At 42.2% G+C, this 288,358-nt stretch overlaps 1 protein-coding gene across 2 annotated transcripts; it reads right to left on the bottom strand.

Moving 5' to 3' along the window:
- Nucleotides 1-59,241: 59,241 nt before the first annotated feature.
- On the bottom strand, nucleotides 59,242-285,489 carry FAM107B (family with sequence similarity 107 member B). Of its 2 annotated transcripts, XM_064592036.1 has the most exons (5): nucleotides 285,061-285,489; nucleotides 188,595-188,655; nucleotides 72,031-72,214; nucleotides 63,016-63,166; nucleotides 59,242-62,012 (listed from the first exon to the last, which is right to left on the bottom strand). In XM_064592036.1, exons 1-5 carry the CDS (start codon nucleotides 285,472-285,474, stop codon nucleotides 61,896-61,898), a joined length of 927 nt encoding a protein of 308 aa, XP_064448106.1. In that variant the 5' UTR covers nucleotides 285,475-285,489; the 3' UTR covers nucleotides 59,242-61,895. The 2 variants fall into 2 exon arrangements, with proteins under 2 accessions (XP_064448106.1, XP_064448107.1); XM_064592037.1 differs by lacking the exons at nucleotides 188,595-188,655; nucleotides 285,061-285,489 and adding an exon at nucleotides 136,860-137,019 and having other exon boundaries at nucleotides 59,444-62,012.
- Between the last annotated feature and the right edge of the window lie 2,869 nt (nucleotides 285,490-288,358).

Genomic DNA, 288,358 nt, shown 5'->3' with positions numbered 1-288,358 from the left:
AAGAATCCAATCAAGAAATGGGCAGAAGACATGAGCAGACATTTTTCCAAAGAAGACATCCAAATGGCCAACAGACACATGAAAAAGTGCTCAATATCGCTCAGCATCAGGGAAATCCAAATCAAAACCTCAATGAGATACCACCTCACACCAGTGAGAATGGCTAAAATTAACAAGTCAGGAAACGACAGATGTTGGCGGGGATGCGGAGAAAGGGGAACCCTCCTACACTGTTGGTGGGAATGCAAGCTGGTGCAGCCACTCTGGAAAACTGTATGGAGGTTCCTTAAAAAGTTGAAAATAGAGCTACCATATGATCCAGCAATTGCACTACTGGGTATTTACCCCAAAGATACAAAAGTAGGGATCTGAAAGGGTACGTGCACCCTGATGTTTATAGCAGCAATGTCCACAATAGCCAAACTGTGGAAAGAGCCAAGATGTCCATCAACAGATGAATGGATAAAGAAGATGTGGTATATATATACAATGGAATATTATGCAGCCATCAAAAGGAATGAGATCTTGCCATTTGCAACGACGTGGATGGAACTGGAGGGTATTATGTTGAGCAAAATAAGTCAAACAGAGAAAGACATGTATCATATGACCTCACTGATATGAGGAATTCTTGATCTCGGGAAACAAACTGAGGGTTGCTGGAGTGGGGGGTGGGGGGGAGGGATGGGGTGACTAGATGATGGACACTGGGGAGGGTATGTGCTCTGGTAAGCGCTGTGAATTGTGCAAGACTGTTGAATCTCAGATCTGTACCTCTGAAACAAATAATGCAATATATGTTAAGAAAGAAAAAAAAGAAGAAAAGAAGAAGAATGAAGCAGGAGGGGAAGAATGAAGGAGGGGAAATCGGAGGGGTAGACGAACCATGAGAGACAATGGACTCTGAAAAACAAACTGAGGGTTCTAGAGGGGAGGGGGGTGGGAGGATGGGTTAGCCTGGTGATGGGTATTGAGGAGGGCACGTTCTGCATGGAGCACTGGGTGTTATGCACAAACAATGAATCATGGAACACTACATCTAAAACTAATGATGGAATGTATGGGGATTAACATAACAATAAAAAATTAAAGATACAAAATATCAAGTGTTGGCAGGTTTGCAGAGCAATGGGAACTTTTATATACTGATAGGGTGTAAATTGTTACATTTTGGAAAGCAATTTCACATTATCTGGTAAAGTTGAAGACGTACAATGCTGCATGAGCCTGCAATTCTACTCTTAGGAAATCTACTCTAGAGAAACTCTTAAGCCGGAGTCCAGGGAGCAGGCTCAGGAATATTCATAATAGCATTATCTGTAATGCAAAAAACAAAGAAACTAGAATCAGTGTCCTTCCATAAGAAAATGGATAAATATAATGGTGGCCCTTCATTCTATGGAATATAGATCAGTTAAAATTAATTACAATTACATACATGAATAGATTTTTTTTAAGGAATTCAACTATGCAACATGAAAGGCAAAAAAGTCACAGAAGAATAAAAGCAGTAGGATACTATTCATATAATGGTCAAAAAGACAAAAACAAAGCCATCTAGTCTAAGGATTCATACTTAGGTAATAAAACTATAATAAAAGGCAAGGGCATGATGAACACAAACATTAAAACAGTGTTTCTTGCTGGGGGCTAACAGAGAGGAATGTGGTCATATAGTTCTCATAATATTCTTAAGCTAGGTGATTAGTATTTGGTTATTAATCATGCTTCATATCTTAAACATAGATACATAAAATCTCTTTTTATGTCTAAACTATATCATACTAATTTTTAAATTAGTAAACAAAAATGTTTTTTAAATGAAGGAGGAAATAAATAGCTTTGGAACTTAGATGCATCAGAAAAGTTTTGCTTCTGTACAAAGTACACCTTCAGAATATTTTGCTACAAAGTGCTCTGGGGTTGGGGCTTTTTCTGTAGATTACTTTTAATTTCTCATGGTCTCAACCTTTGCTTCAGGGCTACTGGTTGCAGTCAGGAGAAAAGCCCAGTATTTCCCCTTGTTGACATATTCTTTTAATCAAAATATATATTTTACATCTCCTTATAAGAGCAGACACTGTTGGGGTGTCCCTTTGGGTTGGAAAAGCAGTTTATGTGTCAATGGTAAACAGATTTGTCCGCCATTCCGACAGCACAAAATGTCAGGGTGCCCGTGTGGAAAAGGAAGAGGGGACAGGGGAGATGGCTGCAATATTTATTTGATGATCCTGTTTAATTATTGATATGTTGAAGGCCCAAATGTATACAGACTTCTTTTTCAATAATGAGGGCTACAGGAAAAAATATGTCCTGCTAGCCTACTCTAGTCATTTCACAGAAACCATCCATTTAGACCTGCTCTGCACTCTTTCTTCCAGAAACAGCAACCACTGTTTTGTCCACTGTTGCTACAATCATGAGAAAAAGGAAATGTATACCTAGTGACATATTGTATATAAATTATTTTGAATATATAAAGGGATAGCTATGTAAGCGATTACCAATTGTTAACTATCCTTGGCCCCTCCGGGGAAAATAAATGAGGCGGAACCAAGGCAAGTAAGTTGCCATAGGTTAGACATTGCCTCGGGGTTAGAAAGTCTCCTTCCAAATCTGAAGCTGAGTAAGTAATCTTTCAAAAGAAAATAAAACAAACCCCAGAACTCTTTGTGCAATGCAGTCTGGCAAACTGTTAACAAATCCAATAGAAGTTGAGTGACACTGGCTGGAACATGGACTATTTGGGGACACTTAGCTCAGCCCCTGCCCTGACAGGGGGACTGATCATCTCGCCTAAAGCCCTGGCAGCCTGGAGATCCCGACCGTGCAGGTTGCTGACAGTGAGGGGGGGCCTGTGTCGGGGGATTTCCTCGCCGTCAGATCCCAAATGTTACGACGTTTTGCTGTTCCCAAACATGCAGTCCCTTTCTCCAAGGCCGAGTGGCTGAGTCAGGGTCCTGATCACCAAGAACAGTGCCAAGCACACAGTAGGCATGCAGTGATCATCTCTCACAAATAACTAAGCAAATGAACAAGTCCCGAAGGAGCAGTAGGACCTAATCCGCTCCCCAGTGTGGCACCCAGACCCTCTCATAGCCAATCTGCAGTGTTAAAAATGGATCAGAGCAGGACTCCCTCTATGTCCTTTCACACTGTGGTGTCAACGCAGGTGTGCTCTCATTTGAGGATGCGTTCCTTTGAGGATGCTGAATGTGTGCATTTTCTCGAGTTACCTTAGGGCCAGCCACTTTCTCCTGTGGAGTCAGCTTTGAGTGATGGCCCCAAGAGCCCCGGGAAGGAAGCGGGGAGACCAGTGCCACTGGCCCACGACCCCCGTTGGCTTGCTGGGGATAAGTGCAGGTCCTCCTGCTCTACAAATGGAAAAGGTCAGCAAGGCTGGGCATGGGGACAGGGATGTGTGGCGGGAGCTGGCTTTAAAACCACAGTTACTGACAAAGAACTCTAGTCACGACCTGGGTGGGAGAGGGAACTGTGGAGGAAGCAGTGCCGGAGGGGGAGAGAGGTTCAGGAGCATGAGACGAGAGGGACGATGAAAGGGAGGGGAGGGCGTCTGTCTCCTTTTGATCATGCTGGGGACACCATCTGGGCAGGGGTTCAAACGCAGAGATAGGAAAGGATGTTGGCATCTTTTAAGTTAGTTCCGGCCCCGGAAGCTGCCTCACTGCAGAAATTCATGTCTCTCTGCTGCCTTTAAATTCACTACTTGTGCTGGTTGCCTTCCCCCACCTTGAATCGTTATTAACACTCTACCTCCAGTAACACACATGCACGTACACACACACGTAAGCGCACACACACACCCATGCACACACATTCACACATACACACACAAAGAGACATAATGCAAACACACATAAACATACATACACACATCACACACACAAATATACATGCATGCACACATGCACAGAGAGAAACACATATACACACATGAATGCATGTACACACAAACATGTACACACACATACACATAAATACACATAGACAAATGTACAAATACACATGCATAAACACACAAGCACATGCATGGACACACATGTACCCACACACAACGACACATAAATATGCACATACACACATGCTGCAATATTTAATGCTCAATCTCACTTCATTCCAGTAAAGGAAAAAGAAAAGAAAGCCAAATGCAGAGGAGTTTCTGGATCTGATATCCCAACCACATGAATAGACATGGGTCCCTTTGATTCAGCTGAGACCTCCCTGGAAGAACTGTGTGGGAAATCTTTTTCAGGAAGGAACAACTCTCCAAGTGGAGCCGTCCACCTGCCTGGCTTGACCAGGGGAGTCTCCCCCTCAGACCAGGAGGGTCCAGGCCCCCCAGCATAACAATCACAAAGGGGCTCCTTAGAGTCACACGCCCAGGGCTTGTCACATTCGCTTCCTTGCACCCCTCTTCCAGGTTGAGAGAGGTCGGCTGACAGATCTCCGGGTCAGCTCAGCATTTTGGTTTATAGTCAGTTCTGGTTTTTCCTAGTAGTTATGTTCTATAAAGTTGCCTGACCTCTGAATTAGTGAATACTAATTCATTGCTTCTAGGAGAAGTATGTGTGTGTGTGTGTATACACATACGTCACGCAGTTTGTAATCTTACATCCTAGAAAAAATTCATCCGGTAGATTCTACTGTCTCGGCTTTACAAAAGAGAAAATGAAGTTCAGAGTGTTAACTGAGTTGCCTGAGGCAGCCCCACTAACAGGAACCAGAGTTGGGATTCAAATCCTATTGACTGGCCTCAGGAGCCCTTGGCCCGCCCTGCCCCCCACCATCTGTGTCCATCGTCCAGTCATCTCTGGATGAGGCTGAAACAAGAGCCTTGTGTGACCTGAGCTGGGAACATACGCATAGGGCAATTCAAATATCTCACCACTCCGTGAGTATCTGTGAACAACCAATTGATTTTAGGATTACAAATACATTTTTAGCGGGGCACCTGGGTGGCTCAGGTGGTCAAGCATCTGCCTTCGGCTCAGGTCACGGTCCCAGGGTCCTGGGATCGAGGCCCGCATCAGGCTCCCTGCTCGGCGGGAAGCCTGCTTCTCCCTCTCCCACCCCCCTGCTTGTGTTCCCTCTCTCGCTGTGTCTCTCTCTGTCAAATAAATAAATAAAATCTTTAAAAAAAATACATTTTTAGCAAGTCGACAAATCCGCAAATACAGAATCCATGAATAATGAGGAAGACTGTACTTGTATGTAGGGTTTTCACAACTGATATCAACTGAAGAAAGAATTCTGCTGTAAAAATTGTTGGAAAACCAGTGATGTACAGCATGCCTCGTTTTATATGAGGAGAGGCAGGACAGATAGGATTCAGTTAAGTGAGCAAATCCAGTCACTGGTACAGCTTTCTGAAGGATTCTACATCCAGCGGGAAAGGGGCTTGGGTGGCAAAGAACAGGAATGTGCATGCCCCCGTGGACCACGGCAGTTCAAAATGGAGACACGGCCCAAGAACCCACGGCCCATTAGTGGCCAAGCTAGGACAGGCAGTCAGAACTTTCGGGCACTAGCCTAGTGTATTGCCCGCTATTCTGAGCTACTTCTATGTCATGAGGCGAAAGAGAAGTGAACTTAAAATCAAGGCACTGAGTACCTCAGATATTAAAGGCTAAGGCGTCAGCCTGGGGCACGGGAGACACTTGACACAGTGGTGAGGACCACAGGTGTCCATGCCAAGTCCTCCAGCTACCGACTCTCCTCGTGCCAGGGAGGGCCTGAGAGGTAACCTGAACAGAACGCAATCGTGTGCAAAGTGAACCACACAGGGATGCAGGCCAACAGCAGGAGCTCCCCTTCTAGTGTTCCTCACTCACAACAGAGATGCTCTTTGGAAGCCTCTGGGAATGGAGCAAGCAGGACAGCTGCTGAAAGCAAGGATCCCAGTGTTCTGTTAAAAAGGGTGCCAGTCACGTGGGCTGTGGCCTCATTCAGATTTAGGAAGTCGAAACAAAGAAGCTGAGGGGCACGTCTAGGAGACAGGCATCGGGAAGGACAGTGCTGAGGTCAGCGCTTGCCCAGGGAGGGGCATGGAGTTGTGCCATTTCTGCAAGGGCTTCTTCCTTCTAACAGATAACAGAGTAACTCCTTCCTTTTGGAAATATAGCTGAAGGAGAAAGAGAAGTAAAAAGATTTATGAGCAAAGAAGTGGTCAGCTGGGATTGAGTGGAGGTGTGGGGAAATTAGTGTGTAGCTGACATGTCACCTCAGAGCACAGAGTGGCCCAATGTACTTCAACTAAATGAGGGAAGAGAAAACTCTAGCCATCAGTAAGCCTGGGCCTGGGAGCATGCCCCTGACTAAATCTCCTCCCTTTGGGGATTGAAGTTGTCAACAGCCCTGCTCGGGGTGGGGGGTGGGGGATAATCTGAGGGGCAGAGGGAGGAAGGGATTTGCCCACAGAACAATTCTACCTCCATTCCTCGGGCTCCTCTGAGCTCAGGCAGGGATCAAACGTAGCTTGCTTCACGCAGCACTTTCTGAGCTGGTTCCTTCTCCAAGGGAACTGTGATGAACTGAAGGTTTGTGTCCCCACAAATTCATATGCTGAAGACCAAACTCCCATGGTGAAGATATTTGGAAATGGGGTCTTTGAGAGAAAATAAGTTTACATGTGGTCATGAGGGTGGGGCCCTCATGATGGGATTAATGCCCTTATAAGAAGAGGATTTCCCTCTCTCTTCACACACAGAGAAGAGGTCATGTGAGCACATAGCAAGACGGCAACCATCCACAAGCCAAGAAGCAGGTCCTCACCAAGTACCAAGTCTGCCCACACATTGGTCTTGGATGTCGAGCCTCCAGCACCAGGAAATAACTCTGTTGTTTAAGCCTCCCAGTCTGTGGTATTTTGTTATAACAGCCTGAGCTGACTAAGATGGCGATCTCTCTGCCATTTGGAAGCCAAGGATTCTCCCTACAAGGCACAGTCTAATAGACCCACTCAAAACATATACCCTAAGGTTTTAAATCCACAGGTGTCTAATAAAACACCCCTTTAAGTATTTTACACCTTCAGTTCTAGCACCACACAGGGCACATGTGGGCACATGACAAATACTTGTTGAACGAACGTAATAAAGAGGCGTTTAAAGTCACCAGTTCTAAGACACGATACTTAGGGTATTTATGGTCATGAGCTCCAAAACTAGTCCTAAGTGAGTGTAGAAAAATCAAATAATGTGGTCACTGTCAATTTGATAACTACCGTTATGACCCCCAAATGTGACACCCTCTCAAGATTCTACACACATCCCATACCAATACATAGCAGCTCAGAGAGAAGGAAACCCAGCAGCTCTGCCTCACCTGTGATGGAAAGATAAAGTACCCAAAGGACCCCTGCTAGGAAAATTACATTTTAATCTTCATTGCATAATTAATTCAGAGTCAATTATTTCTCTGTCCAGAAGAGTGAGTGCATTCTTTGAAACCCTACGGTGGAAAAGCATTCATGACATGCCCTTTTATTTCTAACAAAAGATAATTTGCACATGCTCTTTCCTTGGGAGCATATCGTTTAAATGAGAATAAGCTACCTTGAAAAAAAATTTAAAAGGAAATGAAAGAAAGAAAATTAATGAGACATTCAGAAAAAAAAAAAAAACATCACCAGAAAATTTCCCAATCCATGCCAGAACGATCCTATCCCTGGGAACTACTCTCAAAGTATCATCATTGTATCATCCTTGTATCTCCCTCACCTGTCACTATTGAAAACTTAGAGAAGACTTAATAAAAATCACTCATCAGATGCTCGTAGCAATCACCACGAGTTGCCATCCACGTCTGTGAGTCTCAGACGGGAGACGAGCCAGTATGGACACAGAAGTCACGTCGGTTTATTCCTGGCCCGGGTCTCTTAAAGGAAGGTACTATTTCCTTTATGTGATGATGGTCAGCTGCCTTCGGTGCCATATTTATTCCGTCTGCAGCACCCGGCTAGGAAAGAGAATTGCCTACAGAATATATTTCCTTCCAATTCCCATGTCCAAAATGTTAAAAGAAAATGGCTGGCTTTGTGGGTGTGAACACTGGCCCAACGTGAAAAACGACTATGTAATTGTTGAAATTCGGCTTTTGCAAAACTACCCCACTAAGGCAAAACTACATCTTGACGCCACATTGCCAGGGAAGACAAAGAGTAAGGAGCAGCAAATGATTATCCTCATAGCAACAAGGAACCATAATACTACGCTCCAAGTGGTTATACTCATTCATACTTTCCAGACTGTTTTCCCTTTCCACCTCCACCACCCGGCCCCAGTGAGCACACCCTTCCCTGGGCTGTCACAGTAGGCTCTCACTGACCACCCCACTTCCCAGCAGGGTCCAAATTAGGTGCGGCCAGTGTTCCCCTGCCAAGTGCAAAGGTGCAAAATATACTGAAAAATGCAGGAATCGGGATAAATTCTCGTTCAGTGCAACGGTTTTTAAAAATCTAATTTAATGCAGATGTATTTGTGATGAACAAAATACCAAAATTATAAATAAAGACATGATGCAACAGTGCCACACGAAAGTCACACTGGAGCCTGGGGTGGAAGGAAAAATGTGCACCTCTAGCCACAGGTTTTTAGGGAACGTGTTAATAGTAATGTTTCTCAGAACTTTAAAGTAGTTGAAAATACTGAAAAATTGAAAAGTAGATGAATTAAAACTTACAATGTTATTTTAAGTATTTTACTTATACCCCAAACAGAATTTATTATAATTTTAAAAAATATTTTATTTATTTATTTGACAGAGAGAGAGAGTGAGAGAGAACAAACAGGGAGAGTGGCAGAGGGAGAGGGAGAAGCAGACTCCCCACTGAGCAGAGAGCCGGATGTGGGGTTTGATCCCAGGACCCCGAGATCATGACCTGGGCCAAAGGCAGACACTTAACCGACTGAGTCACACAGGTGCCCCAAGAATTTATTATAATTAAAAAAATAATAATTTATTATGATTTTGCTTTCCTGGATATAATGGAAGGAATCAGTAGTATTTTCAAAATCTACTTCTTTGTCCCTCTTCTTTTCAGCTGGGAGTTCTAAGTGACAACCAATGGGAGAAAGTAACTTTTAAAGTATGTTTAGTAAATGTTAAATTTTACAAAAGGTATCAATAAATTTTCCCAATATTTCAATCAAAAATAATCACGGGAGTTTTAACATACCTACTTCGCCATTTCTCAATATTTTTCAACTATTACAATGTCCTGGAAAATTAATTATTTAAAAAATATAAAAACATATATAACAGAGCAATGTTTTCTCTTTTGCCTCAGGCCTCCGTATGGCTCAGCACGGCACTGTTGGATCCTGTCTTTATTTAAAATTGGGACACATTGCTCATCATGGATTTTTTTTTTGCATTAATATTGAATTTTGAAACTAGTGCATCAAAATATCATTTATCCTAATGACTGAGCTTTTTTGTGTCTCAAGTTTTTGGTTTTTTTTAAGATTTTATTTATTTATTTATTAGAGAGAGAGCGAGAGAGAAACAGCATGAGAGAGGAGAGGGTCAGAGGGAGAAGCAGGCTCCCCGCTGAGCCGGGAGCCCGATGTGGGACTCGATCCCAACACCCCGGGATCATGACCTGAGCCGAAGGCAGTCGCCTAACCAACTGAGCCACCCAGGCGCCCTGTCTCCTTAAGTTTTGCACCTGAGGCAAGTCCCTCACTCACGTCACCCAAATCCCAGCCTTCCCCACGCAATCCATTCCTCGAAGAGCAGAAAGATGGCTTCTCTCAAAATTAAGTAAGATCACAGCACTCCAATGCCTAACACCTCACAATAGGTTCCCATTGTACTTTGAATGAAATTCAGACTCCGTACCTGGGACTACAGGGGCCCGCATTAAGTGAGGCTCTGAGTAACCTGGCTCTCATCCCTTTCTCCAGCCATACTTCTGTTCTCCCATTGTGTCCAGATACACTCCCACTGCTCTGCATACATCAGGTTCTCTGCCTCAAGACCTGTGCTCATGACTTCCCCTCCCTGGAAGTTTCCCTCCCTTCCTTCACATGGTTACATCTTTCTCATTCTTTTAATCCACATATAAATGTCCCCTCCTCCCAGACAGCTTCCACACCCACCTTGTCTAAAGGAAGCCCACTTTACTAAAGTAAACTCCCCCATATAAGTTCATTTTATGTATCAACTTGGCTAGGCTATGGTGCCCAGTTGTTTGGTCCAACACCAGTCTAGATGTTGCTGTGAAGGTGTTTTTTTAGATAAGATTAACATTAACAATCAATTAACTTTAAGTAAAGCTAATTTCTCTCCATGGTGTGGCAGGCCTCACCCAATCAGTTGAAGGCCTGAAGAGCAAAGACAGATGTTCTCCAGAAAAGAAAGAATTCTGCCTCAAGACTGTAACATAGGAATCCTGCCTGAGTTTCCAGCTTCCTGACCTGCTCTGTGGATTCTGGATTTGCTAGCCTCTATAATCCCATGACCCAATTCCTTAAAATCTCTCTCTCAATAGTATATACATTATACATCCATATCTAACATATATATGGAAGATGTATATGTTCTCTCCCTCTCCCCTTCCTCCATATAACATATATATAAATATATATATAATAACATATATAAATATATATAATAACATATATATAAATATATATTATAACATATATATAAAATATTCTCTATACATACACATAAAATATATATATTTATATATTAAATGTATTTATATACATTTTTATGTTTAATATATATTATATATTATATATATATGTATATATTCTGTTTCTCTGGACAACCCTGACTAATACACCCACCCTCTCATGTTTCTTTGGTTTTTTCCCAGGACTTAGATAGCTCATAAAAATGTCATTAAGGTATTCATTGGCTTCAGCTGTGTATTTGTTCATTTCCTTGATGTTTCCATGTTATCTCTGCCCTGTGGGACTGTAAGCTCCCTTAGAACGGGAACTGTGTCTGTCCTGTCCAGCTCTGAGTTCCCGGCTCCCTGCACAGTGCCTGGCACAGAGGAGCAGGAAGAATGCTGGCACCATGGGCCTGGGCTCCAGAGACAGGCTTTTCCCGTAGGGTGGGGAGGAGAGACAAGTAAGAAAAGGAAGCCCTGTAGCTCCAGGAAATTTATAAAAATAGTGTTCGGGCACAGGACCCTAGAAAGGGCCAGTTCCTAGAACCCAGAGAATCAAGGAGAGGCAGGATTTGAACAAGAAAAGAATGCAATCATTGGGACTAGCAGGCAAAGTCACTGGATGCTGATTCCCAGAAAGCTGGAGCTCCCAAACTACCAGAACGATCTCCCAACTGGTGTCCCTGCCACTGCTCTTGCCCACTGGTGCCTTCTCCAGCCACCAGCCATGATGAGCTGGTTTAACACACTGCATCCTGTCCTTCCCTATCTAAGGCCCTCCCCAGGCTTGCCATCTTACATGGTAAAATTCAGATTCTTTACTGGGGCCCTCAGCGCACTGTGCCATTGGACCCCATAAGCCTGCCTCTCAGCCCACCACTCGCATCCTGCTCTGGCCCCACCAGCTCCCAGCAGAGCCTCTCCTCTCTCCAGACATGGTCCTGCCTCAGGTCCTCACCTAGAACACTCTCCCTGCAGATATGTCCATGGCTGCCTCCCTCCTTCCCCTCGGGTCTCTGCTCCCATGTGGCCTTATCAGAGAGCCCTGCCTGACCTCCCTGTAGAAATGCCAGCCTTCCATGACTCCTCCTCCCATGAGGACTCCGTGTGTCCTAAGAGCACTTCCTATATCCTTCCTATTCACTTGCTGTCAGTCTCTCCCACTAGAATGTACAAGCCGGGAGCATCTTGCCCACTTACGCGCCCCCGGTGTGGAGCACGGGCCTGCCACATGCTAGAGGCTATATGGTTGCACCTGCCTACGGGCAAACCGCAGAAGCTGGGCGCTAGACAGAGATGACAGTCATAACATATCTGTTCCACAGAGATTCCACTCAAGTTAACTAACAATTAGTTAGGGACTAACGGAGAACGAGATGGAGACCAGGACACGGGCAAGGTTCCTGGGTCTAGAAGCAGAGGAATGAAGAGCACCGTTGGAAAACCTCCGCCATGACCTCTGTCTCCAACCCCCCATGATTAGGACGGGCTCCACCCTACACAGTGCACCCCACACCGCAAACTACCCTCCTGTCAGGCACTTGCCACAGGGCTGGGAACCAAGCCAGGCGGCATGGGAAGGAAAGTTCTGGTTGGAGCAACGTAGCTCCTCAGACATCATCACGCCCGCCTTCCCCCACGGGGCCGAGCCTCTCCAGCCAGCCCTGTGTGCTCTCGGCTTCCACTTGGTCCTTTCTAGCTGCATAAATGTTGTTAAAGAGAAGAAAGCAGAGTAAAAAAAAAAAAAAAAAAATGCAATTGCTCTAACTTTTACTTTCTTCCTTTCATTCTCATTGACAGCCTGATATTTCATCAAGCATAAGTGAGAGAAGGAGTCAGGTTGTGTACCCTAAGATGGCGGGCAGCTCTGTACTCTGGGGCCCTAGCATTTGTAAAGCTTGGGAAGCCAGTGTGGTTTTCTGGGAAATGTGCTGTGCTTTGCCTGCCCCCCCCACCAGGGATGAAAAGCAACAAAGAGACCTGAGCTGACATCATTCCTTTCTGGAGAGTATGCTTATTTTCTCTGTCCCTCTGAAGGTCAGACTTGGCTGTTGGGCATGGTGGAAAATAAAGCCGTGGTATTTTCAGGATCTGGAACACATCAGAACTGAGATCAACCATGGAGATGGCTGGCTTTGATAACAGGAGCTGTGGCTTTGGCCTCACACTTTCTGTTTTAGCTATCCTGGGTTCTTATCTGGTGCTCTTTCCTAAATAAATATGAGGATGAAAAAGGACCCAAGCCCCACCAGAAATTTCCCCCACCGCTCAAAGCAGATCTGACGAAGACATAAGCATCATGATATTGCCATCAAGAACAGCATTTCACTGGGTTTCATTTTAAGGCAGGAAAAGAAAAGCAACAATAAAACTTGAAATTCAAAAGGAAAGAAGATAAGTTATTTCGGGTAGATAATGAAACGGGTTTTCTGTCTCGGTGCTGGGTCAATGGTGGTGACATCGGCTTGTCACAGTGGCCTCCCGGGGTGCTCTCCTGGGACTCAAAGGAGACAGAGGGACCCATCTGCACCCGGGCCCTGTGAGCTCTCCTCCTGGCCTTGTAGGAGGAAAGGGAAGTGATGAGACAGGGAAGAATTACTGGGCTGGGACCTGGGAGAGGACAGAGGTACAGGGACATCAGCTGTCATTTAGCACTGATTTCCCCTAGAAGTATTTGCCAATTTCTCCAGCCATTGCTGAAAGACTGAGTACTGCTCTGACAGAGAAAAAGGTCTAGGATCTAGACTCCAACAATGGGGACGTCCTGGTGAATGCCCTTTCTTCAGGGAGGGCTGTAAAGAGCTCCATCCTAGGAGTAGGATAAGGTGGAAATACCTGAGGCCCTTGGAGGCATCTGAATGATAAATCAACCCCTGAAACTGTATCAAGGAAATCTCAGATGGTTCATGCCCTCCACCCTACTGGCAAAGGAAGATACAATCAATCGCTCTTGAGCTCCTAAGTATTTCTGCAAACAATTTTGTAAATTCACGACCAAAAATAACGCAGCACATGAATTGATAAGGCAATTTTAATAAAAATAAGCAGATATAACAAACAAGAGAAGCAGACCTATAGGATTCTAGAAATTATAGTTACTAGACATAGATTTTATAAAAACCATCTTCAAGGGAATAAACAAGACTGAGAATTCCAACAGGGTATGTGAAAATATTTGAAAGGAAATTAAAATTACAGAATTAAAAACTGTAATAACTGAAATTAAAAACTCAAAGAGTGGGATTAACAGTAGATTAGATAAGTGGAGGAAGAATTAACAAATAACATGTAGCTAACAATAAAAGATCCAGAATGAACCACAGACACAGAAGGATTAAAAAATACAGTAAAAAAAAGGGTAAGAAACATATAGGGTGATGGGAGAAGGTCTAGTGGTGTAACTGGAGTCTCAGAATGAGACTGAAAAAAAGCTAGAGAGAAGAAATATTTGGGTAAAATTGTCTAAAACTAAGAAAAGATATGAAGCTAAAAATTCAAGCCCTACAAATTCCAAATGAGAGGAAGGAAGGGAGGGAGGGACGGAGGGAGGGAGGGAGGGAGGAAGGAAGGAAGGAAGGAAGGAAGGAAGGAAGGAAGGAAGGAAGGAAGGAAGAGGAAGGGAGGGAGGAAGGGAGGAAGAGGGGAAGAGAGGAAGGGGGAAGGGGGGAACGGGGAAGGGGGAAGGGAGGAAGAAAAAAGAAAAAAATGCTTATCTGAGTACAGATTAGTAAAACTTTTTTTTTTTTTAAGATTTTATTTATTTATTTTGAGAGAGAGAGAATGAGAGAGAACACATGAGAGGGGATAGGGTCAGAGGGCAAAGCAGACTCCCTGCCGAGCAGGGAGCCCGATGCGGGACTCGATCCCGGGACTCCAGGATCATGACCTGAGCCGAAGGCAGTCGCTTAACCAACTGAGCCACCCAGGCGCCCCAGATTAGTAAAACTTTTAAAAAATATATAAAAATTAAAATCTTAAAATCAGCCTGAAAAGAAAGACAAATTATCTTTAAAGGAGCAACACTTAGACTGGTATGAAAAAGAAAAGGAAGACAGAAAGCAAATGAATGAAAGAAGTGCCAACTATGTCTACTGGAAGGATCCTTCCAGAAGGCGAGATAAAGACATTTCGTGCAAACAGAAGCAGAGATCTGATCACACACAGTACAAGAAACACTAAGTGAGTTCTCCAGGCAGAAGAAAAATGATCCCAGATAAAGTTCACTGTTTCTGGAAGAAATGAAGCACACTGAAAAGGGTAAATCAGTGGGTACATATGAGTAACTTTTGATTATTTATGAACCCAAAAAAGTTTTGTGGGATAGAAAATAGAAAATTAAAGTAGACAGCAATGATCACCTGTGAGATGGAAAGTGTTATAAGGACCCTGTCTTATCCAAAGAGAGCTAAAAGCACCAAATATTAATTAAGCTCTGAGAAGTCAAGGATTATGCTGTAAAACCTAAGATAACCACCAAAATGATAAGAAAAAGAATGAAACAAACAAAGAATGTCACTGTTCATGCTTTAATAATAGCAGGATGTTTTCTGAGCATCTTCCCTAAAGACTTTTTCTAAAACCCAAGCAAAGGTCAATGTACAAACTTGTTCACTGAAGTGATTATGATAAATGTTGGAATCAAACGTTCAGTGATATAAGAATCTCTGTGATGGATGATGATACAGCCATTTAATGTGATGCCCTCAAATAATATTTAATGGCATTGAGGAGATGCTGTGCACATAAGAAGTGAAAAGAGCAGAAATAAACATTGTCAGTAGAGCATGACTAAATTTAGTTTTTAAAGTACACATACATGCAGAGAAGACACCATAAAAATATAAACAAAGTAGAGCATCCCTGGTGGTGAAATTACAAGAGATTTTTATTTTCTTCTTATTTTTTTAAAAAGATTTTATTTATTTATTTTATTTGAGAGAGAGAGAATCTCAAGCAGACTCAGGGTGGAGCATGAGCCCGATGCGGGGCTTGATCTCATGACCCTGAGATCATGACCTGAGCCGAAATCAAGAGTTGGTTACTTAACCGACTGAGTCACCCAGGCGCACCTACTTTCTTCTTATTTTTTTTTGCTGATTTTCTACCATAAGTGTATGTTACTTTTATAAGTGTATGTACACTTTATTACTGTAAGTTCCTAACAAGTGATAAACTGATAGTTTTCTTTTAAAAATAAAAGGTGTGGGGCACCTGGGTGGCTCAGTCAGTTAAGCGTCTGCCTTCACTGGGGTCATGGTCCAGGGTCCTGGATTCAAGCCCCGTGTCAGGCTCCCTTCTCTGTGGGGAGCCTGCTTCTCCCTTTCCCTCTGCTGCCCCCCTGCTTGTGCTCTCTCTCTCTCTCTCTTTCTCTCTGTGTCAAATAAATAAATAAAATCTTTTTTAAAAAATAAAAATAAAAGGCATTAAGACACGTCCTCCTCTTAGACAAAAGGGAACTCAGTCAGGATGTATGAAAATAATATAGCTTTCTCATTTCTTTTTTTTTTTTATCCTTTTGAATAAATTAGGAGTATCCAGTATCAACTATAGCTTTTACCCAAGTAGGTCCATTTATATGTATATTTAATCAATTTTGTACATTCACTCAAAGCCTCAATCACCCTTTATACAATTTTTTTTTTTTTTTTTGCTTCTTATACTATAGGTGAACACAGAAAAAATAAAATCATTATTTATTGGTATATTGGGATTCTGGGTGCTTATTTGTCCAAATCTCTGTTACTGCTATTATAACCTTGTTAAAAAAACCTTGAGTTTTCTGTTTTTGTTTTTTTTTAATCTCAGCTGAGTTTAGCTGGTTCCATGGTAACCTCTGGAAAGGTGAAGTGCAGTCTTCCCCAAGCTCCCATCAATCACGCTCACAGGGAGAGATCTTGGAACTGCGAGTATGACTCACTGGGACCAGCCATCTGTGACCTGGACTGGTGTCCTTCATGGCTTGTGAAAACCAACAGTATGACATGAAGTCATTCTGGAAGAAGACAGACCGCATGTGCTGAAATCCTGGAATGGGGCCCAAACTGTAGAAGGGAACAGGTATCAGTCTGCTTTGGTGCTAATGTGTTCTCCCTTTTCCATCTCTGTTTCAAGTTCATGTCCAGGGCAGGTCACTGACGATTGTTAAGAAAGATGCCCTGGCAGGGCTCAGAATTTTTTTGAACTTCCTGGATTTTACCCCCCCTCAATTTCCCTATGCATAATTAAAAAAAAAAAAAAAAAGACCATTATCTGAAGTTAGATATGCAAATAAAATTGATCTAAAAGCAATAAAAATGAGAATAGGCCAAGAAGGCCTTCTTCTGTCCTCACAGTTCCACGTCTTGAACCCGTAATTGCTCACAGTGGCTTTCTTAGGATATAGCACTTCTAACGGAACCAGCGGGAGATCAGAGAATGGGTGTTGTCAGCTACCTATCGGACAGACAGAGCAATACAGCCAGGGTCAAGGTCTCACACAAATGATCAAGCACATCCAGGGAGCCAGCCAGGAAACATGCTCCGATATCCCCAATTTTCACACGGCTCATTTCTCCACCTTCCAAGAAGGGATTCATGGGTAACCATGAAAACCTTTGCAAAAGAACTACAAATATTTCATTAAAAAGAAAATGCAATACAGGTCCCAGCCTGAGCTTCAGCTGGGATTCATGGGTGTTGAACTTGTAAGGCAAACCAGCAGGACAGACTCACTATTTGCACGGGGAACCGAGGTGTTTCTGGGAGAGAGTCCATTCTAGGCAGGGGAGAAGGAGCCAGGCATGGAGAGCAAGGGTTGGAGGACGGGCACACTGCCTCTTACTTGCTTCTGAGGGAGGAAGAAGGCAACATGTAAAACCAGATAGGCTTTTTCATTCATGTATTTGTAAAACTTTACGGTGCAAGCGTTATGGATTACAAGCACCCATGCCTATGCACATGCATGCACAACATAGAGTAACAGGAGAGAGGTGTTGGTTCTACCCTGTCTTGCCACAGACCACCACACAACTCTGGCACCAGGAGGGTCCCAGGAATTAGGGCCAGAAAAAGACATGGTGGTAAAAGAGGAAGACCATAAGGCCCAGCAAAAATAGTATGATATCAGATGCGCCCAGGGGGACATCACGTGCCCAGAACAGGGACAGTATCCGAGGAGCAGACTTACCCAAGGGCAAGTGAGGCATGCCCCAGGGAGAGCCTGAGATGTGAGGGGAGAACCTCGCACTGAAATGGAGGTCAGTGGAGGAGCAGAGGGGCAAGGGGGCATTGGTAGGAGACAATAAAGTTTGAGTTATGACTCATAATGTGACCCCATTAGACACACAGGCTGGTGAAGCCCAGGGAAACACAGGCTGTGAGACTGTATCTGAGGCTGTAATTATCAGCCCATTTATTTTCACTGGTGACAGGGACAGAAGTACAGTAATTGGAGGAGAGTCGTGCAAAGACTCAGACAAATTGTGTCCCACTCTCTTCCGTATTTTATAGGGAACACTTACAACCAGATGAACTTTGGAACAGACTACGGCTCGTTACTTCTGACAGGTTATGCCAGAAAACATGTATTGCCAAGTGATTCATCACCATTTATATCCAGATCATAAATTTTTATTTTCCAAAAGCTGTGCTTTGGATTCGGGGCTGGCCATAGTGTTTATTCTTTTTTTGTTGGCAGCTGGAAGACAGCCTCTTGATGTCCTTCCCTGTGGATTTTATTGTTTCTCTGGGAACAGCTTTGCACACTTTCTTGGGACTTGTTTTCCACCTAACTTAAAAAAAAAAATACAGTTGCTGTAATCATGGAAAGATTTGTCACAAATTAGTTTCAAATACCTTTGGGGTGATTGTGTTGGCTTGACCCCCGCTAAACTATAGTGTACTGGTTCATCTATTATACAGAGTTAGAAACTGTGCCTAAGCCTGAAATAAACTTTCTGAAATTGCTAGGGAAATGGAATTACTATTTTTAAAATCTTATTTTTTAAAGAAATTATTTTAAGGCCATAAATTATCATAAGACCATAAAGGAAAAGAAAGAAACTTTGGCTTATCACTTACCAGCTACCAGGCCCTTCATAGAAATGAAATAAGCCTCACTTAATGCTCATGAAAGCCTTGCCCAGTGGTCATTGTCACAGCACTGGGGTTCTTTTTTCCATAGCTGGAGACCTCTGGGGTCTTAGCGTAATTTCAATATCGAAACCAATCTGGCCCCAAGTGTTCCATGTAGATTTTGTTGATATGATGTCAACTGGACATCATGGAGACCGTGCCATGGATATCTACAACCATTTAGATGTCTGACCAAGACTTGTCCATGAAAAAGCATTCTAGAACCATGCCCCAAAACACACACACACACACCACCACCACCACCACCACCACCACAACTCACCCCCAAACCAGTGGCAAAGCCCTGTCATTTTTAATTCTAAAACATTGCTCAAATCTCTCCCTTCTCTCTGTTGCCACAACCAGACTCATGATTACCTCAACTTTCCCAAGAATCTACCCTCCTTTCAGCAATGTACGTTAGGCCCATCTTCTCTCCCGTGGGAGCCAGCCTCCAAGATGGCGCCCCAGTGATCCAGACCTCCCACGATTCACATGTTTGCAGACCCTTCCCATGCTGATTTGGAGCTGGCCCTGTGTGACCCATTGACTAAAGGAGGACTAACAATGACCTCTAAGTCAGGGCTGTAAAAGGCCTTGTAGCTTCTTCTGCCTCATTTTCTTGGATCCCAGACCCAGCACATAAGTAAGAAGTCGGCCACCCTGAAGCAGCCAGTGATGGAGAGGGCACTTAGGGAGAGAGCCACTGAAGAGAGAGAGGGCCACAGCTGCCCCAGTCATCCCTACTGATGCCCCAGATATTGGGGAGCACAAATGAGTTGTCTCTGTTGACCTCTGTCCAAATGGTAGATGCACAAGTGTCCCCCCAAATTCACAGGTTGAAGTCCAAAATCCCAGGACCTCAGAATGTGCCTGTATTTGGAGGTAGGGCCTTTAAAGAGGTAAGTAAGTTAACAAAAGGACTTTAGGGTGGGCCCTAATCCAGCCTTACTGGTGTCCTTATAAGAAGAGGAGATTAGGACACAGACAAGAAGGAGAAGACCACGTGAGGACACGGGAAGAAGATGGCCATTGAAGAGCCATGGAGAGGGGCCTCAGAAGAAACCAACCCTCCCTACACCTTGATCTCTGAACCTCAAAAAAAATAAATTTCTTTGTTTAAGCCGCCAGTCTGCGGTACTTTGTTATGGTCACTTAGCACACCTATACGGTGGCGATAAATGAGTATTTTTGCCTTAAGCTACTAAAGTTTTTGGTGTAATTTGCAACACAGCAATTTATAACCAGAATACCCCAATCTCTCAGAAATACTTATTTTTAAATTACTGGCCCAGTAGAGGCTCTACATCTCCCAAAGAAACGCATTCCATATAGAAAGAGATTGTAATGTTTTGAAACTGACATTCTTCTTACTGAAGCTTAATTGTTGTTCTGCTGTAATCCCACGGAGGGGAGAGTACATGGAGGGGCGCTTTTCTGGCACCTGCCAAATACACAAACAGCACAGCTCAGAAGCAAGGGAAGCTGTGAGGGAGAATCCTGCCTTGGGATTTCAGCCTTCCCGGCTGCAGTAAAATGAAGAAGTTAATTGCCAGGCTATAAAAACACAATGACTATTAGGTCCCTCAATGTGCTATCATCGATTAGCATCATGACGATGGCAGAATTAGGGAAACAAATGTGCTGTACAGCCTCCCAGCTGAAACTCTGCAAAAGGTTAATTGGATTCCATTTCAGAATCTGTGCACCTCATAGGAGGTTGGACGTGTTCATAACCAAACAAGGGACAAGATGCTGGGAAAATGCAGCTTGCTCTGGATCCAAGGTTGCACACTGCCTCTCCCTCAATTAATCAGAAGGCCACTGTCAGGTTTTGAGCTTTGTTTCCCCAAAGTTTCAAGCCATTAGTGATTCACAGGTGTTCCTGCTCATTGATTTGGAAATCAGAGAGGCCCCTGAGTTGTGTTTCTGTGGGGAAAATGAAAACAGTAAGGAGTCAGCAAAAGAATTTCCTGAGTTATTTCACTACCGGAGGAGGGCCCAGAGTTGCCAATAACATGCAAAACACATTAACTTCCTCCCATTTTGTGGCCAGGTCACAGCCAGCTAAGAGGCTCTGCCAAAACCCCAAGCAGAATTCCAGGGTGGCAAACTAACATGTCTATAATCTGACACATGGCCTTTGAAAGTGAGATGTCAGAAACATCTGTAGAGTCTTTCCCAATGGGAGGCCGTGTCCGTGACATCACCCCCACCTCCACCCTTTGTAAACTCCCAGCAAAGGGGGTTTGGCCTTCTGGTTTAAAACCCTCAGCATTCTCTGGGGGTAGCCCATTCTGAAAGTAGTCAAGAATCACTTTGGAGCAAGTGGGGACACTGGTAACGTACAGGCACATAATGGAGATGCCGCGGGTTTGGTTCCAGACCCCCGCAATAAAGCAAGTGTTGCAATAAAGGAAGTTAAGGGAAGTTTTTGGTTTCCCAGTGCATATAGAAGTTATGTTGACACTATACTGTAGTTTATTAATTGTGCAATAGCATTGTGTCTAAAAGAACAACGTATGTACCTTAATTTTAAAAATACTTTATTGTTAAAAAATGTTAACCATCACTGAAGCTTCTAGCGAGTGATGGGTAATCACTAATCATAGATCACCATAACAAAGGTAATAGCAAAAAGGTTGAAACACTGTGAGAATTACTAAAATGTGACCTACAGACATAAATTGAGCAAATGCTATTGGAAAAATGGCACCAATAGACTTGCTCAATGCAGGGCTGCCACCAACCTTCAACTTGTAAAAGCAAACAAACAAATAAAACCAAAAAACCAGTATCTGTGTCGGGGAGCAAGAATTCCTGTCCTCTTCAAGGTCCTTCTAGCTGAACTAAGAATCACATTGACATGAGACAGATTAGCAGGAGAAAATCAAACTTCATAGCATACATACAAGGGAATCCACACAGATATGGAAATTCCAAAGACAATCAGGCAAAATGAAGTGTATGTGTCATCCTGAACTAAGGAGAAGAGGTTAGGGGTCTGGGACTTTAGAGGAGGGGTGTGCAATTCACAGCAAGATGAAAAAGAATAAATGGTAGGGGTGCCTGGGTGGCTCAGTCGTTAAGCGCCTGCCTTCGGCTCAGGTCATGATCCCAGGGTCCTGGGATTGAGCCCCGCATCGGGCTCCCTGCTCAGCAGGAAGCCTGCTTCTCCCTCTCCCACTCCCCCTGCTTGTGTTCCCTCTCGCACTGTGTCTCTCTCTGTCAAATAATAAAAATAAAATCTTTAAAAAAAAAAAAGAATAAATGGTAAACAAAGGCTTGCTGGGCCACTCAGAAACTATGGGACAAAGAGAGGATTTTGATTGAGCAGGTTCCTCCCTGTCCACCATACCTGCTCCATATCATAATGTGGTGATCTGGGGTGATAGCCCTCTTCCCGGAGGAGGTCCTCTATCTAAATTATTTTTAGGCAGTTGTAGGGGAGGCAAAGAGCTTTCCCTGAATCTGTTTGATTTTGATTACTTTGTAACTCCAAATAATGTTCCTGCCAAGGTGACCTGTCTTCCAATGGCCTGCCCTTGCCCCTACCTCCATCTGCAAAGTGCAATAAAATGAGTTACGCCTGGATGTAGAAGTGCATAGATAAGTTGTATCATTTTCTACCACTTCCAACCCCATCTCAACTCTCCAGAAGAAAGCTTGCCTTGACCAAGTATTTGCTGGTTTAAATTTCCTTTGCTATATACATTTTGTGCCAAGTCCAAAGCCATTGGATTTGGCAAAATCTTTAAGAACTTCGCCACAGGATGTGGTTAGTCATAGGATATTCCCTGGTCCTGAGTTGGGAAGGCGTTAGCTCAGGGAGCGCTGAACATAGAACCAGAAAACAAAGGAACAAGAATGGAGACCTTGAGATCACCCTTATGTCTGGACAACCAGGGTCCTAGGCCTTGAGCTGGTCATTCTCTAGCTAGAGGCAGGAGTTCGCAACGCCGAGAGGATATCCCCCCACAACCCCGAATAACCAGAGCTTACCCACCACTTCTTGACCCCAGAATTCCACAATCAGATTGCCCAGAGCCTCCATCCAGGGCGACCACTAACCTCCCCCCAAGTTCTGTGCCATGTAGGGTGGCCCATGCTGCCTGTGTGCATCGCTGGGGAACAAAGTGCCAAGGGGCAGGTGCTCACAGGGGAAGGGATGGAGGCTCCTCGTGATACAGATAGAGAAGGGGGCGGCGGGTTCTTGCCTGGGTCTGCAGTGTTGTAGTTGGGAGATCATACAAAATTGGTCCTGAAAAAGCTATATTTGCTTTAGCGACAAGGAGGTTACAGGGAACCCTCCACCTTTCGCCTCCTCTTCTTCACAACTGTCAGCACCGTGACAAAAAGCTGAAACTTAATTTTCTTAAGTGTCTTGAAAGTGTCCTCCTATTATTTAGTAACATAAGTTAAACTTAGTAACACAAGTGAAAATTTGTCTCTCATTTCAAAGCAGTGTTTACCCCAGCTCCTCTACTGATTTGTTATGAGTTATTGATCCTTGGTGGAAAGAATAACGTACCCACCTAGAGCCTCCTCTGCAGCATTTCAGGCTGCTTGTGAATAATGAAGGTGCTCCATGGCTGAGAGGAGCCCTGACCCTTGAGGTGTGAAGCCAGCCCTGGAAAAGGCACAGCCTGAGCTGCGAGACCCTGGTACTTGAGTTCATTCTCATATCCTTCATGTGTGAGAAAGCTAACTTGGATATCAGGACCCACAAATGGGAGCCCTCCGCTCTCGCCCTGCCAGTGGCCTGGCCCACATCACAAACCTAAACCTAAGTCAACTTGCACTTATGGGAAACACCTGTCAAGGAAGGCTAACGTATTCCAATCACAACCCTCTGACTCAGCTTTAGCTAGCTCACCTTACTGTAGAAAATAGGATGACTAGCCAGTCATGCCCTATTTCCATGCTGCCTCCTCTAACACTTTATAAAACTTGTTCTTGCCCAGAATCCTTCAGGAAGCATGTTCCTCTGTTTATGAGACACTGTACTCCCCAATCCATGGATTGTTTTCCCTTGAATAAAGGACATCAAACTCATTACTAATTGTTTTAGTTTTGTCATTGAACAGTTTGGGTGGGCAAGATGGGACAGCTGCCAAAGATCCTGGAGACCTCTCCTGGATCCAGGTGAAGGTACCTTGTGATTCTCTGCCTTTTAGGCTGCTCTCGAGGATCTCTAAAAGCTTCTCTCAGATCAAACTCTGTATTCTCAGCCCCTTGAGCTTGTCTTAATCCTTCCGACTCCAGATTTTCCAGGTGAGACTTTGTGAACCACAACATTTGGGTTTGTGTCGAACCTCATCTACAAGGTCAATGCCTTCAGGGGGTCCTGACAGATCTCAGAAACTGTGCACAGGCAGCCAGAAACAGTAAATCTAGTTGAATGAGGGAGGACTATTTCAACAAGGAAGATAATGGGTACACCCCTCAGTTTAAGAAAACAAGATGGCAGCCATCAGAAGACTCACAGGGCCTTGAGGTAAGTCCATAGTATAAACTGCTGGGGACTTGGAGATATAAATTTAGAGGAGAAATTTGGATTTTTTGACCACATCAAAATCTAAGTAGGCCTAAGTCAAGACTATTAATAGCCATTAGAACATCTACCACTATAAAGAAATCTCATGAAAGACATAATAGATCTGTTACTCATGGGACTCTGAGAGCCAAAGCTGCAAAGTTGGTGGTCATGGGTCAACCACTTAAAAGCTGTTAGAGTGCTCACCATCCAACTCTTTAAAGCTCCTGTGCTAGGATAAATTGCTCATGAAATGGGTTAGATTGACAGTAGGTCACCTACCAATCTCAAGAAAAATCTCTGTACAAGGTATACTGTAAAACACCCCAAAATCCCTAACTCAGGGACACATCCCTTACATATTAATTTGGTCCAAGATACCCAAGGCTTGGCTAAAGAAATGTGATTCCCAAGTTTCGAAGAATTAAACGTGCCACTTTTGAACACAACTGCTTATTTTATGTCTAAAACTACGGTCCTGGAAGCTTAGATGTCTACAAAAATGGCAAAAATCTTACTAAGACAACCTGGAATTAAAATGGCTATTATGGGGAATATTCCAATTAGACAAGATTATTCATTTAAGAAGTGCATTTGAAACCTACTGAATGGGAGAAAATATTTGCAAATCATATATTTGACAAGGGTTAATATTCAAATATATAAAGAACTCATGCAACTCAATATTTAAAAAACCAAATAATCCCATTAAAAAATAGGCAGAGGATCTGAATAGACATTATTCCAAAAAAGGCATACAGATGGCCAGCAGGCACTTGAATAGATGCTCAACATCACTCATCATCAAGGAAATGCAAATAAAAACCACAATGAGATATCACCTCACACCTATTAGAATGGATATTATCAAAAAGACAAGAAAGAGTGTTGGTAAGGATGTAGAGAAAAGGAAACCCTTGTGCACTGTTGGTGGGACTGTAAACTGGTGCAGCCACATGGAAAACAGTATGGAGGTTCCTCAACAAATTTAAAATTACCATGTGATCCAGCATTTTCACATCTGGGTATTTATCCAAAGAAAACAAAAACATTAAGTCAAAAAGATATATGTACCCCCATGTTCATTGCAGCATTATTCACAATAGACAAGACATGGAAATAACTTAAGTGTCCATCAATGGGTAAATGGGTATAGAAAATGTGGCATATACACACAATATTTTTAATATTATATATCAATAATATATTATTCAATATATATTGAATATTATTTAACCATAAAAAGAGAATGAAATTTTACCATTTGCAATAACATGAATAGACCTTGAAGGCATTATGCTAAGTGAAATAAGTCAGACAAAGACAAATCCCATACGATCTCACCTATATGTAGAATCTTAAAAAAAAAAAAAAAAAAACAAGCTCATAAATACTGAGAATGGATCAGTGGTTGCCAGACCAGGATCAGGGGTGAAATGGGTGAAGGGAGTGAAAAGGTACAAACTTCCCAGTTATAAAATAAGCGAGTGATGAGATGTAATGTACAGCAGGGCAACTATAGTTAATAATACTTCACTGCATATTTGAAAACCCCTAAGAGAGTAGATCTTAAAAGTTCTCATTACAAAAACAAAATGCTGTAACTATGTGTGGTGATAGATGTTAACTAGACCTATTGTGGTGATCATTTTGCAGTATATACAAATATTGAATCACTATGTTGTATATCCAAAATTAAATCAATATTATATGTCAATTATACCCCAATTTAAAAAAGGGGCGGTGGTTATACTCAGACACCAGCTGTCTTATGGCAACTGCTGGTCTGAGTGGGTTGCAGTCAAAATACTGCTCATTTTTTATTTCCTATTTTATAGATTGATTCATTTCATGATAGTTTCTTACAATTTTCCTCCTACCATTTTTCAAACAAAGATGAGAGATAAAATACTCTGTGAGACTTCTATTCTGCTTTTTCTGGCCTTTCTTCTCTTTACATTTGTCAAGTGAATTTGTATATTCGTCTTCTGTTTTGACATTGACATTGTTCAGGTCCTCACCAGTTTACATATTCACTTTCTTCACTAAAAGGTTTTTCTACAGGGCGCCTGGGTGGCTCAGTCGGTTAAGCGGCTGCCTTCGGCTCAGGTCATGATCCTGGAGTCCCGGGATAGAGTCCCGCATTGGGCTCCCTGCTCAGCAGGGAGTCTGCTTCTCCCTCTGACCCTCCTCCCTCTCATGCTCTCTGTCTCTCATTCTCTCTCTCGCAAATAAATAAAATCTTAAAAAAAAAAAATTAAAAAAAAAAAAAGGTTTTTCTACATTTTTTCCAATAACACCACTTAAATTACCCTAATTTATTCTCTTAAATAATTCTACTTAGCTTAGGGATGCTTTAAAATTAAGATAAAAAATTTCTTTATAGTGGACTGAGAGAGAGAGAGAAAATGAATCAGAAAGTGGCCAGTGACTTAAAAAAATATCCATCTTTTGCTGAAAGTAGTAGAAACATAACAAAGCAGAAAGAGTCTTGGTTCCACAATGAATCTATAAGCCAACCCACACAAATAGCTCTCAAGTCATTTTTGCTCAGTGTAGAGCAATTTCCTAGGGATCAGGAGACCCAGTTCTTAATTCTAACTTTATTTCTAAACTCTTAAGCCTTCTAACCCAGTTGACTGTATGGACTTAGGGAACCCATTGAACTGTCCTGGGCCTCAATTTCCCTATCTATAAGAGGAGATATTGGATAGAGACTAAAATCCTTTTCAGCTGCAAAATGCTAAATTAGGTCTTTACCTTATTTTTGATGGCCCGAAACATGACCTTGATTACCTTTTTAATTTGCTGGAAGAATGTAAAATTTTGGTGTTACTGGTTTTGTATAGGGGGAAGATGGCCCCTTAAGTATTGTGAAAAAATAAATTGTTCCCAAATCCACAAACAGAACAGGGTATCTATTTTAACTGGCACTCAGAAGCCTCCAAAGGGTTCAAAATTCCGAAAGAGCTTCATTGAAACACTCATTGCAAAAAGCTAATGAAAAATTAGACACAGAGGTACCTAAAAGACCATAAGGCTGATGTGGACCCCACCACTCCCCTTTATCCTCCTTTACCTGAATACTTAGGGATTACTAATCTCTATCTGAACTGCCTTTCTACTCTGAAGAGACTACGTGACTATAAACAAAAGTCTGCCAAGTTAGCGGTCTTACAGACACCCAACATCTACCCTCAGTGGAAGGCCTCCATATGGGCCCCTCTCAGACTGACAGGATCCAAAGGATTCTCCTGTAACTACTACCAGCTATTCCCTTAAACAGCCACGGGGAAACTAAAATTAAAATTAATGGAAAACTTTGCCAAATTCTGGTAGATACCAGAACTACACTCTCCACCTTAAACCCCACTTGCTTGGGACCCTGTAGGTGAGATCCTAGGAAAACTGGCAGAAGCGGACAAAGGGTGAGAATCCTTACCAGACTCAGCTCTCCCAAACCTCTGCTGCGCCCAATCAAGAGGAAGGTAAAGCTTCATGGCCCTTCCTTTCCAAATCCAGACCCCTTGATTACTGATCCTTTCTCTCCCAGAGACAACTGTTAACTTCTTTTTTTAAAAAAAAGATTTTATTTATTCATTTGAGAGAGAGAGAGAATGAGCAGGGGGGAGAGGAAGAGCCAGAGGGAGAAGCAGACTCCCCACTGAGCTGAGAGCCTGACTGGGGGGCTCTATCCCAGGACCTGGCGATCACGACCTGAGCTGAAGGCGGACGCCCAACTATCTGAGCCACCCACACGCCCAACAACTGTTGTCTTCTTGTTTGTCTCATGTGGCGTCCTGAGAACTTGGCTTGGCAAACTTCCCGTTGGGGGGGCTCTAAAAATATGGCCACACAGAAATGCAGATCACAGCCCATTTGCAGCTAGATATGGCCAAACAGAAATGTGGGTTGCACTCCATTTGTGGCTGGGGTCCTTTCAACTTTCGCCAGTTCTAAGAGAAACTGTCTAAATCTTTCCTTCTTCAGGTGATCGTTGGCAGTGGCTCTGGATCTTGAGAGGGTACTCTCTTTTGCACCCTCTGTGGGGCACCTGTGCATCCAGGGGGCTGTTCAATACTGCCAGGAAAATTGACTGTTTGTCTTGGGTGAAACCTGACAAGATATTTGAAGGGATTTTTTAAGCAGCTCTGTGGTCAGAGATTGGCCAAATTGAAAGCTGATATTCAGAGCCTGATAGGAACTTTTTTTAATGTCTTCCTCCCCTAAGCGAAATGAAACTATGTACCCAGAAGGAAAGAAAAACATTCCAAAGACAAAGAGCTCTAAATCTAGAACATAGGGAATGTTTTGATTTCCATCTTACTTGAAGATCTTCTCCCTGGTATAAGGATATAAAGCAGCAACCTGGAAAGAAAAAAAAAGGAGGAGGAAACCAAAGATAATGTGGTTGAATGGGCAGGCCAGCCTGTGAGGTCACTTAGGTTAAAACCCAATTCTGAGAAATTAAAAACAACTGTCCTTATCTTATAAAATGAGCCTTTACAAGAACATTCAGCTCAAAAAGCAATTCAAAGCCCACCTATCCTCTTTACCAATCCTAAAACCTCCCCAATTCATCTATAAAGGCCTGGAGGTATTGTAAAATTCTGAATTTAGGAAACAAAATCCTTCTCAGAGGGACTTGCATTCTTTCCCTGTGCCTTTGAGATGTAAATGTTCTACCTAGTCTTCTCCAGGAACTGAGGGCCATCTCTTTGAAATGCAAACTTCAAAGAGGTAATTCTTATGGGAAGGAAAAAAGAGAAGAAAAAAGGAAAAGGCAATTTGGAAACTAGGAAAATGAAAAATCTTCACAAAAATGAAGCCATCTGAGCAGGTAAGCTTAATTTATTCCTTCTGCTAGAAACACACTTTGGATCCAGCTGTTCTTTTATAAATTAGTGAGTTTTGCATTATCGTACCCATCTAAATGGCTAAAATTTTATTTTTATTTTAGATTTTATTTATTTATTTGACACAGAGAGAGACAGACAGACACAGAGAAAGAGAGCACAAGCAGGGGCAGAGGGAGAGGGAGAAGCAGGCTCCCCACTGAGCAGGGAGCCCAATGCAGGGCTCGATCCCAGGACCCTGAGATCATGACCTGAGCCAAAGGCAAACGCTTAACGACTGAGCCACCCAGGCACCCCTAAATGGCTAAAATTTTAAAACAAAGGCTATCGGATCTGTTTTTTATCTGTCTGTATACTATGTACGTCTATGTGTGTGTGTTATGTGATTTTTCTTCTACCTTGGTACTGTCAAAATTATTTTGTAAAGAATTCTATTTGATTAGCTTAAAGAAAATTAAGCATTTATATAAATCAAGTATACTCTCAGAAATTTAGAAACTAACACAAATGTTGTTTAAGTTTTCATGATCTAGGGTAATATTCAGTAAATAAAAACTAGTTTGTTAGTTAGTTTAATTAAAACAGGCATGTCTTGGGGTAACTGGGTGGCTCCGTGAAGCCTCTGACTCTTGATCTCAAGACCTGAGCTGGGTCCTGAGTTCAAGCCCTGCATTGGACTACACGCTGGGCATGGAGCCTACTTAAAAACAAAACGAAAACAAAAACTCTTGACAGCTCTTTAGAGCTATCAATACTAAATACAATCCTGCACAAAACTTTTATTCTACTTAGGTCTACTAACAGTCAAATAAGCTCATGTTATCTCTGTTACAAAATTTGTTGGCAAGAAGGATGACGTAAAATATTTAGCTGTTTAATGTCTCACGAGTAAACATAATTATTAAGAACAAGTAAATAGATGTAAGTAAGATACAAGTTTATAAACTTTTCAACAATAATTACATTCATGGCATGTCTACTTAAAAAATAAGGTAACCTGGGGCACCTGGGTGGCTCAGTCGTTAAGCATCTGCCTTTGGCTCAGGTCGTGATCCCAGGGTACTGGGATCAAGCACCACATCAGGTTCCCTGCTCGGTGGGAAGCCTGCTTCTCCCTCTCCTACTCCCCCTGCTTGTGTTCCTTCTCAAGCTGTCTATCTTTCTGTCAAATAAATAAAATCTTTAAAAAAAAAATATGGTAACTTGAAACCTTAAAGTCATACTAAAATAAGTCAAATGATGAATATTCATTGAATACTGATAAAATATTGAAATAAAATACTGAACCATTAATTACTGAACATAGGTTTGTCCACTTTTGGCTTTCTTTTACAGAGGGACTAAAAGATATTTGAGTCTATTCATAAACATGTTTCATGCCACATTGAAAAATTCACTACAAGGAAGAATATACTTCTAGAAATTATATATATATAGTTCGGCCAATCCACAGAATTGTAGTTTGACAGTCCACAAATGCTTACTTCTTGGTTTTCACTAGAAATTAATGATTCTTTTTTTTTTTTTTTTTTTCATGAGAGACAGAGAGAGAGAGAGGCAGAGGGAGAAGCAGGCTCCCAAGGAGCAGAGAGCCCGATGCGGGACTCGATCCCAGGACCCCGGGATCATGACCTGAGCCGAAGGCAGACGCCTAACCATCTGAGCCACCCAGGCGGCCAGAAATTAATGATTCTAAGGGTTAAGAATTCTAATCAATATATGTAATTAAAACTACTAGAAATAATAAAGCTAACAACTTTATGAAAAGTAAGTAGGATGTGTTTTTGTAAGAAAAAGTATGAGGTTTGGGTGTGTGTTTTTTATTAAGGGAAAAGGAGAGTAATTTTGTGCTAAAGTAAAATTATTGATCCAGAATGAAAAGGGGGGATTAAGACAAATTTGAATGGATATAAAAAATATTGTAACGTATTTATGAGAAAAAATCTTGGGAAAGGAATTTTAGGTGTGGTGAAACTGGCCAAGATTGGAATGGATTTAAGTTTTTAAAAAATGAGTTTTAATATAAAAAGTACACTGGAACCAAATTAGAATTTGGTTTTCTCTCTGTTAAAAGGACAAAGTTTTTTTGGACTGTTGGTCTGTTCTTCATAAGAAATTGTGAAAGCTTTTTTTTTCTTTTTTAACTTTTGAGTAATCTACTTGGACAGCAAAAATTTTGTGTCTTACCAAAATAATTCACTGTGCTTCCTGTTGTCTTTATCAGGTAGGATTAGTTAAGAAAACCCAGTCTTCTCAATATTCAATGAGGTAAGTTTTGTTCATCACTATGTAACCTTCTGTATTTGCCTTTAACATCTTCCATTGTCACTTTGGTGAAATAAGATAATTAAGTATTATTTCCTAATTATTTGTGATTCTATTTAGTCAAATGTTCAAAACTTTTGCCATTTTGACAAGTCCTCCAAACCAAATTCTAAATGGAGTCTTATGACCTCAAAGTAACTTTGAGATTTCCCAGAGAATTCCTGGAAAATTTCAAAGGATTTGTCTCTCACCTTGTAAAGGAGAAAGGTTAAATTAGGTTTATTTGGTATGCTGAATTATGTGGGTAGCATTGTCAAATAAGAAGTGATGATAAACCTTAGGTTATATGTGTTTGGATATATGTTACTAATACAGGTATTCCAAAAATTAATTTAAGTCTAGAAATTTGTCAACATTCTCATTGTTCAATTATTACCCTAAATTTTTGTATGCCACAGAAATAACAACATTTCCTTATCAACTGAACTCTCCGCAGATTTTTAACCACGGGCATTTTTAAGTCTTTTGTCATTTACAGACAATTATTATTTTAATGTGATGCTTTTGCAAAAGTGAGATTCACGGAAGGAACCCTCCCAAGAACTCCTGGGCACAGACACCACTGCCAAATTACAAGATGTTGAAACTTAGGTGCATATTTCACAACTGAAGAAGGCGCCACATGACTCTGCACCCTGTTCAAACACTGGAGTCCTCAAAATCAAGCTTACTGGGACAAGAATCTACTGAAATCACAAAGTAGACTGCTTCCACCCAAGACATTAGAACAAGAATCCTGATCCTTTACCCTCTCATCACAAAACCCCTTCTCGAGACCCTTGGTATCTGCTTTGCCATTCTTTCTCTTACTGCCACTTGGAAAAATCATGCTATCATCCATATTTCTGGAGTTCATGGAAAGGGAGAAACCTATCTGATTGATGGGTTTGCCATCAAACACCCCGGTCAGTCCATGAGGCTGGGGATCCTGTAGTTCTCCCAGTTACAAACTTTTCTCTGCTTCTTTCCACTGCCTGATTGCCTTGTCCACACTAAGCCCCCTCTCTATAGCGTCAGACTCCCCAACCCTGAGCCTGCAAGGCAATGCCCAACAGAAAAAGAAATTAGTATAATATCCTCTTGTTGTCTCTAGATTCTTCAGTCTGACTTGCCTCCAGGGCTATCATCTTTCCAGGTCAGAGCCTCGGCTGGTCACCATGCACTCCACTGTTCCAACAGCCTCCACACGGGACATCACTTTTAGCAAGGCCAATGTGCTCCTCCTGGGCTTTTCTTTATCTGCGGAGGACTCGTACCCCCTCACTGATGGGCGGTTCGATGTTTAAATAGATGGGAAATGGTTGGGAGCCATGGTCTGGGCTACATCAGCACATCTGGCTGTCCACAACCAAACCTTCATGGCGGGCTGCCCCTCTCAACCGACATCCCAGGCTCAAATGGGAATTGTCGGGAGGCATTCAGGATTCAAAATTCGCTTCCTTTGGCAGATCCCTACTACCCTGGCTCCAAGTAAGCACACATGAGGCTATGATGAGGAACCTCTCCTTAACTCTTGAAAGTGTTGCAGAATCTCCTGCTACTGCAATAGGTGGCCAACAAAAATCCCTACTCTCTGGCCAGGGTTGCTCTTGATAATAGCATAGCCTTTGACTCTCTTTGCAGCTGACTTGCTGCACTTAAATGAACACTTCTGGGAAAGTTGAGAGCCAGCTAAATGAAATCACTGGACAAGCCACTTGGCTTACAAAAAGTGACTCCTTCAACGGGGCCTTTCTTTGATCTATTTGATCTAAGTTAGTTTGGGTCATGGGGACCCAACCATCCTCCAAACGTTGGATATTGTCCTGCTTATAGTCATTCATTTTAATAGTCTCCCTGGTACACTGTGTTCTCTCAAAAGCTTTAAATGCATATGGCAGCCGCTGGTGACCAGACAAATCATCTCCCTTCACTCAGAATGCCAAAAACAAGATGAAAAAAAAAAAAAAAAGGCCAACTAAGGGACCGAGACCTTGATATCCTAACCTATGATTTCCAGTTGGAGATCCAACCTGACTCCAGCATCAACAAAAAGCGATAGCTCAGAATGGCACCAATATCTTAAATTTTGATCAATACTCTCAAAGTGGGGGAACTGATAAAGTTAATTCCTATATTGGAGCCCACGAAATGGAGGCTGCCCCAGTGGCCTGGCCCACACCACAGATCTAAACCTAAGTCAGCCTGGCTTACAGGCCACAGCAGTCAAGGAAAGCTAACATAACGCCAATCACCATACTCCCTCAGAGCTCGAGCTAGCTCCCCCTACCCTAGAAAGCAGGACCTGCAAGTCTGAAAAGGAATCCCTGACCTGTTTCCACGTTGCCTCTTCCAACACTATAAAACTTGCTCTTGCCCAGAATCCCTCGGGAAGAGCGCTCTGCAGCTTGTGAGGTACCCTACTCCCCCAACCATGTTTTCCCCTGAGTAAAGACATCCATCTCATTACCGAACTATTTCAGCTTTGCCATTTGCCATGCCACTATGAGGGACAGGGGAACACCATTCCTTGCAGATATTCCACAGTGAGAATTCAGTATAAAACTAGCAATCAAACCCAGATTGCCTTCCAGATGGGGATGAGATAAAAAGAGCTAAATAAAGTCCCATGGCTAATTCAAGAGCCAGATATAAATAGAATAAAATTAAACCAGGGCTAGAATTTGGGGGCAGAAAATAGTACTCTTCTTGTGGTTCTGCCAGAGCCTCGGCGATGCAGGCCTGATGTATAAGATCTAATTTGCAATGCCACAGAGAATTCACTGGTTCAAATTTCCTTTGCTCCTTACTTTTTGTTCCAAGCCAAAGCTGGTGAGGGACCTGCGAAGGGCCATTGGATGATATGGAGAGAGGGACCTCTAGTGTTGAGCTACTTTTCTGCCACCCAGCAGCAAGCACTCTATTTACTTACATATTTATCTATTTATTTAGGATTACCACAATACTGCTTCTCTGAGAAAGCCTAGACTTAAAGTTTAAAGTAAGTGTTTGTTTTCGCTTCTGGGATAACGTTACGAAATTTAATAATGACAGAATATAAGTGGTGACACACAGTATTAGGGAAAGCCTTGAGAAACCAAACAATATTTGTTAAAGGCCTAGTAAATCTTCAGGCCTGGGATAGGTACTGAAGGTAATTGCGAGAAGTCTAAGATATAAAAAGGCAACTAAAATACCAGGAGTAAGTAAGTCCCAAATGAATAATGAGAACATTAAGTGTATATCTTTCATTTACACACACACACACACACACACAAAACCCATTTATGGAATAAATCCCATGTTCCATGCACTCAACCAGGCTCCAAACTATAGTGATGAAAGATAAAGTGTCCATAGATAATCAGGGGTCCATAGATAATCAGGGGAAGCAGACACATTACAACTAGGACTGAACAGACACATTATAACTTCTAGCTAGGGCTTCAAGATGGGTGGGAGCTGGAAGGGCCAGGGAAAGGGGAAGGATACTCCAGGCCTGGGGAAGTGAAAGTCCTGAGCACACTGGAGTGAGCAAGGCATGGGCCGTGCTCAGGTCTGGCTGACATCAGCTTTCCCACAGGGCACGGTGGGAAGGAAGGTTGGTCCTGAGAGGTGCGTCCCGCATCTCCGATGTGATAATGATTGTCATCTGTTGATTTATTCAACTACCTTGCTGAGCATCTTCTGTGATTAGGCACTGGGGCCTGCACAGAGGCCCCCAAGATGAGTAAGACGTGGTCTGAACGCCTCAGAAACTCACAATCTAGTGGGAAAGGGTACAGGAAACCCACTACCCACTATCCCATGAAATGAATGCAACCAGAGAGCGACGCCCAGGGCTGGGCACAACAGAGGGAGTGACCGGCTGAGCCTGAGCCAAGGATTCAGAGGAGGTGGCGTTTGGGTTGTTCCTTAAAGATGAACGGCAGTGCCTGAAGTGGACAAAGGCAGGGAGGGAGGTGGAGGGGGCGGCTCTGGGGATGCCCAGAGTCTGCAAGCGCCACGAAAGATGCTTCCATCTGATCAGAATCCAGCTCAGGAGCCTGGGGTCTCTCCTGAAGGCCAGTGAGAACTATGGATTTACAGGGGACCAAGACAGAGGTCCCCATGTGGACATCTAGAGACCTTTTTTCAGAACTCTGGAGGAGGGGGCAGGAGGTAACATGGTAAGATTTTCACTGTTTAAATAAAAGCTGGAGATTGTATGACCGATGGATTGGAGGTGCGCACAACAGTCCACTTTGTTTTGATCCCAATTACACACTGTCCACTGCTCCCTCCTTCCTCACAACAACTATTGTTCCTGGCTTATGTCTCTCTCCTGGAGGACTAGCTGATCCTGGCCACGGCCTGACCGCCGCTCTGGAAGCCAGCCGGCTGTGCACACGATGCTCGGTCCTCCTAGGAACGTTCTTTCCTACGTTAACACTTCTTGGTACTTAAATTCTACATCTAGCAAATTACTTTCCTCTTTGAGCAGTTGGTTTCCACTTGAACAGGCAGCTGGAGGTAGTCAAAGCATGACTTAAGTAATCGTTTACTATTGTAAAGCTCCTTTCATCCATAGGCTTACCATTAATCACCCAGGAAAATAATAGAATGGTGAAGAGTGACTGCTGGTATTAATAAAATCATGGCAGCCGAAGACAGACCCAAGCAAACACAGCCATTGGGAACTGCTATACCGCCTTATTATCTGAGTGATGGTCCAGCTGGCAGATCCGAGCTACGTGCTCATAAACAAAAGGTTATACTCGGAGGGACACCACCAACACCAAGCAGACTGGCAGCCGGGGTAGACTTCTGACATGGTGACATCTCTAGGCTCCATAACTCAACATCACAGAGGGCTGCTTTGTTAACCAGAATGTCGATGTATTACTATGCAATGAAATGCGAGGTATTTTTTTGGGGTGCCTGGGTGGCTCAGTTGGTTAGGCGACTGCCTTCAGCTCAGGTCATGATCCTGGAGTCCCGGGATCGAGTCCCGCATCGGGCTCCCTGCTCGGCAGGGAGTCTGCTTCTCCCTCTGACCCTCCTCCCTCTCATGCTCTCTGTCTCTCATTCTCTTGCTCTCAAATAAATAAATAAAATCTTAAAAAAAAAAAAAAAAAAGAAATGCGAGGTATTTTTTTTTAATCCAGATATGAAAAACAACTAAAACTATAAGGCAAGCTGTTGTGTGAATCTGACATTACAGAAAGGGAAGTGAAGACTGGGGTTCAGCCAACCCAGCTGGACCGGTCGCCCTTCTCCACGACCACAGAGCCTTATATTCACAAATACCGATAGAGTAGGTCTGTGTGTCAGGCACGGTTCTAGGTGCTAGGGAGAGATGTTGGCAAAGGCCCTGTCCTTTTGGAATGTTTACCTATTGAGAGGAAAGGCAAAAAGCAAACAGATGAATACATAATACAAAGTCAAGGAGTGACAAGTGCTAAGAAATAAAGCAAGGAAGGAGAGAGAAGGTAAAGGTACTCAGGAACTGTCTCTCTGAGGAGGGGACATCTGAGTAGAGAACTGAGTGAAGAGGATAAACGCTACATGAGCATCCGGGGGAAGGGCCAGCCCAGCAGTGAGAAGAGTCACGCAAAGGCCCTAGGGAAGCACATTTGTGCTTGAAAGAATGGGCTTTGTTTCTTAAACATTGTAACTGATTTGGTACCCCCAAGTGAGTGTTTTGACCCTCAAAGTAAGCAGAGTACACTCGTTGTAACAAGGTTGCCATTTTGCAACAGCAACTTGCATCTTCAGGTTGCCCTTCATATCCCCTTCCTCTCAAACTTCCACTGAAATAACACAGAACATAAAAACGTGCAAAGGAAAGAATGCTGGGAAATAGCAAAGAGGATCATCAACAGGCCAGAAACAGAGAGAGCACTGCGGACGGCGTGCAGTGGCTGGGGCAGGACAGAAAGACGGCCTCGTGGAGGAGCAGAAGCACTTTCCCAACACGGTCCTGCCAAGTCCTCGAGCTCCCAGCTGCCTGAAGACAAGGCTGGGCCAAAGGGACATTGAGCGGACGAGAAACAGAAACAACGACCGAGACTGCACAGGCGCTGTGTCCACACCCTCAGCTTCCTGCAGGGCGCACAGCTGGCCGGGGAGGAGAGGAATTGCCCGATGGTCTCCCAACATCGATGGGGGGCCAGTGAGCCAGACAGTGTGAGCCTTGAGGAGCCGCATGCCCCAAAGCTTGCAGAAGAGGGAAAGGTGACGGATGAAGTCTTTGCTTCTGTGTTAACGCCTTCCTGATTTCCCGCCATCGAAACATCTGGAGACCCCCAAGCAGACAGGTGGCTGGGAAGGAATGAACCAGGTTTTGCAAACTCCCTTCCTTTTCTGCAAGAGTCCTCGGATGAAGGGGGCTGGCCCCCAGAGCATCCCCTGCCAGTACCTACCCCACTCCAGGAGGCCCGAAAGTACGTCCCGTGCAGCCTCCTCCTCTCTCCCCACACCCAGAACTAGGCAGCCCCTGATCAGGGGAATCCACCTTTGCTCTGCTAGGTGTCATGCTCTTCTTTCCAGCTCCGTTTATGTTTTTTTGGGTTTTTTTAAGATTTTCTATTTATTTATTTGAGAGAGACAGTGAGAGAGAGAGAGTGCGTGCGTGTGGAGGGGGGTGGGCAGAGGGAGAAGCAGGCTTCCCACTGAACAGGGAGCCTGATGCAAGACTCGATCCCAGGATCCTGAGATCATGACCTGAGCTGAAGGCAGACGCTTCACCAACTGAGCCACCCAGGCGCCCCCATTTATTTTTCTATTTCTATTTTCCCAGTGTTTTTCTTTTCCTTTCCTAACATATACTGGATTCATTAGGGGGTTTTTTTGTTGTTGTTGTTCTTTTCTGTACTCTTTTGAAGTTCTACATTCTATTTCTATTCTACTAGTTTTACTTCAACCTTTAACTAACTCAAACTACATTTTCCTAGCAACATCAATAATTAAATACTATTTATACCTTCTCCGAGTCAAACCAGATGAGATTTCACAACTTCTTATAACCCCTCCTCTTCTTAATGGCCCCTGGCCCTTAGGGTTTGTTGGAATAATGTAGATTTTTAGTTTTAAAATTGTAATTATTATTGGTAGGGCCTTTATCATACTGCTTTTTTCTTTTCCTTCTAATAGACTTTATTGTTTAGAGCAGTTTTAGGTTCACAGCAAAATTGAGGGGTAAGTACAGAGATTTCCCATCTGCCTCCTAACCTCCCCCCCACGCACAGCCTCCCACACTACCAACACCCCCCACCAGAGTGGGACACATCATTAGTTGACCTCAAGGGCCCTCTTGGTGTTTCGTACTCTATGGATTTGGACAAATGTCTAACAACATGGATCCACCATTGAGTGTCCTATAGAATAATTTCACTGCCTTAAAAATCCTCTCTGCTCTGCGTGTTCACCCCTCCTGACCCCTGCCAACCTCTGGCAAATACTGATCCTTTACTGTCTCCATAGTTTGCCTTTTCCAGAATGTGCTATAGTTGGAATGATCAAGTAGGTGGCCTTCTCAGACAGCTTCCTTCACTTAGTGATATGCATGTTAAGTTTCCTCCATGGCTTTTCATGGTTTGATAGCTCATTTCCTTTCAGCATTACATAATATTCCACTGTGGGGATGTACCACAGATAATGTATCCATTCACCTACTGAAAGTCTGAGATGAGGGTGGCAGCACGGCCAAGTGAGGGCCCTCTTCCAGGTCGCAGACGTCTTATTGTATCCCCCCATGGCAGAAGAGCATAGAGAGCTCCTGGGGTTTCTTTGTGAGGGCACTAACCACACCCATGAGTACTCCTGACGGCCCCACCTGCTAATCCCACCACCTCGGGCATTTCGATTCCACTATACGAATCTGGGGGGATGCAAATATTCAGACCACAACAGTATTAAACTTCACAACTACACTGACAGCAATCATTTAAATGTAACTTCAAGTATTAATAGTTTCACTGCTCACTGTATTTCTTTCCCTTTGTTGAGTTTATTCACTTAACTGACAAACACAGAGCGAGTGCCTAGTATGTGCCCTGCATGGCGATCTAGCAGTAACAAGGAGACAAAGTCTCTGTCTTCAGTGGAGCTTACATCCCAGTGACGGCTTTAAATTATTTTGAGGTTGGCTGCAGGACAGCCTTAAGTAAATATTCTTTTCCAGTTGCTCTTCCCAGAACAGTCCTCCCCACAGCACACACCCACCCACACCACCAAAAACTGCACCCCCCCCCCACCTCATCCCTGTTGCATTCTCCTGCACGACACAAATGACACTCAAAATACCTGATTTCAGCTAAGGCAGCATGAATTTTAAGGCACGCCATGATGTCGTGTGTCACTGAGACTTGCCAGTGACTCATGGCCTTCCCGTGAGGTCAAGCCTCTCAAGTTTCCTTTAGCAATTCAGAGGTTTTAAGAGACTTTTCTTGCTTTTCGTTGCATTCCTTGGCATGTGATAGTCAATCCTTCTGCCAATATAGCCGATAAGACATGACACAGCTTCTCCTCACTTGGGGGTACCACCCTCCCTTCCTATGGTGTGGAAGTACTGCTGCTTGTTTGTTAGGAAATACGGAATTGTGGTCCTTCTTTCAGGAATGAATATTTGCTGCTTGGCTTCCGCACTTTTCTGGGGACATGCTAACTTTTCATTTTAGTGCCAAGTCATCATGGACTCTTTTGTGAAGACATGCTAAATGGGGAATTAAGTCCTACACATACCAACACCGTGCGTAACTGAACTAAAGTCGCAACGATATGAACAGCTCTGCGCAGGCTTGAGACTGATGGACAATGACAAAGAGTTCGAGGCAGCTGCCCAGCCAACAGAAATTCGAGCACTCCAGTGATTGTGGAAGGCATCTCCACTTCAGAGTGTCTAAAGTGAAACGCGGTACTTCCCAGAATCAACAAACACAAAATCCGGGAAGTTACTCGCTTTGTCTAGAACATGCTCCCTCCGCTTGTTTGCAAGCTCTGCAAAGGCAAGGAATTATCTGTCTACAGATATAGCATGAATGCCTAGAACAGAACCTGGCCCATGGTAGGCACTCAGATGTTTGTTGAGTGGATGCATAAATGAAGCAGGGTTAAGTCTAGATCTGCTTACCTGGAACAGCATGACCTCCCACAGCCTGCAGGTCCCAAGCCTCTTCCCTCGGGCGTGGGATGCACTCTCGTGTTCGCATTCCCTGCCGCGTACCCCAGGAGCCGCTAGCTAGCTAGAAGCCATTTTTCTGATAAAAAGATTCATAAGATTCAGCCACAATACTCTTGTCTTTATGAATCGAAGCAGGAGCATGCGATGGGGCACTGGGCTGGCTTAGTCGGTGGAGTGTGAGACTCCTGATCACAGGGTCGTGAGTTCAAGCCCCACACTGGGCGCTGAGCCTACTTAAAAAAGAAAAAAAGAGAGCGAGAAGGAGCGCAGGGAAGCAGCCTCACTTGCTAGATTCTCTATGAGGTTTACTCACGGATGCGACGGGGTCTTGGTCCCACGGGTGCCGTGGAGCAGCACAGGTATTGCTTCTCGGGCAGCTGGATGTCGGGGGGCCAAGGAGGTTCTCAAGCAGCCCAGGAGAACTACAACCCTCAGCAGGAGGCGGGAGCCAGGCCCTTCACCTGTGCTTCTGAGGAGAGAACCTGTGCTGGGCTGCGCCAGATCCGTGGGCCTGGGAGGCTGGCAGACTCATTTCAGAAAAGAAACTGAACAAAAAGACCAAAAAAAAAATCACACTGACTACACATTGCCTTAAATTCTGCTTCTCCTGTTTTTATCTTATGGAACTCTGTGGTGAAAAATATGAGGAGCGACCGCTACAGACAGCTTGTTTGTCTGTTTGTTTTTAACTCATGACACAGGAATTTGCTCTTACAACCATCAAGGGGAAGTTTTGTGGTTTTAATACCCCCTTCAGGCCTAACACAAGGTTCTGGAGCCTAATAATACAGGCTATCTCTTTTAATTAGCGTGATGGGCCATCCATGTCACCCCGTGTATCTACATTTCATTTAATAAACTCATTTTATGGGAAAAGATATGTGCTGTGCTATTCCACATCGACTAGCACAACTCAACTTTTCATTTCTGATACAAACAGAATCTTGAGTCTTTAAGATCTTAATACCATAAACTGAAGCCTTGGGGCTTTATGGCCTTCCGGCTTGGTGCAATAGACAACTGCGGGTTACAGAAGGGCAGGAGTGGGGGGACGGGGTAACCAGGTGATGGATATTAAGGAGGGCACGTGTTGTGATGTGCACTGGGTGTTATACGCAACTAATGAATCATTGAACACTACATCAAAAACTAATGATGTACTACTATATGTTGGCTAATCAAACATAATAAAAAAAATTGTTACTTTTCTTCATTCAAAATTCACAAAATAACACGCCGGAAAACAAGTCTCTTGATCCAGTGATCCTGAAAGTGTGGTCTGGACAAAGCACTAACCAAAGCCTGGATCCTTGGCCTAATGCTCAACTCCCTCGCCGTGACCCAACGAGTCCCTGCTAGCTGCTGGGTCAGGCACTGGGGCGCCACACTGCTGTGTGATAAAGTCTGTTACTAGAATGAATTTAGATTTACTTACTCGATAGTTACTCGATAGTTATTCATTTCCTCACATGGCGCTCTTTTCAAAGCAACACGTTCATTCCATAAAATAACGGCGAAACCCTTGATACAAGGAAATGACTGAATTAAGACATCGTTGCATGGATTTTATCTCCCCAAATGGTATACACTGAGCGACCTTTGCCAAATTTCCAGTAGGAGCATCCAAAGTGCACCCTCAGAGAACAAAGGAGGTTCCAACTTTGAATGGCCACAAGGTCCAGTGCCTCAGAGACATCGTAGGCAGAAAAGTCTCCTGGGCACTTACCTGAGACATGGAAATAGAGGTTACGGCCAAAAGAAATGACAACGGATAAAGTGAACATAATGAGCAACAGTTAGGCATGGCCCTCCTCCCCTTCACTTCTGGTTGTTTCATTTTTAGAGGGATCTGGTGTTTCAAGGAAAATACAAATGAAGTTTCCTATAAGGAGGGGCACCTGGGTGGCTCAGTTGTTAAGCGTCTGCCTTCAGCTCAGGTCGTGATCCCAGTGTCCTGGGATCGAGACCCCCACCCCCCACCCCCGGTCAGGCTCCCTGCTCAGCAGGAAGCCTGCTTCTCCCTCTGTCCCTCCTCCTGCTCGTTCTCTGTCAGTTTCTCTCTCTCAAATGAATAAATAAAATATTCAAAAAAAAAGAAATTTCCTATAAGGAGATGCTTGCACTCTCTCTCAGCCTCATGATAGGGGGCCAGTAAAAAGAGATGAAGAGGAGGGGGTCTTAGGTTTGCAATGACAAAGAGGGAAGGCCAGTATACTTCCTTCAGATTTATTACAGTTGTTGCCAGTGGGACTGATTTTAAAAAACGAATAGGTAAAGCAAATCTAATCTAAAACCCTTTGCTGCCATATTAGGGCACCCTCACTGTCTCCCCTTTTCTCCTGGAACAGTAAAACTGTATTTCAGCCACTATGTACGGGCAGTTGCCAGAGCCCACTGGGAGCATTGGTGGATAGGCCAGATACGATCGCCGAGCAGGGGAGAGTGCCCGGCTCTGAGGTGAAACTGGAGATCCTTTCCTTTGGGACCACTGTGTTGTGAAAGCCTACTGGTTTCGTAACATTTCATTGAAAATTCACCCTTTAGGGGCACCTGGGTGACTCAGCTGGTTAAGCATCCAACTCTTGATTTTGGCTCAGGTCATGACATTGAGCCCCGCGTCAGGTTCTGCACTGAGCATGGACCCTCTCTCTCCCTCTCCCTCTGTCCCTCCCCCACCTCTAAAAAAAAGAGGAAAAAAAGAAAATTTGCCCTTTAAAAAAATTTAATATGAAATATTTTCATACTATAGAAGAGTGTATAAAACATATGCCTACACTATAAATAATTATAAAGCAAACACATACAGCCATGACCCAGGTTATGAAGTAGAACATCAGAAAACTTAGAAACTTCTTTCATTCTTCACCCTGACGCATCCTCCTTCCCAAACCGAGAGGTATGTGAAGTAACTGCATCCTGCTTTTTCTAAGAATACTTTCATTCCCTTTTTAATAGTTTTACCACATTTTAGGTAATCACTATTCACTAGATTTTGCCACAAAATAGTCTCCTTTTGCCTCTATCTGTCCTTTATGTGAAAGGAGCCAAACTATACGCATTCTTTTGCAAACAATTTCTTTTGCTTAACATTGTTTGTGAGGTTCATCCCTGTTGATGAATGTGGTTGCAGTTTCCTTATTTCTACTGCTCTACAGAATTTTATCTTCTGATGATATCATTAGTTTTTCATCTAATGGCAATAAACATTGGTGAGTATTCATTTGGGGGTTATTATGAACATTCTTATGTTTGGCTCTTCATACACATGTGGAATAGTTTCTCATAGATACATATGGGGCAGGGGAAACTCTAAAATAGCTCCCAGATTTCCCACCCTTTTCCCTGGGACTGTGACAGTCAGGAGGTCATACACCCATGATTATGTTAAGTTACACAGCAAAAGAGATTCAGCATATGTAATTAAGATTACTAATCAATTGTCTCTGAGTTAATCAAAAAGGCAGATCATCCCAGGGTGCCTAATCTAATCAAAGGAACCTTTACAGGGCTTAAAGCCAAGTTTTCTCTGACTGCTTGCTGAAGAGGTCAGAGAAATGCAAAGTAGGAGAGGACATGGTGTGGTCTTGCTGGCCAAAGAGAGGGCTCCAGGTCCTGTGAGTGGTCCCCCACACCACTGACGACAAACAGGAAACAAGACCTCAGTGTTACAACCACAGGGAACTGACTCCTGTCAACAACCTGAATGAGCTTGAAGACAAGAGCCCAGCCCAGTTGACACCTTGACTTTGGCCTTGGGCAAGCTTAAAGCAGAGAACCCAGTCCAGCCCATCAGACTTCTAACCTATAGAGCTCTGAACTAAGAAGTGTGTGATATTTTCAGCTGCTGTATTTGTGGTGGTTTTTGTTACGCAGTGCTAGAAAACGAATATAGCATCCATACCAGTGAAATGCTAAGGTCCTAGAGTGCGCGCACATGCTCGGTGTTACAAAGGAATTCTGGCTGCTTTCCAAAAAGTTGCAGCAATATTCACTCTCACCCCAGGGTACAGTAGTTCTAGTTGCTCCATATTCCTGCCAAAACACGGTATTGCCAGTCCTTTAAAATTCCAAATCTAGTGTGCGTGTAATGGCATCACGCTACGGTCTTAATTTGCATTTGACAATCACTAATGAGGCTGGCCATGCTTCATATGCTTTCTGGCCATTGAATGACCCTTCTTTTGTGCGATATTTGTTCACATCTTTAATGCAATTCTCTGTTGAGTTCTTTGTCTCTTCTTATTAATTGTTAAGATTTCCTTATAGATTCTGGATGGGAGCCCTTTGTTGATTATTATATTGCTAATACCTTCCTTATGATTTTTGTCTTAAGAAATGTGTCACTAGGGCGCCTGGGTGGCTCAGTTGGTTAAGCTACTGCCTTCGGCTCAGGTCATGATCCCAGGGTCCTGGGATCGAGTCCCACATCCGGCTCCCGGCTCAGTGGGGAGCCTGCTTCTCCCTCTGACCCTCTCCTCTCTCATGCTGTTTCTCTCTCGCTCGCTCTCCAATAAATAAATAAATAAAATCTTTAAAAAAAAAAAAAAAGAAATGTGTCACTATTCCAAAGCCTGGAAAATATTCCTTTCTAAATGCTTTCAACTTTTGCTTTCATATTTAGGTTCTTTAATCCACCTGGAATTGATTTTTGTGTATGGTATGATATAGAATCCAATTTCATTTTTCCCGCCTGGATAAATGATTGTTTCAGCAACATTTATTAAAATGTCAATCCTCCTCCCTCCAGATCTGTAATATCAGCTATGTTGTATAACCAACAACAATATCTGTGCAGATTTGTTTTTTGGACACTATTGTGTTCTCTTGTTCTATTTTTTTTTTTTTATTTCTATATCCATACCACACAATCTTACTACATTTGACTTTTGAACAATGCAGGGATTAGGGGCATGGTCAAAAATCCACGTATAGCTTTTTCCCCCCAAAACGTAACTATTAATAGCCTACTGTTGGCTGGAAGCCTTACTGATCACATAATCAGTCAATTAACACATATTTTGCATGAAATGTATTGTGTACTGTGTACTTATAATAAAGCCAACTAGAGGAAAGAAAATGCCATTAAGAAAATCATTAGGAAGAGAAAATACATTTATAGCTCTGCCCTGTATTTACCGAAAAAAAAATCCACATATAAGTGAACCTGCACAGTTCAAACCCGTGTTTGAAGGGGCAATTGTCTAGTTTATACTATGTCTTGATATCTGGTAGGGCTAGCCTTCTTAGGCTGATCTCTTCTCCTTCGTTATACTTGGCCCTTTATACTTCCATATAAATTTAGAATCTGCTTATATTGAATTATACAAACACACCCGTGTGCCTGCGCACACACACAAAAACCTACTGAAATTGCTTTGAGAATATAAATCAGTTTGGAAAGAGTATCTTCTAATCCATGAGCATAGTATTTTCTCCATTGATTTAACTTCTTTAATATTTTTCAATAAATACTTAGAATTTTTTAAATGTTTCTGCTATTCTAGGGGTGCCTGACTCTTGATCTCAGGGTTGTGAGTTCGAGCCCCAGGTTGGGTGTAGAGATTACCATATATATATATATAACTATTCTAAATAGCAACTTTTTATATGTACAAAATATCTATATATTGCTATATACATGTAGCAATATATATATAGTGCTATTCTAAAGAGCAACTTTACATATATATAAAAATGTATATATAGCAATATATACATAGTGCTATTCTAAATAGCAACTTCTAAAAATTAACAAATTTTATTTTTACTTTTTTTAAGATTTTATTTATTTATTTGACAGAGAGAGACACAGCGAGAGAGGGAACACAAGCAGGGGAAGTAGGAGAGGGAGAAGCAGGCTTCCCGCAGAGCAGGGAGCCCTATGCGGGGCTCGATCCCAGGACCCTGGGATCATGACCCGAGCAGAAGGCAGACGCCTAACGACTGAGCCACCCAGGCGCCCCGACAAATTTTATTTTTTAGAGCAGCTTTAGGTTCACAGCAAAAATAAATAACATCTCTTTCATTTTGTTTTCTAAATTTTTCTTGCCAGTATATAAAAATATAATGTTTTTGTATATTAATATTACATCTACAATTTTGACAACTTTTTATTAAATCTAGTAAACTTTTCATACTCTTTCGGATTCCCCATATATACAATCACAATTTCTGTAAATAACCATTTCAATTCTTCCTTTATTATCCTTATACTTCTGTTTATTTTTCTTGCCTTACTGTACTTTCTAAGACCTCCAGTACAAAGATGACTAGAGGTTGTGACAGCCCTTTGATCGTTACTTATCTCAAAAGCAATATTTTCACCATTAATAATGATTTCTGTGGCCAGATTTTTGTTTGGTTTGGTTTCAGGTTTTCTAATATAGATTTTTTTTTTAACTTTTTTTTTATTCTTATGTTAATCCCCATACATTACATCATTAGTTTTAGATGAAGTGTTCCATGATTCATTGTTTGTGCATAACACCCAGTGCTCCATGCAGAATGTGCCCTCCTCAATACCCACCACCAGGCTAACCCATCCTCCCACCCCCCTCCCCTCTAGAACCCTCAGTTTGTTTTTCAGAGTCCATCGTCTCTCATGGTTCGTCTACCCCTCCGATTTCCCCCGCTTCTTTCTTCCCCTCCTGCTACCTTCTTCTTCTTCTTTTTTTTTTCTTTCTTAACATATATTGCATTATTTGTTTCAGAGGTACAGATCTGAGATTCAACAGTCTTATCCTTTGCTGTGCTCAGGCATAGTTTCTGTAAAATTGGAATTATTTTTTAACTATCTGATAAAACTTGCCATTGAAGCTATCAGGGACTTTTAAGATTTTGTGATCACTGTTCAGTGTTTTTTAAGCATGTAGTATTATTTAAGAGTATTTTGGTCTTTTAATGTAATATTTTCCCACCACTTGCAAATTATTTCATATAAAGCAATTTTTATTAGCAACCAAAAGCACAGGCAGAAGAAGGCCTTGAGCTTGACTACCTTTGAGTCTGGGACTGTTGCATAGGAAGGGCAGAAGAGTCTGATAGGAGACAACAGAAGGAGGAAGACATTCTTTCTTAGAGAACAAGAGACACGGTTTCTGATGTCGTAGATTATGTATATCTGTTTATCATTCCAAAGAAAAAAGGTTTCAGGTATCATCTACCTAATTCATCTTCCCGAAAGAGAAAACAGCCACTGTTAGGGAGCCATCCCTTTTGACTTTCCTCTGGCAACACTGTGCTCCTCCATTCTTCCCTGCATTTATTAGATTTTAAATTGCATGGGCAATTCACATTCATATTTCTCTGCACTGCCCACAATTTTCCAATGAGTTAGACCAGCTCTAATTTATAGGCAAGGAAATTGATTTCCCAAATCAATTAAGAAACTCTGACTAATGAGGCTACAGAGCCAAGATCTGAATCTAAGAACCTGAGGACCAGAAGGGACTTCAGAAATGATTTTGAGGCTCCTTTGTTCTGCTGAGAAGGTTAATGAAATTCTGCCTCAGTGAGAGGCAGAGCCCCAGGCAGAACCAAGTATCTGAGCCAAGGCCAGGTCCCTTCCATTTCCTGGCAAGGTTTTCCCCCAGTTGGAGTCACTTCACTGAAGCCTCTTGAAGCTCTACAGGGAAGGTCAGGCTCGCTTTTTTTTTTTTTTTTTTTTTAAGATTTTATTTACTTATTTTATTTGAGAGAGAGAGAGAGCGCGCGCGAGCGTGGAGGAGGGGCAGAGGGAGGGGGAGAGAGAATCTCCAGCAGACTCCCTGCTGAGTGCTGAGCCCAACACAGGGCTCCATCTCACGGCCCTGAGATCAAGACCTGAGCCAAAACCAAGAGTCCCACCTTTAACCGACTGAGCCACCCAGGCGCCCCCAGGCTTGCTTTTGTGTAAAGTCTCTATAGGGACCGGTTCAAATCTCTTTCTCAGTAAGGAGACTATTTCGGTACTACTACTACTTCAGACTACTCAGTAAGGACTATTTCCCCATGTAGTAACCCCTGGTTAAAAGGGTAGAAGTAATCCTTTGTTGGTATAGAAAGTGGGCTAAAATCAAAAAGAGCGTGCAGGGAAACAAACGAATATTTTATATTCTAAATCCATTTGCATTTTACAAAGACATTTTCAAATCGTCCACTGACTTAGGTTTCTATGGCATTTTACCGTTTACAGAGCGCTTTCTCCCGTGCTGTTCACTTACTCCAAATCAGCAAAACTGCCTTTAGTTCAGACTGCTGCCGATGTCTTCAAGACGTTTGCCCTGTGTCAAGGGACGCAGACACACGTACCACCTCTTCGTGCATGACAGAGCATGACACACGTGGGACCCCTCTGCTTAGAGCAGGAGCGGAGCGTGGCTGTGACGAGCGGCCTGGTAGGCAGGGTAATTGAGCGGGGTCATGAGCAGTCAGGAGATTCCCGCAGGTGGCAGCCGGAAGGCACGCGCACGGCCCTGCGGGGAGACAGCGGGTCTCTCTCTCTCTCTCTCTCTCTGTTTATATCTACATATGCCCGGCTCCGTAGCTGCAGCGCCCCCACTTCCTCACTCACCTGGGGATCCGGAGCTCGAAGGCAGCCGCTTGCTCTGCGGACTGCTGGCTGGCTGAACGAATGGGTGGAGCTGTGAGCCTCACAAAACAGGCGGCGTAGGGTTTGCCCATTTCCCGGAGGAGGAAAACTGATGGTCAGGCGGCTCAGTGACCTGCTGCGCCACAGGAAGAGGCGGCCCTGGAGCCCGAGAAGCCGGCATATCAAATGGGGGGTGGGATGGGGTGGGAGTGGGGGGATGGGGTGGGGGGGTGGGTTTACACTGGTTCACCTGAGACCAAGAACAGAAGATTAGGGTACTGAAAAAAAATTCTTAAGTCCAACAGAGGAAATGATAATAATAATAATATAATTAATGAATTACAATTCTAATTAAAAAGTTTTAAAAGTCCTGCTAATGCACACTAGGTGGCAGCATCTCGCATCGTTTCCAGGACAGAAAGGGCAGCAACTGCACGCTCCCTGGAGGGGCTGTGTAGACAGAGGCAAGGGCTTGAATGTAGTTTATTTAAGCTGCTCGACCACTCAATACTAAAGATTAAAATATCTTAGCAAAAAGGAGCTAATCCGAGTTGCAAAAGCCTAATGTCACCAATCTTCTTACTGCGAACCCCGTGCATGGAAAGGGGTTAAGGGGTTAAGCGGCTGCCTTTGGCTCAGGTCACGATCCTAGAGTCCTGGGATGGAGCCCCGAATCAGGTTCCCTGCTCCTCAGGGAGCCTGCCTCTCCCCCTGCCCCTCCCCACTCCTTGGCACGCGCACTCTCAAATAAAATCTTTTTTTTAAGATTTTATTTTATTTATTTGACACAGAGAGAGAGACAGCTAGAGAGGGAACCCAAGCAGGGGTAGTGGGAGAGGGAGAAGCAGGCTCCTGGCCCAGCAGGGAGCCCGATGTGGGGCTCAATCCCAGGACCCTGGGATCATGACCTGAGCTGAAGGCAGACGCTTAACGACTGAGCCACCCAGGCGCCCCTAAATAAAATCTTTAAAATATAGTGTGTGGGAGCCTATAATTGTGTTCATATGGGGACACAGACAAGACCATGGTGCTTCCTTGTGACACCTGAATTTGAACTTGCTTCAGACATAGAAAAAAATATATTTTTTTTCATAGCTCCTACACTTTCCATATCCACCTTTGTCAAGGTCAATATATGGGAGGCTTCTTGCGTGTGGGGGATGCTTGTTTACTGGCAGAGTCTTCCCAAGAGTATAAGCTCAAGAATGGGGACCCTGTTCTAGTCCCGTTTTATCTTCTTCATGCTGACTAGCACACACAGTGGGAGCTCAGTAAATGTTAGTGGACACAAAGTGTGAGCACACAGTAGGGAGAGGAGGGAGGGCTCAGGAAAATATGAGTCTTCTCTGGATTCTGGCCACTCCCACTGCCTGGGCTGGCTGCCCTCCAACCTGGCCATTCCCTCACCCGCCATTCCCTTACCCGGCATCTCTGCAGCTCCGCGGGAGGCCCTTCTCACTGCTCTGGCACAGAATAGGGGGTGGGGGTGTGAGGACGCATACCACAGCCAAAAGCCAACATGTATAAAGTAAGATAGGAGGAAAATTAAACAGCACTGCAGAAAAAGCCAACACAGCTTGGATAAATAGGACATTGGCAAGATGCCTCCAGATCTGTGTGTAAGAAACATAGGCCATTATAGAAAATCAGGTAAAGAAATGTTGATTCATTAGAGCCTTGAGGTTCCAGGTTCGCAAAAAAGAACTCACCTGCCTAGTAATTTATGATCAGCAGTTATCTCTTAAGATTGAAGGGACAATCAGGAAAGAGAGTGGGAAAGACAATGACTTGTATTGAGAAACAGGAGAGGAGACTGATTTTTGAAGACTCATAGTGTATCAGTAAAGGTAAACAAAAAGCTTCTAATTGAATTTATCCAGGTCTTGATTATAGATTCAATCCCCTTGTCTGAAAAATACAATGTGGGAGAGCAAGGGCGCCTATTGCCTTCCATCTTGTACTGGTTAGACCTGTCCGTGGCCTTCCTGACTGTCCTGGGTTTCTAGTTGGCTCCATCTGTTAGCATAGACCCATCCTGTGAGTTCACTCGCATTTTCAGGGCTCCTTTTTTGGGGGCGGGGCGCTTCGGAGCACTCACCACGGCTGTCATTTCTATTCGTTTGTGTGGTTCTTTGAGAAATAGTTGCCTCCTCACTAGATTTTAAGCTCCAAAAAGGCAGGGACCGAGTATGATTGTGCTCAGCATTGTATCCCCAGCACTGAGCACTGTGATAAAGTGTGGACCAACAGCCCGGGCAGGAAACGCCCACTTTGCCAGAAGCCCATTCACGCCTGTGTGCCCGCCCACTCCAGGAAGGGGGGACAGCCTGCCACAGGATACCAAACCTCAACTCGCCCACAGCCTAACCTTAAGCACCGCAGGAGGGTCTGTAGAAATCAGCAAGGACAGATGTCACCTGGGACACCACCATCATGGGGGGGAGGCTATGGGCTGATTGCCACCCCCCAGCTGCCCCCCCAACATACAATCTCTCTCCCACTGCTGGTATTCACAAGAAACGGGTTTCAAACTGTCCGGTCTTAGTTTTAGAAGAAAGAGTCCGTGAAGCAGAGAGGAAGATCAAGGACAAATAAGATTCACATTTAATTCCAAACATCCCAACTGTTAATTTCCACATCCTCCCTCAGAGAACATTTATGTGACCATCTAATGCAGCACTGGAACCACTGGATTTAGTGTGTTTATTTTCTTTTCTTAATTTGCTCCTGTGGTTTGTATCTTGTAGGTGTTGATGTGGCATTTTATTTAGTGTTTGTTATTATTTATTACATCTTATGCATGCCTTATCTCTGAACAAGATTATAAACACCTCCAGGGCTGGAACCAGCTCCTCTGCGAGGTAGCTGGTATGCGTATTCGGTAAGTAATTTTAGTTGATTGATCTGGCTGCTTATCCTTGGGAAACACGGAAATTAAGGAAGGAAAGGGGAATGAAAAGAAAGAGCACACACAGGAACAGCCCTCTGCAGATAACAAGGGCACCAACTCATCAAATTAAAGCTAATTTACAGTAGCCAGAAAATCACCTTCGCTCATTTGAGTTTACACAGGGAATGTTCTCCTTGTTAAGGCCCTGGGATGGCTGTTAACTCCGGAGAGTCTACCTCTGAAGCCTGGTACTGGCTCACAGTTTCTCGTGCAAGATTCTGGTCTCTTGGTTAGCAGCAGATGTTTTAATCATGCTGCTTCCCTCCCCGTTGGCACTTGGCTAACACAGGTGCAGGGGTTTCCTGGGATCTCTCGAATGAATAGCCATCTGCAGATGACCAAGGAGGTACCCAGGGGAGTGCACCCCAAGCCTCAATGGTGACGTCAGAGCGGGTAACACTGCCACTTATGTTCTCCGTGCTGAGGTCCATCCTCAGCCCACCTCTATCCCAGCTTCTCCTAGGTCTTCATAAAAGGCCAAGAGTCATCATTCCTTGGTCCTTGGCTAGATTCCTTTCCAAGCTTAAATCTTAAGCATCATCCAGGAGCAGAAGGAGAAATGAAAGTATTCTTAGCAATATGATGAAGGCCCCATCTGAAATCAGGGAAGAAGGTGAACACAAGTTTCACTATCATCCAGGAGAGAATGTGTGCCAGGAGAACCTTGATTGGTTAACCGGGAGTTCCCCCAAGGTCCTGTGTGCACAGGGTGCCAAAAGTTCATTGCCAAACTGCATTTCCTCACACTGCCAGGCACCTTGGCCTTGGCCAATAAAAATAACGGAAAAATGTAGTTAGTCCTGTAACCACATCACCTGAAATTCCGGTGGCAGAGCAGAAATTTAAAGGGCGGAGTTGTTTTCATGGTGAAGCCTATAGCTGGATCCCTTCCAAGGAGCCCTGGCTTAAGACTCTGTTCCGTCATTACGGGGCCGACAAAGAGCTGAAACCTTCCTTGTCTGTCATTCTGGAGCCCAAGCTTCTCATTATGACTTCCCTGGACCCTTTTTCTCTTTGACTGTACATCAATTATAAGTCTGTGTGCTTAAAATAATTGGATTCTTGACAGTTTCTTACAATGGATTCACTTTTACTCTGCAATTTTGGAATACTGAAATCATTGTTGTGATTTCTCACCATACCTGTGCTCTACATGCAAATAATCACGAAATGAATAGCGTTTAAATTCTAAGAGATAATCTTGTATAAAGCAGACATATTTTCCAACTTCTTTGCTTCTTATGCCCTTCTATTTTTTTAAAGATTTATTTATTTATATTAGAGAGAGAGAGAGAGAGAGCACAAGCAGGAGGGGCAGAGGGAGAGGGAGAGAGAATCTCAAGCAGACTCTGGGCTGAGCACGGAACCCAATGTGGGGCTTGATCTCATGACCTGAGATCACGCACGGCATGAGCCGAAACCAAGAGTCGGGCACTTAACTGACTGCAACACCCAGGTGCCCCTGCTTCTTATGCCCTTTTAAACTAGGGATTCATGAACACATTCTTTTTGTACAAAAATTTTTAAATACAAAAATATACAGATAAAACATGGCTCCCTTTTATTTCTGACCCCAATTCCCTTCCCTTTCCCACTGTTGACATGATCAATAAATTTCCAGTCCTATTTGTAAGCATTAAATACACTTATGGCTATATATACATGTACTTTTAATTTTTTTCACGTCAATGAGATTATACTATGTATTGTTCTACAAGCTTGCTTTTCTTATATAACAGGTAATATAATAGTCCATAATAGCAAATAGGGATGTATTCTACTTAATCTAGTAAGCTACTATTATACAATTGGGTTGTTCTCCTGAGAAATGCTGCAGCTGTATCTTTGACCCTTGCATACATGGATATCCCTGAAGGCCAAATTCCTAGACACATAATGGTATGTCACAGGATACGCATATATTAAAAAGCTTTACTGATGTATTACTCACACGCCATAAAAGTTTTAGGTGGGTATTAGTATATTTATATTAACATGATTATTAGTATAAAGAATTGTGCCACCATCACCATGATTTTATTTTAAATAATTTCCATCACCACAAAACACCTTATGTGCATTTGCAGTCACTCCCCATTCCCACCATACCCGCCCCCTGCCCTAGGCAATCATTACGGTACTTCCTGTATCTATTATGGACATTGCATATAAATGTAACCATACAGTGTACGGTCCTTAGTGTTTGCCTTTTTTCACTTAGCGTGATGTTTTTGAGGTTTATCCATGTATCAGTACTTTGTTCCTTTTTATTGCTCAGTAATATTCCACTATAGGGATACACCAACCAGTTGCTTATCCACCAACCAGCTGCTAGACATTTGGGTCATTTCTACTTTTTAGCCACTATGAATAATGCTGCTATGAACATTTGTGGGCAAGACTTTGTTTTTTTGGGTATATACTTAGAAGCAGAATTGCTGAGTCATGATAGATCTATGTTTGACATTCTCGGAAACTCCCAGACTTCTCCAAAGTGGCTGCACAGTGTTATGTTCTCACCAGTATCCTAGTCAACACCTGTCTGTCTTTTTGATTATCTTCATTCTAGAGGGTGTGAAGGCACGTATGTCTTTAAGTTGGCTTTACCAATTTGCGCTCCCACCAAAGGTGTCTACTTAATAGCACCTATTTCTCCACACCCTCACCAATAATAAATATTATTAATCTATTTGAGTTTTGCTTTATATTTATATAAAACTGTCTCATGTTAATTTGCCTTTTGCTGCTTCTGGTGACACTAGAGCATCTCTCCATATGTTGATGGGCCTTTCGTATTTCTCTTGTGAACTGCCTGTTACCTATTTGTTCATTTTTTATTGGATTGACATTTGCAGACACCTATGTAATGTAGGTATTATTCATTTGCTGCTGTACATGTAGTATATCTGAGTTACTTGCCTTTTGACCCTTAAAAATATTTTTTTGTACAAAAATGTTTCATTTTCACTAGCTGTATTTGCCAGTTTTCTTGATTATAGATTTTGGGTTAGTTGTCTTTCTTAGGAAAGCCCCTCCTATTCTCAGAATTATAGTTTTATTTTTATGTGAACACTTTAATAAATTTGGCAATCAGTCTTACATATGGTGTTAGAGGAATACATATTTGTTTGGTTCCAATGGCCCCAAAACTTTTCACTGAATTGTTTATCTTTTCCTAACTGATTTGAAATAAAATTCTGCCTCAATCATAAAGTAAATTTCAGTATGTAAATGAGTGTCCTTTTAGGCTTTCTATTCTGTTCCAGTGATCTATTTATCTGCTCTGGGGCAGTATCTGCCCAAATTACTGTTGCTTAAAATTGTTTTGATATTTAGACAGGCAAGTCCCCTTTCATAATTCTTTTTTTAAAATGATTTTATTTTTTAAAAGATTTTATTTGAGAGAGAGCGCACGAGAGCACGAGCAGGTGGGGGGAGGGACAGAGGGAGAAGCTGGCTCCCTGCTCAGCAGGGAGCCAGATGCGGGGCTCGATCCCAGGACCCCGGGATCATGACCTGAGCCGAAGGCAGACACTTAACCAACTGAGCCACCCAGGCCCCCCACTTTCATAATTCTTAAATTAAAGGAAAATATCTCTGTAAGTCTAAGTGTAATGGAAAGGTTTTTGGTTCAAGGAGACTCATACTGTAAGAAAAATGATAGAACTACCTAAAGGGTTAAAATGGAAAACCCAGGGTGACTTCACATCCTCTAGATCTATCAATACTAAAAGTGCAATAGCACTTTTGTCCACTAACTCTCCTGTGCACCCCTCATGCCAGACAGTGATCCCCATGTTCCATTCTGTATCAAGAGGAACCAGGACTCCTTGAAAGGCACATATATGCCCCATGTCAGGAAAAAAAAAAATTAAGATGGTCTGAAACATCCTACTGTTGCAACAAAGTAAGGTTGTTTTCCTATCTGAAGCAATATTTTATAAAACTCAGAAAACATAGGAATAACCTTGAGGGGCTGCCACTAGCCAAGTTATAAAATTCTGAGCATTCAAAAAAAAAAAAAAGGAGATAAAAATTCTAAGAAGCTGAATCTACAAAAGGCCAGATTCATGATACCCAAAAGAGAAAAATGAATCTTAATATAAACTAAGGAAGGATATGTTTAAAGAATTATTCTATATGAGAGTATTTTGTTCTAAGAATACATATTTTCATAAAGCACAGGCATGTGCTTATTTCTAGCTATACAGGAAAGAATAGAGGAAACTCGAAAAAGTACAAGAAGAAGGAAGACTGATTGTCATCAGTGGTCACATGTCACATATAATAACCAAGAAGAAAAGGAGTCACTGACAAGACACAGTAACAAATTTAAATAGAACAGTATGCCCAAGATAATAGCCAGATGTCTCAAAGAATTCACCACACATACCTGATGATTCTTTACAGACAAAAATCTCAACATGATCCTACTAATTAACCTCAATATAATCCTACTGATCCTACAGGATATCGATAAGGCATATCTAATTTTCAATAATGCTAATAGACAAGATCAATGTAGCGTAAAGGCAGGACGAGTTAGGCAATGCCGATCGCGCAAAATTAAAGAATACTTCATTTCTGGGAAAAGACACCAAGTTCCAAAAAATTAAAGTAATATATATAGTAGGATATTAAAAATCCCATGACGAAGTAAGTAAGAAGTAATTATAAAAAAACTTAATCCAAGGCCTGTGGCTCATGGTTCAATCGGCTTTGCACTGTGGGGCCAGGCTCCCTGTCCTTCGATGGTGCTCTCATTCTGAGGAATTCCTTTTCTTTTAGGCTTGGTAGAAGATTACTACAAGCCCAGGAAATAGAGTAAGATATGACTGAACCCCTCGGATGATATGAAAATAAATACAGCCATAATAGTAGGAAAGTATTTTTAAAGTAAAAAATTTGGGGACATAAAGCTCAAAAGTTGACTTGTAAAATAGGTTTATGTAAGTTATTTTTAATACTGTGTTAACCATTGTATTCGAGTACAATGGCTAATTTTATGTGTCGACCTGACTGGGCCACAGGGTACCCAGATTAAACATTATTTCCGCGTGTGTCCATGCGAGTATTTCCAGAGGAGACTGGCATTTGGATCAGTGGGCTCAGTAGGCTGCCCTCCCCAGGGTGGGGGGGCTTAACTAATTCACAGAGGGCCTGCGTGAACAGAACAAAAGGGGAAGGAAAGGAGGTTTCGCTCCGCTTCTCTTTCTCTGCCTGACTTCTGAGCTGGCACAGGGGTCTCCTGCTTTCAGACTTACACCTTCAGACTCAAGCTTAATCACACCACTGGCTGGTTCTCCTGGGTCTCCAGGATGCAGACAGCAGATGGTGGGACTTCTCAGCCTCCATAACTGCATGAGCCAATTCCTCCTAAGTCTGTCTGTCTACTTATCAATCAATCATATATTTCACTAAACCTTTCTTATTTCTTCTTGGCTCTGTTTTTCCAGAGAACCCGAACTGACACATCCAGCATGGTTCACGTACTGTTTGAGTTTTGAAAGGTACAAAATAGGCAGGCATACTAAATCTGCAGTTTAAGAGGTTTGAGACAATTTAATTAGTTTAAATTCACAATAAATGCTCAAATGTCCAAGAAAAACATGTTTGCTTCTTTCCTTCCTTGATAATTCAGCCACAAAGCCACTAGACGGGACCAGAGTGGGGATGGTGCTAAGTGAAGGCAGGAGGTGGGTTAGGTATGGGGGGGGGGGGGTTGTGGAAATTAATAAGTACATGGAGAAGGAGTTTGCTGCTAGAGAAAGGAGCTACAAATATGGAAACAGGAAAGCCAGAAGGTACTATTAGGTTAGATTTGAGAGTATTAATATGAACTCATGATTTTCAGTAACTAGAGATATAAAAATAAATACCAATGCAGGTGTGTAAATATATATTTACATGGACACACACAATATCTGTGTAATCCATGTAAACCTTGAGGGGCCTGGGGGCAACAACTCCCAAGCAGCAATCAGCATACTCTCAATAAGTAACCAAGCGTCCTTTTTACCGAACTCTGGTTGGCAATTATCATCTTGCTAGGATATCTAGGAACAAGTGGGAAGATGTTGAAAACATCCCCAGTTGATAATCAGACTGCATCTTCTCAAGAGGAAACAAAAAGGAAGAAATTGTAATTGTGAGGCTTCCTCATAAAGATTTTATTTACCCTAAGACCATAGAAAGAAAACATTCCATTTCTCATTATACTAGTAAATGTAAGCCTGGCAGTTTTATTCTAATACTTTTTAGGTGCACTTGGCATTTCAAATGTTATCAAACACTTTAATTGCCCTGTCTTTTTTCAAATCTATTACTATTACTCTAAGAAACAAACAAGCATAGAGTGGCTCCAGGAAACAGAGTAACAGCCTCGGAATTGCGCCCTTGGGAAGCTGCCTGCTTGCATTCCAAGAAGGAAGCTACCACACAAATCATGTTGGAGCCCATCTTCTGCACTGGCCCTTCGAACTCACAGTATACCCTTAGAGGCAGGAGATCTGCACTGCCCTGAGGAGATCTGATTTTCAAAATAGAGTCCAAGGACACTAGCAGTTGGGTCATCAAGCTGAGTAATAACTGGAGGCTCGAAAATAAAGGCACAAAGAGACCAGAATCTCCGTAACTATTTTAAATAATAGTACAACGTCATCACGTGTAGAGTTTCCCAAGGTAACTTTTTGAGGGTTACATTAATTTAGCAGAATAAATAGAATAATTTCATGGTCACACTTCAGATATGTCATATGTACTAGCTCACAGCATTAAAAAGTGGCCCTTACCAAAATATACTTCCCACTGTCCTACCAAGCGACCTAAAATTCAGAATACTTTGATCTGAAGGACTGACCGCGACTGCTAACATACCACATTATACAAAAAGTAGCGTGATCTCTTGGCATGAATTTGCTTGACACAGTGAATTGTCAGCCTGACTGACACAAGGCAGAGGACATAACTAATTCGGGGTGGGGGGGCTGTCAAAGAGGACAGTCACCAAAGGAGACCCTAAAACCACCTTCTATTCCTTGAGCTGAACACAGCGCCCCCACCTTCAGTGCCAGACATCCATCTCCAACAGATCAGACAGACACAGCTTCATGGTCCAAGCGTGTGGTGATTTTTATTAAGAATAACTTTGGTTCTAAGAATTCCACCCTCAATTCTGTAATACTTTCCATTAAAAACAATTGTACAAGAGCAAATACAAAAAATATTAAATTATGAAAACAAATCCATTAAGGCTCCCTTTATATATACTATATACACTCAAACAAGTCAAGATTTTTCAGAGTAGAAGAATAAAGTCAACCGTTTGTTGTAGCTTAGAAAGCAACACTACTTTACTACCAGGAGACTATAAAACACTGAACTAGTTTAAGAAAACCACAGAGTGGAAAAATGGAGCCATTTTCGTCAAAAAGTGGCTCAAAGCACAAAACTGCTCGGATGTTCGTTGAGTCCTAGGAGTTTGGACTGTACGGTATTAATGTGTGGAGGGGAGACGGGCGCCCTTTGAAACTCAGGCTTGTGAGCCGAGCTAATCTGACAACTTCAGAGAGCTTCTCTACCTGTACATTCCACCATTTGGTCATAAGACATCACTTCACACTATTTACAAGTCTTTTGGCCAGACTTTGTACTACTCACTACACGTCATTGTGCAGACTGGTGAGTGCGATCAGGAAGGAAATGCTTTTGTAATTTTTCTTCCCAATGAAGAATGAATTCTAGGTAAGTTCTAGGAACAGAATCAGTCCTGCTAACAGGGCCTGTCAGGGCCCCTGAGAATTTTATCAAGTGACAGAATTGCTTCAAGGGCACAGGACTTAAGATCCAACATCCAGTTAGGTGAGAAGCTATGAGCCAGTCATGAATCTTCATTTTGCAAATTTCATCATCAGCCCATAGACACAAAAAAAGCACTCCAATCAATGTGTGATCAGAAAGGTACCTTCAAGATGATCATTTAACATATTTTCTTCTCTCAAAAGCTAGAAGGATGGGAAAAAAAGTTACCACTCCATCCTTCAAAAGCAAACTATTATAGAGCAACACTTTATCTTAAGCATCTCATATTTTATTAATACTTACTGATGAGAAACCACCCATTTTAGGTGTAACTGACATGTCCTCTGACTAGCAGTATATTGTCATCGTGTTTACCTTTATCTTGTACACATGAGGATTGAATATGAGCCTGTCAACTATGAAAACATAAAGCATTCCCATAGAAAGCTAATTTCTACTATGCTTATTAGGATTAAAAGCTTGGGATCCAATTTTCTATGAGCCTTTAAAGGAAGTTTAAGAAGACTCTTCACTGAAGAAATGACTGGCTGAATCATCTTGATGGAGAACATACTGAATCCACATAAATTCTTCCAGATCTCCCCAAGTAGAATATACCCCTGCCCATACCAGCAGTAATCAAATGCATTTTGCATCAGGATTTTGCTGCTTGACTGGGACTTCACTTTGGGGAGCAAGCTGGCTAGCGTGCGGAAGCTGGGCAGTCTCTCCCTTCACCTTGGTGCTTCCTGAGATGCTGTACAGTAGTCATCACCTCCAACAGAGCGGGGGAACAATCTTTCTTCACAAGAAAAAAAAGCGAAGCAGTATATGATCCTTCATCTGAAATTTTCAAAACTTGGATTCTAATGATACTCAAAATGCACAAATGCTACCCACCTTCCAGCTAGGCCTCCTGGAGACCAACCTACGTTTGTTTCACGTTAAATTACCCAAAGAACTCCTCCTTGATCTTTGGAGGAGTTTGGGAGCGTTCCCCAGACTGCTCTCAAAGATTTGCACCCTATATTTTTGACACTGAAGTTGGGTAATATGGACTAGTTTTTCTTCTCTGAAGGACTGGGAGACTGTTTCATATAAAAGGATTAACTCAGCAAGAAATTCAAAAACCAAACCAAACAAAATTCTAACAGTTATCAAAGCAATAGGTGGATTTGTATGATGTGCCTTCTCCGAACTGGAATGTCACCATAGCACATTCTAATATCAGAGAACCAAAAGGAATTAAAATAAGATCAAGATGAACATTTATGTGTTTTTCTGTATCTTTTACATGTATTTTTTTCCATATTTTTAAACCTTTCCACCCTATTTCTGAATCTTAATGTCAAAAAAGGTAACAGCTGTGTTCAACATTAACGCTCTTGGGTGTCGATATAACACAGGTGAAAGTAAAATGAAACAAGAAAATTCTAGATTCTCAAAAAGGACTTTACAAATATTGGATTTAACAGGTCAAACATCATCCTATGTGATCTAAATTATCTAACAGATAACTAAAGGAAGAACCAAAACACATTTTCTTTAGATTTTAGAAGAAAAAAGGCTCTGTGCCCCATTAAACTTGGACTGGAAGAAAAACCAAGTAGTGCAACTCTCTAGAATTTATTCCAGTGTCCTCTTTTTTGCTGTTGTGGGGTTTTTTTTGTTTATTTTTGTTTTTGTTTTTTTTAAAGTCTTGAACACAGGTTCAACTTATCCCAACTTAAGTGCTGGTCAACGTCCTTCATTTGGCGAATAGGAATTGCAACTGTCACAGATCATTTATCCACCCAGATTGTAGGAAAACCAAAACCAAATCCTTTTTAAAGTAACAATTCTCTGCTGGCTGGGGTTCTCTCCAGGGGCTTTGGCCCTGAGATTAAGCGTTGGTTGAGGAGGCGCCTGCTCACAGCTTCCCCGCGTGGTGGGCTGGGCACGCGGTCTCTGTCACCGGGGCCTACGACTCCTGCGCTTGGGCCACTTCTTGGCCTGTTCTCCTGAGATTGCCTTTAACCTTCACAAACTCTGGGGCATTTTCTTGTTCTTCTTGCAATTTCTGTTTCTCAAGTTCAAGCTAAATGAAATTCAGAAACAGGAAAATTATTTACATACTGAGAGGCTTTCCAAAACATTCCTTCACTTTCCAAAGTCCCTAATACCTTCTATCCCCCAGGGGAAGACATTCACTCCTGGTCTCCATCTTACGTGTACACATGTGCGTATGTGTATGGGCCCTGCAGCCGTCCTGCACAGGGGCAGCAACCCCCTGGTTAGTACTGCCAGCAACAGCACAGACGATGAGAGCCCAAAATCAAGGCTAAGGAAAAAAGATCCTGAGACCAATGCACAGTCTGCTCTGCATGCAGTTTCAGTGAAGTTGAATTTCACTCAATTGCTTGTGCTCCCAACACTCTGCTGTGAGTTCAGGGATATTCCCCAGTTTGGGTTTTGCCTCCTGAATCTCTTCTGAGTCCTCAGTAGAATCCTTGTCTTTACCTTGAATGTATTTTAGCCCATTTGCTAACATTCTGTCTCATATTTTCCTTTTGTACAATAAACATTTACATCTGATAGGTCTGGCAATTTCTGCTTGTTACAACATCCTTATTTCTCAGGACAGAAAAGATAACTTTTGAGTTGAGTCAAAGAAAGAAAGACAAATACTGCATGATCTCTCTTATATGTGGAATCTAAAAAAGCCCCAAAATTGTAAAAGCAGAGAGTAAAATGGTGGCTCCCAGGGTCTGGGGAAATGGGAGAGACGCTGTTTAAGGGTATGTACTTGTAGCCAGTAGATACAGAAGTCCTGGAGACCTAATACACAGGACAGTTGTTACAGTCAACAAAACTACACTATGGACATTCAACTTGCTAAGTGACTAGATCTTCACTGTTCCTAGAACCAGAAGAAATGTAACTCTGTGATGTGACAGAGGTGCTAGCTAAGCCTCAGGGCCACACATACCTCAGTAAAAATGTACCAAGTCAACACGCTGTGCGCCTTCAACTTACACAATACTGAATGTCAAATATATCTCACTAAAGGAAATGAAAACTTTCATCCCCATCACTCTTACCTGCTCCAGCTTCTGCTGCCGTTTTAATAGTTCTATTTCCAAGTCAGATTTCTTCTTTTGTGCTTCTTCTTCTTTCTGCTTTATTACTTGATCTCGTTTTCTCTTTTCCATCACTTTTTGCAATTCTGGCTTGTTCTGAGGGGCAAGACCCCTGCAAAAAATAAATAAATAAGAACAAAATTAGAATGTCTTAATCTAAAAAAAAAAAAGAAAAGAGAAGAAAACAAAGTTTTAATCTAATGGACACATCCTTCATAAACAGAAATTTAAGGTATCAGCCACAGAAAATGAGACTACTAAATTAGCATTACTATGATGCATACTACCAGTTAGTCAACACAGGTGGTATCAGAAATGCACGAGCATGAAAGAAAGGGCAAGAACAACGTCCAAGAGTAAGCAAAATCCACTATTCAATAAAAATGTATTGAGCACCTACTATGTGCCAGATACTAGCCTATACAAAGGTTAGTAAAAATGGTTTGGGTGGGGAAGGTCGGAACAGCATGCTCATTCAATGGGTATTATGATCACTCATGATGATGATGATGGAGATGGAGAAGAAGATGGCGGAGATGGAGATGATGGAGAAGATGAGATGACAGAGATGGAGAGGACAGAGATGGTGGAGATGGTGATGATGGAGATGAGCAGAATATGAGGTGCTTCCACTTGAAGTTTTAGGGGAAGCTTCCCAAGATGGAGCCCCTGATCCCATGTATAAAAGTAGCCAGAGATAGGCTAGTACAGAAATTTAAACAGCATAATGGCCATGGACTCCTCTTCTAAAATTCTCAGATTTGTCAGAGGGCTCTTGAATATGTACAGGTACGTCTCAGATGTCATCAGCTCCTGGGGGTGCATGGCCCACGGGGCACTCTGCTCCAGAGACTCCCAGTGCTCCTCGCAGTGGAACTACTTCAGATGTGCTGTTTACTACTGACGATGCACGGACATCAGGCTGCAGGGAAGTTCTACATTTCTGAGAGAGAAATTACGCTGCCATCTCTTGAGATGGGGAGAAACAAAACCAAAGCTTAGACCATTCGCTAGCAACCCTCCACCCAAAATCTCTGAAGTAAGTCAAGGGCATCTCCTTAGATGGAATGTCATATTTAACTCTTAGCTAGGACTCTCCTTGTCTCTAGTTTTCTACCATTTCCTGAAGATTTCTCCAGTCCAGGCTTTCAAGTTGCTGGCTTTGCCAACCTATCTCCTCCTGTCTTCCCTTTCTCTGTAGCAAGTCTCTCCCAGCTCTTAAGTCATCTCAATTTGGTATTGACATTTACTAAGAGCATTTAAAAAAAATATGAAACCACAAAACAGGAAGAACACTGTCAGTTTCAGGCAACACAGGGCATTAAGTGATGGTGGGCATATTCACTCTCGTGCATCCACACGTGCACACTTGACCCCACAGGACCAGGCTTTTCTGGGCAGCAGGAAGGGCCCTGCTGAATCCACCCAGAACTGAGACTGGCCCAGGCACCTTCCCATGCACCGTCTGGTCCTGCTGATGGTGACTGCTAGTCTATAAATCACACGTTCCTGATAAGTGGTTGTTCCTAAACTATGTCAATCAACCAATGTGTCTCAGCATCTAGGCGTCATCTGAGTAACTGTTAAATCTAACAACAATTTCCAAAGTGTGTGCTCTGGTTGTACGAAACTCAACAACACACTCATCTCAATGTTCTTTCAAGCTCACACTATGACATCTGTGAATGAATCCTCAATTTCATACTTCTTCATTTATCTAACTATAATTTTTAAAAATTCTGGCATCTCTTCTATCTACATTTTTTTTAATCACAAATTTTTCAAAGTTGTTGTTTACAGACTAAAGATCAGTATATTCCATCACTACAGATAAAGGATAGTCAAAATAACATATATGTCTCCACTTTCCCAATTTTCATTAGAACTTTTGATAAAAAAGAAAGAAAAATATTAAAATTCAGCCAAAATAAAAGAAGCAAAAGACAAGTGTAACTTTTATAATTTAGTTAGTTTGTTTTGCAGTTACTAAGCTCTTACGATGTCGACAGAAGCATGGACAGACGATTCTGGAAATTAAATATTACGTGCAATAAAAACTGCTTATGGTACTTTGCTCACAACAAATGTAGGAAAATTTGTTTGTAAATAATCTGAGTAAAGACCTGCTCTGTTTCATGATTATTAAAATGCCTCAGTACGACAGCACAGACAGAATTAAGGGATTTAAATTTTAGGATTAAGAATTCAGCTATCTGCATAATTTAAACTTCAAACATTTTCTTTTCCCTTTATTTCATTGACAAAATTAACCTCAACGGTTATTAAATTCTTCTGGGTTATGCAAAGGCTGTTGAACAAACTTTAATGTATGAACACTAAGATGACATTCTGTTGCAGCCTATGAATGGGTTTAACTAATATCCAGTATTCATTTTCTAGTCAAAGATTTTACACAATGGTGGCAGTAAGATAAAATATTTAGTCACAGAAGGCTCAGGAAAATGGTGCTTATCTGATAAATGTTCTGCACTTAACAGCAGTCAAAAAGTCATACAAATTTAGTTAATATTTTATCACAACAGATCACTTCACTTTCTGTGCTGAATGGAAAAAGTCAAGCACCACCCATATGATTCTGAGTCAAAAACTGGATCAGATTACAGACAGGCTCAGAAATGAGCCTCTCCAAATCTCATAAAGACTACAGTGTCATTCTGTGTGTGGTTAACAGCTGATTCGCTTTAATCAATTGTGACATATATAATTAACAAGTACTTTCAACTCCTTTATGACTGACAGGTGCTCAAGTCCTGGTGGCTTTGAACCACTCAACACCAACAGTTATTTCCGCTTCCTGTGGTTGTGGCCTGATGAGTGGTTGTTCCCTAAATTATGTCAATCAACCAACGTGTCTCAGCATCTAGGAGTCATCTGAGTAACTGTTAAATCAGAAGGCCAAGACAATTTTAAAAATTAATATGTGCTCCAGAGGCACCTGGGTGGAGCAGTTGGTCAAGTGTCCGACTCTTGGTTTTGGCTCAGATCGCTGGGGTCATGGGATCGAGCCCCACGTCAGGATCCCCGCTCAGCATGGAGTCTGCTTAAGTTTCTCCTTCCCTCTCCCTCTGTCCCTCCCCCCTTCTCTAAAATAAATTTTAAAATTAGTGCGTGCTCTTTACAAAATAACAGGTTAGGTGACATATACGTATATGTAAAATAAAAAGTAAAGCACACCCAAACTCCTCCTGTTAAACAAATCCTGGGAGCACCACTTACACTGTATTCTATGTGGACAGAATCGTACAAGGTAGAGGCCCTGGCCCCATGACGCTTCCCATTCTCACACCCAGAGATAACTAAGAGTTCGGTCTGTGCTCTTCCATACCTTCTATAGCCTTGCAGAGCTCGTCCTCATTCTTCCCAACATCTGCCCAAGACCTCACAGTACAGAAGTGCCATAATTTTCCCACTCCCCTGACAGACATTTAGGTTGTTTCCAATCGTTCCTTATTAAAAGCAATGAGGCAATGAACTTCCTTGTACATGTAAACTTACACTCTTATGTAAGTATTTCTGTTGGCTAGATTCATAGAAGTAGAACTGCTGGCTAAGCTTCTACACATTTTATATTTTGATGGGTATTGCCAAAGTGCCCTCCAAAAAAGCCTGCAACAATTTATATTTCCACCACCAGTGACAGAAATGTACAGACAACTTTTAAAGTTACATTTTACCTTTCACATAAATCACTGAATACACCCAGGGGCCGCCTGGAGGGGTCTACATTCACTCCTCCTCCACCCCAGATGCATCAGGCTCACAAAGGTGAAAGAAGGGTCTACATTCCCTCCACCTCCACCCCAAGAACAGCTCCCCACACACCCAGCCAAACATCTCCTGGTCCAATTTTTTTCTTAGGGTGGAGAGGGAGGGTTGCCTTTGGATTTCCAGCCCTTTCTTTAATCTTGGAATCTTCTGCTATGGCCTGTCTTTTTTTTTTTTTTTTTTTTTTTGTAGTTTTTAATTTTATTATGCGTTAGTCACCATATCATACATCATTAGTTTTTGATGTAGTGATCCACGATCCATTGTTTTCGTATAACACCCAGTGCTCCATGTAGTACGCGCCCTCCTTAATACCCATCACAGGGCTAACCAATCCCCCCCTCCCCCCTCCCCTCTAAAACCCTGTTTGTTTCTCAGGTCCATAGTCTCTCATGGTTCATCTCTCCCTCCAATTCCCCCCACCCATTTTTCCCTTCCTTCTCCTAATGTCCTCCATGTTATTCCTTATGTTCCACAAATAAATGAAACCATATGATAATTGACTTTCTCTGCTTGACTTATTTCACTTAGCCTAATCTCCTCCAGTCCCATCCATGTTGATGTAAAAGTTGGGTATTCATCTTTTCTGATGGCTGAGTAATATTCCATTGTATATATGGACCACATCTTCTTTATCCATTCATCTGTTGAAGGGCATCTCGGCTCTTTCCACAGTTGGGCTATTGCGGACATTGCTGCTATGAACATTGGGGTGCATATGGCCCTTCTTTTCACTACATCTGTGTCTTTGGGGTAAATACCCAGTAGTGCAATCGCTGGGTCATAGGGTAGCTCTATTTTTAAATTTTTGAGGAACCTCCACACTGTTTTTCCAAAGTGGCTGTACCAGCTTGCATTCCCACCAACAGTGTAAGAGGGTTCCCCTTTCTCCACAACCTCTCCAACATTTGTTGTTTCTTTCCCTGTCCATTTTTGCCATTCTAACTGGTGTAAGGTGGTATCTCAGTGTGGTTTTGATTTGGATATCCCTGATGGCTAATGATGATGAACATTTTTTCATGTGTCTGTTAGCCATTTGTATGTCTTCTTCAGAGAAGTGTCTGTTCATCTCTTCTGCCCACTTTTTGACTTGATTATTTGTTTTTTGGGTGTTGAGTTTGAGAAGTTCTTTATAGATCTTGGATACCAGCCCTTTATCTGTAGTGTCATTTGCAAATATCTTCTCCCATTCTGTGGGTTGCCTCTTTGTTTTGTTGACTGTTTCCTTTGCTGTGCAGAAGCTTTTTATCTTGATGAAGTCCCAAAAGTTCATTTTTGCTTTTGTTTCACTAGCTTTTGGAGATGTATCTTGAAAGAAGTTGCTGTGGCCGATGTCAAAGAGGTTACTGTGCTATGGCCTGTCTTATCTACATTTTTGGCTTGAGCCATTTCTACCTGAGTGGATTCTAAATGCAAATACTTCTAACTCAGCTTCCCGTATTTTTTCCCACATGGTAGAGCAACAAGTACATATTGAAGAACTCTATGTCTAGCAAAGCATATACAATGAAGAGCAACTAAAAACACAGGGAAGTGGAAACCACTGACTGGAAGGTATAAGCCAAAGAACTAATTTTAGGGATGTGTTTAAGTGACTGGGTATTCTCTATTTGTGGCCAAAAGAACTCTTTGTAGAGAAGACAGAATCTCTCTAAGTTATATTAGAAATATCCCTATCTTTTTAAGACCTCTTGAACGCTCATCTTGCAGCTACAAAAAATAATGCCTCTTGAAATAATGCCCCTGGGAGCACCTACAGCACTGGAGAACCTGACCAATGGTCCTCATAATCACACCTAATGGCGACTGTAACCAGCTCAAAATGTAAAGACTTTTAATCTGAAACATGGCTAGGTCCAAAAGATGCTAAGTAGAGGAGCAGAGTTATATCCTTCAAAGTATGTAGGTTTCAGAGTTAAAATACCTATGAGTATTTGTTCTCCTAATAGGTCTAAAAAGCAGAGTGACTCTGCTCTTATCTTATGATCTCTAAAAAGCAGGGACGACCACAGGGGCAGGAAGGGAGGGAAAACTGAACGGGAAGAAATCAGAGAGGGAGACAAACCATGAGAAACTCTGGACTCCGGGAACCAAACTGTGGTTACAGAAGGGAGGGGGGTGGGGGGACGGGGTAACCGGGTGACGGGCATTAAGGAGGGCATGTGTTGTGATGAGCACTGGGTGTTATACACAACTAATGAATCATTGAACACGACATCAAAAACTAATGATGTACTATATGCTGGCTAGTTGAATGTAATAAAAAAAATAAAATAATAAAATAATTGAAAAAAAATAAAATGTAACCTGAAAAGCTCTGTGAACCAACTGCTCCAGGGCTTTGAGCCAAATTAGTGCCTCTGTAGAGCAAAGGTACAGGGCTCCACAGAACACTTGCTTCAGGCAGATCTCGCTGCTGTCTCCCTCTCTCTGCTTTGCTTTGTTTCTGACTGATATTATTACTCTACTTGATTTATCTGTATGAACTACCTTGAATTTTATGTTTATTCTCTGAGTTTTTCCTTATTTACATGTCAAATAAGGGTGATCTCAAGATAACACACACTGGATTACTGGAAAGATCACTGGATAAGATAAAATACGGGAAGGCCCTTTACGAATTGTAGAAAAGCAAGCAGACTTTTGTTAACGATACAAACCAGTAATCAAGTACAATTATCCCTTAACCAAACATACATATTATCCATGTGAAACTTCCTGTCATTTGGCACGAAAATTTAGAAATAAAAACCCCACAGTCTCTAGCAAGTAAAAAAAAAACTGCTTGAGAGGTTTCACTCCACAAACCAGTTGTATTTCTAATGAGAGGACCCCACTAAACTAAGATCTTATCTTGAAAACCCCAAAACATAGGATGAGATATATTCATTTGATTTTGAAACCTGCCTTCTTCCTGCCTTTTCTTTCTTTTTTTTTTTTCTCTTCTTGATGTACTTCAAAAGCCAGGCCAGCACCCTTCAGGGAAAAATGGGGGAAAGCAATGAGAATTTTCTGATGATGCTCCATGGGAAATGGAACATGGATGGGACTGAGCATTTATTATACACCAGTCATTTTAGTAGGTATTCATTCATACATGTTATTATTTAAGTTTTAGAAGAAGGGTATTTTTACCTCCCACTTTATAGATGAAGACACGTATCTCAGGAAGGGGGACCTTGTCCAAGGTCATAAAGGTAGGTCAAGATAAATGGCAAGCCAGGATTTAGATGATTTCCCTCTAAGCTCAAAGGACATCCTCTTTACACTATGGTACTCGAGGGAACACAGCATTCTCCCAAATTACTTGAGCTAGGCCTGACTAAAGAGTCAGCTGTATAATAAACAAGGAAAAGAAATCATAGGCCAGAGAAAATCAGACAGAAGGGAGGTCCATTTTCACAGAAAGTGCCTATTCTAGAAAATCTGGCAACAGATTCAATTATACAAACCTATATGTTTTAGAGAGATATAACCCAGGGTGCTAAATATATTTTTGTGGAATAATTTGTACCCTATAATTCAGAGTACAGTTTTCTGCCCATTTTGGTTTTACCTTTGCCTCTATTCTGACTTGGAGCCTTTTCATAGATATAACAGAAAGACAAACAAAACCCAGTTTGAGCTAGAATGTCCCTCAGAGATGTCCCCTACTCCCATTTTACAGATAAGGGAATGGAGGTCCAAGAAGGAAGACAATCAGAAAACTAGTTAGTGGCGACTGCTACTCTTTTGGAGTATAAACTTTTTTTTAAGATTTTGTTTACTTATTTGTCAAAGGGGGAGAGAGAGCACAAGCAGGGGGAGATGCAGGCAGAGGGAGAAGCAGGCTCCCTGCTGAGCAGGGAGCCTGATGCAGGGCTCGATCCCAGGACCCTGAGCCGAAGGCAGACACTTAACTGAGTGAGCCACCCAGGCGCCCCTACATCAAACTTCTGATCTTCCTATCAAAATGCAGGCATCATTTCCTAGGCAAGACTGCCTCCAAATTCTGTGGCCCTATTTAGGAACATACATGTTTCTGTTTTGCTTTGGGCATGATGATACCAAATCTATGTATTTTTTTTCTTTTATGTGACAAAGACAGAAGCTAAGCACTTATTCAGAAGGGATCAAACTTGCATTCAATTTAATCAGCATGAATCCAACAGCATACCAGTGCATGCTGGTAACAAAAAGGCAGTAAGGCACATTCCCGGCCTGGAGGAAGGGTGGATTCACACTGAATTCCTCAACAGGAGTTATGAGTTCTGGCAGGGGTGCACTAGGGAAGGAGGACTGCTCCCTCATCACCTCTTTAAATGTTTTTATTTTTATATTTAAATTAGGCCTTCCCTCTAAAACATGACCCTACTGCTTAACTTGGTCTATATACCTTTCAGTTCAATGAGAGCTAACGAGGGCTTGGCAAAGAGTGGGGGTATGATGGACCTGTGGTCCAACAATTCAGATCAATAGCTTCATTCTGAAGAAATGGGAAGAGCTCTCAGGGAAGTTTAATAGGTCTCAAATAATATAAGTAACTCTGTGTCCTAATAAATAAAAGTAACTTTGTATCCTGAGCTGTCCTAGTCAACTGGCCCTGCCCAAAATCACTTAAAAAGCAGACTACATCAACCCAACAATCAAACATGTTTATGGTACACATGGCACTAACAAATGGTCTACAAAGAAGATAAAAAGGTAAATGTTTTCTCCCCTCCAAAAAAATTAATAATAAAAATGATCATAGTAATAATTTTAAATGTTACTTAAAATAAAAAAAGAGGGCTCTTGTCTATTATTAAGTTGAGGTAGTTCTAGAGACTTCTCCCTGCCACTCACAAATGCCAAAGCCGGCAGTATTTACCTCGGATTCCCACACTTCCCCAAATATAAGGGGTAAATTCAGAATTTTTACAAATCCAAGAAATAATGTATTTCTTTTTGACTTAGGATACTCTCTTGCATCCTTAATCGACACCCTTCCCCCCAAAGTCTACAACACGTGTCCACTTGAGAAGGGGACAGAGTTCTGTAGCCCATGGAGTAAGAGCAGCAGTGTGGCTGTGCCTGCAGATGACCTGACTTCATGGAGGGATGCCCTGGCTCACACTAGAAGGAATAAGGCAGTCTTAAATACAGTCAAGAAAAGAAAATCTCTTAAGTCAAAGTCCCCAAAGGAAAACTTTGCTCAAGAAATCACTGTACCTTTTTTGATTCATGAGAAGTTCTCTGTGAAGATCCTGATGGTTGCGGGACGTTTTGACAGGATTGACTAGTTTCTGAGGCCTAATTAGTTCAGGATTGTCATCTTCTATGTAGTCTGGCTCAGCCATGATGTTTCTTGGGATGAGATACGTGTCCTTAAGGTCAGTATCCTCAGATGGGCTGTCTGAAATGGAAAGGTGAGATCATCTATAGGCTTTTCCGCTGAGACGTCTCACACCGTACGGCGCGTTACAACATGGGATCCTCCTGGGCCGACTTCACTACTTCGCTGGAAAGTATCTGAAGTTTTGTGAAAGCAACAGGGAGAGTCCAAGAGGGAGAAGAACGGCCTTGCTGTCCTGGGTGGCCTGTGACTAAAGCAAAGGGGCCCCATAACCGGACTCTGGTCACTACTCCTCACACCTTGAGTTTCAGGTCACACAGGATGCTTCTCACCAACATGTCTAAAGACCAACTTAGGCCCATAACAAGCACCTCGGGCACCAGATTGAGGTCCTTCACTGCTTCTTTCAGCCTCCCCAAATGAATACACACTGGCAATGTGCAGACCCTTGACCTCCATCAATGTCAAGAGGTTTCTGGAAGACAGAGCACTGTTCCTTATGCTGCCGCTGGCCGGGTCTCCCTCCCCTTACGTGAGGACCCTGTTCACATCTCCTCAGCTCCCTCTTCAAATGCCACCTCCTCAAGAGAGGTTTGACCTCTCACCACCGTGCTTATACCCGCAATCCCATCTCCAGCCCTTCCCTGCTTTGTCTAGACTGCAGATGTTGTTTATTTGCTACCGGCTCTCTAAAGCAAATGCTCCTGAGGGCAAGACTTTTGTCTTACCCCCTCTCCAGCTGCCCTAGAAGAGTGCCAGGAAGGAAGGAAGTTCCAGGGAGGGAAGAAAGAGGGAGGAGGGTGGGGGGATCCTTCTTTTTTTTTTTTTTTAAGATTTTATTTATTTATTTGAGAGAGAGAGAATGAGAGACAGAGAGCAGGAGAGGGAGGAGGGTCAGAGGGAGAAGGAGACTCCCTGCTGAGCGGGGAGCCCGATGCGGGACTCGATCCCGGGACTCCAGGATCATGACCTGAGCCGAAGGCAGTCGCTTAACCAACTGAGCCACCCAGGCGTCCTCTTGTGGGGGGATCCTTCTAACAAGAGCCTATCTGCACGGGATTTTAGCAGGGAGGAACAGGCAGTCACTGGAGTACAGCAGAAGGAAAACTTGATGTAATGCCTGAGCAGAGTCACATAGCCTTTTGGGCCCAGACTCCAGATCAGTAAAGTGAGACAAACAGATGACAACCCCTAGGGTCCCTTCCCCCATGTTCAATTCTAGTTGTTGATCCTATGATTCAAATCTGTGTGTCCTCCCCAATAAGAGACATGCCTGGACAGCAGGGCATACACTCCTGTAACTATCGGGGGGCAGTGTGTGGCACACAGTGGGCACTCCATGAATATATGTGATATTTAATGAGACAGAAGAACACAGTCAGTGAGGGCAAGAGCTGGGAGGAAGCAGGCTGACTAAGCATCATGCTGGCAACTGCCCGCTGGTCCATTTGGCCGGCACCCAATTGCCGTACACCCCACCCCTCAGCTCTACTCTTGCTGATGACCTCCATCCTGTTCCCCTGCCTCCAAAACAAATCTGGCCAATATTTCAAGATAATTAACATGCCATTTTATGCTTCCCTGTCCCTGTATATTGACTTTGTTTCCCAAACCAAAAATGAGATGCAGAGCCTGACTACGGCAGAGTATTTGACATTGGGCTTTCTCCTCAAAGTCCAGAGAACACACTTACTAATCCTCTGGCCAGTTTTATACCCCTAAATGGAACAGTGATCACAGAACAGGGCAAGGTTGGGAGGGAGATCCATGTGTCAGTGGGCTCACACCCAGCACTGCCACCTTCCCCCACTTCCCCAAGGACATCAAGATAATAATCACCGCCCAGCAGTAGCATACATGTACTTCTGTCAGGAAATGCATCCTGACACAGAGTAACCCTAGGTTTCTGTCTGTTCTCCCCAAGAGCTAGACCCACTTCTTTTACAGTTTCAAATCCCCAAGTCCAGCAAAGTGCCTGGCACATGGTAGAAGCTGAATAAAAGTTGTACTCAATCGAATCTGGTCTAAACTGAAAAAGTGGTGAGATCCTCCAGGGATAAGCTCCTCAATGGAAGACAAGTTCCATCTTTATTTCTGCCCATGACATCAACGCACCGAGCAAATATCTAAGTAAATGTGTGCGTATTTACACGTGGGGGCTGGACGAAGGGAGGAGAGAACAAACTGTGTGTTTCCATGGACATGGGGGTGTGGGGTGGACAGTGGAAAGAATAAAGATGTGTTTTCAACTAAAATTTTTAAAACAGAAACAAAAAATGGGTCCTGTAGCAGTCAGCTACAAGCAGTAGTTTTGCTTTCAAAGCCATTAAAGATGTTTTCCTGAACCCTGAACGATCCCAAAACACTGGTGTACTCTTCCGCGTCCAATGGGAAATGATATTCCAAATGGCAGCCAACAATTACCCAGAGCCAATACGTGATCACATCTGATCCTAGCAACAACCCGATGAGCAGAAGAACTAGAATTTTCGTTTTGCAGAGAATAAAATGGAGAGACAAACATTAAATAACTTCTCCATACTAATAATCACCGGTAAGGTAAAGCTCAAATAAAATGAATGTCCTCTGGTCTCAAAACCCATGTTCTGTCTACCAAATCTGCTCTTTTTATAGCAAAATCTTTTGAAGATTAATGTGAAAATAAAGGGGTTAAAAACCCAAAAAATGAATAAATCAGCTAAAACAGAAAAACTATAGATGTGTTATTCATTTATATATTTTAGGTTTAACGGCATAATTGAGGCTCAAAATTACTGAACTTTGAGACATGTATAACAAATTATTCCTTGAACAAAATGTGCATTGATCTTTTAAATAAGAATGCCTGCAACCATCACTGAATGGAGAATTACAAACCTTGTATATGGCGAATCAGTGAACCTATCAGAGCCAGCCTGACCTTCATGCGCTGCCCCACACAAAAATGTGCTCCTTGGTTGAAATGTGAAAGGCACCACACACACTTCTGTGCAGTCCCAGTTGTCTTTAAAAGCCAACAGCAGTTTCATTCTCGTTAATCAGTAGACAAGAAGGCCTATAGGATTCCATAAAAGGATCTGTTTCTCTGCTCTAAGCCGCGGATAATCTCCATGACACCAAAATCAAAACAGATTACAGCCTCCTAAGGTCAGTATTACATGGGGGAGGGTGAGCCCTGTGGACATGTAGAAGAGCACTCCAGACGGACGGAGGAGCTCGTGGAAAGGCCACAAGGCAGGAGTGTTCCTGAGAGGCATGAGGAGTAACTAACGTGTGGCTGGAGGCGAGTGTTGGTGAGGACAAGGACGTAGCAGCTGAGGGAGGGGCTGGGGGTGAAAGGGCCAGATATTGTGGGCACATGAGGGCCACTGTAAGGACTTGGCCTTCACTCTGGAGATAGCACAAAAGCCACTCGCGGTTGAAGCGGAGAAGTGACAAGATTGGACTCCTATTGTTAAAGGACCATTCTAGTTACTCAGTTTAGAACAGCAGTGGCAGGCAGGGAAAGACCTGGGCAGGGAGCTCTGGCTGTGATGCGGGTGACAGATGGTTTAGACCAGGATGGTTGCAGCGCAGGTGGGAGGACAGACGCGTCAGGCTAGATTGACTAGAAAGCCTCTGGGGTTTCCTGAAGGACTGGATCTGAGGTGTGAAAGGCACAGGAGAATCAAGGGTGACTCCAAGGTTCCTGGCCTGAGCAATGAGAAGGTCAGCACTGTCGGGCAGGGAGGCTGTGAGGAGAGCTGGCTGGACAGGAGATGAGACCAGGAGTTCTGCTTGGGACATGAAGAGGAGGTACTTGCCGGACAAACATCTAAGTAGTGACAACAAGAAGGCGAGGGCGGTCAGGGCTCAAACCCTGGGTGACTCTTTCCTTTGTCTCACTGATTTGACCTCCACGGTTTCTCACGTCAGCCACTCCCGTCCTCTGCCCCTCCGATCCCACCATTCTCACAAGCAAAGGCAACACAGGCACCATCTTAGGCCTTGGTGCCAAGACTTGGGTAGAGCTTTCAGTATGCAGAATGAAAAAGCTTCAGTTCTAAATCTAGAAAACAAGTTCTAGCTTGGCATTTTTTCCTGATTTCTCTTTAGACGTAGTATCTGGGAAGTTCATCTGCTCCCAGAGGACCAGTGCAGTAAGGTGGTAGTGTGTCTCCTGCTGGATTGAGGCAGACACCCGAGCAGGTGGGTGGGGGCTGGACGAGTTCTGCCGCAGAGGAAGGTGCAAACCCTTCCCTTCAGTTCTGTCTCACTGGTTTGCGCTTCTTCACAACTGGGGCTGGGAGAGGGAACATGGAAGGCCCTAAGCCTGAATCAAGTATAGCTCTGATGCTTGCCTGTGGACCAGACTACAGGAGTCCTGTAGCCCCTCATGAAGTAGACCATGCCAGAGCCTGGGAAAACGTCACTTAGGAAGAAGGGGGTGGACTGGCAGGGAGCAACCTCTGTGAATCTCCAGTCCTCGTGGCAGTGGCTGCTGAAAGATCTGTAATCTGGATACTGGCCACCTCTCAGCAACTTTCCACCCTGGAGCCATGACCAACACATGGAATCTAAATGATCTTCTTATTCAACTTTCTTCCCTCTCCCAACCGTCTTCCTCATTGCTACCAAGGCTGGAAAATGCCATCCTGATCCTAAGGGAACTCTTCCATTTCACAGATCCTGTCCTCCTCCAATTAAACTGAAATGAACCCCCCAATTTTTCACATTTCCCTGCCTTCCTTGCCAGCATGCCTTTGCCAGCACCATTCCCTCCAGCAGAGATGCTGATCCTCTTCCTACCCTATCTCTGAATTGCCACAAAGCCAGATCTCACTCATCCTTTCAGATCCAGATAAATGTCAAATCTTCCATACCACCTTTCCTAATTCCCCAGTTGTGATTAAACTCTGACTTCTCAACAACAAAAGAATTTTCTCTGTTCCCTTTTCCTAGTACTCACCAATCCCCACCTTGTATTCCAGCAATATGTATAGAAATCATCATCTCTTCACTGCAAAGACCGTATCTGTTCTATATTCACATTCCTCAGACTCCCTGGACTGGGTCAATAAATAGTACTCAGATTAAGTAACAGAGTCACTTGGTTAACTACCAGTAGAGGGAACCCCTGAGCTGTCTGAAGTCCTAGTAACAAGGTGTGTGTACCAGCTGAAAGTGGAGTGGGAGGGCAGGGTTTCCTCCCTGAGCATCAGGTAATCCAGAAGCCTGACAGACAGAGAAGATGAGACAGAACTGCTGGAAGGAAAAGTACTTTGTACTTGAACTTGTTTTCTAGATTTAGAACATCATAAGTCATATTACTGAAACATTCTTCCAGAAATAAACATGAAGACATTTTTGTCATATTCACTACCTAAATAAACTGACGTATAATTTTTTTTTTTTTAAGTTTCAAGTCGATAAAGGAGAAATAAAACTGGCTTGACATCCTGCATAAAGCTCAACTTCCCTGACCCTCCGTTCTCCCCTCTGTTAAATTGAGTGTTGTAAGAACTGGTTGAAATGTAGATTTCAGTACTCCGTACAATCTCTGGCATGTCTATGGGAACTCAATAAATCGAAGCTATTATTAGATGAACTATATGACCAACACCATTACAGAGCTTACTTAGAGGTCTGAGAAACCTGACATATGAAACTTCACCTCTCTAAGCCTTGATTTCTTCAAAACATAGGAGTACAACTAAATGACCCACAGCCCTTCTCACTGATGACATGCAATGATTCTAAGACCCATTCATGCTACCAATATTAAGAACCTTCTGAAAAGTGTAAAAACGTCTAGCACAGCTGCAAGGCGCTACGTGGCGTTCTGAATGGCTTAGTCAGAGTGCAGGGCACAGCAAGAAATAGGCCTGACAGCAAGGACCTTTCAGGATGCTCTGAGATGAAGGGGACGTGCTGCAATACTCTAAGAAGTTGAGTAATGGGGAGCCTGGGTGGCTCAGTCATTAAGTGTCTGCCTTTGGCTCAGGTCATGATCCTGGGGCCCTGGGATCGAGCCCTGCATCGGGCTCCCTGCTCCACGCAAAGCCTGCTTCTCCCTCTCCCATTCCCCCAGCTTGTGTTCCCTCTCTCACTGTCTCTCTCTGTCAAATAAATAAAATCTAAAAAAAAAAATTCTTAAAAAAAAAAAAAAGGAGTTGAATAATAACAGAATTGCATCTTAGATATCTGAGGCAAGCCTAAAAACGTGGTCTTGGGCCAGGAGGAGACAGTGACACCACGTGGTACCCAAAGGCGTTAGACAAGAGCCTGGAGGACCACAAGCCCAAACAGCAAGCACTGAAAACCACCACCTGATGAGGTTCTGCCTTTAAGGTCTGCAAATCAATAGAAGTCATTATGAAACTCTATTATCCCAGAGGACAAGAAATCCCAACACTATAGATGGATTTTGAGTCCTTGCCTTTCATTGTTTTCCCTATGGAAGGTTGATTCTGGGCCCACTCCATGCCTATTCCAGGCATCCTATGCTGATTGCTTTCCAGAGGTAAATAACCATTCCCACAGAAAAATCTCACAACAAGACTAATAAAACAAATATTCCTTGCATCATATTGCAGTTTCCTCATCATACTATTTTGGGCACTAGTAGTTCATCTGCACGTTTCTACATCAGAAAGATAAAATTTAAAACCTAATCCTATGAGATTTAAAAATCAAATTTAGAGATTATGCTAAGTTTTATGTTTACCTAAATATTTAAAATCAAATTCTACCTAGAAGCACTAATAATCAAAGCTTTTTTTAAGTATTTTTTTATGTTACGTTAATCACCATACATTACGTCATTAGTTTTTGATGTAGTGTTCCATGATTCATTGTTTGTGTATAACACCCAGTGCTCCATGCAGAATGTGCCCTCCTCAATACCCACCACCAGGCTAACCCATCCTCCCGCCCCCCTCCCCTCTAGAACCCTCAGTTTGTTTTTCAGAGTCCATCGTCTCTCATGGTTCATCTCTCCCTCTGATTCCCCCCCCCCTTCATTCTTCCCCTCCTGCTATCTTCTTCTTCTTTTTTTTTAAAACATATAATGTATTATTTGTTTCAGAGGTACAGGTCTGTGATTCAACAGTCTTTTTTTTTTTTTCATTTTTTTTTATTCTTATGTTAATCCCCATACATTACATCATTAGTTTTAGATGAAGTGTTCCATGATTCATTGTTTGTGCACAACACCCAGTGCTCCATGCAGAATGTGCCCTCCTCAATACCCACCACCAGGCTAACCCATCCTCCCACCCCCCTCCCCTCTAGAACCCTGTTTGTTTTTCAGAGTCCATTGTCTCTCATGGTTCTGTGATTCAACAGTCTTACACAATTCACAGCGCTCACCATAGCACATATCCTCCCCAATGTCTATCACCCAGCCGCCCCATCTCTCCCACCCCCTCCCACTCCAGCAACCCTCAGTTTGTTTCCTGAGATTAAGAGTTCCTCATATCAGTGAGGTCATATGATACATGTCTTTCTCTGATTGACTTAATATAATCAAAGCCTTTTAAACAATACTGGACACATGGCAACGCATGCACGTGTCCTATAGGTTACAGGTGTACTATAACCAATCAAAGCGAAACAATGAAACTTGTGAATTGCTACAAACACTTCTGGCAAGTTAAAAGTAATTCCAAAGCATTCTTTAGGAGCTCTCTCCAAGAGATTCCAGCAGCCCTCTGACAATATTCTCAAAGAGCAAAATCACTTGAGATTGTAGGCAGGCCAACTCCAGGCCTGGGTCAGCTGAAGATGGGAAGCCCACCCTCGGCACCCACCATTCCCAGATGGGCAGCAGGCTGTGAGGAGAAAGTTGAGAGACTGGAGAGGGAGTTAAGGCAAGAATTGTTTCCCAACAGCCGAGGGTTTCACTGACAAACTCCTGATTCGCCTGGCCCTGAGGCGAACCTACAAATTCATCAGGGACAGTGGGGCCATCTGGTACCGGAAGGCGTTAGACAAGAGCCCAGGGACGTCCTCTGTAGCCACAAAGCTAACGAAGGCTTAGAAATGGCGGCCAACCAGAACCATGTGCACAGGCACAGAGACACTGCTTTTTCAGCTCTGCCCGCCCCACTACTGCCGCCACAGCGAACTCAATAAACTGGCTGCAAATACGCTGCTGTACAAACGCCAGACGGTGACGCCCTTGGGAAAAATACCAAACTCATTTTCTCATCGGTTTTTTCACTCCCTAAAAATGTATTCTTATAAAAAAGGCCCATATTTTATATTTAGAACATGGGAAAGGAGGCAAGAAACATCAGGAAGACAGAACACAGGCCGTTATCAGAGCTAAGCAGGTCTGGCTGAGGCGCGACCAACCAGAAGGTGGCGACAGCTCCACAAATAACTAGGTGTCCGTTTTTCCTAATGACAACCAGCAGAAGAGCAGGAACGCCTCCCCCGGCCCTCAGCACAGTTAGCAGAAGTATACACTGAAAGCACAGAGATACGCCACAAAGAAATCTGTTTCGGAGTCCCTATGTATATGCCCTGGAAGATGTACCTAAGTTTCTCCCCATCATTTAATACTCGATGAGGCCCTAGGAGGTGGGGGGTTACTATTCTCTATGACCTACAAAGGAGGCTCAGACAGCTTCAAGAACATGGAGTCTAGATCGCATGGACTGAGTCGAAATTCCAGACTTCTCATTTACTCTAAGTCTGTCTTTGAGCAAGTTACCTCACTAGTTTAAAAAAAAAAAAAGAACGGCAGATTATCTCCTAGGGTTGTTAGGAAGAATAAATGTGAAATGTATACCAAAGGCAGTAACTAGAAATCATAAACCTTCAGTAGATGTCATCTGTTATTAGCACTGTCACTGGCAATAAAAAACAATTAGTAACAATAACACTGTTATTGCTGCACTGGGTCACACAGCTACTAAAGAATGGAACTAGGGTTTGAACTTGGGTCTGATTCCAAAGGGAGGCTCTTTGAGCATTCCATTCTTCTGGACTGAGATAATGGGGGGAAGAATTCCGTTTCACTTTAACAGGATGATTTTCTCTATCTCTTGAAAAGATTTTAGAAGCTTTCTAACATCATAGCTTTATAAACACCAAACCGAAAACATCTTGCAGAAGATCACATTAAAGTGAGGATAGAAGGCGGGAAAGACACATTTTCTTGAAAACACACAAAGATTTTTATAAGCATGTTCACAGCAGTGCTAGTCTTAAACAGCTCCACGCTGGAAGTGACCCAAATGTCCGTTATCAGTAGGATGGATAAATACATTGCGGTACACTGACACAGTGAAATACTACACAGCAATGCGAATGAACAGACAGCAACTGCAAGGCTGAATCTCACAAATACAGTATTGAGCAAAGAAAGCCAGACATAAAAGAGTCCATACTGGATGATTCCACATATATAATGTTCAAAAACAGGCAAAACCAATCTTTGTGTTAGATGTCAGGATAAAGAGCATCTCAGGAGTGGGCTGGGAGTGGAAGGGGATAAAGGGGACTTTTGGGTGCTAATAATGTTCTGTTTCCTGATAAAGGTCCTGGTTATACAGGTTTGTTCACTCTGAAAATTCACTAATCGGTACAGCTTTTTGGCTTATGCCCTTCTCTGTATATACACTAGGTTAAATACGGTACCTATTAAATAGCTATTAAAATTACTATCTAGAGATCATTTGGTTGCTGCTATGTTATTAGAATTTTGTTATTTTATCCATTTTAAACCTTGTTCAGGCCATAAGAAGTAATACAGTATAATGGAAAAGAAGACCAGGTTTGAAGACCATTTATCCTGAATTAGAATCCTGGTTATGTCACTCAGCAGTTAGGTGATTTTGTATAAATTACTTTATCTGGGTCTTAATTTCCTCAACTATGAATCAGAGCTCACATACCTACACTTGCTGAGTGGTTGTAAACATGAAAGAAAACTTACCGAAAACATCCACCATACACCATACCTGCCCCTGCAGCAGCCACTCAATAAATTAGACAGTTAAATAGTTCCAATAAATTAGTTCATTAATCTACTCTCCATTAACTAACATTCTCTCGAAGTGAAAATGGATAGCCATGCACTGCAAGTTTACTAGTTTAGACAAAGTTTAATGGATAAACCCAATCATGGTCTCTGCTCTGCTCATCTTTCCAATTTGGACTTAGGTGACAGAGAGGGACTTGGGAGGCGGGAGATGGTGGAGGGGGGCGATGAAAATCCCTGATAGACAAAGCGAAAGCAAGAGCGGAGCTTGCAGCCTGAGCCTGCCACGGCGTTGAAAATCCAGGTAATTTCCCAATCTCTATGCTTCAGTCTTCTTATCTACAAAACTGGGTGGCCATTGCTCCCCGATTTCTCAGTAATCTGTTGCAAATAACTATTCTGAGCACAGAGCAATTATATAAAAATAAGGGATTTACGAAAACAAAACACCTTCTAGTTTGGCCCGATATAAAGTATTAAAGAGGGCACGTTCTGCATGGAGCACTGGGTGTTATGCACAAACAATGAATCATGGAACACTACATCTAAAACTAAAAAAAAAATTTAAAAAAATAATTAAAATAAATAAATAAATAAATAAGTGTTACTCTTCAAACATCAAGACAACCTTACTGACGTTCTCAGTTTGCTTAACCTCCCGTGGCCCTTCAGGTAAGACCTGAATTCTGCACATTCCCTCCCTGTACCTCCAGGGCAGATTCTAGAATTCTGGTGGCCTGCAGTACTACCCTACTTCTGTGAGTAGTGAATGATGGATGGGGGGAGGGGAATGCTCCTCTGCCCTGGCCAAGGGCAGCACGCACCTGAAAGGAGAGGGACAACCAAGTGACTGGCGTCACCCGCCAAGGGTAGTGACCCGCAGCACAGCCGCATGACGACAGCCCATACCACAGGGCATGTCAGAGCCTGCTCTGCTTCTGGGCTCTGCATGTCCCAGCTGCTTAGTCCTACCTGAAGCACAAAAGCACAGAATGGTTTCTCAACCCAACAAGTACAAGAAAATGGCTGGGCTCGAGTTCGAATCCAGAGATATTTCAACCTGAGAAGTGGGCCTCCTTCTCAGCGGCTATCCACCAGGCTGACTGTGCCACAGGTTCAGTCCGATGTTCTCTCAGATAGGAGGTCCTGTGCTCCAGCTCTCAGGTCTGTCCACAAGGACGGTGATCTGTGAGGCAGCCAAGGACAAAAAGCCACCACTAGATCACTAACAGATCACAGAAAACAAATTCTGTGCAGTGATCATCTACCACCTCTCCAGTAGGTTCCCATCTGCACTGCAGTCCACGTACAGGGGTGCTCCTCAGGGTTCCTAGGGCTCCGGGCTTCTCCTCAGCCTCTCCCTGGCATTCAAAGCCGTTGTCCATCTCCTCCTCAATGTGAGAGCCAGCCCCTGGACAACGCTCTCCTGGTTCTCCCTTACCTGTCTGCCCGGGCATCCTCTTCCCTCCACTCTCGGCCGCTGTTCTCCAGGAACAGGTCCCTAGCCCTATTCTCTTGCCTTTGGTGACCCACATGCCCTTGGCCTTTTTGCTATGTGAGCCATTTCTGAGGTGTATGTGAAGATTGTTCCCTTCTTCCCAAGCTCCGGGTCAAAAACTCCAAAGTGCCAACTGAATACTTCACATCTGAAGCAACATGTTTAAAGTTGAGCTCAACCTCACTGGTTTGTTCACTGAGTGCCCCCTATGGGCCAGATAAGAACACTAAACAGGAGAGAGCAAACCCCTTATATTCTAGTGGAAACCATCCCAGGCAAATTTAAGTTGAAATTATTGTTTTTCAATAGCAATAGAGAGGACACCACACACACCATTCTTCCACTGTCAGAAATAATCCCATCACCTTCCCTTAACTTCCTATTTTGCCATCAGCCAGGCAGCTTTCAAACTGATGTTATCTCTGCAATGTGCTAGGCCTCAGCCATGATGCGTAACTGAACAGTCAGCGTTTCTTTCTCATGATAAATGTCCTTGAGACCATCATCCACTGCCACTGCTATAATCCTAGTCCATGCTTTCATCCCATAGTCTCAGGATCGAGCAGCTGGCTCTTCACCGGCCTCCACCCCTCCCCGTCACTCTTCTCTCTAATCTAGCTGCACCCCAGTCAAATCTGATGATGCACTGACTATTTAATCAGATCAAGAACTGCCAGGCCAAGTATCACTGCCACACCAGGATAAAATTTTAACTTTCTGCCCGGTTCTTAAGGTTCTCTACGATCTGGCCCTCAAGTACCTTTGCAAATTTCTGGCTCCCACTCTCCAGCATAAACCATCTACTCTGACAAACCCGTCCACACAAAACCCATACACATTCCTAACTCCACCTCTGTTCCTGATTTCTTCCCAGGTGGAATTCCGTCATCAAAGCCAGTGAAAAGTCCAGGCACCTCGCAAAGATCCAATTCAAAGCGGACCTCACCACGAATCTTCCCACAGCCACTTCTCAAGAGCCATCTTCCTCTCGTCTGGACTGATGCAGACAATTCTGCTCGCTCTCCCCCTTTACCCACGAATTTGACACTTACCATGAGTTAATTTTTCCTATATATCCATGTTGTCTCCCTTCAAGAACAGATGTTCATCCCTTCAGCAGGGAAGAGACCTCTGACTGACTTAAACCAACCCACAGCTCTAGCACAATGCCTCAAAAATAAGCCATAAGGAGAGGAAGCCACACAGTGACTACATAATGCAAAAGGACCAGTAGAAAGCCGGGGCCACCAATTCCTTGTGCCTTTGCTGCAGACCATGGGGTCAGCAACAGATCGGGGTTCACTCCCTGCTGTGTGCCCAGCACCATGCTTGTGTCACACCACGGCCACTCAATAAAATGTACGGAATGATGGGGGCAAACACTGAAGGATTAGACATGCTCCTTTCACAACGCTTTTCCTGACTCCTCATGAGGGATCCCTCACCTCCAGCCCAACAGGACATTGTTAATGCTCTTCTTAGGCTACTGAAGTCTACTTCTTTTTTTTTTTTTTTTTTTTAAGATTTTATTTATTTGACAGAGAAAGACACAGCGAGAGAGGGAACACAAACGGGAAGTGGGAGAGGGAGAAGCAGACTCCCTGCCGAGCAGGGAGCCCGATGCAGGACTCGATCCAGGGACTCCAGGATCATGACCTGAGCCAAAGGCAGTCGCTTAACCAACTGAGCCACCCAGGCGCCCTGAAGTCTACTTCTATTAAAACTATTTGGGGGCGCCTGGGTGACTCAGTCGGTTGAGTGTCCAACTCTTGGTTTCGGCTCCAGGTCAGGATTTCAGGGTCATGAGATCGAGCCCCACATCAGGCTCGGTGCTCAGCAGAGAGTCTGCTTGGGATTCTCCCTCTCCCTCTCCATCTGCCCCTACCCCTGACTTGCATTCATGCACACACACACTCTCTCCCTCTCTTTCTCAAATAATTAAATCTTTAAAAAAACCCTATATTTGAAGTTTTCTTATCCATCACATTAAGCTCACAAAGGAAAAGCCTCATTCTTACTTACTTCTCATCCCCAGAAACATCTCAGTGTGCTTTCCACATATTGTTCAACTAAAACTGGCCAGGTGATATGCAGGTCAAGTGAAGTATAGAGCTCAGATTTACAAAAGGGGGCAAACAGGGGAGGGGTGGGAGAGGAGGTCAACCCTTGCTTTGAACACATTCTCCACCTTCATTTGATTTTGAAGGAGCCCAGAATGAGTTCTAGGCAAGTCTATTCTCTTGATACAGATCAGTACAGGGAACCAAATGTCCATTTTTCTAACCCAGCAGATTATGCTCACTCTTGAACAAAATGATCCAATAAAACATTCACTAAAAGTCTGTAACATTAAATGCTGTGTGTAAGCAGTGAGTCTTTTGCCACAAAAAGATAACTCAAATTGTTGTCTGGTGAGAAATAAATATTAGTATGTTGACTTACATTAAAATTCCCATAAAGTAATTAGTATTTCATTAATATGCAGCCCATTAATCTGCACAAACCTCTAAGCAACTGAAATGCTGTCAATTAACAGATTTCTTTAATAATTGATTACCTTAAAGTCACTGGCCTCAAAATTGCCTTAGACAGATAAATTACACTCATCAAATAACATTTGATACATGACCATTAAGTGACTCTGAGCTTCTCTCTCTCCTACATAAAGCAGCTTGATAAGATCTGAAGTTCAAGGACCCTTGCTTTTCCCAGAGAAGACTGTTCTGTGGTCTAACAGTGTCACCCAGTGGTAGCAGACACAGTTTGTGTTCAGAGCAGCTGTTGTTTTTAAAAAGAAGCACTTGTCACACGTGTTTACTAAAAGGGAAAAAAGAAAACCACTCTTCTGAATTGCACAAAGAAAACTATTATGTGTAAATTCTGGAAAACATGGGGCTGGTACAAGAAGAGAGCCACCCTATAGCCAAAGGTTACTCTGAAGCCCTTGGGGACCGTACAAGAGTGTACAGATCTGAAGAGAGGCACAAGTGAAGCTCCTGCAACTCAGGGGTAGTGCTGGTTTGACTTTCAATCAGTTCAGTGTCCCAGGACTGAGCCACAGGACCAGAGTCACCCCTGCCATCGGCTTTATTGTATACCATTCGGCGGCTTCAGTTCTCAAAAGCTTAGATCTTCCAGAACAAGGGAAGAATAACCAGCCAATTCTATTCCAGGGTTGACTATCTGATTTTAAAAACTTATCAGGTAAAGTTTAACTGAAAATAATAAATTATTTAACTTCCTTATCTGCAAAAAGAGAAGGCTGGACCAGATGACCCTTGAGATCCCTTACCAGTTCTAACATTCTGATAATACAGAAGAGTCCAGCTTATCGGTTGCTCCCAACCACAGGGGCTTAGAGCCAAGGGCTGCAGAGCTTGGCCCCATCATTAGAGCCAGATGGACCAGGAGGTGTTCCTCTGATATTTCACACATACCCCCACCTTGGCCTTCACTCCAACTCAGCCCTGTTCCCAAGAACACCATGGACTTCTCCACATGAAATCTACAGTGAGTAGGTTTTCTGGTAGTGATACTGAATTTCCCCAGATGCAGCCACCTTCACTCCAAGTCCCCCTAAAAGAGTCTCAACTGCTTGGCCCAGAGCTAGAGACATGCACCTAGGAAAGGAGCATGGACCAGATTTTATTAAACCAAAACTTCAAATCCAGGGGAGCTCCTAGATATCATAGTGAAAAAACACACATGTATCATAGAGGGTAAATAAATAACTATTTATTCCTCTTGGCATAAAGTCTCCTACACCAAGTATATATTGCACCATAATTGAATAAATTCGTATGAATCCGAAAAACTACTCAGAATCATGCCACAGTTCACCCTGTTACTCCCCACCTAGTTTCTCTTTATGCATCTTTGTTTTCTTTACAAATCCATAGATATTCTTCTTGCTTATTTCCACCAAATCCCAAATCCTGTGAATTTTATGAAGTTAATGACAGTTTTTTCTCCTCATTCCCTTACATTTAGAAAATCAGTATCTACTCTCATGGAGCATTTGTCAGAAGATAAATTTTCGCCACATCCTTTCTGAAGAACTTGCTAGCAGTCCGTGGCAAAAGGCTTTAACATGTACACACCCTGGAACATGGTAATTTCACTTCTGGGAATTTACTCCAAGATGATAATCAGAGATGCAGACAAGAATGTATTGCATAAGAACATCTCTACAATCTACGATAGTGGAAAAAAAAATGGAAACCACTTAAATATCTAATATTGGGTTACAATGTGACTTAAACATTATATTTTTAAACAATAAAAGGGAAAATATTCACCATGTATCAAATAGGAGAAAAATACCAGGTTCCAAAACAGTATGTCCCCTACCTTCTAGTATGTGCATCTGCGTGTACAAAAGCTATTCAAAACGTCATGCAAGGCGCAGCAGCATCAGCACCAGGAACTTGCTAAAAGCAAATGCCCAGTCTGAGAGCTACTGAATCAGAACTGCTAGGGGCAGGCCCAGCAGTCTATGTTTTCATGCTCACTGTGTGCCACACAACCTCTGAGGTAAGATACTGAAATTTGCCCTGTTGGAGGCACAGAGACACTGAGGCCCAGAGAAGCTGGGTAATTCACCTGGGGCTAAAAGGTTAGTAAGTGGGCAGCAGCACCCAGGTAGCTCCAGAGTCCACGCTCTTAACCACTTTGCTCTAGAGCCTCTTCCAGATGAACTCATGTTTGGAAGTATGCTCCATGCTCTCTCCCCTAAATGAACAGCATGATGCATCCCACCTATTGGTCTGTCTTCTTCATTGTGTTTTAGCACTTCTGTTACAAAGCTACCTACTGGGGTGGGGGTGTTTGGGCACTATCACTGGCACCACCACGGACACACCTCTTGGTGAGCACCTGCTTGACATCTTTGAAGGCTATAGAACGATCTTTAGATTTCAGTGCACATTAAACACCAGCCCACATGGGCAGAAACTTCAGTGCCCACCAGCGACAGACACCATGGGCCGTGACAACTAAATACAGAAGGCCTGTCTCCTGGCAGCTAAAATGCAGCTGTCACGTGGCAATGCCAGACACACATTCTACAAACCACCTGGCTTACCATTTTTGAAATGATGCAACTTTTGATCAATTTCTTTTGCTCTTCCGGTTTCTATTATTATTTCAAAATCTGCAGGTAACACATTTTTATATTACACTATTTCATATTCACAAAATTCAGGTTTGAAAAATAAGGCTACCAGAGTTTATTCCCAAACTGCAAGTTCCTAAGTGAAGAGGCCTCCCTCAGCACTTTCATTGTATGTTATTTTCTAGGAAGAAACACCTCAGTCATTCATGTCAGGAAACCACAAAGGCGGTGCACTGGGAAGATGACTGATTTAGGCCTCATCAGTCTTCAGAGGAAGGAAACTACACAGACTACAAAAAACATCCAGCTGGACTAGCTGTCAAATTCCTCAAATATTCCTGTCTTCAAGAGCTGAATAATAATTTCATAAAATTTGGGGCACCTGGGTGGCTCAGTCGTTAAGCGTCTGCCTTCGGCTCAGGTCATGATCCCAGGGTCCTGGGATTGAGCCCCGCATCGGGCTCCCTGCTCAGCGGGAAGCCTGCTTCTCCCTCTCCCACTCCCCCTGCTTGTGTTCCCTCTCTCGCTGTTTCTCTCTCTGTCAAAAAATAAATAAAATCTTTAAAAAAAAAAGAAAAAAATGCTTTACCATCGACATTCTTTAAAAAAAAAAAAAATTTCATAAAATTTATGACTTGGCCCAACCAACCAACCAAATATTTTCAAAAGAGAAGGTTATCTTTAAAAGGACTTAGGGACAGAAACTTTAAAGGAGCACAGAGGCCATTTATACAACTTCCTCGTTATTTCAGATGAGGAAACTGAGGCCCAGGAGATGGCTTGGCTAAGTTCACAGAGAAAGGGACAAGGCCTGAACTAGAACCAATATCTGACTGGTCCCCACTGCGGTGTTCCACACTGGCTCTCTCACTTCTGATGACTATACTGAATTTTCTCAGTTGATTTTCTACATTTTCTACACATTTGGCGCAATCTCTAGCACCGCTATTAACATTACTACTTGATCAATAACTGGATAGCATCTTTAAAGATGCTAATATGTTTAAATCTTAAGTATACTTTAATAGCTGCACCACACTCTATCTCCTTCTATATCCTGCCAAATTCCAGAAGAGTACAAATTCATTTTGAGGATTTAAAAAAAAAAAAAAGGCCTCTCAAGGTAGGAGAAAACTACTGATTTGACCTCTCTAAAAAAAAGTTTTAGTTATTTAAGTAATCTCTACACCCAACATGGGGCTCAAACTCACAACCCTTGGGATCAAAAATCACACGCTCTTCTGAATGAGCCAGCCAGGCGCCCCTGCCCTCCGCCCTTTTTTAAACCGGAGATATTAGCACTGATCAACTACAATGTTAAAAAACAAACAAAAACATCAAAAGCCAGTGACTGCACAGACACAGTAACTTCAGACACCCCCTTTAGATTCCTCATTTACCATCTCATCCCTCTGTTAAATCCTATCCCTCCTCAAGCATCAGGATTCAGGATAAAATTAAGTAGAAAACTACTGGAAAAGTGAAAATCAGCCCTACTGACAACTAGAGAAGTAAAGACCAACCTTCCAAGCCGTCCCCAATACTGCCACCAGAGCGTAAAGAATGCTCAGAATGGGACACAGTCGAGCCCACAATGCCACCATGAAAACAGTAAGACATCCTTCTGATCTCACTAACAGGTGCGATTGCTAACTTTTTACTAAGCTCTAACAACACATTCATCTCCTGCCTCCTAGATAAATACTGTTAATAGACCCCATCACTGAACTGTGCCTGCTTCCTGACAACAACATCCAACCCAGGTCTGGCCCTATTCCCCCAGTCCCGGCTTCAAAACACCCAGCCCAAGCACAATCCGAACTCTGCTTTCCAAGAGAATTTCAACGTTCCTCTGGGCTGTGTTCACCTACGACAGCAAGCTAAATGAACCACACTTGGGTATGACTACACCTGTTCCTGGTGGTTGCTGGCTGATGACATGCAACACACTTTTGTCTTAATAAGTTACCAGTAACATGTGACAGAGGCAGCAAGAATCTCAAATAAAAAGCCCGCAAACTGACACTCACTTTTCTGGGTCTGTTTCCTTACTGATAAAATGACAGCCAGTAATCCTATCATTTTCATCTCAGATCTGCTAAATTTCAGCCATATTGTGTGTCAAACAGATTTGTTTCTAGGAAAGAACGTGCTCTGGCTTCCACTCACTCAACTTACCCTTTCACTGATGCAGCCTGTCTGGAAATTTTTTCCATTTTTCATTCTCAAAAAAAAAAGAGGGGGGGGGGGAGAACGTCATGCCAAAAACAATGGTTACAATTATGTGTATTTTCTGGATGGTTAAAATATCTCATAATTATAAGAATATAAGTTGACTTTTATTTGATTTCTGCTTCCACAATAAAAATGGAGCTAGGTCTCCGTCTGGCTCCTCAGAGGACTGTCTGGCTCTAACTAAACCCCAGAGAGCAGCTATTTACACAAGCCAGGTACTTTTAATTAAAGTCTGTTTTCCCACTTACTTCTCTTCAGGTTACCTCATGGGCTTTCTGTGAACAACAGCGTTAGCCGGTCTTGTTTTGGGAGACACCAAGACGGGAATATTAAATCCACGGTGGCCAGCAAGACCAGAGCCAAGCGTTTTGTCCCGTGTCCTTAAACACTGGCCCCGTCCCCCCTACGGATGAGCCTCGGCTTGGGCCCCAAAGACCCAGAGAGGAACGAGACGCGGTCCCTGACGCCCGAGCTCACAGCTAGCGGGGGAGACAAGCACACACACTAAATACAGTGTGGTCCCAACGCCTTGAGGGAAGTCTCAGAGGTGGGTGCTTCTCAAGACTACCTCCCTCCGACTCCAGGTTCTCTTTGTAGACTCCACACACCAGTGAGGACGCTCTGGGACACATGTGACCGCACCTGACTAGACGCAGCTAAAGCCGCAGGCGCTCGTTTTAACTCACACAAGAACCTGACGTCAGATCGTCCAGGGCTGCTTCAGAGCTTCGTGGTCTTACTAGCGACCTCGGCTCTTGCGGCTGTGCCCTGCCTTAGCAGCCCCAAAGGAAGGACAGCTGGGAAGGCCTCCCCGCTCTAAGAAGTCTCTCCCTCTGTCTGAGGGCAGTCACTCCCAGAAGCCCCCAGGGCGGCCTGCTTGCATGTGATTGGCCAGAACTATGTCATGTGATCACCAGACACGCAAAGGAAGCTGGGAAAATGGGAACAGGCACTTCAGCAGCGAAGGGCCGAGAGCAGGGACTGTCCGGTAGTCGATTCTGTCACTTCTGTCACACACAGACTGTTAGGGGCTGAATGTGCCCCCCCCCATTCATATGGTAAAGCCCTATCTCCCGGTGTAATGACACCCCGAGGTAGGGCGTTGTGAGGTGATTAGATGAGGCCCTAAGGGTGAGACCCCATGATGAGATTAGTGTCCTTGCAAGAGGAAGAGACACCAAAGCTCGCTCTTTCCCCCACCACGTGAGGGCAGTGAGAAAGAAGGCAGCCATTTGCAAGCCGCGAAGAGAGTTCTCAGCAGGAACCAAATCAGCCAGTACCCTGATGTTGGACTGCCAGCCTCTAGAACTGTGAGAGAGAAATGTCTATTGTTTAAGGCCCCCAGACTGTGGGGGTCCCTGTGGCTCAGGGTGTTGGGCATCAGACGCTTGATTTTGGCTCAGGTCATGATCTCAGGGTCGTGGTCAATGATTGAGCCCCATGTGGAGCCTGCTTGGGGTTCTCTCCATCCTCTCCCTCCTCTCCCTCTGCCCCTCCCCCTGCTCACACACTCGGTCTCAAAAAAAAAAAAAAAAAGGACACCCAAACTATGGTATTTTGTTACGGCAGCCCGAGCTGACGAAGACATATCCTCAATTCAACTGTCTTCAAAGGCACTCCAACCTCCTGACAAGAGGCTCGCTGGGCCCCTCTGGGTGAGGTCATTTAGCTACTTTGGACCTCAGCTCCAAAGCTGAAAGGGAAACCCCAGCAACAATCATTTCTCTAAAGTGTGTAGCCCTCACAGCATCGGTAGTAAAAGCCACAACAAGCAACAAAGACAGGAGACTTTTTAATGAAACGCTTTTATCCTTAGCTTTTCCATCTACACAAAATGTCCCTTATCAAACTGGGGGGGCGGGGAGGCAGTTTGGCAAGAGTTCAAATATAAACACATTTGTAGTGGGTGTGGGCCCTGGAACAAGGGAGTCCGCTCCTCTGACTGGTAACTTTCTCTGCTTGAACTCTGCACATTAATTCAGATCCCTCCGGACGCCTGTCATTCTAAGACACCAGACCTTGCTATTTCCCACAGCTGCCCCGCAGAGTCACAGGAAAACAAAACACGGTGTCCCCAGCTTCAGAAAGCATCTTCCTTCCCACAAGCCATTACTTCAGTCACCCACCAGGGCTACACCTAAGCCTTGACTATCTCTATGTACAGCAATAGGCCGAGGGAAACTTTCAAAATGAGAATGGGGAAAAAACAACAGCTACCTACTTGGCAAACCAGGAACACAGGAAAATGAAAGCCTAAAAACAAGGAGCCCACATTTAAATGAGCAGACCTCAGGTGCCACAATGTCTAAAAAGTGTAACGGCCTTTATTCTTACTGGAATAGGAAGGAGGATCACTGTTTTAGAAAATATTCAAGATTTCAAAAATGCATATATTTCTGGAGTAGAGGCCTTAAAGAAATAATCCCTTAATTTTAGTAGTGAGGAAGAGATAAGTAAGTCATAATCCAGATCCTATAGAAATTGAAAGATTTCATTCATTTTCATTCAAACAGGATGCTTTTAAGACCAATTTATAACGACTGCAACAGTCTCCTATTTACTTTGTAGCTTTCACCTGTAAGTAAGTTCTCTCCCAAAGTGAATCACTCCTTCCCCCTAGGCAAGTATGCAAAACTCAAACCACTTACCACTTTGTCTATAACCCTCATGGCCTCAGCCACCAGGGATGAGGACTTGGGCCCCAAGTCCCAACATATCCTCCATCAGGCTACTCATTCTGGCATTTCAATCCAATCTATTACTACCTAATAATACTAGTCAAATGATGTTTTCCCCAATCTTGCCATACCATCAAGCCACTTAAATCCTACAGCAGCAATAGTGATTAAGTAAAAGAACAGGGCAGGTTGGTAACAGTAAGTACTCTGCCCAACACTAGTTCCATATAAAATGGAGAACCCTGCTTCTCTCTCCCTGCAGTTACCCAAGTTTTAAATGTTTTCATTTCTCTTGTTGCAAGAGGATTCATTGCTCAAGAACTCAACATCCTGAAACTTCCCATCAGCTTTGACTTCTCTCACAGCTCCTGTCAGAAAGTTCAGAACTTTAACAGTATCTGTTTTAAAATCCACACAAATAGTAGCTACTGTAATTTAATTAAATGAAAAGGGTAAGGACAAATGACATGTCAACACATTCATAATGAAAAGTTGTCTTTTACTTACAGCTGGTTATAAAGGAAATCATTAATTGCTTCCAGAAGAACAATTATAAAATCACTCTCTAACAAGAAACTACAGATGTACCATGTACTATTTCCCTTATGACTTAAAAAAAAAACTAATCTGAAAAGCTTAATAAGGATAGGACAGTTTTACCTACTTAGATTAAGTCTTCAAAGTTAAATGCAGCCAAAGGGCCATGAAAAATGAGATAATTCTTTAAATAAATTTTCAAGGCAATTCAGGGCTCAAAGAACAAAATATAGAAATAAATACTCTTTAGTATGTAATCTTACAAATGTCAAATTGAACAAGATTCCAAGTATTTGAGAGTGAAATTTATCTCATTTAAAAATTGAGTTTATGGTACAAAATCTACAAACACAATGGTGCAGGTGACAGTAATTAGGAAGGCCACTAACAACTTTATTTTCCTAATTTCATCTGTGTATCTTCAGAATGAAGTCCCAAACTTTCTTTCCACTTTATAAAATATATTAGTTCTAGAAAAGATCTGTTACCATTCCTAAATTTCCTTATATCCGATAGCAATATACAAAAATCAATGTTAAAGATGATTATAAGCACTTTCCTTCTATGCACCATCAGACTTGCTCTAAAGTTGATAAACTTTCTAAAATACCTCAGATCAATGGCTTTCAAACTTCTGGCTGTAATCCTCTTTACACTCAGTGACCCGCTAAACACCTGCACTAAAATTAGCTGAAGCAGAAGTTTCCAGAAGCAATAAGCCATCTTTACTATATGCTGTACACTCTGATATTTGCATTGTCTCATTTTTTTGTAATGCTGGCTGTGACCCACTAAATTGATTTCATGACCCACCAATGGACACAGCTTGAGAAATCCTGCCCTGATTCATTTATTTAAACTTGCCACAATAACTTAGCAGCACTCTGAAGAGGAGAGAAGGCACGTGAAAACTTCCAACAGAAAGAAATGTAAATTGGATAAGCTGTTGCATGCCAACTGTCATCATCCCTTCCAAAGAGAAAACACTTAAAATCCATTACCTTTTAAAAGTTTTATTTGGGCTAGTATTGCTGATACTAAAGTCATCAACTCTCTTCCACCTAATCTTTAAACTATCCTTACTCCAGTCACTAAAGAATACCCTCAAATCCTTCTAGCTGTGTGTGAATAAGTAAAGGAATACAAATTAAAGATTACCTAGAGAATTCTGTTGATAAGTCTTTTTCCCTACTTAAGACAACGTGGGGAACAGAGATGACCTAGGAAGTATTGTATTTTCTCCCCTTAAAAATATTTTTATAGACTTTATTATTTTTTTAAGGTTTTATTTATTTGAGGGGGGAGCACATGAGTGGGGGGAGGGGCAGAGAGGGAGAAGCAGACTTCCAGTTGAGCACAGAGCCTGACATGGGGCTCGATCCCAAGACCCTGAGATTATGACCTGAGCCAAAGGCAGATGCCTAACCGACTGAGCCACCCAGGCACCCCTCTTCTTAAAATATTTTTAAAAAGCAGTTTCCATAATTTCTCTATCCACAAATAAAATTATAGATATAGTACATCAATATTTAAAACTAACTTGAATGGCATTTGCCTATTTAAAAAAAATGACAGAATAACTCAGATAATGTTTTTTAATACCAAAATAATAATTCTATTTGCATAATCTTTTAAGAAGCAGAACAAAAATTCCACCCAGGGAACTAAAGTCAACAATGAGTAAGAGGAAGGGTTCTGTCCCAAACAAAGGCCATTTAGCCCCACCATACAGGAAACTGGGCAGAAAAATGTATGGGAGAAATTAAAATTGATCTATTTTTCTTCCTGGTCAACAGTGATAAGGTAACAGTGAGGGTAGGATGGAACAGTAGAAGAGCTTAAGCTTTAGCGTCTGAGAAACTCAAACCCAGCTCTACCACACATTAGCTGTCTGACCTTAGTTCAACAATAAAAGCACTTAAAATAATCACTCAATAAATACTAGCTGTGGGCGGGCATAGTCCTAAATGCGCACACCCACCAACTCAATGAATTTTCACAACACTCTGAGGTAGGTTCTGAGGACCAGCACTGGGCACAGAGTGTCTCAGGTAAGCGGAATTCACCTGTCGGGAGTCACAAACTTTATCTTTTTGTTTCTTCTACCCTCTCACTAACCCCACCCCCTCAAACACACCTCCCCCACACATACCTTTCACTGACCTAAGGAAATAGGTACTGGAAGGGGAGCAACATAAGCCCTATCATGAGTATATTTACTCAAGGAAGGAAGGGAGGTATCTAATGTTTGCAAGACAGGGCAAAGTTGTCAGGCTTAATTCAAAGCCAAGACAATGACAGGCAGAGAGCTACAGAGGCTGGGACTCAGCGCAGCAGGAGTGTGCCAGAACAATCATCAGGGTTATGCAAGGAAGGTCTCTCCCCGCAACAGAATGAAGGCAGGCGGGGAGCCTAGGCGGGTAGTGCTGGAGTGGGAAGGACTGGGCCAGTTGCGGCTCGGGGATCTGGCAGAAATTAAGAGGGCAGGGCCTCAAATATGCCAGGAATTCTGCTGAGGGCAATAAACCACCTCACAATGCAAAGCAGGATTGCATTAACATCAGTTTTAGAAACAGGAAGTACCAGTACCAAGTCGCTAATAAGTGTCAACAGAATTTTTCAAAATAGGGTTACATTCTCCCTTTCTTCCCTGTCCACATTAGTTGGCAAATGCCATCCCCCCCCCCCATTTCCTCACACACAAAAAAGTGGGTAAACAGAGGCACACACAGGCTGTTCAATGGACCTAACCAAAATACAGCAATCAAGTTAATTGAACCACGTTGTTGAAACACATGCCAGTAATACACCATCACCCAATTACTGAATCAGGCCATTTTTTACAACAAATAGAGAGTAACTGCGTGAGTATATATGCTCCTCTGGTATAACAAGTTAGCTACGAATACCAGACTCGACTGGTAGTTGTTATAGCCACAGCAGACAGCAAGTCCTGCTCAGATTGGTGGTTAGCAATTTACCTCTTTGTTTCACATTATACATCTATCACTACTTCTTATAAAAACCACCTTCCAAGTATTAAGCTATCACTAGCTTGCCAAACCAAAGGGGAATACAACCAGTAAGACTGACTTGGAAAAAAAGCACTGAGAAGCGTAAATCACATCACACTTAAAATAAAAAATTTAAAAAAAAATAATAAAAATTTATGAATGTTCAGAAAACAAGACATTGTTACTATAAAGCTATTTAATAATCCCAAGAGATACAATGTTTTTAGACTGGAAAAAAAATTAACTATGAAACTAACTGCCAGATTAAATATATTATCTAACAAAAGTAGTTTACAAATACATCTACTATTTTATTTAAATGAAGTACCGAATGACACTGTTAGCTTAGAATCAATGTCACTCCTACTGAAGTTATAATACCTGATTATAAAACAAACACACAAAGTATCCTAGACTTTATTTCTGTCTTTAGTTTTTATTTTGCCTTTCATGCTTGTTTTAAAATAAATTTTATTTCCACCTCATTAGTAAGAAACAAATTTTGTTTTCTCTTAAAATGGTTCACTGCAGAGATAAAAAGATTTAACTCTGTGACTTGGGATAACCGGACACTATTTCCTCCTTACATCTGTTACTGACCCTTTCCTTTACAATTAACTAAATATGATTTGTCAGAGGGCACAGGCCCAAGCCTCAGAAATGCCAGGTCCTATTCCCAAATCTGCCACCCCACAGGCTCTGTGCATTCAGAAAATGACCATGCCCCTTGGGATCAGTGAGCCCTGAACCAGGAGATCAGAGGTTCTCAATAGTCAGGACAGTCTGATCTAAACCTGAGACTTCCGTGGGTGTGCGCCTGAGCGCGCACACTCTCTCTCTCTCTCTCTCTCTCTGCACTGGGCAACCCAGTCAGGCTCCATGACACAGGTCTTTCAAAGCCACACACATTCTCCCATCCCCCCAAAAATGGCAAACGTGAGAAATCGGCTCTTTACCTATCTGCAACTATTATACAATTAATAGGGTGACCCCTAAAATATCCATGACCCATAAGGAATGCATATTAAAGCTTGAGTATGAAATGCAGCCCCTCATTGCCACCTTGGGGCTTTCGACAGAGGTGATCAGGCAGCAACAGAAAGCAACCTGCAGTACCGGAGCATTACGTTCCTTTCTCAATACTCAGTGTAAACAAACAACAACAAAACACTATTTGATTAATAGCAATGACTTAAAATGGCCTTCCTAAAGAGTCCTTCAGTGTCATCAGAACTGACTGACTTGAAGGTTGGTAATTTGGTATCAGAGATCTACAATCAAGGAGTCCCTCATTACTCCTCCCCAAGCACAGATCTCCAAGCGCTGATCACAGAGTTTCTGCATTGTTCCTGGCTCAGCCAAGACACTGGGACTGAAGAGGGAAATACCCCAGTCAGCGCTCAGCATACCGGATACCAGCCCGGTCACATATTCCCCTCTGTCACAGCCCTGACTCAGAGAGTTCTGCTGTTGACACAACAAAGCCGTACAGAACCTCCAGCTTGATTAGCAACCCACTGTGTGTCCTCGGTGGGACTCTGTAGGCTGTGTCCGGGCCACAGCCACCAGCCTGGATGCCCTGGCTGCAATGCCATTTCAGGGTAAAATCTGAGGAGGCCACTCTGGCCCTGCCACTTCGCAGACATACCCAGATACCAACAGTTCCCTGGCTAAAAAAGGCAGTACGGACGCTTTCGTTATTAAAAAGACAAACATCAAAGCAGGACACTAAGAATGGACGTTCTTCCCAGGTGATTATCTTAAAATGTAAATCAGGTCAGGTGCCTGGCACAATAGCTTCTCTGAACCCCTGGAGCGGCCCTCACTCCCTACCTGACTGGACCTGGGCCTACTCCCCACACACCAGTCTCTCCCCTGCCCTTGCTCCCCGCACTCTAGCCACACTGGCCATCCTGCATTTCTCACCTGGCTGGTCTTCGCACTGGCCATTCCCCCTACCCCAGAGCACTCCCTCCCAACCCATCCCCAACCTCTCCCTACACTGGCTCATCCTCGCCCTTTTCATCTCTACCCTGACGTCACCTTTCCAGAGCACCCCATCGAACACGGGCCCCTCACCGTCAGTCTCTGTCCTGAGCTTGCGTCCTGCTCTCACAATCTGGAACTCTTTCTTTATTGCTGGATACATGTTATTCGATCATCTCCCTTCTAGATACGGAGCTACCTGAGGGCCTGGGCCCTTTCTCTTGTATACCACCCTATCTCCACGGCTTAGAATATCCTAAATGCTCCATTATCATTTGTTAAAGTGATTCAATATCTCAATAAATTTTGCATGGAGAAGAGATGCAGCCCATAAACATTTTTATTTGTCCTAAATTGGTCGTGGTGCAAAACAAACAAACAAAAAAATGTATTCACTGGTAATGGGCTAAATTAATTTCTCCTCTATTTCTCCCTACTGAATACCCACCCTTGGTTGGGTCTGCACTCCACTGCAATCTCCTGATTAAAATGGGATTAAAAAAAATCATTTGAAATTTCTAATAGAAACTATGTTATCAGTGATGGCTGGGTCTCAGGTAATCCACAGAAATACTACTCCTACTAGCAAACATTTATTCAGTATGCACTTACTGAGTAAATGTTCCAGGCACTGATCAAACACTGTGTATTTCATCTCTTGTAACCTCCAAGACCGTTCCATGAGAGAGGTCTTCCCATGCCTACTGACAGAGCAGGAGCTGATGCACAGCGACTTAGCAACTAGCTCAAGGTCATGCAGCAGGGAGAGGTGGGTCAGCTGGGTGGGGTGGGGCCGGAGCTTGGGCCCCTCACTACTGCCCCATCTTCTGTCCCTCCTAGAGCAATCTACTCCTCGGGGAAAGAGAGACAAGGTGGAGCTGTCTCTCCTCATTTTGGAACCAGGCCATTATTTTTTTAAGTTTTTAAGGGAAAAAATAATTCATCTTTTGACCCACCCGGCCTCAGTCCAGCTAATTCCTTCCTAATTCCTCCAGCTTGCCTTCCCTGTTCCCAGTGCCTCCTACTTCCCTGAACCTCCCCTTTATGCATCTCTACGCTTTGGACTTCATCACACAGTCCATAAGTACTTTCTGCCCCAGCCTGTGCACGCGTGTGAGTGTTAAGCACACAATCACATGCATACATGCAAATCCCTGTCCAAACTCCAATTTGCTCTCTCTAGCTCTTACAATTCAGAAGGTAAACTATTTCATCCTGAGGTATAAGAAGAGGTAAATAACTCCTTGACCTTCCTAGAGATGCTAAAATGCATAACATAAAAGGTTACTTGTTCATAAAGTACAGTTTGAATTATTACACAGCCTGAAAACGACCAAAATTAGGTGGAACTTTCAAGTGTCCAGGATGATAATGAAATCAAGCTGGCCAACCGGCAACCGCTCACCTGATGGCGATTTTCCTATCTATCGCCCTCCGTTTCTGAACCCAGAGTCCACCCTGCTCACAGCTGTACTTCTGGGGAGGACACAGGGAGGACTAGAAAACTGGGCTATGGGAGGGGCACTGAGCAGGGAGATGCTAAATCCAGTGTTTGCAGCTGGAGACCACCTACACTTTGCTGCTGAATTTTTAAAAAACACTTCAACACCTTAATAATATGTTCTGCCAGGTATAATAAAAGTGTGCCCACGGAGCTTGAATTCTTAAGCTGCCAAGAGCTAAATGTCAAAAGAAGCCCAAAGTAGCAGATGAAGATGTAGGGGGGAAAAAAACCCCTTCAACTACTGAATTGTATGACTCCAACTAAAGAGCAGCAAAAGAACACATCCCCCAACAGGACATGCTGATGTTGCTTATTTACACGTGAACCATGTGGACTGCGTGAACCTCCATTTTTCCTTCAAACGCTCCACAGTTGTGGTTTATGACCCTGGCTTGCACACCAGAACCACCTGTGGAACTTCAAAACACAATACCAGTGTCTAGCTCCAGGAGAGAACCATGGAAGAAGAATCAATCACGGTCAGCCACACCTACAAAGGGTCTGGGCCACAACATAACCACGTTAAGAGGGAAGGCTGGTCAGGACTGCGAGAACCAATGAGTCCACATGTCTCCTCTCCTTTCAACTCCAAGACCAACCACCTGAACCAACCACCCATCCATCTACCCTTCCCTGAGTACCCCTTGTACCAGCACTGAGTGCCAGAGACACATGGCAGACCACACTGGCAGACCTGCCCTCAAGGAGCTTCCATTCTGGTGAAATCACACTGGGGAGATTTAAGTTACCCTATTTTTAAAAAGGGGGGGGGTGCAGCTAGAAAGGTTCCCCCAAGCAATTTCCATCAGTCTTACTGAACTGAAGTCCTTTTAGCCCCCAGCTTCTCATTCAGTCCTCAGAAGTGTCTGTTGCGTTGTGCCGAGCTTCAGCTGGCCGACCAGGCACCACCCACCACATTGCTCTACTCAATGGCTGGATCCAGACAATCAAACACTATGTCCTCAGTGCCCCTGATGCACCCCACATCCTCAGACAGGGTGACTGGAACCATACAAAGTCAAGTTTGTCCTTCAACATCCTGGGTCTCATAGTTTCTCTTTTTTTCATTGCCTATCCTAGGCTTGGGGGATATAAAAGATCTACAGGAGTCCCTTTTAAGAGTGTTTAGTCTCTTCTGTAAAAACTAAACCAAGATATATAACATATTAATATCACATACTGATTCAGAACTAAACTGTATAGGAGGAGGGAACACAGATTAGTCAGAGTGTGAGCACTCCACTGAAGCGAGCCCTCAAAGAAGGGTTTGGCCAGGCAGAGTCAGCAATGACCAAGCGGGATATTTTAAGGAGCACCAAGAGCCAGACAGGAGAGAAATAATGGGGACACACCAGACTGACTGAATCAAGGAGGACTCATCAGGTGAGTGGCAGGAAAGAAGGTAGGAGGGACAGCTTAACACGGGGCTCTGCATCCAGATGGGGTTTCCCTAGGACACTGTAAGACAGGTGTGGCAGGACCCCGAGGAGGAGGAGGAGTATGGCTGAGATGGCAACTGTTTTAGGCTCACAGAGAAAACAGCGGTCTTTAACTCTAACTCAGCCTATAATAAATATCTGACACACCAGTTATTTTCAACAAGAACCTCATCAAAGTGGTTCATAACACTCCCATTCTTACCATTAAAAAATCAAGTCGAAGAATGCCAAAGTCCAAATATTTACACAATAGAAAATCAAAAATGCTTCCCACCAACCTCCTGGGCTTTTTCATGCTTCATCCTCACCATCTGCAGGGCACACTGGTGTCTGCGAGCCACGGGCAGACATGAGCATAAACAACTATCTGGCCGTCCATGTGGAATTTTGTTCCATAACATGTGGAACAAAGGTATAACCAAGGTATAACACAGCAAGCCTTTCATTCCCTGTCTTTCAAAGAAGTTATGACCTCTGGAAAGCACATACAATCTGTTTTCAGCAGCCCACAACAGAGAAGCTGGTGAGTTCATTCCTCTGTTAATTCATCAAGTATTTATTTCGTGTCTATTAAGCGCCAGACACTATTCCAAACAGTGTGGAAGTAGCAGCAAAGGAAACAAAGCCCCTGCCCTGATGAAGCCAACACCGGGTGGGGGGGGGGGGTGCAGGCAGTGGGCAAGCAAATAGAAAGGTACGTATTTATCAGGCAGAAAGTAAGTACTATAGGACACACACACAGGTAAGGAAACAGGCCCCGTGCTATTGTGGGTATTTGGGGAAGACTGCATCAAGGAGAGAGCGGACACCTGAGTGGTATTTGAGCAAAGAGCTGAATGAAGTGAGGGAGCCAGCCAGGCTGCTATGTGGGGAAAGAGTTCCACTCCAGGCAGAGCCACGGGCAGGTGCAGAAGCTGAGAGCAGACAGCCAGAGGCCTGGGGAGCTTCTGCACTGGGAGCGGGCGCGAGGCGAGATGGGAAAGCGGTCAGGAACGAGAGAAGGGCAACCTACCACAGGTAGGCAGGGGTAAAGCGCCCCTGCAGTTTAGGAAGTTTATGGTTATGGTAATACGGTGATAATAACAGTCCTCCTTCCTTCCTTAGAATCTGCAGATCCTTCCAAGTCTGGTCTATTACACAAAAGATCAGGACAGATCCGAAAAAAATAAATTCAGTGCAGAGTGGCTTCAATGATAAAGTGAAGAAAGCGCTCCATATATTTGGAGAATATTCCCTAGCCTCCAAAATGTTCAACTCGTAAAATCCGATGGAAATCAGAATAGTTCCAAACTTAGTGATGGCTTTAACCCTCAGGGATGCCCCCAAGTAGAATATTCTCCACTGTTTTAGGCAGAGGATAGAATGGTCTTTTAGGGGCGCCTGGGTGGCTCAGTTGGTTAAGCGACTGCCTTCGGCTCAGGTCATGATCCTGGAGTCCCGGGATCGAGTCCCGCATCGGGCTCCCTGCTCGGCGGGGAGTCTGCTTCTCCCTCTGACCCTCCCCCCTCTCATGTGCTCTCTCTCTCTCTCTCTCATTCTCTCTCTCTCAAATAAATAAATAAAATCTTTAAAAAAAAAAAAAAAGAATGGTATTTTAATGTAAAACAGTATTAGAATAGGCAATTAGGTAGTTCCCCATCACAGTTTACACTTCAAAGCGAGCTGTGCCTTAGTAAACAGTGTTGGGAGAGACTGCAAACACTGCACGTCACTAACATATTAACTAAAGCCACAGAACTGTAGGCTCAGCTGGAAATATCAAAGGGATGTTCTCATCTTTAAGATGATAAGTGGAGGATGCAAAACTGTAATTTCCTGCTTTGTGGATGCATGGTAGCTTCTGGAGACATCTTAATAATCACTTAATTATAAGGAACATAAAACAAAAAAAATGCCAACAGGATGAGGTCCTCCATTTTCAGAAAAACAGACCATCAGCAGATTTGGATTGCTGTCCACAGACTGAGGACAAAAAGCCTTAAAGCAGCAATATTTTAGGACAATACAATGTCAGGGACATAATAGTGAGCAAACATCCTTTCTAAATCCAGGCACAAGCAGGGAACTAATCCCCAGATGTGGGCTGCCCTCCGTATTTCTCTGGAGTCCCTTCAACTTCTAGCCATAAAACCATAAAGACAAAAATGCGATAAACACAACACTGACAAATTACTCAGAGGCAGCAAATGAGAGGTTAATTACATGCTGATTTCCAGGGTATTTCTCAACTGTGAGAGAAGCTCCATCACCTAGACAAGATCCTTTTGCCATTCTACTTAGATAAGAAATAGCGTTTGCCTGAGGTGTAACAGAAATGAGAAAAAGCAAATTATGTCCCTGCTATAAAGTTCAACAACTAATACTTTTCTTGAATAATTCCTGAATAAAGTTTCTCTAATAAACCAATTAACTGCCATTGAAATAAAGAGGAAAAGTTCTTAGGCTTAAAACAGCCAAAGAAAGGTTACATTAGTCTGTTAAACAAAAGTTTAAGGGGGAAAAAATGGATCTTGCTACCACTCCAACTGGAAATATTGGGGCTCTTCTTGTAAAAGGTGGCTTTGGGATGAGGGAAATAGTTTGACATATTTATTCTCTATTAAAAAATAAAAACAACTTATTTTTCCCTGGTTTTAGAAGCAATGTGCGGATTGTAGAAAATTTGGAAAATATAGAAAAGTATAAAGAAAATGAAATATCATCCATGAATGCATCACTAAACATATCCATATTTTGCTATATTTTCCTTTCAATTAATACACACACCTCTTCATTCTTTAGCAAAATTAGGATCATTAGACAATTTATTACAATGGTAAGCATTTCATCCGTGATAAAATACTGTTTAGATATGGTCGCATAATATTCCATTACACAGATGTCTGGTAACTGATTTAACCATCCCTCTTCTGTCCTATTCAGAATGCAAGATAAATTAATGAATTTTAAAGTAACAGACTCAGTAAAGATCTATGTTATGGTTTCAGAATCTACATTGTGCCTAACCTTTAAAAAACTATGACTAGTCATCTTTTTATGTAGTATCAAAGAAAAATACCCGTAATTATCTGAAAAGGTTATTTCAATGCTTCTACCTTTCACAATTACACATCTGTGCAAGGCTAGATTTTCTGCACACTTTGACCCAACCTGTCAACACACTGCAGCGCAAAGAAGACAAGAGAACCCAGCTATTTTCTATTAAAGCTGGTTATGAAACAGAATGCAGACAATGTGAAACAGTGCCATTCTTCTCACTAAATTTTTTAGGGGGTTTGGAAAATAGTTATTTTTCATTAAAAATAATCATTAAAGAGACTTACACAAATGTAAAACAATGTAATTCATGTCACTACTTTTTTTGTTTCAGGAAAGTTATTTTCGTTACAAATGGTCTTTTTGTTAAATGTAATGAGTACATTGTTCTTTGTCATTTTTAAGTACATTTTTTTTTTGAGTTTTAAGTCCTAACAGTAAATATCAATACAAATTACAACAGAAAAAGTTCTTTAGGCATCCTCAAACACCTTTTAACAGTGCAAAAGGGTCCTGAGATCAAAAAGTTTAAGAATCCTGGGCTGCAGAATAAAGGATCTCTTTAACAAATAAGCCCATGTTTTATTTTGTTTGCTTGTGACTGATTTCTGCTTAAAATGAGATCGCTCCAAGACCGTTGAGAGATTCATCGTGTCTGAGTTGGGTGGAATTCTTCCTCTCCTGGCCCACACTGAGTATCTAAAAAACTAGGCTCCCAAATACTTAATCTATTTCAGCATTTTATTGCCAAACACTTTCTTAAAGCAGACAGTGCAAAGAAAACAAGACCCCAGAGAATCAGAGACGTAGATCTCTAACAACAATTACCTTCCACTTGCTGGTTAAACACAATAAAACAAACAAAAAAAATTATCAAAATACATCTGGGGTAAGAAGAGTGATTCACATGATGGTACCTGATAAAACACTGTTATCATCTGTTTTTACTTCCTCTTACCAAAATTACAAAGGCAATTCTGTGAATTCTAGAGACTAAATTATACACACCTACACCCTTCCAACCAACAGCGCCCAGAACTCCATGGAAATAAGAAAACATCCACTTAATTCCTGTTACAGTGTTATTTTCTAATCAACAACAATCTAAAGCCCCAAAACTATTATAGCATTATAGATATTCCTAGCACCCCGAGAACCGCAATACTACTATGTTGTCCCAGTCTTCTATAACATTCAGGTTCTACAAAGAAATAAAGTGACCGCACTTTAAAAAATCAGGTTGGATATAAAAAAGTCTTTCATTAGAATATTTACTTATCGAGTGTGTAGCAGATGCCCAGCACATTTCAACACCAAGGATAAAGCAAGGACAAAACAAAGCTCTGACTCTCATGAGGTTACTATGCTAACTAACGAACCAGCAGCAATGAAGTGCATTGGGTTTTAAGAGAAGCGGCCCAGGAAACCCTGAGACCAGGCTGCAGACATCCATCGGGATGATCATCGGGATGAAATATAGGCCCAGCAGCCAGCCCTCTGTGGGCATGTGGCAGTACAGATCTTGAGCATAAGTTTAAGATTAATCAGAAAAAGGAAGAAGGGGATCGAGAGCAAGGGTGTATATATATATAGAGAGAGAGAGAGAATTCAAAACTCACCTGGGCAGTGAGACATGTGGTGTGTGATGGACAGACTAACCTTGTCTCCCACCTCTCATCCCTTCTAATAATCCCCTACCTCTGAGTGGGAACAGGACCTGTAACTCACCTCTAACCAACAGAACAGGGCAAAGGTGATGGGATATCATTAGATTACATCTTGCTGGCGTCTCTCTCTTGCCAGCTGTGGGGAGCTGCCATGAAGTCAGGGGAACCCCATGTAACATGCAAGGGCAAGAAACCTCTAGAAACACAGGGCAACTTAAGTCCCACAAACGCAAGGAAATGAATTCTGCCAACAACCTCAGGGAGCTTAGAAGCAATCTTCCCCAGTTGAGCCTCTGATGAGACCACAGCCCTATGCACACATGGACCTCAGTCTGGTGAGAGCCTGAAGCACAGAACCCAGATCAGCTGTGCCTGGATTCCTGACCCACAGAAATGGTGAGATGATAAATGCATGTTATTTTAAGCAACTAAAGTTTATGATAATTTGTTATGCAGCAGTAGATAACTAGTACAAACCAGAAAGGAGAATATCCTCTCAAGAAGTTTAATCAAAGGGAAGGAGATAGAAAGAAGTAGCCAAAAGAGGAGGACACCAGGGAAGGCATGGGTTTCATGGTGTTTGTTCTGTTTCTGTTTTTGTTTTTAAGATTTTATTTATTTATTTGAGAGAGAGAGCATAAGTGGGGGTAGGGGCAGAGGGAGTGGGAGAAGCAGACTCTCTGTTGATCGGGGAGCATGACGCAGGGCTCGATCCCAGGATTCTGGGATCATAACCTGAGCCGAAGGCAGACACTTAACCAACTGAGCCACCCAGGAGCCTCTCTGTTTTACTTTTAAGATGGAAGAGATTTGAGTATTCAAAAATCCTTATGAGAAAGGAACACAAGGATGGAGGTTGAAACAGAAGGTGGGAGAGAGTGGTGGTGGAGAAACTGACTTCCAGAAAGTGAGGGGGATACTTCTTACACTATAAACGGAAAAAAAAAAGAAAAGGATCCAGAAATGAGCAGATGTGCAGAGGGGCAGTGGGAAGAAGAGAGCATGGCCTTCACATGACTATTTTCTTAGTGGTGGGAAGATGATCTGCTGAGAGAGAAGGATAAGTAGGAGGGATGTGGCTGACTTTACAACTGGAGATTTACATGTTGAGAAGGTTCGATATAGTCACTGTGGAGAGCGAGATCTTAACTTCCGGGCAGTGCTGAGTCCCTGGTGAAGGTGGGGGACCAGCATCTTATAGTGGCATTTGTGACTTGTTCTGGAAGAATCTGGCAGTCCAGACAGTCCAGCGGGCTGCCTGATCCTCCAGGGTTGGGATGTGCCAACAGAGCAGGTGGAAGGGAATTCGGTGTATAGAGAAGTGTGCAGTAAAACGCTGGTCACGGAATCAGACAGTAGAGGCACCACGATGAACTCTCAGGGTGGAAACAGGGGCAAAGGGCTGGAACTAGACCTGGAAGGGCGAATCTCTGATGTTACCTGGGACAGTCTGTCAGATGAACTAGATAGGAAGTTCTAGCCAGCAAGTGGAACCTGCGAATTTCAGATCAGAAGCAGCTCCCGGTATTAGCAAGATCTAGGACAGTGACTCTTCGAGGGCGAACCACTTGCTCCAGTTTGAGCACTGAGAGTCCCGTGTCTGGGGAAACCGGCATGGTTCTAAAACTGAGAGTCTGCCACTGAAGAAAGCCCCAGCCCCCGGTCCCAGGCAAAGCAGGTCTGCTGGTCACCCACTGTGGCTGCCACTGAGATCACCTGGTGAGCTCTAACAACTCCTGAAGCCTGGAGCAGAAGATTGCCACCCAGGGGTCAAAATCTTCCGTGGATGAGTAGCTATAACTAGCAAATGACAGCACTGAGAGCAGGGGACAATGACTGTCAGGAGCCTAAAAGGACAGGGAGGAAAAGAGCAAGGATGGGAGCGTAGCCCCGAAGAGCCAAGGCCCTACCCCGGGGTGTGCAAGAAAGTGCCATCTCCACCCGCAAGGGCATGAGAGATGGCAGCAAACTTGAAGAGCCGGGTTCAATGAGGACCAGGAGTAAAGACTTCTGGGGGAGAAATGGGCTGGTCATGAATCAAGAGTCACAGTATGTGGAAAGTGTAGAAATCTAGGGTCAGAAGGGGAAGGACAGAGCAGTCCTCAGAGGAAAGTCCCCAGAGGCCCAGGGCTGCAGGAGCCCACAGACGTAACTGCAGGGAGAAAGGGAAGGGGGTGGGAGGTAACCTCACGTGGCCTGTGGGGTGGCTGGCTGGTGACATCCTGAATGGCACTCGAAAGAAGCTGGTGCCCCAGAGTCTGTGGGACATAAGCACAGATGTACTTTAACACAGTGAGGCTGCTATTTGGTATAAAGATACACATTTATCCTGAAGAAAAGAGATTAGGAATTTTCGAAGCTCCAGAATGGGTTCCTCTGGTCCTCGTCTGAAAGTCCTTTCCTCTTGGGACTCAATTCTCTGATGTCTGTTTCACAAACAACCATCTTTGTTCTGATATTCAAACCTTCACCCAACCCTGAGATTCTCCTTAAATCTCTCCCATTTCACTAATAACTTGTGTGTTACCTGAATCCAGAAAATCGTCACGGATTTAACCGATGTAGCTGCCAATAATTAATACAGAAATAGAGTACAGAATAGATTTCTTGACAAATGCCAAAGTTATCACATCAGCACGGAATGAAGGAGAGGGTATGTGCTGCGTGGTGTTGTGTTGTATCATGGGGAGTTGTGTTTTTCAGTGAGCGTGTGTGTGTGTGTATGCACACATCCATGCACACATCAGTGTTAAGAGTATACCACCTGGAGATCTAAGTCCTATGCAAGTTTAGAAAGACTCAACAATAAAACACCGTTTCAGCAAAAACTTTCTAGCATTGTTTATAAAAATATATATGCAGAAAAATTCTCTCAACTCAGGAACAACTCAAGTACTTCTGTTCAGTCTAACCCTGCTTTCAAGTTTTGGACAAGACAGAGTTCATCCAGGCCTTGAGGGGAGGGTGCTAACCAAACAAAACAGTACAGTGAGCTCACAGGTGCCAGGAGATACGATGGTTACTCAACAGGTAGGGCCCGGGAAGGAAACCAAGGGCCCTTTGCCTCCTCCCTCACATAGTCCACAAACAAGCTCACTCGCTCTCTCAATTCAAGGCCAGGCTTCATGAAGGAAAGCAGGACTTTACTCTCATCTTCACAAGGGTACAGCTACAGTTTCCCAAGACAGCCTCGGCCCAGCCCCAACCACAGGCCAGAGCTCATCAAAAACCAGAGCACAGACAACTGGAGCAAAAACCGCCACCAACTAGATCCACTGCCTACAAATGCAGTTACCAATAAATAAGTACTTCTAAATCATTTTCGTTAGCTACAGAAAGAGAATTCTTTTATAAATTAAAGTTTTCAAAAGTTAAGTCAGTATTACTTAAGCTGTCATTTATCTCTGCTATTCAAAATTTGATTTATATATAAATAAATATGAATGTGCCCAAGGCAGATGACAATCCTATGTTAATTAGGGTCTCCCATATTGTTTCTCAAATGAAAAGACATTGCAAATGCACCTACCCAAAAAAACAAAAACAGAAAAACCATGTGTGTGGGGGGGTGGTGGGAGAGAGATCTGTGAGTCTCTACCAACATTATGTTGTCACCAAATGTGCACACCCATGGCAGGCAGGAATGTGGCGAAAGACACAAGGTAGCAAGACAAGTCAAAGCCACTGTTAAAATTACACCACGATGAAGGAGAGTATTTACATCCCTTTTCTTGTAATACGGTTTCATAATGGACACCCAAGAAACCATCTTTCCTGATCCCAACTAGGGAATAAGAAGCAAATGAAACTCAGAGCATATCAGCGTGTTTTGTTGTTGCGCACTTGTGTTTTTTATATCCATAACTACTAGGGAGAGGGTGAAGGCAATGAGCAAAACAATTTCAAATCAAGTGCTATTTTGCTAAAATGAAATACTTCAAAATGCTTATCAGTCCTATAATTTTCATTGGATAGTCCCATTTTTACCAGAAGTGTGTATCTTCAAAGAAATTGTACAATTTAAGCCTCAGGATCCCAAATGTAGAACAGAGGATGGATAAATACATGAAGATAAAACTTACTGGACACAAAAAAGGTATTCTGAAAAGGCAAGCAAAGTACAACTCATCCAGAGTATGACAGAGATGGCTGGACATTTGAAGAAATCTTAGGGGAAAAAGTTTATAACTATAAGAGAGAGAGACAGCCGCTTATGGAGCTCTCCCCCTGACAAAGACATGATGTCCAAAACTCTAACAAGATGTGTTTTTTTATTTAACCTTGTATCATACAGGTCTGCTGTTGTGTTAAACTCACAAGTTCAAGTTCATACAGTTGAAGGACTAGATTGTTCAGTGGCCCATGGAGAGATCTCAAGGTTTATTATTACCTCAGATATACATTTTCTTGTTTATGCTTTACTTATGATCATTCAAAGCTTTGAAAAATCAACCTTTAGTAAGACAAAGTTGCCCAGGAAATTGCCCCACAAAATCAAGGCATAAGCGACAAAAGGTTATTGAGAATGAATGCTAAACTCGACAGCAGCAGTGCCTTGGCCCTCTCTGGAACTCAAAAAAGACAAAGTTCAGCTTCAAAGGGAGATGCTGCAGTAAATCCAGAAAGCAGGAAAGTTGGCATATCCATCTGTGTGCAAATGAGTGACCTCACGAGGCATAGAAACAAGAGTAAACAATGCAAAACAATGCAAAACTGTTCCAAGTCTGGTACCAGTTACTGACCTTCCAGACCAATGGAACAGGCTGTCTCCGGCAGCACAAGCAGAAAGGGCATAAAAGATCAGCTCCTCTGCTTGAAGGCAAATACCCTCTATTCCCGTTCCCTGAAATCGAGTAACAAAAGCCAACGCTTCCACCTATGAATCAGCGCCCTCTCTGAGTGCTGCAAAAATACACATATATAAACAAGTCAACGCCTGTGCACCTTCCCCAGCCCAACACTCACACACCTTGAATCAGGCTCAAGTCACCTTTCCAAAGGCTTATAAATACCCTCTCCAACTACAAGAGGTTGGGCTTTAATATCAACGTGACGTCATCGCCATACTTACAGCATAGATGCTTTAAGACAACTAAAACGTGCACTCCTAAGGATCATAATTCAGGACATTATGGTCCACTTATGAAATATGTTGGGAACTTTCTATTTGGCAAGGAAGTGTTTCATATAATGGGAAAACCACAACCAGGGGAAGAAGGGCCTTGAGCTCTGGTCCCAATTCTGTCCAACTACCTGCATGAAACTCTGTTCTGGGAAGGGTCCACCTCTCTAAACCAAGGGAAGTTTCCTTCTAGGTCTAGGTTGCTGTTCAGTTATTCAGAAATATCAAATCTAGACCAAGGCACAGGGTGTGAGATTATAATTGCAGAGGCGCCCACAAGACATATGTAGTGAGCTAACTTCAGCACCTGCCCACGGTACCCTTGCTCCTGCACTGAGCCCAACACACAGCAGTGAAACAGAAAGAACCCGAGAGGCAGGACAGAGAGAGGCTCCATGGACGACCCTGAAAACTGTTTACAAATCACGCTGCTTGGCTCATATCTGACTCGCTAGAATTCCTTCCAAGTGTATCACTGTGGACATGAGTCAGTTTGCTCTTCCTGATCCTTCTTTCTATCTGCCCCTGCCCATAACGCAGGAAACACTGCACACCTCCCCATGTCATAAGACCTGGTAGATGCTTAAGAGTTCAGCTCCACCCCACCCATGAAAAACATGGAAAACCAACAAGGTTTAGTGTAACACACACACACACACTCTCACACACACACACGTTTCACAAAATGGTAATGATACCTAATATGGCACACATTTCCTATTGTGTTTTATGTTATAAAAGTACTAATTGTGACCCACAGTATAAAGATTTTATTTATTTATTTGACAGAGAGAGACAGTGAGAGAGGGAACACAAGCAGGGGGAGTGGGAGAGAGAGAAGCCGGCTTCCCACAGAGCAGGGAGCCTGACACGGGGCTCAATCCCAGGACCCTGGGATCATGACCTGAGCTGAAGGCAGACGCTTAACGACTGAGCCACCCAGGCGCCCCTGTGACCCACAGTATAAAACAGAGTTAGATCCATCAAAGGATGGATGTGTATGCAAAATGTGGTATAAACATACGGTGGAATATTATTCAGCCTTTAAAAGGAAGGAAACTCTGACACCTGCTACAACAGGGATGAACCCTGATGACGTTATGCTGAGTGCAATCAGCCAGACACAAAAAGATGAATACTGTATCATTCCACTTACATGAGGTATCTACGATACTCGAATTTATAGAGAGAGAGTAGAATGGGGGCAGCCAGGGTTGGGGGGTAGGAAAGAACGGGGAATTAAGTGTTTTATGAAGACAGAGTTTCCATTTGGGAAGATGAGAAAGTTCTGGAGATGGACGGTAGTGACGGTGGCACAACATTGTGATGTACCTGATGCCACTGACCTGTAGCTTAAAAATGGTTAAAATTGTAGTGTGTCAACTATACTCAAAATTAAAAAACGATAGGGCGCCTGGGTGGCTCAGTTGGTTAAGCGACTGCCTTCGGCTCAGGTCATGATCCTGGAGTCCCGGGATCGAGTCCCGCATTGGGCTCCCTGCTCGGCAGGGAGCCTGCTTCTCCCTCTGACCCTCCTCCCTCTCATGCTCTCTGTCTCTCATTCTCTCTCTCTCAAATAAATAAATAAAATCTTTAAAAAAAAGGGGGGGGGCACCTGGGTGGCTCAGTTGGTTAAGCGACTGCCTTCAGCTCAGGTCATGATCCTGGAGTCCCGGGATCGAGTCCCGCATCGGGCTCCCTGCTCGGCGGGGAGTCTGCTTCTCCCTCTGACCCTCCCCCCTCTCATGCTCTCTCTCTCATTCTCTCTCTCAAATAAATAAATAAAATCTTAAAAAAAAAATTAAAAAACAATATTAAAAATGGCAAATTTTATGTAATGTATAATTTACCACAATAAAAAAAAACAAAAAATAACCACTGAGTTAGAAAGCAGTCAACAACTGAGAAACTCCTCTAAAGAATGAAAGCCTCCTATGCTATGTGGTATTAATGAAATTGGCACATTTGGGAAATAATACTTCCAGTAGAATTCTGTAGCATTTAGTGTGAGATAATATATATATATATATATTGGTCTCTGCCCCTGGTTCCTGACACAGCATTCCTAAAAAAGAACACTAGGAGCATCTCTCGTTCTAATAGTTGGCCTTTGACCCCATCCTGAACAGGGCTCCTGAAACCCTTGTAAATTCCTAAAGTGGTAAGAGCATCAGGCTTTCGTTCTAACCTGGCGACTCTGGGGTGGGCTCCTGGATGGGGACTGGTCACCAGAAAGACCAAGCCATGATTAGAAGCCTGGAATTTTCAGCCCCACCCCTCAGTTCTTAGAAAGTTAATAATTGATCATGTCTCTATGAGGAAGCCTCCATAAAAATCCCCAGCACACACGGTTCAGGGAGCTTCTGGGCTGGCGAACACATCCATATACCAGGGGGGTAATGCACCCCAAATCCCCGGGGACAGAAGCTCCTGCACTCAGGACCCTCCCAGACCTTGCCCTATGTATTTCTTCATCTGGGTTTTCAACTGTATCCTTCATCATATCCTTCAATCAACTGGCAAAAAGTGTTTCCCCGAGTTCTGTGAGCCATTCTAACAAGTAATCAGCTCCAAGGATGAGGAGGTCAAGGGCACCTCCAATGTGTAGCCAAACAGGACAGAAGGTGAGGGCAACCTGAGAACCTACTGGGGTCTAGAGTGGGGGGCTGGCAGTCACGTGAGACTACATCCAGGCAGAAAGTGTCAGAACTGAGTTAAATTGCAGGGCACCCAGCTGGTGTCACAGAGAAATGCTTGGTAGGGACAAACTCCCACACACATGGTATCAAAAGTATTGAGTGCGCCAGCAGTGTGTCAGAATAAAAGACAACCATAGGAGGAGAAGCTGGGTTGGGTTTTGTTTTTTTGTTTTTTTCCCTAAAACAGCTAGAATCCTAAAACTGTATTCCACTTACACTATTGAGGAGCCTTAGTTTCTTCTAACTATAAAAGAGGAATAAGGATGTTTACTACTAAATTAAAGAGAGCTGCAATGCTCAAAAAAAAAAAAAGTTTGTTGATGAAAAGTTGAGAACACTATGAAAATTTAAATTTTTTTTTTTTTAAGATTTTATTTATTTGCGAGAGAGAGAATGAGAGACAGAGAGCATGAGAGGGGGGAGGGTCAGAGGGAGAAGCAGACTCCCTGCCGAGCAGGGAGCCCGATGCCGGACTCGATCCCGGGACTCTGGGATCATGACCTGAGCTGAAGGCAGTCGCTTAACCAACTGAGCCACCCAGGCGCCCCCCACTATGAAAATTTAGTTAAGAAAAATAGAAATTATCGTATCACTGAATAGAGAAAGGGTATTTTATTAGACTAAATCTTCCCAAAGTATTTTGGGATCAATAATGTGTCACTTCTATTAAAAAGCAGGAAAAAGAATAAACACCGATTTCAAGCAGTTCAAAAGGATTATAATCATTGCAAGGCCTTTTTCGATCAAAAGATTGTTTCTTTTTAAAAAGTCCTTTTATTTCAAAGACACGCTGATTACTATCACAGTGTTTGCCCTTGCTAAGTTGAGAGCTGAGGATTGCAGTTCTCAAAAATCGTAGAAGGCACCTTGTTCTCTTACCCTAATTTCACATCCAGTGTCCTCAAACACCAAGCCCTTTAAACTCAGATCTATAAAACTACATTTATAACACGACAACACATGTCCACAGAGGTTCGGAACCCTGGATAAGGGGGCCCCCCATTTTTTCCACAAATGTAAATAAACATATGTACCTATAATCCAAAGTTTTCTATTCACATATGACTCCAAGATTAAAGCCTTTTTTCTCCCCCTCTAAATAAGCATTTTCGGGTGATTAATATTTTGATAGCTGCAGTGGGCCAGGAGATACAATGAGTTAAACAAGTTTTATTAAAGGTACTATCATTAACCATACCTAAGAATGGTGGCTCCTTTCCTCAGTTCTTCCCAAATGAACTCTGTCCTACTTTTATGTTTAAAAAGGGCTTCACAGGGCTCTCCGTCTGTAGGCCAAGTAGGCCAAGTGCATGTACTTTGTACAAAGCCTTCTAATCAGGAAAGTTCAATAAGGAACACAGTACCAACTTCACTTCCAATGAGCAACTACTTTGTATAACGTATTTGTTAACCTTAAGTACAGGCCCAAACTAGATGCAAACTCCCCAAGGGTAAATATCCTACATACTTATCTGTGCACAGGACACTGGGTCTTCCACTAGGAGTTTAATAAACATAAGTTTAATTAATACACTCCACAAACAATCCATTTTTATTCATCTCTCCTTACTCTGCCAAATCTGAGTGATTTTTCTCAAGATTAGAAATATACAGAAAAAAAATCTAAAACAAACAAGTTCCTTCACTAACATGGCTACACATTTCCTTTGAAGATTCTGAAAGAATACCACCAGCTTATAAATATGACCAGTCTTTACTTGGGGGAAAAAGAATCCATCTCAAACATGGTAAGAGATGGGATCTTGCCAAATTGTTCACTTTTTGGTCCATGCTATAAATAATAGGATTCTTCATTTCAGATCTGTATCCCATTGTCAGGGAGCAACTAAGGGCCATTGATAAGGCAAGAAAACCCAAACTGCACCTCAGTCACCAGAACAAAGTATTGGGAATTCCTGTTAAGCGCAAGACAAACATGACTATCTTAGAAGAGATTCGAATGAGGGAGGGGCAGAAGAGAAAAATGCACATCATGCCTGACAAATCAGGGATGATAACTAACACTGGCAGAACCACACGTTAACTCCAAGAATGCAGGGATTTAAGTCACCCATGATTTACCACCATCCTAAGTGCCTTTTCCAATCACACTCTCCACAAAGGTGAAAATGTTTTTGTTCAGATGGGGGCTAAAAAGGACAGCCTTGTTCACAAATTTTAAGACTTTACCAAAATTATAACAAAGCAAACAAAACAAAACAAAACAAAAATGCATTCACTTTCTCTTAATTTCTGTAAGCGTCTCAGAAAAACTCTGGTACCAAACACCAGGCAGAGACTCACTCTTTATAATGCATAAAGCTCAAGGCAGTAAATTAACTGATTTTCTAAGAGGGAAGGTATTTCCTTAATTGCTTATGAAATGGTTACCGATTTGACACACCAACTTTGAAAACTAACTTATTAGAATGTATGCTTCTCAGAAGTAGCTTCTGCTATTAAGCACCACCTGTAAACAGCCACCGTGATTAGTGTAAACCTCTGAACACAGAAGACACAAAGTTACTGAATAAAAGGACTCAAATCCTCTGGAAACAGCAATGCCTAAGGAATTGTATTTTAATATTCACAAGCCAGTTATCTGTTTTCCCTATTACAGTGCATACTCCTTTTAAAGCCTTCTAACTGCAAAGTAACCAAAATCTTGCAACTGGAATAAACCAGATAAAACCAGTGAGAGATTCACCTCAAAACCCTACTCTGACTATTTACAAGTTCCTACCCCCCTACCCGGCTGGCCACCACCCTAAAATTGCTTCGGCGAGCTTATCAGCCAAAGAAATGGAAACTACCTAAGCAAACAGGAATTTCTGTTAGCAGCATTGCCCGTGTAAAAACACACAGAGGTAACAGAATCTCCAAAACCAAGTTGGCTACTCAATACCTCTCAGTAGGAGATAAAGACAGGGATAAAACTGTTTTGTCATCCCCTAGTTCCTTCCAGAGATATGGGGTACCTCAAAACAAGTCCTACGTGCAACTAAATACATAGAATTTAAAAGTCAAGGCCACACTACAGAAGAAACAGCAAAAGTGGGGCGCCTGGGTGGCTCAGTCGTTAAGCGTCTGCCTTCGGCTCGGGTCATGATCCCAGGGTCCTGGGATCGAGCCCCACATCGGGCTCCCTGCTCGGCGGGAAGCCTGCTTCTCCCTCTCCCACTCCCCCTGCTTGTGTTCCCTCTCTCGCTGTGTCTCTCTCTGTCAAATAAATAAATAAAAATTTAAAAAAAGAAAGCAAAAGTATGAACAATGAACAACAGTGTGAACAATATCCCTCATTCATTTACCCACAAAAAAAAAAAAAAAGCACACGGAACACATGGCTATTTTCTATTTAAAAATTAAAAAAAAACTGTTAAAGGCCAAAGGCATAGGATTATGCCTGTCCTTTAATTCACTGGCCTTTAATTCATCTTAATTTACCAAAGGAAATGCTAACGTGATCCTCATACTTGGCCTCTCAAGATCCTGACTTCATACCAAGATGGAACCTAAAGTAATGGATTCTGCAGAATTTTCTTCCCAAATATTTCCTTCCTTGCTGAGAAGACAAATGACTTAGTTATACTCAGTGATTAAAACCTAAGGACCTCTTATCCTGTGTTCCTCGGACAGCATGAGAAGGCGTCGCATCCAGTGGAAGGACACCTGGGGTTAGAGCAAACCAAGAACAAAGCAGAGTCCCTGTCGCCGGAAACACTCGTTTCACAGACTTTATGTTCCACTGGTGGCGCAAGTGGAGGGGAAGACAGGCAAGAAACAAACGAGCCTACGAGGCATCTGCAATGTTTATTTGATGGACAAATAAACCAGGGCAAGAGGGTGCAGAAGGTCAGGGGGCTGATTTCATAAGGGGTGATGGAGAGGCCTCTGAATATCTAAGATGAGCTTTCCAGAGAGCGGATCTGGAGAGCCCCACAGGCCCTGGGCAAGTGTGTGCTTGGCTTGTTTAGGAAAAACAGAAAAGAGGCCAATGTGGCTGGAGCAAGGGAAAGAGGAAAGTGGTTGGAAACTAGGCCAGGGAGGTGGCAGGGGCCAGACCAGCTTCTGATTCACTCCAACACTTGGAGAAATGGTTGATTCAGGAATCAGAGTCCTACGCCACCGAATGCAAGGGAAATCAACTGGCCGAGGCTTAAAGTGATGCGCTGCCCCAGCCTTATAAAGCCATCGGGAGGGTTCCAGGCACTGTCTCACTGCGGCTTCACCTGCGGGTGTCCACACCAGCAGTAGCTGTGCAACCAAGGCCCAGTTCCCATAAGCAGACACACAGTAGGGCGCTCAGGATTAATGCTGGAGACTGTGTAGGCTCCCCGCCCTGGTGGAGAGTTTCAGAGCTGGCTCTCTGCGACAGCAGCTGAAACTCCAGCTGATGGTGCGTTAGAATAAAAACCTGTCTTCGGTCATAAAGTACGTCATTGTCATCCCACCTGCCACAGGTTACCAAAAAGATGGGATTTTCTGGGACACTCCCAACCTCAAATACTCTCCCCTGTCGTCCCCAGAAAGGCATGCCTTGTTCTCAAAACAGTTTACTCTGGTCATGATGAGAGAACAGATAGTGGCCCTACCTCGAGGACACCCGAATGGTGAAGGATGCATTATTAAGAACACAGCCATGTTTTCTCACATGTGCCTGAGTGTTTACTACATGCAGGCATGCAGCTCGTGCACTGCTGGTATTTCTGTGAAACTCTCTCGAGTGTACACGATTATTAGCCCCACTTTACGAGAAAGCTGGCAAACTAAAGACCCAGAGGGTGGGCCCAAGCAGTCTGATCCCGGAGGGTGCCAAATCACACTGCCTCTCTTTGAAGAAACGGTGAAAAAGGACTCATTGGGCGAGAGCTACCCAGGGAGGGAGGGGAGGACATGTCCTTTTCAATTCCGCTAAAAAGACGGTCTGTGTCTTATTTAAGATCCAGGGTCAGGACTCTTTGGGGAGATCTACGTAACCCAGAACTAAACAAACTACAGAGAAAGAAGAGAAAGAATCTCCTGCTCATTAGTGACAAGTGACATGAAATGCAGAACCGCGGTATGGACCACAGACCTCCCAAAACAGGATGCAAGCTCACCTTCCTGGGCATGCAGCCACCCACCCACAAGCTTGCTGTGTAGCTCTCCGTTTATTTTATTTTTTCCACAAGGGGTCACGGAAGTTGTGGCGTGACGCGCCAACCCACCCGAAGTCACGAAGATAGGGTAAGTGGGGAGAGAGTTCGAAGAAGTAGAGGCTCAGCCCCACCAACCGGCACCTTCAGTTGCCAACACCAGCTGCCACGAAGGATGGGGAAGAGTTCATAATGGAAGCAAGCAACCGAAGCAAAGGGAAGGCGAACACACAGACACACATCGTCCACTCACTAGGAGGATCAACCATATGTGTTTCGATGTGGTTGGGACATTGCAGTGTATCACAAGGCCACTTCTTGAGATCCGGGGCCTGGGGACACGGCCTCAAGTACAGGACCGCGCTTTCCCCTAAAAGGATCTGTTGGAGGTGGTGGTGGTGTTGGGGGGACGGGGGTGGGTTTCGAGGCAAGTCCTTAGAAGGAGGGGGTTTTTTTGTTTTTTTTAAACATTTTATTTATTTATTTGACAGAGAGAGACACAGCGAGAGAGGGAACACAAGCAGGGGGAGTGGGAGAGGGAGAAGCAGGCTCCCCGCAGAGCAGGGAGCCCGATGCGGGGCTCGATCCCAGGAGCCTGGGATCATGACCTGAGCCGAAGGCAGATGCTTAATGACTGAGCCACCCAGGCGCCCCTAGAAGGAGGGCTTTAAGCTCAGCAATATGGGACTAAAATGATACAAAACCAGATGTAAACGGATCCCTATGAAAAGGAACTCCTCGGACTTGTGCAGATCTCGATGCTGACACACAGGGAGTCTGAAACAGAGGCCGAAGAAAGAGGCCGCACACTCTTCATGCGCTTTTTGAATGGCAGGACCGGAGCCAGCCCGGCTTCCTCACAGTCTGAACCCCATCCATCGGAGTCCGACCCGAGCGGCAGCAGAACTTAGGAAGAAGCACTCTGGAGGTCAAGATCTCCATCCTCCAAGTTTTGGATCAGAGATGGAAAAATGCAATCCGTGATCAAGTGACCACGGAGAAACCCAAACGAGGAGAGGCACTTCTCGGCGGGGGACGATGTGCAGGTGAGTTCCGCGCTCTCATCCCAGGGGGCAGGAGCCTTTCACCCCACTTCATCACCAACCGAGCAGTCTCAAAACAGGACAGTATGCTGTGTGTTCTAGGAGTGTTCATGGAACCTCAAGGAAGAACATCAACTCTTCTTCTGGGGAATGAAGCTCTCACCAGAAGGGACAGAGAGCCCATGTCAAGGGGAACAAGAAACACAGGGCGCATTATCAACAGACCAAGATGACCACTTACCCCACCCCCTCCTGCCGCTCCCTCGCGCCCCAACCGCCAGGCAGCCAAGACTTCCCAAAGCCCTTCTAATCAGGCTGACCAGTAAGAGAAGGCCAAGCATCTTCTCGCTCCTCTCTTCCTCCTCTCTGCCTCTCCCTAGTCCTGCCACTGAGGCATTAGGGGGAGCTTATGCCCTGAGGAGGTCCAGGCGAGGAGGCGCAATTAGGGATCTGCTAGGTGACTGTATTATAGGGTGCAGCACTAGAGAATCACGGCCGAAACCGAGAGTCACCGAAAGCATACACCCAGAGGGAAAAGAACACGGAAAAATGCCATGCCGAATGTTCTTCAGAATGCAGATAATAAGCAGGCAGAGAGATGGTAGCCAAGCTCCCCACAATGAGGCAGGAAGCCTGGGGCTCCCCAGAGAACCTCACGTCAGTCAAACCTCTGATCAAGGATCTTTATTCAAACACACAAGAAACAGGTATCTGCAACCAAGGATATGTACCGAGGAAAGCTAAATTATCTGTCAGTGATACCAGGTCACTGTGGAGACTGGACGAAGGCTCTACTAATAATTACTCACGACATAAAAGACACACACCAAGCTTATCCCAAAGGAAACAGAAAGTACACCATCCCCGTCTATGAGGTACCCGGTGGGCTGCTCTCCTACCATTAACCACTGACCCTGGACCACTCACCTAACAAGTCAGTCCCTGCGTTTACAGGAGCCCATGACCCACAAGTGAACCAGGCAAGAACCCTAACTTGCCATCACTGCAACTCCCAGGTACTGGTGACCTACTGACCTGATTTCCTCCTCTGGCTGAGATTCCTGACTCACTCATCATAACCTCCTTACTTCCATTTCCACGCCTGACCACCGAAATCCGACCTTCTCTGCAGAACATGTCTTTGTTTCTAAGAACCTTGCCTATCCACAGATTTTAAACCTCTGTCCACACTGGCCACTGGTAGGGGCTGCCTGTTTACACCTCCCCAACATTCTTATGTTGAAGCCCTAATGCCCAATGTGATGGTATCTGGAGGTGGGGCCTTTGGGAGGTGATCAGGTCACGAGTGTAGAGCCCTCGTGAATGGGATTAGTGCCCTTAGAAGAAGAGACACAGGGCGCCTGGGTGGCTCAGTTGGTTGGGCAACTGCCTTCGGCTCAAGTCGTGATCCTGGAGTCCTGGGATCGAGTGCCGCATCGGGTTCCCTGCTCGGCGGGGGGTCTGCTTCTCCCTCTGACCCTCTTCCCTCTCGTGCTCTCTGTCTCTCATTCTCTCTCTCTCAAATAAATAAAATCTTTAAAAAAAAAAAAAAAGAAGAAGAAGAGACACAAGACAGATGACCTCTCTCTCTGTGATGTGAGGATACCATGCGAGCAAGACTGCCATCTGCAAACCAGGAAGAGGGCCCTCACCAGACACCAAATCTGTCAGCACCTGATCTTGGACTTCTAGCCTCCAGAACTATGAGAAATACTATATCCATACTGGGTCCATTGTTCTCTCTTCCACTCTCTCATAAGGCCCCAGAGTCCCAGGTTTGACCCCTCACTCAGAGCTTCCTAACGCATCCCTCTATTCTACCACTATTTATAAAACTGGCTCAGCACTTCAAGTATAGAAGGCCCACCAGGATGGGACAGGTGAAGTGGGCACTCATCCCAAACCTTGGGCAGACTCTAATTGAGTCCAGTGGAGCTGAACAGTTTTATTCCACTGGGTGAGTGAAAACAATCACGTTTATCTCATATGCAGACACCAGCTTGGGGGGGAGCATGCAAAGGAAGAACCCTAACATTTGTTACCACCTACATGCAGGCACGGTGCCTGGGGCTTAACCTGCATTACCTGCCTAATATTCACATCACAGAGATGAGAAACTGGAGCTCACAGAGTTTAAAAGAATTTACTACACACCACCAAGCCTACCTAAAATAAGGCGCACGTTTTTTCTAGCATGCCAGTTTCTGGAATAAATGATAACCAACACTTTAAAAAGCCCTGCAGGGACTGGTAAGGTGAAGAGCATCCTTCCACAATCACGGGAAGAACTCAACACTTGTTCTTAGATAACTGTATTCTCATATATTTCTTTACCAAAATATATTCTTACATATTTATTTAGAAAGAAATCACATATGTATTCACTCATAGGAAGCTGCTTGCACTAAAAGTCAAAATGTGAACAGACGAGAGTCAGCAAAGACAGTTCCCACACATTCAAATGAATCCCTAGGCTTTCGTTGGTGTTATGAGTAACTACTTTTAAGGTTTTTAAGACCTTCTATTAGTATGAACAAGAACAAAGGACCCGCACATCCAAAAAAAAAGGCAGTCTTTTACGATGACAGAATGGTGTGAGTGGCTTTTTTCCTAACATTATTCCTTTTCTGCAATGAAAGTGTCACCATCATCCCTGTGACTTGGAAGTTTTGAATCTGGTTTTTGTTCACATCCCGCTGGGGCGGCCGCTGCCAGGACACTCAGTAGGCAGGGTGAGAGCAAAGGAACCGGTACCGAATTAGGGATAGAGGGAAGAGAATTCTTGTCCTGCACATGCACGAAGAAGCTGGGAGATGCTGGTCTAGTCAGCACTGCCAAGCAAGAGTTCCACACTGTGAGGCCTCATCCCCACTGTCCCCCCCCACCACACGTCACTCCTGTTGACAGTTCGGGCTCGTGACTGGAGCAACCCGCTCCCGAGAAACAGCGGGTGTGCATTTAAAGGAGATTATCAAGTGACTCATCCGTGAGTAAAAATTCATTTATTTCCATTTAAAGAGTCGTGTTAATCGACATGAGGTTCGTAGAGGGAACATCTAACGTTTTACACTTACTCTGAAGAGGCTATAAATAGGAGTATATGAAGTTAGTCAGCTATGTGCTCGGGCGCACGGAGACGCACATGGATGCGGCATGTTCCAGACTCTATTTGTAAGCTGTTTTGTTTCTAGCGCAAATGGAGAAACGGAAAAAAAAAAAAAAAAAAAACAGTCTTGGTAGATCCAATCATTACAGATTTCAGCTGTACAAATCAAACAGGAAGCTCATGAAAAATGCAATTTAGAAGCATTTAGATTAAACAAAACCAAAAAAAAAAAAAAAAAGACCTAGTCTGGGCATATATATATGGACAGCTGCAAAGCCGACTGTGTTTTTGTTTTATCACAAATTGTTTAAAGTCCCCAACAGAGCAGAGTACAAGAAACATCCAAGTGGACATCTCCCTGGACATTCCCAGGGTCTCCACATTTCCCCTCCCTGTGTACTCACGTGACACAGACCAACTGGTCTAATAAATGCCCCCGCTGCACCCACACCACACTCTTGTGGAGACAGCGTGGACAGAGAAAAAGCTGAGTCTTCCAGTCCTAAGAAGCAAGAAGCTAATGCTCAGAAAACCAACACCAAACACCATCTCCCGCTTCCAGAAGCCTGACGACTCACCTCCACTGCCCTCCGCGCACCACCCCTCGGCCCACTGGCTCCCACAAGACTTGCTCTTGATGAAATCTGCGCCATAGGACTCCCAGGGTGTGACTAAAGGAGAAGAGAAACAGGAGGAGGAGCAGAAGAGGACAAGGCGCTCATCCCAGAAACTTCTGCTTCCCAGACCCCACCACCAGCCAGGGCCTCGGGCATGTTTCCCAGTAATTAAAGGATGAGGGGCAATTTGTTTTCAGTAATGCTCAAAGGAATTATGTCTTTCAAGCTTTGGCTGGGTACAGGGTATTTATCAAAAGAAAAAGGCCATCCGCTCAAACCTACCTAGACCTCTTTTAAGAGTCCTGAACCATCTATCACCTAAGAGCTCAACATGCTAAGAAGCCAAGTAGAACTACTTGTTAAATAAGCAAATTAATTATTTAAATACTTCTTATGGTGAGTGCTTCATTTTCCATTGACCATATTTACAATAAATTAGAGCTTACAGATTTTTAATATAGATTTTTAGAGTATATGGAGGTCCTAGAATGGCCATGTTCATGGGGCATAAGGAAGAGTGCAACCCTTTAGTAAAAAATAACAAAGTTTAAAAAATAATAAAAAGGAAGGAAGGAGGAAAAGAAAGAAGGGGTGAAGAGAAAGACAGTGCCCCAAGGTGGACAAGCACACGTTCTCTGTAGCGAGTGTATATGAGTTCTGTGTGATCTTGGATTAGTTATTGAAGGTCTCTATATACCAGTGTCCTCTTTGGTAAAATATAGTCATGGGATTGGATGAGGATCAAAAAAATGACACACATAAAGCATTCAGCATGTGCACAAGAAACACACTAATTATTAGTGACCCTCCTTCTGGACCAAGTTCAGTTCCAACTCCACCAGTGATTAGCTGTGGTGGTCTGAGGCCAGCTAGTTACCAGGTCTGAGCACTGGATTATTCACTAAAAAATGAGGAGTCTGGGTTAGATCATCTCTTGATCTCTATGGCTTGTCCAAGCTCAAAACCTCTCTGACAACGTCATGTGGCTTACAATTTCAAACTCCTTTAGGCCTCTAGTACCCACACCTTTCTTTTAGGATTTACTGGTCACAGCCATGATTTGATACCAAGTGTGTGGTCACAAACAACTCCTCATCGTGAGACTGTGCTTATGGGAATCCTAGAACCTGCTTTGTGATGATCCCTCTCACAAGTGGTTTCTAGGAACACACGGTGGCAAAAGGAAGGCCTGCCTGTGATAGGAGGACTCAATATATTTCCCTTCCAGTGGCTTTCAAAGGTTGAGGCTGTCCCCAAATCAGGATGCTGGTGTAGTAGGTCCAGGTGAGGCTTAGCAGGGAAGGAGCATATGTAAATTAAATTCATTTGCTGTAACCACCCTCCTTTATAAAAGGAGCTCTCAATTACTTCCTGCTGAAAACAAGGCAAGAATCTATCCTTTCCAGCTTAACAATGAAGTCGAAAAGATGTCACTCAAGGTCCACTGCTCTTAAATCCGGGCGGAACAGAAACTTTTTCAGATTTATCATTCTCACTCCCATTGTTTTAAACTCATCAGCGACACCTTTTCTAAGGAAAGACAGGGCTTTAACGTCCTTACTAGTCATATTTAAAATGATTATTGAAAAAGATAATCTGTCATGGTGCGCACCATCACACCGGATTCAATCTCATAAACCCACGTCATAATCTCCTAATTTAGGTGGTGGCCAGGCACCTGAGTTACGTAAACAACAGGAGAGAATTTAACGCTGCTGCTAAGCCAGGCTTACAATAAAATTAACCTGACGCAGTTAACAGTCATAAAAAACTGTGCAAGTGGTAATTAGCTCTAATGATAGGAAGCATTCACGATATCTGGAGAGAGCCAGACCAGTCTTTACTTCTCTATTAACACTCTAGATGTCCCTCAGCTGCACCAGCATCGCTGGTTTTCCCGGACCCCTGGCCAGTCTAAACTCCACCTCACTCTCATTAACCATGTTCCTGAAGAAAGAAGAATCAACAACCTCTCCGGAGACCCTAGTTTGGGTAACAGTCCTCAGGGGACACCAACAGACATCAGGGGAAGGAATGAGGAAATTCACAATGAAAGGATCAAGCGGCCACCCCGTGAACTCAGTGAGCCACCTCAGCATCACCGCAAGGGAGACACCCAGACACTTTCCTCAGATGACCCAACGTGAAGTACACACCACCACCGACAGACTGATCTTACCCAAACAACTGGACTGGGATCTAATCGAGCTTTAGGGCTAACTTCCAGTTTACAGACCTACAGAGACTAGTGGAACAGGTTTAAACGATCTGCCAAGTTCAGAATGTGGGCCACTCTCCAAGACAACTGACCTGATTCTTCCACAAATCAACAGCTCTGGAGAAAAGGGTTGGGAAGAAGAAGAGCTGCTCCAGAGTTAAAAAGCTTCAGGAAGCGTAACAATCAGACAGTTAAGTGTGGGCTTTGTTCCGATGCCAGTCTGAAGAAACGTAATGGGAGCGAAGTTAACGCTGGATTGATGGGAGTTCTACAGACCCCTGCCCTCCCCCAGACCTTGCCATCTGAGGTTCTGGAACCTTGCGTTCAGCCACCTCACAATGAAAGGGCAGGGCCCATCAGCATAAATGGGGGTCCGGGCGGCGGGGCCCCACGCAGCCCCGCACAGAAAGGGGAAACTCAGGTAAGAAGATTTCAGAAGATTCACTGCTGGTAGAACACAAGGCAGTTAGTTTCTGAGGTGACCTAGAGAGGAAATGTATAGGATCCTCTGCTAACAAATTTGCCAATAGGTTTCCAGCAGGCCCCAGCTTCATCTGAAACCCATTCACGTAAAGAGCATAAAATCACTGCTCTGAGCAGGAAAACCAGCATCTGAAGCAAGCAAGTTACCTGTGCAACGGGAGAAAAGAGGTGAGCAACACCCAAGTGGCAACTTTGCTTTTGCCTTCTTGAGCGATGCTCCTACCGCCCACCTGTATTCCCCGGAGAGTTTGGCTGAGTTTCTTTTTGTTTCCTGTCTTGCTTTTTTTAAAAACATATCTAACGGAGGTAATAACGTACATAATGGAAAGGGCACACATCTCACATGTACAGCATCCATTCCTCTTCACTCCCTACGATTTTAATTGTATTTGATTTGTCTTTCCAATCTAACAGCCCCTCTCCTCAAGGTGAGTGGGGCCAGTCAGAAGCACGCCTGGAATGGGAAAAGAAACAGGTTGGGGCCTGTTTCCAACGTCCATGTCCGCATGCTGGTGGCCTCTGCAGCTGAAACGTGCTGTCCAGCCAGGATGCACACCGTCAACGTGAACAGAGGGCGATGGTGACTGAAGATACGGCTCTTTTACTGCCCCCTGCGGGGCTTGAACTCTGTCCCCTAATCGGACTTGCCCACAGCTTCTAGCTCAAGTCCTAGGGCTTTTCACCCGCCGCTCCCCAAACTGCCCCAATGGCTGTGGAACGGTGTTTGTCTCCTTTTACCAGTTTCGAAGACCTGCCATGTCACTGGTTAATCTTCTTTTAAAACACAGCAGACTCCCCTGCGGCTCTAACCGTATAGAGACTTTTTAAAGATCTGAAGGAGATCTTTGTAGATCATAATGCAAAACTGTTAATTTTTTGACTCTTCAAACCAGGTATTCTAAAATAAAGAGCAGCTTTTTCTTTTCGTTTGCTATTTTGAACTAGTAAACTGGGACCGTAATTAAAAATCCCTAAAAAATGAAAGATGTACCCCACTTACAGAGTTAGTTTAACGATGCCATAATTCTGTTCCAGAAAGTCCGGAAGCTGTGAGGCCAGTACAGTGTCTCACGAGAAACCAGGGGCAGCATCCTGGTGTAAAGTTAGTCCTGATTCCAAAGGGGCTATCACTCAAGATGGCTCAAATTATATAACCAGCTCTTACCAAGCTATTTGATAATCTTTAAAAAAAAAAATAAATAAAAAAAATAAAAAAAAAAAAAAGGTAGGGGCGCCTGGGTGGCTCAGTCGTTAGGCGTCTGCCTTCGGCTCAGGTCGTGATCCCAGGGTCCTGGGATCGAGCCCCGCATCAGGCTCCCTGCTCTGCGGGAGGCCTGCTTCTCCCTCTCCCACTCCCCCTGCTTGTGTTCCCTCTCTCGCTGTGTCTCTCTCTGTCAAATAAATAAATAAAATTAAAAAAAAAAAAAATAAAAATAAAAATAAAAATAAAAAAGGTAAACAGAAGAACACAGAGGTGTTTAAAACGTTTTGAAAGTTTTCAGAATATTGGGGATACGCAAAGAATTCCTCTTCAATAGGGAATATGAAATCTTCCAATATGGATTATATGTGAATAGGAAAAAATACTGCTTGAATACAGAATTGTTACAGAGGAAAAAATGTATTAATGTATAATTATATAAACACTGAAAAATGCATCATGCCTAATTAAATTCCATCCATTAATAAGGCAATAGCCTGGGGATAGTTGGTACAAAAATGGCATTTCTGGTAAACATAATAATTAAAACTACTCAAATACACAAGCTCTGCCTCATGACATAATTATGTGATTTTAATTTGGCACCATCTTTATGTGATGCCTAAAAGAAAGCTACTTCACAAATGAATCACTTTAAGACGCTATAATTTCCATAGGGTAATGCCAAAGATAAAAACGCAGTACGAATATTCTCCTGAAAACTGTAATTTTGGATTTACCTGGCAAGTGCATTACTCCCAAACCTCTTCTGAAGTTAAGAAGCCAAACGCGTTATCGACACAGGGAACACAGACACGGTTCTGAGGGAGAAGGCCCAAGTGTGATCCCGGCTTTCATCGTAACCTTGGGCAAGCTTTTTAATCTCTCTGTGCTTTAGTGTCTCATTTATCCAACACTAATAATGCTACCTGCCTCAAAGAGTCCCTTGGAAGATCAGAGAAGACAATGAACACTGCCACGCCCCGCATAATAGTAAATGCTCAGTAAACGCCAGGCAATACTACTGACCCATCTCATGGAAATCATTCTCAGCACAGAGCACCTCTTCCTGACAAAAAGAAAAACACATTCCTCAAAAGCAGATGCATGGCACAACAGTGGATGAACTATAAACACGTTCTGTTAAAACGAACACAGCCGGACACAAAAGGCCAAATCTTGTATGATTCTCTGAGGGTGAAATTTCTAGAAAAAGCAAAATTCTAGAGACAGAAGATGAGTAGTTGCCTAAGAATGGGGATAGGAACAGGAACCAACTGCAAAATCTCCAACAGGACTGGGGTGATGGTTGTTCGACTGCATAAATCTACTAAAGACTATAGAACCGCACAATGCCAATGGGTGAATTGTGGGAATGGAATTATACCTCAATAAAGCCACACTGACATATAAAAGAGATGTGTTTCCAGAGTGTTCACACAGGCATTTTCATACCACTCCGTGATACTAGCGAATTCAGGTATTTTATAGAGTACAGCAGAAATGGTAGAGAATTCGAGCTTGGGCGAGGATCAGACTTGGATCCCAATCCTGACCCAGCTTCATTCGCTTCAGGGCAAACTCTTCACTTCTCTAAGTGTCAGTTTCCATATCTGTGAAAGGGGAATCGTAACAGTATTACTCTCAGAGGCTGCTGTGAGCGTTACATCACCCTCCCCTGGCCCCTCCTGGTTTCCCGTATCAATAAATGGCGCCACCTTTCATGCAGCTGCTGAGGCTAAAAGTGTGGATGTCCCTCATGACTCCTCTCCCTCTCGAATATTAGCTCCAATCCATTAGTGAGTCCCGATGGCTCCATCTTCCAACTGCATCAGGTACCCAACCACTTCTCACCAGTCCCATCCCAGTCATCACAACATCCCTGGGGACTCACAAAAGCCTCCCACTCTGGAGTCTCTGGACTTCCATTCTGGACCCTCTGCAGTTACCACTGCACTCCAGGCCAAAGAGGTATGTAGAGAACATAAGGCCAAGCTCTACCATCCCCTGTTCAGAGCCCTCCCACAACTGACCAGACCATGGCCTTTGGGCCCCACATGATCCAATGCCCATTCCGGACCCCACCTCATATTCCTCCCCACCCCACCCCCCACAACTGGCTCCATCCACCAGGGCCTTCTTGCCCTTCCCCAAGAGCAAGCTCCTCTTGTTTCTGGGCTGTTATTTGCACCTGCCCTTACACAGCCAGATGGGGGCGAGGCTCATCACTTCCTTCCTTGAGATCTCAAATTATCCTCCCCAGATGGGCCTTGCCCTATGAAAAACACCACTTCCTCACCTGCTAGACTCCGGCCCCTTTCCCTGATTGGTTTCTTTTCGCACTGACGCTCCCTGGAATCACACACTGTCTTCCCGCTAGAATGAAAACTCCACGCAGGCAGGGATTTCGTCAGTCCTGCCCACTGTCCCAGCCATGGACCCCAGAGTCCGGCACAGAGCCTGGCATAGAGGAAAATTCGTTAAATACTTGCTGGATGAAGAAATCTCATAAAGCACTTAGCACAATGCCTGCCAGGTAGGAAGTCCTCGAGAACTGTAAGTTGGTAATAATAAAAATAATATTATTATGTTACTGTTATTATATTTCACAGATGAGAATATGGAAGCCCGGGGCGCCTGGGTGGCTCAGTCGTTAAGCGTCTGCCTTCGGCTCGGGTTGTGATCCCAGGGTCCTGGGATCGAGTCCCGCATCGGGCTCCCTGCTTGGCGGGAAGCCTGCGTCTCCCTCTCCCACTGCCCCTGCTTGTGTTCCCTCTCTCGCTGTGTCTCTCTCTCTCTGTCAAATAAATAAATAAAATCTTTAAAAAAAAAAAAAAAAGAATATGGAAGCCCTCCTAGGTCGACGGGCTAACCCAGGTGAACTCTAAGTGTGACACTTTAGTACTTCAAGATGCCTCCTTTCCACGAGCACAGAGTAACATGTTCTCACTTGGGCAGAAACCTAAAGGATGCTGCAGCTGATCTTCCCTAACTGTCTGTTCTCTGTCTCCTCTGCCTTCAAAGATCCACCCCATCCTAAAGGGATGGCCCGGGTGCCACAGAACCACAGGGAAGTCCCTTGGATGACAACTTATCAGGGGGCCACTCCACCAGCTATAAAGCGTGCAAGCTTCACCTCACCCTCAAGACAGCTCTAAGAGGTCAGCAAGGGTGATTACGTCCAGTTTACAGATGAGGAAGTAGAAAACCGGACATAAATGACCTGCTCAAAAAATCATACTAATTAATGGGAGCTTGCATTTAAGATTCTGAAAATTTTTAAAATCTAGGTCTCTCTCCCCCCTCCACACTACACTATATTACTCTGTGCATCCATTAAAAACAGCAAGAAAAATAAGAACTCTGACCACAGCTTTAGCTATTTTAAATGCCATTAAGTTACAAGGGAAAAGAATATTATGAAGAAAGTCTTTCTACATATACATATCCACAACTTCCTCCAGGACATGGAAATCTGAAGTCATCCACATTAGACACTCATAAACAACTTCTGATTATTCATACTGCAGGAGTTTATAATACGACTGTATAGTTTCGTAAGCTCCTTAGCATGCAACAGGCCCAGATAAAATGGGAGTTTTAACCTTAACTCTCATGGAGTGTGCTGAGTTTTAAATGTTAATAATGACAGAAAAGTTTACATGAGAGTTACAGCCGTCTCTCCTACACACTTTATTATGACAAACCTTGCATCCAAGGATATAACAGAACATGTCATTTCTCATATCAAAGCCAGGTTATCTTTACAACACTCCTGAGATATGACGGCATCCTGAGGAGCCAGGGGAAGAGAGAAGGGGAGAAGTCCCTCACCCTTCCCTACGTGTCCTTCGTCAGCTGCTGCGGAGTTACTAGAAATTGGAGTAAAGACTGTGGGCAACGGTACAACAGCCTAATGCCCATGTCTCGGGAACTGTATGTTTGGACCTTCGTGACCTTGCATTTGCCCTTGCCGTGCTGGGGAGGTAGGTCTTACTAAGTTCATCTCCCACATGAGAATACTGGAGCTCCCAGGGGTTCTGCGACTCGCTGCAGGTCACAAAGCTGGGGCCTGGATTCTGATTCACAGGTGTCTGGCTTCCCCTGCACCACATTAAGAAAGGCATCCCATTCCCCAATCGCACTCTCTAGCCCAAGGCTGGGACTGAGCAGGGCAGTAACCCATAGACGCTCCAGGGCAACACAAGTCGGCATTGACAACAACAAGGATAATCAAGAACCCTCCAAACCACATCTACCTACAACCAGCCAGGAAGCAGATGGCTGGTCTGTAACCTGCATTTTCTCAATCCTGTTTTTGGAGGAGACTTCACAACACATGACTCAACCCAGAAGGTTGCATAGGCTGGGCATCCCCCCATTTAAGACTTCTGGGTCTAATGACTGAATTTATGATTCAGTAACATAAGCAGGAAAAGCACTGTGGACAGCCTAGAGGCCCTTGATGTTTCAAGGCCTCTAAAGGGTGGGGTGGGGGTGTTCTTTTTTTTTAATGGGCGTTTTCTTCACACCGCAGAACCCCATGATTTGGCTGTGTGGGGGGAACATTACCGTCACCAAACCATGCCTCCCTCCCACTTCCCCCTGCACACAGCACCACACAGCACGGACTGGGGGTACAGCTCTACAACACTCGGGGCCCACTGCTTCCCCTCCAGTGAAATCCTCGGCCGAAGGGCTAAAGCGTCCACCTGGTGTTAAGGCAACGTTCCTTCCTTTTTCTGAACCTCTCCCTTCCGTTCTCCTTCCTACAGTTCACCGGAGTTTGAAAAACATGAGGGAAGTCTTTCCACAAGTTCCCCACAAACCCCGTCTTATCTTCTCATTTGCAACAGACCTTCTGCTGGGCATAGTTGTAGTCAGTTACCCCCCTCCCCTGCATGACACTAGCCCTCAGCTCCTGGGAAGCCTTCAGAACAGCTCAGGACCCCGTGTCCCCACCACAACCGGCTTCCAAGGGCCCCTGGCATTAAGGTTTACCTCCAGCAAGAACATGAAAACAATACCATAGTTTCCCTGATTCTCCTGGATTCCACGCTGGAAAGTGCCCCAACCCCTCAGCCACACTCTAGACAAAAATGAACAGTCCTCTTCCTGTGTTCAGCCACACCCCTACCACCACCAGGCTCTTAACTGATCAGCCCTGAGCAAGTGACGCGCATTTCCCTCCCGTGCCTCTCCCCAGCCTTCACCTTTTAGTCAGAAACCCGACCCCTCAGCTTTAGCTGTGATTTCCATCATTCTTTCAGTTACCTTAATTCACAGCTCTTAACATCAGTCATTAAACAACTTTTTTTTTTAAGTTTTTGAAATATTTTATTTATTTATTTGAGAGAGAGAGACACAAGGCACGAGCAGGTGGGGGGGAGGGGGGTAGAGGGAGAAGCAGACTACCCGCTGAGCAGGGAGCCCAAGGCCGATCCCAGGACCCCAGGGATCATGACCTGAGCCAAAGGCAGACGCTTAACCAACTGAACCACCCCGGCACACCTCCTGACCCATTTTAAAACACATTCTGTGCACAGAATCCTGGAGAGGAGAAGGTGCAGACAAGACCTCACTAATAACACTAAAGCCACATTACTAATCTACTAGGGTCCCTCTTTTCAGAGAAAAGTCTTCCACCCCTCAACCACTCCCAAAGAAAATCAGTATAAATCTTCTCCCTCTATCTTGTGACATTTTAAACAATTAAGAAAACAAAGAAAGGAATGAGTAAGAGCATCCACCCTACCACAGTTCAGGAACAGGATTTCTCATAGCACTTCTCGAAAACGTAAACCAAGTCTCCTTTTAAACAGCCCAAGAATGGATTCTGCAGTCCACGGTGGGGGGGTGGGCAAGACGCTGGCCGTCACAAACAGCCATAGCAAGTCCACGACACGAGACCAATCCCAAACTTTTCTCTCCTCCCCTCGAAGCAACATCATAGAAAAAAGGCAAAGCTACTCAACTCTGACCTCTATTCCAGCTGGGCTTACATTGCTTACAGTGCTTATGGTGTCCAAGGCCACAGGAGGGTTGAAAAACAGTATCTAAAAATTCTGATAAATAGGGTCCCCTTAATTCTGAAAGAACGCTAATCATTACAGCAGACGACACACTTGGCACCATATACTTCACAGTCGGGACTTACAAGTCACTACTTACTTACAGGGGCAAAAGCTCCCTGTAAGCCTGTATGCAGATTAAGGAGCCCCAAGTTAGGCACAGGAACAAAGACTGCACCTGATAGTACAAAGCCACAACTTCCTTCTTGTAAATTCTTCTGACTTAGAAAAGTATTGATTGCATCATCCTCAGGATCAATCTACTTCTACACAGTTGCCTCCAAGACCTCTTTTTACTTTGCATGGAGTAATGAAGATGTCCAAAACTTTTACAAGTGGAAACTGGAGAAATGAAACGTCCGAAAATTTTACAAGTGGAAAATAAGTGTATGTAATAACAAAAGCAGTGACAAATCTACATTTGAACAATGTGTTGTTTTTTGGCTTTCTTTTTTTTACAAAACACACATACTCCAAACCACTCACTACTCAAGGGGAAATCCTTTTTTTACTTTCAGAAGTAAACATGTATCTGGCTATAAAACCTCTGTCATTCTTTGTCTACAAAAAGAGTGTCTTTTCATCACATACTTCTCATCAATCGCAGAATTTTGCTTTTTAAATATTTTATAAGCTGAAATTTTTTTATTAAAAAAAAGTCAATCCAAAACTATTCCTGAAATCTAAAGAACACAATCCCTAAAACTTTTCTGTTGGTTTATTCTTCCAAATTAAGTGGAAAGTACCTTGTTTTTCCTATTTCTTCCCTTCCGCCTTCTGTACAGGTAGTTATTTTAAGGCTGTAAAAAAATATATTTCAGACAACTTGTTGGTATTAATCCTGTGTTAAAATGGCAAACCACTATGGCAGACTATGGTTATTCGATATATTTTAGTCTGACGTGACTGGTTAAGATTAAGAACCAGTAACTCCATTTATTCACACACACACACATTCTCTCTCAAACAATCATACCGCGGCTGCCAAGCCATAAATCAAGCTAAGATGCCTTCACCCTGAGGGTGTGTTTGGGTGGTAGGCATAAGTGACCTTCTCTTCTGTATTTTTTCAATTTTATAATAAACATACATCATTCTATACTTAAGTTTTAAAACTTGAAACTCCTACCACTAAGAAATCTCCAGACAGGCACCTCTGGTACTATTTCAACTTAAATCAACTTGGACAGCTAGTATCTCCAAAGTAATGGCCAGGGGGACGTGGTAAGAGGAAAAAACTAACATACCTGTTAGCAAGAAATCCTCAAGTTAAAGAATGTAAAGTTTAACAAGCCTCATCCCGTTTTTCTGTATTTCCCTTTAATATCATACTCATTCTACTCAAATAACGTAGCTCTACTATCGTTGACTGAAGTTTTTTGTTTTTTGTTTTTTTGAGGAAGGAAGGGTATGGTACCTTGCTGCAGAGATTAAAGATCTACAATTTACCCTCTCAACAGCATTTCTCTCCACATTTCAGAGGGGGCTGTTACCATCCCCTACGCAGCATGTCAAAACTTGGCCATACATAGCCGTGCCATCCCCAAGGGACCCGAAGATGCTTGGAGAGAAATTATGGGAACCCAATTTTTAGGACTTCTCGGGTTGCAGACGCCACCCAACATGCTGGGTTTACTGGAAGAGTGGGAACGTAAAAGAGTCAAAAATGGAAAAGTTACTTGCAGACTGTTTGGAAACAGTGCGACAGTCACCTTTAAACCAGTGGGGAAACCCCCCCCCCGAGGCCCCTCCTTTGTCTGCCCAGGCACAGGCTCGCTCTGACCCCGGAGCCCGCTCCGACCACCCCGAGCGCGCCCGCGCAGCGAGGGGCGAACCGGGCGCCTAGGGCTCGGCATCTGGCCGCGCGCGGCGCTCCGGGTGGGCAGCGCACCAGCTCCAGGCAGGGTCTCTCCATTTTCAGGGCCGAGGAAGCAACAATAAGCCGAGCGGAGCGGCCGCCTGGGCTCCCCCTCCTCGCAGCGCCCCCCGCCTCCCCAGCGCCCCTCGGGCCGGGGGCCACCGCGCCGGGCCCTGCCACGCCCCGGCCCTGCACCCCAGGCCCTCCCGGGGCACGGCCCGGGGTGGCCGGGGCTCCCCGCACGCCCACCGCCCTGCGCGTCCTCCTCCCGCGCACGCAGGGACCCCCGCCCCACCGCCCGCGCCGCGCTGACGGCCGGCCGCGGGGAGGGAAAGCCGGCGGCCCTTTCCGCCCTGGGGTCCCTCGGGCCGGGGGTCGGGGCTGGGCGGGCGGCCGCGCAGTCTCCCCGGCGGATACCCGCCTACCCCGAGCTCCCAGTCTTTGTGTGCAAAGTAAGTGCGGGAGGCGAACCTACCTCGGCGCGCTCACAAAGGCGCGCGGCTCCCTCCCCGGCGTTCGCTCCGGGCGGCCGCGGCGGCGCCCAGCGGCCGGGTGCTCAGGGCGGCCCCGAGGCGGCGCGGGCGGCGGCTCTGACGGCAGCGGCGGCCCGTCCAGCGCAGGGCGGCTCTTTCACACCCCGCGGCCCCGCGCATCCGAATTAAGCGGCGGGGCAGGGCTGGGGGCGGGGTGCGACTGCGGAAGCCCCGCCCAGGCCCCGCCCAGGCCCCGCCCCGCCGCGCTGGCTGCGGGCTCCGCGCTCCGGACCGCCGCGGCCCCGAGGGGAGTGCGCCAGGCCAGGCAGGAGCTCGGAGAAAGTCGGAGGATTCGGTTCCGGGAGGTTTTCCTTCTGTTGTTTGAGTTTGGTTGGCTTCAGAAACTTGGAAAGAAGAGAGGGAAGGTTGGAAGAAAAATACTAAGTGTCACCCGATGAGAGACAGAAATGGGGACTCCAAGGTGGCAGGAGTAGGATCACGAGGCCCACGATTAAAGATCTTTCTCTCCCTCCCTCTCCCCATCTGTCTCTGTCTCTCTCACGTACTCGCTGGTGGGTGTCTGGCCCCCATCTCCACTCCATGCTTGTGAGGCTTAGCGAGACTCTCCCCATTGAAATCCTGCGAATACGTCACAGAAGAAAACTCAAAAGGAATCAGGGAGGAAAAGGAAACAGATTTGTTGGAATTGTATAAATTTACTGTCAAACCAGGGCTTGAAACCCAGTGACCTGGAAATTTACTCATATTCCTTCCCTGTCCCCATTCATCAAAGAGTAATTGGAGATTTAATTTGTGCGCAAGGAGGAAAGGTTTTTAACCTCCTTTTTCCCCTCTTATTTTCGTTTTTTACAGCTCTCTTACCGCAAATTGCTTCTTGCCCAACCCTAAAACTCAGATTACCGTGTACCTGAATCACGACATCGAACAAAAATGAGAAATATCTAATTCAGAGTAGGAAACGAGGCCAGCTGGTTGGTGGATTTTAGATCAAAAGTTTTTTAATTTTCTTGGCAAGAGATGAATAAGGCTTTATTTATTGGGAAGTTTTTCTGACTAAAACAGCTTGGGTTATGATCACAGGGAACAGTCATATCAATTATGATTTTTGGTAAGCAAATTATTTACTCCAAAGATACTCTAAAGCCACAACTCTTTAAGGGCCTGACCATCCCTAGGTCCCTGAAGCCCATTGAGGGGAGGAATCACTTGCCACCGGATTTAGAGAGAAAGAAGCTCCTTCCCAGCCCAAGAAACTAACCTGTGTGAACTTTATCCATAGTGTTTCCTACACATCTTTCTTCTCTCCCTGTCCTTGCATTGTTGTTGTTTCTGTAATTAACTGAGAGTCTGCCCGTTCCCAGACCAGAACCTGGGATCCAGCCTAGATTTTTACCTTCGTTCCCCACATGGAAGCCAATCCCAAGTCCTAGAAATCCTACAGGAGGCCTAGATACCCATCTCCCCATTCCACCAACACTGCCACAGTGGGCCTTTTGTGTCTGCCATCACACTGTGGTCTCCCAACTCTCCCCAGCTTCCAATCACACACTCTTTTCCTCCAAACTACTTCTCAGGGAACTTTCCAAGTGCAAATCTGCTCAAATTAAAACCCTCGAACAAGTGCCCAATTCCTACTACATAATCAAGTCCAAGCTCGTTGCTACAGTATCCTGTGGGGGCAGTCTACTTTTTGATATCACCTTGACCTCTTCCGTATGTTCTTCATCCCCCAGACGCCCACGGCCTCACTCAGCCAGAGTGCTATATTTGCTAAATGGCCCTGCTCTGTGAATACAAAGACTGGAGGAAAGAATCTGTCGCCTGTTATGCTCTTCCACATGCCTCCCCTCTGCCTAGCATACCTTCACCCCACTCTGCCCCCGCAAGGGCTCCTCTCCTCTCTGACACCCATTCCTCTGAGAAGCCTTCCCTGACTTGTTCAAACTGGATGGAACTTTTCTGCCCCTCTCATGCCTAGCACAGCCTGGTAATTATTGCTCTGTATTGTAAATATATGTCCTCCTTGAACAGAGTTTACACTTGATACATATGTCATTATGTAATGATATACACCTCCTGCTTAACATAGTAGCTGGCATATAAAAAGTGTTGGGAACTGAATTGTGTCCCCCCCCCCCCACCAACTTCATATGTTGAACCCCTAACCCTCAGTGTGACTGTATTTGGAGATAGGGCCTTTGGGGAAGTAATTAAGGTTAAATGAAGTCATAAAGGTGGGGACCTAATCTGGTAAGACTGGTGACCTTATAAGAAGAGGAAGAGACACCAGAGATTTCTCTCTCTCTCTCTAAGGCACCCAGAGAAGAGGTCATGTGAGGACATAGCCAAAAAGCAGCCATGTGCAAGCCAGGAAGAGGCCTCACCAGAAACCAACCCTGCCAGCATCTTAATCTTGGACTTCCAGCCTCCAGAACTGTAAGAAGATAAATGTCTGTTGTTTAAGCCACTGTTATGGCAGCCTGAGCAAACTAATATAAGAAGCATGCATTAAATTCTAGATTCTAACCTTGGAAAAGCACTAACCCACCAGTGAGCCTGTAATGTCCCCTTAAAGCAAGCTGGGGCAAACTTCTGTGATGCCAGGACAGTGAGCAGAGTGTCTGGATGTAATAAGTGACCACATATAGTATTTCCTCTGCCCTCTGAGAGGAATGGAAATATGTATCTCTTCCCATAGTCTGGGATATACATGTCCACAGTTTCATTGTCATTACTCTGCCCATAGTCTGGGATATACATTTCCACAGTTTCATTGTCATTACCCTGCCGTTGTATCAGGAAACATAATTTAAACAAAACCAGTAAGAAGAGATCAATCTTTTCTTTGAACTTCTTGAGTCAAAGCCTTCTTAAAAGAAAAGACACCCACACCCATTTACTGAGTCCACTATTTGGGGCTGAATATTTCACATTCTTGGAGTCTTAGGGGAATTTTGATCCAGGTAGGATCAAGTATCCAGTTTGGTTTGGGGTTCCTGGAGTTTCTGTGGGTAGAGCCCAGAAGAACTTTAAGGTTATGGACTAGAGTGATATTTATGTTTGTACCCATACCATGTACTAACAGTGCCTGGAATATAGTAGGCGCATGGTAGATGTTTGTAGAATGAATGCGTTTAGATTTTCAGGGCATGAGCAGACTTCCCAGGGTTAGGTCAGGTAACACCAAACTCTCAGCCCGAAGCTGATGTCCTGTAGATTCCACATTCTGGATGTGGACAGGACTCCAGGAAAGGTCAGCGGCCTAGGCACCTACTGTGCCCTGCTTGGATTTCTGCTCCTGGGCTGACATGGATTATCAGGTGGCATGGAGGGCCTTTCCTCACTTGCTTTCTCCAAATACAATACAAAGAAAATATTCCTCTGAAAGGTTTTGAGTCACTGAGTCTATTGGTGATAGAGTCCCTAACCTGACATTACTGGAAAACATAGTTGATAATTTCCTATCCTATAACACTCACCCACAAGATCACCCTACACTCAACTTTAACCTCATTGTTGCTCTGACATCTGGAGGCCTTTTAAAGTTACTCCTAAGGAAAACTGAAGAAAGCAGAGATGTACATTTGGGGACATAAAGTAGAGCAAAGCAAATCAATTTGGAATAAGATATGTTGTCTCTATCTCCTTCTTTGGTCTCTTCTCTCTATGCACAATCTTGAATTGTTACTTTATGCCCTGTTATCCTGAAGGGTTCCAAAGAGGTGAGAAAGGTTTCACAGTGCCCAGGGGGCAGGAGATTCATTTTTATGTGGATACCCTTTTGTATCTTAAATTTTGTGCTGTGTACACGGACGTTTGAACAGACAATCCATTCAAAAAGAAATAAAGTTTTAGGGGCGCCTGGGTGGCTCAGTCGGTTAAGCATCCAACTCTTGATTTCAGCTCAGGTCGTGAGCTCCCTGTTGGGAGACAGAGCCCTTGTCAGGCACCCTGCTCAGCAGGGAATCTCCTTCTCCCTCTGCCTCTCTCTCTCTCTGGAATAAATAAATAAATCTTTAAAAAAGAAATAAGATTTTAATTTTTTTTTTAAAGATTTTATTTATTTATTTGAGAGAATGAGATAGAGAGAGCATGAGAAGGGGGAGGGTCAGAGGGAGAAGCAGACTCCCTGCTGAGCAAGGAGCCCGATGCGGGACTCGATCCCGGGACTCCAGGATTCATGACCTGAGCTGAAGGCAGTCGCTTAACCAACTGAGCCACCCAGGCGCCCAAGATTTTAATTTTAAAATAGTATTTTTAAAGTCATATTCTTTACTATCTGTATCAGTTAACTATTACTATAGGAAAAAAATACGTCAAAACTTAGTAGCTTAAGATAAGAATGAATGATTTGCTCACAATGCTACAGGCTGGCAATGTGGACCCCAGCCAGCTGGGATTAGCTCCATTTGGTTTTAGCGAGGCTCTATCATGTGTTTGCCGTCAGATGGGAGGCCTGCCAGAGACCAGCTTGTCCTGGGCGGCCTCAAAGTCCAGATATCGACTGGAGCTGTCTGCTTGTGTGCCTCAGATGCCCTCCACATAGCCTCTCAGCAAAATTGCTGGGACTTCCTCACGGGGCAGCGATATCCAAGAGGGTGGAAGAGGAAAGCTGTAAGGCCCCAGGAGGTCTAGCCTCCAGGTCATTCTGAGACACTAGATCATTCAAAAATAGCACAGAGCCAGCCCTAATCTGAGCTTCAGGCAAAACAGCTTCCACCCCTTGATAGTAAAAGCAGGGGTCACATTACAAAGAGAACTGAGTACCCGGATCCTAGGATAGGAGGAGTCGTGGTGGTCATCCCTGTAAATAATCTCCGCCCCCCCCATCCCGCCCTGAATCAGAGCTGAGGAACTACACAGTGAAGGGTAACTGTGACAGCTGAGAACAATGGTCTCAAGGGAAATCATTCTGATTTATAAACAAGCGAAAAGCCACCTGCAATGGAATATAAAGCTCAAAACAACAGATTCCATAAACTGGTACTGGCAAAGCAAAGACATGATTTCTGCTTATTCATTTTTGCTTTCAGCTAAGAATGAGACTGGAAGGGAAAACGGCTTTAGCTCTCTAAAGAAGCTAAGCTTGATCAAATTCCAAAACAGTGTATGATCTATTGCCTCATAACCGATTACTACAGACTTAGCAACTTCAGACAATACCAATATATCACCTCATCTTTGCTTTACGGAGGCATGGCCTAGCTGGGTTCTCTGCTCAAGGTCCCCCAAAGCCAAAATCAGGAACTTGGCAGAGCCCATGGCTCATCACATCTGGAGCATAAAGGTCCCCTTGGCAGAATGCAGTTCTTTGTTTGTCCAGTTTGTCCAGTCTCTAAGGTTAAGGTTTCCTTGTTGGCTGTCAACTAGGAGCCTCTCTCAGATTCTAAAGGCTGCCCACATGCCTTCCCACGTGGCTCTTTCCATTATCAAGTCAGCAAAGGCGCATCAAACCCTTCTCATTCTTCCTATCTCTGTCTCCCTCCTCCTCTATCTTCCTCCATCTCTGCCTCTAGACTCCTTTACAGTGCTAGGGTGATTAGGCCAGGCCTGACCCAGATCACCTCCCTATCTTAAGGTCAACTGATTTGACCTCTGCAAAATCTCTTCCTTACCTCTGCAAAATCTCTTCACAGCATACCTAGATGTAGGTACCTTTTAAAATTAGTAGTATCGGGACGTCTGTGTGGCTCAGTCGGTTAAGCATCTGCCTTCGGCTCAGGTCGTGATCGCCAGGGTCCTGGGATCGAGCCCCACATCGAGCCCCACATCGGGCTCCTTGCTCAGCGGGGAGCCTGCTTCTCCCTCTCCCACTCCCCCTGCTTGTGCTCTCCCTCTCTCTGACAAATAAATAAATAAAATTTAAAATAATAATAATAATAATAATAATAATAATAATAATAAAATAAAATGAGTAGTATCTAGAAAGGATCAGAAGATAAATCCAAATCAAAAAGAACGTGCTATTAGCAACATCATGAGCACTTATATTAAAATAGCCTCTTTGCATGAGCATTTGTGAGCAAAAGAGCGGAGCCACTTCATTAAATACGCTAATAGCACCAATAATAAAAATGAGTTTTCTCCCCTTTAGTAGTTAATCTGCTACAAAGCATTTTGCAAACTCTACAACAGAGCTATAATTCATAACATCACTGAACCCTCTGCCATTTCTAGGGAGTTTAAAGTTTAAGAGTTCTAATTTCAAAATTTATAATAAATGTGTTGCTTAAAATGCTTAATTTAGTTTTTATAGAACACTTGCTTTTTGTTACTGATAATTTTAAAATCAAAGGGACTCTGTAAAGTAGTGATTAAAATCTAGCTAAATATCACCTAAGAATCAAGAGAAACAGCTGTTAGCCACATAAAGAACTCCTGAATGATGTGAAGATAAGAGTTTTATGTCTTTTTCTTCACATGAACCCAGCACCAGAAAAGAGGATTTCCTGAGGGTCTTCCTGTATATTAAAACAAAAATCTCTAAAAAGCAAAGAGAGGGAGAAAAACCTTTAAACCCTCATCCTATCAAAAATACTAAGGTATCTTAATAGTAGATATTAATGAGTAAACAAACCATCATCTCATATTTGAGCACAATAAAGGTCATTCCTATATGTTTCCTAATTCAAATAACTAACGTGTAAAACCAACCAGTTCACTGACAACATTCTACATTTCATTCCAACTTTCTTTTCTTCTTTCTGATATGCATTCCAGACACATACATTTCTGTTAACAGAAAGTATTCCTTAAAACTCTTGCATTGGTAATAACTAGTTGAATGCCACTTAATATTCTCATCTACCTTTTAAGCAATGCAGTAACAGAAGTTCATAGAGCAATGGAATAAAGACTAGGCTAGGACAGAAGAGATTTCAATCATGGCTCTGCTACCAGCTAGCTTTGTGATTTTGGGCAAGATATTCAACTCACGGCAGGCTGTCTCCTCCGGATTTAAGGGTTAGTGATTTTAGGGGCGCCTGGGTGCCTCAGTCAGTTAAGCGTCTGCCTTCAGCTAGGGTCAGGATCTCAGGGTCCTGGGATTGAGCCCCATGTTGGGCTCCTGCTTAGTGGATAGTCTGCTTCTCCCTTTCTCTCTCCCTCTGCCTCTCCCCCTGCTCTTGCTCTCTCTCTCTCTCTCAAATAAATAAATAAATAAATAAATAAATAAATAAATAAATAAAATATTTTTTAAAAAAGGGTTAGTGATTTTATAGCAATCTCTATCCATATCTGTATCTATTTATATCTTCTGTAAACTGATGGTTACCAGAGGGCAGGTGGGCAGGGGGATGGGTTGAGTAGCTGGTGGGGATTAAGGAGTGCACTTAATGTGATGAGCACTACGTATTACATGTAAGTGTCAAATCACTAAATGTTACACCTGAAACTCATATTACACTAAACATTAACTAACTAGAATTTAAATAAAAACTTGGGAAAAAATTATGGCACTTTTATATATATATATATATATATATATATGGAGGTGCATGTTTCTTCTATGTGGAAATTATAGCATTAATAGTATTTCTGTTGCCATCCAGGCTTGGCTAGAGAGGAGGACTGCTCCATCCATTCTGAGCTTACAACTAAAGTCCAAACTGCAGCTAATGTTAAATCTTGCCAGAGAAAGTTTGCTTATTAACTCTGCTTAGAGAATTCTATCACCCACACATTAGAAATGCTAAGGATTACTGGGCTTGAAAAAACGCTCTTTGAATAATAACATTCCTTTAGTTGTCCCACCATAATTTAACATGAACTAAAATTCTAACAATGTTAGCTTTGGCTCGATAATGTTGATAAAGAGTTAAACTTTATAAGGAAAAAGAGAGGAAGAATGAATAACAGGACAGAGTCCTTCTCAGGCAACTAAAGGCAATTTCTGGAAGTGTTTTGTAATTCTGCCCGTTCACCTCTCAGCCAGCCACCCTCATTGCTCAGGACAACCTGCCCTGTCCTGGTTCCAGCTTTGCCCTAATGACCACCCTTTTGCAAGTCAACAGCTGAGGCACATGGCAGGAAACAGTACTTTGATACGCACTTGCTTTCCCCAGGTCATTCCTCTCTACAGCAACTGCTCTATACCATCTGCTATCATCCTCATCAGAGCATAAACTACCAGTTGAAAGAAAGAAAGAAAGAAAGAAAGAAAGAAAGAAAGAAAGAAAGAAAGAAAGAAAGAAAGATGGAAGGAATTGTAAAACTATAAGAAACTATCTTTCTCTTTAAAAGACCAATTCAATTGACAAATCTCTGTCCAAAATGATGAGAGACAGAGAAAGACAGAAAACAAGTAAAAAATACACTAGGAATGAAAATGGACACATAACCATCGGTAATCAAAGGCTAAAAAGTAAATTCAGAAACACTATGAGCCACTTTATTTGAACATTTGGATGAAATGGAAACCTTCCTACAAAAATACAACCAACTGAGGATTAAATAGGAAACCTGGAGAGTCCCATAAACTTGCAATGAATTGGATCAGCAATTAGAATTTTCTCATAGGGGTGCCTGGGTGGCTCAGATGGTTAAGTTGCCTGTATTCAGCTCATGTTGTGATCCTGGGGTCCTGGGATCGAGCCCCACATCGAGCCCCACATCGGGCTCCCTCCTCAGTGGGGAGTCTGCTTCTCCCTCCCCCACTCCCCCTGCTTGTGTTCCTGCTCTCACTATCTCTCTCTCTGTCAAATAACTAAATAAAATCTCAAAAAAATAAAAAATAAAATTCAGTTACTTCTTTCTTTAAGAAATGTATTTCTTAAAAATAGAAACACTATATGATCCAGCAATCCCTCTTCTGGATATATATGCAAAGGAAATGAAATCAGTACCTTGAAGAGATATATGTATTCCACATTCACTGCAACATTATTCACGATATTTCTTCTTTTGTGAAGTTTTTTTTTGATCTATTGTACTGCTTTGGATGATTAATTTAATTCCTGATTTTTTTTCCTATCTTATCCAAATAGAACTGAATCAAAAAGGAAAACTTTTAGTAATCTATCATCATGTGGATTTGGAATTAATATTTTCTTTTGTAGTCCTTATTTACTTTTGAGCAAATTGTAACTCTCAACAATGGGAAAAAATCAAATTTTTCATTGTCATAGAGAAATTCAAATAAGATGATACAAAATGCTTTGGAGAAGAGTGTCATGGCTTGTATAAGATAAAGATCCTTGCTTTGCCTACAGAGAGCCAGATATTACAGTGGCTAGGTCCATAGTCCAACAGATGTTATTATGCATCTTACACCCCCGGCTTACAAGCGTAGTGACTTTGGCCAAATTATTCACTTCTCTAAGACTCCATTTTCTCATTAGTAAAGGGCAGATTAATTCATTTATTTAACCAATATTTTTCAAGCATGTTCTTTGTTCCAGGCACTGTTGTACTCCCTGAGAATACAATAGTGAACAAAACATAAAAAATCGCTGCCATTATGGGATGTATATTCTAGAAGAGGGAATCAAACAGGAAAGGTAGAAAGGAGGAAGAAAAGAAGGAAGAAAAAAGAAAAATAGAAAAGCAAATAGTATGCAGAGAGCAGTCATTATTGCTATGCTATAGAGACACATAATAAAGCTGAGAAGGGGATAGAAAGCAGTGGTGGGAATGTGTAATGTTAAACAGGACAGCAAGGGAAGGTTTCTGAGACGCTGACATCTAAGCAAACACCTGGAGGACATGAGGGAGTCCCTTGTGCAGGCATCTGGAGGACAAGCTCTCTGGGCTACTAGAATAGCAGGTGCAGAGGTCTTGCAGCTGGCGCACTCGGCAAAGTCCAGGCACAGCGGGAGGCCAGTGTGGCTGGAGAGCCTGAGCAAGGAGGGATGAGAGATGATGAGGTCAGAGAGGTAAGGGGAGGTGGGAGGGCGGAAGGGACAGACGATATAAGGCCCCGTAGGCCAGCGCAGGAAGACTGGCTTTTTCTCTGAATAAGCTGGGAAGCCACTGGGAGATTGGGAGCAGAAGAGAGACCTGGTCTGATGCACATTTTAAAGGGATTGCCAGGCTGCTGGGTTGAAAACAGGATGCCGGAGAGCAAAGGTAGAAGAGTGCTTAGAAGGCTTTGGGGGCGCCTGGGTGGTTCAGTCGGGCGTCCGGCTCTCGGTTTCGGCTCAGGTGGTGATCTCATGGGTCCTGAGATGGAGCCCTGCGTCTGGCTCTGCGATCAGCAGGGAGTCTGCTTGGGGGTCCTCTCCCTCTGCCCCTCCCCCCACACGCCCGCTTGTGCTCTCGCGCGCTCTCTCTCAAATAAATAAATAAATTTTTCTTTCTTTTTTTTTTTTAAGATTTTATTTATTTATTTGAGAGAGAGAAAGAGCACAAGAGGGGGGAGCGGGAGAGGGAGAAACAGACTCCCTGCCGAGCAGGGAGCCCGACGCGGGACTCGATCCGGGGACTCCAGGATCGCGACCTGAGCCGAAGGCAGTCGCTTAACCGACTGAGCCACCCAGGCACCCAATAAATAAATTTTTCTAAAGAAGGCATTTGTATTAATCCAGAAGAGAGAAGGTGGTGCTTTGAACCAGTGATGAGAAGTGGCCACATGATGAATATTTTGAAGGTAGAGTCAACAGGATTTGCTAATGGATGAGATGTGGAAGGGGTGTGGGGGGGAGACAGTCAAGGGTGATGCCCAAGTTTTTGGCCTGAGGCCGTGGAAGGATGGAATTCCCTTTCTCTAAGAAGGGGAAGCTATTGAGAGGAACCACTTTGGGAGAGAGTATCAGGAGTTCAGTTTGGGATATGCCCTTAGTGATCCAAAGATACCAACAAGTAGTTGGATAGGAGTTTATAGCTATGAGGGAAGCGCCAGGCCAGATCTATAAATTTAAATGTCATCAGTGGGCATATGATACTGAACACCAACCTGCATATATCACCTAGGAAATGACTGAGGTCCGGGCCCTGGGCCACCCCCACATTTCAGGGTCAGGGAGATGGGTGGACACTAGCACAAGAGACTGAGAGGGAATGGCCAAGGAATAAGTGAACACCAGGACAGTATGGTCCTGGCGGACAGGTGAGGCCAGTGGTTCAAGGAGGAGAGAGCAGGCACCTGTCTCAAACACTGCTGGAAGGTCCAGGTCCATAGAGCTGGGGGCTGGGACCTGACGGGTGGATTTACCCACCCAGGTATCTTTGGTGGAGCTGTGGGCATGGGAGCCTTACTGGGGTGACTTCAAGAGAGATTCAGGGAGAGGACTTAGAGGCGGCTGATCCAGGCAACTTTTTTTAGAGAGGGGAATATAGAGCCAAGAAAGGTTTTGTTTGGTTTTGGTTTTAAAGTGGAAGAAATGAATGGCCTATTGAGGCCTGTGTGTAATTCTTGGTATGCTCTTCCTAAGCTGATGGGAACAATCCTGTATTGAGAGGATTAGTGATTATGTTTATTGGCTTTCTAAACATTAAACCCTGAGGGAACACTCTGCTCCAGCCGATTTCCCTCACACCTGCTCAGCACACTTGCTCCCACCTCTGAATCTCATTCATGCTCTTTCCTCCGGCAGGAATGCTCTGCCTCTCCCTTTGAACAGATCTACATTTTACCCATATATTAAGTTTCAGCTCAAGTCCTACTTCCGTGAGACCTTCCCTAACGTTTGTAATCTGCATTAATTGCTTGCATTATTTCCTTTTTAGAAAACTTAGTTTTTCTAACACACTTATTAAGTATCTCTGTGTGTAAAGGACTGAGCTAGATTTGAGAGGAGTGTAAGTTAAATGAAAGGCACAACATCTACACTCAAGAAGATAACAAACTTGTTATCTGTTGTACATTACGATTTTTTGTGCATATCTTTTTTCCCTGATTCCCTTGTAAATCTTGAGGGCAGACGCCATTTTCATTCCCTCGGGGCTTAGCTCCATAACAGGAGCTATAGATATTTGTTGAATTATATTAAAAATCACTATGATAAAATGACTTAAAGTAGTATTATATCACTTCCCAATTATATGACATAATCACAAAAAAACCTTAGCTTTACAGCTTATTTCTTCAAATATTTTGATTTTTCAATTTTTGTTTTTTTAGAGAGAGAATGAGTGCAAGGGGAGCTGCAGGGGGGAGGGGCAGAGGGAGATGGAGAAAATCTTAAGCAGACTCTGTGCTGAGCGTGGAGCCCAACAGGGCACTCGATCTCACGACTCTGAGATCATGACCTTAGCCAAAATCAAGAGTCAGACACTTGACTGACTGAGCCACCCAGGCGCCTCCCTCCCAAACATTTTTATAGTCATTATTTTAAATCTTTCTAAAAGATGTTAGGTATTTCCCTGCTGTGTTATGCAAAGGTCCTTAGAGACATTATTTTTTTTAAATGATTTTAATCTGCTTGTAGAATGCAGAACTGAGTGTCTTTATTGGGAATTTTGATAAAGCTGAACTTAGGGCACAGTGCACATTTGCTGGAATAACTGTTCTTAAGACTTACTTTTATATATAGAAAAGAAATCTGATTAGCAGTTCTATGGAGCAATTGGAAACTTGTGTTTCAAAAAATATCAAGGCCAATGAAAAGACAAGGAGCATTGTCTTAATTGAGATTTCCACAATTCTCAGGGCTCTCCTGATGACACAGAGTAAGCCCAGGGGACTACTAATGAGGTAGGAAATATGAATATGCATGAGCTGGAACCACACCAAGACCCAGTATAGGGTATTGTTCCTTGCCTACATCTGCCTGGCATAAAAAAGTGGAAGCCCCCAGTGAGTATACTGTGGGCAAGTTTGTGGAGTTTTTCTGCTAGGCTTATCGGAGAACACCAAACCTTATTAAATACGAACAGCATTAATGAAAAATACACTTGGGTCCCTCGTCACAGTCTCACTGCAAAGAGAGCAGGGAAAATACAAAATATCAAGTAGACAGAAGATGGTCAGGTGGGCAGATGGGAGGGAGCAGGAAGAGGAAGAGAAGTGAGGGAAGAGGAAAGGATGGAGAAAAGGGAGCAAGAAGAGGAAAGAGCTAACTAGGACAGGAGTGGGGCGGGAGGGAAGAAGAGGAAATGGAGAGGCGGGGAGGAAAAGGAAATTGGCAGGGAGAAAGACACGGGATATTTTAAGATTTTTTTTTGAAGGTCAATCCCTGGTTTTCACCATGAATGAAAGCCTCAGGAAACAAACCTTCCTGTTGAGGCATGTGTGTGATTCTTGTTATGTTCCTTTTTTTTTTTTTTTTTAAGATTTCTTTATTTATTTGAGAGAGAGAGAGAGCACGTGCGAGAGATGGGTGGGGGAGGGGCAAAGGGAGAGAGAGTCCTAAGCAGACTCCCTGCTGAGCATGGAGCCTGAACTGAGGCTCAACCTCACCACCCCGAGATCATGACCTGAGCCGAAACCAAGAGTCGGATGTTTAGCCGGCTCCACCACCTAGGCACCCCTTGTTATGTTCCTTGTAAGCAGTTGTGTATTAAGAGAAGCGTATCTGTAAAGGGAGGGGGGGGGTTGCACCTGAAGGTAAGGCCCTCTCTGGTTTTGACCTCTGGGGAAGACACAGGACTCTTAACCTTGAAACACAAAGTGAGAAAGAGCCCCGGTCTTGTTCAGAAAGGGGTCATGCTCTGCAGGAGACACAGTCTTAAAAAAAAATCTGGTATACATCAAATATGATTTAACATAAAATTATACATTCTATCATGTGAAGCTTAACATACCATAATTTCACGATTGGTAGGAAACACGAAAGTCATTTATCCATATCTGAGTGCAGACAAAAACAGAACGATAAGCTCAGAGCAAGTCAGATGAAAACCAAGAGAAGGTTGTCCTGTTAGGGCGGGCAGAGCACAGCCATGTCCCGAGAAGCGCTGTCAGGAGAACTAAGTGGGGAACATTCAGATAAATGCCAAGGAAAGAGCCCAAGGTACACACAGGAGGTGGGGTTGGAGGCCTCGCTGCTTCTCACCATGATGGCTTTCTGACTATCTAATTGTCTTACGGGCTTCTCCCTGTAGTGATCTGAGGGCCATTCCCCCAAAGGACAGACCCTGGCTCTCTAGAGATTTCCTTTCTTGATCTCCATCCACAGGAAGCAATACTGATGTTTGCTAACATCAATTAATCCTAATATGTGTAACAATCTTTGTTAGAAACCTTAATTCCTCGAATTAGAAAAGTTTATATACAGATCACCTACAGTGAGGTCTCAAAGAATCTTGGGTCCTATTTTTTTAAGTACTTTTGATTTGCAAATGCAGTACCCGAGACTGTGAAAGTCAGTTTTATGGAGGTATAATTTACACACAGTAAAAATTACTCTTTTGACAAATGTATGCAGTTATATAACCACCACCACAATTATGATGGAGAATATTTTCATCATCTGAAAAAGTCCCCTCTTGTGACTTTGGGATCAGTATGCTTTTCCCATGTCTGGTTCCTCTGCTTTTTTTAAAAGATTTTATTTATTTATTTGACAGAGACGGAGATAGCGAGAGCAGGAACACAGCAGGGTGAGTGGAAGAGGGAGAAGCAGGCTTCCCGCGGAGCAGGGAGCCCGATGTAGGGCTCGATCCCAGGACCCTGGGATCACAACCTGAGCCAAAGGCAGCCGCTTAACTGACTGAGCCACACAGGCGCCCCTGGTTCATCTGCTTTTTGCCTCATAGTTCTGCCTTTTCCAGATTGTTGAGTAAATGGTAGTTTCCAGTCTTTTCTGTGCAGCTTCTTTCACTTAACATCAAGCTTTGAGATCCACCCATGCTCTTGGATGTATCAGGAGTTTGGCCCTTTTATTGCCAAGTGGAATTCTACCGTATGGATGTACCACATTTACTCATTCACGGTTGATGAATGTTTGGGTTGGTTCCTATTTTGGATGACTATAAATAAAGCTGCTATAAACATCTCATACAGATCTTTGTGAGGACATTGTTTTCATTTATCTTGGGTAAATACCTAAGGATGGAGGGGCGCCTGGGTGGCGCAGTCAGTTAAGTGGCTGACTCTTGATTTCAGCTCAGGTCATGGTCTCAGGGTCCCGGGATGGAGCCCCACATTGGGCTCCACGCTCAGCGGGGAGTCGGCTTCAGGATTCTCTCTCTCCCTCTTCCCCTCTCCCCGCTTGCTCATGCGTGCTCTCTAAAATAAATAAATAAATGTTTAAAAAAATACCTAAGGATGGGATTGTTGGGTTGAATGGTATTATGAGTTGAATTACGTCCCCCCAATAGAATGTCGAAATCCTCATCCCCTGTACCTCAGAATGTGACCTTATTTGGAAACAAAGTCACTGCAGCTGTAATTAATTAAGATGAGCTTGGGGCGCCTGGGTGGCTCAGATGGTTAAGCGTCTGCCTTCGGCTCAGGTCATGATCCTGGAGTCCTGGGATCGAGTCCCGCATCGGGCTCCCCGCTCTGCGGGAAGTCTGCTTCTCCCTCTGCCTCTCTCTCTCTCTCTCTCATGAATAAATAAATAAATAATCTTTAAAAAAAAAATTAAGATGAGCTCATATTGGATTTGGATGGGCCCTTAACCTAATATGACTAGTGTCCTTCTAAGAGGAGAGGAGACACAGAAACGGCAATGGAAGCAGATATTGGAGTGAAGCATCTATAAGCCAAAGAACGCCAAGGATTGCCAGCAAGCACCCACAGCTAGAAGATGCAAGGAAGGATACTCCCTTATAAATTTCAGAGGGATCCCGGCTCTGCTGACCCCCTGGTTTCACCCTTTCAGCTACCAGAAGCGTGAGACAATAACACAGTAAATTGAAATTTCGGTTGTTTTAAGCCGCTCAGTTAGTGATACTCTATTACCGCAGCCCTAGGAAATCTATCCATGTGGTAAGTGTATATTTTGCTTTATAGGAGCTGCTGCTAGTGTCTGTATTTATATCCCCACCAGCAATGCGTGTGAATTTTGGTTGTTCTATGCTCTGTCAGCACTTGGTCTTGTCAGTGTTTTTTATCTTAACCATTCTAACAGGTTAAATGATAGCTCACTGTGGTTTTAATTTTCATTTCCCTAATAGCTTACGATGTCAAACATCTTTTCATGTGCTTATTTGCCACCCATATATTTTCTTTAGTGGAGCGTCTGTTCAAATCTTCTATCCAGCTTTTATTGGCTGTGTGTTTTCTTAGTTTAGATTAAGATGTAAGAAATTTTTTATCCCTTATTAAGTGTATGTCTTGCGAGTATTTTCTCCCTGTCTGTAACTTCTCTTTTTATTTTCTTAACAGGGTCTTCCGGAGAAGTAAACACTTTAGGTTTGTTGTCATATTCATTCATTTTTTTTTTTCCTTTTGTGGTTTGTGTTTTTGTGTCTTAGCTAAAAAACCTTTGCCCAAGCCAAGGTCCCAGATACTTTCTCTTATGTTTTCTTCTAGACGTTTTTTTAGTTTTTGCTTTACATTTAGGTCTATGATCTATTTTTGTCTGTGGTGCTAGGTAAGGGTGAGCTTTTTGTTATTGTTGTTGTTGTTGTTGTTTTGGCTTTGAGATTTTTTTGGCATAAGGATGTTCAATCGTTTCAGCTTCATTTGTTGAAAAGACAATTTTTTATACATTGAATTACCTGGGTAGCTTTGTGGAAAATCAACTGACTATATAAGTGTGTGTCTATTTCTGGACTTTCTGTTCTGTACCATGTGTCTATATTATCTATCCTTTCATTAATACCATAATATTTTGTCTTGCCTTTATACTAAGTCTTAAAATCAGTCAGTGTGAGTCATCCAACTTTGTTCTTTCGCAAAATTATTTTGGTTATGCTAAGATTTTTTTTTTTTTCAAAAAACTTGCTGAGATTTTAACTGAGATTATATTAAATCTACAGATCAATTTGGGGAGAACTGACATCATCACAATATTTAGTCTTATAATCCATAAACATGGTATATATTTCCATTTATTTAGGTCTTTTCAGATTTCGCTCCTCAGTGTTTTATATTCTTTGGCACATAAAACTTACATGTATTTTGTTAAAGTTATCCCTAAGTATTTCATGGTTTTGATGCTATTGTAAATTTTATTTACAGTTTCAATTGTCCATTATTTGTTACCAGTGTATAGAAATACAATTGATTTCTTTGTATCTTCTGAATGTGATAAACTTTCATATTAGTTCCCTTAGCTGTTTCTGAGAATGCTTTGGGATTTGTAATGTAGATAATCAAGTCATTTGCAATAAAGAGAGTTTCATTTCTTAGGGTCTCTGTTTTTTCAATTTGCAATTGCTTTCAGGGGACTCCAGGGGAAGGGACCTGCCTGTGGCAAATGAGAAGAATGAGATCCGTTCCACTTTGCTATGCTTTGAAAGCACATGTTAAACTGTTGCTTTATCCCATAGATTAATTTGATAATTTTTCTCTTAACTGTGCCTGTGACATTTGTGCCTGTGACTGACTCCTATTGTAGACTCTTTGGTTCCAAGCTCTTAAGTGTTCAAACTGTAATGCTCACTTTGGATGAAATATTTCCTCCTGTGGGCCACTTTTTAAAATGTATACAAAAAGGAACACTGTGTGGCTAGACATAAGCCCAATGCCACAGGGCTGGGGAAATTAAAGCAAGACATTTGATTAAAGAGTGAAGACCAAGGAATTAAAGAACATAAAGGACAAAAAGTAAGCTAATGCTTAGCTTAATTAGGCTACAAGTCTATTAAAGGAAACAGATACATGGCCTTGAGAACTCCCCTAGATTCCTGGACTAGAAGCATGTGTTGATTTGAAGTTGGGGAAGAGAGACGGAGAATAAACACTATTTGAAATGGAAGGATTCAGATTCTTTGAGGTTTTCCCAGCTGATGTGGGGTGGCACCAGCCCAGTTCCACAACTTGCTTGTTAGCTGCTGGAAACAGTATGGCACAGGGAGAGCAAAAAGAGGAGGAAAAGTCCTGCAGGGTGAAAAATATATACAAAAAATATCTTGCAGTTAAGAGAAGATGTGTCAATACAATGCACACTAACAGTAAAATACATTAAACAAGCAGTAAACAAACAGTAAAAATAGTAAAATACTACCTGATCCCCAGGTAGTTTCTCTTCTTGCTCATTACATAACACATCTTAAATACCAGAGAAACAATCCCCTACTACTGACAAATTTTTTTCATAAAGTAATACCTTGGTTTTTAATCTTGGTTATTTCATAAACACCTGTAGTGAAGTCTACATTTCAACATTCATTCAATGAACATTTGTGCATCCACACAGAGGTCATGCAGTGTTTCAGAAGAATATTAAAATGAGAGTATTTTAATAATATTAAATACAAATACGGAGAATATTACAAATGAGTTCAAGGCTCTCAGCAAGCTCATGGTTCAGTGGAGGAGATAGACAGTTAAGCAAACCAGTTATGAAGTAATAAAATGCTGTGATGGACGAACAGCTGGGGGGCTAGGACAAGGGATTTTTAATCCAGAGTGAAGAGGAGAGTCAGAGTAAGCTTCCAGAAGGATACAGCACATAAGAAGTATGTTAAAGGATCTGTACACTAGGAAGCCTCTTATTGGCTATTGGTTCAGGTAGATGGTCAGTTGATCAGTGCAGGAAATCATATAAAAATAATCTTTGCCTTACACATTTAATTTAATGTAAACATATATTAGGCATTTGCTTACTCATTGATTTGATTGTAGGGTCAAGTTTTCCTCTAAACGTAAGCCTTCCAATTGGAGTTCCCTTGTTTTTTTTTTCCCACACAAATCATGCCTACGTTGGATTAACAACACAATTTTCAATTTGTTTCTTCAAATGGGAGAAAGAATGTGAAGAGAATTGCAAAGAAATCTGAGTAAAGAAGGCTTGATTTTTACTACTTTGCTCGTCTTATATAATTCTCTTGCCTACACCTAATTTGTCTTAAGCAGCTCATCTTCGTTCTTTTCCAAGCATTTGATTTGATTTTCACAATAATAACCCTCTTTCTTTTGGAACTCATGTTTTTTTGACTTATTTAATGTTTAATTGTGTTACAGTACTACAATAATAAGTATGTCAGGCGTAAACAAGTTTGAAGCAAACACATCTTATTCTCAGTAAGCAAATAACTCAATCAGTAGAAGCAGAAGTGTGTGGAAAACAGCCTATCAGCTGCAAGAGTCTAGCATGCCATGGGACTGACCCTGTATATTTAACAGGAAGAATTTAGTGACAGTTCATCCACGAGGTGCTAAGTGGAAATTCACTGAAAGGATATCTACCACAGAAAAGGCACAGACATCCCAAGGAGAGTGAGCAGCCCAGAGATATGGAGATGGGCACAAGAGAGACAATGTGAAGGGTGATGATGGGTTCAGACTTCAAACTAAATATCTCATGATTCGGCTTTGCATTTTAGAGGCATACAAAACAGTCCGTTTTCCTTCATACTTCTATTGTTGAACAAAAATGTCAAACTCACCTTTCTCAATATTAGCACTCAACGTTGCTGAGGACACTGTTTTTAATGAACTTGCCAACATCAGTTACAAAGCATTCTTCTGAGTAACGTAGTACTGTAAAATGTCAGTTGCCCCTATCAACTACTATGGTCTTTAGCCCCAAATGATTCCAAGCAAACAGCAAACAATGTAAAGGCTGGTGAAGCTGGTACCCAATTCAGAAAACACATGGAGGATCATTAAAAAAACAGTGGATGTGCTGAAAGAGACCTACCAACAAAGCCAACAATCTAGTGGTCATAAGAATAATAGATACAACCATGAAACGCACCAGAAGATGTGAGAAGTATGGAAGAATTCCAACATGGTTTTTTAAAGACTGGAGAAGAAATGGTGGAACCAGTTGTTTAGCCTGCTTTATCTCAAAGTAAAAAAAAAAAAAAAACAACTATGGGGGTCAACTCCCAAGGAGCTCAAAGGTCCCTGAGTAGTTTTACATATTTGGGACAAGCTGCACGTATGACAAATGTAGTAAAGTAACTCAAGCAGCTGACGATGTGGGGAGAAGAACACAGGATGGTAGAACTGTTAAATCAGTAACACGGAGGTCTTATAAACCAAAAGCACATACATAAAAAAGTTCTTTTTTTTTTTTTTTAAAGATTTTATTTATTTATTTGACACAGAGAGACACAGCGAGAGAGGGAATACAAGCAGGGGGAATGGGAGAGGGAGAAGCAGGCTTCCCGCGGAGCAGGGAGCCCGATGCGGGGCTCGATCCCAGGACCCTGGGATCATGACCTGAGCCGAAGGCAGACGCTTAACGATTGAGCCACCCAGGCGCCCCCATAAAAAAGTTCTTGATCAGTCTGTATTCAAGAGTAAGAAACATTTGTTCCTTGTGGCCCATTGCCCTTGATGCACGACAATAATTCTGTTGCTCAGAATGTCACTTCCCTGTGTGAATCTCTTCTAGCCTTGCCAATTTTCCAGCTTGGCACTAAATCTCTGCCCTGTTTCAGGGTCATCCTTCATTCCTTCTTCTTTGACCTTCCGACAAAGCCTCCTGGAGCTCCACACACCTCCCCAGGACAGTGAGCGAAACTTGGCCCCTGTTCTGAAAAAGAGGACTTTGTAACCACTCCAGCCAGGGCCTGACAGTCATAAATATGACTGTTCTGACAGCCCTGCAGGGAGCTCATAAGAACAGGCAAACAGGAGGGACCAGCCCTGCTTTGCAGCTGTGACATCATGTGCCAAAATAGACATTAATGTCGTGTGGAAGAGAAGCAGGCGTAAGGGACAGAAAGGATTTGCTTCATATGAGAACGGAGCTGTGGTTTACAATCCAGATCAAATTTCCTGGTCAATTTTTATGGTGAAATTCTAGTTTCAGGATCTAGTGCTATTGCTTACAATAAGAAAAATATCGGCACAGAAGAATAATTGCATTAAATAAATATTCAGGAGGGCTTTAGCCCAGACCCACTCAGTTTGACACTACAAGCAAAATCGTCCAACCCTGCATGCAGCTGCTCATGGATAAATGAACAGCTAATTTCAACAGGGCTGCTGAATAATCAAGGCTTAAAAGGAGACATCCTAATGGAAGCTGATCTCTTGCCTACCTCATTAGAAAACCTACGGCTGTACATCAAAGCAAAGCACATCCTCCTCTCTCATTAGGGCCAAGGGGAGGCTGGGGACATAGGTTCCCCAAAAGTACACTTGGGACTCTTTTAAGACAACAGTTTTTTGAAGTTGGCAAAGCAGAAGAGAAGAGAAAAGCAATCTCCTGTTATGGTGATGATTTTATTTAGTGTTTTGAGGGCTGGTCACTGCTGGCCACTGCCAGTCTCTGGGTGGCCTTGGATTTATACAACACTCTTCTTGTAGCATGAATTAACCGAAGTCCCCCTCCCCTCTCCTCTGTCTTCAATATACAATTCATTAGGGGAACAATAAAACCAATGCTGTTTTAGATTTGAATGGCAATTTAGACTTTTCAATTGTATTGTATTATCCAAGAGCTGTTAATGAAATTTAGATACAAAAGTGCATATTCCCCTCCAACACTTCTGTTATTTGGTTTCTCATTTGGGGTCACAGTTATTATTGGACCTGACTTTCATGGAAACAGATGGTGGCATTTGGGATGGATCCTTTTATAGCTTTAGGTGACTTATCAGTCTTTGTCTATCTCCGCAAAGCTCTTTGGGCTGTGCATAAAAAGTACCACTGAGCCCAGGATCATTGGCCTCTGAATTCATTTTTGATCTGCTCCCAGATCAAATTTTGACTTGTTTGTACCTCGCTTCATCTCCCAGCCATCACAATATAAATCCTCACTTACACAGATTTTCTTTTCTACCAATTGCCTATGCTTCCTGTTCTCATCAGCATCTCTCTCCCCACAAGACACTCCTAATTAGATATGACCATGGCCCGAAGGTGAGCTTCAGAAAGGAACTTTACCAAGAAGGCACCAATTATCACCCAGGCAATTTAGATAAATTGCTATTGTTCAAATACTGTAGTCTAAATTGTGGTCATATGATTCAAGAGGAAATTTTCCTAAATGGATGGTTATTAATATGTAAAGTATAACAATCTGATTCTACCAGAAATATTTTTATCACAGTCCAAAATGTCCTATCTCCCAATTATATTTAATATTATATTTAGAATATTATAATTAGAATGACTTTAGAAATTGATCACATAGCCAAACAGACAGCAGAGACATGCTGGAATCTAAAGGATGTCATCCAAATATCTGTTTAACATAGCAGCTCTGCCAGATAGAAAGAATGCCCAAAGAATTCAGAGTATAAAACTACATTAAACAGATTGGTTGAATACAAATGGGTTGTGAAGCAAAGAGGGGGAACAGAATTGGGGTTTGGAGGAAAGTTCACATATCATTGGACTTAATCAGAGGACACAACTGAGAGTAATTAGAAAAGAATAAGCATGAATTCAGGGGACCTAGAGCATACGTAGGACATCGACTTGGAGTCTGTGGTGGCAGAAGCCATTAATAAAAAAAGTCTCAAACATTATTAGTCATTTGAAATGCAAACCAAAACCACAATAAGATATCATCTTGCCCACTAGGATGGCTATATATATATATTTAAATGGAAATTAGCAAGTGCTGGTGAAAATATGGAGAAATCAGAACACTCGTATGTTACCAGTGGGAGTGTAAAATTGTTCAGCTGCCATGGAAAACAGTCTGGTGGTTCTTCAAAAATCTAAACATAGAATCACCACATGACCCAGCAATTCTGCTCCTAGGTATGTACCCCAGGGAACTGAAAACAGGTATCCACACAGATGCATGCACAGGCACATTCATCGCAGCATTATTTGCAATAGTCAAAAGCATTATTTGCAATAGTCAAAAGTGTCTATCAATGGAGGAATTAAGGCACAAAGTATGGTATATTCACACAATAGGATATTATTCAACCATTAAAAGAAAAAAGGACTGGCATATGCTACAACATGGATGAACTTTAAACACATTATGTTAAGTGAAAAAAAAAAAAAAGACCAAAAGTTCACATATTGTATGATTCCATTTATATGAAATATCCAGAATAGGTAAACGCGTAAAAATAAAGAGCAGATGGTGGTTACCTGGCGCCAAGGGTAGCGAGTAATGGGAAGTAACTGTGAATATTGGGCTTTATTTTTTGTGAGGGAAATGTTTTAGAACTAAATAAAAGACATGGTTGTACAAGGGTGCAAGTATGAAAGCGCAAGTACATCAAGTAAAGTAAGTACAAGTGTGTAAATGTACTAAATGCTGCTGATTTTTTATTTTAAAATGGTAAATTTTATGTGACGTGAATTTCACCTTTTTTAAGGCTCAATATAGAAAAATTAGCTGAACATCTGTAATTTTTCATTTTACGCCCAGGCCAGTCTCTCTAGTTTATGTGTGGTCAGCCTCTGAGAAGGTCACCCCAATGCACCTGGAATGGAAATCCCACTTCCTTGGAACAACATTCCCCAAAATACTTAGAAAAAAATACTTGGAAAGAAAAATGACATCAATGTGGGATACTGTAATGGGTTCCTAGGTGGATACGTTTATTTTAACCCCAGGCCCGCTTAGAACTAAGTCTAATGATAACTATGTAAGTATAACTCATAGTATTTATAATTTTTTTGTTAAATTTTGTGTACCTTGTATTTGAAATGTTTGTATTGTTTAAAAGAATAATTAGCATGGATAACTGATTTAGACTTATGATTCTTATGTTGACAAGGTAAAACCCAGTTTGTAAACAGTATAAAAAATTTAGAAGAATTTAAGATTATTCATGTAATTTACATATTATCATATTATATGTATTAGATTTATATCACATAAGTAAGTTTTGGGAAGATTTTGGTGTTTTGGAGACAAGGGAAAGACTGAGAAATAAAGCTAAATACATAAACAGTGAAAATATAAGTGCAATTTAAAGGGTTTAAATGGAACCAGAGATTAATTGAAGAGCCTTTAAAGTGATCTTTAGAAATATATATTGCAAAATAAGATTTATAAACTCAAGGAAAAATCATGACTTTTAAATTTACTCTTTTAAATCGAGTATTAATATTAAAGAGCACATAAATTGCAAAATGCAAATGATCTTTTTACCCAAGATACATGAAAACACGTAAGATATGTTCTTTGAGGTTTCACTGTAAATGAACAACATGTATGACGGTGAAACTCTTTGATGGAGCTTTATCTCCTTCCGCAGGATGCTGCCTATGGATAGGGGTTTCCTTGGCTGCAGAATTTCCTGTTCTCTGTACCTCAAGCTCAGGGCAATGATCAAGACTTTTATGAAAACATGCAAAATGCACATCTCCTGCTCACGTCAGCAGTGTGTATTAAATTTAGCACTTTATGCCCCAGATGCAAAGTTAAAACTCAGTTGTTGAGTTCAATACACCATCACTTCTCCCTCAGTATTAAAAGACTCAGTGAAAAAAGACTTGCAAAAAAATATCTGAATTGCAAGGCTGACCATAGTAATCATTAGCAAAATATATGATTGCCTACAAATGCCCATTGCTCCCAAAGAATCCCAATAAAGTAACAATAAAACAGGGGCGCCTGGGTGGCTCAGTCGTTGAGCGTCTGCCTTCGGCTCCGGTCATGAACCCCGGGTCCTGGGATCCCGCATGGGGCTTCCTGCTCAGTGGGAAGCCTGCTTCTCCCTCTCCCACTCTCCCACTTGTGTTCCCTCTCTCACTGTGTCTCTCTCTGTCAAATAAATAAATAAAACCTTAAAAAAAAAAAAAAAAGAAAGCAACAGTAAAAGTGCACCCAGGCAGAGCTAAATTTTACATATGTATATTTTACTCAGTTCCCCTTTGTGCACTCTCTTCAAGAGCAGTCCATTCTGTGTATTCAAAGAAAGAACTTCAAATAAAATGAGAAAGAAAAGTAAACAAAGAATTTCAGAAAATGGCCTTTGAATGCTCTGATTTGAAATTCCCTGAAATTTAATGGAGTCTAGTCTGTCTGAAATGGCTTACCTGATGGATTTTTATTATTATTTAACATTTATTGAGAACCAGCAAAACAACTGAACAAAAGGACACAGAAAGGCATGAATTTGCGATCTCAACTCTGCCTCTCGTCGTATTTGTCATACAGATTATTACAAAGCCCTTTCTACTTAGATCAACACAGACAAAATTTTTTTTTCTGGGACAGTTTGCAATGATCTCTCATGTGTTCCTCTGTTTCCTTCTCACTTAATGAATCTCAATGTCTTTCCTTGTGTTCTGCCTGCCCACCATCCTAGCACCTCTTTAACAGGTCCACTTCACGATCCTCTCCCCAGGTAACTCTCCCAGGATTTGCTTCCTGAACCACCACCACATCTCTTTATAGCCAGCATCCATAAAAAGTACCTTACTGCCACCTCTAATTTTTTCAGGACAACTCTTCGCTCATGGGAAAAACTGGGATAAACTTGGGGTTCCTGGGATAAACTTGTCTGTCTTTTATAGTAAGTTACCTGTTTAGATGAAAGAGATGAGCCAGTGTGTGAATTCTATGGCAGGGCTTTTAGAATCAATCAGATTTTTAGAGGTAAAATCATTTTCTAGAATTTGATAGGGATTCCTCAAGAGTAAATCAGAATTGACTATGATCCTGTGAACGGTTCCCTGATTGTTTTACAAGAGAACTACCGCCATGCCCTCCAACTCTGTCCTTGCGATTTAAGGAGATTCCCAGGGCAAGGAGAACACTACTGACAGATGAGCCCATCTTTCCTCCTTCCACAATGTCCTGGTTCCCCACCCTACTGACATCATAAATACTCCTGATTGTCCCTTTTCCCTCCCTAGTGAATCACACAAATCCTGACCTACTGAGCACCTCTAATGCAGGACTGGCTATCTACATTGTGGGGTTCAGTACAAAATGAAATTATGTGGCCCCCTTGTTTAAAAAAAAAATGATGAAGCTTTTCAAGAGGGCCACAGCATTGCATGAAGCCCAGTGCAGGGCCCTTCTAAGTTCAGGTCCCTATCCAACTATGCAGGTCATATCCCCATGAAGAAAAGCGCAGATTCCTGACCATAAGAATCAGAATCCCCTCCATAGGATTCTGAAATCTGCATATAAAAGTTATTACATAAAGGAAATCCAAAAGTAACTTTTTCTTAGGGAAAGGGTGGGTATGAACAAAGGCTGGGGGCACCTGGGTGGCTCAGTCGGTTAAGAGTCTGCCTTTGGCTCGGGTCGTGGTCCCAGGGTCCTGGGATCGAGCCCCACATCGGGCTCCCTGCTCGGCGGGAAGCCTGCTTCTCCCTCTCCCGCTCCCCCTGCTTGTGTTCCCTCTCTCACTGTCTCTCTCTCTCTGTCAAATAAATAAAATCTTTAAAAAAAAAAAATTCTGGGAGAGAGAAGACAGCAGGGATCAACAGAGAAGACAGGAGAGGGATGGAGAACCTGGCCAGCAGAAGATAGAGACAAGGGGGTGCAGGACAAGAAGGGCCAGAGAGGGGAGCACTTCAGAGAAGAGCTGGAGGACAATGTTCAGGAATAAACAGCCGATTTAAAATCATACTGCTAGTCAAAAGCACCTGAGTGAATGAAGGCTCTCTTCAAGAGATCACAGGTAATTTAGATAGATCTTTAATTGTGACACTGACCAACAGACAAAAGCTTTACTTTATACTGTCAGAGAATCTACATGCATACTACATGTGGACTCCTGGTTCTCAATAATAATTCAAGAAGATGTAAAGATGCTAAAACTAGCCCAAGCAAAAACAATCAGCTTGATATTTCAGAAGGCACAATGAGATCTTGCAGTGTGTTGGAATAGGAAATCATTAGGCGTTCGCTGATGAATTACGTTTTTTCATTAATGGATTCATAAATTAACTCAATTAAATTTATGAATTAATTTATTGATGAATGAAAGCGTGAACTGACCACTTAATCTCTAATGCACTAATTACTAAATTAGCTTCCACTAAACAAATGCAATTAAATAATATATAAGAAAGCTCTAGCAAATATTTGTTAAGCAAATGAATAAAATGGGTAAATGCAGACAAATCCCCAATTACCTCCCAAATCTCAGGATTCTAATTTTCCAGTCTGAAACCTGACAACGTTCCGTTACAAGGTGGCCAGAGAAAATATGATTCAAAAGACATTTGATTTGCAGTCTTAACCTCATATTTCTTCTACTTCCAACAGCAAGAAATTTTCTAGGCCAATCATTGTGCCACTTTGCAGAGCAAAAATAGAAGTTAGGGAAGGGATGACATGAGTTGAAAGATCTGAAGCCTCAGCTCATGTGCCCGGAAGTAAGGACACCTCTCTGTAATTGAATTACACTTCTAAGGCATTGTTATTGATTCTTAAAAATCGTACAAAATAGCTATTAAGATTTCAAAATATATGCTCAGTGTCCCAAGTTTGGATACGAAGCAGACCAGCCAGGATGATTCACACAGCAGGAGCGGCTTTTCAAGAGGACGGGAGTGGGTAGTGAGAGAGCCAATAAGGCTCTGCTTCTGGGAATGGTGGCGTCACATTTCCCAGTGAAAACAACAGTAAACTTCAAAGAAAATCCAAAACCAACAACCACCTGAAGGCTTGGCGAGCAACCAAAAAGCAGGCGTAACCTGGAGAGGGGTCTTCATTTGGGAAAAGAAAGGCACTAGCTGAGTTTCCCCCTTTTACAGCGGTTAGCCTGAAGTCAGATGGTGCCTTTGGGGTGACCAGGAGGGAGAAGGCAGCTAAACCTCCAATAGACACCTGCAGTCTTTCTGGCCTGAAGAACCAGAGGCCAGAGGTGGGGGAGCCACGGCAGCTGGAAAGTGAGGGGGAGAAATCGGAGAAAGGAAAGCAGGAGGAGAATTTCTCTGCATAAATTCTGCCCCTAACCTCTGGGCTGACGTCTGAGCTATGCCCGCACCGCTAGACTTCAAGCTGCCCCGCTAAGGCTGAAAAAACTAAACGGAGACTTTAGCTGTTGCTCACTACTTTTGAAAACAAAAAATCAATATTCTCAGGCCACCTGGGTGGCTCAGTCAGTTAAGCGTCTGCCTTCGGCTCAGGTCATGATCCCAGGGTCCTGGGATCGAGTCCTGCATCAGGCACCTTGCTCAGCGGAGAGCGTGCTTCTCCCTCTCTCTCTGCCTGCCACTCTCCCTGCTGTGCTCTCTCTCTCTCTTTCTCTATCAAATCAATAAAGAAAATCTTAAAAAAAAATCAATGTCCTCTGCCAGTGGTTCTCCAGTGAGTGGGCTGGGGAATAGCTGGGATATTACCTCCTGCCATGTAAGAGACAGCCCCACACAGCAAAGTGTTCTTTCACTCAAAATGTCAGTTGCCACTTCACACCCAAAGGATGGCTGTTATCAGAAAAACAGACAATAACAAGTGTTGGTGAGGATGTGGAGAAACTGGAACCCTTGAGCCTTGCTGGAGGGAATGTAAAATGCTGCAGCTGCTGCAGAAAACAGTATGGTGCTTCAACATTTAACACATCTCTAATATATGATCCAGCAATTCCACTTTTGGGTGGATACTCAAAGGAACTAAAAGCAGAAACTTGAACAGATATTTGTACACCGTGTATATAACGGCATTATTCACAATCGCCAAAAGGTGGAAACAACCCAGGTGTCCATTAATGGATGAATGGATAAACAAAATGTGATCTATAAAGACAATAGAATATTGTTCAGCTTTTAAAAGTAATGAAACTCTGGCACCTGCTACAACATGGATGAACCTTGACGATATCATGCTGAGTGAAATCAACCAGACACAAAAGGACAAAAGCTGTATGGCTCCATTTACATGAGGTATTTACACTAGTCAAATTCAGAGACACAGAAAGTGGAATGGTGGGTGCGGGGGGCTGGGAGGAGGTGGTAATGGGGAGTTAGTGTCCAGCGGGTACAGGGTTTCAGTTTGGGATAATGTCTGGAGATGGTGGTGTGACGGTTGCACAATATGAATGTACTTAATGTCACCGAACTGTACACATAATAGTGGTTAAAATGGCGAATTTTATGTTATGTATATTTTAACACACACCTATCGGAGGCGCCCCCTTAAGTGCTGCTCTAAGATTCAGAGAAGCTTCAGACCTCCCTAGTTAGAACTTGACATGTATTGTCCTAGTGAAACATTGTTATGAATGATGGTTAATTCTGATTCAGGTGCAAGATAAGTTGGTCCTTAAACCGGGACTAGAAATAATACCGTTACTTAAAATATCGCTTCCATGCAAAAATACATTCTGATGTTCTATTTCACACAACTCACTTTGACATATCTTGGAACATATCTATGTATTAGATGCTGCTTCTGCTTCAAGCTCAGCTACCTTCACCAGTTCACCTGGCCATCCCCTCTGATCCTGAACACCCAAGAGCAGCATCTCATGCCCAGCCACGATAGAGTAGCTATGCTGTCAGGATTTTGCCACATTGTTACACTCGGAAAAAGAAAACAACAGCCCAAGTACATATTTCAGATAGAGAGATAGAGGAGAGAAATTTACTATTAGATGCCTGCAGAACTAAACTTATATAATACATTCTGCCTTTCCTCTACGTGTCTCCAGCCCTTTTGGAGGAAAAGTATGTGAACTATTTAATAACTCAAAGTAATCATGTCCTGTCTTAAAAATAAGAATTGTAGAAAAACAAAGCATTGAACACTGCAAAATCAAGTTCTCAGCTTAAATCAGTTACCTCTTAGCTTAACTCAATTACCTCTCTCCCAACTCATCAATCTCATTTTAAATAGTCAAGTGTTATTTAAATTTGCCCTCATGTTTACCAATTTCCTCATTCCTCTTATTCTTTTTTAAAGTAATCTTTTTTAAAAATTTTATTTATTTGTTTGTTTATTTATTTATTTAGAGTGCAAGTTGGGGGAGGGGCAGAGGGAGAAAGAGAATCTCCAGCAGACTCCACGCTTAGCACAGAGCCTGACTCAATTTGGGGCTCGATCCTGTGATCTGAGATCATGACCTGAACTGAAATCAAGAGTCAGAGGCTTAACTGACTGAGCCACCCAGGTGCCCCTGTTCCTCTTATTCTCACACCCCCAATCTTCCTTCCAGTTTAATTTCCTTTTCCCTGGAACCCCTCCAGTCCCTTTTTCCATGCTGGTTTGTTAGCAGTAAACTGTCATTATTTGCCTAAAAGTGTCTCTATATTTTGTCTTCATTTTACCCTCACACTTGAATAACAGTTTAGTGAGATTCAAATTCCAGGTTGACAGTTGCTTTCTCTTATTCTCTTAGCACTCTGTTCTGCATTTTTACTAGAATATGCCTAGGCGTGGGCTTACTTTTAGTTACCTTGCTTAGGACTTCTTTTGACTCCTGCATCTAAGGATCCATGTCTTTAATTGATTCTGGAAGATTCTCAGCCTTATCTAATGCCCCCATGCTCCACTGCCCAGTACGGAAAGACTATGAGATGTATCTTCTATCTTCTCAGGCTCTCTCGTTTGCTCTTAACCCCTCTTTCACGTCCCTCCATCTCTCGGTGCTCTATCCTGTCTGGGTAATTTCGTCAGATTTATCTTACTATTCAGTAATTCCTTAATAATAAAATCTGCTTTGTTAACTCATCTGTTGCAACAGTATGTTTCATTTCTAGGATTCTATTTGGTTCCTTTTTTTTTTTTTTTAAAGATTTCATTTATTTGACAGAGAGAGACACAGAGAGAGAGGGAACACAAGCAGGGGGAGTGGGAGAGGGAGAAGCAGGCTTCCCGCCCAGCAGGGAGCCCGATGCGGGGCTCGATCCCAGGACTCTGGGATCATGACCCGAGCCAAAGGCAGACGCTTAACGACTGAGCCACCCAGGCGCCCCTCTATTTGGTTCTTTAATAAATGTACCTATTCCTTTTTTCCCTTGTCTAATTCTTACATTTTTATTCCTTTGTTTATGCTCTTAATCGTTTTTAACATTCTTCTTTTTTTTTTTTTTAAGATTTTATTTATTTATTTGAGACAGAGAGAATGAGAGACAGAGCATGAGAGGGAGGAGGGCCAGAGGGAGAAGCAGACTCCCCGCCGAGCAGGGAGCCCGATGTGGGACTCGATCCCGGGACTCCAGGATCATGACCTGAGCCGAAGGCAGTCGCTTAACCAACTGAGCCACCCAGGCGCCCAACATTCTTCTTTTTTAGTCTTTTCCATATTGTATTAGTTTTCTAGGGCTGCCATAATAAAATGCCGCAGACTGGGTGGTATAAACAACAGAAATTCATTTTCTCACGGTTCTGGAGGCCAGAAGGCTGAGATCGAGGTGCTGACAGGATGGGTTTCCTCTGAAGCCTGTCTCCTCGGCTTGTAGATGGCTGTCTTCTCCCTCCGTCTTCACGTGGTCTTTCCTCTCTGTGTGTCTGTGTCTTAATTTTGTCTTCTTATAAGGACTCATTCAGATTGGATTAGGACCCATGCTAGGGGCCTCATTTTGAACTAATCACCCCTATAATGGCCCTATGCTCAAATACAGTCACATTCTGCAATACTGGGGGTTAGAGCTTCGACCTATGGATTTGGGAGCTGGGGAACACAATTAAGCCTGCAACATATATCATTCTCCTTTAGGTCTTGGAGACCTAATCCCGCAGCTTGAGACTACTACCTCTAACTCATAATGAATTAGCTTCTCATAAATTTTATGGCTTAAAATGGTGATCTTTGTCTTCAATGAAGCTTTATCTGTGAGTATCCTTCCAAAGAGGATTCACATTTATTTTTGCCAGGACCCTGGGTATTTATTGATCCAGGACCGTTTTATGTTCATTTTTCAACTTGGAGAGTCACCGGATGCCACAGTAAGCTTGCATCTCAAACCCATGCATCCTGTAGCCTGCAATCACGAATTCCCAGGGGGGAGATTTTTTTTTTCCCCATCAGTCTGTGTCAGAACAGACATTTTCCTTGGCATCTCCCTTTGAACAAGGGTGTGGTTTCTCAAAGTCCTGGCTTAATGAGGGGGTCTCATTTCCAACACTATGCCTCTCACGGGGTCAGGTCTTGCCCTGTGACAGTCCAGTTCTTGGGGTAGTCCCCCATGATCTGTGCTTCCTAGTGTTCACACCCTTGTGTGCTGTCTTCCCCTTGAGTATGGCAGGACCTGTGCCTGTTGCTGGCCAACAGAATACGGCAAGGTGATGGTGATAGAGCTGGTAGACATGAGCCGTAGGCAAGGGCGGTGATAAGTAGAAGCCTGGGGACACAACATCCTGGCCTTGTGGCTTGCAACAGCCTGGGGCTAACAGACTAAGAGCCAAGGTGCACAACGTGTGCTCCCCTCTTCCCCCTCTGCCCCAGGGTAACCCCTTGACTCATTATAATGCATTTGCCTTGTGGTTTTGATTCCCCCCACAATGGGGGAAGGCTGCCATGATGGTTCTGGTACAAACCTTGCAGGGTCAAAAACTCCCCCTCCCAACTTGTGGGAGAGTCCCCCAAATGATTGGAAGCAGCTGCCATTAGAGACCACCCCAGCCATGACCCAAGACCCCAGTAGCCTCAGGGCAGTTGCCACCTCTGGGCCTGCCTACTCTCTCATCTTGAGAGCTACTGTCCTTGATAAACTGCTTTGTGCTGGGTTGTTGTATGCAACTGATGAATCCCTAAATTCTACGTCTGAAACTAATAATATAGTATATAGTAATAAAAAAAGAAAAATTTTAAAAATTAAAAATAAATTAAAAAAATAAACTGCTTGTGCTTGCTACTTCCCTTCCGGCTATCTTTATTCCAGTTCAGATCCTCACATAAATCTTACACAAGGAATCCCAGAACCGAGACATCTGTTCACACACAGCAGACTCTCCCACCGGTAACAATGGTATACATACAAGATTAAATGTATGTGATTAGACATACATGATTACACGTGTAAGAGTCTAGTACCCGTCCTGCGGGAGCCTCACACTCTCTTCCTCTGAGGAAGCAAGCTGTCTATAATAGGGAGCCCACATGGCAAAATGAGGGTAGGCTCTGGCTGACAATCAGGAAAAACCTGAAGCCCTGCAGTCCTACAACCACAGGAATTTAATTCTGCCAAGTGTGGCTTGGCAGCGAAGACCCCAGGGGAGACCTCAGCCCAGCTGACACCTTTACCAGGCAAAGAGTGCAACCACTGAAGGCCCTGTGCAGAGGACCAGCTCAAATGCCTTTTTTTTTTTTTTTTTTAAGATTTATTTGTTTAGTTGAGAGACAGAGAGAATCTCAAGCAGACTCTGCACTGAGCAGGGAGCCCCACTTGGGACTCTTGATCCCACGACCCTCAGATCATGACCTGAGCTGAAACCAAGAGTCAAGCACTTAACTCACCGAGCCACTCAGGTGCCCTGACCAGCTCAGGCTCTTGACCCACAGACACTGTGAGGTAAGAAATGTGTGTTGTTTTTAGCCAAGTCTGTGTAATTTGTTACCCAGTGAGTGATAACTAACATCCCCTCCCCAGCTCATACAGGTGGCAAACCCTCCGCCCCCAGGGCAGCCACACCAATTTACAAGATGGCCATCTGATTTTCAATTGCTTGTTGCTTTGGGCTCCTAGGACTTTCTGCTACTTTCTCTAACAATTCACAAAAAAATCTTTGTTACTTTGGATGCAACATATTTAGGTTGTTTTTAAAATTGTGTTTGTTAGGACACCTGGGCGGCTCAGTCGTTAAGCCTTCGGCTCAGGTCATGATCCCAGGGTCCTGGGATCCAGCCCCACATTGGGCTCCCCGCTCAGCGGGAAGCCGGCTTCTCCCTCTCCCACTCCCCTGCTTGTGTTCCCTCTCTCGCTGTCTCTCTCTGTGTCAAATAAATAAATAAAATCTTTAAAATAAAATAAAATTGTGTTTGTTTTCAAGCAAGATGGCTTCAGGGTTATAGTCCTCCTTGTGGTTAGAAATGGAAGGATTCATTAGAGGTTTCCAGTCAAACTGCATGCATCATGTTCTTTTCTCTTTATATTCTTTCCACAGAAAATGCATCAACTTCCAAAGTTCAAATATGACCTGTCTGGGGAAGATGCTCAAACTTTTATCTCAAATGCTAACCTTTCCCTCAGAACCCCAATCTATATTTTCCTCTGCCTTTTAGAAATAGTTTTCTCTTAGAAGTCTTATCTTGACATTAAGGCAACTTACTTCCTTTCCCCCCGCCCCCAGTCTTTCAAGATGGATCATTTCTTAATCAGCTTCCAATATGCCCTTTCACTCACCCCTTTACCCAGTTGGTAGCCAAGAGCTCTTTATTTATCCTTACAACACTTCCCACATCCGCTTCTTCCTTTCATGGCTATCACCAGCCCCTTACTGGAGGTTCCCATGATCGCATGTCTAGACGCGGGCAGTATTTTCTCTCTGCTTTGCTTTACTTCTGTGTGTCTTTGCCTGGTAAAGTGCCTTCCAGAGAGTATGTGTTCAATACACTTTTTACAGAGGGCGATTCAAAGTCACTTTGAGCAAAGACATAAAAAAACAGTGGTTCAATGGAAGATTTTTTGAAGCTGTTCTCATATTCCTTATTTGGAAATTACCTAATGCTGCCAATAACAAGGAGAGATCAAGTATAAGGAAGAAGAATATTAGCTCCTCTTCTCTGCCTTCTTATTCTCTCTCCCTCTGTCTACCTGATCCTATTATTGCAATAAGGCAGAGCTGTGAAGGGAGAGGCCAACATAGATTGGGAATCCATGATGATTCAACGATAGTAATAATGATAGCTAACATTTATTGCATGCTTGCTATATTCTCATTTAATTCTCTATTAAGTCCTTTACTGTGTACCTGGCATTGTGCATTCCTTGTATGACCTAGTGCTCTTCCCATACCTAGCTAATGAGATAGTCCTAGTTCTCCTATTTTACACCTTGGGAAATTTTCCAAAGTCAAACCACAAACCAGAGATCGAGCGAGGACCCATATCTGGTTCATCTGATTTGGGAGCTCATGACCTGTCCCACTTCTGCCTGCCACCGTGAAGGCGTGAGCACCATATACATTAGCAGACATAAATACTGTAAACATGGCTGATGTTTTCCTCTATGCTAGACGCCAGAAAATGTGAGGGTCTCATCTTGGTTTTGCTTCAAGTTTGCCAAGTGACCTTAAGCAAGTCATTTGCTTTCTCTGTGACTCAGTTTCTTTACCTGTACAGTGAAAATTTTATCTGTCCCACTCTGTCAAGGTATTTTAATGACAGATCCAATAAAATATTGTGAAAGAATTATGAAGAATGTTGTACATATTGTCCAGTCTGCTGACCTTTGGACAGGCATTGGTATGATTGTGTTTACTACAATATACAAACCAAAATACAAAAACCTTTCTTTTTCTTTGACAGACAGGAGAGGTGTTTCTTATATACTTCTTCTCTCCCATCATTTTCATGACCAGCTATGCAAAGCTGGCATTAAATTACCCCTTATTTATAAGAAGGAATAAATGTAGAGCATCTGGTCTAGTAGGTGCTCAATAAATATTAATTTCCTTACTTTGCCTGAATGAGCATAGAAGGCAAAGTTTGTGCAATGATTAATTATGTGTCAACTTGACTGGACCACAAGGTACCCAGATATTTGGCCAAGTGCTATTCTGGGTGTTTCTGTGAGAGTGGGTGTTTTTTTTTTCAGTATTTTATTTTACTTAAAATTCCATTATAGTTAACCTACAGTGTTATATTAGTTTCAGGAGTACAGTATAGTGATTCAACAATCTGTGAGGGTGTTTTTAGGTGAGATTAACATTTAAATCAGTACACAGAGCAAGGCAGGTTGCCCTATTGAATGTGGGTGGGCCTCGTCTAATCAGTTGAAGGTCTGAAGAGCCCAAAAAGTCTGACCCTTCCCTAAACAAGAGAGAATTTTTTTCCTACTTTTGGACTCAGATAGAAACGTCAACTCTTTCTGGGTCTCCTGCTGCTGGCCTTTGGACTGGCACTAAGCCATTGGCTCTTCTGGCTTCTGGTGTGCTCTCTTATCCTGCAGATCTTCTGATCTTGGGTCTTGCTCACCTACCAAACCACATGAGCCAACTCCTTCTACTAAATTTGTCTCTTCCCTCTCTTTCTGTGTCTCTCTAGATACAGATACAGACATAGATATATCCTATTGGTACTGTTTCTCAGAGAACTGTAGCTAACGCAGCCTGGTACACGCTCACTAAATGCCACGGGAAGACTCTGTTTGCAACATCCTAAAACTAATAATCAGCCATGATCTTCCCGTAAGCAATTAGGTTCAAAATTGAAAATCCTGACTGTGGTGGGAGGGGGAGCTATGCCCTAGGAGTCACTTAGCTATATCAGAGCTCTAGCCTCAGGATTCAGGACATGTCCTTGGGGAACCCACTTCTTGTCACGGCTGGCACCTCACCGTCCTTTCCGTCCTAGGGTGCAAATCACTTATTTGGCTACAAAAGACTCTTTTATTGCCTGTCTCACCTTCCCTACTTCATAAATCTTAAATCGGTGTCAACGTCACAGAAGGCAGTGGCTTGATTCAGTAAGTCTAAAATGGTCCCCAAAGGCCTGTCACCTGGATATATTAGGAATGGCTTTTAGATTTCCGCCCTCCTTTAGTCTAAGCCAGCCTGAGAAAGAACACACCACGGCTGTCTGACTTGGGGGCTTTCTTCCCCTCCCCCGCATCTCCAGTGATTTATAACTCATTTTTTCTGGTTAACCGTGACCATGGTCATGACCACGCATACTATCCTGGATGGACTCCTCAGCTTGTCGGGGGGATATGGCTATTAATGAGAGAGCCTGGATCCCAGAGGGTTTGGCTACCGAGATGCATTTTTTGTCCTTTCTCAATTACTAGTGGAAAATAATGCCTGGGAGGAAAAGAAGATAAACAGTGCAATTCAAATTTCCCCTAAGCTAGGGTTTATTTTTTATTTTTCCCAGATCTCAGATAAATTCTCTTCCTGGTTTCTGTTTTATGTCACTTTGGCTGACATATGTCAAGCTCTTAACATTGATTAAAAATAGACCATTTGGATGGAAACAGACTATCACAACATGAGGGGATTTTGCTGTTTCATTTTGTTTTAATAAGTGTAAGGGTAATAAAAAGACCTAAATGAATAGTCCTGGAGACCAAATGCTCTGTTTATCTACAGAACAGATGTACCTTCTCATCTCCCCTTCCTTACACTCTACCTGATTACTCAGAAAGGTGGCTTCACCCTACCTCCACCACTGCCCCCCATAGAAAGCCGATTCAAGAGAATGTCTAGAATTGCACGGATTATCTTTGTTTAGGCTACGATCTTGCTTGATGGTTGCATGGGTACACATCTTAATTCCTCTGTTAGATTGAGACCTCGCTAAGGTTACAGACAACGTCCTTCATGTCTTTCCCACAAGACACAGCATGGTCTCTTGACACACATAGGAGACGATTGGTTATAAATGTTTGTTGATTAAACAAATGAGCAAATGAAAATATTTTAGTAGGTGTAAATGACAAGCCTTTTAGGAGCTGGTAGGCTCAATTATAAATGGGCGCATGCTGTCCTTCATCACCAGCAGTCTTGGCCAGACATTCAATGCTGCCAATTGATACCACCCAACTGGTAGGTAAGGCCATATAACCACCCCCTATAAGATCACTGTTCTTATCCAGATTGCTGTTTGAAGAGGAAACAAGGCATTCCCACCGTAATTCTGACTCTACGGTGGTATGGTCTGTGCGGATTTACTTTCTCAAATATGGCCCTGGGGCTGGGAAAAAAGAACAGGATCAGTGCCCCCAGTAAGGATATCTGTTTCTAGAACCTAATATTTTGCTAGACTGAGGCAATGTCGTAAGAAGATACTTTATTATTGCCCCAATCATCTTGCATACTCAACTACAACACTGAGATGCTGACATATATAAGGAAAGAAGAATTTGTTTGGCTTCTGTGGAAAAACAAAGAATGGGGTGAGAATAAGTTCTTTAGCAAGAAAAAGTCCGCTAAACTTTTTCCTAGGAGATTTAGCACATTTGAAAAAAATGGACAAAAAGTAGTATTTCCCCCCACCTCCGAACTCAGTTAACATTTTCTTCAGGAACCTCAATATTTTCCATTTCTGGTCAAGATCTGAACATCAAAAAAAAAAAAAAAAAAAAGGAAGTATGATCTGAAGTAAGTATGGTCTGACCAGGAGCAAAAGAGGCCCCCGACCTCATGAGGAAGCTTGACCAAAGAGGAACAGAGCCCTTGACTTAGAAACCTGGACTGCTGGAGTTTAAGTGACTGGCCCTAATTCAGAGCAGGTGCAATCACTCTAGCCGTTTGCTGACAGGCAACATGGAGGAGAAAAAACAAAAAGCAGGGAGAAGCGCTGAGTGCTCGGAGGCTTTCAGAGGCTCCCGTTGCTAGGGAACCACTTCCTCTGTGCTCATACGCAGCTAACTCAAGCTATTCAGATATCACCAGAATAATCTTTCTTAGGCTTAGGAAGAAAGGAAACAGCTCTCAGAGCTCAGACGTCATGGTAACACCAGGCAAGGCCTGGCTTCTCCAGCAGACACTGAAGAGCCAAGGATGCCGGGAGAGGACAAGAAGTGAATGGACATCTTGTTTTTATTCAGACAGTCAGGGGGCTGACCCCCCTTCTCTCCTCTGTCCCTGCCCAGGTGTGTCAGTGGCAAACAGCGACAACACGCACACACAGCAACTTCATTATCCGTTCCTTGAGAGCAGGGACAAGGTTTTATTCATCTTCAGATGCGGACATCATGCAACACAGGGCATGAGGCTCAGTTCTCTGTGTGAGTTGAATTCAACTCCTCTTTTCACAAAGATTTACTGAGGACGTGGTAGTGCTCTGAGGCAGACAAAAATGAACACATACATTCCTCCCCTCAAGAAGCTTCCTGGTCTTGTAAGAGAAACACGAGTGAGGCTGAGGGTTGGCTACAAATGTTAGCAACACACATAACAGCAGTGTAAATAAGATAGAAAGTTTTGGGGGTTTTTTGTTCTTACACATAAAAGGAGCCTCAGGGAGGCAGTCCAGAGTTGGTATGGAGCCCCATGGTCACCAGAGACCCGAGTTTCTGTATTTTGCCCCCACTATCCTTAGATAATGGTTTCATCCTCAAAGTCACCTGTGATCCAAGATGGCCACCATGGTATCCTGCCAATGTTCCAGACGGGAAGGAGGGGAAGAGTGTGCTCTCTTGAGGGAGATTTCCAGAAGCCCCACAGTAGTAGACACAGCATTTGACGTCTTTCTATGAAAAAATGTAAAGCCCTCCCCTCCTCAGGTTGTTGTTTGAGGGGTGTGAAATCAGTCTTATTTGTATATAGTTAATTTTTTTCATTATGAAAATTACAGCATCTTATTACAGCAATTTTGGGAAATGGATTATTTTCTTAATAACCAACCCTTGACTGCCTGCCTGCCTTATGCTATTCCAGGAGATCCGTTCCTGGGATCTCCTCCCAACAAGCGGTGCTAGAATCCTTATCCCAGGATCTACCTCTGAGGAAACCAAATTAAGGAATCCCCTGACAACTTAGCTTATATACCTTTGGCCAGCCTGATCTGTAAGGGAGGCTGGGAAATGTAGTTTTATAGCTGGGCCTAAACTGTACCCAACAAAATCAGGATCCTGTGGCTAAAGAAGAGAAATATTGGATAAACAATTGGCAGAGATAAGACATGTCCACACATAATTGTAAATTATAGGCCATAAGAGAGGTATTGGAGAGATTACTTCTCCAATATGTACTCTATGACTTTATCAAGAGTACAGAATTTGACTTGGACCTTCAAGCCTACATACAATTTTAGTAGATGAATAGGTACTCTGACAGTGGTGTGTAGGATGGATAAGAGCAGGTAAGGTCTAGATGCAGAAAGACCAGTTAGGAAACTATGAAAATAGTTTGGGCATGTGGGGAATATTGACCTAAACTGGAGTGTGACAGCAAGACAGGAAAAGTTGGAATAGATTCAAGAAATACTGCAAAGAAACTCAATATAGAGGTTAAGTGGAAAGTAGCAATGCAACATGACCTTGAAGCTGAAGGCCAAGATGGAGGGTGACACCATAAACAGAAATCATACAGGTGGAAAAAAGAGCCAAGTTTGGAGGGCGTTTGTTTTTGTCTTTGATTCTACCAGATTTCAACATAATATCCTAATAGAGTGAAGCAGATTAAAAACAAAAGATACTAAATTTCACCAAATCTTGGGGGAAGAAAAGTAAAGACTCATTTCTTTACTTCATCTCAATCATCTCAATGACTTTATATGCCCAGGGCAAATTCCAGGAACTTGCCCCACCCCCGCGCGCCCTGCTTACAGGAAACCAGGAGGTTTAGCCTTTCTAAGGGGCACCAGATCTTAGATTCCTGCTGATAAATGTGCTCAAATCAGAGGCAAATAGATTCTACCCTCTCCATATGGTACTGCTCAGAAATTCTCAGCTCTGTCCAGAAGACATACCAGTATTTGCAGGGTTGCTGGAATGGTTAAGAGTATAGGGCATTGGAACTCAACTGGGCCTATGTTGGGATGAATTAACTTTTTAAGGTTGAGTTTCCTTATTTGCAAAGTGGGGATGATATAAACCCCATAGAGCTGTTAAGAGGATTAACTAAGAAATTCACAGAAAGCACTTAGCGTAGCGCCTAATGCATTGCAAGGACGTACTAAATGTTAGCTAGTGTTACTGTTAGAGTATCTGGCAAGCATGCTCACCAGACGTTTGTGTTCAGTTGTTAGAAAAGAACAATTCAGATAATGTGATCCTGAACGTGCTCAAATCAAAAATGGCAGCTGGACCAGATGAACTCAGGATCCAATCAATGGGGGGTAAGTGGTAAGGAGCAGAGAAAGTTGTCACCTGAAGGAAATAAAACAACGATCCATTTTTCTTTAAGTCTTTTCAAATGGCTGGAGAGAACTACATACTATAAACCCACTTAGAGCAGGACAGGCATGAAAAGAATGTGGGCACAGAAAAAAATGTTCAAGCCTGAACTTCTGGAAACATGGGTATTAGGGTTGAGGGCATAAAACCAACAAGGCGAGACTTGCGGCCCTCTCTCAGCACCCAGCAGAGAGGGTAGGCTCCACACATTCTTTTGAAAACACGGACAAGTTAACCATGTAGCCAAATGAACTGATCTAATGCCACAGTCAGATGCCAGACTAGCATGGGGCTTCTGCCAAATGCACCCTGACTTTTCTGAGTCCTTGATCTGGTTCTGCTTCTACGGCTTAGAAAAAGCCAAGGGCAGTCTGTCCCTTTTGTCTGTTTCTCCTTGGATAGGAAAGCTGAAATTTTCCATGATTACTATACACACTGGAGTCATGCTTGATCAAAATCCATCTAAAAGGTGCCAGGCACACAGCCAGATGGGCAAATGCTCACAAAGGAAATTTTACATCAGTCTTGCTGAGCAAGAGCAGAAACAGAAGTCTGTCCTGCGGCCCCCTCAGTGAGAACACAGTGACCCCTTCGTTCCCGTGAAAGGGAAAGGCTTCGGGAAGCAGTTGTGGTCCCATGGATGCTCCAAGTCCAGAGAACGAGGTAGATCACTGACCGAGGTCAGTGCTCAGCAGCTTGATGTAAGCGAATGTCTCCTCCCGTTTCCACGGCAATGGCCCCCCACGCATCTCACCTGCTCCTCAGACACAGGCAGGATGGGGAGGTAACTAACCTCTCAGGGATGTGACGCCAAGTGACTTTTATTTATTTATTTGTTTATTTATTTGTTTATTTATTTATTTGTTTATTTATTTATTTATTTATTTATTTATTTATTTATTTATTTATATCCCTTAGGAATGCAGCCCTGGTTTGCCAGTTTTTACAATTCCTCAAGAGAAATCATAGATTGTTACAGGAAGTTTTCCAGAATTTAAACATTGGCAGCCAATTTTGTAAAATTTTGAAGACTGCAGGCCAAACCAAATGCGTCCGAGTTTGCCCTGTTGGTAACATCAGTCCTAAGATGTTAAAAATCACTTTTCAAGTTTTCAGAATTAGCCACTATTTTTGAATATCTGGGTGGAACACAGACCACATACCAATCCTCAGCCATAATGCGTTAGAGAAAATTCATTAACACTTTACTATTGTATTTTTTTTTTTGGTCTCTTTTTCTCATCCTCTCTCTGTGATGAAGGATAAGGAATCCAGAGGTGTTCTTTTCTAAGCTGTTTTTAAAAACGGGCTCAATATAGGGTAAATGGCTATTCAAGTTCGCCCAGATCTAATCAGTAACTAAGCTGAACATTAGGGCTCATGTTTGGGGCTCAAACATAAATGATTGTGTGACTCAAATCCACTCCTCAATTCATATGAAGCAAGTTCAAAATGAGTCACAGTATGGCGGTCTCTAAGCAAATATGCTCTGTGATAGCCAACATCAAGATGGAAGTCTCCGTTCCTTCTTCATAGTCATTTAACATCCCCCAATGAACGGGTAAGGACAGAATGCTGCATTCAGAATAGGTTGGAGTATTTTTGAGAAGCTTAGGAATGCCACCATTTTGACCAGTTAATAAGGTAGTGATCAGAGCAGCTACTTTGCATTTACATTTTTAAAAATTTTTTTCAAAGGGTTTTTTGTGTTTTTTTTTGAGATTCCCAATCAGGCTCATTGAGTCTTTTGAACTTTGAATGCAGTGATGGTGCCAAAGGACCGTCTCTGATTAAGGGTTCTCCCAGAAGCGGTTTATATGGGAGGTGAGGGCAACAGCAGGGGGTCAGTGGGGTGATAAGCCAGCTACCTCAGTGGCTTAACCCTCGGGGGCAACTCTGAGCACCAGCACAGAACATGTGCCCCACAGCTGGCCTCCCCAAGGGGCCAGCGAGCGGAGGTATTTATTCACCAGGTCCCAGCAGTGCTTGCTTGAGGGCTAATCCCAAGAGGGGTCAGAGCAGGTTCTGGAGAGAAAGCCTGATTCAGACACCTGCAGGTGTAGGAAGTGGGGGCCAGTGTCCATGGAAGCGGAAGCAGGGGCGCATGGTGGCCGTCACACCCTCCAGCTCATCGGTCCTGCCTCCCCTAATCTGGACAATGACATTTTCTCAATGAAGTCTGTACGAAAACAACTTGAGGACAAGTCCTGGACTGTCTTTTCAACCATATGGCTTGAGCTGTGCTCCTCCTGGACACAAATTCTAGAACAGTGGCTGACCCACCAGGAATCACCTAAGTGGGTAGTAGGGCATGACTGCCACGAAGCCAAGTTGAACTGAGGTGTGGGCATGAGGGGAATAAAGATGCTCACTTCAGGGGACCCCTAGGACCCAAAAGCCACTTCATTTAAATGTTTGCAGGGAAACACGGGTACATAACAACAAGAGCAACAACACCACCAACCTTTGAGATTCAGAAACTTCCCATTTTCGCTTCCACCTCAGGGCTTTTGAGACAGTGACCAGCTGGAACCTCTACATGATGATTTCCCCTGTCCGTGTCCCGAGAACGGGAGGAAGGGTACCCTCCAGGGAGAGAGTGGGCTGGGCGTCCAAATGCACAGCATGCAGCGCAAGCTCGAGCTTTCTACTCACGTGCGGGGACAGGAAGTGAGAAGTGGAAGTGGGGAGAGAGATTCCTCCGGCATGGAAACACTCAAAGACCATCGGTTTAGGGTTTCACTTATTTAACCTAAGTGCTGCTTCATTATTGCCGCTTGTGTATATTAGTGTTGCCTTCACGATTCTTTCTGTTCTAAGGGATTCTTACAGAGGCTGGAGGACAAATTTTAAACAAACAAGGAAATAATGGAAGAAAATAAAATAGCATAGAAACATCTTGCGGGGGCGCCTGGGTGGCTCAGTTGGTTGAGCGACTGCCTTCGGCTCAGGTCATGATCCTGGAGACCCGGGATCGAGTCCCGCATCGGGCTCCCTGCTCGGCGGGGAGCCTGCTTCTCCCTCTGGCCCTCCCCACTCTCATGTACTCTCTCTCTCTCTCATTCTCGCTCTCTCAAATAAATAAATAAATCTTAAAAAAAAAAAAAAGAAACATCTTGCGGGACACACACACACACACACACACACAGTATACAATTCTGCTCCAAGTATTGCCACACTGGAAGTTTCATTCCTAGTAACTGATTCATTTTATGACCTGGATAAACTTCTGGGAAGCCCTGTGCGTCCAGGGGTGCTAAGGGGACTTAGGATCGGATGAAGAGTAGTACTCGATAGGGCTACCAAGGTGTCTCATGTAGCACCCGGGCACAACGTCTAAACCAAACATTTGCTGTGCAGGTGCATTTCCGCTCCTCTTCAAGAAACAGGTGCCTGGTCAGTCAACAGCACACCAGGTGTACCTTGAATACGGAGGACTAAATCAAACTCTCGTTTTTATTTATTTGTGTTTTCTCATTTATGAACAATAAGCGATCTATTGAATTTCCTGAATAAAAACAATCTGGAAACGATTAGCTCTCTGCCCACGGAGAGAGGAGAAAAAACAGATACTGCTCTCTGGGTGACCCTGAGGAGGATGGAGGCTGTGGTTTCAGAGATGTGGATGGTAATATCACTTAATAGATGTTGCCGAGGACAGAGCTGAGAACTTGGAAACCGGACTTCATTAGTCTGACACCTTTTCAGTGCAAGATAATATTGAGCTAGGAGCAGATTGGTACATCTTTAGCAGGCAGGCTAGGAAGTCTTCTTTCTTGCATGAAAGAACACCCTTGCTGCCTTGTCCTGCCAAAGACAAACATTACTCACACTCCCACCCCAAGCATCTCCTTGGATTCGAGGGCAAGGCCAACTGATTTAACAGTGAAGAAAATCTAGCTGTGCTCTCTGCCCAGCCCATGACTTTCTCCTACTTACACTCATAATGCAGGATCTATGAATAAATTCTAGAAACATCTTCCTCTTTATGAATACCTGTTAGAGCCTATGCATGACCTACCCCGTCCAGTGGTGTTTTAGTTCTTGGAATGGGGAATATATCATTTTCACAGGTGTATTCCTCTGGTAGACCTTCACTTCTTGGGAAGAATTTACATGATCCAATCAACAATTCTTTGAAGTAGAGACAAAATAGCGGGACTCCTTAGGACTAAAATAAAAGCATGGTAGCTAAGTTCCATACAGGAGTTTGGGGATCAAGACTTTACTGGAAGTCATCTGCAACCTCAGTAGCATCTTCTCTAATAAAAGCCACCCCCCCGAACCCACAGATAGTCCTACAGTCAAGGGAACAGGAAGAAGGTAAACTCAGGTAAAGGAAGTACATTTAGCTCCTTGAAGGCAAGACCCATGTCACCCTCATCTTTGACTTCCCCAGGGGTTAGTGTGGTTCTCTTCAAGTTTGTTAAAGTCCCAACTGAACACAGTTTTTATATCACAGTTGTACAGTAGATCAGACTTGGTCATTCATGCATGCATTTATACTTAAGTCAACCAACCATTTATTTCGAGCTCTCCCATATTCCAGACATTGGGCTGGGAGCTGGGGAAAAAACTGAATAGAAAAAGATACTCAGTGTTCAGATTTTGGTTGAGCTAACTGCTTTAGAGAGAGTTTAAAAGAGAAGAGCAAGCATTCCTTCTTTGTCCAACAAATATTTATCGAGCATCCCCTCTACACAGGGCTCTGTTCTAGGCATTTGTTATGGACACAGCGGCATATAAAATACCATTGCCTTCATGGAGCTTACAGAGCTTATGTTCTAGGGGGGAGACACACAAAGAGCAAGGAAAGGACATAGTGCATCAGAGTGGTAAGTGGTTTTCAGACAAACAAGATGGGGCAAGGAGGTAAGAGCTGAAGGACAGATTGCAGTTCTGCTCAGGGTGGTCACAGAAAGCCTTGCTGAGGGCAGAGACCTGACAGGAGGATGGGATGAAAGCCATGCAGACCAAGACATCCATCCCATATAGAAATTTAGGGATCGGGTCCTTGCTGGAAGACATCTACAGCCCCAAGCAACATTTTCTGTAATAAAAGGCCTCATAGGACTTCAGACGGTCTGTTCTAAGGTTAAGGAGATGGAAAGAAACTCGGGATAAAGGAAGTCCACCACCTTCTGTTTTCCAACTTCCCTAACTGAACAGTTTTCTATTCATTCTTTGGCCAGGGCCTCAGAAAAATCATTGAGGAAGATAAATCACTTTTTTTGCACAAAGCGAGGTATGACCGAAATACAGTTGGCTGGGGTAGAGACCTCATTTTGACTGTTCTACTATGACCTGAAAGTAAAAGCAAACATTTAGTTGTCTGAATTACCAGACAATAGGTCATTTTCTCACCTCTCAAGGCTCCCTGCTAGAAGTGTCGCTTCCCCGCAGGGGGCCAGCCTCACACACACACACACACACACACACACACACACACACACACAGCGACACGATGTTGCTTAAGAAGCTGCTCAATGGAACCCTGGTCTCACTTCCTCACAAAGGTTACAAAAATACATATATTTTGTCCTGATTGTTTTCATTTTCAGTTGAAGAATTTTAACCGTTGGGGGTTTACTTCACACATAAGAAACGTACAAACCACAGGAAATGAAAACTTGACTAAATGCAGATGACACAGACAGCCAACTCTGAAAGCGTGCTGGGCCCTACTCAGCCTTAGGTGACCTTTAGCGAAAAGAGAGTGTTCCACTGAAACATTCTGACTGTCATAAAATAGCATCGACTTACAAGATTCTCCCATTATGATCAGAGTGTGGCAATCATGGGGCCCCAACAGCAAAGGCTAAGTGCAAGCTAAAAGATAAAAATGATTCTGCAAAGTCTTCTTGAATTTTAAACGCATTTGAAAGTTGTTTCAGCGTTCAAAAATACTTGGCCTGTGTCTAAAGCAATGCACAGGCAAGAAAAATGACATGATTGAGCCAACATTTTAAAAACACATTTTACTTTCTTTTTGAAACATAGCCACCAGAAAGGGTGCAATTCATTAAAAAAAAAAAAAATTCTCTCAAGAAAGTGTAGCTGGCCCATCCATTCATCTGTCTCCCTGTCCGTAAGAGAATGAATGAATAAATGAAGTTATGATGTGCTAACCTCCCTCTCTTTCTCCCAAAATTGGTATTCCATAATTTCTATTCATTTGGCTAGAGATAAGATTAATTTGGGCAGAATCTGTAGTTTCTTTACATCAGCTTATAAACCTGAGTCTCTGCACTAAAAAGGTACTGCTCAGTTTCAACCTTGTTCAATACAGATGCCTAACAGGCTGTTATGAGTATGTGTGGTGCTTGGCTTGTTCCAAGAGCCCTTTAGTGGAACGGAAAGAGATTAGATGAAGCCTCAGCACAAAACTTCTCTAAAATGACAAATCAGGGCAACCACAAAAAGCTCTAGGAAAGGAACACATCCCATGGCAATGCAAAAAGGAAAGAAAACCCACAGAAAGAAAGACCTGGGAGCAGGTGGCCACATGAGCCATGCAGACCCAAATGTCTGCCAACTTTGATGTAGCAGCTGCTGAGAAATGAGGCATAAAACCAGGTGAGAACATGTAAACTCTTCCCCTGTCCTCGGCTACTTCCAATAACTGGCTCATCTTCAGAGGGTCATATCATCAGGCTTTCAATTATGCCTTCTTGCTGACATATAGATCCTTCTATTTGGAACTATGGCCTCCTTCTTGTCACTATTAGTAAAGTATCATTGTTCTTTTCCTCTATTTTTCAGACAACCTCATGGCCACCTCAAAGGAACTCTTATGTCTGGAAATCTTTCCTTCATAATACTTCCACTTGTATCACCATTTTTCATGGGTCCATTACCTCATTCTTCCTTTTTCCTGTGCAGTTATAAGCATAATGTTATAGGAGAAGGATGCAAGATGTCTCCAAAATGGCACCATTGGATAAAAGATCTAACCTTACTTGTAAACAGACATAACCCCTGTTTTTAAGGAACACACAGCCTGATGGAATCTTCATTGAGCCCCATGATTGCAGGGCCTTATTCGGGTCAAGAAAGTGGCTAACCACACGTTGTGACTACAGCCAGAAAGGCCCCCTCTTCTTTACCTGCTTGCTAATGTTGAAAAATCCCTTTAACAGCCGCTGAATTCTTGCATTCCATAGGTGGATTTGCAGCCTAAAATAACAATAGGCTGGAGAACGGGCATAACATAGTGATGTAAATTAATTATGTACCAAGATATACATGCCTGAGTGCATGTTCTTTTGATGGTAGCAAAGCTGGGGGCTGAAGGTAGTGAGGAGGGAACCCCACTGAGGAGGGGCAGCGCACAAAAAGGGCAGGCTGAGGCAAAGGTAAACTTTATCTGATGATGAACCTGCCTAGCACTGGTCATGCTGAAATGAAGCACCAGCTGACAGCAACTCATGGTGTACCATGGTGTATCACATCACAAAAGGGACTTATTATAAATGGGCTACCCTGTCCACTCAGCTAATATATCCATGAAGTCAAGGGGAAGTGCCACCTGATTCTGAATAAGTATTAGGGTTCCGTCTATTACAGGCAGGTCACTTACTAAAAAAGCCCTCAAATGTACAGACACTGAATTATTAGACAGCAAGGGACAGGCAATGATGGTGGTAAAATTTAAACACACTTCCAGTTAACCTGTCATAGCCCCTGGGTGGGCCCTGCAAGTAGAAATTATAGGCCTCAGGATAAAGTAACAGATGCCTAAGGATTCAGTCATCAGCCAAAAAAGGGGCCAGATATCACATAGGTATCACTTTAGATTCAATTCATGGTATTTGGTTTTCACTTTATAAATATCCTGGCTAATGTGTCTTTATTCACAAAAGGATTTCATATCTATCCTTCAAGAGCCAGCTCATATGCCACAAACCCTTGGATAACTTCCTGGATCCCCCAAATTGAGTTTCTCTTATCTCTTTGGTTCCTCATCCTACCACTCCTGCCTGTGTTTTAGCATGTACTGTATCCTACCTGTTGTCTTAGTTTTCTGTGTCCATGTTTTAGAGACATTATTTAACTATAAGCTCTAAAGGCAAGACTTCCACAGAACCCTCTAAAACTTATATATCTCTAAAACTTATATTTTACTTATCTTAGGCTATAATTTCTCTATAATTTACATTTTCCTTTTATTTGTTTAATGGCTGTGTTTCTCATTTTCCCATAAGTTCCATGATACATAGAGTCAGGTCTGTCCTAGTTACCACTCTAAATATAGCATAACTCCTAGCACAATGTCTAGCACATAGTAGGTATTCAATAAACATTTCTTAGTTAATGTATTATATATTCATACTTTTCAAATAACCTGGCAGACACAACTTAATACATAACAGGATTTCAAAGAATGGTTAATAAACACAGTAAATCTGAACTAAATGGACTAAAACTAGACACACAATTATACTAATGCCACAGTGTAGAGACACATGTTTGGAGTAAATCCTGAATAGAAAAGAGGGACTTTGCAGCAAGTCCCAAAGTTAGTGAATCCAAGTGAACCCAACTCACTTTTTAGAAATAGTGAGAAATTTTTGCATTTTCTGTTTGAAATTTCTACTTAGAGAGTAGGGTTATTAGGTGTTTTTGAAAAAAAATAGGGAAATAAGCCATTTATTCATAATCCAAAATCTAAAGCCATACAATTAAATCACAAAGAAATTGGGATTATAGATTTCTAACTAAACAGTGCCCCCTCTTTCTGCGGAATTATGTTCATTTGGATCTCTGACTCCAAATGTATTGTGGAGGGAAATCTTTACCACTACACTACATTTCTAGTCACACACTCCTAGGGCTTAAAGATCTAGGATGCTAGAAGAGTGTTTGAGAATTGGATCCTTGATTTCTCACTCAGAGATGTCATAGTAGGACCTGTTGGAGTCAACTCATGTCTTAGAAAAGCCTTGGTGAGTAGCAGTGTCTTCACAACATGTGGGATAATCAAGGCTTTGGATGTCTTCAAAATCTTGTGGACACTCTGCCAAAAGAGCAAATGATACTATTTACAACAGCAACTGGGAAACTCAAAATCTCTTGGCCAAATTTGCATTGACCCAGCAATGGCCCTTAGTCCAGCCTTCTCTAGCTGAGGAACTGAAAATCAAGAGTAAGTGTGAAAAAGTGGCACTCCGAACAATTTTCAGGGGTATAATATGCAAGCTCCAAATCTGCCCTCCTATTTCAAACTTTCAAACTCCAAAACTCCTAGGGTGCCTAGGTGGCTCATTCAGTTGAGCGTCCGACTCTTGGTTTCAGCTCAGGTCATGATCTCAAGGTTGTGAGATGGAGCCCTGAATCGGGCTCCATGCTCAGTCTGCTAGTCCCTCTTCCTCTGCGTTCTCTCTTTCTCCCTCTCTCTCTCTTTCTCACTCTCTCTTTCTCTCAAATAAATAAGTAAAATCTTAAAAAACAAACAAACAAAAAAACAACTCCAAATCTCCTTCTGGGCAACATCAACTCAAGGAAACTTCTTAGATTCTACTTCCTCAATGCTCTCAGTGGTATTTAGGTTGTGTCAATCTTTTCACATTATTTCTCATGTTCCAAACACATCTACACTTTAGACATTTATTTTCTTGAAGGCAAGGGTCATGTCTTATTCTCTTTTATAGGCCAGAAATCTAAAATAGTCATAGAGTTGGCCACATCAAGAGATGAAAGAAAGAGATCAGAGAAAGAAAATGCCTTGCATATAGTGGACACAAAGGACTCAGTAAGAATTTACTGAATGACTACTAAGTGCCAGCCACTGTCCAAGGTGCTAAGATACCATTAAACAAGATAGGCAAGGTTTCTGCTCTCTAGGGGACAATGAGTAACCAAACCAATCCATGAAAGGATAATTTTAGATTTTAATAATAGTTGTGAAACAAATAAAATGGGCAATGAGATGAAGAGTGATTTGACAGAATGACAAATTAGTCTGTGAGACTAGACATTTCAGCTGATACCCGATTGATGAGAACGAGCCAAGTCATGCGAGGATCTACAAGGGGAGAGTGTCCTACGGAGAGGCACCAAAGTAAAGCAATGTTTGTTATTGTTGGGGGTAGACAATTGGGAGGGGTACATAGGGAGATGGTGGAGCTGTTTAATCGCTAATTCTTTCTCCATCTTTATCAGGGCAGGGTGCCACCTTTCCCCCCATTTGCATATTTTTTTCATTACCATCTCTGTTTTCTCAATTCTGCTCCCCAACTTCCATTAAATTCCAAGAACACGAGGCTCTGCCAGCAGCAAACACATATGGAGCCCTCTTCTAACCCCTTAATATCTAAAACACCCAACTAAAAGCCATTTGAATATAGAAGCAGAGAGTATCAAGATTTCGCTTTCATTATTATTAAGTCCATTCAACTAATGTTTGTTTTTATGGCCATTACATGTCATTATCATTACTGATCATAGTCAGAAACTAAGTTATAAATTCACTCATCACTGTTTCTTTCCATATTATCTCATAGGAAGTCCTATTATGGGGTAAATAGCTTTAGCAAAGCTGCATATTTCACTATACACTAACATAAAAAGAAACCCAGCAAATGCATCTAAAGAACATTTTCCAAGGTAATCATAAATATTTCAGTAAACATCTACACTACTTATTTTAGTCTTCCCGAATTTAAAATTTCTTCATCATTATCATCATTTACTTCATTGCAAGTATTTGTTCATCAAGAACCGTAATCAATAAAAGAAAGAAGAGAAGCAGCTAGTTTCTGCATCATAACCAGATTGCCTACATGCTGTGCCTGGAATCCATTATCAGTGACATTTCTAGTCGTGTTTCCAGTCATTTGGAACACACAGACTTTCCTGTGCAATATGCAAAGCTTTTGGATGCTGTAAGCCCTGCTGGCAGCAACAGCAACCCAGAAAAGGAGGTGTCACACTGAATGTACTCTACCTGATGCCATCTTCTGTCCCAACTCGAGGCATTTAGGTTTTTCCTGGGATTCCTCTTCTTCCTGAGTTCCAGTCCCACAAACCAGAAAAATAGGGAGAAAGTAAAAATATGCATTAATTTACGGCAACGCTTTCTGCAAACCTACCGAATTAATATGAGGGCAAGATCTGACAATATTAGACCAAGCCCTTATGAACTGAAGCTTTGGACAAGCTACAAATTCAACAGAAGATGTTGAGTAGAATAACTACAGCATGTTACAAACCCCACAGTGTCATTCACAGGAAACTGTCTATGGATGCTGTCCCTGAAGCAGTACAATCCAGGGGCCCTCTGTGACTAAAAGGTTGGGAGCATCAATTACTTAGACATAGCGGCAGTGGGTTTCTCCATGCGACAGAAATTCTGCCAGCGTGGTGTAACAGAGATAATTATGCTTTACTTTTCATGATTCAAAGAGCTGATTCACTGTATTTTTTAAATTCTATCACAATTCACAGTTATTTTGATCTCTGGCAAGTTGAGTGAACACATTCTTCTCTGAGTTCTGGTACGATATTCTTTAATGACAATTGTAACTCCTGTGGCATTGATAAAATAGAGCCCGCTAAGAGTGAGGGAAGTAAATTAAGAGGAATGTCTACACAGTGTCTTTCTAAATTTGTCTACAAGATGACTTTATGCTGATTCCTTCATTTATTTTCTTCCCTCGCTGAACAAATATTTGTTGAGTGCCTCGTAGGAGCCATTTCTGTGAGACCTTAATTTCTATGCAGGATCCCTTCAATTGATGCCTACTCAGCTTCCTTCCCATACTGGCACACTTTCTACCCAAACTTTGTTCCTCAAAAGAATTTAGCCCAATAGAAGATGTTTCGGACCACAATAAAGTATGTGGGTGCAGAGTTCCATAAATGGCAAATGAGGATACTCTGTAAGCAAAGTGGAACAAATGAACTCAAAAATGGATATACATTGTAGGAGCACTCCCCAATTTGTTCTAAGTTTGCACCTCCTAAGTAATGTCTCATCCACGTGAGAATTCACCAGACTCTTCAAGCTTGGTTAGTAAGATAAAGAAGTGCTTTATTCAATTCACAAAGAATAGTTTCTTTTAAATCGCCATCAGTATCAACTTATAAGGGAGTTGATTTCACCTGTGTTGAGAACAAATGTTTTTCCAGAGATCAAAAATCCTCTTCAAATGTTCATCAGGGACCAGTTCCAAAAATTAGTCCTACTTTTAAAACCCATTACAGCATCGGCATGGGCAATTTGGGTAAACAAGCCTTCAGTTCAATTATCTCAAATTTATATGTTGTAAGAAATTTTTAATGAAAATTTCTTCCAAAATTATATTTCTAAAAAGGATGTGAATTAATACAATACCAAAGGACATGTAAATGATAGAAAGCCCCATTATACAGAAACAAAATGCGGCAAATAATTTCTTGTTTCACAAGGCCCAATAGGACAGTATATAATGAAAACATAAGGAGTTATTTTATAATACAGCCACAGGGGAAGTCTCTCAAGATGCCCAAATAACCAAATAAAGTTGTTTCATAGATGAAAGGATTCTCCTTTGAGCCAATAAGACTGTTTACTTTTTATTGCTCTGAATTCCAGAATTGTGAAATAATGTAGCTCTTTAGCTTTCCTCCAGACATATTTATTATTTTATTTGAAATTGCCCCTCCCCCAATTTTCTCATTAAATAGTAAAAATTGCAAAGCCCTGGAAAGATCTGCAGATGGAAGGATATTTGGAATCCTCTGGGTTGGAAAGCGCTCAGCATAGAATAAACAAGCATCTGTCTTCCATAGTGTAAACTATGTTCTATTTAGAGAAAAAAGACCGAGCTCCTTAGATTCTTGTATTTCTTCTCTTCAGTGTAAATCTGTGATTTGCTGAGTTCGTTCTTACTGGTTTTTTCCCAGCAAAGCTAGAATAAAATGACAACAGTCCAACTGTAGTAGACATCTGTTGACTTTGCTGCCTGGCACTCACTCACTCTATCTAGTAAGTGTGTCCTGATTTCCTCTTTAAAGTCTTGCCTTCTGACACTTAACCAATTCTTGTTCCTATGAAACCATCCCAGAGCCCCATGCCCTCTCCCTCCCCACTGCCAGGGGTGGTCATGTGACCCAAATCAGGGCTAATGAGAGATTTTCTCTGGAAGTCTGGGAACTTGACTCCTATTCTTACCCGCTGAAACCTGAAACAGCTATGAGGGTTGGAGCTGCTGCCGTCCACACAAAGGAAGGCAGAGCCAAGAGATGGACTGATAGCGAGTCCCAGTGAAACCATTGGAGCCCCAAATCGAGGCATGCCTGAAGCAGGCTTAACCTTGGCCTTTTCAGCCCAAATCAACTATTATATTCATACGTTTTTAAAAAATATGTTGATTTTTAAAATAATCCATTTTAGGATGCCTGGGTGGCTTAGCTGGTTAAGTGGCAGACTCTTGATTTTGGCTCAGGTCGTGATCTCAGGGTAGTGAGATCGAGCCCAGCATTGGGCTCTGTGCTCAGTGTGGAGGTGCTTGAGAGTCTCTCTCTTCTTCTCCCTCTGCTCTCCCCCAGCAACGCCCCCCAAATAAATAAATAAATAAATAAATCTTTTAAAAAAGCACAACCCATTTCTATTATGTTTTCTGTCACTTCTAACAGAACCAGCTGATACACCTCAGCTCTGGGAAGCCAGAGTGGGGTGCCTTGATCATTGGCTTCATCGCTTGAGCAATAATAGTTAAAAAACAAAAACAATAAAAAATTAACTAATTAGTTAAAACATTAACAATATAACCTCACTGACATACTTCAAGTCAGTTTAAGTTGGCCTCATAGTTTTACAACACTAGCTGCTGGCATTTCACTCTAGGAAAGCGAGTTTAGAAACACAATGATAATTTGAGAGAAAAATAGAATTCTTGACCAAGAATTAAGGAGATCTGGTCCCATTTGTCTCCACCTGTTGCACCAAGTATATGACTGACTCTTGGCTTCAACTTCCTTCATTTGGAAAATGGATCCCAAATATAACCATTCCTTCCCAAGAAAGTTGAATTCTAATTTTAAATAACTGTTTCTGTGTCACCAAACATTTGAGGAGTCTTCAAGTTTTCTCTATTATGGGCTATACTACAAAGAACATCTTTCAATGTAAAGATTTTCATTATTTTAGATTATTTTGGATTAATGTTTCAAGGGTAGGATTCTGGATCAAAGGTCATGAATGTTGTTGAGCCTCTTGATACAGACTGTAAAACTCCCCCAAAAAATATTTCAACAAATTAATGTGTTAAAATGTGACCGCTTCGTTACAACCTCTCTAGCAATATCTACGTCCATATTTTGATGGATAGGAAGAGTCTCCTATTGGAGGTAATTTTAGAAACAGATAATCCAACACTCACCATATTCCAGGGCCAAGAGTCTCTTACTGCATTGCATTGCTACTAATAAATATATGTTTAATTTCCCATGAAACCCAGTATCTAAGCCTTGTCTATCCCACTACATTATAGGATCTTCCAGGACAAAAACTATGCTTCCTCTTCAAGTTTCATTCAGGCTCTACCCTCTTTGTCAACAGGTGCTTGTTAAACAATTGTTGAATGGATTCAATTGTTTGCCTACTTTACATTTCTGTTTAATGTTTAACCTAGTAACACATCCCACAATAAAAAGTCAAGTGTTGTTCCTCCTGATAACAAAGATCAGGGGTCAGTTTCTCCAAGAAGGCCTAATGAAGCAGCCCCCGTCTCCATCCCAAACTCTACCCCATTCAAAATCTAAGATGTACAGTCAGTGACCGTTTCTTGAGCGCTTGCCATGTGTCAAACTGTGTGGTATGTGTAGAGCTCATTAGTCCTCAACAACTCCTGGAGGTAGGTGCCCTTATTGTTATCAGCCCTGGTTTATGGACAGAGAAACAGAGGCTCAGTGGGGCTCATTCACCCTGCAGTGGATACTGTGATGTGCTGCCTGGAGGCCCCTTTAGGACTGAAAGATTGATTGTCACAGTTACAGGAAATGTGGTTAATAGCACGCAGCTGTCAGCATCCTGGGAGAGAGCTGCCAGCACAGGTGGCACTTGGACTTGCTGACTTGAGGGCAGAGAGGCCCGATCCCTCCACCCATCTCAAGACAACTCTGAAGGGCCCTCCTCACTCCAGAGCTGCCTGTGAGGTTGGTGAGGACTTGATTGAGAAACTTCACTGTAGCCCCTTACCCCTCTGCCTAATCCTGCTTTCTTCTCTTCCCTTCCACAAGAGTTGATCCCCAAAGCACTCCCTAATAAATCTTGTAGGTGCTACTCTCCGTTTCAGAGTCAGATTCCCAGGAACCCACCAACACAACCAAAGTAACATTTCCTTGAAGTGCCAAAAGGGGATTTAGACCCAGGTTTACCTGGGTCCAAACCCCATGATGTAAACCACTATACTAAACTCCCTCCTTAATACTAATGCTTCCCCGGGGCGCCTGGGTGGCTCAGTTGGTTGAGCGACTGCCTTCGGCTCAGGTCATGATCCTGGAGTCCCAGGATCGAGTCCCGCATCGGGCTCCCTGCTCGGCAGGGAGTCTGCTTCTCCCTCTGACCCTCCCCCCTCTCATGTGCTCTCTCTCATTCTCTCTCTCTCAAATAAATAAATAAAATCTTAAAAAAAAAAATACTAATGCTTCCCCTTTGTTAAAACTGTGGGTGCCTGGGCCCCAGCCCAGATGCTGATTTGCTAAGTATGAGGTTTGGGGTGACCAACCATCCTGATATGCTTGGGACTGAGGTTCTCCAGGATGCAGGACTTCTGGTGCTAAAACTAAGGAAGTCTTGGCAAACTGAGATGAGTTGATCACCCTAATTGGAGTGAAAGAGGAGTCTTTCTGCTATCTGCTATTTAAATGACCTCTGGATGTTTCTGCTATTTAAATGACCTCTGGATGTTTCTGATGCATTGAAAATGCTTTAGAAATATGGTATAATGATAAAAGGAAATCCTAATTATGGGTGAGTGTTGTTAAAGATTTTATTATTTTTTGAGAGAGAGAGTGAGCGAGAGAGGGCATAAGCTGGGGGAGAGGCAGAGGAAGAGGGAGAAGAAGGCTCCCCACTGAGAAGGGAGCCCGACTCAGGGCTCAATCTGAGGACCCTGGGATTATGACCTGAGCTACCCAAGTTCCCCTATGGGTGAGTGTTTTTAAGCTAACATTTTGAACTCTCTATGTAACATAGAGCTTTATAATCTGTTTAGCAAATATTATTGTCCTCATTTTACAGATGAGGAAACTTAAAGAGGTCAGATAAATCAAGGAACTTTCCCCAAGTCACACAGCTAATAAGTGAGCCCGAAGACAAACCCAACTGAGGGATGCCTGGGTGGCTCAGTCAGTTAAGGGTCTGCCCTCAGTTCAGGTCATGATCTCAGGGTCCTGGGATTGAGCCCTGCATCCGGCTCCCTGCTCAGTGGGGAGACTGCTTCTCCCTCTGCCCCTTCCCCCCTGGCTTGTGTTCTCCCTCTTTCTCTCTCTCTCAAATAAATAAATAAAATCTTAAAAAAAAAAACCCAATTGAATCTAGAATCTATGCTCATAACCACCTCTCCATACTGCACCCAGAATGACTTGTTCTCTAAATTTCCCCATCTGGAGATGGAGATAACAATATCTATGTCCATGAGTTGTTGTGGGGATAAAATATGTAAAGCATCTATTCAATGCCTGCTGCAGAGGGAATATATATTGTGCACCTTTCCTTTTCCCCTAGTATAAACAAATAGTTGGTTTGTATGTCCTTTTTTTATTTTTCCACTGGACCACAAAGAAGAGGATTAGAGGTTATTCACCAAGAGCTCTTTCCTGACTATGTAGAACTTCACAAAATTCACTTTAAATCAATATACTTTGCTGAGGTACTTCCATTCTGCTAGAAAATGTGTGGAATACTACAGTGAATAGGACATCATCTTGGACCTCCAGGAACTCATAACCACAGGAGAAACAGATGACATTGATTTTAATTTTCTTAGGGAAAGAAAAATCCTAACTCTAACAAATAACTTTCTCCCCCCCACCCCTTCATGTGGTGTAGTGTATAGATCATGTAGGAGAAAGAGTACAGAGAATTTCAATATTAGAACCTGAGAGAAAGAGCTTGATTAGCACTTAGGAGAGAGGGAAGGGTACCATAAATAAAGTAAGCTCACCCATGTCCTTAGCTTCCTCTTTCTGGGTGGGCAAACACACAATTCCGAAGCTCTAAACAAATCTTTGAGCCTTCAAAGAAGTGACTCTGGACCCCAATAGGCAGCGTAGGTGGTAGAAGCATCTAGTCAATTTTAAGACATGGCATGTAGTTGTCATTTTAAAAAATTAAGGCAGCAGATACAACTATTCTGAAATGTGCCAAGAACTATAGAGCAAGTGGGTGGAGACAGAAGCAAAACCCATTGTCATCCCACAGGGTGGTGGAAGGATGTGGGCCTTGGAGTTAGGGAGACCAGGGTTCAAATCCTGGCTCTGCCTTGTAAGGAACTCTGTGAGCCTCAGTTTCCTCATCAAAAAGGAAAGGCCATCACTTGATGTCCTAACAGGATTGCTGCAAAGGTTCAATGAATAAGAATATCACACTAGTCACTTAATGTGGGATGGGGTGGTCTCTGCTCTTCTAGCAGCCCTTCCGGTAAGAGCTGCCACCTCCCGGCCACAGGATTAATCCAGGCAAGGGGATATAACTTAATTTAGGCTAGTTATCATGACTTGGCTGGGACTTCTCAGCTTGGTTGGTGGATGTCTTACAGTCTTAGGAAGGAGCCTCAGAACTAATGACACATACCCTGACAGAACTCAAGAGAATGAACCCAATGCTCAATGAGAAGCAGAGGCAAAAGGCAGAGAGGGAGCTATGATGAATGGTGGCCCTGTGTCCTATTCTGTGGTTTATTATTTATTTCTATATTCCTCTGCCAAATTTCTATTAGTTTCAGCTGCCCCTCCGGGAATGCCCTTCGGATAACTGTAGATGCAGGGGAATGCAAGAAGATGGAAGGTGTCATTCCCAACCACTGCAGCAACTCGCTCCAGCCACCACTGGATTCATAGAGGCTATTCTTCAGGAGCAAACACTGCAGTTCACTCAGTGACCCAAGATCGGGGAGGCTCTGGGACCTCGATCAGAGACTTGGTCCACTGATCAGAGACTTGGTTCATTCACGGCCTACGTGGTGCCCTAGAGCACTAAGTGCTTTTCTTCATCTCTACTTGTAGGAAAACTAAGCAAAAACAAAAACAAAAACAAAAAGGAGTATTAGATCCCATGCTTGTAAAACTGTAGTTCTCAGACTTGGGTGTATATCCAAATTACTTGGAGGACATGGCAGAAATACTGAGGAGGATCCGGCCCTTGTCCACTTGCCTCTGGATTCCTTTTTTTTTTTTTTTTTAGTGCTTTATTTATAATGTTTTATCACAGTGGATAAGCATGTACATTGGAGTCAGATGAATGAGATACAAATCCCAGCTCTCCCACTTACCAGCCATGGGATTTTAGTGAGTTCCTGAAGTCACCTGTGCTTCCGTTTTCTTGTGGGACGGTGGAGCTCACACTAGCTTACACTAGCTTACATGAGCACTTCCCTTAGAGAGCGGTGGTGTGGTGAGTTTGCTAGTGGGTGAGAAATGGAGCAGTGCCTGGCATGTGTTGGCAGCTGATGGCTTCTTCTTTTAGGGAAGTGACTTCTTGCAAAGGCACCAACTACATAAGGACAGTTTTGTGTCAGCTCTTGTATCCATTCATTGTCTCCATGAATAGGACCATAGTCAACTGCTTAGTTGTGCTTAGATAAATACTGACAAATGCTTTTATTTATTTTTTAAGGTAGGCTCCATGCCCAGCATGGAGCCCAATGCGGGGCTTGAACTCACGACCTTGAGATCAGGACCTGAGCTGAGATCAAGAGTCAAGATGCTTAACTGATTGAGCCACCCAGTCGCCTCTGACAAATGCTTTTAAAAATCCGATGACAGCGCAGATGGAAAGATGTCAGGAGCATCTGACATCCCCAAGTGAATCCGTTTTCTTGTGTATTTGCCAGTTTCCAAAATGTCATATACAAAGGACGTTCATTAATTTACTTTAGGTACATGGTTACAGTTCAGTTCATTTCACTGCCTGGAAAGTTCTCTAACAATCAGACTAAAATTTCTCATGTTAATGACTCATTATTTTTTCTCTTTAACATACCTAAATTTTTATTAAGTTTTTAATTTTAATTCCATTATAGTTAACATACAGTGTTATATTAGTTTCAAGTGTACCATATAGTGATTCGACACTTCTATACATTACTCAGTGCTCATCACAACAAGTGCACTCTTAATCCCCTTCACCTATTTCCCCCATTCCCCCAGCCTCCTCCCCTCTGGCAAGCATCTAGTCTCTATAGTTAAGTCTGTTTCTTGGCTTGTCTTTCTCTCTTTTTTTTCTTTGCTCATTTGTTTTGTTTCTTAAATTTCACATATGAGTGAAATCATATGGTATGTATGTCTTTCTGAATGACTTATTTTGCTTAGCATTATATTCTCTAGCTCCATCCATGTTGTTGCAAATGGCAAGATTTCATTCCTTTTATGGCTGAGTAATATTCCATTCCAATATATATATTCCATATATATAATACATATACACATCACCTCTTCTTTACTCATTCATCTATCAATGGGCACTTGGGTTGCTTCCATAATTTGGCTATTATAAATAATGCTGCAATAAACGTAGGGGTGCATGTATCCCTTTGAATTAATGTTTTTGTATTTTTTAGGTAAATGCCCAATAGTGTGATTCCTGGATTACAGAGAAGTTCTGCTTTTAACTTCTTGAGGAATCTCCATATTGTTGTCTAGAGTGGCTGCACCAGTTTTCATTCCCACCAACAGTGTAAGAGAGCTTCCTTTTTCTCCACATCCTCGCCAACACTTGTTTCTTGTGTTGTCGATTTTAGCCATTCTAACAGGTGTGAGGTGATATCTCAGTGTAGGTTTGATTTGCATTTCCCTGATGATGAGTGATGTTGAGCATCTTTTCATGTGCTGTTGGCTATTCTGGATGTCTTCTTTGGAGAAATGTCTGTTTATATCTTCTGCCCACTTTTTAACTGGATCATTTGTTTTTTGGGTGTTGAGTTATATCATATCTTCATACATTTTGGATACTATCCCTTTATCAGATATGTCATTTGCAAATATCTTCTCCCATTCCATAGGTTGTCTTTTTTTATCATTTTATTTTATTTTTCATCATGATTAAGTGGATTTGATTAGCTCTCTTGGTGATGCTGATATACACCCAAGTGTGAGAATCACTGTTGTAAAGGATGGAAATTTGGCCTGGTGCTCAGACAATATCATAGGAGCCCTCTCTTTTAATGTCTCTTCATTTGTCCATTTCTGTCTATGTGTCTTTTCTCAGGCTACTTTATTGCACAGCCAAGACCACCAGAAGCCCTGGGGCCACATCCTTTCAGCTCCTGTTTCAAAGGGGGACAAGGAGTGTCTTAGTCCCTGATTCACATTCAGAGTTCTAGAGGAAGACCCTGATTGGTCCATCTTGGTTCACATACTTGTCTCCAGTCTCAGCACATGCCTATCAGAGAATGGGGACTATGATTTTCCAGACCCATATTATTGCCCATCTCAAGAGCTGCTGGAGGGACGGTTACTGTTATTGGAAGCCTCACCAGAACCTTAGAAAACAGAAAGGCACAGTTCCCTAAAGGAAGGAAGGCTGTGTCCTGAAGTGGGGGAGGAAGGGATACTGGCCACATTACTGTTGAAAATATATACTTCTAGGCTGAATTCTCCAAAGCCACAGGACTAAAAATACCTACTGCTTTCTTAAGTGCCTAGCATGGGCCAGGAGCTTCATGTATGTTACGTGTAATATGAGATGATATTCAAAATATTTAACTGCATGGATTAGCTACCAGCTAATGAGAATGGGGAGGGTCCTGGAGGACCCTGGTGGACAGGCCTTAACCCTTTAGTTCCTGGACTGTGTAGAGTTCAGAGGTCAAGGAAAGAGGTAATGTGGGACATGGATGCCACTTAGGGGTTGGAGAACAGTTATATTCCAGTCAATACAAAGGTGTTTTACTGTTTGAATAGCCAACATATTCTTACTGATGTATACCTACTGAATATTTTCAGCCCTCAGTATCATCTCATAAACCACACTTCTAAACTAGAGGTACATCTAGGAGGTATGCTGTAACATGCTAGAGGTATGCAAACCTCTCTCTGGAGCATCATTTCACTCAAAGATTTGGGAGGGAAAAAACATCATTTGTATATTAAACCAAAACTTGCATCTTGCAGAAGGATACGTAGAACAGACATAAATATTTAGGGTGACCATGGAATGTCAAAAGAGTTTGGACACGGAGTCCATGACATGGGAGTACTCCTGTAGACAAGACCAGAAGTCATTGTCAGGGATACTGCAATGTTGATATTTCTGTCCCCATTACACAGAAGGGGCGCTGGCAGTTTGAGGACTTTGTCTAAGGACGCATGTTTTAAATGGGGGCAAGAATCCACACGATCGGCCTGAGTCAGAGCCCCTGGTCTCTCAGCAATCCCACACGTTTGCTCCTTGATGATGTTATGTTTAGAAATTTTAATCTTAAATGGAAAGGACTGCTAGTTATTGAATAGCTATACTTAGTGGAAGGACTAACTGAAGAGAACTTTGGCTAAGGAAGCACTTAAGGAAGAACATTGCAGAGGAATGAGCAATTGCTCCTCATGGTTAAGGAAGGCCCCTTTGAAGCTGTGCCACTGTGCGTTTCAAGGTTTAGAGAGCTCCAGGCCAAGAAAACCACAGAACAAAACAACATTTGTCACATGGTGGAAACTTCAGAACCGGGAGCGTAAGAAAGTTTGACACAATCTTTACGGCTGTAATTCAGTACACTTGTCCAAAATTTAAAGTTGCATAATGACTGCAAAAATAGTTGAAATAAAATAAACTGTCAGGCTCCTGAGGGAATGGAAGTGATAAAACTGGTGGCCTCTACATGTTGCTATAGGACTGAATGTGCCCCCCTCAAATTCATATGTTGAAATCCTAACCCCCAAAATGATGGTATTTGGAGGTGAGGTCTTTGGAGGTAATTAGGTCATGAAGGTGGAAACTTTCTTTTTTTAAAAGATTTTATTTATTTATTAGAGAATGAGAGAGCATGAGAGGGGAGAGATCAGGGGGAGAAGCAGACTCCCCACTGAGCAGGGAGCCTGATGCAGGACTCGATCCTGGGACTCCAGGATCATGACCTGAGCCGAAGGCAGTCGCTTAACCAACTGGGCCACCCAGGCGCCCCAAGGTGGAACCTTTATAAGAGACTAGTGCCCTTATGAAAGGGACCCCAGAGAGCTCCCTTGCCCCTCCCACCTGTGAGGACATAGTGAGAAGAAGGGAGTCTATGCACCAGGAAACAGGCTCTCATCAGACCCCCATCTGCTGGTGCCTTGATCTTGGACTTCCAGTCTCCAAACTGAAAAATACATGGCTATTGTTTAAGCCATCCAATCCATGGTAGTTTGTGATAGCTGCCTGAATAGACTAAGACCCTGATTAGCTGAGGATTATTCTACATCCTGCATATAGATTTGTATTCCAGAGCTTGAATGAATGACAGGAGAACCCTACAACTCTTCAGCTACTCACAGCATCTAATTCTACCCCATAGGCACACTATAAACACTTGCTGAACGAATGAATACATAAATGAATAATTTTTTTAAGAAAAAGTTTTTCCAAAATATCTCTTTTTTTCTCTGTAATACTGGAGCTTCAGGAAGCTATGTGTGGATATCACTGGAAGGCACACTGCTAAATAACCCTGGAAGAGGATACAAATTTGAGAGAGAATGTGCCAAAAGGATTTCATACATATACTGTGAATGACAGAAGGAGTTTCTGTTGGAAATCGGGGTACCAGTTTTTAGTCAGTCTCCATATTGGTTCACAAAATTAGTAATATCTCATATCCACCTGGTACCTCTCAATTTATAGAGAGTTGTCCAATACATGGTTTATTTGACTCCTTCAATAACTTCGTGTGGTGAGCAGAGCATTATCTTCCTGTCTAGGGAAAATGCACTGTTTCCTCTGCTCACAGTTACAACACTTCTGACCCAGATGTTTGGGTTTTCTCTCACACTGAATAATTCTCTGACACCAGCTCAGTGTTCACAATTAACTTCCAACACTAACCAGAGTTAGCCCAGACCCCACAGGCTAAGGGCTCAGACCCCGCAAGACTGGCCCCACTGGTAGGTCTCCAGGTTACCCACAACTTCTGTCCAATTTGGTGACAAATTGGAGGTTCCCACAATGCCCTCCTTGGGCTCGATAATTTGCTAGAGATCCCAGAACACAGGAAAACAATGTACCTACTACTGCCAATTTATTACAAAGGATATTTTAAAGGATATACATGAACAAGCAGATGAAGAGGTACGTAGGGTAAGGTCTGGAAGGGTCCTGAGTGCAGGAACTTCTGTCTCTATGGAGCTGGTGTGTACCACCTTCCCGGCAGGTAGATGTGTTCACCAACCAGAAGCTTTCCAAAACCTGTACTTGGGGGATTTTTATGAAGGCTTCCTTGTATTGGCATAATCAATTATTAACTCCACTTCCAGCCCCTCTCCTCCCTCTGGAGAATTGGTGGTGGGGTGGGGGGTGGGGAGCTGAAATTCCCAAGCTTCTAATCATGGCTTGGTCTTTCTGATGACAAGTCCCTATCTAGGACCTCAGCTAGTGTTGCCTCATTAGAACAAAAGGTGCTCCTATCAGCCAGGAGATTCCAAGGGATCTAGGAGCTCTGTGCCAGATGTTCCTACCACTTAGGAAAGTACAAGAATGTAAGAGTTCGGTGTCAAGAACTCAGGTCAAAGACCAAATATTAGAACAAAAATTCTTCTACCACCCCTATCTACAAGGGTTTTAGGGGCTCTGTGTCAGGAACAGGGGGCAGAGACCAATATTATGTATATCTTTCTTACTATTTCACATGCCCATTTTCCACATAAGGAATTTGGGCCCCACAGTCACACAACTGTAAAGAAAGGTAAGGCCAGACACTGTGTTCACTCGCCGGTAAAGGAACACTTCCCAGTGCTCTTGTCCAACCCTTAGAGTTTAGGCAGAGGGATCAGAATATAGGAGGTCTCCTGGTAGGGATCAAAAAGCAGAGAAGGGGCGCCTGGGTGGCTCAGTTGGTTAAGCAATTGCCTTCGGCTCAGGTCATGATCCTGGAGTCCCGGGATCGAGTCCCGCATCGGGCTCCCTGCTCGGCGGGGAGTCTGCTTCTCCCTCTCCCACTCCCCGTTTGTGTTCCCTCTCTCGCTGTGTCTTTCTCTGTCAAATAAATAAATAAATAAAATCTTTAAAAAAAAAAAAAAAAAGCAGAGAAGGAGGAGTAGTGCTGCCAGAGACCCATGCTGCACCGGCCTGAACATGTTCTTAGAGCTGTCCCGAGAATTCTGGAGTGACTTCCGAGCCCTGGGTTCATGTCCTGATCAGCCTCCCTTTCAGGAATTTATTCTAAGCCAAGACATTTGTGGAAGCTGGAATTATGTCTGTGAGCAGAGGTTACACCCTAGGCAGTGACACCCAGCAACTCTTTCGATTTCCTGTAGAACCTTCCAGAATATGTAGAAATGTGATGGTGGACTTTTTTTTGGCAAACCTAAATTTTTCTAGTCCTAGTGGAAGCTGGAGCTATAATAAAGAAATTTAGACTCAATGTCCAGCAGCCAACCTCTTTTCACGAACTTTGAATTGACATAAAGTACTATTTATAAATTGCACAAATGAACTTAAAATATTGTCTAGCTTCATCCAGCGGGGGGGGGGGGGGCGGGAATGCTAAATTGGGGTTGCTTGATGCCAACTAAAGAATGGAAGAGAGGGAAGGAGGGACCGAGCCAGTGACTTGCTGTCCTGCCTCCTGCACTCTCCTGGGCTCCAGCACTAGGCAGGGTCCTGACTAAGCATACCTCTTAAAACCACTTTTAAAGCAACATCACTTTTTCAATACAATTGTGCCAGATCTTTTTTTTTTTAATTTTTAAAAAAGATTTTATTTATTTATGTATTTGAGAGAGAACATGCACACTTGTGCACCTGTGTGCATGGGTGGGGCAGAGGGAGAGGATCTCAAGCAGACTCTGTGCTGAGCTTAGAGACCAATCTGGGCTAGACGTGGGACATGGGGCTCGACAGGGGGCTTAACGTGGGGCTCTATCCCACCGCCCTGAGATCAGGACCTGGGCCAAAATCAAGAGTTGGACACTCAACCAATGGAGCCACCCAGGTGCCCTGCATCAGCTATTTTCATTAGTGATGTCATGGAATACAAGGCTGTTCAATTTCCCTCACAGAAGTTTTATGCTTAAAAAGATGGACATTGGGGAGGGTATGTGTTATAATGAGCACTGGGCATTATATAAGATGGATGAACCACAGACCTGTACCCCTGAAACAAATTATACATTATATGTTAATTAATTGAATTTAAATTTTAAAAAATTAAAAAAAAAAAAAAAAGATCTTGCAGAGCCAGAGAGGATTAAGGATTTTTCCTGGCTCAATATATACCTCTCAGCTTTCTGGCTGTGGTCCCAATAAGAGAATTTTTGGAAGAAAATCATATTCTTCCACCAGTCCTCATTAACATCATTTTAGAAAGACAGTGACATCTGATGGGAAATGAGAGTCAGAAGAGCCACCTGGCAGTCCCACATAATTGTGTGAAGCTGACCAAGTTCACACTGCCCGGGCTTCATTTCCTCCTTAACAAAATGGACAGAAATGCAGCCCTTCCCCATGTCATGGCAATGCTTCCAGATCAAATAAGAGAGGGAGCAGGAAAAGCACCCCGATTTCTCTTACATAACAGAAGGTTCAACATTCGAGTTATTTGGAAAGACAGAATTAAAAAGGTCAGTATCTTTTTGCTTCATCAAAACCCAGGCACTTCTGTGTAAATACAAAATCAACACAAATGGACAGAATTCTGTCACCCTGCACACAGTGGTCACTCAGCGAATATTCATGGCTTGTGGGCTGACCTCACATACAGACAATTGCAGGTCTGCTTGGAATGCACAGAAAACTCAGCAAGAGAAGGAACAAGTGGTGGGGGAGGGCAGGTAAAAATGAAAAGGGCTGCCCAGAGTTCTTTTCTTCCATTTTCATACCTCTCTGCCTATAAATGCTTCTCTGCCCAATTCTTTTTTTTTTTTTAAGATTTTATTTATTTATTTGCGAGAGAGAGAATGAGAGACAGAGAGCATGAGAGGGAGGAGGGTCAGAGAGAGAAGCAGACTCCCCGCTGAGCAGGGAGCCCGATGCGGGACTCGATCCCGGGACTCCAGGATCATGACCTGAGCGGAAAGGCAGTCGCTTAACCAACTGAGCCACCCAGGCGCCCCTCTGCCCAATTCTTACTCGTAGATAAAGCCTGATAGACCCACTCCTAGACCATAAAGGTCAAGATCATCACACACTCATTCATACACACAAACACACACATAGACGAACACACATACACAAACATATACACTCCAATGCACGCATATGCCCACAACTCAAACACACACATATACACATGCATATAAACACACAGACATACACTTAAATACACATACAAAAACACACATAAACACAAATGCAACAGATACACAAACACACATATACACTAACATATACACAAACACACATACACACAAACACATACATACATATACTTAAATACACATACAAAAACACACATAAACACAAATGCACACATACACACAAACACATATACACAAACATATACACAAATACACATACACATACTACTCAAACACACAAACACACAAATATAAACACATACATACACACATATAAACATATACACACACAAATGCACACATACACATTTGCGCACGCACACATGTATGCATGCACATACACAAACAAGCACACATATAAACATGCACATAACCTACACAGAGTGAACAGCACAACAAGGAATAAGGCTGGTAATGAGATGCTTCAGTTGCTCAGCCTCGCCACGCTTCCTGTCCCTGTCTTTGGTCTTCGTATTAGGATCCATGCTGTCTGGATAGACCTCTATTGTCAGAGCTTCCAGAAAGAGAAGAAGAGTTACTGGGAATTTGAGTGTTAACTTAAGCAATGGCCAAAGTTCCTTTACAAGGAATTAATAACCAGAGTTTCCCTTCTTCCAGATGTTGCTCCGTAGTCTGAGTGCCCCTCCACCCACTTTCCTGCTGGCGGATGCTTCCCACAGCCACTGCAGACATGCTCCAGATGTACAGCCTTCCTAGCGCTCCCTATTTCTGTGGGTCTTCACTTGCCTACTCCTCTATAGAAGAGACGTGCTTACCAGGAAAGGGCCAAAATGGGGCTTTAATCTAGAAAACCAAGGGAAGAAGTATTGTCGTCAAAAGGCAAGCCTTCTTTCATCTCAGGGGAAATTTAGTCATTCAACAAACAGTGACTGAGTACCCACTGTGTGCTTGCTACTGGGCTTGGTGTGGAAGAGACCAGGAGGACTAACACGTAGCCTTGGCCCTCAAGGACCCCCTGGAGGAGGAAACCAATCATTAGAACAGGATTAGTGCTAGGGAGGGTAAAGAGGAAGGGACTCAGCAGTCAGCAGGTGACAAGAGCGAAGGAGCAGGAAGACTTCGCAGGGGAGATGGCACTACATGCCAGAGGAGGTGGTGGTTTTCCTAATAGGGAACTGCTTCAAGATACAAAACGCTCTGATGATATTTTTTATTTTCAATCTCTTCTTAAAAATGTTTAGGTATATTTACACCTTGTATTTGAGAGATAGCCCATGTGCCCCGTCGTTCTCCACCCGCTTGCTGACAAATCATGGGTTCCCTTGCCCTCTGGCCTCCCACAGGGCTCAGTCCATGGGAACCAGGTGCAGGAGGTCTGTGGGAGGGAGGAGAGTCAGGTCAAGGCTCTTGTTCCACTCTCCCATCAAGGCAGTCTTCTCTAGGAAATGCTCTTTTTTCTAGGTTCCTGTTGTGGCTTCCTCTCTGCCCTGATCACTTTGGGTTTAGGAGTAGTAACAGCTCTTATACGGATACTAGTATCCCTTGTGGTTCCTCTACATCCCACCCACACTTTACAAAAGTTGCTTTATTAAGCTGTCCTTGAATTATTCTAATTCAAGGGCCATCTGTTTCCTGTTGGGATCTTGAATGATAGAGCAAATAGCAAATATATCAGGGAGAGCAGGATGCAAAAATTATATAAACGTGCATGCATGAGTGCGTGTGAACACGTATGTGTGTGTACATATATGCGTGATGGTAGGGATGGAGTCTGATTTTTCATTTACTCCACAGACGTTTATTGATGGCCAACTATGTGAAACAGACAATGGGTAAGGAAATCACACTTTCTGCATTTTATGAGACAGTGTCCGTTACAACATTTTTTGTTATGGTCAGATGATATATTTTAATTGGGAGCTCATAAAATATGATCTCAATAGCTATGGGCAAGGGGAAGATGAGTATGATGCAATCTGTACTCTTAGGGTTCATACTCTAGTCTAGCTTCTTTCTCCAAAGTCCAAGTCAATAAAAGAGAAAAGCAAGTGGAGTAATTCCAAGGAACGATCGAGTACCGGATCTACATTTTGTAGGTTATGCTATGGGTAACACACCCTCGCCTGCTGAGAGGTGAGTCTGCTGCTTTGGGGCCAAAGGCCTCAATGGTGATAATGAAGGCTCACCATGAGCCGGGTAGCAGAAGCTTTGCGTACAGTATTGAATCTATTCTTCACAGAACCCCCTATAAAGCAGGCATGGTTTTTCTCATTTTGCAGAAAGCTGACGCTTAAAACATTAAGCAGTTAGTAGTACTAGTTCTCATCTGGATTCAAACCCAAGTCTGTATCCAAGGCCCATTCCTCTTCACCACTCTGCTGCATCGTCTTTTCCAGGAATAGACAACTCACGGCCAAGACTAGAGGGTGTCTGGTGAATAAGAGACAATTATAGGTTTGAAGGCAAAGAGCTACCCTGCAATTTTGGCTTACTCTCAGTTATTATATCTGCACAGTGAGAAATGGGCTGGGGAACCAACGTTACAGGATCTCCTTTTGATTCTGCATGGTAGAATCAGAGCTCAGCTAACAATCTGCTCTGGGATTAGAAAGAAGGTCAAGGGGCAAACTAAACAAGCTGTACCCAGGGGTGCGCCAAGATTTGCTTCTGTGGAGACCATGGCTTCCTTTGAACTATCTAATAATTACTAGTTTAAGGAGGTAGTAGAGATTTAGCATGTCAATGGGAGGGGTGGTAAGGGACGCATTTGAAATTTAAGGCTGTTCTACCTGTGATTAGCTACACTGGGGCTGGGGGTGAGCAGCTTTGACCTATGCTTCCTTTGGGAACAGGGGCAACCCACCTAACCACACAAGAGGGATTTTATGAGTGGCGAGCAATACAAATGCTTGTAAATTTAAAGTAACCCATAAATTTTGAAGAATTACTTTCCCCCTGTACCTTAAGTACCTATCTATCATGGCTTATGCTATTGTCCCAGAATGATTATTAATAGGTCCCCTTTCACTCTCAAAAGTGTGGTTTTAGATGATAAATTATCACTCTACCTTTGCTATATGTAGCTGATCAATAAAAGAAAGTGAGACAGTGGGACACTGATCTTCAAATACCCCAAGTCTGGTTTCAGAATGAGTGTTAGCTCGTTGCATGGACCTAGATTACTCAGTTAACCTCTCTGATCCTTTATGTGCCAAGTGGGAATAAAACATGTGGCCAGTGACTTTTACAACCAATAACAAGTAGAAATAGTTCATAAAGTTATAGATCTTGGAGCCAGAAACAATCTGGAGAGATCATTTAGCACACAGGGGCTATAAAGAGCCATAAGAAAGTCACAATGATGCAGTCAATATTCCCCATGGATCCTCTGTTGTTTTGGGGAAATCTAGCAACTTAACCCAGACGAGATGGGGCAGAGGGAGAGAATCTCTGTCTCTGAGACAGAGCTGATAATGGCTTGGAGACTCAAGCCTTTTATCAAGTGGAATTCTAACTACTGATCAGTCAGTGCCTGTCTGCCTGCATTTACCATAACAAAATATCCAGGGGTCCTAGTGCCCTGTTAACAAACCTCAGAAAGCTGTCCATCCTGGATTCAGCAGTTGGTTCTGAATGGGGATTGCAACTCATCAGTAGACTTGAGAGAGAAGGGTGGGATGGGGGGGGCCCCAACACCAAGGGCCTGTCGGCTATAACCAGGGGCACCATGACTGGATCCAGGGATTTGTTTCTTTAGTGTGTCTAAAGACTGTCACAGTCTGCTCCTCTGTCTTGTTTACTCTTGCCTCAAGTCAACTGTGTCTCCAAAGCCCACTCCTCAACCCGGCCTAACAATTTTATTCAGATGATGTCTGGCAAGTTATCAGTCTAGAGGGAGAAAGGGGTGGGGAGTACAGAACAAAAAAACAAGTCTCCAAAGTCATAATATTCGGCCCAAAGCCTGGAAAGGGAGCTGATCCTGTTCTTAGGCCTCTACTGAGGCTGCGGACAGCCACTTAATGGACAAACTGGAAAAGGCTGCCTTGGCCCGTCTGCTCCTTCATTTGCTTGTGACTGCTCCTTTCCTCCTCTTTTCCCCATCCTAGACCCCCCAACCCTGCCTCCTCCAAGCCCAACTGAGTCCCAGAAATGACAGTGAGAAGTTCCTTTAGATTTTCTGTGGCTGGAATCTGGAATCATTTCCAGTGCAAGAACCATAGGTTTTTTAAATAATGCGGGTCTTTGCACTCATGGGATTGGAAAGTCTGCCATGCCTGCCCAAGAATTATTCATAGGGCAAATTCAAATTTGGGTGCCAAAAATTTTATAAAGTACTGTGTTCCAGAATCTGTTTTTCTCCCTCTAACAACAGCTTTAGAAGAACTGAGGAGGGACAAATGAAAATAGCCACTTTCTGATGCATTCACTTCTAGGGGAAAATATAAGGGTGTCCTTGAAAGCTATTGCATCCCTCTGCAAAAAGAGCTGCCTGTGGGCTCCAGTGTGAGCAACCACTGTTTGTACATAAGAGTTTGTGACGTCCATCTCAATGTACTTTCATCTAGACTGTTTCTACACTTTTGTACCTTTATTGCTATGGGGCCATTTGCCACATATTGGCCCAGCCCCAGTTCAACTTTTGATCTTGAAACACAAATACCAAGATTAAAAATAATGTCCATAGTGATTTTAAAATCCATGAAAACAAATCATTCCTCTGGTAGTACTCCTAAGCCAAGTTAAATCATGGTGGAAGTGCTAGGAGAGAGGCAGAAACCTACTGCGGGCAGTTCCTTGTGTCTTTTTAATTTAGCAATTGAAGCCTCAATCAAAAGTTATTTGAGTAAAAGGAGAAAGAAGTGATAATGTTATGTGTAGGTGATGCTAATGCCATCCCTGGAGGGTTATTAGAACACCTGCCTTGCAGAATTTTGGAAACAATCTGCAAACTTTTAAATTTAATTCATCAAATACTTACTGTTTACACTTATGTGTATCATACTTCACAATTACAAAAGATAGCTCACATATATCATCATCTCACATGACCTATGTTAACAGCCCTTCAAGGAAAATACTGTCATACTCATTTTACACTTGGGCGTGCTGGGGCTCAAAAACATTATTATGGGGCATGAGCAAGATCATAATTCTCAACTCCGGATCTGTCTTTTTCAGCGTGGGGTTTATTTCACTCTATCCCTGCTAACTTCCTTCTGCATTCTGTTAACAGACACATGTATGCCAGCTTTCTGGGAATTACAGATTAGAAAGCATTGCCCTGCCCTCTTTGAGGCTAAGACATAAACACAAATAACTTTAATACAAAACAGATGTGATCACTGTAAGAGTGGCATGAGTACATGCTGTGGAGGTTTTGTAAAGGATATAAGCATACCTTTTTGGGGGACCAGGAAAATCTTGATGACAGAAATAGGTCTGCATTGGAGCATGGAAACTGGGCACATGGTGGGCAGGTAGAATGGGTACATCGCAGACTAAAGGGATGCTCTGAGGAAAAGCCAGGAAACTATGGTGTGTGATGAGAATAATAAGACACAGGTTCTGGTCATGGAGCATTTGCAGGGGAAGCTGAACCACATGGCAGAGTGTTTGAGTACTTCCTAAGGCTTTTTATTTAATTCTCAAGGCTATGGGAGGCCCACATGGGAGCAAAATCATTGCCCATCCAGAAGATTAGTCTGGAAACAGTGTGCAGACTGGATTGGCATGGGGAGAGTCTGTAAGTGGGGAGGACAGTGAAGAGTCCATTAAAAAAAAAAAAGACAGTAATGACAACTGTGATGCAGGAGGATAGCAGACTAAATGAGGTCAAGCAAAATCTAGGAGAAAATCAACCAAGAGTCAAGAAATAATCCCCAGTGGAAAAGACTCTTCTTTGAAGACGAGCCATTTCTTTGGGCAATTTATGAAGCTGGAGGGAAGCACCATCACAATGAATGGCCATTAAGCCTGGCATCCCCTAGGGCACCTTGGGAGATAAAGGAGCGCCTGGCTCCCCGACTCGTAACTTTCAGAACTCCAGAAAAATGGAGTGGATGGCTTCCTTCCATACGGAAGCCTTGGGGGCATTTCAGTGTCTGCAGATAATTTAATGTAGGGAGAGTAATTAGTGCTGACATCAGACGAGATCCAATAAAAAGATGAATGTCCTGATTCTGAAATAACAATACAAATGAAGGTAAGGAAGGGGGTGGAAGCTAAAAAAAAAAAACAAAACAAAACCACACACACACACACACACAAAGCCCCAGCCTGAGCTTATCTCTGTATCCTGAACTGGATCCACGATGCACAATCTGCTGCAGTTCCCAGGGCATCCATTTCCTGCCATAAACAACAACGACATTCTCCTTCCCAGATGTCGAAACCGACTAAATAACCTCCACTTTCCACTGACAGCCGAAGTTATCTGAAATCACACCAGCGCTGGATAAACTATAGGCCCAGCTGGTCACTTGGATGCTACAAGCAGGAAGGAGACAAACGGCACTGGGAGCGGGCACAAAAACTTCGCGGCGCTAACAACCTTCACGTGGACTACAGGAACGCTCCGGGGCTGTGACTGACACGTGGGGAGCACGCACCCTCGCACGCACCCTCGCACGCACGCGCACGCAGGCACTCAGGCACGCACACGTACCCACGCACACCCACGCATGTAGTTGCATCCACATCCCACCTTGCTCCTGACACGGTCTCTCTCGCGTGCTCCAAACCAGCAAGCGCCTCTTCCCGACGCCACACGAGAGCCGGAAGTGGAATCCAGTCATATTTTCTATGGAAAACTGCCCTCTACTGCTCATTTCTTCTGGAAGTAAGCGCCGAGTTCCTCTCATTCGAAGCCACGGCTGTTAAAATATTCTTTAATGTCTTAATTTGACCTTCCATTCCCTGACAGTGCGCTAATCTGGTAAAGCTAACAAACTGGCTTCTAAAAAGCCTCGTGCCAGGCCAAGCCCTCCATTTTAAGTGGTAACAACAGCCCCGTCGTATTTTGTGTCTTGCGCAGAATCATGGAATGTGGGAATAGAGAAGGCAAAGGCCTTCCAGTCCATTAGCTCCGGTTACACGTGAGGAAAGGGAGACCAGACGGCATGGCTGACTCCAGGCAAGGAATTTTATTATTATTATTATTATTATTATTATTATTATTATTATTATTATTATTTCTAACAAGAAATGTGAGGGAAGAGGGAATTGTGTGGTGCCGTGGTGGTGACCTTCGGCAGCACTAGCCCATTACAGACTCGTCCCTCGGGTGGCTTTTTGAGACGCGCAACGCAGCGGGTCCTTAAGGAGAAGGGTTGAAGAGATGTAAGGAGTAGGTAAGCACACTCAAATGTAGTTCTTAGCAAACGAAACAATTAAAACAATTGTCATACTGTCAGCAGCGCTTTAAAGCAGACTTCTTTGGGAGGCCTGGGTGGTTTAGTTGTTTAAGCATCTGCCTTCGGCTCAGGTCATGATCCCAGGGTCCTGGGATCGAGCCCCGCGTCTGGCTCCTTGCTCAGCAGGGAGCCTGCTTCTCCCTCTGCCTGCTACTCTCTCTGCTTGAGCTCTCTCTTTCTGACAAATAAAATCTTAAAAAAAAATAATTAAAAAAAATAACTCTTCTCTATCTTTTCAAATGCAGAACAGAGGATACACTGATAAGTAAGTGCAAGAATTATGACGGTCCTACAGAAAGTGCATCTTTTTTTTTTTTTTAAAGATTTTATTTATTTATTTGAGACAGAGAGAATGAGAGACAGAGAGCATGAGAGGGGAGGAGGGTCAGAGGGAGAAGCAGACTCCCCGCCGAGCAGGGAGCCCGATGCGGGACTCGATCCCGCGACTCCAGGATCATGACCTGAGCCGAAGGCAGTCGCTTAACCGACTGAGCCACCCAGGCGCCCCCAGAAAGTGCATCTAATAAAATATTCTTAAGGAACAAAGAAATACATGGTTAAATAATACACAATATTATATGTACATTTAATGTATGTAACTGTGTATGTGTGTGTATCTAAAGACCCTCTCTTATGCTCAGCATTTTTCCTAGGCCAGATGTGATCAACTTTATGTTGTAGATCCTCAAAGAACATTAAATGATTGAATGAAGTCCACCTCCTTGAATCAGGACTTAAGAGATATTAAGGCTTAGAAGGAGAAATCCAGTCACTTTATTTTCTCTAAATTTGTAAACATAATGAGAGACTAATGGTAAAGGTTTCAGTAAATTGCTATGCAAAATAAGTACAATAAATGAATCATCTGAACAAAGTAACAGGTTTGAACTGATAGCTAACAAGGTATTAGAAGTCATGGGAGAATCTGCTAACAAATGGTTCTGTACTATTTGCTCTAAAAATGTTGAGACGTTACAGCCCATCCTCAGACAAGTGGGTCTACCTAGAGACAGGTTCCTGACAAAATCGGGGAAAAAATACAGGGGACATCTGGCTCAGTTGGGTGGTTAAAAATTAAACTGGACATATCTAAGGCGAAATCAAAACAGTACAATCCACTGAATGGGAGAAAATACTTGCAAATCATATGTCTCATCAGAGCTTAATATCCAGAACATAAAAAGAACTTCTGCAACTCAATGACAACAACAAAACCAAAAATTAACAACCCAATTCAAAAATGGACAAAGCCCTTGAATAGAAATTTCTCCAAAAAGATATACAAATGTCCAATAAACACATGGAAAGATGTTCAACATCATAAATGATTAGAGAAATGCAAATCAGATTATAATGAGGTACTGCTTCACACTCATTAGGCTGGCCATAATCAAAGAAACCAAATGTTGGTGTGGATGTAAAGAAATTGAACATCTGTGCATTACTGGAGAGAATGTAAAATGGTGTAGTCACTGTGAAAAACAATATGGTGGGTCCCCGAAAGCCAAATGTAGAATTACTATATTTCCCAGTGATTCCACTCCTAGGTATATATCTAAAAGAATTGCAAGCAGGGACTCAAACAGATATTTGTACACCCATGTTCATAGCAGCATTATCACAGTAGCCAAATGTCCATCAATGGATAAGTAAACAAAATGTGATATATACATACAATGGAATATTATTCAGCATTAAAAAGGAATGAAATTCTGACATATGCTACAACACAGATGAACTTTGAAGACATTATGCTAAGTGAGATAAGCCAGACACAGAAGGGCAAATACCATATTATTTCTTGTATATGATGTACCTAGAATAGTCAAATTTAGAGAGCAGAATGGCAGTTGCTATGGACTGAGGAGGAAGGGGAAATAGGGAGTTAGTGTTTAATGGGTAATGTGTTTCAGTTTAAGGTGATGAAGTTCTGGAGGTGGATGATGGTTATGGTTGCAAAACTGTGATTGCACTTAATGACACTGAACTATACACCTAAGAGTAGTTTAAATGGTAGATTTTAAGTTGGCTATATTTTACCACAATAAAGGAGTTTAAAAAATGATTTTAAACCGTCTAGCTCTGATCCTGTCACAGCCACCTCTTAAGTGAGTTCATAAGCTGTCACATCTACCTTTCATCTGTTTCCCTTCATTGTTCCCACAATGAGATCCTCCTGAAGGATACAGAGAGACTGGACCTCTGCGTTAGGTGCTCATCACATGGAGCAGCTTGGAGAGTTTGTGTTTCCAGGTTATTTACAGGAGATCTCTACTTAGAATCAGGATAAAAAGATCAGTGATCACCAGCAGAGTGTCCCTGAGATTGAAGAGAAGTGAACCTATTATTGCAAAGGAAAAGGCTCTGCTCTCAGGGCTGTGATCTCCATGGGCTGCTATTGCAACTCGGGGAACCCCAGTCTCCCAGGACAAATACTCCCCTCCCTTCTGCGAGCTGTGGTAGCTGGAATAGATTAAGGAGCTATATTACTGCTGTAAGTAGGAGGCCCACATATTTGTTTTACTTTTCTTTTTCATTTTTCATTCTGTTAAAATCACTTTACTTTTTCCATCCTTAAACATGGCTCCCTACTCTCACTTTACCATAATAATGAGATATTAATACACTTAGGATTTTTAAAAAATCCACAAGTCTCTCAATGAATCCCATCTTGTGGAGGAGACAGCAAGCTTTTGAGAAAAAAAACAAAATACAAATTCAGACCAGGCTGTGGAAAGCACAGCACATGTTAATGGCTATGAATGGCAGGGCCTTCAGCCCCTGGCATTGCTGACAAACATTCCAGCTGAGGCCCACTGTGTCCCACTCTCCCTTCCATTTCCCATCTTGCTGTCACTTTTTATGATTGCCCAGTCTCTTAACCTTAGGAAGTTTGAACCCAGATCAGGGTGACCATTTCCTTTTCTTATGATTTCATGGGTATTTCAGATAGACATCTGCAGAAAGGATATGGTTAGGGTGATTCCCACCTATTTCATGATCTATGGAGCTGAATTTCCCAGGGAAGCAGCCTTTCAGATTAGAGGTAAAGCCAAGAGGCACCCAGGCCATATTTACTCTTTTCTTTGGGCATTGGATCTCAGCCCGGCAGTATATATGAAAAAAAAAATATGTAAGTTGGACTTTATTGAAACTTAAAATGTCTGCAAAAGACACTATTAAGAGATGAAAAGACAAGCAATAGCCTGGGAGAAAATAATGCAAAACACTTATCTGATAAAGCACTGGTATCCAGAATATACAAAGTACTCTTAAAGCTCAACAATAAGAAAACAAGCTAATTTAAAAATAGGCAAAAGATCTTAAGATCTGAACGGAAACCTTTCCAAAGAAAATATCCAGATGGCAAATAAGCACATGAAAAGATACTTTAGCATATTTTATCAGGGAATTGCAAATTAAAACAATAGTCCGATACCACTATATGCCTATTAAAATGGCCAAAATGCAAACACTGACAACATCAAATGCTGGCGGGGATGTGGAGCAACGGAAACTCTCATTCATTACTTGAGGGAATGTAAAATGTTACAGCCACTTTGGAAGACAGTTTGGCAGTTTCTTATAAAACTAAACAAATTCTTACCCCGTGATCCATCAATTGCACTCCTTAACATTTATGCAAATGAGTTGGAAACTTATGTCCACATAGAAACCTGCATGTGAATGTTTATAGTGGTTTTAATCATAATTGCTAAACTTGGAAGCAACCAAGAGGTCTTTCTTAAAGATTTTATTTATTTTTTAGAGAGCAAGCGAGAGAGAAACAGCATGAGAGGGGAGAGGGTCAGAGGGAGAAGCAGGCTCCCCGCTAAGCCGAGAGCCCGATGTGGGACTCAATCCCAGGACCCTGGGATCATGACCCGAGCAGAAGGCAGACGCTTAACCATCTGAGCCACCCAGGCGCCCCCAAGAGGTCTTTCAATAGGTGAACGGATAAACAAATTGTGTCACATCCACATAACAGAATGTTATTCAAGTATAAAAAGAAATGAGCTACCAAGTCATGACATGGACAAATCTTAAATGCATATTACTAAGTGAAAGAACTTAATCTGAAAAGGTTACATATTGTATGTTTCACTACATGACCTTTTTGAAAAGGCAAAGCTCTGAAGATAATAAAAAGATCAGTGGTTGCCAGGGTTTCTAAAGGAGGGAGAAATAGGTGAAGTACAGGGAATTTTTAGGACAGTGAAAGTTTCTGTATACTATAATAGTGGGTACATATTATGGATTTGTCAAAATTCCTGGAATGTACAACACAAAGAGTGAATCTTAATGTAAAACTGTGGACTTTAGGGGCGCCTGGGTGGCTCAGTCGTTAAGCGTCTGCCTTCGGCTCAGGTCATGATCCCAGAGTCCTGGGATCGAGCCCCGCATCGGGCTCTCTGCTCAGCGGGGAGCCTGCTTCTCCCTCTCCTACTCTGCCTGCTTGTGTTCCCTCTCTCACTGTCTCTCTCTGTCAAATAAATAAATAAAATCTTTAAAAAAAAAAAAAAACCTGTGGACTTTAGTTAACATGATGTATCTGTATTGGCTCATCAGTTGTTAAAAAGGTACCACATCGGGCGCCTGGGTGGCTCAGTTGGTTGGGCGACTGCCTTCGGCTCAGGTCATGATCCTGGAGTCCCGGGATCGAGTCCCACGTCAGGCTCCCTGCTCAGCAGGGAGTCTGCTTCTCTCTCTGACCCTCCCCCCTCTCATGCTCTCTCTCTATCTCATTCTCTCTCTCAAATAAATAAATAAAATCTTTAAAAAAAAAAAAAAGGTACCACATCTATACAAGATGTTAATTAGAGGACCTGGGCTGGGCAGAGAGGGGGGTTATGGGAACTTTCTACTTTCCACTCAGTTTTTCTATAAACCTAAAACTAATCCAAAAAAAGGTTTATTAACTTAAAATATATAGAGAGGAGTGTTTAAAAATGCTGATTACTAGGCTCCAATCCAGAGATTCTGATTTGACACATGGGTTTCCCCAAAGTAGTCTTAGGCTTAAATCCACAGTTTCCTACCAAAGAGCAAGAAATCCCCCAAGTTACCAAGTCAGGAAGACGTGATTTTTCAGACTAGTCCATCAGCATCGCCTAGAAAAGTACACATACTTACTGATACTTTAGGAAGTCACAGAAGTAAGGGGGACTGATTGGAAGTCAAGACCATGGGTACAGTGAGTCTGAGGCTTAATGATTTCTAAATCATTGCTGGAAAAAGGTTTAAGGAACAAAATGGTCAGAGTTTCAGATGATAAGTGGCTTTTATACTAAATTTCTTTTTCTCAGAAGTTCCTAGGAAGGGCTTTGTTTTAGAACGTGAGTCCAAAATTCATACTTGCTTTGGGCTACAGTTTCTAGGATTTCCTTAGTGGTGACTAAGACTAGAAGTGTGCCTCCCTTTCACTTTAGGACTTCTTGTTTCTTTGGACTTCTCTTCCTAAACTCCAGGTTTCTGGGGTAGCCCTGGTCTTGGCTACTGAGCCTCAGGGTCCCTGCCCCCCACTCAACCCTCTCCCAGAAGTGGATACCCTGCTGCTACTTGCTCTACAGACAGGTTTGGAATCTCACTCAAATCGTCCGTTTCTTCTGGCTAATCATATTAAGTTAACTACATTGTCATAATGGGGGATAATGGGCTATTATGTTACTCCCTTTCCACAATTGACAGTATGCATCAAAAGCCTCTATATTGCTCATGTCCCTTGGCCCTGCAATTCCATAAATGTCAGCAAAGCTTTATCTATAAGGATGTTCTTTTTACAGCATGTATAGTGTTACACAGAAAACATTTTGAAAATATTTTATAGGGGACTACTCTGCAAAAAATTTCCCCATAATCATTCACCTTCATGGTCCCAAGGAAAGGATGGAGGGAATGCCACCTAGGGCTGGAGGAATTTGTAACACAGGAAAAGTCTTTGAGCAGGAAGAAATAATGCAAATCATTTGCTATTTCTGGAGGAGAGGGAAAGAGAGTAGGGAACTCTGGAGGGGAGGGGGGCAGGGATAGGCAGATGTGGGTGTTCTGTTTTCCCTATTCTGCACCAGAATTCTGATGCAGGCCTTGTTAAATGGGTTGAAGAGAAAGAGCAGAACATCAGGGTGCATGGTTGACTGGCTCCGGGGCTCCTGAAATCATCTGGGAGAAGGTTATTTAGCCACATCCCCCATAGGGCTGGAGTGCTGCCAGCTCAGCATTGGTGGTCGAAGGGGGCTGTTGGGGTACCCCAAGGACATATTGCTGGACTCCCTCAGCCTCTTTTAGCCCAGGACTTTACAACTGTCTACGTGCCTTAATGTGGGCACAGAGTATTGGTGGGCTAGTAGCTTTGGCTCAGGACACAGAGGTGATAGTGTGCTGGGACTTTAAGATAAGATGCAAATGGCTGGTACCAGGAAATCCAGTTGTAGGAGCCACATAATGGGCTCAAAGGCCATTAGAGACTGTCACAGCTCAACAGACATCAGGCCCAGGACAAATCAAACCCTCCAATCTTCATTAGAGGGCAATGAGGGTGTATACAGTAGCACATGGATGCAAAGCCTTCAACCAACCACTCCACCCTTCCTGCCAGAAGTTCAGACTCAGACTCAGGGAGGAAACCTGGAAACTGAACATTTATTCAAAGAAACTGACCTGAATGGGACTACTTAATCCAGAAAAAAACTGAGAGAATTTTCATTTTCTTCTTACAATAGTGTCGGAGGCCAGATTAGATCAATAATGGAAAATAAATGACATTTCTTGGCTCATCTGTGGAGTGCTGTGTTAAATTTTCAAACCACTACATTTACCAGATAGCCAAGTTACCCTCAAGGCAGGAGATTGGAGGACCCTTCTTCAGAGACCTAAACCAAAGAAGGCAACATCCATTATTGATGTTGGGGTGTTTTAAAAAACAAAGCTGGTGGTCCTGTAGTGAAATCACCAATTGGCAAACTCCAGATCTCACAAAAAGAGCTTCTGACTTCCATTTTACTGCTCTTTTAAATATGAATGGGCAAGCAAGGCTCAGCAGACATTTGAGGAGAACTTACAATGTGAGAGAGAAACAAGAAAAAAGGGGGAGGGGGTACTCAGAAGGATCAGATAATACAAAGAGTAGAGGAGAAATAAATCCTTAACACCTTCAGAGAGAAGGGAAAAGATCTTTAAAACAATGACAGATGATATGTAGAAAGGGAACAATCAGAGCTTTAGAAATTACAAATATGACAGCTGAAATTAAAAGAGAACAGAAGATAAGATTAAGGATATCTCACAGGAAATAAAACAGAAGGAGAGAGTTCAGTAGGATAGAAAAGCATAAGAAAAAGATCAGTTTAGGAGGCTGTTTTAGTTACTTATGGCTATGTCACAAATTACCCCCAAATGTAGTGGCTTAAACCAACAATAAACACTTATTATCTCACAGAGTGTTTGTAGGTCATCCAGAACTTAGCTGAGTGGTTCTGGGTTGGGGTCTGTCTTGAGGTTGTGGTGAAGATGTTGGCTAGAACTTCGGTCACCTAAGGGCTTGACTGGCCAGCAGGGTCAGTCCCAAGATGGCTCCCTCACAGGGCAATTCCTTGCTGGCTATTGGCAGGGAGTCCAGTCCCTTGTCATGTGGACCTCTGCATAGAGCTGCTTGAATGTCCTCATGACATGGCAGCTGTCTTCCCCTGGAGCAGATAATCCAAGAGAGAGAGCAAGTAGGAAGTTGCAGTGCCTTTCAGAAATAACACACTGATCCTTGCATCACATTCTGCTTGCTAGAAGTGAATCACTAAGTCTGACCCAGGAAGAGAATGCTAGAAAGGCTTAATGGTCATGACAGGACTCACAGTTTTGCTAGGCAGTGGTGTGGTGAGGTTCCAATGTCAGACAGTCATGGGCCTGAATCTTGGCTCCCCCTCAAGCAAATTAATCTCTCCTCTGTTCCCTCCTCTCTAAAATGGGTATGATATTGCCACTCTACCTGTTTTGTTTTTTTTTTTAAAGATTTTATTTATTTGACAGAGACACAGCAAGAGAGGGAACACAAGCAGGGGGAATGGGAGAGGGAGAAGCAGTCTTCCCGACGAACAGGGAGCCCAGGGTGGGGCTTGATCCCAGGGCCCTGGGACCAGGACCTGAGCCGAAGACAGATGCTTAACGACTGAGCCACCCAGGCACCCCTCTACCTGGTTTTGATGAGTTGAGAGTAAACAAAGTGACTTGCACATGGTAGATGCCCAGTTATTAATATTGTGATGGCTTTGAGAAAAATAGAAAGGATGTGGTTTATTCTGAAGTCCTGGCTAAACCCAAACCAGAGCTCAGAAAAACAGCAGAATTCCCTCTGGACAACCACACTAATCAACAGCTAAATAATTAGAATGCAGTGCTCTATCATTTCTGAATAATGATGAGAATTCTGCCTAGAGCCCATAAGAAGAATCTTCTGGTATATGGGTGTATGGATTTGGATGAAACTTTTCAGCTAGTGAAGGTCATGTTTTGGTTGTTAGTTCTTGGGAGGTCTTTTGCCAAAAAAATGTTTGAATCTCCAACCTCACAGCAGAGTCAATAACAGAATGATTTGGTGAGAGGCAAGAAGTCATCAACCATCTTTAAGTCAAAACTTCCCCAGTCAGACTAGACTGGTAAATATAGGCCTAATTGGTGCCCCATCCACCCTTCAATAAAAGAAGTGCATCTCTCTTTTTATAATTTACCTGGCGTTAATGAAATCAGAGTGATGTGGGACACAGTAAAACAGTACAGCTTTTTGTGATGATATTGGTTTGGATTATTGGGGTAAATAAATTACATTAGTCATAATGCCAACTTTGGCTTGTGTATGCCTCCCCTACTTGATGCAGCCATTACTGTGTTTTTTTTTTTAATTTTTATTATTTATTTGACAGAGAGAGAGACAGCGAGAGAGGGAACACAAACAGGGGGAGCGGCAGGCAGAGGGAGAAGCAGGCTTCCCGCTGAGCAGAGAGCCTGATGTGGGGCTCGATCCCAGGACCCTGGGACCATGACCTGAGCTGAAGGCAGACGCTTAACGACTGAGCCACTCAGGCGCCCCGCCATTACTGATTTTGATCAGCAACCTTGAAGTGGGAAGAATTGAAACTCTCTTTCCCAGTTCTACAGATGAGGAGACAGAAACCCAAAAAAATGAAGTGACATTCCTGAAATCACACTTGTTTGTGCAGAACTAAGACCAGAGTTCAGTCTTCTCAGGGTCCAGTGCAACACCCATCACCTCCCATCCCATGGCACTTAGCTAGTGATAGGAGGGAATGAGTCTTCACAATCAGATGATGGCATCAGAGCAGGGTCTCTGGCCCTCTGATTTGATGTTCACTGGACAAAGCCTGCCCCAATGACATACGCTCAGGCTTGGGCCTTAGGCCTCAGTTTAGCTAGGGACACATTCTCTCTTGGCCATAGTTTCTTGTCTCTAAAATAAGAATCCTGACCTACTTTGTTAGACTGTCCTCAGGGAAGAGATAAATATTTTTAAATTAAATTAGAAATGTGTTTATAAATGTCCTAATATAACATAATAATACTTTGCCTTCAATGATGCATTTATTCTTCTGAGAACCTAAAAGAAATTAATATTATTTCCATTAACACAAATATTTTGTAGAGTATGAAAGATACAAAAATACTAGTAATTTGCTCTGGAGAACCACACAAGTCATTTGCCCACTTTCAGATTCATTCTCTGCTCCTCCCCCATCTACATTTTTGGGGCTCTCTTGCTCTCTAGGTAGGAGGAGCTAATGGGCATGGTTTATACTCCCCTTCCACCTTGAGAGCACAGGCCAGTGCATAGTCTGGGCACCCTAACCAACCTGCCATCTCAGTGAACCCTGGGCCTTCGCCCACACCAGCCCTAATTGTCCCACTAAGGTGGCCACAGGACAGTGTACACTGGGACACCCTTGGTTAGCACTCGCTACAGCCCAAGCCTTTGCACCAAGTTGACACAGGCACAAAGCACCCAAGAACACTCCAGGATCATTATCACTTTGGCTTTAGACAGCTTGCTAGGGTTCCCTCAGTGCAGAGCACCCCACAACATCTCAGTTGGCATCTTCTTCAGATCCAGCCACCCTGTTAGGGTGCCCTCTGTGAGGAGTGCCCCAGGAACCCCAGGCTTGTGCCTCCATAGGTTTCAGCCACCCCCCAGAGCACCCCTTGTGGAGAGTGCCCCAGAACACTCCCTCCCATGCTGGCCTCTGCTCCAGCCACCTGGCTACCTGCTGTGCTGAACACCTTGGGATACTCCAGCCTGCCCCCAAGTCAGCTTCAGGTGTCCTGCCAGGTCAACCTTAGTGTGGAGAGCCCTGGGACACCCCGGTGTGCACTTAATTCAGCTTCAGCTGTCCTATCAGGGCACATTTTGCATGGAGAGCCCGGGGACCCCACTAGCCCATCCCCATTTTAGCTTTAGCTGTCCTAACAGGACATTCCCTATGCAGAGTACCCTAGGACATCCTGCAGCCTGAACTCCACCTCAGCTTCAGCAGCCCCTTCAGGGCACCCTCAGTGTGGAGAGTCCAGGAACATTTATATCCCCTCATTTATATCCCCTTTTGCTTCAACTATCCTGCCTAGGTGCCCTCTATGTGTAGAGACCTGGATCTCACTGGCTGGCTTCCACTTTAGTTTCAGCTATTCTGCTAGGGCATTCTCTGTGCAGAGAGCTCAGGAACTTCCTGGCCCACATACCACATTAGCTCCAGCCACCACATCAAGGCACCCCCTGCACAGAGCACCCTGGAACATTCTGGCTGGCACCTATTTCAGCTTCAACTGTCCTGCTAGGATGCCCTAAGTGCACAGAACCCCCTTTTAGCTGTCCTGACAGGGCATGCACTATGTGGAAACCCCAGCACATGCCAGTCACAACTCCAGCCAGCCAGCAAAAGTCACCAAGTACACACAGCCTGCATAGGGCACAACCAAACACAAGACTGTTCTTTCAAGTTTAGAAAAAGTAGCTGTTCTGCTTAATCCATAGAAACAAGCACAGAAGGTCAACCAAAATCGGGAGACAGAGGAATATGCTCCAAAAGAAAGAACAAGAAAAAAGCTTCAGAAAAAGAACTAACTGAAATGGAGATAAGCAATATGTCTGATAAAGAAGTTAAAGTAATGATCTTAAAGATACTCACCAGGCTGGAGAGAAAAGTGGAAGAACTAAATAATACCTTCAATAAAGGGATAGGAAAAAAAAAAAGTCAACATTGAAGAATACAATAACTGAAATAAAAAACACCTAGAGGGGTGCCTGGTGGCTCAGATGGTTAAGCATCTGCCTTTGGCTCAGGTCATGATCTCTCTGACCTTCTCCCTCTCCCTCTCCCTCTACTATTCCCCCTGCTTGTGCACTCTCACTCTCTCTGTCAAATAAATAAATAAAATCTTAAAAAAAAAAAAGATATTAAACAAACAAACACCTAGAGGGAATCAACAGTAGAACATGCCAGCAATCTGGAAGATAGGATCATGGTAAGCACCCAAGCTGAACAGCAAAAAGAGAAAAGGATTTTTTAAGATTAGGGTAGGTTAAGGGATGTCTTGGACAATATCAGGTGAACAAACATTCACATTATAGGGGGCCCAGAAGAAGAAGAAGAGAGAGAGAAATGGGTAGAAAACTTACTTGAAGAAGTAATAGCCAAAAACCTCCCTAACCTAGGGAAGAAAATGGACATCCAAGTCCCAGAAGCACAAAATTACAGATCAGATGAACCCAAGGAAATCCACACCATGACACATAATAATTAAAATGTAAAAAGGTAAAGACAGAATCTTAAAAGCAGCAAGAAAGAAACAAGAATACTTTGTAGGTAACTACCTACGAGGGAAATCTATAAGGCTATCAGCTGACTGTTCAGCAGAAACTTTGTTGGCCAGAAGAAGGTAGCATGATATATTCAAAGTGCTGAAAGGCAAAAACTTGCAACCAAGAATACTCTACCTAGCACGGTTAACATTCAGATTTGAAGGAGAGATAAATAGTTTCCCAAACAAACAAAAAATAAATGAATTTATCACCACTAAACCAACTTACAAGAAATGTGAAAGGCACTTCTTTAAGTGGAAAAAAAAGATCATAATTGAACATAAGAAAATTATGACTAAAAAGATGTAAAATAAGACAACATATACATAAAGTGTGGAGGAGGGAGTAAAGAGGAAAAGAAGAGGAAAAAGGAAAAGAAAAATATTCTTGAAGAAAAGAAAAAAGTAACCATCAAATTAATATAGACTGCTCTTTATTTAGGAGATGGTTATTCATGGTAACCACAAATCCAAAGCCTATGACAGATACACAAAAAAATAAAGCCAAACATAAGACTATAGAAACTCATCAGTTACAAAGAAAGAGGGCAAGAGAAGAAAGGAACAAAGAACACAAAAACAACCATAAAACAAGTAACAAAATGGCAATAAGTACACACCTATCAATAGCTACTTTAGGCGCCTGGGTGACTCAGATGGTTAAGCGTCTGCCTTCGGCTCAGGTCATGATCTCAGGGTCCTGGGATCGAGTCCCGCATCGGGTTCCCTGCTCAGTGCCAAGCCTGCTTCTCCCTCTCCCTCTGCCACTCCCTCTGCTTGTGCTCTTCTGTCTATCTCTCTGTCAAATAAATAAATAAAATCTTTAAAAAAAAAAATAGCTACTTTAAATGTAAATGGCCTAAATGCTCCAATGAAAAGACATAGAGTAGCAGTAGATAAAAAGCAAGACCTATCTATCTGCTGCCTACAAGAGACTCACCTCAGACCTAATGACACATACAGACTGAAAGTAAGGGCATGGAAAAACATTTATCATATAAATGGAGGAGAAAAAAAGCCAGGGTATCAGTACTTATATCAGACAAAATAGACTTCATTTTTTTAAGATTTTATTTATTTATGAGAGAGAGAGAGCACGTGAGAGCGCCCATGTGAGTGGGAAGGGGCAAAGGGGAGAGAGAAAGAATCTGAAGCTGACTCTGCACAGAGCCCAATGTGGGCCTCAGTTCCACAACCACAAGATCATGACCTGACCTGAAACCAAGAGTTGGACACTTAATCAACTGAGCCACCCAGGTACCCCTGACAAAACGACTTAAAACAAAGACTGTAACAGGAGACAAGGGGATTACATAACAATAAAGGGATCAGTTCAGCAAGAGAATATAACAATTGTAAATATCTATGACCCAACATTAGAGCACCTAAATACATAAAGCAAATATTAATGGATATAATGAGAGAAATTGATAGTAATGCAATAATAGTAGGGGCCTCTAACATCTCACTTATATTAACGGATAGGTCATCCAGGCAGAAAATCAACAACAAAACAATGTCTTTGAATGACACATTGGACCAGATGGATATAACAGATATATACAAATCATTCCAACCAAAACCAACAGAATATACATTCTTCTCAAATGTACATGGAAAATTCTCCAGATTACGTATTAGGCCACAATACAAGCCTCAGTAAATTTAAGAAGATTGGAATCAAAACATGTATCTTTTCTGATCACAAGGGTATAAAACTAGAAATAAATCACAAGAGGAAAACTGGGAAAAAACACATACATGGGGACTAAACAACATGATACTTAACCAGTGGGTCAAGAAAACACTCAAAGAAGTTTTTTTAAAAAATACCTGGAGACAAAAATGAAAACACAATGGCCCAAAATCTTTGGGACACAGCGAAAGCACTTCTAGGAGGGAAATATATAGCAACATAGGCCTAACTCAAGAAATAGGTAAAAGCTCAAATAAACAATCTAACCTTACACTTAAAGGAACTAGGGAAAGAAGAACAAAGCCCAAGGTGAGTAAAAGACAAGAAGAGCAGACGTAAATGACATAGAGACTAAAAAAAGAAAGAAAAGAAAAGAAAGAAAGAAAACATCAGTGAAACCAGTTCTTTGAAAAGATAAAATTGATAACCACACTCATCAAGAAAAAAGAGAAAGGACCTAAGTAAATAAAACCAGAAACAAGAGAGGAGAAATAACAACTAACACCATAGAAATACAGAAAATTATAAGAGAATACTATGAGAAATTAATCAACAAATTGGACAACCTAGAAGGAATGGATAAGTTCCTAGAAACATACAATCTTCTAAAACTGAACCAGGAAGAAATAGAAAATCTGAATAGACTGATAGAAGTGACAAAATTGAATCAGTAATCAAAACCTACCAAAATATAAAAGTCCAATTCACCAGAGTCACTGGTGAATTCTACCAAACATTAAAGAAGAGTTAATACTTATTCTTCCCAAACTATGCCAAAAAATAGAAGAGGAAGCGAATCTTCCAAATACATTGTATGAGATCAGTATTAACCTGATACAAAAACTAAACAAAGACACCGCAAAAAAGGAAAACTACAGGCCAAACTCCTAATGAACATAGATGCAAAAATCCTCAACAAAATATTAGCAAACCAAATTCAATACTACATTAAAAAGATCAATCACCATGATCAAGTGGGATTTATTCTGGGGATGCAGGATGGGTCAATATTTGCAAATCAATCAATGTGATACACCACATCAACAAAACAAAGAATGAAAATCAAATGATCATCTCAATAGATGCAGAAAAATCATTTGACAAAATTCAACATCCATTCATGATAAAAACTCTTTAACAAATTGGGGTTGGAGGGAACATACTTCAATATAATAAAGGCTATCTATGAAAAACCCACAGCTAACATCATAATCAATGGGGAAAAACTGAGAGCTTTTCTTCTAAGATCAGGAATAAGGCAAGGATGTCCACTCTCACCACTTTTATTCAACATAATACTGGAAGTTCTAGCCACAGCAATCAGGCAAGAAAAAGAAAGAGGCATCCATATTGGTGAAGAAATGAAAATGTCACTATTTGCAGATGATGTGATAGTATACGTAGAAAATCCTAAAGACCACCAAAAAAACAAAACAAAACAAAACAAAAAAACAAACCTACTAGAAGTAATAAGTGAATTCAGTAAAGTTGTAGGACACAAAATTAATACCTGGAAATTGGTAGTATTTGTATACACCAATAACAAAGAAGCAGAAAGAGAAATTAAGAAAACAGCACCATTTATAATTGCACCAAAAAGAATGAAATACCTAGAAATAAATTTAACCAAAGAAGTGAAAGATCCGTACTTCAAAAAGTATAAAACAATGATGAAAGAAATTGAACATAACACAAATGAAAAGATATCCATGCTAATGGATGAGAAGAAAAAAAATTGGGAAGTGTGAGCCCTCCAGCTGTATTCTTTTTCATAAAAAGTTTGTAGCCACTATGGAAAACACTATGGACCTTCCTCAAAAAGTTAAAAATAGAACTATCCTATGACCCAGCAATTGTACTAGTAGGTATTTACCCAAAGAATACAAAAATACTGATTCAAAGGGGCACACGTACCCTGATGCTATAGCAGCATTATTAACAATAGTTAAATAGTAAAATTATTGAAAGAGCCCAAATGTCCATTGACTGATGAATGGATAAAGAAGAAGTGGTGTGTGTATTATATATCATATATGTGTATATATATATATATATTAGTCATCAAAAAGAATGAAATCTTGCCATTGGCAATGACATGGATGGAACTAGGGTATATCACACTAAGTGAGATAAGTCAGTCAGAAAAAGACAAATACCATATAATTTCATTCATTTAGAAACAAAACAGTTGAGGGGTGCCTGGGTGGCTCAGTCAGTTAAGCATCTGCCTTTGGCTTAGGTCATGATCTTGGGGTCCTGGGATGGAGCCCCACTTGGGGCTCCCTGCTCAGCCAGGAGCCTGCTTCTCCCTCTCCCTCTGCCCCCTCCCCCCGCTCCTCCTTTCTCACTCACTCTCTCTCAAATAAATAAATAAAATCTTAAAAAAAAACAAAACGAACATAGGGGAAGGGGAAAAAAGAGGGAAGAAAACCATAAGAAACTCTTAATAATAGAGAACAAACTGAGGGTTGATTGAGGGGAGGTGGGCAGGGGATGGACTAAATGAGTGGTGGGTATTAAGGAGGGCACTTGTGTTGAGAACTGGGTGTTGTGTATAAGTGATGAATTACTAAAATTCTACTCCTGAAGCCAATATTACACTATATGTTAACTAACTAGAATTTAAATAAAAATTTGAAAAAAAACCACACAAAATTATGTTGAAGGTCATTTTCAGCACAAAGAATAAAGTTATAAGGAATGGGGAAAAAAAGATTCGTTTTTGTTATTGTAGGTCCCTTGAATTTTTATATAAATTTTAAGATAAGTTTGTCAATTTCTACAAAAAAGGTGGCTGGAATTTTGAATTGTGTTGAATCCATAAACCACTACAGGAAGTATTACCATCTTAATAAGTCTCCCAATCCATGAACATAGATGTCTTTCCATTTATTTAGGTCTTCTTTAATTTTTTTCAATGATATTTTATAGTTTTCAGTGTACAAATGTGCCTCTTTTGTTTAATTTATTGCTAAGTATTTTTTTGGTGCTCTTATTAAATGGAATAATTTTCTTAGTTTCATTTTTGGAGTGTTGATTGCTAGGGTATAGAAACATAGTTTATTTTTATATATTTATTTTGTAACCTGCAACCTTGTCAAACTTGTTCATTAATTTCAGTAGTTTTTTAGTGGATTCATAGATTTTTTTATATACAGTATCATGTCACATGCAAATAGAGATCATTTTACTTCTTTCCGGTAGGGATGCTGTTTATTTCTTTTTCTGGCCTGATTGCCCCTATTAGAACAACCAGTACCATGTTTAATAGAAGTGGCAAGAGTAGACATCTTGGTCTTTTTCCTGATACTAGAGCAGTCATTCACCATTGAGTATGATGTTAGCTGTGAATTTTTCGTATTCTCTTTATCACATTGATAAAGTTCCCTCCTATTCCTAGTTTTTTTTAAATGTTTTATTAAACGAATACACTTTTGTGCCCTGCCCTAACCCATAGATCTTTTAGTCTCTACTACTCCAAATGGATTTTAGTTCCACGAAAATGACAGCAAATAGCTACCACATTTGATCTCTTCCCACTAACTAGCTTATTCCCTCAGATTGAACAAAGCAGTTAAGTTACTTAGAAAAGTATTTAGGGTGTTCCATAATGTATAAAGCATATATAGTACTAAGATTTAAAATTTAAGCAAAGAAAAAAAATACTGCGGTAAAACAAAATCTGTATTTTATTAATGCCACAAGTCTGTTGTTGCTTGAGTGTTTTCTTCCTGTTATCCCACAGCAGTTGGCATTAGTTTGCCTTTCTCAATCATTTGTGGGAAGTGGGTAGGGATTCGGGTCATGCGTTCTTAGCTGTGTAACCTGTAGCAAATTATTTAATCTCTCTGTACCTTAATTTCCCCATCTGTAAAATGATCCTGAATACCTAACTTACGAAGAGACATATATCTATGTTAAGTACTTAATTTAGTGCCTGACACTTGGCAAATACACAATAAAAGTTAGCTCCTATCATTATTATTATTATTACCAAACTTAGCCACATATGAGCTCTGTGTCTCTATTTCACATTCCACAGGTTATTTAATATTTGTGTATGAAGAATAAGTCATTGAGGAAGCAGAAACAAGTCTTTATAGTCTAATAACCATCATGACAGCCACCACTTCCAGTTACCACTTATTATTGAATATTCATCTAGATCAGAGTGTGGGTTTGGAGATCATGGACACAAAGAATCATTGAAAGTCATTTTGAAAATTCAGGCCTATAGCATTTTTACTTTATCCTCAGCATTTTCATTAGCTTAAAATTAAAAACATTTTCTAGAAATAAAGAGAAAATAATGTGCTATAGATTTGCTTCTCAATATTATTAAATAGCAGAAACATTAAGCATGAGCCACTTTGCATATCCCAGAGGGAACAGTTCCTTCCACAAACATACACTCCCCACCACCTCAAAGATGGACCCCTGTGCTCCCTACTGCTGCAGTGTGTGCAAGGCTGGGAGTGCTGGGGAGGGGAGGATGGACTGTCCCTGGGTATGATCCATTTCTAAGCCCTTGTCTCTTAGATTTTATTAACTCTGAAAGTGGGTACTTCGCTTACCATCCTTTTTGGGAATTTGGGCTGAACTTTTCTTGGCTCTTCCCAGAGAGGCAGATAGTTGTCCCTCAAAACACATGCTCCCTTTCCCAAGGTAGACTTATCACTGGTAAGTAGCCACTCTGCCAGGTACCACATTTCATGTAGTTGGGTGCCACCATGTAACTGAGTTCACTAATAGAGTGTCCACAGAAGTGATGCCACTTCTTGGGCTGCTCATAAAACTTTGTGGAGCTCTCCATACCCTTATTTCTTCTTGGATGGAATATAGATAACCTCTAGAGAGTTAAAGGTGGCAAAGCCTCCATCACCATTGATCCCTGAACAACTGTGGGCAGGAAACTGCTCTGCTGACCTCTTCTATCAGTACTGTTATAGGAGTGACAAAACTCTACTGTGTTAAACTTCTGAAAGTTCAATGTTTGTTTCAGAGGCTAGCATTATCCTAATTCTCTCACTTTTACAAACCCTGAATATTTATATAATCAGGGTTGTTTTACAGTGAGCATTTGTCTTAGTTCATTTGGACTGCTGTAACAAAATACCACAGACTGAGCAGCTTATAAACAACAGAAATTTACTTCTCTGAGTTCTTGAGGCTGGAAGTCTGAGAGCTTCCAGGGTGCCAGGTCGGGTGAGGGCCCTCTTCCAAGTCAAAGACTCCTTGCTTTGTCCTTATTTGGTAGAAAGATCTAGCTAGTTCTCTGGGATATCTTTTATAAGGGCACTAATCCTATTCAGGAGGGCTCCACCCACATGACCTGTTCTCTTCCCAAAGGCCCTTGGGCATTAAGTTGCCAATATATGAATTTGATGAGGACACAAATACTCAGACCATAGTACCATTTATACAGGGAGAAAGTCTTCTTTTTTCCTAAATAGAAGAGAAAAAAGGAAGGAAGGGAGGGAGGGAGGAAGGAAAGAAGGAAAGGGATGAAGAGTGGAAGGAGGTAAGGAAATTTGGTTTATCTTAGAACCTGGGCTAATTGGAACATGTTGAGAGATTAACATGCATAAGCACATGCATGAATATGTATTTATAGTCATTCATGTTTATATGGATTTCTCTTACCTACTGGGTAGTCATCAGTTCATTCTTTAAACATCAAATGCCTACAATATGCCAGGCAGTGTATGGACATAATAGAACATAAAAGTTAGTAATATATCGTCCTTAGCCTCCAGGGGCTCAGAGACCTAGAGCCTTGTTTTGCGGGTATCCCATATAGTCATATAGTTCATCTCTTAGAGTGACACAGAATGCCAGCTCCACTGGATATTTTGGATCAACTCTAGAAATTGTCTGGAGCATGTACTCACATTTAATTTTCAGGAGGAGAGTATTCTCTAGGATGGGAAGTTTCGACCAGAATCCTCCCAGAAGGAAAAATCAGCCCTCACATCGTCTTTACACAAATTCCCAGGAGCCCAGTACTAGTGAAGACAGGAAAAAGACTAAAGGGGGAGACAAGATGACAGAAACTCATCCATATCTGAAGAGTAGAGAAGTCCTTGAGCTCAAAAACAGACTCTAGTCTCTTCCATTTCAGGGTCATTTGCCTGAGAAAATGAAGCACGGACATTTTTAAAGCTAGTTTGAGAAAGAAATCACAAAAGTAAATGTTTGTGGAATCCATGTATAGGGCTCTGATATCTTCAGAGGGTTGCAAGGAAACAACATTGCTCTGAATTTGGTGTAAGTGAAACAGAAACGTATGATTTAGATTTCCATGAAAAATAAACCCAGCTCCACAGAGGGAATAGAAATAACACCTGAAGGCCATATGCCTTTGTGTGGGCTTTTGTGTTTGTAAACCCATAAGCCTTGCAGAAAGAGTTGAGATTCTCAGGCCCTAAGCAACATCCTAGCTCCCTGCAGAGCCAGGCTCACTGGTCTTGGTAATGAAGCTTGGTTGGGTTTTCTAGAGGCTAGAATCTTTACTTGAAATTAAAGATACTTAGGGGGTCTCTTAAGGCAGTAAGGTGGGAGAGATGGAGAAGGAGAGATTACTCCTTAAAAGGCAAGGTTTATGAACCACAGAATATCTTTTACTCTGGATTTTATGTTCAATCAATGCTCTTGTCTTAATCAGTTTGGGCTACCATAACAAGTATACCATAGATGGGGTGGCTTAAACAACAAATATTTTTTTCTCACAGTTCTGGAGACTGGGAAGTCTAAGATCCAGGTGCTCACATATCCAGTGTCTGGGGAAGACCTGCTTCCTGGTTTGCGGATGGCCATTTTCTCATTGTATTCTCACATGGCTGGGGTCCAGGTTGGGGAGGGGCGGCAGGAGGGTAGGTACAGAGGGGAAGCTCTCTCATGTCTCTTTCTATAAAAGCACTAATCCCATCATGAGGGCTCTACTCTTATAAGCTAATTACCTCCCAAAGACCCCACCTCCTAATACTATCATATTGGAAGTTAAGATTTCAACACATGAATTTTGAGGGGACATAAACATTCTGTCCATTAACAGCTCCCAGTCAAATCTGAGGAGAAAGTGAGCACAGGAAAATGTTCAGTGGGAGGCATCTCCTGTTAAAAACCAGGTACAATAGTTTGGTTTGCATACTGCGTCAGAGCTGAGTAGGAAAATATAGCAGGATTGGATTGGATATCTGCACCATGCTTAAAGGAAGAAAGGAATGAAACCACAGCATAGGATAACATAGAACCAAACTGAAAAGACAGTTGTTTGTTAGATCTTTGGGGGTACATTTTTGGGGTAATATTCCACAGTTCATGACAATAGTGTCATGCTTCCCCCTAAAAACCATGTCTACCTGCATGGCAGCTAGAAATCTGTACAACTTTTTGCAAATGACTTGACCCTACACAGGAGGTACTGCCCAAAAGGACCAATGCAGCTTAAATGACTGTTCAGGCTTCCCAAATTATTAGCTGCAATCTTGTGCCTTCCTACATAAAAAAAGTCCTTTAAACTCTGATCATTCTCTGATCTTCAAAAACAGATATGTATTATTCTAGAGATAGTACCATCATGCTTTGGGCTTTGGTCACAGTGCCGGAGCCATGTTTCTTCAATCTTAACTATAACAGTTTGTTCCAGCCTGGACTTCCAGCTGTCAGTAGCTGCATTTCTGTGCCATGGGGCTTCTCCTAGAACTAAAGAATACTGTAGCCTGAGACTCAGCACACCATAGGTACCAGGCAATTAACACCTCTCATTAGCAGCTCTCAACTGATGACTCTTGGGAGTTTGTGTATAAATACCCCAGTTCCCCCAGTCCTCAATGGGATTGTGGTGAGGCATGTGTTTGACACAGTTCCCAGACTCTCCACGGTATTAAACTCCAGTTGTCCACTGTGGTGGCTAATTTAGTGTTAGGCTACCTTTCCTTGGATCACTTCCCCACTCTCTTCGTGAGGCTTCTGGGGAAAACCTACACTAAAATAGACACTAAAATGCTAGCTAAATCTCCATGCTTAGCAGCCCACCTCACTTCCTAATCTTAAGCAAGAGGCTTAAATCACTTAAGTGAAAGTGATTACAGCAAGTTTTGGGTACATCTAAGAGCTCCAAGCAGTTGTAAGAAGATGAAATACCCTCTAGCAAACTCTTAAATTCCAAAGTAAAGAGGGCTTGGCTAAGCATGGGCAACCTCTGTCATCATTCCCTCTCTCTCTCTCCGTCTCCTGCTCCTGTTTGCTTATTCATTGCCACACTCACCCTCATATAGTTATGGAGCAAGGAAGCCTTACTAAATAACCCAAAAAGTAGGGCGCCTGGGTGGCTCAGTTGGTTAAGCGACTGCCTTCGGCTCAGGTCATGGTCCCAGGGTCCTGGGATCGAGTCCCGCATCGGGCTCCCTGCTCGGCGGGGAGTCTGCTTCTTCTTCTCCCCCTGCTTGTGTTCCTGCTCTCGCTGTCTCTGTCTCTGTCAAATAAATAAATAAAATCTTTAAAAAAAAAAAAAAACCCAAAAAGTAAAAGGAAATGTCTAGCCAACACAACACTTGTGAGCTGCTGGGTGGTCTGAGATTTGAGCCCAAAGCCATGGCCTGGTTTATTATTTAAATCTTTAAGATCACTGTTTTCTTTAGTAAAGGTTTTCCATTGATCAAAACTAACTTCAGTGTACCAACTTTCTTAAAGAATAATCAACAATTATCTTTCTCCCTTTTTGGTTATTTATTTCTTTGATGGTATGGTTTTTAGTGTGTGTCCATGCATGCGCACACATTTTCTTTCCTTTTTTTTTTTTTAAAGATGTTATTTATTTATTTGACAGAGAGAGACACAGCAAGAGAGGGAACACAAGCAGGGGGAGTGGGAGAGGGAGAAGCAGGCTTCCCGCCGAGCAGGGAGCCCGATGTGGGGCTCGATCCCAGGACCCTGAGATCATGACCTGAGCCGAAGGCAGACGCTTAACGACTGAGCCACCCAGGCGCCCCCACATTTTCTTTTTAACTGCCAGTGGTAGAAGTCATAACTTGAAAGTAAACCAGTGAGGAATATAAAGGCAGAGCACACTAAATAGAGATGAAGGAGAAAGGAGAAGAGAACTACCCCCAGGGTATCAATTCCAAGTGGTGGGGAAGCCCAGCTGGGCCAGCAGGGGTAATTTATGTGGCCTATCCATCATTGAGGGCCTTAAGAAATATATTTCTTTGTCAACAGCTTCACCATCCTGATGTATCCATATAGACTAGGATATTGTGTTGGGAGGTTATATTTTCCTTTCACTGCATGGTGATTTATTTGCGAAATTCTGAATCACAGACAAGCTTGCAAAGCCATCAGCTGAGGAGGATACAGATGCTTTTCTAAAGTATCCAGTCATCATGTAACTCTACTTATATTCACCTATAGTTTTTTTTTTTACATGCTCACTTTCTTTTCTTTCTTTTTTCTTTTTTTGAACATGCTCACTTTCAAGTACCCAAGAGAAAATCCAAACTGAGGATAATAGTCCCCAAATACCAGTCAATTCATTTATTTATTGAGCACCTACTAGATGGCAGGCACTAAAAAAACAGGACAGAGGATGCCTGTCCTAATGGAGTTCTCCATCCAGTGGAACAGAGGAATTAAATAAGTAATTTTACAAAAAAAAATTATTTCTCAACTCATTTACTCTGTTTTCACCACATTGCTCCCCTGTAATGCTATTATACCTAAGATGACCAAACATCTGGCTTCCCTGGAACATTACCAATATACTTCTGCTGTCCCAATGTAATTATTAATAATGACACCTTTCACTCTCAAAAGTGCCCCAGTTTCTATGGTAAATTATGTGAAGACCTAACAATAACTACCCTGTCTATACCACCTCAATCCCACTATTGATTTTCTGTGTTATTTTTCTTATAATAGCTAGCTCTCCGCACAGACATCATCGTTCAGCAGGTATTGACTACATTCTGAACACACCATGAGCAAGAGCAAGGAAATGAGGCAAATCTATTTCTTCACTCTATAAACCAGTCTCTCCCAGAGATGGACAATTAATCAACTTGTCAGGCAGGCAGTGTGCTGTGTAGTGGGAAAATATTGATTGGACCAGGAGTCCAAGAGCTGTTTTCAGTGATGGCTTTGCCATTTACTAGATGTCATTAAACTTGCCGGAGCCTTAATAAGTGGCCTTATCTTCAAAATGGGGATAATAATACCTGCCTGGACCAACGTTGTCATCACTTGAGCCATTGACTTAAATAAATGGACTACTAGCCACAGCCACATAAATTTGGGACTAGATTTATTCAGGCACACGCACATAAACATTTCAATAGAGTCTTCTTCACTGGAAACAACACTATTTAATTTGCAATGAGAGTAAAATGTTAAGATAACAAGAAGAATAAATGTCCTGCTATACATAGTCGAAGGTCCATTGTTCTATTGCTTATTGAACAATGGGGGAAAAGTGAATCAAAAGGCAGGATGAAGAGTTTCCAGAGCACTCACAGACACCAACGTTGTCATACACAAGCTATAGCCCAATTACACTTTTCTTACATTGGCCCTTCTGGACCAATAGGGAATTAGAAGCATCTACTAAATGATTGTAAAGGTGATTATTAAGAATTAGCAGGACTCGTTCTCCAAAGCTCAGGACACATCTGCATTGCTCAAGCTGAGTAACAATCTGAGTCTGTAGATTTACCCCTGCTCTTGGCCATTTCCTTATAGCTCTGTGCTTTTAAATAGTTTATTTTCTGGTACCTTAGTAGTGAAATATAGTGGGTACAGTTTTACAAATCCCTCAAAGAAAACAAATTAATACACATCATCTCCCCCTGTGGCACATGAAAGCCCATCTGTCCCAGCCTAACCTGCCAAGTCAGCTCAGTCCTGAGCCAGCAAATATTGGCTGTTGTGCAGGCTAGTGTCCAGCAAGATGTTGCCCACCTGCTATCTCAGGGCTTGTATTGCAAAATTGGGTTGTATTTCAGTGTTTGGTCATTCTGAAGTCCTGTATGTGCTGGCAGGAAAAATAATTGGAATTCATCCCCCCAAATCCAGTGGCCTTCCATGATGGGCCAAATACACATCTGTTGGAGCTATTTAGGGGTGGCCTTGGCTGAAAGCAGATGATGGCTGTTTGATGGCTCCTCAGGATGTCTGTCTGCCCAATAAAGGAAAAAGAACTTGAATACTAGATCCATTTAGGAGAAATAAGGCATTAAAAAATTAGCAAGAAAATTTGGGGCAAAAGACAGTGTGCTTTAGGATGATTATAGGAGGAATTCCTCAATTGCAAGGGTGTAAGACACTGTAGTGCATTATTCAGGGAGAGGAGGTTGGGAAGACTCCTTTACAAAGGGTTTAAAGAAAAAGGGTATCTAATGATCTGCCAAGCTTCTCTGAACCAAGGCATGGACTGAAATGCCATTCATATTCAACTTCCACAGATCTGTGAATATCTAGCTTAATAGGATTCTAGAATCCCTTCCTCAGAAACGTAGTAATGTTAACATCTAATATTTGCCTATTACTCTCTAATTTCCCAAAGTACTATTATATATATATTATCATATTTTATTGTTACAGGAAACCTAGGAGGAAGGTAGGGCATGATTATAATTTAAATGTAATAAAATACTACAAGAGGTTTTAGTTATGCCCAGAGGGGGAGCAGTGTGGAGAGGGACCAGAGAGCAAAGATGGCAGGCCTCAAAAAAAATTCCTCTCTTTGGCAAAGCATGTTTGTGCCTCTAGAATATATTATGATAGCCAGCCTTAAAATGGAGAAGCTAAAAGAGACCTGAGAGATGACCAAATTTATTCTCCCACTTTCAAGTGAAGAAATGAGCCCATAAAAGTGAAGTGATCAGACCAAATTCACATGTCAAGAGAGAGGCATAACTGAACAAAAACACAGGTCTCATAACTCCCAAGCCTCTGCTCTTTCCACTTGTCCACAGTCTCCCTTATAATCCTCATGTCTTTCAGTTTCATACCTCATTCTTACCAGAAACCTGAGTATAAAACTGATTATAAGTGATCAAGAAATCATTTTAACCTATTGCCCTACGAAAAATATTGTATACATCATTTTAACTTTTAAGTGCTAGTTTTAAAGAACAAATAAGTAGGAAAAAATAGTTATTGATAGTGATAGTGAGACTGACAGTAAAATTTTTAAAAAGCCAAGAAAAATTTAAAATTAGAAGGCAAGTCATACACCCACATTCACTATTTTTATTCAATGATAAATTTATTCAGCTAGTCATTAAATATTTCTGAGTGCAAACCTTTTGCCAGCAACTATATTAAGTGTGAGGGATGGAACAAGATGACAATGAACAGGGTAGGTCCCACCAGAGGAAAACCACAGAAGCGTAAAGGAGCAATATACTCTTGGGTGTGGTTTAGTGTTACTGTAGCCTAGAATGTTTATGTGAGTGTGGCAAGAGATGGAGCTGCAAATGTAAGTGTGACCAATCATGGAAAACCTTACATTGCCACACTAAGGAATTTGATGTTGACTTTTAAGGAAAGACAGATGTCAGATTTATATTTCACAAGGAATAATACAGTGGTGTGGGAAGCATGCGCTGTAAGACTGGAGACCTTTTAGAAGGCTAAGGAAATTGTCCTCTAGATTCTTTGACCATTCCTTTTCAGTGATTTTGCAGTCTCCTCCACCTGACCCTTAACATGTTGGGGAATTCATCGCTCTGTCCTTGTCACTTTCTCTTCTCTAGCTACCCACTTCCTAGGTGATCTCATCCAGCTTTGTGATTTTTAATATCATAGCATTATTTTTAATATTTAATAATATTTCTGTGCTCATGATCCTCAAATCTTTATTTCCTATGAAGACATGCTCAATATCATTGGTCATTAAGAAAGTACAAATTAAAACTACAATAAGATACCAGCTCATACCCACTAGGAAGGATGGCTATAATTAAAAAGATGTACATTAACAAGTATTGGCAAGGATGTGGAGAAGTTGGAATGCTCATACATTGCTGGTGTGAATAAAAAATGATGCAGCCACTTTGAAGAACAGTTTGACAGTTTCCTAAAAAGTTAAATGTAAGGTTATGTGATCCATAAGTATCAACCCAAAAGAAATGAGAGCATATATTCACACAAAGACTTGTATGTGAATGTTCATAGTCCTCTGTTGCTAGTCCTCTGATCTTTGCATTATTCATAATAGCCAGAAAGTAGAAACAAATGTTTATCAACTGGTGAATGGATAAACAGAATGTGGCATTACAACACAATAGAATATTATTCAGCAATAAAAAAAGAATGAAGTATTGATATTATTGTTATATGTTACAGCATGAGTGAATTTCAAAAACATCATGCTAAGTGAAAGATACCAGACACAGAAAACCACATATTATATGGAAATGTCCAGAAAAGATAAATCTGTGAATAGAAAGATTAGTGGTTGCCTGAGGCTAACAGTGGGAACATAGGTTAATGTAAATTGGCATGAGGGATCTTACTGTGGTGATGAAAATGTTCTAAAACTGGATTGTGGTTATGCAACTTGGGCAAACTTATTAAAAATCAGTAAATTGTACACTTAAAATGGGTTAATCTTACCATATATAAATTATACCTGAGTAAAGTTAACTTAAAAAAAAATCTCTATTTCCAACCCTGACATCTTACTGGAATACAGACTTCTATATCCAGTCGATTACTTGTCATCTTTGGATGTCTAATAAGTATCTTAAACTTAACAAGGCCCCCCCAAAAGTATGTTTTAAAATGAGATGTAGCTTACATAGTTAATACAAATCAAGTGTGTAACTTGATAAATTATACTGTTGTAGAACCACCACCTAGATTCAGATGTTTCCATCAGACCAGAATATTACTTCATGCTTCTCCCCAGTCAATACTCTGCCCCTCCAAAAGTAATCATTTTTCTGATTTCTATCACTGTTGATTAGTTTTGCCTGTTCTTGAACTTCTTATAAATTGGGTCTGGCTTCTTTCACTCAACCTAATGTCTGTGAGATTCTTTCAGATTGTTGTATGTATCAGTTGTGTAATCTTTTTCACTGCTGTGTATATTGTGTATTCTGTATATGAATATATCACAATGTGTTTATCCATACTCCTGTTGATAGGCATTTAGATTAACTACAGCTTAGATTATTATGAATAAAGCTGCTATGAACATTCTCATACATGTCTCTTGTTGGCTATAAACACTCATTTCTATAGGATATTTTCTTAGAAGTGGAATTGCTATGCCATGGGAGATCGATATTTCCCCTTAAACCTTATCTTTCTTGAATTTCCCCACATCATAAATGCCACTGCTACCTACCTAATTGTTCAAGCTCCAGATGTAACTGTTATCGTACCTTCTACCCCATTACTTTTGTCCTTAATTCCTTCTCTGCATAGGAGCCAAAGTTTTAGAAAAGTAAGTCACATCATATCATTCGCTTGCTTAAAACCTTTTTTTTTTCAAATTTCCAATAAAGTCTAAACTCCTTTCCTGACTTATACACCCCCGTTTTTTGTTTTTTGGTGTTTTTTAATCTGGCCACTACCTACCTCTGAATCTTTATCTCCTGTGCATGGTGTTCCAGCTGCCTCTGGACTTCCTTTTTTGAATACACCAAGCTCGTTCCCAGGGCATTGGTACCAGTTCTGTTCTTCAGCTGAGAATGCTAGTCCTCTGATCTTTGCATGACTAGCTCCTTCTGTTCATTCGGATCTCAATCCAAAAGTCACTACATCTGAGAGGCCTTCTCTGAACACTGAATTTGGGATAGCCATTTGGTCACTAGCTTTCACAACAATGTAGTATAATTCTCTGCAGGGAAATTATGGCTATCATATTTTTATTTATTCCTTTCTTTCTTGTTTGTCTCTGCACAAGAATGTGTGCTCCATAAGAACAGGGAATTCATCTGCCTTGTTTGTTGCACGTTGGTGCTTAAACCATGCCTGGCATTCTAGAATGAATGTATGACTTCAGTGACAGCTGTGGTCCAATTGTCACTTCCTTCAGCAGTTCTCAGAAACTCACATGTAGAGCTAGAGAAAGAGGATGATTGGTTGGAATAATCCAAGTTGTGAGTCTGCCAGCTGGATGCAGACTTTGTTCAGGAAATGGGGATGTTGAGGGTGTTGGCAGGAGAATGCCAGAAGTTATATACCCCAGAATCCAGGTTGGATTGTAAAGGGAAGAAGCTATGTGGGGAGAAAATAGGATTCGGAGGAGACTGGGGCGGGGGGTCTTGACACAGCCAAAGAATATTTATATCTTTATCTTTCTGACAACTGAATCAGAAAGTGAGGCCAAAATAGCTGGAGAAGTATTGGGACTTACTTGCTCAGCCAGTGGTTCAATAGTACTGAGTCTTCCTATATAACTTATTTTATGTGGTCAGTACTTGGCACTAGTCAATAATTATTTGTTGAATGGTTTGATAAATTAATGGAAGGATAAATAAAACAGCAAAGAGATAGTAATAGTTAAATGAATGAATGATAGAATACAAAACTCATGTTCTACTGTGTTGCTTCTGGAAGTTAAAAGAAATAATATCTTGCCATAAATTTGTCAACCTATTTTCAGGTCTCTGGTGATATGAGTAGTCCCCACTCCCCACTCCCACCATCTAAGGGACAAGCCAAACTGTTTGGGATAGCATTCTAAGACTATCTATTTGTATAATCTTCCTATTCCACTAAATTGAACAATACTTTATATAAGTACAGTAAGTCTGCTGTAAAATAAAAAACCCAAACCCCATTATCACTCAATTCTCCTTCACTGGCTCTATAAATCAGTGCTATTTTCTAAGTCCAAGATACACTAAAAACCTTTACTAGGTACAAACATCATAAATCATTAACTGTTCATTTCCAAAATTTATTTTAACTCCAGCCAGGGGTAACTATTGCTGGGATTTATTTTCACTTGCAAGTATGCAATATTATTTCAGGATAGTCAATGCTGTAATGTTGAAGGGGTCAACTAAAAATATTTTAAATGAATCAATAGGAAATGTTGGCAGTAGAATACAGAGTGAATGTTGTGGCTTAAATCTGCAGAGGAATCCACTGGAGCCTTGATAATGTCATCCCCCAGCCCTCAAATAGGAAGGTAGCACCAGAAGGCTCTGTTGACAGCCTGAGGAAAGACCTCACTGCCTGAGAAAGAGTGAGGAGCATGAAGTTCTGTGAACTCGCAGAAGGACAAAGGAATAAGGGAAGAAGAAATAGAGGAGGCAATAAAGCAAATGAGCCCCGAGGAATTCCCAGAGCACTATGGAGCCAGAGATCTTGTCAGAGCTCTGAGAAAAAGCAAAGAGACTCCATTCATCTCTGCTTTACAGTAGGCCCTTTTGTTTTGCTCCTGTGGTTTCTTTTTTATTCATATATCACAGAGTTGGAGTCTGGATGATCTGAGGAAAACAGGGAAGTAGGAGAGAGCGAGGAGAGGGGGTAAGAATGAAGAGAAGCACTTCCTTTCATCAGAAAAAGCATTTTATTTCCACAGGGAAATGTTCTAAGATAAGTTTATCTTCCCCAACCAAGAGACTTCTCTGAAAATGCTCCCCAGGCCAATAGGCCAGTCCATCCCTGTGGAGTATTGCTCTCTCCAACTAGCTCATTGACTTTACTTAGACTAGGTACCAGTTCAGCTTATCTTTTTTCTCCACCTGAAAATGCAATTTACACCACTGACTGATGGTGATGTAAAACTTGCTGAACATTTTGGAACATGACTTGTTTGTGGACAAAAGCTCTATCTCTGAGAACCTAATTATCCTGACACTCAGCAACAGGTAGTGCTGCCACTTGGACACTTACCATGTGCCAGTATTATGAGAAACAATTTACACATAAAACCTCACTGGAACTTAACAATATTTATACATACAAATGTATAACGACCAGGAAAGACATTTTCCCTATTCTACAGCTAAAGAAGCTAAAACACAGGAATTGTAATCAACTTATTACAAAGGTAATAAATAGCTGAAAACAGACCTGAATCTACAACTGACTCCAGAGCCCAGGTTTGAGATAAAGCAGTGACAATATTGAGTTTGTTTGGAGGGAGAGTTAGGGAAAGACAAAGTGTATCTCAAAGCAAAGTTGGAATTATCCACACTACCACTGAGCACATGCATTTGTATAGAGAACTGATTGTTGACTAGAAAGTGATGTAAGTGATGGTTTTCTTGGATTCCAGGCCAGGCTATTTCTCCTGACCACAGCCACGCCCCTTAACCTCCTTAGTCTGTTCAAATCTTATCTGTAAAGTGAGATGGTCTCTCAGGGCCCTTTCAGCCCCAAAACATTCCCTTAGGATTCCCAGTGGTAGCCTATTTCTGGGTAGCCTGAAGCATGTCACACACCATCTGAAAAAGGAGGTTAGATCAAAAATACAAAATTAGGTCAACAGCACCTACAGGACTGCCTGTAGGACTAGTGATTGCTGGGTGTCTGAACATTAAAACTAACAAATGATTAGGGCTGAATCGGTTGGTGTGCTAAGTTTCAGTTGATTGTGTTGTTATACTAATTGTCTGTTCTGGATATTATTGCTGTGTAACAAGCAATCCCAAAACTAGTGGCTTAAAGCAACTATTTATTTTGCTCACAATTGTGGGGTCAGGAATTTGGAAAGGACTTAGAATGGGCAGTTTAACTCTGACCCACATGCATCAGCTGGGGTGGCTAGGGCGAGAGGATACCCTTCCAAGATGGCCTTCTCACCCACATATCTGAAGTCTCTCTCCACTTGGGCCCCTTTCTGTGCCTTAGACTTCTTCCAGCATGGTGGTGTTAAGTTATTCATACTTCTAACATGGCAGGTAGCTTCCAAAAGACCAAGACAACCTGCTAGTACTCTTAGAGGCCATGCCCTGAAGTAGAATAATGTTACTATTATACCTTGTTAGTCAAAGTAATCACAGAGTAGCCTAGATTCAAAGGGAGGGGAAACAGCTTTCACCTTTCAATGGCAAAAGTGTCGATCTGCCATGATGTCCTACCTCAAGATTTGGCCAGAAAGGAGCCATGTAACTATTGGATTTGGAGAAAGTGGAATGATCTAGAACAAAAAACTGTAACTACCTACTGGGTATGGCATGCTTAGCAGTTTTACCTGCCTAGCATTCATGATCCAACCAGCTTTCTTCTATTGCCAGAAGACCTGACCTCCTCAGCTCTCAGTTCATGTGGTTTTGATAGAGGACCGATTTTGCCCCTCAAATATGTGACTTAGGCCTTTCAGACATCGTCAGTGCCTACAACAGTGCCTGGCACATAGTAGGTGCTCAATATGAATGAATGAAAGAAAAAGATTGCATTCCTATGACCACAAGGATTGTTTCAGGGATACATGATTCAAGTTGTAGGACTTTTTCTAGAATGACTAGGAAAGAGGTATCCTTCTTATGCTGGACTTGGAATTTTAGGCATGTAATACAAAGTTATTGAGACACCACAAGGTAAATCCCTGCAACAGAATGGAACTGACTCAGTGGAAAGGAAAGCCGAGAGATGAAAAGAGAAAGGCAGAGTCTTGATGACACTGTTTGACATCCAGCTGTGCCTAAAGTTAGTCTATCCCCTAGACTATTCAACTAACTAGCTAAAATCCAAAACACCAACACCCCCAAATGCTGACAAGAATGTGGAGCAACAAGAACTCATTCATTGCTGAGAATGCAAAATGGTACAAAGATGGCTAGCCATCTTTGGAGGACAATTTGGTTGTTTCTTAAAAAGCTGAACATAGTCTTACTGTACAATCTAGTAATTTTGCTCATTTTCCCAAATGAGTTAAAAACATGTTCACACAAAAACCTGCACATGAATGTCTATGGCAGCTTTATTCATAATTGCCCCAAATTGGAAACAAACAAGATTTCCTTTAATATAAGGTAAATGGACAAATTAACTTTGGTACATCTATACAATGGACTAATTTTCAGATATAAAGTAAATGAGCTGTAGAGTCACAAAAAGTCATAGAGGCAACTTAAGTGCTTATTGTTAAGTGAAGGAAGCCAATATGAAATGGCTAAGGGCTACATACTGTATGATTCCAACTATATCACATTTTGGAAAAGGCAAAACTATATATAAAGTGATTCAAGTGCCGGGAGGAAGGAAGGTATGACTCGATGGAGCATAGGACATTTTTAGGGCAGTGAAAATATTCTGTGTGACACTATATTGGTGGATATGTGTCATTATATACTTGCCAAAGTATATAGAATGTACATATACTATATACAAAGTGTATATATCCTATATACAAAGTACATAGAAGTATAACACAAAGAGTGAACCCTAAGATAAACTATGGACTTAGTTAATAATAATGTATCAATATTGTTTCATCACTTGTTACAAATGTACCACACTAATACAAGATATTAATAATAGAGAAAACTATTCAGGAGACAGATGGTGTAAGAGATGGTATATGGAGACTCTCTATACTTTCTGCTCAATTTTTCTGAAAACCTAAAATTGCCATAAAAAATAAGCTACAAGTCAAATCATCCCTTTTTTAGCTTAAGCAAGCTTAGGTTAGTTTTCTGTCACTTGTGATTAAAAAAAGTTCTGAGGGGCACCTGAGTGGCTCAGTTGGTTTAAGTTTCTGACTCTTGATTTTGGCTTAAGTCATGATCTCAGGGTTGTGAGATGGAGCCCCGTGTCGGGCTCTGCATCAGGCTCTGCGCTGAGTGTGGAGCCTGCCTGAGATTCTCTCCCTCTCCCCCTCCCTGACCCTGCTAACTCACTCTCTCTCTAAAAAAAAAAAAAAAAAAATTCTAATAGATCTTGACATGAAGGTCGGTTTAGTGACATGAGGTCCAACAGCAGTCAGCATGGGATATGAGGATTTCCCAGTAACCAGGCAGCACTATGGTAGGGCTCCCCATGGCTTTGGTACCAGAGAAGTAGCAGAAAATATGTCAGCCAGAATCAGTGTGCCCAGTCAGGGGCAGGAGTCTGGACTAGAGAATGGAAAGAGCAAGGCAGGAGCCGAAGTACTGAACATACTGTCAAGACAGTCAGGCCCAAGGAACAAGGCAAAAGCCAGATATCAAGATATAGGAGAAGCTTAGAGTGTCAGAGTAGTGATGCCTCCAGCCACGCTCTGATGTGGAGATGGAAGGAGAGTGAGCCTACAAGAGGGGATTGTCTGCTCCATCCCCCAGGGGGCAGGAGGGAACTAGGGAGGAGAGGAGCTCTGTGTTTTAGGTCAGACAGCATCCAGTTTGATCACCACACTAGCCTACAAAAAAGTCTGTTAGGAAAAGCAAACATAGTGGAGAGAGATGTGAATCTCTGTATCTCCAGGAAAACCAGAGGGCACCCTCTGCCCCACGAAACACGGATTCCATGAGAAGAGTCCGCTTTAAATATAGTTCCTGAAAACCCACTAGTTCCTTTAAACCTGGACCCTAGCATTGTTCTTTTCTGATGTCACATGTGACAAGTTGATATTATTCTTCCTCCCCTCTTCTTTCCACACATAACTCCCCAACTTTCTGAATAAATTTTGTATGGCTTAACAAGTGCTACAGAATCATCTTTGAGCAATATTTTAACTGTTTCTCCAAAGAAGTTTGGACAGTGAAAAGAACCTGGATCTCAGCACCAGACTCAACGTGTGTTTTGACATCGGTTAATGCTAATAAAGTGCATTATTGATCTTGGTTGTAATTAAGAACTCTCTCTGTAGGCCCACCAAACTGATCTTCTCTTCTTTTTTGGTTTAATAAACTGATGGTCATGTTTTGAGAAAGAGGTCAAAGAGCCCACTCACCACTCTTCCTTTCCTCCCCAAAAAGAACTGAGTCCATGAAATATAAAGACACATGCACCATACAGGATTGAGTAATATGGGCAGGATATCTCCAGGTGAAGACATAGCTTAACCAACAAAGGGAAGCTTGACCTGAATAGAAGCTCTTCAAATTTAGAGAGCTAGCATTGAGATACACTTCCCCAGGGAGCTTGATAGGCAACAAAGGGAGCTTTGAATCCCAAGAGTGGCTCTGTTCTTATCAGTTTTATGTATTGGGGTTTCAAATAAAATTTCCTTTGAAAAGGACATTTCATAATTTTCCTTAAAAACAAAAGTTAAAAGACATGAAAATCACTGCCCAAGACAAATTAGTTGAATAAAGACACATTGCTGCTGAGATTCAGGAATGAAAAATAGCACCTTTGTCAGTGGTCTTCTTTGAGTCAATAGAAGCACTGGCACTGTGATCCTCCATCCATTCTTTGATTTCTGCTACCTGTCCAGTGACAGTTAAGAAATTTTCCTGGAGGAGTGCCTGGGTGGCTCAGTCGTTAAACGTCCGCCTTTGGCTCAGGTCATGGTCCCAGGGTCCTGGGATCGAGCCCCGCATCGGGCTCCCTGCTCCGCGGGAAGCCTGCTTCTCCCTCTCCCACTCCCCCTGCTTGTGTTCCTGCTCTTGCTCTCTCTCTCTGTCAAATAAATAAATAATTAATAAATAAATAAATAAATACCAAAAAAAAGAAATTTTCCTGGACTTGACTCACCTTCAGGGTTTTGCTCAAATGTCACTTCTCAGTGAAGCTTACTCTGACCAGACCGTATAAAATGTCAAACACATGTCACCTTTACCTGACTACTTTTTCTTTTATTCCTTAGCATTTTATCACTAACATGCTATATAATTTACTTATTATTACACTCCCAGGGGGACCACCTTAGCTTAATGAAAATAGCAATTACTGTCTGTTTTGTTCATTGCTGAACCTAAAACAGTGCCTGGAATATGGTAGGTGCTCACTAAATATTTTTTAAGGTTGGATGAGTTGCTTCTCTTTTCACCCTTGTCTGAATCATGGGAGAGAAAGTGAAGAGGGACAGTATATTTCATGCTTTCACAGATCAGTATCTGGCCAGGTAATAAAATGTTGGATTGGTAGTATGGCCAAATTTTAGCATTTCCTCCCTGGATCCTGTATCACTCCTTAGTTCCTGTGTTCGTTCTCTCTCTCTTTCTCTTTCATAGTTAATCTTGCGGAAAAATATTCTATGTTTCTCATCTCCACTGTTTAACCTTCCTTCTCTCCTAGATTCACTGTAGTCCTTGCAACTACCACTCTATTGAGACAACAGTCACTAAAGATGTCTTTCTACCAAAATCAAATGAACAGTTTTTAGTCCTCTGTCTCTTGACCTTTCTACTCCCTCCCTCTTAAAAGTATCTCTTCCTTTGGCTTTCACACTCTTCTGGTTTTCTTTCTTCCTCTGTTAGTTTGACTCCTCTCAGTTTCTTCACAGGGTCCCTTTACCCTGTGCTTGAAATGCTGGTGGTCCATGCCCAGGTGGTGTCCTTGGACCTCCTTCATCCATCTGCCCAGATTCTCCCTAACTGATCCAGCCGCTCCATGACTTCAACAATGACCAAGACAATAATGGTTTCCAAATTCTATCTCTGGCTTAGCCTACCCTCCTAAAATTCATATCTACATGTTCCTTTGCCTCCCAGCCATGTCCACACTAGTGCCTCATAGGCACCTCAGAATCGGAACATGTCCAAATTCAAACATATCCTCTCCCTCCCAAATTTATAACATCACTTTCCCCATAATTGCCCAACCAATTAAGCCAGAAGTCATCTATAACTTCTCCTTCCCTTATAAATGCCACATTTAATCAGTTATTAAGTCCTATCAATTCTATCTCCAAAGCATCTCCTTAATTACAACATTATTGGATCTATCATTATTTATTCCCTAGGTTTCTATAGGAGCTTCCCAAGTGGTCTCCTTACCCAAACAATTAATTTCCCATGATAAAGTGATGTTTCCTTAAAATTCCCCAGTAATTTTCTATGATCTTCAGTATAAAATCCAAACTCCTCAGTAAGGCATGCAAAGCTTTTATGATCTGTTCTGCCTGTCACTCCACTCCTATTCCCTACCAGGTTCCTCCATGCAGCCATATACAGCCATAGTGAAATGTCTCTTTCTTAAACACCTTTACCCACCTTTGCTCTGGCAATTTCCACTTATTTTTCAAGATTTCATTTATGTGTCAGATCCTCTGATTAGGTACCCCAGTGCTTACTTGTGTCAAACACCTATTGTTCTTTTCTTATTTTCTGTTTTATTTACCTTCCCAACTAGACTGGGGGCTACTTGAGAAAAACATCATTCTCTTTTACCTGTATATTCCTCCCCAAAAGTAGTCACAGTGCCTGCCTCTTAACAAGTACTTGATAAATGTATATTGAATGAATGAATGTCTTCAAGCTGGGAATAAGTACATGGCAGTCAAGGCAAGATCTGACAAAGTGTAGTGGACATCTGTTATTCTTTTTGGCTGCCCAATATCTGAACCTTCCTCCAATGTCTAGAGAATTTCTCTGACTCTCAGTGGGAGGCAGGCCTACCTCACATTCTTGATGCTGAAGATATCAGTAGCTCTCTATCCATCTCTTGTAGCTGTGGCAAAGGCTCTAGCCTGACTTCTGCAATCAAATGGACCTTCTCCCCCAAGACTTTGAATGGGAAACTAGCAGCTTCAGATAGATGGAACTGGAAAGAGTGGCCATTAGGCAAAGTTTGCATTCCAGGGCCACAACAGCAGTGGTACAAGTAGCAGCCTCTAGAGTCTGGAGCTGGCAGAATCAGGAGCAGCATCTATTTTAGCAGTGGCAGTAGAGCTGTCTTCCTGGGACCAGTTTTGCAGCACTGTTTGGGATGTTGTTCCAGGCTGTGTAGCTGTACGTTGGTCAGTTTTATTTAAATCAACCAGAGATGTTTTCTGTTGCTTACAAGTACAAACACTGACTGGTACCCAGAGGTTTCAAAAGTACGGCATTTAACCAAGATGCAGTGCAAAAGAAAACCAGGTAAAATTCCAGGGGCATCAAAGCCTTAGCAGTACCAAGTGGGATGCATAACCTGCTCGCTCAAGTGCCTGCTGGCCTGGATTTTACCCCTGTCCTTCCTCAAAGCAAGGTTAAGGATAGATCTGATTTACCTTTGGGATCTAGAGTGACTTTTCTTTAAAAAAAAAAAAATCCTGAATGCTTATTGTAGAGTCAAAGCCTGCATGTTCCATGGCATGCCTAGAATTTAGGACCAGATGAGACCTGTTAAAGGGTTACAAGAGAGCTGGAGTTTGGTTCCAGCCAGCCTTTCTGGGAAGGATGAATTGTTGAGGTAGAATGGCTATGTTTGTAAGCCAGGGAACAATGCCATTAAGAAAAAACAAAAACCCAGACAGACCACGTGATCTGCCAGCCTGAGCCAGCTTCTCTGAGGACTTGGAACCTGAATGACACCCTGAGGTGGCTGATGAGTGAAGTCTTTCCCTGCTCACATGATCTAATGCACTGTTTGCTCAGCACACCTCAATGAGATCCTTACGTTGTGACATTCCTCTGACACCCCCCCCTTCCCCTCTCAATCAACCTGGCTTCTGAGATACTAGTGCCTCATTCCTTCTTCCTGGTTAAAATCTGTAGATCAAAACTAGACTGTGAGTTAATCCACTAAGTAAAAAAACATACTTCACCATACAATAATTTTCCCTGGCACCAGCACCCTTACTCCCTGGCCAAATGAATAATGTAGTGGCCTTATTAGAACTGAGGCATGACCAAAGTTCACATCCCAGTTTTAGTGAGGTCTTTACAGAGATGTGAAATGAGTCAGAAGGACAGTAGTTGCAATATACCAGTATTTTTCTGAATAATTTATCACCTTGGGCCTCTTCCATCCCAGGTAGCAGAAGTACCAAGGGCCCATCCTCTCCAATAATATGCTCTCTACTATTACACTGCAATGCCTAAAATCAGTAGCAGTAATGTCTTTGATATGATGCATAATTCCAAAACTACTTATGACAATGCAAATGTGTTAGGGGAAGAATCATTAACAACCACTGACACATTCACAGTAGTAGACCTTGAGGGAATGAAATCTAAGACAGGGAAGAGGACAACCTAAAAAAAGAAAGGTCTAATCCCATCATGGAAGCCAGTCATAGATGAGGCAGCTCAGTGATGATCCTGAAGAGCCATGGTACTTGGAAACTCAGAAAGATGAGAGTCAACAGCTCAAATAAAGAGAGCTATCTAGGACAAACCACATGGGGCCAGGAGAACAATTTGGAGGCAAGGCTAGTATGAAAATACATTGGTAGCCTCTCCAAGGCCTTTCTTATGGAAGTGTATGGGTCTCATTCACAAATATCTTCTAAATACATCCTCCCCTGAAAACTACTGACTGTGGCCTGAGCCACATCTTGGGATATAGGACATCTGAGATGTTGGAGGAGATCACCAAGAGACCATGACCACCAGTTGACCCAAGAACTGGACCTGGGCAATCGGAGGCTTCTCACCCCTCCCGTTTTTGGAATGTGCACTCTGCCCACTGTTGATGCACTAGGAACCACTTTAAGGATGCAACCTTGAGAGAGTGATGTGTTATTGAGACTGTCTGGACTGTATATGACTGGACCCCATTAAGGCCTTTATATAAACTCTGAAGATACTGGCTCAAGGGTGGGGAGAGCTATTCTTCTTGCAGCCATCAAGACAAGCCACATACATACACTCCCTTGCTTATTAAAATGGCCAACTACCAATCTGGAGTTGTCTTCATCTTTCTTCAGTCTCTCCATGCTCTCCATGTATGGGGACCAGTTTTGGATTTCACTTGGGGAGCTCCTAAGATTGTGAACCAACAGTAGAAACCAAGGCAACTGTATCATAATGGAAAGACGTAAACTTTTTTTTAAAAATCCATAAAAAATGGATTCCCTGGAAAAGCACTTTTAAAGCTCTGTAAAGCTATCAAAGATGACAACATTCAAGTCTATGAAAAGTACAAACACAACATATGACTTTTGCTGATATTGTCCCAGGGATATCATGAAACTGAATGTGTCATGGGAGGAATCATTGAATTCAGAGGACCCTGAATCTAGCCCTTGGACCCAGGCATCCAGGGTCTCTGCCTGCAGTATTTTGCTCTAGAGAATTCTCAAGGAGTCCTGGGCCAGGAGATGTGCCCACTCAGCACCTCTCCCCTTCTAGATCATGGTGCAGGTTCTTGGGACCCAGGAATTCCCTGACTAGACCATCCTAGGTGGAACCTTCTTCCTCAAGTCTGTAGTAATGAAGGACCACATGGCAGGTGTGTGCATCTCTCATCAGAAAGAGGGTTCAGAGAGTAACTCTTTGGGGAAGGATGGGACAGCATTAGGACCTGCAGGCTGAGGAGTACAAACACATGTGCTAGTGGCCCTTCAAGGTACAAGACAGAATCAGGGGTGGCACAAAGAGGGAGCTTGGCCTTGGGCTCTTTTTTACTCTTGCTCCAGTCCTCAAATATTAGGAACAGATCTGCCTAATGCATTATTTCTATGTCAGCACATCTGCTAAGGGATGGGCCCCATGCCGTTGGACATCCGCTAGGTAATGAGAAGGAGGAAGATGACTGGCCTCAGCTGGGCAGATGGGATGTGCACATCTGCTCCCTTCCTTCCTCATTATGATCTCTGGGGAAAGGTTGAATCTGAACACAAAGACTCCCCCACCCCCGAGTCTTCCCAAGAGAATGTTCCAAAGCAAACCCATAAATGAGGATTTTTTAAAGAAACCCTCTTTGCATTTAAAACTAGAGGACATGGGGCGCCTGGGTGGCTCAGTCATTAAGTGTCTGCCTTCGGCTCAGGTCATGATCCCCGGGTCCTGGGATCAAGCCCCGCATCGGGCTCCCTGCTCCACGGGAAGCCTGCTTTTCCCTCTCCCACTCCCGCTGCTTCTGTTTCCTCTCTCGCTGTGTCTCTCTCTGTCAAATAAATAAATAAAATCTTAAAAAAAAAAAAAACTAGAGGACATTTTGGGAAACTATTCAGTTTTTATATAATTTCTGATACATGGCCCTTGTCCTGCAAGGGGCTGAGCCTGCTCTGATAGACAACTTGTCTTCTGCATCTCTTTTTGATCTTACTAGTCAAGGTTGGGAAACCACCAGTGAAAAAGGAAGTCTGGGCAAGTCTGGGGTATTAAGCATTGATCAGGTCTTAAGGGAAGCAAGTCAAGTGGAGTGACTTGATATGCTAACCCTTTGAAAAACTATGGAAAGTCCTAGAACATTGGTAGTCTCTAGACCATCCCAGATACCCCCAGAGTTGTCCCTGGGTGTCTCTATGCCCTTGTCTGTGGCTCTGAGAGCTGCAGGGACAAGAGGGCAAGGAAGTTCCAGGTTCTTCAGAGAAGGTTATAACATACCTAGACTGAAGTCTACCTGCCCTGTGCTCCCACCTCCACCTCCAGAGAAGGTAAAGACTTGTTAACAAGACCAGAAAGTCTACCTGCCCTGTGCTCCCACCTCCACCTCCAGAGAAGGTAAAGACTTGTTAACAAAACCAGAAAGCTTTTCCCCAGTGGCTGGGAAGATATGAGGTTACAAAAACAGTGAAAGGAATTAGAAGAGAGATTTAATCCACAGCATCTCTTACTCTGGGTTCCAAATGTTTTTTTTTTTTTAATTACCCACCAGTCTCCCTATTTTAATATTTACAGGGCCACAGTGGATTTTTCCATTTTCAGGTTGATGTCATTCCCAGGCTGCAGGTTTCCCGATATCCCATCTGCTAATGCAGTTGACTCCTGCAGACACAGACACATTCACTCTGGTCTGAGAGGGCATCCTTCCTTCCTGTTTTTGCTGCAGCCTGGAAAATGATGCCTGGAAAAAGGGACTGAACTTACTGCCCATTCGATCTCCATGACGTCAGAGTTTCTTTCCTTTTGCTCTTCACTCATCTCTTCAGAAATGGCCCTCTAAACCACCCTGGCTCTGGGCCCCTGGAAGAACAGAGTGCTTGGAACAGACCCAGCTTTATACTCCAAGGTTTCCCTCTCCCATTCCACTTACAAAAATTTCAGACAAGAGTTTTACTTCCTCTCCAGGGACAAGTTCAGATACAAAGACATACAGCTTCTAGTAAACCTTGGTTGTTAATAATAAGAGTTTGATATAAGAGATAAACATCCAACTCCAGTGGAACTCGATTTGTGCCATGTTATATAACCTCATCATGTGTTGGGGCACCTCCTTGTGTGTGACGGTACCTGCTGACGATTCTAAGATGAGATGGATAAGGCTCATGCAAACTTGGCCATTCAAACAATATTTTATAAAAGAAAATTTTAAGAACAGGCAATTTTTTATCAGTCTAATAAAGTATAAGTGCTCCCAAAGTACAAAACTGACTCTAGTTCAAAAGCTACTTGTGACATTACCAAAAGGGCAGCAATGAAAAGAATGGTAATAGATGTCAGTGCATGGAGGCACACAAATACACAAACACATATGCACACTGACACACACGTGAAGTTTTTATGATTACCCTTTTCCTAACAAATCAGGCTCTGCTATTTGCTCCTAATGAGGATGGTGATAGAAACTAGAAGTTGGGAATGGGAGTTTAAAACCCCATTATAGTGAAAACATGGGATTCCATTACGAAGTAAGTTCTCCCTCCTGATGCCCACACCTTAATTGTGGGCAGGTCTTCCTCAGACTTGTTGATGCTTGGGCAAGATTCATAGCATATAGAAGGAACTTTTACATTTACCATAGAGGACCATTGTAATTATTCAGTACTTACTAATGGTAAAATAGAATGCTTTTTTAGTTTTCCTTACATCCATGTTGTATTTATTGTGTGGATGTATGAAAGGAAAATGAGAGGAAAGGAATGGAATGAATGGATAAGGATAAATATTTAAATGACTGACTTTTTAGTTTATTCCAATTTTTTACTTCACATACACTCTTAAATGATAAGGAGAGAAAAAAATGATAAGGAGAAATTTTACTGCTTCTCAAAGAAGAAAAAAGTACACTCAACTTTTCCATTTTGATTACCAAAGAAAATATTTTGTGAGTTCTTTTCCAAATGTTCAACATTCTCCTGATACATATCAAATGTAAGGTATGTAATGATTGAAAAAAGTAACCTTGAATTCAACTAACAAATTTTTCATATCAAAGCTATTAAAGGAAAAGTGAATCCAAGTAATTTCTTAAATATGTATATGTATAGGACATTGAGCCTACCCTGAATTCATTGTGCCGCTCCTCTGATGAACAGGAACATGCTGTGAATAGGATGGCCTCACATCCAGCCCCAGAGGTAGGATTAACTTGTCAAGCCAAGCAGAGTAGTTCTATCTCCTTCTTTGGACATCAGGGTAACAAAAGTCCAAGACTTGTTTTCTGGTGGAAAAGAAATACTCTTCCCTTCCCTGTCTCTCTGTCTCTCCAGCTAAATGAGGATGTGAAAGCCTGAAGCCCTGGCAGCCATGTGGTGATTGTGGAGGAGCCAGCCTTTAAAACAAAATGACACTGTGAAAAGCAGAGAGGTGACATGCAAAGAGCTGGTCTTTGGTGCACCTTTGAGCTACTGTATCAAGCCATTGCAAAGCTTGCCCTACTCCCAACTTTTCGGTAATAAAAGCTGTACTTTCTTTAATCATTTGAGTAGGGGTTTCTTCCACTAAGATGCAAGTGCACCATGCCAGATATAGCACATCTATGTGTCTGCAACCATGTGGGTTATTTTATTCTTCTTTTAGAAATCCATTATATACTGAAAATTATGAACTTCTTTCCTTTGAAAGTTATTCAGTCAAAGATGAAATGCAGATCTGGAAAAACATGAAAAATATTTCTTAACACTAAAGGTTGGATTAAATTCCTAATGACACGATGTAGTGAGTAAACAAGCTGAGGTCACCTCTGCTGTTTTATGACCGTTTAATCTGCCAACATTTGCACTGTCAGGGGAAAGCATATTTTAGAGGAATAGAAACTGGGAAACTGACCATTTGAACAAAGTCAGCAAATAATACAGGTTTGGTGACTTGACACTTCTAAGGAGCATTTAACACCAACCATGGTCTAAATTAAGCTTAAAATGCTTTAGTGGTCCTAGAAAAATCTCTTTTGAGCAAGAACAGGTGATACTAGGTAAAAGGGCATTGTTGAGTCTAGGAGAGTAAAGTTACCAGCAATGGAATAAAAAGAACTCACAGATCCCCAGAGCAAGGCTTTGTAGTCTCAGTGCTACAGCATCAACCTCAGTGGAAACCCATCCAATCCATTCCAGGATTGGATGCTTTCTCCAGGAAGTATTCCACCAATTTCTTTTCTGTCCATTCCATGATGTTTTTCTCTCTCTTTTATTTATTTATTTGAGAGAGAGAGAGAGAGAGAGTGGAGAGAGAGACAGAGGGCAGAGGGAGAAGCAGACTCCCCGCTGAGCAGGGAGTCCGGCATGGGGCTCCATCCCAGGACCCCAGGATCATGACCTGAGCCAAAGGCAGATGCTTAACTGACTGAGCCACCTAGGCACCCCCATGATGTTTTTATCTTTATCAAACTCTTTGTGATAGTCTTATGTGTCAACTTGGTTAAGATGGCCCCCAGCCCTTTAATCAAGCACTAATCCAGGTGTTGCTGCATGGATATTTTGTAGATACCCTTGACATCTACAATCAGCTGACAGTAAAGGAGATTATCCTTGGTAGGGTAATCAGACCTCATCCAATATTTTAAAGGCCTTAATAGCAAAGACTGAGGTTTCCTGAAGAAAAAGGCTTTCTGCCTCAAGCCTGCAACAAGTCCTGCCTGAGTTTCTAGCCTGCTGGCCGGTCCTGTGGATTTCAGATTTGTACATTCCCCACAACTTTGTAAGCCGATTCATTAAAATTTGTCTCTATATAGATAGATAGATGATCAATGGATATATGAGAGAGAGAAATGCATAAATAGATAGATAACATACATAGCTACATAGATGGATAGATGGAAAGGTATTGAGATATATAAATACAACACACATACACTCATATGCATGCATGTGTGTGCACACACACACACACACACCCCTGTTGGTTCTGTTTCTCTGGAGAACCCTGATTTATACACTACTGAATAAGCCAGATAGGGCAAATCCAAAATTGCCCTGATGAAGATCAAGAAATTGAGAGAGAATCCTTGGAATATAAGAAACTGCTGTTCAGTGACCTCTGCAGGGAGAGAGTGGTGTGTAAATAAGACCTCAAAAATGCTGTGTCATGGAGTGAAAACCACGGGGAAAAATCTCCACAACCATAGAAAAGATTTTACCATTGAGGATTTCTTAAAGCAGGCAGTTTTTTTCCGGATAACATCCATAGATAAAGGAAAAACAGCAAGCTTTCTAGTTGAAATAATTTGGTTGGAACTAGTTCCATAGAAGAAAGGATAAAGCTCACCCACCCTTCTTTTCCTTATTCTGTTCACAAAACCACCTAGTTCCTTCTTTGGTGTTGTTACAATTTTATTACTAATCACATAGAGCATGAATTTATGGCAGCCTACCTTAAGAGGGAAAAAGACTGCACAGAGAGTTTTAAATTACTTATATTATCCCCATAAAATTAGATGATTAATGTGTCAATAGGGTCCAAACTCAGTCATGTGTCAATCACTTTTTCTTGTCTATATTAAGCATTTGTTGTGTACCCCATGCTGTGCCAGGCCACAGGAGCTATGGACTTGCCTTCAAAGAGCTTATTTTCTAGTCAGGGACAAAGATGAACCTTGGAAAAGCAATAATGAATAACATGACCCAGTGTAGAACTGAATACTAGCAGGTAGAGTGCAGATAGTACCTACCATTGAGTTTTGATAAAGGAGATGATTATCAGGGGCTCGTATTCTCAAAGAGGATTTCATAAAGAAGACATGTACACATCACTAGTAAAGAAGTAAGATTCCTTTGCATTAAAACAAAATTCTCTGATTTTAGCAAGTTATTTAACCCAGTTTAGCCATAGTATTGTCTGTAAAATGGAAACAATGTGTCCTCTGGATCAGATATGACGCTTTTAGCTGAAAATTACTCTAACTCAACTAATTGGCTTAAACAAAATGGAATATATCAGCTCCAAAGGCACAGTTGTCATAGGGTGGTTCAATAATATCTGGGACCCCAGATTCTTGCTGCTTTTCTGCTCTGTCCTCTCTGGCTCCTTATTTCTTAGAGAGGCAAGTTGGGGAACTTGAAGGTGAGTTTTGAAAGATTTCCAGTTAGTCGCCTAATACATAACTGTGCTGTTGAGCCTGATATTTGAAGGATGCCATTGATTCTATTTGCAGGGTAAGAGTGAAAAATAAGTCTACATAAAGTGCAAAAAAGTCAATTTTTGTTTTAAGTTTAAAAGGTGATTTGACAAGGCATGACTTACTGAGTGTGTAACAGTCATTTTAAAACACTTAACACATCACAGAAACTTCCTTCCCCCTTCTTACTTTGTTCTGTTCTGCCATTCACTTTACAGAGAAATTACCAAGAATCCTTCAAACCTTGCATTGTCTACCTTAAGGATCTTAGAACACGTTGAGGGTACAAGAACATAAAGAAGCTGTTGCATGATGTTGATTCTTTGTTTGTTTGTTTGTTTCATTGCTTATTTCACAGAAATGCTATCAGCCAATGCTTAGATTCTGGCTTTCACAAATTCTTCAGTGTCCATGAGGTAGAGCAGTTCTTCTCAAACTCAGTCGCACATTAGAATTCCTGGAGAGAGCTTTTAAATACTGATGCAATAGTCCCAACTCTGATCAACTAAATTTAAATTTCTCAGAGTATCAATATTAGTAACTTTTATGTTTATTTTTTTAAAGATTTTATTTATTTATTTGAGAGAGAGAGAATGAGAGACAGAGAGCACGAGAGGGAAGAGGATCAGAGGGAGAAGCAGACCCCCCCGCTGAGCAGGGAGCCCGATGTGGGACTCGATCCTGGGACTCCAAGATCATGACCTGAGCTGAAGGTAGTCGCTTAACCAACTGAGCAACCCAGGCGCCCAATATTAGTAACTTCTAAAATTCCCCAAATGATCTAGACGCAAGCACAGTTGATGACACCTGGGACAGAAAAAGAGATTAAACTATTCATCAATTAAACAAAAGCATGAACAGTAAGCAACAACCATAAAATGGGTATTGCTATAAACTGAATGCTTGTGTGCCCCCATTCCCCAAAATGTATATGTTGAGACCTAATCCCCAATGTGATGGTGTTTGGAAGTGGGGCCTTTGGGAAGTGATTAAGCCGTGAAGATGGAGTCCTTATGAATGGGATTAATGCCTTTATTAAGAAAACTCCAGAGAGCTCCCTTGCCCCTCCCACCATATGAAGACACAGCAAGAAGCCTGTGGGTGGGAAGGAGGCCCTCACAGACCATGCTGCCACCCTGAACTTCCAGCCTCTAGAACTGTGAGAAATAAATTTTTGTTTTATAAGCTACCTAGTCTCTGGTATTTTATTATAGCAGCTTGAAGGGATTAAGACAGCCATCAACACAAAGTAAGAGAGAGATAATTTCTAACCACCCTCTTCAAAATTTCTGCCCCCACTTACTCCAACACTTTGTATCCTTTCCTTAGCTTGCTAATTTATCTTATTTATTGTCTACCTTCCTCTGTAGACTAGAAACTCTGCAAAGGCTGTCTTCTTCACAACTGGATGGATATCCAGTTATTAGAATAGTGCTGATCACATTTTATGTGCTTACCTATTTGTTGGAAAAAGAAGTGAATGGATGGGAATTATGTCTGGTTTGGGACCTGTCTATATAAAACAATTAAAAAACAGTGGTAACAATGCTAATGCTGTGCTCGGGAGAGCTGGTCAACCTTAATTTGGGACTTGTCAACCATCTGTGTTCTGAAAGTGAGCCACACATTGGAAGATCCCTCAGGAATAAACAACCTAGTAGGTCATTCAACAAGGAGCCTCTGGAACTTGAGAAGAGGGGTTTCACTTTTGGCCTCTGGAGGAAATGAATATAATTCAGATGATCAAGCAAGAGAGATGGTACCACTCAAAAGCATGAAAGGTACAGAAACTCTAAAGTGAAGAGCTGGCCAGAACAACTGGCTAGTGAATATCTCAAGCAAACATGGTTTTTAAAACTAGCCTGGGACAAGAATATTTTGTTTCAAAGGCCTGAAGCTGAGCAGGCATTTAGGACATAGGTAGTGATGGTGCCTCTCTAAGAGTGTCTGCAAGGAGTAGGAGTGGAATGACACACAGCTTGCCCTAGATGCTGGGCTTGGGGGTCCCCATCTGTAGGACAAGCTAGCAGGCTGGTCCCTGAGGAATTGAGCAATACAAAAACTTTTAACCAAAGTTAAATGTCTGGGCTGGGATGCTGGAGCTGTTGACATGCAATCTAAGGTTAGCTGAAGAAAAACAAAAAGTAGTACCTGCAAATTGATTAAAAAAGAAAATCTATGCTCTCTAAACATTCATTTCAACACTCTATATTTGTCTCATTTCCCTTAACGTGTTAAAAAATTTTTAATTTTTTATTTAAATTCAATTTAGTTAATGTATAGTGTATTATTAGTTTCAGGGGTAGAATTTGGTGACTCGTCAGTTGCATATAACACCCAGTGCTCATTACAAGTACCCTCCTTAATACCCATCACCCAACTACCCAATACCCCCACCCACCGCCACTCTAGCAACCCGCAGTTTCTTATAGTTAAGTGTCTCTTACGGTTTGCCTCCCACCCTGTTTTTATCTTATTTTTCCTTCCTTTCCCCTATGTTCATCTGTTTTGTTTCTTAAATTCCACATATGAGTGAAATCATATGGTATTTGTCTTTGACTTATTTCACTTAGCATAATACCCTCTAGTTCCATCCACATTGTTGCAAATGGCAAGATTTCATTCTTTTTGATATTTTATATACCATATCTTCTTTACCCATTCATCTGCTGATGGACATCTGGGCTCTTTCTGTATTTTAGCTATTGTGGACATTGGGGTGCATGTGTCTCTTCAAATCACTACTTTTGTATCCTTTAGGTAAATACCTAGTAGTGCAATTGCTGGGTCATAGGGTAGTTCTATTTTAATTTTTGAGGAACCTTCATACTGTTTTCTAGAGTGAATGCACCAGTTTGCATTCCTACCAGCAGTGTAGGAGGGTTCCCCTTTCTCCACATCCTTGCCAATATCTGTTGTTTCCTGAGTTGCTAATTTCACCATTCTGACTGGTGTGAGGCGGTATCTCATTGTGGTTTTGATTTATATTTCCCTGATGCTGAATGATGTTGAGCATTTTTTCATATGTCTGTTAGCCATTTATATGTCTTCTTTGGAGAAATGTCTGTTCATGTCTTCTGCCCATTTCTTGACAGGATTTTTTGTTTTTTGGGTGTTGAGTTTGATAAGTTCTTTATAGATTTTGGATACTTGCCCTTTATCTGATATGTCATTTGCAAATATCTTCTCCCATTCCATAGGTTGATTTTTAGTTTTGTTGATTGTTTGCTTTGCTGTGCCAATGCTTTTTATCCTGATGAAGTCCCAATAGTTCATTTTTGCTTTTGTTTCCCTTGCCTCTGGAGACGTGTCTAGCAAGAAGTTGCTGCGGCTGAGGTCAATGAGGTTGCTGTCTGCGTTCTCCTCTAGGATTTTGATGGATTCCTGCCTCCCTTAACTTGTTAATAAAAGTTTCACTGAAAAAAAATCTAGCCATCTATTTTGAGATAGGGTAATATGCCCCAGGGTGCTAAATGGGCTGTGGCAGTGAGAGAGCGTCTGCTTAAGAGCCTGCATGTGTCACCAGAGTACACTGTCTTTTCATGACTCTGTCTAACTATGAAGGCAACTGACCTGTGGACTTCTAGTTCTGTGAGTTAAGACATGTCCTTCTGTTTAAGCCAGTCGGAGTCAGGTTCTTGGTCACCTGCTGTTGAAAATGCCTCTGCCTTTTTCACCTGATGAACACTTTCTCAGCTTTGAGACCCTGCTCTTGTGTAGCGTTGAGTCACTGCCTACCTTCTTAGTGCTCCAGATTCCTATAATGGCACCTCTGCTCTTAGGGGTTATTTCTATCTCTGTCAGCCAGATGGCAAGCCCCTCAAGAGAAGGAAATAAGGGGTGCCTGGGTGGCTCAGATGGTTAAGCATCTGCCTTTGGCTCAGGTCATGATCTCCAGGTCGTGGGATTGAGCCCCACATCGGGCTCCTGGCTCAGCAAAGAGCCTGCTTCTCTCTCTCCCTCTGCCTCTCCCCCTGCTTATGCTCTCTCTCTGTATCTCTCTGTCTCAAATAAATAAATAAAATCTTTTAAAAAAGAGAGAGAGAAGGAAATAAGTCTTACTCATTTTTTTCCCCAGAACTGAAAGAGTCCCTGGCACAACAAAGGTGAATGAATGAATGAGTGACCTTAGAGACAGAGATTCTCTGTGACAGCAGAAATGCCTAAACACAATTATTAGTCAGGAGAAAAGGAAACAAGAATGATAAAGGACAGTGTGGAAGGGGGAGTGAGGAGAGAGCAAAATGGGAAAAATATGACAGTGATTATGAGAAATTGATACATGATTAAATTAAGGTTTATGGAAATTTCATTGGATGGGAAAGAAAAAAGTGTGTATAACTGTATAAATGTTTTTAACAATAAACCATAGAAATAACTATTAATGCCATTTTGGCATTTATCACCTCATTCTGCAGCTGTGGATTTGCCTGACTCCTGTCCTAATGGCAAGCAACTTAAAGGCAGGCCTAGCACTGGGATCTTCATGGCATGCCCAGCACCTAACACAGTGTGTGTCAGGCCCTCATTAAGGTCTGTTGAACTGAAGACTGAATGAAGACTTTAAAGCTTCAAAGTTAGATTTCACACTGATTACTGAAAGCACAAAAGAAATAACCTGCCGAACATGTTATTTGAAATTATTTGTTCCTCATTAAATCGAATTACTTTTTTTCTCCTTTCACACTCTCTAAATCAACAGTAACACATAAATCATGAGCTTTCATTTCATATTTAGAAATTAACCCATTAAGTACAAAATAGTGTGCTTGATACTTAAACCAGATTAACTAAAAATGTCTTTAGATATTGGATTCTCTGCAAATCACCAAAAAAAAAAATAATAATTTTTTTTTTAGCCAAAAGCATTGTAAAGCCAGAACTAGGAAAAAAAAATTTAGGCCATTCTTAGCAATGTCTTTAGTATAGTTTGGTGTCTTTTTTTTTTTTTTTAAACATTTTATTCATTTATTTGACAGAGCGACAGCGAGAGAGGCGAACACAAGCAGGGGGAGTGGGAGAGGGAGAAGCAGGCTTCCTGCCAAGCAGGGAGCCTGATGTGGGGCTTGATCCCAGAACCCTGGGATCATGACCTGAGCCAAAGGCAGACACTTAACGACTGAGCCATCCAGGTGCCCCAGTTTGGTGTCTTATTAATGTGAACAGTATTATCTGTATACTTCTCCACATGCTATTAAAGTCACACAGAGTAATGAGGTGAATGTATCCCTTTGTTTTGTTCTCTTCTGCTCCCATTTTAATGGTATCATTTTTTGTGTTATTAATATCCTATATTTTCTCCTATAATGCTTAAAGTTCTGTATAAATAGTCATTCTTTCCAATCTACTACGAGAATCATAAAAGCTGTCATTATCCTCATTGTGCAAGTAGGAAAACAGAAGCATAAAGTGGCTCATTCTTTACCATGTGAGAAATTCACTGAGAGGTCCAAAAAATGGACTACAAGGACAGTTGAAAGGAAACTTCCTCTGGCTTCAAAATAAATTTATCTGGGTCTTTTGTCTCAAACCTGAGTAATAAACAGCTCATTCTTCAAGGGGAAACATTATCTTGGGCCCTACTCCCTGGTGTAGTCTTAAATTATTTCTACCAATTTCTAAAATGATAAATGGATCACAAATATATTGGCAATACTAAACAAAGTTCCCATGATAAAGATATATGAAGAACTCATGTAACATAAACCCTCTCCTAATTTTGATTTTATTGATTCATCTTCTATGTTCCAAGTACTGTTCTAGGTGCTACTCATAATAGATAAAAAGAAAAAAAGATACAGCCCTTGCCCTCAAGCTCTTCACAGCCTAATGGAGAGTCAGACACATAAACATGGCACAGTTTAATAAGTGCTTTAATTGAGGTAAACAAGTGCCAGACTAGCCCAGGACAGGGCACCAACCTAGAGCAGGGTGTTGGGGATGGTGTCAGGAAAGGGGGACAGAGAAGGGGACAGAGCAGTAGCAGAATGAGCAGGAAATGTCCAAAGTGTGTGGAGGGTAATGGGGGGAGGAAGGTAGCACATGGCCCAGCTGCTACTGGTAGTCATTTTATAACCACAAAGGGAATCACTTGTAGGGTGAAACCAATATTATGGATGGCTGAGAAGAGAGGTGGAAGAATCTAGATACTCGATGACTTCATTGAACTGTTGAATCAATCAACCCTGAAGTCACCTTACCTTGGGGCTTGTTTTTAAGTGAAATAATACATTTCATATTGTCTAAATTTAAGTAGAGTTTTCATCTCTTGCAGGTATAAGCATCCTAAGCAATGTGTAGAGGAGGTGTAGGGGGAAAGGTAATTTTTGCACACATTGAATTTGAGATGGCTGTCAGTCCACCTGGAGATTTCTCAGGGATAGGTAGTGATCACCCTTGTTGATTCACTAAAGGAGAAAAAAAGTAATTCGATCACTTATTCAATCACCCTTATTCAAACAGTTTGTTACTATTTTAAAATAACCTCAGCATAAACACTTTGAGTATACCCCTACTGTAGTACCTAAAGTTAGTTGCACTTGAAGTAGCTCCATGGCATCCTCAAGAACCCAGATGCTTTCTTGCCTTCCTGCTCTGCCATCTCTAGATTATTTGCTTTTATTTATAGGTTTGTCCTCTCCTTCTCACAAGATGGTGACAGCAGGACCAAGCATCCCATCCACACCCAACAATGTCCAAAGGCCAAATTTGAGCACATTTTTCCTTGTTATTTCTTGAGAGCAAACCAACTTTTGGAGTTGATGCTTCAAGGTGGTTAGTATTTGAAGGACTCTAATCAGGAGTCTGTATTCAGAGGCAGCTACACCAAGTACTTAAAATGAGGTTAGCTAAATCTGAACAAGAGGATCCATTAAGTAAGATAAGAGATTTTGGAAATCATTTTTCATTTGTGAAATGAATGGTGTTCAAGATATGTAACTGATCAGAATTTTTGCCTTGGCAAAATTAAATACAAGAATGTGGCAAAATCCAACTCCTTTATAGTAGCATCCTGGATTTTGAACTCCATTTGGCCCTGGACTCTCATTAGCAGAGTGCACCTTCGTCCCATCTGAATAGAAGGTTTGTTGGTTTTGCCATTAGAATATTGTTGCATTCCTATACATTATTTTAGTCATGCAAGGGGCCACTATGTCAAAGGACAGAAGCTGGGGAACTTCTTTTAGCATATAGGATCAGGGAATATGCCCTTTTTTGGCCTGCTTGCCAACAAACATTTGTACCTGTGGCAGAAATCATGTGAGGCTTTTTTTATTGCAACATATCACTGGGGAGCAAGTTGTGAGTGGATACACATATAGCCCCTACCTGCCTCTTAAAGTTGGAGGATACCAATGTTTACTAGACAATTTTGAGTGGTAAAAATAGCTCAGGATAACTTGCAACACCACTACACCAAGTTACTTCTCCCTGCAGAGACTCAAGTATTATGCATCCAGGTCAGATGAGTCCTGGCAGAAACTCAGTCAAAAGAAAAATCTTTCCTGGATACAGACCTCCTGATCCTAGGAAAGGGCCTGAGAATGAGAGCCTTCTGGAAGAGCCACTGCCTCACTCTGTACCAGAATCTAATCAATTGGTCTTTTCCCTCCATCACTGCTTCATGTGTGTCTCTCCTGAAACACCCAGCTCAGTCAGAAAGGAAAACAATTCTCAGATAAGAAGAGGACTTCTTACTGGCTCAGGGTATTTGCATGGATGTTCCCATTCAAGTGCTTCCTTAAATAGCATCCCACACACCCACTATTTACAATCAGCACCTCCTGATGGCCAGCAACTGCCCAGCTCTAACACCTCCTTCCGTTCCCCCTTGAATTATTATACCAGAAAGCAGATGTGTGAGAATATTTTCCAGCTATATTGAAGAATGATTGACAAATTAAAAACTGTGCAACTTTCAGGTATAAAACATGATGTTTTGCTGTATGTATGCATTATGAAATGATTCTCTGGTTAATTAATATATCCTTCATCTCACATCATTACCTCTTTTTTGTGGTAAGAATACTTGAGATCTGGTATACAATATGTTGTTACTAACTATAGTCACCATACTGTACATTAAGTCTCCAGAACTTATTCATCTCATAACTGAAAGTTTGCACCCTTGGACCAACATCTCCCTTTTCCTGCCACCATCCCCAGCCCTTGGCAACAACCGTTACTATGAGGGCAACTTTTTTAGCTTTCACATATTAGTGAGATCATACAGTATTGGTTTTCTGTGTCTGGCTTATTTCACTTAACATATGTCCTCCAGGTTTATCTATTTTGTCACAAATGACAGGATTCCACTGTATTATATTCCACTGTGTGTGTGTATAATTACATTTTATTTATCCATTCATCCACTGAAAGACACTTAGATTGTTTCCATGTCTTGTCTACTGTGAATAAGACCACAATGAACACGGGAGTGCAAATATCTCTTCAAGAAAGTGATTTTACTTCCTTTGGATATGTACCTAGAAGTAAGATTATATGGATTATATGGTAGTTCTATTTTTAATTTTCTGAGAAACCACCATACTGCTTTCCTTAATGGCTGTACCAATCGACATTCCCATCAACAATGTGTAAGTTTTAAGTGTTACCTTTTCTCCACATCCTTGCCAACACTTATCTTCTGGTTTTTTGATAATAGTCATCCTAACAGATGTGAAGTGATATGTCATTGTGGTTTTGATTTGTATTTCCTTGATGATTAGTAATACTGAACATTTTTTCATATACCCATTAGCCACTTTTATATCTTCTTTTTAAAAATGTCTTTTTTTTTAAAAGATTTTATTTATTTATTTGACAGAGAGAGACACAACAAGAGAGGGAACACAAGCAGGGGGAGTGGGAGAGGGAGAAGCAGGCTCCCCACAGAGCAGGGAGCCCGATGCGGGACTCGATCCCAGGACCCTGGGATCATGACCTGAGCTGAAGGCAGTCGCTTAACCAACTGAGCCACCCAGGCGCCCTAAAAATGTCTTTACAGGGCCTTTGCTCATCTTTTAATTGGGTCATTTGGTTTTTGCTATTGAGTCGTCTGAGTTCCTTATATATTTTGGATATTAGCCCCTTATCAGATATATGGTTTGCAAATATTTTCTCCCAGTCTGTAGGTTGCCTCTTAATCTTATTGAGTATTTCCTTTGCTATGCAGAAGCTTTTTAGTTTTATGTACAGGCATACCTTAGAGATATTGCAGGTTCAGTTCCAGACTACTGCTATAGAGCAAATATCACAATAAAATGAGTCAAACAAATTTTTTCATTTCCCAGTGCATATAAAAGTTATATTTACATTACACTGTAGTCTATTTAAAGTGCCCAATGGCATTATGTCTAACAAAACCAATGTGAATACTTTAATTAAAAAATACCTTATTGCTAAAAAATGCTAACCATCATCTGAGCTTCATCATGTCATAATCTTTTTGCTGATTGAGGGTCTTGCCCCAATGTTGATGGCAGCTGACTGATCAGGGTGGGGTGCCTGTGGCAATTTCTTAAAATAAGACAATGAAATCTGTCACATTGATTGACTCTTCCTCTCATGAATGATTACTCTGTATCATGTGATGCTGTTTGAGAGCATTTTACCCATTGTGTATTCTTGGTGTGTTTGGTGAAGATTACTTGAACATATATGGGTGATTTTTTAGAAAAGAGATAACTTTGAATTAGCTCTAATTACAAATGTATGTATATCTCATTGGAATTTTTATAAGACTATGCATTGTTTTATGTAAGAAAACAAAATATTTAAACTCAGTTTACAATTTGCAAATTGCAGTACATTAATTACTATTAGTAATAATGTATGGCACATCTTTTTGAGATTTGGTGTTTTAAGTTACAGAAACTGATGCTCCTCATGCAGGTGGCCTATTTGAGGGGAAGTTTCTCTTTTTCTGTGGGCAACCAAATTATGCCTATGTATTTAGGTTCTAACAGTTGCTTGAGTTGTCATTTTCTGTTTAACTGAACACCAGACCCAAAAACCAACTTCCCACAGCAAATTCATAAATACTTCCCATAGCAGTCCTATGCTCTTTGTGGAGACTGCCTTCCTCTAATTTCCCAAATTCCCAAACTCTCACCTCCCCTGGTACAGAATTACAAAACCAAGTATGTCAACCTTATATCAGAAAAAGTGTTAATGAGCTCTATTTTCTTTGGAAAGGAAGAACTGTGAGTGTTAAAACTAAAGGCAGTTCAAATCAGGTTAACACATGTCCTTGGCTGGGGGAAAAAAAAAACACCTCTAACTTACCATGATTAATATAGCATATTCTTTCAACTAGCCCCTGTGAGTCCTGGAATATAAGAAATTTTAGTTTCCAGCATACCCAGTGATTAGAATAATGGAATTTTTTAAACTGACGTACAACTACATGTTATATAATCAAGAGAATGGAAATTCCAACTCTACAGAGGCAGGTATTTGGGGAAAATGGGTCTAGTCAATGAATTGGAATCTTCTTGGTGCTCTTTGGTTAGACACTCCAGGCCACTGAGTATGAACAAAGTAAACCCTGCTCTTTTATTAACCACCTGTGAAAATGAGGGCAAAGGATCAACTAGGTCATGGGCAGATTGCCAGATTCTCTCTGACGAGCTAGAAATAGATGCTGCTCAAAAATGGGCTGACCTCTTCCTTTTGTACTTCTCTCCCTCCAACATATCAACACCTACTTAGATAATATTTATCATTCTTATCTGAATTGGGAATGTCAGAGTAACCTCACTTGAAAATGATGCTTTAAAATTTCATGAAATTATACACTCAACTTTTATTTCTTAGCTTGGAATATATATATGCCCCTCAGCTCTAAATTTTCTGAAAACTTTGCATTTTTACCATCCTCTATAGTCTTTTATGGGTGGTCTCCAATAGTCAAAGCTGTAAAATGTAAATTTTAATGGTTTTATGAGGATAATTTATTTTATTTCATTCTAAGAGAAGCCAGGAAGCTATCTCTTTTCCAGTTGGGATGCAACTGAATATCTGGATTGGAAAATTCCTAAGTACACTGGGTATATCATGCACTCTCATGCCACTATGTTTAACATCTTTAGAAAGTAGAAACCTAGCATAAGAAATTGTCAGGGCTTAATAGGATCCAACAGTACATTAAAAGGATTATTCACCACGACCAAGTGGGATTTATCCCTGGGCTGCAAGGTTGGTTCAACATCCGCAAATCAATCAATGTGATACAATACATTAACAAAAGAAAGAACAAGAATCATATGATCCTCTCAATAGATGCAGAAAAAGCTTTTGACAAAGTACAGCATCCTTTCTTGATCAAAACTCTTCAGAGTATAGGGATAGAGGGTACATACCTCAATATCATAAAAGCCATCTATGAAGAACCTACAGCGAATATTATTCTCAATGGGGAAAAACTGAGAGCTTTCCCCCTAAGGTCAGGAACATGGCAGGGATGTCCACTATCACCACTGCTATTCAACATAGTACTAGAAGCCCTAGCCACAGCAATCAGAAAACAAAAAGAAATCAAAGGCATCCAAATTGGCAAAGAAGAAGTCAAACTCTCACTCTTTGCAGATGATATGATACTTTATGTGGAAAACACAAAAGACTCCACCCCAAAACTGCTAGAACTCATACAGGAATTCAGTAAAGTGGCAGGATATAAAATCAATGCACAGAAGTCAGTGGCATTCCTATACACCAACAACAAGACAGAAGAAAGAGAAATTAAGGAGTCGATCCCATTTACAATTGCACCCAAAACCATAAGATACCTGGGAATAAATCTAACCAAAGAGACAAAGGATCTGTACTCAGAAAACTATAAAATACTCATGAAAGAAATTGAGGAAGACACAAAGAAATGGAAAAACGTTCCATGCTCATGGATTGGAAGAACAAATATTGTGAAGATGTCAATGCTACCTAGAGCAATCTACACATTCAATGCCATCCCCATCAAAATACCATCCACTTTTTTCAAAGAAATGGAACAAATAATCCTAAAATTTGTATGGAACCAGAAAAGACCCCGCATAGCCAGAGGAATGTTGAAAAAGAAAAGCAAAGCCGGCGGCATCACAATTCCGGACTTCAAGCTCTATTACAAAGCTGTCATCATCAAGACAGCATGGTACTGGCACAAAAACAGACACATAGATCAATGGAACAGAATAGAGAGCCCAGAAATGGACCCTCAACTCTATGGTCAACTCATCTTCGACAAAGCAGGAAAGAATGTCCAATGGAACAAAGACAGTCTCTTCAACAAATGGTGTTGGGAAAATTGGATAGCCACATGCAGAAGAATGAAACTGGACCATTTCCTTACACCACACACAAAAATAGACTCCAAATGGTTGAAAGACCTCAATGTGAGATAGGAGTCCATCAAAATCCTAAAGGAGAACACAGGCAGCAACCTCTTCGACCTCAGCCGAAGCAACTTCTTCCTAGAAACATCGCCAAAGGCAAGGGAAGCAAGGGCAAAAATGAACTATTGGGACTTCATCAAGATAAAAAGCTTTTGCAAAGCAAAGGAAACAGTCAACAAAACCAAAAGACAACTGACAGAATGGGAGAAGATATTTGCAAATGACATATCAGATAAAGGGCTAGTATCCAAAATCTATAAAGAACTCATCAAACTCAACACCCAAAGAACAAAGAATCCAATCAAGAAATGGGCAGAAGACATGAACAGACATTTTTCCAAAGAAGACATCCAAATGGCCAACAGACACATGAAAAAGTGCTCAATATCGCTCGGCATCAGGGAAATCCAAATCAAAACCTCAATGAGATACCACCTCACACCAGTCAGAATGGCTAAAATTAACAAGTCAGGAAACGACAGATGTTGGCGGGGATGCGGAGAAAGGGGAACCCTCCTACACTGTTGGTGGGAATGCAAGCTGGTGCAGCCACTCTGGAGAACTGTATGGAGGTTCCTCAAAAAGTTGAAAATAGAGCTACCATATGATCCAGCAATTGCACTACTGGGTATTTACCCCAAAGATACAAATGTAGGGATCTGAAGGGGTACGTGCACCCTGATGTTTATAGCAGCAATGTCCACAATAGCCAAACTGTGGAAAGAGCCAAGATGTCCATCGACAGATGACTGGATAAAGAAGATGTGGTATATATATACAATGGAATATTATGCAGCCATCAAAAGGAATGAGATCTTGCCATTTGCAACGACGTGGATGGAACTGGAGGGTATTATGTTGAGTGAAATAAGTCAAACAGAGAAAGACATGTATCATATGACCTCACTGATATGAGGAATTCTTAATCACAGGAAACAAACTGAGTGTTGTTGGAGTGGGGGGTGGGGTGGGAGGGATGGGGTGACTGGGTGATAGACACTGGGGAGGGTATGTGCTCTGGTAAGCGCTGTGAATTGTGCAAGACTGTTGAATCTCAGATTTGTACCTCTGAAACAAATATTGCAATATATGTTAAGAAAAAAAAAAGAAGAAGAAGAAGGTAGCGGGAGGGGAAGAATGAAGCGGGGGAAATCGGAGGGGTAGACGAACCATGAGAGACGATGGACTCTGAAAAACAAACAGGGGCGCCTGGGTGGCTCAGTTGGTTAAGCGACTGCCTTCGGCTCAGGTCATGATCCTGGAGTCCCGGGATCGAGTCCCGCATCGGGCTCCCTGCTCAGCGGGGAGTCTGCTTCTCCCTCTGACCCTCTTCCCTCTCGTGCTCTCTGTCTCTCATTCTCTCTCTCGCAAAAAATAAAATCTTAAAAAAAAATTAAAAAAAAAAACAAACAGGGTTCTAGAGGGGAGGGGGGTGGGAGGATGGGTTAGTCTGGTGATGGGTATGAGGAGGGCACATTCTGCATGGAGCACTGGGTGTTATGCACAAACAATGAATCATGGAACACTTCATCTAAAACTAATGATGTAATGTATGGGGATTAACATAAAAATAAAAAATTTAAAAAAAAGAAATAATGATATATAAAAAAAAAAAAAAGAAAAGAAATTGTCAGGGCTTAAAAGGAATGGGGTGGGATTCCCACCAGCTCATATCCCCCTTGTTGGGAGGTAGGGAGCATGAAAGGGAACTAGAAAACTAATATTTCCATGGATTTATAAGTTGTTTTCTATTAAAAAAACATTTTTATATCAAATCATCTGTCTAGCAGAAATCTTCCTTAATAGGATATTTGTTTTTATAGGTAGCCTAAAATTCTGTTCTATAAAGGAAGGAAAGATTTCATTCTAAAGAAATGCAGGAAAACTAGTTTGTACCAGAAAATGGAAATTCAGCCTAGCAGACTTGCTCTCCATAATGCTTATATAAGGGGGATGCAGAGTTAAGAGTGAGATGAGGGGTGATAGATGTTTACACACAAATTTACAATATGCTTCTAAGTAGTACTGCCCTCTACAGATGGTACTCTCAAGGCTCAACTCCAAGACAACTTTAAGACATTGAAAATAAAAATAAATTTGTTGAATGAGATCAGTTTCCTATAGGGGTGAATACCTCCAAGAGCTTTTCTACTAAAAGGTATTCAGGAGTCTTTCCAACACCAAATTCCAATTAACATGGCTTTGATGTAGCTCCAACAAAACATGGCTGGAATCTGATTCTAACCAAGGAAGCTGAAACCCAATTAATTAAACCATCCCAGGTCTTAAGAAAGACTGTGCCAGTAAAAGAGGAATGATGGGCATGGAGCCTAGACAAGGAGAGCAGAATAAACAGGTATTTAGTTATTGGTAGCATGAGTTCTGCACTGCCCAAGGAAGTCATGCTTTGACTGGTTGAATTGAGTTTCCTAGTCTGCTGAAAGCGTTACCCTTAGAGTAGAAATTATTCAGATGTTTACCTCCACTGAGTCCCAGTTTCCCCATCAGTATGAACCATAGGAGATAAGTTCTGAGAGGTAATTGGGGATACTTTGTATAGGGGCCTGCAGGCCCCTGTGAAGACCTGACTTTTAATATTAGGGAAGGGGGGAGCCATTGGAAGGTTTTGAGCAGAAGAGTGATTGGGATTATCAGGAACTAACATTGTAAAAGGATAGAAGGATCAAATTATCTAATCCACATAAGGCACTTAGCACCATGCCTAGTCCATTAATAGTGCTCAATAATGGGTAATCATGATTATAAATATCATACTTCAGTGAAGCTATCAAAGTAGCTCTTCTTCACCAAGAATAAATCATGAAGAAATAGAAAATCTGAATAGACCTATAACTAGTAAGGAGATTAAATCAGTAACCAAAAACCTCCCAACAAAGAAAAGCCTTGGACCAGATAGCTTCACTGGTGAATTCTACCAAACCTGTAAAGAATTAATACCAATCCTTCTCAAACTCTTCCAAAACTAATTGAAGAGGAGGGACCACTTCCTAAATCATTCTGTGTGGCCAGCATTAACCTGATACCCAAGTTAGATAAAGACATAACAAGAAAAGAAAACTAGAGACCAATATCCCTGATGACTATTGATGCAAACCTCCTCAACAAAATCCTAGTGAGCAGAATTCCACCACATGTTAAGAAGATTATATGATGACCAAGTGGGATTTATTCCTGGAATGCAAGGATAGTTCAATATACAAAATATCAATCACTATTGGACAAAATTAACAGAATAAAGGAAAAAATAGTCATATCAATTGATGCAGAAAAAGCACTGGTTAAATTTAACATTCTTTCATGATAAAAATACACAACAGGGTAGGAATAGAAGGAAAGTAAGTACTTCAACACAATAAAGGCCATATATAAAAAACCCACACTGTACTCAATGGTAGCATCATACCCAATGGTGAAAGACTGAAAGTTTATCCTCTAAGATCAGGAACAAAACAAGGATGTTAACTTTTGCACTTCTATCCAACTAAGTGTTGTTGAATAGCATTGGAAGTTCCAGCCAAAGCAATTAGAGAAGAAACAGAAATAAAAGGCATCCAAATTGAAAAGGAAGAAGTAAAATTATCTCTGTTCACAGATGATATACTCTTACATGTAGAAACCATAAAGATTACACACACACACATACACACACACACATGGGCACACACACACACTATTATAAGTAATAAATGAATTCAGCAAAATTTCAGGACACAAAACACATGGACAAAAATCAATTGCATTTCTATACACCAATAATGAACAATCTGAAAAGGAAATTAAGAAAACAATTTCATTTACAATAGTATCAAAATTGGAGATAAACTTAGCCTGTGGCAAAGGACTTTTATACTGAAAACTACAAAACATTGCTGAAAGTAATTAAAGAAGACACAAATAAGTGGAAAGATAAACTGTATTAATGGATTAGAAGACCCAATATTGTTGTGAATACTACCCAAAGCAATCTAAAGATTCACTGAAATCCCTATCAAATGGTGTTTTTTTACAGAAATAGAAAAAAATCCATCCTGAAATTCATATGAAATCTCAAGTGATCCCAAATAGCCAAAACAATCTTGAAAAAGAAGAACAAAGTTGGAGGTTTCATGCTTACTGGTTCCAAAACTTACTACAAAGCTACAGTAATCAAAACAGAGTATTGCATGGTGACTAACATAATAAAATAAAATAAAATAATTAAAAAACCAGTGTGTTACTGGCATAAAAACAAACAAGTAGACCTGGGCGCCTGGGTGGCTCAGATGGTTAAGCGTCTGCCTTCGGCTCAGGTCATGATCCCAGAGTCCTGGGATCGAGCCCCACATCAGGCTCCTGGCTCAGCGGGGAGTCTGCTTCTCCCTCTTCCTCTGCTTCTCCCACTGCTCATGCTCTCTCTCTATATATATCTCTGTGTCTCAAATGAATAAATAAAATCTTAAAAAAAAAAAAAAACCAAGTAAACCAATGAAATGTAGTAGAGTACCCAGAAATAAACCCTCACATATATGGTGAAATGATTTTTCACAAGAGTGCCAAGACTGGGTGCCTGGGTGGCTCAGTTGGTTAAGCGACTGCCTTCGGCTCAGGTCATGATCCTGGAGTCCTGGGATCGAGTCCCACGTCGGGCTCCCTGCTCAGCAGGGAGTCTGCTTCTCCCTCTGACCCTCCCCCCTCTCATGTGCTCTCTCTCAAATAAATAAATAAAATCTTTAAAAAAAAAAAAAGAGTGCCAAGACCATTCAATGGGGGAATGATAGTCTTTTCTTTTATTTTTTTTATTATGTTATGTTAATCACCATACATTACATCATTAGTTTTTTATGTAGTGTTCCATGATTCATTGTTTGCGTATAACACCCAGTGCTCCATTCAGTACATGCCCTCTTTAATACCCATCATCAGACTAACCCATCCCCCACCCCCTCCCCTCTAGAACCCTCAGTTTGTTTCTCAAGAGTCCATAGTCTCTTGTGGTTCGTCTCCCCCTCTGAAAGGACAGTCTTTTCAACAAATAGTGTTGGGAAAATTGGATATCCACATGCAAAAGAATGCTTTTGGACCCTTACTTTGCACCATATACAAAAATTAACTCAGAATAGATCAAAGACCTAAACATAAGAGCTAAAATTATAAAACTCTTAGAGGAATACATAGAGAAAAAGCTTGATGGTATTAGATTGGGCAATGATTTCTTGAATGGGACACCAAAAGCACAGACAACAAAAGAAAAAAATAGATAAATTGGGTTTTGTCAAAATTAAAATTTTTGTACATCAAAGGACACTAATTCAAACAACAAAAAATAACTCAATTTAAAAAATAGGCAAAGCCTTGAATAGGCATTTCTCCAAAGATCACAAATGCCAATAAGCACATGAAAAGATGCTCGATATCATTAATCATTAGAGAAATGAAAATCAAAACCACAATGAGATACCACTTCATTCTCATTATGGTGACTATTATCAAAACAAATGAACAAACACTTTAGAAACAAATGGTGGCATGAATGTGGAGAAATCGGAGCCTTTGTGCATTGCTGGTGGGAATATTTGGTACAACCACTGTAGAAAACAATATGTCAGTTCCTTGAAAAATTAAAGATAGAATTACCATATGGTACAGCAATTCCACTTCTGGGTATATATATTCAGAAGAATTGAAAACAGGGTCTTGAAGAGATATTTGTAAACCCATGTTCATAACAGCATTATTCTCAGTTGCCAAAAGGTAGAAATGACATAAACATCCATTGACAGATGAATGTGTAAACAAAATGGGGCATGTACATATGAGGGAATATTATTCAGCTTTAACAAGGAAGGATATGCTGACACATGTTTCCACATGGATGAACCTTGAGGACAATATGCTAAGTGAAATAAGCTGGATGCAAAAGTGTAATTACACTTACACAGGTACTGAGAATAATTAAACTTATAGAGACAGAAAGTAGAGTGGTGATTGCCAGGGGATGAGGAAAAGGGTAAATGGTGAATGGGGAGTTAGTGTTTTATGAATATAGAGTCTGAGTTCCAGAAGATGAAAAGAGTTCTAGAGATGGATGGTAGTGATGGTTGTACATCACTGTGGAAATACTTAATGCCACAGAACTGTATATTTTAAAATAATTAAAATTGTAAATTTTATGTAATGTATATTTTACTATCATAAAAAAATGTCTCCCCCCCCCCCCCGAATCTGTACTCTCCAACAAATTTCTGGTTATCATTTCTCTTTTTGGACAATTTTCCTGTGTAGAAAATACACGGCTTAGTAAGCCCTACCCTGACAGTCTTCAAGGCTGACAACTAACAGTCATTCTGATTTATACATCAGGCTCTTTTAAGTGTGGGTGTCAAGGAACTACATCTTACAGAAGGATAACTGACAAAACTTTATTTCTAGATGGTATTATCACGACTCAGACCCCAAAAAATCAGTGACAGCTTAAGCCTAGGCTCTAGGGAAGTCTTGGTTACCTCTTCTCTGTCTTGTAGCAAAAACCAGCCTGTTATAAAAAGCAATGCAGTTGTCAACTCCAAGATAGGCCCTGTTTTCCCTTCCTTATTATAAAACTAACTTTTATTATTATTATTTTTTAAATATCTTACAATTTTATTTGTCAATTTTACTACAATGGAGCTAAAAAATTTTAGTCTCATTATATTGGTTCTTCATTGAATTGATAAAATAATAATATATATATATTTAAAAACTCCATCATTCTGTCTTTTTTTTAATTTTATTTTATTATGTTATGTTAATCACCACACATTACATCATTAGGTTTTTTTTTGTTTGTTTGTTTTTTAAGATTTTATTTATTTATTTGAGACAGAGAGAATGAGAGAGAGAGAGAGCACATGAGAGGGGGGAGGGCCAGAGGCAGAAGCAGGCTCCCTGCCGAGCAGGGAGCCCAATGCAGGACTCGATCCTGGGACTCCAGGATCATGACCCGAGCCGAAGGCAGTCGCTTAACCAACTGAGCCACCCAGGCGCCCACATCATTAGTTTTTGATGTAGTGTTCCATGAGTCATTGTTTGCGTATAACACCCAGTGCTCCATTCAGTACGTGCCCTCTTTAATACCCATCATCAGGCTAACCCATCCCCCCACCCCCCTCCCCTCTAGAACCCTCAGTTTGTTTCTCAGAGTCCATAGTCTCTCATGGTTCATCTCCCCCTCTGATTCCCCGCCTTCATTTTTCCCTTCCTAATATCTTCTTCTTTTTTTTAACATATAATGTATTATTTGTTTCAGAGGCACAGGTCTGTGATTCAACAGTCCTACACAATTCACAGTACTCACCAAAGCACATACCCTCCCCAATGTCTATCACCCAGCCACCCCATCCCTCCCACCCGACCCCCCACTCCAGCAACCCTCAGTTTGTTTCCTGAGATTAAGAATTCCTCATATCAGTGAGATCATATGATACATGTCTTTCTCTGATTGACTTATTTCGCTCAGCATAATACCCTCCAATTCCATCTACGTCATTGCAAATGGCAAGATTGCATTCCTTTTGATGACTGTATAATATTCCGTGTGTGTGTGTGTGTGTGTGTGTGTGTGTGTATACCAGATCTTCTTTTTTTTTTTTTTTTTTTTTATACCAGATCTTCTTTATCCATTCATCTGTTGATGGACATCTTGGCTCTTTACATAGTTTGGCTATTGTGGACATTGCTGCTATAAACATCAGGGTGCATGTACCCATTCAGATCCCTACATTTGTATCTTTGGGGTAAAACCCAGTAGTGCAATTGCTGGATCATATGGTAGCTCTATTTTCAACTTTTTGAAGAACATCCATACTGTTTTCCAGAGTGGCTGCACCAGTTTGCATTCCCACCAACAGTGTAGGAGGGTTCCCCTTTCTCCGCATCCCCACCAACATCTGTCATTTCCTGACTTGTTAATTTTAGCCATTCTGACTGGTGTGAGGTGGTATCTCATTGAGGTTTTGATTTGGATTTCCCTGATGCTGAGCAATGTTGAGCACTTTTTCATGTGTCTGTTGGCCATTTGGATGTCTTCTTTGGAAAAATGTCTGTTCATGTCTTCTGCCCATTTCTTGATGGATCATTTGTTCTTTGGGTGTTGAGTTTAAGAAGTCCTTTATAGATTTTGGATACTAGCCCTTTATCTGATTTCATATTTAAAGGGTCTATCCAACAAGAAGATCTAACAATTGTAAATATCTATGCCCCTAACATGGGAGTAGCCAATTATATAAGCCAATTAATAACAAAAGCAAAGAAACACATCGACAACAATACAATAATAGTAGGGCACTTTAACAGCCCCCTCACTGAAATGGACAGATCATCTAAGCAAAAGATCAACAAGGAAATAAAGACTTTAAATGACACACCAGACCAAATGGACTTCACAGATATATTCAGAACATTCCATCCCAAAGCAACAGAATACACATTCTTCTCTAGTGCCCATGGAACAGTCTCCAGAATAGATCACATTCTAGGTCACATATCAGGTCGTAACCAGTACCAAAAGATTGGGATCATTCCCTGCATATTTTCAGACCACAATGCTTTGAAACTAGAACTCAATCACAAGAAGAAAGTCGGAAAGAACTCAAATACAGGAGGCTAAAGAGCATCCTACTAAGAATGGGTCAACCAGGAAATTAATGAAGAATTTAAAAAATTCATGTAAACAAATCAAAATGAAAACACAACTGTTCAAAATATTTGGGATGCAGCAAAGGCAATCCTAAGAGGAAAATATATAGCAGTACAAGACTTTCTCAAGAAACAAGAAAGGTCTCAAATACACAACCTAACCCTACACCTAAAGGAGCTGGAGAAAGAACAGCAAATACCCAGCAGGATAAGAGAAATAATAAAGATCAGAGCAGAAATCAAGGAAATAGAAACCAAAAGAACAGTAGAACAGATCAATGAAACTAGGAGCTGGTTCTTTGAAAGAATTAGTAAGATTGATAAACCCCTGGCCAGACTTATCAAAAAGAAAAGAGAAATGACCCAAATCAACAAAATCATGAATGAAAGAGGAGAGATCACAACCAACACCAAAGAAATACAAACAATTATAATAACATATTATGAGCAACTCTATGCCAGCAAATTAGTTAATCTGGAAGAAATGGATGCATTCCTAGAGATGTATCAACTACCAAAACTGAACAGACCTATAACCACTAAGGAAATTTGAAGCAGTCATCAAAAATCTCCCAACAAACAAGAGCCCAGGGCCAGATGGCTTCCCAGAGGAATTCTACCAAACATTTAAAGAAGAATTAATACCTATTCTTCTGAAACTGTTCCAAAAAATAGAAATGGAAGGAAAACTTCCAAACTCATTTTATGAGGTCACCATTACCTTGATCCCAAAACCAAAGACCCCATCAAAAAGGAGAATTACAGACCAATATCTCTGATGAACATGGATGCAAAAATTCTCACCAAAATACTAGCCATAGGATCCAACAGTACATTAAAATGATTATTCACCACAACCAAGTGGGATTTATTCCTGGGCTGCAAGGTTGGTTCAACATCTGCAAATCAATCAATGTGATACAATACATTAATAAAAGGAAGAACAAGAACCATATGATCCTCTCAATAGATGCAGAAAAAGCATTTGACAAAGTACAGCATCCTTTCTTGATCAAAAGTCTTCAGAGTATAGGGATAGAGGGTACACATCTCAATATCATAAAAGCCATCTATGAAAAACCCACAGTGAATATCATTCTCAATGGGGAGAAACTGAGAGCTTTCCCCCTAAGGTCAGGAACACGGCAGGGATGTCCACTATCACCACTGCTATTCAACATAGTACTAGAAGCCCTAGCCACAGCAGTCAGACAACAAAAAGAAAAGGCATCCAAATTGGCAAAGAAGAAGTCAAACTCTCACTGTTTGCAGATGATATGCTACTTTATGTGGAAAACCCAAAAGACTCCACCCCAAAACTGCTAGGACTCATACAGGAATTCAGTAAAGTGGCAGAATATAAAATCAATGCACAGAAATCAGTGGCATTCCTATACACCAACAACAAGACAGAAGAAAGAGAAATTAAGGAGTCGATCCCATTTACAATTGCACCCAAAAGCATAAGATACCTAGGAATAAATCTAACCAAAGAGGCAAAGGATCTATACTCAGAAAACTATAAAATACTCATGAAAGAAACTGAGGAAGACGCAAAGAAATGGAAAAACGTTCCATGCTCATGGATTGGAAGAACAAATATTGTGACGATGTCAATCCTACCTAGATCAATCTACACATTCAATGATCTCACTATCAAAATACCATCCACTTTTTTCAAAAAAATGGAACAAATAATCCTAAAATTTGTATGGAACCAGAAAAGACCCCGAATAGCCAGAGGAATGTTGAAAAAGAAAAGCAAAGCTGGCGGCATCACAATTCCGGACTTCCAGCTCTATTACAAAGCTGTCATCATCAAGACAGTAGGGTACTGGCACAAAAACAGACACATAGATCAATGGAACTGAATAGAGAGCCCAGAAATGGACCCTCAACTCTATGGTCAACTAATCTTCGACAAAGCAGGAAAGAATGTCCAATGGAAAAAAGACAGTCTCTTCAACAAATGGTGTTGGGAAAACTGGACAGCCACATGCAGAAGAATGAAACTGGACCATTTCCTTACACCACACACAAAAATAGACTCCAAATGGTTGAAAGACCTCAATGTGAGACAGGAGTCCATCAAAATCCTAAAGGAGAACGGAGCAACCTCTTTGACCTCAGCCGCAGCAACTTCTTTCTAGAAACATCGCCAAAGGCAAGGGAAGCAAGGGCAAAAATGAACTATTGGGACTTCATCAAGATAAAAAGCTTTTGTACAGCAAAGGAAACAGTCAACAAAATCAAAAGACAACCGACAGAATGGGAGAAGATATTTCCTTATTATAAAACTAACTTTTAGTTAAAGATACCCAGGAAAGGGGCGCCTGGGTGGCTCAGTCACTTGTGCAACTGACTCTTGGTTTCAACTCAGGTAATGATTTCAAGGTCCTGATTTTGAGCCCTGTGTCAGGCTCCGTGCTCAGCGGGGAGTCTGCTTGAGATTCTCTCTCCTTCTCCCTCTGCTCCTCACCCAACTCATACCTTTGTGCATGCAGTCTCTCACTCTCTCTCTTGCTTTCTCTCTCTCTCAAATAAATAAATAAATAAATCTTTAAAAAAATAAATACCCAGGAATGATTTCCCAAGCCACAATTACTTTCTCTTCCTGTGTTAGACAGTCTACTTTGTTGGAGTAAGAACTGGATAAAAACTTAACTATTGCTGTAGAAAGTCTCTGAAACTACCAAACTATTCTAAAGTCCTCAGCTGCTTCATGTGGGAACACATGTGGGAATGTTCCTTTTTTTTTTTTTTAAGATTTTCTTTATTTATTAGAGAGAGAGAGCACAAGCAGGGGGAGCGGCAGTCAGAGGGAGAGAGAGAAGCAGATTCCCTGCTGAGCAGGGAGTGGGACATGGGGCTCAATTCCAGGACCCTGGAATCATGACCCAAGCCAAAGGCAGATGCTTAACTGACTGAGCCACCAGGCACCCCAACTGTGTCTTTCTTATACTGCCAACACTGTGAAGGGAGACAGAGGAGAAAAATAGCACCATTCAACTAGGAAGGCAATTTTAAAAGAATAAGGTAGAAACCCTTCTTCTCCATATATTCCAGCCTCCCCTGTCTTCCCAAGGCTAAGATGGGAGCCTCTTCCATTTGCTCTTATGGGTGTCCATTGTTGAGCCATAAGCCTTCTCATATTGCATTGACACCACCTGTTTACTCTATCTCCCACTGGAATGGAAGCAATTTCACAAACTGTGTCTTAAGTCTTTGTTACCTTGGGGCTAGGACTGTCCTGGCACACAGTAAGAACACAATAACTCTTGGCCAGAAAAACAAACAGCATACTGCTGTGTTTCATTAACTCTATAATCCCACCAATTATTAGACACTTCAATTGTAAGACCACTAAGAAAGATTAAAAAATTACAATCAGAAGATACCAGAAGTTTTAAGACATTCCAGTGTTAGGGTTATTATCACCTTGATTTCAGGCCTGGAACAGGGAAGAGATGGCCGCAAAAAGGTGCAAGAGTAATTGGCATCAGTTCATAAATAGAGATATGTGCATATACATTTATACAAACAAAAACCTTTTTTAATTAGTTCACTTGGCCTATCTTGAGCTTTTCCTCTCAGACCAGATGTTGTTTCAGATTTTAAAGAATCACCCTTTTGTCTGAACACCAGGTAACTAAAAATAGGTAGAAGGACTTGTCCCTATTTCTTAGCTATTGTTATATTCTGAGGCTGAGCTCTAAAAAAGAGTATTATTTGTTGTCTCCACCAAGGCAGTTTAAATGATGAGGATCAGTGAATTAAAGGGGAAATACTTTTGCCTCCAGGCAAGATTATAATAAAAGAAGCTCATTCATCATCTGCTGAGGGGAAACATGTCACTATAAAAATTACTAGGTAATGAAAAATTGGGGCAGTCCCATGGCACTTTTAATCAGAAGATCTCAAAACAATCCCACCATGTCATCAACAAAGTCTTGTCATCAACAGGATGCAAAGTGGAAAGTGTCCCTTTCCATAGTGTTATATATCATGAATCTAAGATTTTTAAGAGGTTAAGCAAATTAATAAAAAGCAAATAATGATGATCATTATATACACAGATACATTTACGTATAAATACATACACACAAAATTTTAATTTAGTTGCATATCAAGTGAGATCATGTGTGAATATTTGATTGTAAATCCCTAAACACCACACAAGCAATAATAAGGAGCTGAGTTTCAGTCCTGTCTCTACCACTTCCTCCCCCTGTGACCTTAGGCAAGTGTCTTACCTTCTCTAAGTGTCAGAGGATCATAAGAATATGCGCCTCACTGTAACAAGGGTCCATGGGATGCTCCCTGTAAAGCACTTAGAAGAATGGCTGGCATATGGCAAGTGCTCTGTAAATATTAGCTCCTTGCATTTGAACTACAGTAGATGCCCATTTACCAGCCCCACAGGACACACTTCTCCCACGCAGCCTGGCCTTAGTGTCACAATGTTTTCATTTCATCACTCCCAGTTTGGTCTCTCTTCTCTCCCCACCCAGTCTGGGACCCATACAACTACTACATTTGCTACCCCTTGGGGTCCTTTCTTCTTTGGCCCTTCCACCTCACCTTCCTGCTGTTCCTTTTATGATATCCTCAGGCCGGGATCTTTATAATGACCCCATCTCTGTCTTCTCAACTCTAATCCATCCTGCATAGCTTTACCTGTTTATGAAATCCTAAGCATGACCTTTCTCTGCCCAAAATTCTCACAGATTCCCCACTGCCTACTAAGTCCACTTCTGACCACAGCATTCAAGACATCCCACTTTTGGCTTCCATCTACCTTTCCAGGTATCTCTCCAACTTAGCCAATCTGATGTACCTATCCCTACGCTACATTCCCCCACATCCATGGTTTTGTTCATACAATTTTCTTTTATTGCAATGTCCTCCCCTTTATCTCTGCCTTTAAAAATCCTAACCCTCCTTCTAAACCAATCTCAAATTCCACCTCCACTGCAGTGTACCTTTCCAACCTCCTTTGAACTGGCTTATGTGTGTCTTCTTTGGGATACTTACATTTAATCTTGCATTGGGGTCGATTCCATCATAAGGCCTGCCTCACCTCTGTAGTCTATCCATGACTTTGCTCATACAAGTGGACAATAAATATGGATGTTACCCGCTGTGCTTAACTGGTTATATTTGAATACACATACTTACTTTGAGCCTCTGTGTCACATATGCCACTAAAACAGGAAGATAAAGTCAAATCAACCCTTTGTATTTGCTGCTGTATTTAGCAATATAGGGTGGGTCCTAGGTTGTTGGAATCTCTACCCAACAGAATCTTCCAGCTCATCAAACCAATACATCATTGATTCCTTTAACATGCAACAAATAAAAACTTGGCCATGATGTCCACTCAGCTAACTACAGTACTACTAAAAATATCTTAATCTGGATATGAATTTAAACTGAAAATTGAACAATACATGTTTTTGCTTGTATTTGTTTGATTGGGTTTTGATTTAGTGATGCTAAGGGGAAAAAAACAAACCATCACAGTTCTTGCTGTAACAGAGGGCTTAGTGAAATCCTTTATCCAATCTCAGAATAGAAAGATGTAGACAATAGAGCTAAGATGCAGTAATTTAAGATAAGCCTGTAAAATATCAAATGAAACTATTTTTAAAAACACGTGTTAACCCTATCTTCACTGTTTAATAGTTTTCAATGTTAATGAGGCCTCTTGAAGTCAGACAAAATATGATTTGTTAAACTAGATGGAAAACAGTGATTTTTGAAAATCAGAGTATCTTAGTAATGGATCCCCAAAGACTTCTCAGTTTTTTAAGTCTGGTCCTAAGCTACTTGGCCAGGAATATGACTGAAAAATGCTCTAGAGGTATCTCTGGAAAACACCATTCAAGAAACCCTGCCTCTTGCGATTACAAAGAACTTTGACATGACTGTGTAGCCCAATCTAATCAGAATAGTCAACAATTAAAATTCAGTAATGCTTCCAACAAGAAGACAGATTAAATAAATAACCCAAGATGATGCCTTTGGAGAGCAGCAAGATTTCTTTTGAAATAACTCCTTCTCCTGCCTCTAAGTTGAGAAACGTTCACGGGAACACCCATATTATGAATAGTTTTACAGGTCAGTTCCTTTCTTTACTGCTATGCATACAGTGATCATCATTTCCAAATTTTCCCAAACTGCTTTGATACCACATGATTCATTTTAAATAGGGGCAGTTTCTTAATTCTATAATCAAATCTTTTATATTGTGGATTTTCATATAAATAAATTCATGTACCAGTTAAAAAAAAAAAAAACTTTCCCAGACGACCTTACCCCTTATCTTTTATTCAGACACTGTTGGCTCCGGAGAACCATGGGCAGTTAATGAAAGGCCAGTTTTGGCCATTGCTAAGGCCCAAGTGCTTATTCTCATTGCCTCCCTCTATATCCTCTGAGAAGCTTATGAGAATTTAAAAGGCTTTACACACTTCCTCTCACTAGTAAGAGTTCCCTTCAATGTCTTATTCACTAAAAGTATTAAGCAAGTTTGTTTCCTGAAGGCATCCACCAAATACCAGAACTCTCCTCCAACACCATTCCTTCCATAAGAGCATTGGGAAAACTCACCATTGGCATTTCAATAATTGATGGTCTGGGGATAGAAGTCTGGAAAGTAACTGCTTCACAGTCCGATTTACCTTCTAGTGACCCAGGTGAATCCTCAGGGGTCTCAGCAGGCTGGTTGGCAGTGTGGTTACTTGAATTCAGTTTTGCACTGCCATTTTTCTCTGAGCAGATGCCAGAATCTCGCCTTTTCTCTGAAGTTCCTTCTTCCCCTTTCCAGTGACTTGAGTGCCTCCCTGCTTTGGCCATGGGCTGAACATAGATGGTGGAATGAGTATCAGCTGCGCTGGGCTGATCAAAGGGTGCATTCTCCCTTGTATTCCCAAAACAAGCAAGCAGAGCTGAGCATGGAAAAGGATGCATCCTTCTAGATGGAGATTTCAGTCTTTTGGTGAGCCTTGCTTTCCATGTGGACATGACCTGCAGTGAAACATTGCAAAGTTCAAGGCGGGGGAAACGTTCCCAGGGGTTCAGATCACCTCCAGTTTCCTTATAGTAACTATTTCCTTGCCTAAAGAGAAGGACTTTCTAGTGGTTACCCCTAAATAGATTAGGAGATGGCAATGCTACCCTCCCTTGGAGACACTTAGCAGCCAGCTCCCCTTTGGGAAGCGTCTGTCCCGGGGTGATTTCACGCTCTTCCTTCCTTGATGCTGTCAGTGGCTAAAGAAAGCTGTCTGTGAGGCGTGTGTTGGCTTGGGTTACAGTCCCCAGGCAGGGCAGACGCTTCAGTGTAAGGTAGTGCCAAGTCCAAAGACAGTTGCTTCAGGTTACCTTGAAGGCATAAAGATAATGTAGCCTGATAGCATCCGCCATAATAGCGTCAGCCTGTGTATCAATAACATCATAACAGCAGCATAACCTTCTTCGGTTACCCCCTTCAAATATTTATTCCCCCAAACAAAACAAACACCACCCAGTTATCCATCACGAACGAGGACCCCTGGAGGGTCCTCAACCCTGGCAGCTGTTTCATTATTAAAATAGGAGGTAGATTTGAATCTTTTGTCTGGAGAGATCCATGTATGGGTTTGATGTCACAGGGATTTTTCTGGATCTTTCCTGAATATTCCTCAAACAAGCTTCCTGGCTTCAGGATCCATATTCCTCCTTCTGGTAATTATAAATGAGTCTTTGTTAATTTGCTTTTTCACTACCCATGCTAAGTCCATGAATAATTTTCAACAACACCAAAACAAAAAAAATAATTAGCTAAAATGAACAATTAACATAAGTATGTATGTGTGAATGTGTGTTCTATTCATTTACTGAGTATATTACTTAATTTTGGAAAATAACCCCCTTTTGAATATAGATCTTTTATTTTGCAACACATCAATATGTGAATGGTGAAAAATAATAATCAATTATAAGAATATGCTCAAAATTGAGATTTTTCCCTAGCCAAGCATCTGCTAGAAATACTGAAGAAAGATAATACTGTAATGGTTTTACCATTAATAGTGACTTTCAGATCAAGATTTCAGGGTATATTACACATTCTAATTTATTCATTTTCTCTCTCTTAATTTAATGTCAAGATGTGCTCTTAAGCCCAAACAGGTGGTAGATATCACAGCACTAATCCCCTATTTTACAGAGACAGAAAACAATTCTTTGAAATTACAAGAGACTAACACAAGGTTATGCTGTTGAGAAGGGCTAGTGGAAATTCCAAGATCACTGCTACCCTATCTGATCTCTGAGTCTCACTCAACCTGCCAATCATCTTATTGACATGACAGCTGTACTGGGAACATTGCTTTGAATGGGCAGTCATGGCCATCATACACTAAGTCAGATACGGCTTGAGGAAGGTGGATACAGCATCAAATGCAAACTTGATTTTAGTGTTTACCAAAATTTGGAAATAAAATATAAAAAGCTGCCATTACTGAGAGGTTACCATGTAGCGAGCCCTGTGCTAACCCAGGTATACCAGACTTCCCAGTCTTGAGGGATCACTCTCCCTTTAATACCCAAGGATAAGCAGTGTAAATCCCCCTCCCCACAATAGCAAGATGTCCAGGCTTTTAGCAGGCTCCCCAACCAAGTGTTCCTGAGGAGCCCTAGGAACCGTGTTTTGTCTCTCTTCTGCTGTGGTCCCCTCAGGCAGGGTGACTCCAAGATGCTTCCTTCACATGGCTCCTTCTTGGTCCCCTCCCTACCAAGCATGTTTACAGTAAAGCAAAGATGGCTTGCAGATGGCAGGAAGGAATTAAAGAGAAGTAAAAAGAATTCTTAAACTTGGTTTCATTCACTCATTCATTTATTCACTCAACTATATGCCAAGCACTGTCTAAAACTAGAGAGACAGCAGTTAACAATGCACCTTTCAAGTGGCTACAGTTGGTAGACTCCTGGGCAAAAAACCTCTGAGCCCTCCCCAGACCTGTTGTATCTCTCTTTTTGGCCCTGAGCTTGCAGCCCTTCCATGGGGACCACCTCACCTCCCTAAGGGGCACCCCAGGAACTCTGGCCAGAGTGCCAGCTCCAGCCCATGCAGAACAGTGGCTTCTTTTTAGCTAATGGTAACTAAGTCTTAGCTAAAATAACAACAGTAACAGATAATGGTTACTGAGTGTTTATTATCAGTCATGAGTCTCAACAAATCAATTCATTTAATCCTTATAACCCTAGGAGAAAGGTGATATTATTAATTCTCATTTTTACCCATTAGAAAAACAAGACACAGAAACTTAAGTAACTTGCCCAAGGTCACAGCACTGCTAAGGAAGAGAGCCAGGATTATGAGTCCAGGCAGCCTGGCCCCAGAGTTCATGCATTTAATCACTATACAATATCACTTTCCAAAAATACACACGTGCTCCAAAGAGGAAATTTCCAACAGCCTTCAACTCAACACACTACCTCTAGGAATTTATTCTACAGATATACATAATGCATAGAGATATGTCCAGAAATATTCATTGCAGAAGTGTTTGGAATCACAAAATTGTTAATCAGTAGAAGACAAGATAATATATATTTTAAAAATCCAGACAACTGAACACTATGCAGCTTTAAAAAGAAGGATGTAGAGACTGCAGGTTTAATATGGTATGCTAACTAAGCACATGTATTTATATCCTTCCCTTTCTAAGAAATAATTAAGATAATAGTAATGGAATTTTAAGACTTAAATTCACAATACCGAAGAGAACAGGAAGAAGGCTGTTAACATACAAGAAAACTCAACAAATTCCTATAAAACAAAAATCAGATGAAATATTAATTAATGAAAAAAAAACCCCAAAACAGAAAGCCAGCATGCTGAGTACAACCACATGGAACCTCTTGG

Source organism: Mirounga angustirostris, unplaced genomic scaffold (assembly GCF_029215605.1).
Source record: "Mirounga angustirostris isolate CCGP_5_RB_7025 unplaced genomic scaffold, mMirAng1.0.hap1 SCAF_5, whole genome shotgun sequence".
Taxonomy (NCBI): domain Eukaryota; kingdom Metazoa; phylum Chordata; class Mammalia; order Carnivora; family Phocidae; genus Mirounga; species Mirounga angustirostris.
This window is presented reverse-complemented; position numbering and strand designations above follow the sequence as displayed.

Excerpts from the sequence above, each read along its gene's own strand:
- FAM107B (XM_064592036.1), bottom strand. The coding sequence starts at position 285,474 with ATGTCCACATGGAAAGCAAGGCTCACCAAAAGACTGAAATCTCCATCT. Across the intron at positions 72,215-188,594 it reads GGGACAGAAGATGGCATCAG|ACAGCCCATCTGAGGATACT; the intron begins GTAGAGTACATT and ends TTTCCATTTCAG. Across the intron at positions 63,167-72,030 it reads CTTCTCATGAATCAAAAAAG|GGGTCTTGCCCCTCAGAACA; the intron begins GTACAGTGATTT and ends TATTTTTTGCAG.